This window comes from Mesocricetus auratus, unplaced genomic scaffold, assembly GCF_017639785.1.
Source record: "Mesocricetus auratus isolate SY011 unplaced genomic scaffold, BCM_Maur_2.0 Super-Scaffold_100003, whole genome shotgun sequence".
NCBI classification, from domain to species: Eukaryota; Metazoa; Chordata; class Mammalia; order Rodentia; family Cricetidae; genus Mesocricetus; species Mesocricetus auratus.
Genome location: NW_024429188.1, coordinates 16,509,015 through 16,724,684, shown reverse-complemented (window position 1 = coordinate 16,724,684; position 215,670 = coordinate 16,509,015). Strand labels below are relative to the sequence as shown.

Below are 215,670 nucleotides of genomic sequence, written 5' to 3'. Positions count from 1 at the left end.
TTACTTTCCAGTGAGAATTCTTTTAAGCAGAGGTAGGATTAATATCACTGTTGTTCTTTGAGTGGATCAAATCACATGGAGAGTCTGCTATGTGCTGATCATTCTGGTAGGGGCTGTAGACATGACAGAAAACACAGCATAAAACTAATGACCTGGTAAAGTGATTTAATTCTGTACATCTTTCCATGCTTCCTTCATGGCTTATATATGGCAACACGGTAGATAGATTTGAGTAAGAATAGTTTAAAGGAGGAGAAGGAAAGGGTGGTAAAACCATGGAAAAACCTGGCTACAATCTTCTGGGATTTCAAAACCCCCTTGGGGCTTAAAACTCAAAGACAGCAGGGAGGAGTGGTTTCCTCTAGGTTAAAATGCCACAGTCAGATTTATTTCCTTCTTCTTTTAATTCTCTTCCCTTGGTAAGTCTCCTGAAACTTTCTTTGGCTCTGTATTTTCCATGGCTTCAGTTAACTGCTAACTTTTGATTCCAGTTGCATGATTTAATTTACTCAAATTATAGTCTTTATTATCTCCTTTGGCGGTTGAGATCCTTGGCATTTCTTTCTGGAAAGCTTGTTGGTGCAAGCCCTTAGCAAGCAACAGCTCAAGGGACACAGCATGGGATTTGACTTTGTGACATGAAGAATCTTGTTCTCTTACACTTATGGTATCAAACCTGCTACAATTGAAGTAGACAAAGGGACAGGGAGAGGGGAAAGAGGGAGAAGAGAGAGTAGGGAGAAGAGAGGGAGAGAGGGGGAAGGGGAGGGAGAGGGAGAGGGAGAGGGAGAGGGAGAGGGAGAGGGAGAGGGAGAGGAGAGAGAGAGAGAGAGAGAGAGAGAGAGAGAGAGAGAGAGAGAGAGAGAGAGAGAGAGAGAGAGAGAGAGAGAGAGAGTATCTTTCAGGTTAGTGTCTGGCCTCTATTGTTTGCTATGTTCAGCACATAGGAGGCAGGAGAAAGGTGGATCTCAGTGAGGTTTTAAGGACAGCTTGGTCTACATAGCAGTTCCAGGCCAGCCAGAGCTACAGGGCTACATAGTGAGACCCTGTCTCAAACAAATCTGTTAGACATCTGTTTTATTTTTAAACTTTTTGATACTTTTATACGCAATGTATTTAATCACACCCACTTCCCTCTCTTCCCCAACTCTTGCTGCCCCATCTTCATTCCAACTAGGTCCCCCTCTACTTTTCTTTATGTGTAGGGGGTCACAGCTGCTGTGCGTTCATGATTGCAGCAGCTATGCCACATCCAAAAGACAGGGTTTCATAGTACTCCTCTCCATCCTCCAACTCTCATAATCTTTTTGGCTCCTCTTTTGGGCTGTTCTTTGGTTCTTGGAAAGGGTAGTCAGACCATACCTGTCCCATTCAGAGCTGAGTTATTTATTCTCAGCACTTTGAGCAATTATGATGAATCTCTACATTAACCGTCTCACACTACAATAAGAAGCTTCTCTGACCCTGACTAAGAGAAGCATTAATTTATGGGTATAAACACAAATATTTAGAGCACAGTTTAGCTACCTGCCCATTTAGCAAAACAATAGTAGACTCTCCACTAGTGATCTCCCCAGGTTTATATTTGCAGGCATGTATTTCTTCCCATGGAGTTGGGCCTCAAAGCAAGATGAGTAGTTGGTGACCTCACAGTCTTGTCATTCTTGTACCAGTGGGCATATGCTGCATAGAAGGTTCGTATTATAAGAATATGGATCCACATCTGGGTAAGACTGCAGATGGCTTTCTCCTGCAGCAGCCTACATAGCATCTTCCATCACTACGAATGCTAGCTACCAGGAAGAATCATCTGGCTCTAACTTATTATTTTAAATATGATTATTTCAGGTTTTAGACAAGACCCCCCTGGATTCCAGAGACTCATTTTCTTTTGTTAATGTGTCCACCTCTATTTGGGACATCTAATAGAATGTCAGTTTTAATATGTTGAAAGCAGACTTCCTGGTTAATCCCTCCAACTATCTCCTCCTATAGTCTTCCCCTCCTCAGTTAATAACAGACCAACCAAGCTGGGCTACTTGTTTATTACTCTTCCTTACAAACTCATTGCTCCATCCTTCATGAACCATGTCTAGCACTAGCTTCTAAATGTGTCAAAAATTTGACCCCATCTCTGCAGATGGATGTTTCTGGCCTGCCCTATCCTGCAGCTATTTAGTCCCAAATAAACACCCAGAGGCTTATATTAATTATAAACTGTTGGCCTAATTGCTCAGGCTTATTACTAACAAGCTCTTACAACTTAACTTAAATTTACCCATAATTCTTATCTATGATTAGCCACATGGCTTGGCACCTTTTCTCAGTAAGGCATTTTCATCTTGCTTTCTCTGCATCTGGCTGGCGACTGCATCTCTGCTTTTCCTCTTCCCAGAATCCTACTAGTCTGGTAGCCCCACCTATACTTCTTGCTGGCTACTGGCCAATCAGCATTTTATTAAACCAATATAAGTGGCAAATTTTTACAGTGAACAAGAACATTATCCCACATCACTTTTCAGTACCTCTGCTGCCACTTATTGGTCTAAACTGGAGTTATCTCTCACAAGTTCAACATCAGCTTGGGCTACATTGAGTGTTCTAGGCCATACTAGTCTGTAAGAATCTGTTACAAAAATCCAAGGCTGATATGGGATGCAGCTTGGTGGTAGAGTGCTTGTCTGGTATGCAGAAGGTCTTAGGTTATACCCTAGGAACCACTGGATGAATTAATGAACAAAACATAAATCAAATCTCATCACTGCCAGGAGGCGGTGGTGCATGCCTTTAATCCCAGCACTCGGGAGGCAGAGGCAGGCGGATCTCTGTGAGTTCGAGGCCGGGCTGGACCGACAGCCTCCAAAACAATACAGAGAAACCCTGTCTCATAAAACCAAAAAAAAATCTCATCACTTAGCCTGTTTGATTCCCTCAATGCTTGCCAATTTTCTGGTCCCCTAAGATTATCTCTTACAACATCTCAGTACTTTATTTCATCTTGCTAACTCCTAAAATTGGCCTACTTGCTATTCATTTGAGAACCATCTGCCCCCTAACCTTTGCATTGACTGTATCCTCTGATGATCAACTGTCTCAGAGATCTGTCTACGTCATTGCCTCACCCTAGACTTTCTCCAACATAGCCTTTTACAGATGAAATTTATCTTGACTACCCAGCTCAATACTACAACTCCACCTTGATCTAGTATGCCCTGTCCCTCTTACTCTTTTTCTGCTTCCTTCCCTCCCCGGTAGTACTCATCCTGTTATGATACAAGGCTTAATTTCTACTGTTGTCTATCTTTACTAACGTATAAGACTACAAGGGCTCCAACAGCTTTCTTGTAGCTCAAGCTTTTTGGTATGGGCCGGTGTTCATTTGGGAGTACAACTCCATCAGTTGTTGCATGTATTTCTTCTAGTATTAAAACAACTTGCTTAGAAGTTTAGAACTGACATGGAGTGCTCACACTCATTGGAAATTAAAATGAACATATTACCTCTCCCAAAGTTGCTTGTGTATAAAATCTTGGGTTCATTGGTGAAAGGAGATGAGTGTGTAGAATGTGTACAGAACTGTTATCTCACTTTTTATAGCTTTTATAGATACCCATGAAACCTTTACATAAACTGTTGTCATTCAGTCATGTTTACCCCAGTTCCTTGGTTGAAGGTAAGCATTTGAAGTCTAGAAACCATCAGAAAAGTGAGTTAGCCACACCTGCTTTCCCAAAACAAAGTCAACTGGGACAGAGCAGTCATGTTTGTATGCATTATTGTGTTTGATTATCTCTTATGAAATAACAGAGCTGAGCAATTATGACAGACTTGTCCCTATGAAATCTGAATTGTTCACTATCTGACTTTCTAAGAAACAAATTTTTGCTACTTCATGCCATAGAAAATGCTGCTAGCTGTAGGAATGCCCTAGAAGCCTGGAATTGCATTTGGCAGCTCTATTGCTCAGATACAGTAGCATGTACTAGAGTTGGAAGCAAAGAGAGTAGGCAAAGAGGAGTAACTTTATGTATGTTTTCCAGTTTTGCTTCCTATTTGATTTTTTAAACAAAATTTTATCATGAAAAATAACATAGAGAAAGGTTAAAAGAAATCAAAACATTCACCACATATATTCCATAACTAACATTCTCTTAACATTGGCTTTGCCATGATTTTATCCACCCATCAACCATGATATTATTGTTGGTGTTATCATTACTGGCGCATTGAAAGTAAGTTGTAGACACCAGCGTATGTCATTTGTAAATAGCCCAGCAAGTAAAATATTAAGTAGAAGTTCTTAAAATTAGATTTGACCTTCAATTAAATCTGTGGTTCACAAAGATGTCCTCTTTTGGTCAGAAGACACAAGTTTACAAAAGTTGAAAGCTGAGAAAGGTTATCAGGGTAATTAAAGTAAGTATCAGGGGAATCAGTCACCTCCATTTCCCTGCTTTTCTAGTTCAGAGATGAATTAGCCTTTCAGGGCCTACAGTGTTTTGCCTGTGGTGGAGTCTAGGAATGTTCTGTGGCTCCAAAGAGAGGGTCCTAAGTTTCTTTTTCTGACATTTTTGCCAGAACCCCAGAGAGAAGGCAGGGAGGAACACCAATGCAGCTTCTGGGTCAGAGCTTGCCATATCTGTTAAAGTTGTTCTCAGCTAGGCGGAGGTGGAAGCCTTATGTACCACCTTCTCTGGATATAAATGAATGTCTTGAACTTCCCAACAAAGTGCTGGCCTCCATACACTGGTGCATGTGAAATAATTAGTTCTTGACTTAAAGCCAACTATTTTCTGGGTTAATGACTGAATTTCTAATATGGAATATTCCAGAAATACTGGTCCTTTAATGAATAGAAGCTTTGTTGCCCTGGAAAGCAATTTACCAAATCCACAAGCAGGAGCATTTGCATTTATATCTTAAAACAGAAAAATGACTGCAAATGATGGAGTGTTTAAGATGACCATACACTTGTATGAAATAATACCATTGGAAAGATATTTTAGTGTTATAAAGATGGAAGTCAGTATGTTGAACAAAAGATGAAAGGTTGGGCTGGGGCTGTAGCTTATTTGGGAGAGTGCTTGTCTAGGATATACAAAGCCTAGAGCTTGATCCTGAGAACTGCATCAATCAGGCATGCTGTTATAAGCCTGTGAACCCAACACTCAGGAGGTAGAGGCAGGTGGGTCAGAATTCAAAGTCATCCTTGGCTGCATAGTGAGTTTGAGGTCATATAATCCTGTTACAAAGCCAAAACAAAGTGAGGGGGGGAGATATGAATGAACATGTGCTGATAATATTGGTGTCTTTAAAGATTATAATAGTGTATTTGGAGTTATTTAGGGATGCTTTGCTCTTTGCCGTATCAGCATAAAGTTTTCTTCTATGTTGCTCAAGATTCCAAAGGTTGGTTGTCACATATCCAGCTGCCTGCTCCACATCCTCATTTGATTTCAAATGACCAGGTGAAGAAGGCTCAGAGTTAAAATGGACATGGTTACACTTCTCACCTCTAAGGTGAACTCTGTTCATTGTGAAGCATTGTATGGCTTCTACTCCATTTGCAAAAATTCTCCCCTTTCCATCTTTGTTTTTCCCTTCTAACCTAGCTTTTCCGAAGGTCTCCCTCCCTCCCTTTCTCTCTCCCTTTCTCAATCTCTCCCTCCCCCTCTTCCTGAAAGATCTACAAATGGAATTTCTGTGCTCTGCTGTGACTATATATGCTCCTGAATTTGTCTTCTGCTTTGAGAAATGTCACTACCTTCTCTGGATGCAGAAGTGGAGTAGATTCTGAATTCCAGAGAAATTTCCAAAAAAAGGTGTCCACTGAAATATCACTGTTCTACCTGAAGTTATTGTATCATTAAATGATATTTGTAACCGAGGAGCCTTTCCCTTGGCACATCTGTACTTTGGAGCCATGGATTATGGCTAGTAGGAGGGATGCAAAACTTTACTCTTTAAATTCCAGTTTAAGCATTGTTTGTCTCCCTTAATGGCTGGTTGTCTTCATGATGAATTAAATGGACATAGCTACCTTCTGCAAGGTTTGTCACTACCCTGGAGAATTTTGAAAATCAATTTCTTTTCTCCTATGACCTGAAAACATTTTTCCAGGTACCTATTATTGTAAAACAAACTACCCTTGCAACTGTTCAGCTTGAAAACTCTTGACTTTGTGGATCAGGAAGTTGGAAGAACAATGTTGGGTGTTCAAATTGTGTCCATGTGGCACTGGCTGGTGCAGCTGGGGCTGGGAGACCCACCTTCAAGGTGATTTGTGTCCTGTGCTTCGTTCCTTCCCATGGTGTGTCTGCCTCCAAGGCCTCTTTTCTATGGAACCTGGGCTTCTTCCAAAATGGTGACCTCGAGGTCATCACTTTTTTTGTTTGTTTTGTTTTGAGTGTTTCTTTGTGCAGCCTTGGCTATTTGGAACTAGCTCTGTAGGCCAGGCTAGACTCAATTCACTGAGATCCACCAGCCTCTGCCTCCCAAGTGCTGGGATCAAAGGCATGCACCAGCCCCACTCAGCAAGGTCATCGCTCTTAAAGAGTAGTTGGTTTTCATGAAATAGATGTGGTAACTCCCAGGTCATTTCAAAGCCTCACTCAGAAATGGCACATTGAATTGGTCAAGGCAGCCACAGGTTCTGCATAGACCCAAGAGCAAGAGGAGTAAATGGCACATTCAGTAAAGTTTTGGGTCACATTTCAGAACAAACCTATGAGATAGAAACTACTGTTCAGGTCTTTGTAGGAAAATGAGATCTTCCAAAAGTTGATACACAATGACTTTAGGAAACAATATATAGGTGTTTTTCAGGTTGAAAGTCTCTCCCAGACTCCAGGAAACAACTATCAAAGGTTGTCTGCGGAGCATGACATAGAAGTTAAGAGCTAAAAGATGAAGTGAAAGCGAAGGAAAGAAAGTTCTAGACAGCCCCAGCAAACTAACAAGAGATATATGTGTAGTTCCTCCCCAGTCCCTGCACAAGTGGATTAAAGGATGAGGTCAGTTCAAAGACATCAAAGAACTTTCTACTAAATTTAGTGAGAAGCCACTAAATGTTTCAGACATTGGTTTTCTATTTGCCTGACACTTGGAAAAAGGTTTGGCCTGAAGGCAGGAGGAGTGGGTGGTGATTGGGGAAGATGGATAGTGGCTTTCAAAATGGGGAGGTTTGGATGCACTATGAGATGTTAGAAATCTGAATCCTTGGCCTTTTGAGCCGAAAGAGTGTGAGGCAGAAGCTTGCACTCCAAGCCTAGGTACTGGTTGCATGTTGAGTTGATCGAGGGAATGGAAGAAAATTTATTTATAGGTTCTGCAATGTGCCAGACAGAGTGTTCACACTTTTATTTTACATGGAAATAGTTTCAGAAATAATTATAATGATGACAATTACCAATACTTTATTGATCCATGGTGGGATTAATTTGGCATTAATCATTTGGCCTTTCACATGAGGTTGGCAGCATCAGTTTGAGCCCCACTGATAGAAGAGCCCAGGAAAAATATAAAAGTCAAAAGAATTATTTCATGACAAGTGAAAAGTACATGAATTCAAAACATAAACTTATCAATTCAAATTTTACTATCTGTAATAAAATTTTTATTGAAACCTAGCTATACTCAGTAAGTGCTGTCTATGACTGCTTTCTGGCTACAAAAGCAAACTGGAGCAGTCTCCATGGAAGATGTGTGTGTGTGTGTGTGTGTGTGTGTGTGTGTGTGTGTGTATGTGTATGTATGTATGTATGTGTGTATGTATGTATGTAAAAAGGTCCGGTCAAAGAAACACACCTTGAGCAGAGCCAAAGAAACACACTTTGGCCCTGCAACCAAAACCAAAGAAATGTACCCTGACCCTGAAACCAGTGTCAAAGAAACATACTTTGTCCCTGGAATCAGAGCCAAAGAAATACACCTTGGCCCTAAAACTAGAGCCAAAAGACTAAAAAGGACCAGTGAAAGAAACATACTTTGGTCCTAAAACCAGAGCCAAATCTGACCCTAACCCTGTGCAGAAAAATAGTCAATCCCTGAGCAAGAGATTAAAATCTGACCAATCCCCACACTGGAAGCCCTATATAAACCCTGTGTCCATTCAGCTTGTGGCTTCTTGTGCTACCTGGCTGTCCTCTGCCACTTCTTTTGCAGCAGAGCAGAGACTACCCTGGGCAGAGCACAGTGAGCAGGGTTGTAACACTTTTGCCAAAGCAACCTTCCCCTGGCAGAGCTGAGTTGTTAAACTCCCTTCTCCACTCTCCCTGAAGCAGAGCTGAATTGTAGCAACTTCGCCTGCAAAACTCTCCTGCAGAGCAAAACTGCAGAAAATATCCCCAGCTGGGAAACCCTCCTCTTCTGCAGGGACAGAGCTGATACCCTAGGGAAGCCTTTCCCTGAAGTAGGGTCGTGAGCTGCTATGCTTACTCTGACCTGTGGTATTCCTTGGCTGCTGAGTGTCAGAATATCTTTCCATCCAAGCTGTAACAACCAGTATTCTTTGGCTCCCGAGTGCCAAAATCCATCCCTGTCCATCCATCCGATCCGTCGAACGAAATGCTCTCTCTCTCTCTCTCTCTCTCTCTCTCTCTCTCTCTCTATATATATATATATATATATATATATATGTATGTATGTATGTATGTATGTATGTATGTATGTATGTATGTATGTGTGTGTATATTCTATTCCTTTTCAGACAGTTTCCAGATTTATTTTAGAGTCTTTTTCCAGGACAAGACAATGAACTTTCTGGTGTTTGAAGAACATTCAGAACGGCAGTCTCGCCTGCCCCCTGATTAAAAGTCCTAGGGAAACTGGATTGCTTCCTGGCTGGATACACATCCTCACCCTCTTGAGAGCAACTCTCCAATGCCTTCTCCCTACGTCATAATAAAATCCAAGCCCTTAATCACATGCCTACCTATTAGAGTGTGCCCTCTCTTTTGGCAGGAGCAGAGATGTTTTGGCTCCTGCTCCGCCCCTGGCCCCATTCTCACTGGCAAACAGCAAGAAGCATATTTATGCTAAACAACAGTGTAGCACCTAGGAGGAGGCAGGCTCATTTTGTTCTCTTTACAACCCTACGACGTTGGTACTATCATCTTCACCACTCTTACTTCACTGGGAACCTGATGCGCAGAGAGGCTGAGTCACATGCCCAAAAAAGGGCAAGTGGTTAGGAAACATTCTTGTCCGTTGAGCCAACGGGTGGGGTGACAAATTGACTGGAGTGAAAACAGGTTTTCTAGGTGAATCTCGGGGTACACAGAGACCTGGAGCATCCCTCACATGGGGGGTGGACAGCGCGCCCTCAAGAGGCCAGGGTGCACATCACTCCTTGGGTAGAAGCTCAAAGGCAGACCCAGAGAGGCGGAGTCAGAGAATCCAAACCTAGGGTAAATAAAGGGAGTGTCACCCTGTCCAAGGCCCCTGAGACCTAGAGACTCCCGCCTCCCCCGGGCCGACAACAACGAAGTGCTGAGTCACGCTGACTGACGACCTGCGCTCTGCAAACCCTTCTTCTGTACCCTGTGTCCCTGACGCTGAGGCCCCGACTCTGCAGAGGCTCTAGGCTCTGCCAGCCGGCTGTGGCTTCCCTCCTGGGCCTGCGCTACCGCAAGAGTGAGTGGCCTGGGCGCTCTCCCCCCATCCCCCTCCAGGGTGATGTATGTGTATTTCTCTGTGCTTGTGTTGGTGGGGGAGGAGATGCGGGTGGTGTGTGTGTGTGTGTGTGTGTGTGTGTGTGTGTGTGCGCGCGCGTGTGTTTTGGAGCAGGAGATGCCCCAACCAGTTTTCATGATGCTTCCTTTCCAAGCCTACTACTGGCTCCTAGGGTAGCTGTGGGAGGGAGATGCTTAAATAGCACCGAGATTTGGTGAAAGGGACCACAGCTTGGCTTTTCTCCAGACAAAACACTATAATTAGCTAACTGCCTCATCCTTGTTTATGTGTGTAGTATCTAACTGTGAGAGTCTGGGAGGACCCAGAAAATCTAGGTGGAGGCAAAACTACTTACTAGTTGCATATATCTGGATGTTGACAGGCCTGTATTCAGTAGTTCGTTTCTGTGCCCCACATTTCATGGCCCAATAGGTGTTTATTGATTGTCTGCTAGAGAGGATCCATTTTAGGATCTGCCTTCACTAACTGGAGGGTACTACTGTGTAGAGTCCCTACGAATAACAGCAGCTCACTTTCCCATAGCACTATTCGAAACCTTTGAGGTAGATCTTTTTCTTTCCTTTCTTTCTTTCTTTCTTTCTTTCTTTCTTTCTTTCTTTCTTTCTTTCTTTCTTTCTTTCTTTCTTTCTTTCTTTCTTTCCTCCCTCCCTCTCTCCCTACCTCTCTCCCTCCCTTCCTTCCTTCCTTTCTGGAAACAGGGCTTCTCTGTGTAGCCTTAGCTGTTCTTGGCTGTCCTGGAACTTGCTCTGTAGACCAGGTTGGCCTCAAACTCACAGACATCCTCCTGCCTGTGCCTCCTAAGTGCTGGGATTAAAGGCATTTTCCGCCACTGCCCAGCTGAGCTAGATATTTCTTAATCCCATTTTGTAGATGAAAAAGCTGAGGCACAGAAAGTCCCAAGTGAAAACAGGCTGGAATGTGACAAAGCTGAGATATAAACCTGAGGTGTCTGCCCCAAGAATCTTGTTAAAACACTTCTCCTGGTTGCAGTAGGAATCTTTGAAGGATTGGTTAGCATTCACTTGGTGAACAGATCTGAGGATTTAGGATTACTTGTCTGCAAACACCTGAAGTTAGAAAGGGGGTTGATTGTATCTGTTCTGAGATATTTCCTAGGTAATAACTTAGACTTCTTCAATAAATAATGAAACACTCTTGAATAATAAATGTGGCATATAGGTTGTTCCTGAACCATGAGTTTCCCCTGCAAGGGGCAGTTCATACGTAATTTGTCTGTGCTTCAGAGGGCTTTATTAGGAAGTGCAAAGATTTTTTTTTACCTAAAAAAATTGCCTGCACAAGACCTATATAAGATCAAGTCTATCAAAATTCCAACACACATGGAGAAGGGTTTGTGAAGTCCCACCCCTAACTGAGGAACTTGGGCAGTTGGGGAGGGATAGGGAGTATCAGTATTCCTCAGGAAAATAGCCCCTTTTAGGATGCCCATGCTTCAGCAGATGCCTCAACACCCTTGTGCACAACAAGGACAGCACCACTTGGACTCAGTAGGCTATGTAGGTGATGGAAAAAACAGCATGAAGCTGGGAGTGAGATGTGACAGGGGTCAGAAAGGAACTGGAGGGGAATGAGGGGTTGATAATGGTTAAAAACATATTGTATACATTCTTGAAACTACTAAGGAATGATTTTTAATGGCCTTGGACTTTAGAGATAGATCAGTAATTGAATTCAATCACCCTTGAAGATCTCTTCCAGTGCCAGCACCATCATATTCTGGTGAGATTCAAACACCTCTAGGTTTTTTCTCTTTGCTTCCAGTGTCATCAAAAGAACCCCCCACTTCCATCTTCCATGATAACTCATGGGATAACCACTGAAGAGTGGTGCATGGTGTGGAGGGGTCAAGAGATGGCACTGAAACAAAGCATATAAGATGATCCTTAGATGTTTCTATCCAGTTCTTCCAAAGAGTTGTAATTGCTAACTATTGTACAGGTTGACTGCAGGGTTACATGAGGAAACTTCGAATAATGGGGCTCAGGTACCTGGTAAATACTAATACATGTTCACCATCACTGTGTTTTAACAATCATCTAATCTATGTCCTATTCATAGTAAGTACTTAATAAATTACAACTGTTAGAATTTGGGGGCAAGTTTAATGTTAATATCTTTAGTTTAGAGTCTGTAGATATTTCCTCCATTGTGATTTCTTTTGTTGTCTTTCAGTTTGCCCTCTATTCTCTACAGCTCAACACCAGAACATTCTTTATACACTTCAAAATGGGATCATCTAAGAAGGTTACTCTCTCAGTGCTCAGCCGGGAGCAGTCGGAGGGGGTTGGAGCTCGGGTCCGCAGAAGCATTGGCAGACCTGAGGTATGCTGCCTGGATGACTACTTTGTGCTTTCCTTTCTGAAGGGACTGGCGGGATACTGAAGGGGATTTGGGAAGTAAAGGCCAAGATGGTCATGAGCTTCCATGTGTGGTGCCTTTTTTTGGGTTTCTATTGCTGTGAAGAGGCACCATGACCATGGCAGCTCTTATATGGAAAACATTTAATCGGGTGTCTCGCTTACAGTTTTCAGAGTTTCAGTCCATTATCAACATGATGGGGAACATGGTGGTGCAGACCAGGTGCTGCAGAAACAACTGAGACTTCTACATCTTGCATGAGTGATAGTCACACCGAGGGAAGCTTGAGCAAAAGAGACATCAAAGCCTGCCCCCCACAGTGACACACTTGCTCCAGCAAGGCCACACCTCCTAGTAGTGCCAATCCCTTTGGGGATCATTTTCTTTCAAGCCACCACAGTGCCAGAGGGAAAAAATGAAACTCCACAACTGGGACCCCATGTGGAACAAACCCAGCCTAAAGGAGGTTTCTGGAATGTGGATAGTGAGTTTCTAGGTAGCAGATGCAGCTTCACTATAGGAGATGCATTTGGTTTTCTCTGCATGCCCATGTTCTGCCTTGAGCTGTAAGCCTCAGCACCCTTATCCTCAACTGTGCCCAACCTGTAGCCTCTCCACCATTGCTTATGTGCTCATACTTCAAAGCACAAGTAAATGTGGATCTCACTTTCAGATTCCTCCTGGGGAAGACAGTTTGATTGGCTCTGCATGGGTCCCGTCTTCTGGCTAATGGCACATAATAAAGGATTTATATTTGTGCATTGAGATCCAGCTCTGTAGACCTCTGATGTGGGGTAAGGAGCACAAGGGAACTCAGAGATTGTGACTCTAGATGCTTTTTAACATTGGAGACTTTCTTAAAATTTGAATACTAGGGAATATGTGAAATTTAGGGAGGTGCCTTAGCTGCACAGAGAAGTATCAAGCAGTGATCATAACCAAGGGCTATAGGCCCCAGAGCTATCCCACATTATACATGTGAATAAGAGAAGAAATGCATTGTAGCGGTAGATTGGGTTTGGGGAAGTAGGACTGATTTCTTACACTCCACTGTAGGATTTTCATACTGCCTTGTTGCTAAGCTTTATACCTCTCATTGCATATGGGCTCTTTTGTCATTTTTTGATAAAAAATGTGTCTGAAAAAACGTTCATGGAGTTGTTTTTTCATCAGTTTTTGTTTCAGTATTGGGGACTGAACATAGGGTTGACCCTTGCATATGCTAGGCAAACAATCTATCATTGAACTGTATCCACAGTTCTCCTTTTATATTTTATTTTGAGACAAGAGTCTCACTAAGTTTCCTAGGCTGACCTTGAACTTAAATCCACCTGCTCAGCCTCTTGAATTGCCAGGCTCACCTTTGCTTATAGGGTTTGAAGGTTTTGCCTTTCTTCAGTGAGTGGTGCCCTACATTGTTGATGGGTTTGATATTTTCAGTTTTAAAAATGGTGTACAGCAGGATATTTTTATATTTGTACATGCCAAAGGAAAGTTCAAAAACTAGCTCATCAACATCTGTATTACTTCACACAATAATTTTAAAATCTACTCTTAAGCAAATTTTAACTGTAAAATACACTGTCATTTTACAGTGCTATTGGCTTCTTGAACTTATTCTTCCTATCTGAGGAACATCGCTCTACTTTCTCACCTCAGCTTCTGTAAGCCACCATTTTAGATTCCACGTACAAGTAAGGGTGTGCCTTGTTTGTTGTTCTGTGCCTGGCTCATTCCACCCAGCACAATGCTGATCAGTTATTACAGTGGGTGGAAAGCACTTCTCCCTTGTCACCCCATCAGTCTTTCTTCTATCTTGTGCCTCTGCCATTTTTCTTCCCAACATTAACTCACTCATATATATCTCTTGAAAGCCAAAATGTACCATTTGCCAAAGAAAATACACAAATAAGTTTATCTTGGTGGCTAAATGCATAGGGCCAGATGGAGGTGGTGTCATTCGATTAGCTATTATCATCACGGGAAAACTGGAAAGAGTTCTGAGACCTACAGACGCCTGTTAGTAAGCCATTACTATGTACTGAGTGTAGCTATTACTTTGATTAGTCCATCTGTCAAGAATGTTATCTGGAGACAATGTCTTAGCACTTTTTAAAAATCCTGTGAACCTCTTTAGTGGTCTGTCAAAACCTATCAATTCCTTTGTAAAATAGTCTTTTGAAGTGCACAAAACAGAATAGATAATTTCCAAAAAAAGTTGTTTGATATTATAACATGGTTGAGCTTTTTAGAGATGATTTAGTCATCTTGTATTTTTATATTAAATAAAAGTTTTGAGTGGTGCATCTAGTCACATCCTAATTTCAAATGTGAACAATTTTTTTCAAATACCTAATCACAGATGTAATATGTTATGAAATAGCTTTAGTTTCGATTGGTCTCAGAATCACAGTTACTGGTAATTTATTATAATTTACTGAGCTTACTCACAATTGAAGAAGAGACTGGATTTTAATCTGGTCACAAGACAATGATAGTTGTACAGCAATGTGAATATGCTTAAGGTTACTAAACTGTGTTCTTAAAGATACTTAAATGCTAAATTTTTGACTTAGGGAGATGGCTTAGTGATTAAGAGTGTATAGTGCGTATGTGGGGGACCCTAGTGTGATTCCTAGCACCCTTGTCTGGTGATTTATAACTATCTGTAATCCAGCTCAAGGGTGGCCTTTTGCTTACAACCTCTGAGGGCACCTGCATTCATATGCACATACCCTCACACAGAAACAGCAATCTGCAGATAATAATAATAGTAATAATAAAATTTTTTAAATGCTAAATTTCATTTTATGTCCATTTTACTATAAATAAAAATATTCAGAAAAATCTGAGGGTAGTGAAAATAAAGATGTAATTCCCCTCAATATAATTTTACATCCTTGAATTTTATGCTTTATGCCATATAAGAAACCTTCATTGAAAAACCTAGATTTTCCAAGACTCTAATATGCTATTTAAATTCAGGTCTCTTGTGTCACAGGTATTCTGTAACCCTAATGGAAGAGAGAAGAATAATTCAGCTTTGCTTAATCACAATTGAGAATGAAAGTGTTTCCAAACAGTTATGTTTTACATTATTGAGGATTATATAAAAGACAGTTTTGTGTCTTGAAGTTTTTCACTTAACATGGTGACACAAGAGCGTTCCGTGTTACTATAACTTCTTCATAAACATCATTTAAAAATATGCCTCCTTTTACTGCATAAACCCTACTATCATTCTCTTGTTCAAGACCCTGGTTTTGACTTTTGATGTTGCTAACATATTTCCACATTCTACATAAAGGAAGAGCCCTTACCCCCACCCCAACTAGCAGAAATGAAGGCATTTGTCAACATTAAGGTTACTCTTCGAAGTCTATGCACAAAGGCTAATGTCTTAAAGAAATTGGAAACTTTGGACTTCAAAGCTATTTTCACATTAAAGCTGCAAAACTGCTCCATTTTAGTAGCCGCCACAAGTGTTTCTTTTTCTTCCTACCACTACACATGTAGAAACTGAAGAGAAACTGACAGTGAGCCTTCCTATAGTTAGCAATAAAGAAAAGATGGGCTGGGGCTGGCTCACATCATCACTATAATTATCCATGGACCAGGCTAGACAGTCCTGGACTTTGAAAGACTGACTAGCATGTTGTTAGCAGGTGGTTCCTTTGTGCTCCCAGGAGAGAAACCCATCATCATTGGCACTTGTCTTCATTTTGCCCAATTCCACCAGATACTATTCAATAGAATGACATTCTCTGTGGGTTATTTAATTACTTAAAGGCATAATTTGAAACAAAACTAGAGGACATCGCATAATGAATGTCCTGTTCCATTTCTCCCCTCAAAGTATTTTGAACAGAAACCCAGATGTCATTTTGTTCACAATTGTTTCAATTTCCATCTCTGAAACACAAGAATAAGAGAGGACAATGGCATCTATGTGACACAAAAGCTGAAGTGGTGAACTATCTCAGGGGTAGGAGGGTATCAGCAAGAGGGAGAATGCGGACATGAATAGATACACGGTATAATGATATATGAAAATAACACAATGAAAATCATCACTTTGTATGCCAGCTAACAAATTAATGAAAAGACATGAAGGGGGATGGCACAGGAAGGTACGATGATAAAAATATAATTGTAGTCACGTTATCATATTGGAACATTGAAAGAATTCCTTAATATTATCAAGTAGCTATTTGCTGAGACAATAGCAACCACTTGTACTCTGACACAGAAAGGAGGAAGAGGACAAAAGCAAAAGGACATATATCAACTGTCCATCCACATTTTTAAAGGAATGACCCTGAAAGTTCTATCTAAGGAATGACCCTAAAAGTCCTATCCTGGATTTCTGTGTGCTAGCCAGATTCAATCATAGGACCTGGCTACAGGAGGCTAAAGAATCTAGCAAAAGCACCACCCAGAGTTTGGGGTGCACTCTGAGTATTTAGGAGTATTTTAGACTCAGTAGAATGTCATTTGAAAAGCACAGCATCTGTCCTATCTACAAAGGCCTGCCATTTCTCATAGGCCCTTCCACCACTTCTGGATTTCCAAAACCTACTGGACTGTTGGAGCTTTATTATGGGGTTGCTACAGGCCCGAGGGCTGGTGGCCACAGGTTTCATTTGGAGTTCCAAAGAACAACCTTGGAAGCTGCTATTTAAATTTGGCAGCTAAAGGATTTGGATGCATTTGCAGGAAAAGAAACATGTTGAAAAAGAGATGTGACTGAATTGGGGACCTAATTAAAACATCGTTGAAAATTAGGGTTCTCACAGAAGTCTGTTCTTGTGGACAGATGGCACATGTTTATTGAACATGTTGCTCAAGCTATGGTAAATGCTTAGAGATTACTGAGGCCTAGTTTTCAGGCCTGCAAGTAGCACTTCAGTACAGCAGTTTAATGCAAACATACTCTTTTATTGGAGTGTCTCTTATACATGCCTCTCTCTCGTCTTCCAGCCAGTTGAACAAGGTCATCACTCTGACACTTGTCTATAGCCCTTTACTTATACTGACTTTCTTCTTGTGAGTGTGTTCACATGGCATATATTGGTGACTGGAGGAAGCCAATGTGCAACGAATAAAAATAATACTGATATGGTTTAATTGTCTGTGTCCTTCCCCACATCAAAGTTTGCGAGCCTACCTTTCAAGCTGATGGTATTAGCAGGAGGGTCTTTGGAAGGCAATTATGTCATGAGGATGAGATGTGCATATCTGGAATTAATGTCCTTATGAGGAAGATCACAGAGAGTGGAACCCTGCCATCATGTAAGGAAACAGAATGTATTGCCTATGAATCATAAAATGTATTTTTAGCTAGATGCTAAAGCTGGGGCTGCCTTGATCTTGGACTTTTGAGCTTCTACCACCAAAAGAAATACACTTTAATTACTTTGAAGTTAATTACTTTATGATATTTTGTGGTAGCACCTTGAATTGATTAAGACAAAAGATGACACCTGTTAAAAGAAGCTTTTTCCTTGAGAGAAGCTTTCCCGCCAGCCTGGTTCTAGAGCCGCATCAGTCCCAAATAAACACACAGGAGGCTATATTAATTATGAAGCTGTTGGCCTTGCTTGTTTCTTACTGGCTAGCTCTGACTTAAGTAATTACCCCATAATTGTTAATCTAAGTATTTCTCTTACCGGAGAATAGTTCCGGGCTTCCTACCTCCATGGCATTACATGTTGACTCTCTTGTGTTTCTCCTCCCAGAGTCCTTCTGGACTCCTAGTCCCTCCTATCTAGATTCCCTATAGGCCAGACAGTGCTTTATTGACAAATGCACAGGACTTCCCCACCATCTCCTCTTTTCTGTTTAAACAAAAATAAAGGTCTTAACTTTAACATAGTCAAATCATATATAACAGAACAGTTATCAAGTAAGAATACAGTTACAATATTTTATCTATCAACATTTAGCAAGATTTAAAGAAAATATCATCCATCCCATCCTTGTGAGTCTAAAGTTCTATATGTAGCTTATCTTTTATCATAACTAAGGAAAACTATAATTATAACTATCTATCTTCAACTCCATCAAAGACCACAGAAGGATAATATATAAACACTAGGATTGACAGAGATATCTTACTGCCTGGACAGTCACCCGAAGTTCCTCTGTAACGTTGGGGCATCCATCTTCAGCCCATAGGCCACAATGTGTCCAGAAGATTTCTCAGCAAAGCAGGAAATTTCAAAACTGTCCATCTGCATTGGCAGTCTGTCAGTCATTTCTCTGTGTCCTGCAGAAATTCTCTTCCATGAAGCAGGAACCCTGTAAGACTGAGTTCAGCAGTCACTTTCCTGTGGGTCCTGCATGTCCAGACTATACAACAACAGTCAAGCAGTATAGGCAAGAGCAGTTTCTTGCCCAAATGGCTAATCTTGCCATGTTGAAAGCAAACTCCATAATGAGTTTCTTCGATGCTCATTTTCCTCTCAGACATAACTGGTGCTGCCAGGAGCAGACATTTCTCATTGTCAAGAAAAACCCTAAACTATTTTAAATACCATTTTCTGAAGGTCTTTGAGAGGTTTTAAGACTATCTATCTGTCTCAAATACATCTCTATATATCTAGAAAACCTAACTTACCTAACTATAAGTTCTGACTATTATAAGTAAATATCTATAGTCTGTATTCAATTATGCATTATGTTTTAAAAGATCAGTATAAGCACAATACTTAATCAAGAGGAGAAATATAAGCATCACAAAATTGACCTTGAATTTGTATCAATAAATGAAAAACAATACCCATACCATAATTCCCTTTTTTACCATTAAAAAAGACTGGCTGTGTTCATTAATCAATTATAAACAATCCCATATAAATGAAAACAAAGGTTTAAAAACAAGATGGGAATTAGGATGTCGCTCATTCCAAACTGCTTCATGCTGGAAGGGGGCACTGTTCATACCATGGGGATCATGACAAAACTCAGAAATTTGTATAAGTCCTTATTTTCAGGGTCTGTGAAGCTCCATCATCTTAGCTGTTTTGATTGTTGGAACACCTGGTCCACCACTTCCGGGGGTCTTGGTTCATCAAACCACAGAAGCCTGGAAGGAATCCTCAGCCTTTCATTTCCTGTAGAAACATAAGCAAAATCTCCTTTCCCAAGTAACATATCCTTACACTTAAATTTTGAAGTCAAGGCATTTTCAAAAGATAGAAGTTGAATTAATTCAGCAGCATTTATAATCAAGTGTACTTTAGTTGTTCCTTCCTTAGCAATGAAAAAACTGAAAAACATAATAGCGTACAGTATCCAGACTCTCTGTGTATTTTCCATCTTTACGTGGCTTATTTATTTATCTATTATTATTCTATTTCTTTTACTTTTATTTCTTTTTCTCTGAGACAGGGTTTCTCTTTGGAAATCTGCCTGCCTCTGCCTCTGCAGCAAATCTTACTCTGCCTCCCGAGTGCTGGGATTAAAGGCGTGTGCCACCAACGCCAGTTTCTCTATTTTACCACTATGCCTTTTTGTTTTCTCTCTCAATCTTACGTATATTTTTCAACACACTGTAAACCTTTAGAGGTTTTGTTCATCCAAGTCTTACTTTACTGTAAATCTTTATGTTTTTCTGGCCACGTGTCTTATCTGTAAAACCGCGGCTGTTTTAAACTGCCAGTTTTTTTTTCCGTCAAGATGGCGGGCGTAAGCGAGACTCCAGCTTACCGCCTCAGTCCATGCTGACCTCCAGCAAAAGCTGCCACTTCCAGGTGTACGTACAACTTTTAAATCGTTAGCAAAGCCTCTTAAAAGAACCTTGCTGTTTTTTTTTATGCCGAGTCAGGATGACTGCCTTAATCAAGCCTCGAGTCTCTGCTTGCCGCTAGACAAACAGAGCTCGCCTGAGAAAATGCTGCTACCAAAAATCTGTGCTTCTCCCCGTTCTTCTGTTTCTAAAATTCCTTTAAAGCTTTTGTTATTTTGCGTGGAAATTCAATCCCACTTCTGACACTATTTTGTTAAAAGAAGCTTTTTCCTTGAGAGAAGCTTTCCCGCCAGCCTGGTTCTAGAGCCGCATCAGTCCCAAATAAACACACAGGAGGCTATATTAATTATGAAGCTGTTGGCCTTGCTTGTTTCTTACTGGCTAGCTCTGACTTAAGTAATTACCCCATAATTGTTAATCTAAGTATTTCTCTTACCGGAGAATAGTTCCGGGCTTCCTACCTCCATGGCATTACATGTTGACTCTCTTGTGTTTCTCCTCCCAGAGTCCTTCTGGACTCCTAGTCCCTCCTATCTAGATTCCCTATAGGCCAGACAGTGCTTTATTGACAAATGCACAGGACTTCCCCAACAGACACCCATTTCTTCTGTTGTTTTGGGCAATAGTTCTTGTGTTCTATGTAGATATGTCTCTATCAAATAGTTACTTGGCCACAAGCTTGACAATATACCTTTTCATTCTTTACCAAGTGGGCTGTGTTTTCCCAATCTTTCAAATTTATATTTCTTTTGATCTGGTCAAAGGGAACCATGCCACACCTCCAACACTTTGTTAGAAATGCCTTTAGCTAAGTTAAATGTCTGACTTTAGTACTCGAGAGTTCTGCTATCCATGAAACACAAGGACAAGCATACAGTTCAGCCATGTTCTTGGCTTTGCAACCAGGATCACCTTTGCTGCAGCTTCCATCATGTTCCCCATTTCTTTCTGAGAAATCATGTGTGCTTGTTCAGGGTTGTTCAGCTAGTGCTTCACAAAACGGGGATGCTTCCTGTGGCTCTCCTCCCTTCCTTTTGAGCCCTCCAAATGTCACATTCCAGTGACCATCATGTAACTTTTATTTTTTTTTTCTGCGATGACTCTCAAAAGCCTTCTGGCCTTGAACTCATTACTCAATCCCAAAAGCTGCTTCCACATTTTGATATTTTCATTCTAGCACAGTGCCACTTCTCAGTAGCAGTGAAGACTCACTGATCTATGCGTGGCTGATAGTGACAAGGGTAGACTGAAAAGAGGGGACTTCATGTTTCATAGTTTGAGAGCAGTTTATTTGCCCATATGAATTTCTTTGACACCAAGAAGTAATAAATATTTGTCCTCATCTTCACCCATAATAAGAGACAAAGGATAAAAAGACACATAATTAGCTCAGTTGATACACAAGAGCTAGGTAATTCAAAATCCATGTCAAACATAACAAACTAGAAACGGAAATGCAGCTCCTTAACCCTAGAGAAGGGAGTCTAATGAAAAACAGAAAAACGAGATTAACGGCCTGCTTGGCAAAAAAACTTTAAATAGCCAGCTGTATGAAATCAGGGACAAGACAATGACATCTACTACCATCGTTTCTACTCAACACTTGGAGAGGTGCTAGCTCACAAATTCAAGAAGCTAAAAGAGGTGTAAGTTAGGGCTTGTGATGAAGCTTGGTGGTAGAGTGCTTCTGTGTACCAGGCTGGTTTTTTTTTTCTTTTGGGCCACCAAACAGCTCCCAGATCACCACATAGAGACTTATTAGTTTTGAATGTTCAGCTTAGCTTAGGCTTGTTTCTGTCTAGCTCTTTGAACTTAAATTAACCCATTTCTCTTTATCTACCTTTTGCCTTGGGGCTTTTTACCTTTTACTTTTCTATTTATTCTCTCTGCCTGCTAGCCTTGCCTATTCTTTCTCATGTGTAGATATTGGTCATTCAGCTCGTTATTAGACCAATCAGGTGCCTTAGGTAGGCAAAGCGAAACAAAAGCAACATGTCTTTACATAATTAAACAAATGCAGCATAAACAAAAGTAACACACCTTTACACAATTAAAGTAATATTCCACAACACTTCTGTAGTGTGCATGAGTTCCTACCTTCCCTCTTCAGCACTGTGGGAAAAATAGAAAGCACAAGCTTTAAAAATAGGAAAAGGCTGGGTTATTTGCTTATGAGAAAAGGTCGAGTTATTTGCTTAGGGGTGTTGGTTGAACTTTTGCTCTCAAATATTTGCTCCCTTCCTGTAATAGGACTGTGTGTTCCCATCTCCATGTTTAGGTGTGTTACCCATGAGTCCCAGGGTAAGTGTCCTCCTTGTTTCGTTAGACCATGAGTGCGCTGTTTTAACTAAGTTCCAGAAAGAAGATGCAGAGGCCAGCTGAACTCAGCAAAACCTAGAAAAATTGTAATTTGTGGTTTTAAACTAAAGTCAGGCTAAAACTATTTTTTATGAACTATTGGGGAAACATACTGGTAAGTACACCGGTAAAATGAATATCTCAGAAAAAACTCGAAAGAAGCTCCAGGGGAATTACTAAAATTAGTAAGTGCTTAGCAGTGTTCAAAAGTCATGTATATATTCATATTTGTAATTCCCAACAGCAAACTGTTCAAAATATAATTTTAAGAGCAGTTTATGATACCATTAGAGTATGTTAGCCAGAAAAATTAAAATATATGGAGAACCTCTGTGAAGAAAACTATAATTCCTTATTGAAGAACATTTAAAAGATTTAAATAGATATAGCATGTTTATAGCTGGGCAGTGATGGCACATACCTTTAATCCCAGTACTCATGAGGCAGAGGCAGGCTGATCTCTGTGAGTTCGAGGCCGAGTTGGTCTACAGAGCGAGTTCCAGGACAGGCTCCAAAGCTACACAGAGAAACCCTGTCTCAAAAACCACAATTAAACAAAAAACAGATATAACATGTTTATAATTAAGATAAATCAATATTAATTGATCAATAGACTCAAGGATATTCCAGTAAAACTTCTTTCTTCAATCAAAGGTGCTGATAACAATTTCTAAACAAATGAGAAAAAAAACAAGCAAGACAGCCTTGATGATAACACAGCTGTTTCTACTCATTGACTTACCATGAGGTTATTTTTCAGTAGCCTTTGCATAAATATTAATATTTATATGCATAATATTTATAGTAGATATCTCAAACTCAACAAGATCTAAAATGAATTCAGAACTATTTTAAGGCTGCTGCTTCTCTAATATTCCTTGATTTGTTGAATGGATTTGCTGTATTTCCAGGCACCATGACAAGAAATTTGGGACTTATTTGATAGTCTTCCTACTTGCCTCATAATTTTTACCTAATCACTCAATGATTACCCATCTCTACTGCTATTATCTTAGTTCTGCCCCTAGCTCCTGCTCAGAATACTGAATATCCACTGTCCTCTGTAGATTGATCTTTCTAGACCTAATTATCTCAATTCCCAATTGTAACCTATTACCTTCAGGATAAGATTCAAATTCCTTGAAGATTTGAACTGTAAGCTGGGCAGTGGTGGCACATACCTTTAATCCCAGCACTTGGGAAGCAGGGGCAAGCGGATCTCTGTGAGTTCGAGACCAGCCTGGTCTACAAGAGCTAGTTGCAAGGCAGCCTCCAAAGCTACACAGGGAAATCCTGCTTTGAAAAACCAAAAAAAAAAAGATTAAAAAAAATAGTTAGTTATGGTGGTGCACATCTTTCATCCCAACTCTTAGAAGGAAGAAGGATTAAGAGTTTAAGGACAGTCTGAGATACAAAGAACTTGTTTCAGAAACCAAAAACTTTAATCCTTTGTCTATCTCTTGTCATAATTCTATGTGTACTATAGAGACATAGTATGTATTTTTAAATACCATATAGTCAAATTTAAATATTTACTCTTTTTGATTTGTATCACCATAGACATTTCTATTAGAACTATTTTAATGAAGAGCAAGTATTGGATATATGCAGATACATGAGATTAACGTGTTAATAGAAGAAATTAAGGCTTATTAAATAAAATTATGGAGAAAATTTGTTTCTGTGCAAGAATATTCAGGAACATTTAATTTTATGTGCACATGGAATTCCAATGAGTGATGGACAGAGACTTCGTCAAGCATACCAATCTTGTTTACTCCTCTTCTTTCTGGAACATTCTCTCTCCACTCCTTTCTGATTAACTCCAACATGTACTTCAAGACTCAGCTCAAAAGTCACTTCCCTGGTAGCAGATTCCCTGATGTCACCCATTCCCATATGTGAAGTTGTTTTCCTTGATAGCACTCATAATAGTATTTCAGAGATTGACTTTATAGACTCCTGCTTCACAAAGCTAACAATCTGTTACATACTGATGACACATTTGACTACATCATAGACAATCATGAAATGTTTACTCTTCTCTTACAATGACAATTCCAATGTAGTTGATAAATCCTTATGTGTATGCATTGTTTCCTTCTCAATGTATTTTGCCTTTTAGAAGATTGGTCACTAGCTGTGCATATTCAATGAATTTTGTAAGTTATATCTATGAATGTACCCCTGTACCATGTACATGACTTAAAAGCCACATCTAATGTGTCAATTTTTATTATTCCAGTTGAAAAATCTGGATCCATTTTTACTGTTTGATGAGTTTAAAGGAGGAAGGCCAGGAGGGTTTCCTGATCACCCACACCGAGGTTTTGAAACAGTAAGTATCAAGATTTGACTGTGAGCATGTGTCTTTTATTTGACTTTTATTTCTAATAGAAAATCCAATTAGAGGCAATGAATAGAGACAAAAATTGGTTTATAAGTATCTTGCTATAGGCTTCTATGTAGCTGTTATAGTGATTTAAAATGAAATATACTTAAATTTGAATACTATTTTTAAAACAATTTTTTATTAATTAAATTTATGTATTTATTTTACATCCCGATTGAAATTTACCCTCCCTCCTCTCCTCCAGTTTGCTCCCTGCCATCTCCTCTCTGCCTCCACACCCCATCCACTGATCAGAAAAGGGCAGGCTTCCCATGGATATCAAAGCATGTGATACCACATTGCTGTAAGACCCTTGTATTAAGGCTGGGCAAGATAATCCAGTGTGAGAAAAAGGGACCCAAAGGCTGTCAGAAAAGCTGGAGACAGACCCTGTTCCTACTGTTAGGAGTCCCACACTTAGACCAAGCTACACAATTGTCACATATATGCAGGGGACCTAGGTCAGTCCCATGCAGACTCCCTGGTTGTCGGTTCAGTCTCTGAACTCCTATGAGCCAAGGTTAGTTGATTCTGTGACTTTTCTTGTGATGTCTTTACTTTGCTGACTTGTTTTTATTATTATTTAATTTGTGTTCCACTGACATTTCTGTATGAGCAGTTATTAAAGAGCAAGAATTAGCTTCTTACAAATATACAATTAAAATAATTTTCTGGACCTAGAGGAAACTAAAGCATGATTAAATCATTTTATAAAGAAAATCTGATTCTCCACAAGAGTTTACAGAAATGTTTAACATTGTGTAGCATAATATTATAAACACCAACATATAATCTAAGAACTCAATGAGTTTTATATTAAGTTCCAAGGAATTAGAATTAGGGAGCCAAGTTCTGGAGAGATGGTTCAGCTATTAAAGGCTAGGCTCACAATAAAAAATATAAGAATTAGGAAGCAGTCTAAAATTTCAGATTTTATGGACATACTCACATATTTATAAATTTAATTGCAAAATTTAGAGATTCTGTTGGACACTACTTCTTTCTGTTTTCGTCAGATAGGAAATATAGATGTGCGATGTAATATTGTAGCATTTTCAATGGTTTTGATTCTTCACACATACATACATTTTGAGACTTTACAAAGTTTAGCCATTTCTTCATGAGAACCATCTGTATTTGTGGTAAACAGAGCAGGGTTCATTAAAGGCTTAGTGTATTTGTAAAGCCAATTAGTGAATGAATAAATACTTACCCGTGCAATATTACCAACATACAAGTGTTGGTGGAGGCTGATCTTTCATATGTCGGGGGTGTGCTGTGTGTTGGGGAGTGTTGGTAGAAGACAGAGATGAGGCTAAAGAATGAGGCTTGAGCCTTGCTCACTTCCGTATGTACTCTAGTTAAGGAAGTAAAAACAGGGAAAGATTTGATCACTGTATGTAACTTTGGAAAGATTTAACCAAGAAGCTTCCAGAAGCAAGATAAGGCTACTTAGATTTGTGTTGCTTCATTTATCCATTGGCCTTCAAGTTCTTCCCTCTGCTAGCACATTGGCTGCACTGTCCTACTTTACATCAATGATGGGAGCCTTGCTTTCATCTTCCCTATACCTGTATTTGATTCTAACAATTTGCCAGAATTCCATAACTCTGGTTGCCATCTTGCAAATCCTTTAAGTTCTTTCCCCTGTTAGTATCTCCATCATGTTTTCTGAACAATCCCAAGAAGATGTGCTTCTCCATTTGGTCCCAATGACATTATGTTTGTACCAGTTTAACATACATGTATACCTTGATGGTGGCCTTGAGCAGCTGTCTTTCATTAGAGTTAAGAATTACCTCAACCTCCCCTTACCATGCTCAAGAGGATTATTAATTGTTTCAGTTTAGAATAGCCCACACTTCTCTGCATTCACTCAGCAACTGGCTCTTGTTAAAGATAATGACTATATTAAACAAAATGACTACTGAACAGATTGCACTTGTTTCCATTATGTAAAATGTCGTGGAAGGGGACTGCTTTGTAAGTCATATGATATTCAACTTTAAAGAACTTATTGAAGAAGCTTAGCAATAGAATATTGATGTTTGGTTCTTTTCCCATTATTAAGAATTTTCCCTTCAATTACACTGTAATTACATTTTATTCTTGTTTGTAGATTTTGTATTTATGAGTTTACTTGCCTGGAAAATTCATTGCTAATTGCCAAATCAATACGTATAGAGCTTTGGTGATAATTCAGGGTGTTAGAACTGCCCAGTGCAGTCTTTTGCCTGCTGAGGTGTAACAAGGCGGTGCTTTCTTTGTTGTTACAACTCTCATAATGTAGGAAGATGTCCTTTTAGCAACCTTAGTGGCACGTTTCTTGTATTTTCCTGCTTTTGGTACACTTCCTATTCGAAATGATTCCTGAGCATTGCACAGATTGCTACCTAGCTCTCCTTCATAGAAGGCTGTTAGTGTGCCTTGTTCACAGAGAAAATATGTGTACTCAGTAAACGTCTTTTAGGTATGACTTGGTGCTGTTGATTGAGAGAGTTCATTAACATCAGTGAATAATATATATAACATATGGGTGTCTTTAAATACAAATACACATAGAATAAGAGCAGTGTTTCTCAACCTGTGAGTTGTGACCCTTTGAGAGTTGAATGACCATTTCACAGGGGTCTCCTAAGACCACCAGAAAACACAGATATTTATTTACATTATGATCAAAACAGTTACAAAATTACAGTTATGGAGTAGCAACACAAATAATTTTACTGTTGGGAGTCACCACAACATGAGGAGTTGCATTAAAGGTTTGCAGCATGGAAAGGTTGAGAACCACTGCAATAGAGGCATACATAGATGGGTGTAACATGGAAAAGAAATGACCCAGAGACTGATAGTGGGGTTTAAACCTTAAGCTGAATACCAGAAAAGCAAAGCAGCTGGCCACAAGCTTCTTAATCCCTACTTCAGGCTGAAAGGGCTGACCCTGTCTCCAGGAGCTCTCACTAAGTCTCAGACTGTAACCTCTCCTCAGCGTGGCAGGAGAATGAATGCCCCATACTGAATAATTGCTCATGTCTTTTATACCCCTATAGTGCTGGGATTAAAGGTGTGAGCTATAATTCTATTTTAAACTGATTCTCTTGTGTACATCTGGGTGACCTTGGACTCACAGAGATCTGTCTATCTCTTAATCCTGAGACCTAGTTTCTGGCTGCTGGGATTAAAGGTGTGTGCCTGGCTTCTATGGCTTGTGGCTGACTTTGCTTTCTGAATTCTCAGGCAATCTTTAATAAATTGTAAATAATTCATCACTATAGATGGGCTGACAAAGTCATTGTTGCCAGAAACTTGAAAGAGACCAATCTTAGATTACCATTAGCACCCAATGGTTCAGGACTTGTTCAATGTTTTATTTTGTTTTTCGAAACAGGATTTCTCTGTTCTGGCTGTTCTGGAACTTGCTTTGTAGACCAGGCTGACCTCTGACTCACTGAGATCCTCCTGTCTCTGCCTCCTGAGTGCTGAGATTAAAGGCATGCATCATCACTGCCAGGCCCAGGACTTGTTAATTAAGGGATCATGATAGTTTTATAGAATATCATTACTTCAGATCATGAGAAATTACTATGTCAGTTTTACCCCCCCAAAGTGTAGGTAAGCCAGGATTTAACTTTTAAAGCTGCAGTTTAGGGCCATAGGAATGACTTAGATGTTAAGAACACTTGCTGCACTTGTAGAAGACCTAGGTTCAGTTCCCAGCACCCACATTCCTATTCCTCACAACTATCTGAAACTCTAGTTCCAGGGGTGTCCTCTTCTGACATCATTTGGCATCGGACATGTACACAGTACAGTTACATCACACCACACACAAAACAGCCATATATGCAAAATAAAATAAAACATCTTTTGAAATTATAAATGGAAAATGAAGCCTGCCAAGTCTACTTTAGGCTCTTACTACTTCATCTCTGGAGCTCAATCTAAATGCCAAAAGTTTGAAAATTCTGAGTACTATATAAAATAAAAATAAATGACTTGGAAATAAAAAGAACATTAGGATCACCTGTTATGTTACATTACCACCCAGAAGTAGTAATTGCTATTGTTTGATTTTTCTGGTATCAAGCTACCTTTTTTTTAAAAAAATGTGTAACATTATTATACCGTTATTCCAACATTCTTCAAAAAATATAATTACTTTACTTATTTATTTATTGTGTGTTTGTGTTTGTGTCTGTGTGTGGAGGTCAGAAGTCAGAGAATAGCTTTCCAGAATTGGTTCTCTCCTTTAACTATGTGGATTCTACTCAGGTCACGTTGCCAGACTTAGTGACAAGCACCTTTACCCTTTGAACCATCTCACCTGCTCTAAATTTTTTTAATGATCTTGGTAAGTGTCTGCCATGACATATTGCACCAATCGGTGATATATGAAGATACTTTCCATCAGCACCACCAATACAATATATTTACTTGACTTTTTTAAGTGTTTGCCATTTTAACAATAAAACTACCTCATTGTAGTTTTAACTTACATTTTTTTCTGAGCAAGGTTGATTTTCTTTAAAAAGGTTGATTTTGACTTAAAGATATTTGTTTATTGTGGGTACTTATATCTTTGCCCCCCACTTTGTGCAGTCATTAATAACCTGTGAACTATATGTATTTCTTATTCAATTTAAATTCAACTTTGGAAGGACAGAGTCTACTCTTGTTGTTATTGTTGTTTTATAGAAGTTCTTTATATATTAAGGAAATCAAACCCTTTTTAATGATAGGAGTTTTCTATAGTGATAAGAAGGGTGATGCTTGCTTTGCATCCTTCCAAATATAAGCCCTTAGGTACAATCTAGATATAAACTACAGAACAAGGATGTTTTTGATAGTTAGTTCAATTGGTTATGCAAGATGGGATAAGTTCCCAGATCCAGGTGATTTTGTTATGCCCAAGTAACACAAGTATGCACTGAACATTCACACAATCTGTGTTTTAGCAGCATCAGTGGTACTTAGATAGTGCTATTTTGGAGCTCATGGTTACTTTTTAAGTGAAAATGATATGCTAACACATACGTATGAATTATAATGAATATATTTTGAACACAAGCTCATCTTTTCAAAATTTATAGCTACACATAACCAAATAACTCCTTAGAGTATTGCAGGGTCTTAGCCCAACCATAGAAGGTTGAGCTGGGTCCAAGGAAGAGTAAATGCACTGTTCGCCTATTTCCCAGCCTCTCAGAATCTCAGAGACAATCAGATGCAACAGGGAGTCTAGTCAAGCAGGAACTTGTTTATTACCACACAGCAAGCATCATTTAAAGGAAAAAAACCACAGAGCAGGAGAACAGCCAGCCAATGGTTTTAAAGGTCGGCTTATCATACACTTAGGCGCCCTTTGCTTTACCTAGTGAATACAAGCTGCTCATGTAGTGACCTCATCTGGTTTGATCTAGACAACCAATCATCTTTTTTTGTAAACAACTCAGGACTCGCCCATCTGACTTCCCCTCAGCGCCATCTTCGACTGCCTTACGTTCCCTACAGAGTATTATCTTATAAAATTCTCACTGCCTCATGTGGGGTCCATGAGTCAGCAATGTTATCTCTTGGAATATTGAGACTCCACCTCAGGGCTACTAGAGCTGAATCTGTCATTTGAGAACATCACCATAGAGTGAGCAACATATGCAATTAAATGTAAGAATGCTGGTCTAGTTGACTTTCCACACCAGAACTATTAGGATTCTACAAGACAGATAGGATTCTATGAGACAGATAAGAGTGAAAAACTTGATTCTACCCAGTTCATGACTAATCAGCCTTCAGACGCTTATATTTATGTAGATCTCTATTTTGTTATTTCCTGACCACTTCTCTTTAAGCAATCCCAATAAATGAAACTTATTGGATCATTAAAAAAGGTAAACAACCATGAAAGTAGAAGTGTGGCTAACTGGGAAGACAGGAAGGCAAGGGAGGGATCAGAATAAATAATATGCACATGAGAAGTTGTCATAATGAAACTCGTTATGTGTGGAAGAAACTGTCATTGCTATCAGAAAAGTGTGAGAAGCTTCAGTTATGTTTCCTAGTTAATATACATGAATAAAAACATTTCAAAAAACTTGCCTAAAAAAGTAAAAGAAAAGGCATACCCTGGAGAAAGAAGTACAGCTAGTGGTCACAACACAATTTCGTGCCAGGAATCCAAATTTCCGGGAAATGTTTTCAAAGGGCCTGAGTGGTAAGCAGTAGCAGGCAGAGCAGTTAGCCCATTTCTGTTCAGGGTTGATGTTAAATTTGCCTGACATTACTATAATGGTCAGAAACACTGGATGATATGAAGATTAGATAAGCCTTTCCAAAGTTTAGTTAAAAAAAGAGGTATCAATACTTCATACACTACTGATGAGTTTTTCAACTACCTTGTTGAGAAGAGAGGTTTGTACCTTTCAAAATCACCTTCAAATTATAGAAGCAAGACTTTTCTTGTTTTATGTTTCTGTGTACCCCTCAGTCCTGGGCACACCAAGGTGGTGTGTCACTCTTGTTTAATTAAAGTATATTATAGGGACTATGGATAGGTCTCATAAATTGTAAGAACTGCTGCTTTTGGACAGGACCCAGATTTGGCTCTTAGCACTCACATCAGTAATTGTATTAATCAGGGTTCCCTAAAGGAACAGACTTGATAGAAATATTTTCTTTCTTTCTTTCTTTCTTTCTTTCTTTCTTTCTTTCTTTCTTTCTTTCTGTCTTTCTATCATCTCTCTACCTACCTACCTACCTACCTACCTACTTATCTATGTAAAATTTTTTGGAGCCAGAAAAAAAACTGTTAGAATTAAGCCAGTATGTCTGCTTCATGGGGAGATATTAGGATGCTGTTTGTGTTCTCAATTAAGCTGAGAAATATATCTTAAAGTTTAACTACAAGCCTCAGCAAGTTCCTTGGTTTTTGTTAGGACAAAACCACCCTGTTTCCAAGGGTGTGCCCATCAGAAAAGCCAAGCTCATAACTCCTGGTTAGTAGCCAGCAGCATTGCTGGCGATGTCTGAACAATATCCTGGAGAGGAAGGGAAAGGCCCTAGTCATTCACACTTGCAACTTGTGACAGACCTCAGCCCTTCTGTCTCCACACGGCCTTGTTCGTAAAGCTTGCTGTGAATTATTTTCTAACACAAACCCTTCCAAGATGGCTGGATTCCGGTTGAAAACAAAAGCTTGATTAAATTTAACACTAAAGTTTGCAAAGATAGAAAACATTCTGAGCCAGGCATGGTGTCACACACCTGTAATCCCAGCACTTGGGGGAAGGAGGCAGGAGGTAGTTGCTCAAAGCCAAAGCCATCCTTTGCTACAGTAGGAAGTTAGAGGCCACCCTGACCTGAAAGAGACTCTCCCAAAAAGCCAAAGAAAAATATTTTGAGAAAATTGGGAAATGATACTTTGTCAAGATCAAAGAGACTGTTCATTGTTCAATGATTATTTTATAGTGCCTTTAACAGTGATATCCTGCTATTCCTATGGATATGAGAAAAAAACAAGACTGCCTATAGGAACAATGATGGTTTAATGCAGTCTGAGACCTTTGGGGTAAAAGGGAGTTGTAGATATTGAAACGGAGGAAGAAATATAGAGATAATATGGTAATAAAAGAAAATGCCAAATTGACAAATCTGCCTTTGGCTAATGATTTGACTGGAGGGGGCAGAGGGTTGGGACTTGTCCTGAAGTTGCCAATATAGGCAAACATGTAGATTTTTAACATATATGTTGAAGCCGGGCGTTGGTGGCGCACGCCTTTAATCCCAGCACTCGGGAGGCAGAGGCAGGCGGATCTCTTGTGAGTTCGAGGCCAGGCTGGACTGACAGCCTCCAAAACAGAGAAACCCTGTCTCGTAAAACCAAAAAAAAAAAAAAAAACCATCTATGTTGATTTGGCATTGCTTGTAGTGAAGCTAAAGGATTATATAGGAAGGTTGCAAAAGCAATCCTCACTGTAAGATGCCCCTTGATACCAATATATAAAGAACAGCAATCAAAATAAAGTACCCAAACTGGATGATGGTGATAGAGAAAAAGCATACATTGTAACAATTAGATGAGGTTCTTGCCTAGACAAGGGTCGTCTCCAGCAGGACACTTAAGAAATTGGTAACATTACTTCCAAAGAATGTTACTGAGTGACTTGGGTCTCTTCTGGATAAAATGTGACTAGTTTGTGTTCTATTCTAGTTAATCATCTAAGCTACTAATATATAGCAGTATGTAATAGGAAGATTAACCTATGGGCAGATTCTTCTAGGAAACATATTATAGGGGTATCATCATAGGGTCCCACTAGTAGAAAAGAATGCCAAAGTAAAAGCATAACTATGTTTCCTAGTTAAAAAAAAAGTTGTGTATGTGTGTGCATGTGCATATATGAGTTTAGGAGTGGGGGCAGAAGACTTTCGGTTTACACAAAACTTAAGAAATGTTTAAGGAGGTATGAAAGAGGTCCTGTTGAAGATGCTTAATGGTCCAAGTGTGGAAGAAACTGTCATTGCTATCAGAAAAGTGTGAGAAGTTTCAATTAAACCCTGGCCACTCAGAGAGGGTATCATCTTCAGAGGGGGAATGATGAGAACAGGAGGTAGAAGCTGAACAGTCAGCTCATGGCAGGAGAAATGTCCTTGGTTCTCTGGCCAGGAATGTCAGAAAGGAGCCCTGGTTTCTCATCTCCTCAATGAGCACCCTGCCTAGAGGCTATCCATGTAGGTGGATGTATCGGTGGGGACTAGACCTCCAGTACAGACACTGAGACCTTCTGGTGGGTAACTTAGAAACAGGATCTCCAGATTTTCGTGATGAAAATGTTTTAGATGCATAACCCCCGATTTCAGTCCATCTCCTAAATGACTTTAGGGTTACTCCTTCAGAGGAGACAATGCTGGAGTAGCAATAAAAAACCATTAAAGGAAACTATGTGACCAAGAAAATAGAACCTTTGGTCTGAGTGGAGACCTATCATTCCATCTGGGCAAGGTCAGTGAGCTGGCTAATGGCCCACTCCTCTGGAATGCAGCAGCGCCCTGAGGAAGACTGGTCTTTAGCTGTGTTAGAGGGCAAGAATAATTATCCCTTTAATGAGATAGTATATTTCCTTCCCAGAGTTTCTGCCCCTAACACAGTCTCTTACCAAACATAGCTATGTTGCTTTGTAACCCTGCCTGCTTTTCTGAATTACTCAGGAAGATGTAACTGTCCTTTTCTTCTTTGTATTTCTTGTCTAAGCATGCATTTCCCTAACACTTTAGTCTCCCTTATTCTTTCTCTAAATCCTCCCTCCATTCCATGTGGCTGCCCACTGCTGCTCGGCTAACCTTTATGTTGGCTTAACTCAAGTAGCATGATTTTATTTTACTTTTTCTTCTCTTCTCTATTCTTTTCCTGGAGGTAGTTGCCATGATTTACAGCTTGCTTGCCCTGGGGTGTCTTTCTTGTAGACTATAATAAAGTTGTCCTCAAGCTTCAAAAACTATACCAAACCAAACTAAACAAACATAAACTTGGCCATTTAGTAGGGCCTTAAGGAATAAAATTGATTCTATGGACAGTGAAGGTAAAAGTAGAGGACATGTAGTAGAAACTGCAAGTAGCCCTATCAGACTTAGAAACTGTGTGTATAAGGGTTTAGTGAGGCCTGAGACACGTGATGGAATGTACTCTAAAGTTTGGGTCATTGCTAAGGAAAGCATTTAAGGTTAAGCCAGGTTGGTCTCTAGTTTTGAACCAATAAGCACTGCTACATCCAGAAACTCCCAACATGACATAATTTGTTCAAACTAGATGCATCTTAAGCCCAGAAATTTAGCTTTTGGTAGAGTATTGTCTGTGTCAGTGGATCTCAGTTGCAGGTAATTTTGTCTACTAGGGTCCTTCCAAAAAGTCCAGCCTTTTCTGGTTATGGCTCTGAGTGCTACTGCCATCTGGTGGGTAGTAGCCAGGACTGCTGTTAAACTTACTACAGGAACTGACTCTGTCTGGGACCAGGGACCCAAATTTACTTACCTGAAAGTGCCAAATAATGGTCTTGCTTCTCTGAACTTTCAGTATTTTGAGGAAATGGATCAAGTTAGTTTTACCCAGATATTTAAAATCATTTATTTTACTTCCTAAAGCTGTAAAGGAGATCTGTCAGACATATCTGACCCAACGATGCCCAGAACAACCTTGTGCCAAAAAAGAATTAAAACCTGATCTATGACAGCGAACATAGGTTGTACAGGGAAGAGTATCAGTTCAATGGAATTATTCGTTGAAAACAGTTTGAATAATTTCTCAATGAATTTTTTTCTGTCCACCACACCCACTGTATTATGTATTACATATTATGTTCCTAGAGTTTTTGTTGTTATTTTTCCAAAACAGGGTTTCTCTGTGTAACAACTGTCCTGGCTGTCCTGGAATTTGCTCTGTAGACCAGGTTGGTCTTGAACTCACAGAGATCCACTTGCCTCTGCCTCCTGAGTCCTGGGATTAAAGGTTTGCACCACCATTCCTTGGCATATTCCTGGAATTTTCAGGTAGAAAATAGGGAGATGGGGGATTATAATAAAGAGAAATCATTAAAACATAATTTCTGCCTGGGAAGACTACTCAGTGGCCAAGAGGAGAAACTCCAAACCTTCCCAGTAGTTTGTGTGTAAAAGGGAAACTCACTTCATTTCCAGAAGCCTCTCTGATAGTTTTTAACTATAGGCTGAACCAAGTTGAATAACTCCCTTCTAGTCCACAACAGAGTGGCCCCTTCATGACCAGATGCCATCTTGTCTCATGATGCTAGGTCCTTAAGCACAGGCACCATTCTCATGCTGAAAGACATATTTGCTTATGAATGCAGCTATTAGAAAGGCCTGCATCTAATTTAATAGGGCCTGACTAGACCAGTGGTTCTCTGCCTTCCTAGTGCTGCAACCCTTTAGCACAGTTCTTCATGTTGAGGTGACCCCAACCGTAAAGTTATTTCACTGTTGCCTCATAACTATAATTTTGTGACTGCTATGAATCATAATGGAAGTATCTGATATTCAGGATATCTGATATGCAAACCCTGAGAAACTGACTCGAGGGGTCTTGACCCACAGGTTGAGAATCACTGCTGTAGATGTACAGTACATATCATTTGAGTCGGCAGGGGTCTCTTTAGCAACACGTTGTAGCTACTGACTTCTCCACTGGGTGGGGCTAGAATGCTGCTGTGTGCCCAAAGTCTGAGTAATCATAGCTTGTGGGAAATCATTCACTTGAGACCTTCAGTATAACCTGGAAGGTAAAACAGTAGAAGTGAGCCCCTTTCCCACATTTTTACAGGAGGCAAGAAATGGCAGGTAGGCAGCTGACTGGTGGTTAGATGGGGAATCAGGGGAAAGTTTTTTGTTGTTTTTTAATTAATTTAGTTTTTACATGCTGACTGCAGTTTCCCCTCCATCCTCTCCTCCCAGTCCCTCCTTGCCACCTCCCTTCTGCCCGCCCCACTCACTTTTCCTTTTCTGTTTAGAAAAGGGCAGGTCTCTCACGAGTATCAACAAAACATGGCATATCAGGTTGCAGTGAGACTAAGCACTTCTCCATGTATTAAGGCTGGGCAAGGTGACTCAGTATGAGTAGGGTCCCAAAAGCCAACAAAAGAGTCAGAGACATCCTCTGTTCCCACTGTTAGGAATCCTACAAGATGACCAAGATACACAACTGTCACATATATATGCAGAAGAGCCTGGTTTGATCCCACGCAGGCTCCTGGCTGTTAGTTGAGTCTCTGTGAGCCCCTATGAGAAGTTTTGTCTGAAGAGTTCCTCCTATGATTGAGCACCTGAGTTTGAAAAGGAAGGGATGCCCTGCCTCCGGACATCTAGCAGCAGGTGGAAGGACTGAGGGGGTCTGTGATTCAACCTGCCTGAGTCATTAGGTTTATGAATTCGATTGTTACAGAAGCTTGACATGCATGTCAGACATTTTAATCAGGATGGAAGGAAAATAAGTAGACTTGAAAGATGTTCAAGAATAGGAGCAGTGTAAGCTATGAGGAAAGTAAGTCAGTGTCTTCATTATTTGTAGCTGGAAGTTATCAAGTAAAGCTCTTGCATGTCACCTCACCTTAGGGTACCGTAGCTTTGGGTCTCTTAGTCAACCCCATCGTTTCACTCAGGAATCATAAGGCTTACATACCTACATTCCTAGGATTTCATCTTTGCCTGGAATGGCTGATGCACCTGAGCTGGCAACGTCCTCTTGTTACTTTCATGAAATCCCTACTGTTGTGGCTGCTGTTGCATCTCTTGTCAGATCTCTCCTCAGAGGCAGCCACTGTGTTTGCAACACCTATGTGAAGGCATCAGTGTTTGTGAGGCGACATGGGCTGGTAAAAATGGCTTCATTCTCAGAAACAGAAAATGTTGCTTTAGTTTCTTGCTCTGCTGTTGTTACAGTGTAACCTTAATGACACTGAACCACAATAATAATATGTAGATTATGGTATATACCCAGGGCCAGATGCTTAAGAAATGCTGAAAGATTATGCAAATCCAAGATGCATTAATGTATTCAATACATCTTCAGTGACAGCTGGATGCAGGGCACAGTGAAGAGATTAAAAAAAAGTCTCTTCTGAAAGTGCTTCAAGATGTAGTCATGCACAATATCTTTCTGAATACAACCAAGTGGCTCAGGAGACAACAGCAAGAACTGGCAAATGGGATTGCATCAAATTAAAAATGCTTTTGTACGACAAAGAAATAATCAAGAGAGTGATGAGACAGGCTACAGAATGGGGAAAAGTTTGCTAATTATTTATCCTCAGATGAATCTCCATGTCAGAGGGATTGATGTACAGAATATAGACAGAATTCAGAGCTGGGCAGTGGTGGTACATGTATTTGGTGGGACAGAGGCAGGCGGATTTCAGTGAGTTCAAGGCCAGCCTGGGTCTAAAAAGTGAGTTCCTGGACAGCCAGGGCTATACATAGAAGCCCTGTCTTGAAAACAAAAACAAAACAAAAATAAAAAATATTCAGGAAATGGATACCAAAACAAATGATCTGATCAATATAATGAGCAAACAATTGCACAAAGAGTTTTCAATAGAAGTACAAATGGGCATCAAATACATGAAAGACATGCTAACTCTCCTTAGCTATCATGGAAATGCAAATCACACTTGGGTTGAGATTGCTTCTCCCTAGTCAGGATGGGTATCATAAAGACCACAAACAACAACAGATGCTGGTGAAGATGCAGGAGGAAATGAAACACTTAGCCACTGTTGATGAGAATGTAAGTCAGACACAGTGAATTCCATTGTTTACACTAATAAGTATGCTTTAAAGTCCCAGCCTTCTTGGATCTTATATTCTTTTAGACAGCCAATAAATGAATAGTTTTACAATGTAGTGTCCTGTAGTGAAAAAGCTGAGAAGAAACAATTCAGTGTAGGATAGAGTAGAACAAGATGGCTTCATTCAGTGTGTGATATTTGAAATGAGGCCTGAATGAAGTGACAAATGGAATCATGAGAATGTTGGGAAATACACTTTACGAAGCGTGAGGGAGGATCTGAAGGAGGACTTACAGATGGGAACCCTGCCCAAGGAGACGTGATGAATATGCTAACTCTAGAACTTACTGAACATGTGCTGGGCTCCTGGCCACATGTCATCATTTTGTTCTGACCATACTCGAGGTGCATAACTTTTAGGTCCAGGTTGTATATGACTTCACTGATCCAATAAGAGAAAGTAAAGGACTTCACTCCATAGCTCACAACTCGAAGATAGCAACCTGGTGATTCAAAGCAGACCTAAACCTGAATAGCTTCTAGATGCAGAGATAGCCTCACCATTAGGGAGCAGTGAGGCAGGAGTTCTTGAAGGCTCGGCCCCTGTGTTGGCTTTTGATAGGGCCACGTCAAGGTAGGATCAGAGGAACTACACACTTCTTGTATTTGCCCATTGGCTGGATATCTGAACTGTGTGCCCATCCCATTTCTTTTATTTATTTGTTTATTTTTAAAATTGTTGTTATGACCACCTTTGGGGACTTGCGAAGGTGTGTATATGAGATTAGTGTTGGACAAGTAGTTAATTGTGTCTGAATTTTCAGGTTTCAGAGGCATTGTTCACATTTTCATTTTGGGGGTCCTTAAGTGTAGGAATTCACACATCGTTTTTCTGTCCTTGAGGACAGTTCACAGTTTCTATTACACAATGTGCTCCTTGCTAGCATCTCTTGTCAGCCATGACCTCAACTCGTGGTGGTTTTGTTTTGTTTTTCTTTCTTTTCTTTTCTTATTTTTTTTGTATACACGGCTACCACTAGAAAAAAGTCACCATTTTAAGGCAAAAATAAATGAAAAGGAAATATGATCTTCCTTATAATGTACGGAACTTTTGGTTTACAGGGTAAATCTTGTGTGTGTGTGTGTGTGTGTGTGTGTGTGTGTGTGTGTGTGTGTGTGTGTGTGTTTTAACCAGACACACAACGGGGCCTCTTCTCCTTGCTCTTCTTTGTACATGCCAGCCAGAAAGAAACAAGGAACTGTAGTTTCTCTTGTTGGGAATTCTTCTGAATTAATTGACAATTCCCTGAGATACGCCTTTCTCACACTTCTCATGGTAAATGACACTTTTCTTTCATCACAATGTGAGTTTGTACCTTTCTCACTCCAAACACAAACAGCCAAAGACTTAGGAACTTACAAGGCAGCAAAATACTTGAAGACCCGTGGAAAAGACTAGGAGGAAAGGAAGGCAGGAGACCCAGCAGCATATCAAGTACTCAGAGGAAACACCTGGTTCAGATTACAAACTTATTACTTAATTGGATGCGCGCTACTCTTGAGTTTAACCATAACACAATTCAACAACCACCAGCGGCAATTCTCCAGGTGTTTGTGATTACATAATGCCCTAAAAGATCATCTGGCTTGTCTCAACTCTCAAAAGTAGCTGCTTGAGGTTTTTCTTTTTTGTTTAAAGTTCTTCTACAGACAACAGCTCATACACAAAGTTGCTGTCAAGCATCTATGACAACTAGCAATAAATAAATAAACAAAACAAAAGACTATACTAAATAAAATGTCAACACTTTCTTTGGAACCTGGAGAATTTTTGCTTTAAGCTTTGAAAGATAGGTGTGGTACATCCAGTAAAGCGTCACTGGCCAGATGTCTCTAACTCAGATTTTATAACAAACGATGTTTTCTTTTGTATTACCAGGGAAAAGAGGAAGGGCACATTGGGGAAAGCATCAGGAAAAGGGGTATGACTTTCTTTCCATGCTCTAAGAACCGTTTGCAAGTGCTCCCTGAAACCAAACTTGAAAATAACCTTCTCTTAAATATATTTTCATGTGCAAATGAGTCATATCACAATTTACTTTTCAAGTTATCTCTCTATGTATAGATGTGCATATGTGTATGAACATATAACACACACATATATGTGTGTCTGTATAATGGTTATGGCTTGCAAAGTGAAAGACTTCATGCTTGAGTAATTGAAGATAATCTGTGGCTGTGATTTAAGAGGGTCTTCTTTGAGAGCCCAAAGGAGAGCCTCAGCCCAAGCAAAAGGGAAATTGCCTTTCTTCCTGCAATTATTTTAGTTGAAAATCCATCTGTAGCAAAAACAGGAAAGCAATTGTAGACACTGCTTCTTTGAAAATCGGGAGCTTGCTATCTGTCCCCTTAAAGTTCTTATCGAATCCCAAATGCTTTATTCCCATTCTGGCATGAGTGCCTCCATAAAAATTAAATACTGTCCATGAGAAAGTCTGTGCTACGTTATCCTCACATGGAAGCACAGAGAATCATGCTTGCTGTTGCCTTCCCGCCCAGCCCTGCTCATTTAGCTGGGGAGCAAATCTATAATGACCAATCCATAGCACTCATTTTTACTGTTTTCAGAATAAGAATGCATGTTTCTGTTGGGGGATTATTCATTATAGAAAATTCAAATTATCACAACAGTGGAAAGAAAATAATAACCCATGTATGCATTTATCATCTTCAGATGACTAGCATTGACATTGTCCATATATATACGTATGGACATCTCTATGTAGACTAATAATCACAGGATGAAATTTCATTTGATGAATTTAAATGTATTGTTGTATTTGACTACTTTAACATATAATTATTACCACTTCTTGGCCTTTTGTCCATGATCAAGTGTAAAATATAATTCTTATTTAACCTGCTGCTTCTTCCATACTTATATTTAATTTTTATATATTAGACATTTTCTTGTTTAATTAACTTTCTAGGTAAACATACGAGGTAAGAGACTCATCATGGCATCTTCAAATGTATGTGTCATTTTACATTGTTCTCATTTTTCCCCTTCCCCAACTACTATGTGGCATGCGGGTAGAAAAGGGGGAAGTGGGGGTACTCCCTGCATATAAGCAGGGAGATAGAACAGGGAGATCTGGATAGGAGTGAAGGAAACTTCTCCCCACTCTTGATTTTTTACTCATTTATTAGCCTCCATGTCTTCATGGAATAACCTTCTTGCCCACTGTCACTGGTACCCTTTTCCCTGGCACATTCCCATCTTTTCCTATAACACCCAATAAAAACAACCCAAAGAAAGAAGGGTTTATTTGCTTATAGTTTGAGCTTATGTCATAATCCACCATGGTGCGGAAGGCATGATGGCAGGAGCTTGAGGTGGCAGTTATGCTGCATCAAGTCAGGAAGCAGAGAGAGATGAATGCTCTTGTTCATATCCATTTCTTCTATGCATTCGTCATGAACCCTACCCAATAGAATTCTGTCACCACCTTTAGGTTATCCCAGCACCCACTTGGTGACTCTCAACTGCCACAACTCCAATTTCAGGGGGTCTTATGCCTTCTCGAGTCCTCCAACAGCACCCAAACATGCATATGGTACACAAGACACGTATGCAGGCAAAACATCCTTACACATATAATAATGATGACGGTGATTGATGATGCAGTATTTGATAGCTACTGAAAACATATTCTTGGGAATTTGTTTTGGCTTTCTTTTGAAAAATATAGTGTTATTCTTTTTCTTTTTGTGGTTTTACAAGTTAGGGTTTAGAGAGTTGGTAAAAGTTGTTAGTTTAAGAGGTTGGTAGAAAGGATAATTAATTTGTAATTACTGATTTTTAAAAATGATTTTTAAATTAAAAAGCACCTTTTACTCGGTCTGGTATACCTGAGTGAAAATTAAAATCCCAACAGTGGATATTGGGATTTTAATCAGATATTTCATTCTTCTGGTTCACTTGTATAATAATAATAATTGCTAATGACAATTTTAAATAAAGTTTTCAAGATAAAGGATAATCATTTTAAGGTTTAAAGAGAATACACAGAGACAACTGAAGTATGAAAAATGCATCCAGTTATGAGACTGTCCATCATTGTTACTGTTAAGCCTGAGGTGGGTAGTATTCAGAGAACCATTCCTATGCCCTTTACAGCTGCTGGCTTAATAGTAACTCTTTCAGGGGTTATAGGTGCATGCAGATTAACTAGTTTAAATAAGCCATGCGAGAGAACCTTGCATCTTGACCCCCACACACTTGAAGCCTCCGGTACTAACTTGAATATTTCCTGTAACAGTAAGAGCATGTCTTTGAAGTAATTAGATGTTCCAAGTATTTGGTGTCTCTTTAATCTTTTTTCTCTGATTTGATTACAAGACCCTTAAAGAGGAGAATTTTAGAGTTCATTTTTTCCTTTTGATTAAATAATGAAATAAGAGAGGCCAATTAGAATGCTGCTGGTTTGGGAGGTTTTCTACTCTGTACAAAATTCCCACTGTTGCTGAAATCTAATTTTCAAATTCATTTGTCTAGATCAGAGTGGCAAATAGAACTCTGCAGAGATAGAAATGTTTTATAATCTACACTGTAATTATGGCAGCCATTAGCTACAGGAGGCTATTGAGCACTCAGAGTGTGGCTGGTGCACCTGAGGTGCTGAATTGAAATGTTATGAGTTTGATTTAAGTGAAATGTAAGCAGCTGAATGTGGCTAGTAGCCACTCTTTGGGACACATAGCATTTATTTTCAGTTTTAGATTTAGTATGCACATGAATCTGGAAGCACTGACTTCAATTTGAAACTACTTGACATATGTCAGAAACATTTTGAGCGTCTACTGGGTCTGTGTACCTGGTGTCAGAAATGTTTCCTTTGGGTTTCCTGAATTGCCTTTAGGGCAAGGCATGGCGACCTAAGATGTCACTCCATACACCTCTGTGAACATGGCCTCCTAGCAGGGACATTGCTAGTCCAAGAACAGGCTTGTTTTAACCTGAGCTTCAGGCCTTGCTGTGGGAGGCATGTCATGTACTGTACTGGGCCTTCAGGGTGAGTGCTGCTTTAATTGGCTATGAGCTCTGGATGGGACATAGTGAAATTCGCTTAAAGGCATTATGTGTTGTGGATAGTCTGACCCCCTGTCACAAATTCATTTTCTCATTTGCTCTCCTGTCTTAGTTCTTCTAACAAGTCTTTGATGGACAAGTTGAATAGATCGTCACAACTACTCAATCCTTTCCTCCTTCACGCTTTATTAAGCTATAATGTTACAATTCCATATATTGCAATATTTTGATGCATGCATGCATTGCAGTGTTTTGATGCATGCCTGGATGTATTGTGTAATGATTATCATCTCACAAGGTTATCGTGTGTGTATTTATGTGTGTACATGTTTTTGTTTGTGAGTGAAGGCCAGAAGCCAAACTTGGGTGTGTTGTTGTTATGAACTATCTACCTTTTCAAGCTATATGGCCTCTCATGGGCTTGGAGCTTGCCAAGTAGGCCAGGTTGACTGAGCAGTGAGTCCCAAGGATCTGTCTATCTTTACCTCCCCAGCACTGGGATTACGGGTATCTACCATGCCTGGCTGTCCTCAGGATCAAACTCGGGTTCTTGGGATTTCATAGAATGCACTTTACCCACTGAGCCATATCTCCAGCCCCATCATATCATATGCAGTATTATTGATTTCAATCACATGCTATGCATTGGGCCCCGAGGACTTATTTATCACATAACTGTGGGCCTCTGACCTACATTTCTGTATTTCTTCCATTTCAATCCTTAGTAACTAACCCTTTAATCTCAATTTCTATAAGTGAGATCATGCAGTACTTGCCTTTTTGTGTCTGTTTGATTTCATTCATGTAATATCTTCCGGCTTTAGCCATACTATAAACAATAGCAGGCTGTCTTCCCCTTGTAAGGCTCTGAGTCATTCTGCACTTTGTGTGCATGTGTGTGTTGCATTTCATTATCAATTCATTTGTTGTTGGACACCTGAACTGATTCCAAATCATGGTTATTATGAATAGTAAGTACGACAGTAAACATTAGTATGATGGTATGTGTTTCCTATGATGAATTCATTTGGTTTTGGTATATACCAAGGATTGAGAGAGTGGAATCATGTGATAATTATACTTTTAGATTTTTAAAATAACCTTCATTCTGTTTTCTCTGGTGTCTGGACCACTTTCCACCAACAATATATATATGTGGTTTCCATTCCCGAATTCTTTTCAACAATTACCTATGTTTTGACTCTGATAGTATGTACCTAACAGGTGTGAGGTGATGTACCATGTGGTTTTGATTTGCATTTCTCTGATTAGTGATAGTGAGTATTTCTTCCAATACCCACCAGCCATTTGCATGTTTTCTTTGGAAAAATGTCTATTCATATCCTTTGTCCATTATTTTAATGGAAAAGCAACTTGAAATAGGAAAAATGTTTTACAAAGATAGTGTTTCATATCTAAAATAAATATGGAACTGGTGCAAGTCAATAGTGAAGGCCCCAAGCAATCTGATTCTACAATCAAAGGATCAACTTTTTCTTCTGTTTTTTAAAGGTTTCTTACCTTCTGGAAGGGGGCAGCATGGCCCATGAAGACTTCTGCGGGCATGTTGGTAAAATGAACCCAGGAGACCTACAGGTATGGCCATGAAAGGGGATCGCTGATTGGTTAGCGATCTTAGATGCCATATGTTTGATCTCGCCTATTTCTGGTACATTAATCCTTCCTCCCACTTCTCTCATGCTCATACCTTGATCTCTCCTGTCTTAGTTTCTTTTCTGTTGCTATGACAGAGTATCCCAACAAAAACACCTTAAAGGAGAAAGAGTTGCTTTTAGTTCACAGTTTTTTGGTGTTACCAGGGAAAACAGGGGTCTCTTTTGTTAATTTTTAGTCTCACTGATAAAGAATTTAAAAAAAGAAGACCCAGATGGGCACCTGAGACAATTTATTAGTATTTGAGAGAAAGACAACAGTGCAGGCAAGCTGTGAAACTTAGCAGCTGTCAGCAAGATGGAGATGGAGAAGCTGAGAGAGTCATGTCTTTTTGAGTTAGGGTCTATGAAAGTCAGCATGTTGAGCAAAATTCATCATGTTGGCATGCAGCTGTATGTTGGAGGGGGAGGGAAAGCGTGAGAAAGTCCAGCGTATCAGGAAAAGCATGCTTAGGCTTTTGGTCACTATCTACATAAGAGATAGAAGGAAAGAAAAGGAGAGTGTGCAGGCTCGGTGGGGGAAGATCTGAGGGAGGAGCTTCTGTGGTGTGTGAGTGCACTAAGGGGATAGTTATCCCTTCTATCTCCTTAGCCTGTCTTCTGGTGAATTAGATTTCTTGGGGGGGGGGCTCTTGTGGCTATGTGACTGACAGGTCCATTTGGATTAATTCTTAAGAGAGGAGAAAAAGAATACAATGTTCCAATCTTTAAGGATGATCAGAAGGCCATGTCTCTATCCAAGGCCAGGGGTAGAACTCAGATACGGTTCTTTTGATAAGAGGAAGTAGCTTTCCCTTAGTGGGCCTCAACAAAACTCTGAAACCTCCCCTCGTCATAGAGTACTTTAAATTTTAGGAAAGGGCAAAATGGATACTTTTCCTTCCACAGTATTACCAGGGAAAGAGGTGTTTGGGGGCCAAAGCTGACCTTGAGGGCAGCGTTTCTCTTCAGTGTTTTCCAAGGGTCCTAATACCAGTCTAGCTACATAACAAAGCTATAGTCCATCATGGCAGGGAAGTCAAGGCTCCAGGAGCTTGAAGCAGCTGCTCATATTACACCCATAAGCAGAAGCAGAGAGCAATGAGTGCATGCTAGTGTTCAGTTCTCTCCATTTCTTACAGTTCAGGATCCCCTGCAAAAAAAAATAGCCCTGCCTCAGGCAGGATGGTATTACTAATCAGCTAACACATCAAGATAATCCCCTACAGGCATGCGCAGAGGCCTGTCTCCCAGGTTATTACAGAGTCTATCAAGCTGAGAACACTAGCTAGCCATCATACTCCACTTTCTGTGCATTCTTCCATTCTGCCTGGAAACCAACACAGATCTCCTGTATTCTATTCTCATGTTTTCATTAACCCCTCAATCTCTTTTTTCTTGTGGTGCTTGGGATCAAATGCATCTTTGAAGATACTTTTATTACATTTATTTATTCATATGTGTATGCATGCAAGTGCATGCAGAGGCACATGTGTAGTCCTCGAAGGACAACTTGTGGGAGTTGGTTCTCTCCTTCTACCAAGTGGATGCCATGGATTGAACTCAGGTTGTCAGGTTGGCAGCGAGTGCCTTTACCTGCTGAGCCATGTCAGTTTTGTATATCCCCAATCACTGTTTAGTGCTTACCCGGTCTTTGTTTTGCTGTTGTTATTTTGTTCGTTTTTACTTTTCTCAAAGTGTAATCAAGAGTTACTGTACCAAATGCCACTTCTTCCTCAAGTCACTGAAGCCATAGCTGGTCTGTCTGCATCATCCCCTTCAGCCTGTATTGAAGCTGTGCGGGTAGTGATCATTTATGATGTCTCTACTGCCAAATTCAGCAGCTGAGGAACATTTCAATTCAGTCTTTCTAGACTTCTGTTCTGCACTTTCGACAATTCATTATTTATGTTTCAATTCATTTGCATGCTTCAGTGTGGTCACTTAAGTTAGTAACCCAAGGTCAGGCAAGGTGGCTCACACCTTTAATACCAGTACTCAGGAGGCTACCAATACCAGAGGTAAGTGGATCTCTGTGAGCTCACCAGCTCGGTTTACTTAGTGAGTTTCGGGGTAGCCAGGTTACATAGTAAGACCCTATTTAAAAAATTAACTCAAGTGTGCCATTGCTTATATTTCTGATGACATAATTTAAATCCCCTGAAACTGCTTAGATCTTCTTAGTCAGTTATGTAGGTAGGAGCTCTATATCAGACCACATGCTTTGTGGGATGGGAAGTATACATATTGGATCATTGTGTTTCAATGAAAATGAAATAGAAAACAAAGGGAAAAGGAAAATGCTATCATGAAAGAAGAGGGAGCCTCATGATAGAGCAGAGCATAAAACAGAATTTACTTGAAGAGATCAACAAAAGCTCCAGGGCATGTGATGGTCATGGAATTGGTGACTTCTGCTGTTTGCCCCATCAGGCTGCCTTGTAGATGCTGGTCCACACTTTGACCATTTTAATTTCTCAGCTGGGACCTGGGCATGGCAGTTTATGTCTGTAATCCCAGAACATGGAGGTGGGGGATCAAGAGTTTAAGGCCAGCCTGAGTTACATCTCAAAACAAGCACAGTAACAACAATAACAAAACAGGCTTCACATTTGCTTAGGGTAATAATGGCATAGCATCTTTCGGCTTCTTCAACATTTCCATCTGCATGAGCCCTTTGAGATCATTAGTATTTTACATGACAGCTTTAAATGAGAGAATAGTGATTAATAGGTATTTAAAAGTGAAATGGTCTTTGAGTTAGTTGAAAAGCTTCAGAGTTAGTAAATGATGAGGATGGAAAGAGAAGTATAAAGGTTAATCAGGAGATTGAAACTCTGGGAGGGGATTTGAGTTGGCTATTGTTAAAATACATTGTATAAATGTAAGAAATTATCAAAGAATAAATAAAAAATACCAAGAGGAATTTTTAGTGGAGGAAGAAAATAGGAAGAGGTCTTTGAGGAACACCAATAGCTATTGTCAGACAGAAAAAAATCAATTGGATCTCCCCATTAGAAGGTTCTATAAGCCTTGCCCAACAGAATAGAGAGAAATGTATTTAGACTTAATGGAGTAAAGAAATCTCCAAACTTTGTAGTGGGTTTCTTTCGGGTCCTCACAATTGTCTCAGACTCTATTCTCATGTTGCTGTTTCCTTTATATGGACTCCCTCTCCTGTTTCTTTCCACTAGTCCGTGCTTACTCTGGCTTCCAGCTTGGTGATAGAAGCCTCGGGTGGCAGCTTGAGCCACCTGATGTACTCTGGTAGAACTCTGTCATTCTTCACAATACCAACCAAGCACCGAGATAATGATTGTTTTGAGCAGTCGTGTTTAAGGTTTTTTTTTCTCTCCAAGGGCTGGGTGGAAGATGATACTGATGGCCTGCTTCTGAGTTTAGATAGTGACAGTTCCCATGTATTCATACATAGCACCCTGTCTGAAGTGAATGCATTGGGCCTCTCCCAGAGGCTCTTGGTCACCAAGGGATGCCAAATGTAATCTAAATGTCTCAGTGTTTGCTGTCTTCTGGGCAGTAATAATTCCTGCAGTCTATTTACAGGATTTGCAGGGAGCTAAGCCCTGGGTCTCCACCGCTGGGACTTGCTCATGAACACTCCTCTGTGGCTTTCCCCTTTGACCGTCTCACCCTTCCCTACTTCCTCCATTTTGCTTTCTGTATCACTTTTCAAATAAACAACCTGTGTGTAGGTCCTCGTTTCAGGCTCTTCTATAGGGGAATCCAGGCTAAGACAGGCAGGAAATGTATGTATCATATTCTACTCCTTCATCCTCAGAGTCTGAGGCTAGTGCCTGGAACATTCCTCCAGTATGCTCTCAAACATACAAACAGACACTTGAAAAATATGCCTAATAGCCAGAGGCAACAACTGTTTCAGTCGTAAGGGCTCTGTTACTGGAATTGTACAACCAGAAGTACAAACTTACCATTTCCAGGGCAGTGGATGCTAAGGACATTCCCATGTGTAGTTAATCTCACATACCTGTTCATCAGTTGATGGACATGCTGTCTGCTGATGGTTCATTGCTACATCCCTCCCTCCCTGGGAACTGTACTCCATGGCAGGAAACTGACTTTCCCAGGGTTGTGTTTTCTGCTCAGAAATAACCCTATGATAACTGTTTGCTGATTTCAGGGTGATCCTGAACACTTTTCCCAACTATACATTTCTTTGTTGGCTTGGCGAGGCCTGTAATGCTGACTGCTATTTCCCTTGCCCAGGACTGTTTGTTGCCCTTCTTTTTTTTTTTTTTGGTTTTTCAAAACAGAGTTTCTCTGTGTATCATCCCAGGCTGTCCTTGAACTCGCTTTGTAGCCCAGGGTGGCCTTGAACTCACAGAGATTTGCCTGCCTCTGCCTCCTGAGCGCTGGTATTAAAGGCGTGCGCCACCACCATCCAGCAATTTTCTTAAGTCAAATCATACCCCCAGTGCTATCTGGCTGCAACTCCTTAATTTGGAGCTCAATCTGAAACTCAAGGCTATCACGTGGAGAATTCTTTCACTTGTAGGAATTCCAATTCCGATACTTTAATATAATACAAGTAAGGCTTTGGAAACTTGGAAGAGTCCCAGGAACCATCAGGCATTTGTTATTTCTTGAGCTGTCCTGGCACTGTGATAGCAGCATTTGTTGGATGTGTCACTTTGCCACAGTGTTGTACTTGTTGCATGTGTAGACTTGTTAGGGGCTGTGCTCCATTGAGTTTCTTGTTCTGGTGTTTACAGTGGATGACTGCAGGCCGGGGCATTCTGCATGCTGAGATGCCCTGCTCAGAGGAGCCAGCCCATGGCTTACAGCTGTGGGTGAATTTGAGAAGCTCGGAAAAGATGGTGGAGCCTCAGTACCAGGAGCTGAAAAATGAAGAGATCCCAAAACCCACCAAGGATGGTGTGACAGTCGCTGTCATTTCAGGAGAAGCCTTGGGAATAAAGGTAAGTCATGCCTGTTGTGTGTCTCTGAAACATGAGGGGTGTGGGGACATTAGGGAGGATCTAGCTTCATTGTCAGCTCTCAGTTTATAATGGAATGTGTCCCAGTGGATGAACTTGCTTCATAGATGGCAGGATAAGAGCAACCTAAGGGGATCCAGAAATTTTTTTGCTATTGCAAACTCATAGAGTTGGAATACATACAAGAAAGTATGCTCAAAATGAAAAGTTTGATTGAAAAGCAGTCTTTTAGGTATATCTTAATGCATGTGCAGATTTACCCTAATTGTTGTTATTTTTAAGTCCACCTTAATAGATAGAAACAAAAGCCAGGATCAATTTCACTCTATAAAGATTCATGCAATTATTTTATGCCCACTTAGTAAGCAAGGAAAGCACATGGCAACATTATAGGGTTTTAAGACAAAATGAACTGTTGGGGCTGGAGAGATAGCTCAGCAGATAAGAGTACTTGCTGCTCTTGGAGAGGTCCCGGATTTGATTCCCAGAACCCACATCGAAACATAACCACTTATAACTCCAACCCCAGAAGTTCTGAACCCTTCTTCTGGCCTTCATGGGTATAAACTCACAAATGCACACACACACATAAATAAAAAAATCTTAAAGAATAAATCAAAATTAGCTGTTCATTTAACTTATATGGGACATGCTCTGTATAGTTTCTTAACCAAGACTTGGGTTTGGGTTTTATTTACTTACAGTTTGGGTTAGGGTCTTACTTTTTAATGAAACAAAAATCAATTTAGGAAATAGGTATGATAAATATTGTAGCAATTACCTGCTGGAACAATTTTTTGGGAAAGCTAAGGATGCATACAGCAGACAACTGTGGTAATAGTGAACTTGCTCACAGATGCTAATAGGTGGGGTTACCTCGAACCTGTGTACATGTTCTTAAAGGAAGTGCTCCTAGGGAATCAGTAAAAAGAACCTGGATGAATCAGGAGGGATGCTAAGCAATGTCACTGTCTCAGGCAAAGACTGGAATGGAGAGCTTTAACCAGAACCCATTGGGTACTTTTCAGGATCAGCATGTTGCAGAGTTGTTCTGAGCCACCCTAGGCAAGATAGTAGGGTTTTCACGCTCCCTCAACTAAAAGTCATTCATTTGGCCTTTGACTCTGGAGTGGAGGGTAGAAGTAGCCAAGGGAATCTGTTAGGGGGTCTGGAGATGTGGCACCTGGCAATGAGAGCATCAGAATAGTGTCAACTGCTTTGCTATTCTCCAGTGAACAACTAGCACTTGAGACTATTTTAACTAGTAACTGAAGTGGTCTAGTTTCATCTCTGTTGCTGTGGTAAAAGCACATTGACCAAAGGCAACCTAGAGGAAGAAAGGGTTCATTTCAGTTTACAGACCACTGAGGGAAATCAGGGAAGGAAATCAAGCAGGAACTTAATGTGAAAACTGTGGAGGAACATTGTTTTCTGGCTTCCGCAGGGTCATGCTTAGCTATGTTCTTTAGACGGCCCAGGACTACCTTTCTAGAGGATGGTGCTACCTACAGTGAACTGGATAATTCTTCGTCAATTGACAACACAATCTCTCACATACATGTCTACAGACCAATGTGACCCAGGCAATTCCTCAGTGGAGCTTCCCTTCTTGGAGGACACTAGGCCATGTCAAGTTAATGGTTACAGCTAACTGACATCTGGTAAATTTATGGCTTGTCAGTGGCTATTGAATAATCACTCAATGACAAACATTGCATAATTACCAAGTGGTTTTGGATTATTGCCTGTGACTCACTATGCTTTGTTTACCTTTCATTGTAACCATAGTTCTATATTTAAAACACACATTGGTATATGTTTGCTTTTATTTGTGTTTTAGGAGCACATAGAAATAATTGAAGGATAAAAAAATGTTTGCTCCCAGTTCAGCATATGTGACAATTGTTCACTCCCTTGTAGTGTGGTTGAAAGTGGCCTCTCTTTGTATTTCTGTGACTGATTTCTTTCTATTCATCAAGCATGGAGCCTTCCCTTTTGAGCTTTTTGGAAGTTTTCCCACATTAATTCTGCGGAGGAGAGTTAAAAACCTTATGAGCTCTTCTGATGAAAGGCCAGAGAACATCACTAAGGTGCACCAGAGAAGTACACAAGTGAACCTTGCAATCTTTCTCATTATGTATTTTTCTGTTACTTGTTCCAGGACTCTAAAGTTCTAGGGACTTGCATTCAAGGGACACTGAAGTGGATGTTGAAGGGCAGGAGGCTCCCTCTCCACTTCAGCCCAAGGTACAAGACCTTGGTTGGGTCTATTAGAATTGTCTGAGAGATTCCATTTAGAATATAGGTGTGATGACACACAACTGTAAGCACAGCATTGGTTAGGCTGACACAGGAGGATGTCGAGTTCTAGACCAGGTTGAGATACATAGTGAGACCCTGTCTAACCTTCTACCCCAAAACAATTTGTCTACCTGGAGCATAAAGGAGAAATCAAACTGGTGATTTAATAAATATGCAGTGCCTACAATATAAATTCGTTTGCGAAGGTTTTTCATTTATAGAAAACACAAGGACGTTTTGAGTTTGGAGTCAGTTGTAGTTATAGGTAGAAGGGCATTTTAAAGCACAACTAACAGACAGTGTGATGCTGCAATTACACCCAAGGCTTAGAGACCAGAAGTAATGTTTTACCTTTGTGAAGTAAAGTCTTGGCAGCTGTTGGCCTCACTTGTTTCATTTTGTTGAGTAAAATTTGTGAAGCTAATTATATTTTCCAAAGTAAATGATCAATCTTTATTTTGAGAGCATTTTAATGAAGCCCTGTTGGAACCTTGAGTAGCAATATGTTTCTAGAAGCACTGTGGGTCCTTGGTTATCTGTCATGATTCTGGAGACAGACAGACTAGACAAGATGCCTCAACATGCACTAGTTGTGTGGACTGTGTGGTCTCAAGGAAATGGCTTGATTTCTCTATGACTCAGTTTTGTAAACACTACATAAGTGGTAGCTGTTGATATTATTTTGATTGTTTTATTTCTACTTGGGTAGAAATTCTGTGGAGATTTATGTGTGTCAATACTAAAGTGTTTACTTTGCAATTTGGAAAAGGTAGTTTATCTGCTTTGAAGTAAGGGCACCAGTGAGAGGCATTGCAGAAATGGGGGCTGTTGACTGTTTCTTTGTGGGTCTGCTAAGGGACTGAGTTTTGCACATTATATCCTCTCACCAAGGAATAATTCAGTTTTGAATGGTCTAGAGGTCCCATAAAGGTGTACTAAAGGTAGTTTTGCATCAGGAAGATTATTTGGGACTGGAGAGATGACTCAGTGGGTCAGAATGTGAACTGCTCTTACAGAGAACTGTTTGATTCCCAATACCTACATCAGGTGGTTCACAACTGCCTGTATCTCTAGCTCCAGGGGATTGGATGCCCTCTTCTGGTCTCTGAGGGCACAAGCGCACACACACAAACACAGAGATAAAATTTAAAAAGAGGATAATTTTAGGGTAGATTACAAAGTGATACTAAGAATATACCTTACAAAAAGACTTAACTACTTATGACCAACATAAGCTCATCAGCAACTTCCCTTGAAATAGCTAAACTTTCTGGAAAATGGATTTAGTGACCACTACAATGTGTTTGACTTTAGTATTCATATGGATTGCCTGTCAGGTTTGGACAAATTTCAGATTTTGGTGTAGCAGATCTGCAGTGAAGTTTGAGATTACACACTTCTAACAGGTTTCTGAGTAGTTCTATGCTGTGGCCCAGGAACCATTCTGTAGTTTCTGTAATGGGCATGGCACCCAGACAAGGAGAATATGCTCATCCTTAGGAACTTTATGTTGACTCTTGGAGATGATGCTAAGCCAATCCAGTGACTTCTACCAAATCATTCTAGACTTGAATACTTATATCTGCAAAAACCAAAAAGCAAAAGGTGAAGAGTGCCTATGTAAGATGCTAATAAGCCTTACAATTAGCAAAGCCATCTTTTTATTTTTAGTATGCACAAAGGTAACTGTAACACATTTTTCCAGGGTGTATGTGTCTAAACATTTATGCAGCCCTTGAAATGCCATAGCCAATTTTGAACAAGATTCTGCTAAGACGACACAGTCTGAAGTAAATGTTGAAATGGGAGAGAAGAAAACTGGGATAGTTTGAATAGTTTCTGTCACTTTTGAAAGGACACGAGTGCATGTTTGCTTCATGAGAGTATGCAATTTTCCGAACTCCATTCCATCCTTATCAGTCAGCCAATCTGCTGTATTTATTGCCAGCACTTTTTGGAACACAACGCTGCTCCCCCTCAATGCCTCTATTCGACTCCTGCTGCTCTACATTCCGTTATGTCAGAAACAAACCTTGAGGAGGTCAGAGATAGACAATCTGAAGCCAGATGGCTAGGGTTCAAGGTTAGCTCCACTTTGAAACACTTTGGAGAATTTATTTAACCTGGCTGAACCTCAGTTTTCTAATCTGTGAAATGGAGATGGCCATGGTAACCACATTAGAGAGTCTTCAGTGCATTGATTATATACCTTCCTCCTTGTGTGTGTGTTGGCAAAGAATAAGTCCTGTATGGAAGTCCTATGTAGTCCTACATATGCCATTTTCATGCCCTTTCTAAAGCCATGGATAATGCTCATATGGCCTAAAGATACAACATAATTGTCTCCTTTTAGATGGGCAAACTTATATAATCATGATCTGGATAGTTCTGTTAAAAATCCACTTCCCAAAGGATTTTGCTATATATCTAACATAGATCACTCCAATCATTTTGCATTCTACCTATGTTCCCATTTCAGAGTGACTTTGACTTCTTGGATTCTATTCTGTGTCTTTGCCACGGAGCTTTTCCCTTCACTTTGCCCACCTGAGCTTGCTTTTGTCCTCTTAGTGATATAGGCAGTGTTATTCCTCTATCACAGCTGCTCTTTCCATCCCAAACTTGAAAGAATTAGTTTACCAAGTAGCATTTAAAAAAATTACACATGGAAGATGGGTAGCATATGCATAGCCATGATTTTTGCCGTTAAACATTCCAGCAAGTTTATGGGGCAAGCCTGACAGATACACTCTTCATAGCAAGAGTTAGGTGGGGCAGTGGGTTTCTGACAAAGTGAGCCCAAGAAAACAAGCTCCAGCTGGCCTAGAGAGCAAGCAAAAGAAAGTTTGCTCAGGAAGTAATCCTTCCTCGTAAAGGCCACTCTGTTCATTTGTTTTATAAACCACGGCTCTGTGAGAGCTTTAGCACATAGATCTATAGGCGTTGAACAAACATTCCTTTTGGAATGCAAGTGGGCAGGACTTTAGATGGTATTATTATTATTTTTTTTTTTGTTTTTCGAAACAAGGTTTCTCTGTGGCTTTGGAGGCTGTCCTGGAACTCGCTCTGTAGACCTTATGTTTTGTTTTTAAAGATGAAAATGTTTGCATATTTAGAATGCCATGTTAAGCTGGAAAAGGGTTGGGGGACAGAAACAAATGAAGACTCTAAAACTGAGAAGAGGATTGACTTTTTAAAATTTTTTTAATTTAAATTAGAAACATGAATGCTTCACATGCCAATCCCAGCTCCCTCTCCCACCCCTCCTCCCTAGTCCCACCAGCCCCTCCTAGCCCCCCACCCAATCCCTACATCATTCCCCAGGGAGGGTGAGGCCCTCCTTCGGGGGGGTCGAGGATCAACTTTTTAAGGGCTTATAAATTTAAGTCCCCTGGCTGTAGATTTTTAATGTGCTTACAGTTTGAAGGCAGAAAGAATTTTGAGTATCAGATCTTTAAATTTCATTGTATACTTTACTGTTTGTGTTCATATTATATTTCAATAAAATTGTATATATGTATTATGAAATAAGACAAATGAGTCAATTTGCTAATGTCTTAGGAGTGAAGATTTTAAGTATAAGAAAACGTATACAAGTATAAATAAACTAAGAAAATAGCATAGTATTCAATGTCAAATTAAGTATCAAATATACATTTAAAGAGTAAATGCCCACTTTTGAGCAGTTTCTGGAAACCTAATATGATTTAATTATTTTAGTAATCCAAGACTGTTATTTTAAAGATAGACTTTTATTTTTTTATTATGTGTTTGCATGTCTTTCTGTGCATAAGAGTGTAGGGGCCCAGGGGGACAGGAAAGGGCTTGTATCCTCCTGAGCTGGAGTTACAGCAAATTGTAAGCTGTTCAACTTGGGTGCTGGGAACTGAACATGGGTCCTTTGCAAGAGCAGTACTTGCTCTAAACTGCTGAGCCATCTTTCCCCAGCCCTGGTGTTTTCTCTTTGTTTGTTTTTATGTTTTTGTTCCATTATATAGCCCAAGCTTCTTTTGAACTTTCCACTCTTCTACTTCAGGTCCTCAAGTGCCATGAGTGACTGACCTGGCTTAACTAATCTCAGTCAATCAATCAATCAATCAATCAATCAAGCAATTAGTTAATCAAAGAATCAATCAAACCCCTCTCCACTACACTGAAACTTTATTCTGGAGCACTCTACAATATTATTAGCTCCCTGAGACTTTTAGTAATGCAAATTTTGTCTCTTTGCTAATTTTATTTTTGTTAGTTTTTATTTACCATGATTTTTTCTTTTAGGATCTAACTTAATTAGATGGCATAATAATTACCTTAAATTTTTACCTTAAAGAATCACAATCACTATATTGAATTCTGGTTGAATTTCCCTTCTGAAAATGTAAAGGAGTGTATTGTCATGAAAATAATTTTTATAATGGGGTAGAGAGCTTCTTGATACCTTGTTGACAAGAAGGAAGTGAGGAAATATGTTACTAGGGAGAAAAAATATTGAAATGTGCTATAGAAAATGTAGTTTAGAAGCTGAATATTTTCCTCAGCTTGCTATTGCTCACCAAGAGCAAATTCAGCTTCCTTCTCTTTGGTGCAGTCCTCCCAGCTGTCACAGACTAGATGCATCCTGCCTTCTGTACTGATCCACACAGCTGTCCTATCTTCACAACTCAGGAAAGTTTTGGACATTTCATTTATGTTTCCCATTTCTCTAGAATTTCTATCCATTCAGTCATTAGGTACCTGCTTTGAATACATTGTTTCCATATATTACGTATATAATGTGAATAAGATACAACCACTAGCCTCAAAAATAAAAAAAAACCTCACAGTTTAGAGTATAGAAAGAAGCCAGCAATATCAGAAGTGTAATATGACATGGGAAAACAATAAAAAGGCCATATATAAAAGTTGATCTCTGTGAGTTTGAGGCCAGCGTGGTCTACAGAGTCAATTCCAGGAGAGTCAAAGCTACACAGAGAAACAGGCTCAAAAAACTCCCGAGCAGACAACACCCCCACCCCCAAAACACCAAACAAACAAAAAATAGTTTCATGATTAGTCAGAGACAGGAGGATTAATTCTGCTTCTGTGGGTAGAGGAAGAGAAGAGCGTGAAGGAAACAGAAGGGATAGGGGTTGTATCTTCTAGTTGTTAGTATAAAAAGCTTAGATACAGCCTAGGGAGATAACTCAATAGGTAATGTGCTTGCAATTCGATCTCCAAAACTCACATAAAAATGCTGGGTGTGGTGCTACATTCCTGTAATCTCAGAACTAAGAGGTGGAGACAATCGATACCTGGGTCTCACTGGTGAGCCAGTCTAGTCTATTTGGCAAACCTTGAGTCCCAGTTAGGGATTCTGTCTCAAGAAATAAGATAAATTATATCCGAGGAGGAATGACATTGAGATTGACCTTTGGCCTCCAGAAGCATACATTTGCATGTGCATCTCTCACATGTGTGCAAACACACAAAAAACAAAAAGTGGGACCTAAGAGAGTAAAGTGGAAAACTACTTGGGAAACTTAATATGGGCTACATAGGCAACTGGGTTTTGGTGGAGTTGTGAAATTGAAAGAGGAGATGATTTGAAATATTGAAATGAAGGGAAATTCACAAGCAAGTTTGACTATGACTGTGTTGTTTCTAAGGCTGATATTAACTGTATATATGGTTCTGTATCCTTTTCTCCCAGTGTCCTACATGGTTGGGAGAATGATCTATGATGGCCACTTTGGGTTTTGAATGAGTGAGTTTACTAAGTATATTGCAAACTAAAGAAAAAGAACAAATAATATGAGATGGATGGATGGATAGATCGATCCTAGATAGATACATAGATACATAGATACATAGATCGATTGTGTCTTACTTAGGGTTTCTATTGCTGCAATGAAACACAGTGACCATGAAGTAGTTTGGTAGGAAAGGATTTATTCAGCTTACACGTACACATTATTGTTTACCATTGAAGGAAGTCAGGATAGATATTCAAACCAGGAAGAACCTGGAAGCAGGAGCCAATGAAGAGGCCATGGAGGGGTGCTGCTTACTTGGTTGCTTCCCCTGGCTTGTTCAGCCTGCTTTCTTATAGAACCCAGGACCACCAGCTCAGGGATGCTACCATCCACAATGGGCTGGGCCCCATCCCATTGATCACTAATTGAAAAAATACTTAAGCTCTATCTCATGGAAGCATTTCTTCAACTGAGGCTCCTCCCTCTCTGATGACTCTATTGTGTCAAGTTGATACAAAATCAGCCATATATATATATATATATATATATATATATATATATATATATAATCAAATTGATTGATTGGGTAGTCAGAACATCCAGCAGAAACTGAGTGTGGAAAGCCCCACTGAGACAGTCAGCTGGAGTTCTCCAGAGTCTCAGGCAGTGCAGTGTCCCTTTGCCTGAAGCTTCTGTGTAAAAGAGCCAATAGTAACACTGAGCTAACGTCATTGAATTGGACACTCACAAAATCTTGACTGGGTTCTACACTGAATATTCTCTCCAAGGATGAGACTGTCATGGTTGAATTTTTGGTTGCTCTTTCCCACTGTAGACACTTTTATGTTATGGAATAAACAATAGTAATCTCTGTTGGAGATCATTTAACTCCAAGCTCTTCTCAAGGGCACAGTGATTTTAATACCTTTAGCTTCTTGCTGTTTTTCCCTTTCCCCATCACAGAACCAGTGGACCACAATGACTCAAGGGAGGGGCGGAGGTTGGAGGACACTTATATATCATGCCTGGATCTGATGTTGGGAGAAGACAACCCCACTTCCCTGTTTCTCAGTGACCTCAAACATTACATGACAATTTACCAAAACAATATACATCATACTCAAAGTTTATCTGAATAGCTGGCCTTGAGGTTCGTGTGGATGCGGTCTTCAGCATCTCTATTTCATTTCTGACACCAGGAAGCTATTTCTTTCTATAGGAGTGGCTTAAAACAGGCCAGGTGGTCCCTGCTGATGCTCAGCCTCATTCCACAGAAAGGTGAACACTTGGCTTTGATTTGGTGTTGAGAATGGGCAAAATTAGGCTGCTAGCATTTTTAGTAAATAAGAGGATATCAAAGAAATGCACCCAACAACTTCAAAGAGCTTGACCTATGGTAGGCAGCCATAGTTGGCACATCATTTGGAGTTAGGAATGTTCAAATAAACAATGGTCAAGATCTGTTCAAATCAGCTGTACAAAAGGTTACTCTTGCCCAGGGCAGCCCACTCACCCCAGAAATACCACTGTTGGTGTGCATTAAGGGTGCCAGATGTTCGTATTTCTTCAAGATCCCCCTGCTGACCTAATCACCTAGGAAGTGCATTCCACTGACAAGCCCTGTTCTGCAAGCAACAGAAGAACAGATAGGTGCATTTTAAGCCAGGAGCTACATTCTGTACCAGTCATATATCTTTGGCCTTACTGGTTACGATTATAAATTTCCAAGGAAATTTAGGCTAGAAGCCTAATGAATGTTATAAACATAAGTGGTTATATTAGCATATCATTCTGCTCATTTCTATGGCTGTCAAGACTTGTGTTTTTATGATGTAAGAAGTCTTTCCTCCGGAACATATTAAATATTTTCCACTACAGTCAGAAATACAGGGCAACTCTGAAAAAGTATCTTCAGGTTCCTGCATGAGTCATTAAAAGCTGATGTGTATGCTACTATATAAAGCTACGTGAAAAGCTATAAACACAGCACTTCATTTTGACCAGAGTGCATTGCTAACTAATTGACAAACATACTATATGTGATTAGTCAAATTCATTGCTTGTCAGAATGCTGGTTACTTGAAGCATTAGACTTTAATGCTGTGTTGTTTATACCTTAATAAAGCTTAAAAATAATTTACTGCTATGGATAGGGAATAAGTAGTTCCAAATTTTAGAATTCCAACCCAAATGTGCTGTAAAGCATTGAAGTTGCTACTCTATTTTTAAGAAAAGGAGCATGTTGTGTTTGTAAAACCACAGGGAATCGTTTTCAGCATCTACTACAGACCCAGGGGCATTCTTTTAGTTTTAGAAAAAAATGAGATGAGGAAAAAGAACACACCTGCTATTCCTGGAAGGCCTTCCAAAATCATCCATGGGAAATGAAAAAGGATTCCCCAGAAAAATCCACGATTACCTCACGTGAGCTCAGCTAACAGGTACGATGGGCCACGTATAAGACTTGTGATGGTATGGGGAGAGGGAAACCAAGGAACTGGAGAAGGGCCAGACACATCCACTGCTGGGATGAGTGAACTATGATGATCTTGCAGATTCGTGAATGTGGTGAGTTCATGGGAAGGCAGAGTAGGAGGCTCAGTCCAGTGTAAGGATCAAGCAAGACAGGACTAAGTCTAAAAGAGAGAACTGACTTGGCAGACAAGTATTCGAGGGGCGGCGGGGACGGCTCAGTTGGTTAAGTGCTTACTGGGCAAGCATGAGGACCTGAGTTTGATCTCCCAGCACTCAAAACAAGCAAACTGGGCATGGGACTGGAGAGGTGGCTCTAGCAGTTAAGAGTGCATATTCCTCTTGCAGAGGTTCAGTTCCCAGAACCCATGTTGGGAGGCTCATAACCACTTGTAAGCCCAGCTCCAGTGGGGTTTGCACACCATCCCCCAATAAAAGTGGACCTTCATAAGAAATGCACCTGTAATCCCAGCAGTGAGAAGGTGGAGAAAGGAGGTTCCATAGGATTTGCTGGTCGGCCAGTCTAGTGAGATCCCAGTCACACACAAAAAGTTAGGGAGCAGTTAATGATGACACCCAGTGTTGACCTCTGCCTCTATATGCATGTTTAGACATCCACACCCTCACAAACCTGGAAGCACACACACACACACACACACACACACACACACACACAAAACACAAGAAGATACACACACGGCATATTTGCATTCATATACAGGATGGGGGACAGCACCATGAAGGATGCTTCTGGGCCAGGTGTGAGGCAATGTTAAACTAATGTTCAGAGTACCCATTTGTTGTCTTAAGCATTAAAAAGGGTTAAATTATAATCTTTTGTGTGTAAAACTTCCTGACAATTTGCTTTCATGTGTTTGGGAGTCTTTCATGTTGAGAGCATAGCTATTCCACATGGGTACAACATAAGTTGATTGATATGTAGCTTGTCCATGATCTTCGGGAAAGAGAACAATGACAATCTTCCTTTCTCTTGAAATGTTAAAAGTCCCCTGTTCTCTTTCCATATAGACAGTCAGGATTGACATGATGCTCAGGTTTTTTTTCTTGAACCAACTATAAATAGTAACTCGATAGATCTCAACGTTTCTTTTTAAAGGAGGACAATCAGAAGTCCAAAGCCAGGCTCCTTTCCCTACAGCCTTCAAACACCTGGGTCTGGTTAGTTCATCTTTAGTCTCTGACATGAATGTTGGCTTCATCATCCTGACCTCTTTCCATGATCCTCTAATTACAGTAAATGTTACACAAGAAAGAAGAAGAATTGGGTTGCGAAGATGAGGAGGAAAAGTAACCAGTCATTTTTCTGCCTTTCCACCATTTTGCTACCAGTTCTTCTTTTCTTTTCTGTTCCCTTCTTCCCTTCCCCTCTCCTCAGCCTCCTCCTCTCTTTCCTTCTTTTTGAGGCAAAGTACTGAACTTGAACTCCCCACACAACCAAGAACTACCTCGAGCTCCTGGTCCCCCCCCCCTTTCTGCATGTTTGGATTATTAGTATCCACCACTGCACCCAGTTTTGTGCTATGCTGGAGTTTTGTTCTTGCTAGGCAAGCACTCCATCAACTGAGGTCCATCTGAAGTCCCTTAGGGGTCTTACAGACTGTCTCAGTCCATCCTCACCAATGGGTTTCCTGCCAGCTATGTCTTTCTGGATGCTTTCTTCCCCCAAATAGCCTTCCTTCATGGCAGTGGCATATCTGCTTGTCAGAAATCAGTACTTGCCAACATCACTTTCTATCACGGGAGACTTTGAATGTCTTGCACTAACTAACAAAACTTGGCTGAGATACTGATTTGAGGCCATCTGGTACTTATCAGTCTAAGAGAGAGTTTGAGCAAGAGTGTCTGGTGAGCATCACTAGGTATTTGCTTTGGTTGTAGCTGCCAGATTCTTTGTCAGCCAGGTAAAAGACGTGCCTTGAAGAGGGCCTAGAATTTGATGGACATCAAATAGAGAAGGCTGAAAGATCAAAAGAGGTACTTGTTTTCTTTCCTTTCCCAGTTTAGAATGAGTTCAGACAGACTGTGGAGGTGAGCAGATGGGGTTGCAAATATCATCTCTTCCAGTCAAATGTGGATAAGACTGTATGGCATGAATCCAAGACTTTGGGGGCTTTATTACCTCCCCTCCTCCACTGATCACAACCAAAATAATATAGCACAAGAGGTTTTCATTGATAGATGGGAATCATGTGCCCTGGTGTTATGGACTGTGACCAATTCAATCCCATGTAATCAAGGAGTGAGGGAAGGATAAAGGAAAGGGGAGAGAGAAGAGGTAATGGGAGAAACAATGAGAATCCTTGCCTGCTTTTTATGAGGTTGATGTAGATGACCACTTGTTTAGGTGACTGGAAGCATTCTAGGGAGGAAAATTGGATTGTTGCATTATCAAAATTGCATCTAGAATTACAGAGCCAACCTGCTAACAGTATGGTAGACACAAAAGAGTATGGACTGTGTGTTCAGACTTCAACTCTGCCATTTTAGTATCTTTGTAAGCCAGGAAAGATTATTTTAATTGATGGTCAGCCTTTATTCCTTCATCTGCCAAATGAAAATGCTATTACATAGTCCTTTAGTTATTTGAATGTAGCAGCACAGAGTGTACTTACTAAAGATTGGCTCTCTTTCCTCTTATCTATATCTGTCTGCTCCCACATTCCCTATCACAAGGCGTTACATCATAACAGATTTTATTGACAACAAAGCTCTAGAACTTCTTGGCAAGTGAAACAAAAATGACTAGCAGCCTCAATGTACTTATGAAGCACAAAGGTCTAAATCAGAGCTCATAATGAAAGTAGTCTACAATTTAAAAGTTTCCTCATTTTCAAACCTTTATCAAGAAGCTACTTACATTTAATAGCTGCTGAGAAAGGAAAATCTATTTACTCCAATTGATTGGCAGGCCTTGTGTCCAGGGATAGTTAGATAACACAAAAGAAATGATTCCATATTAGTGTGTGTGTGCTTTTCTGTTTGTTTGTTTTTGTATTTTCTGTCTTACTGGGTGTTTTTGTTGTTTCAATTTTGGTTTTTTGTTTTTTCTTTCTTATATATAGAGAGAAGGAACATGATGAAGTTGGGTGGATAGGGAGGTTGGCGAGGATCTAGGAGGAGTTAGGGGAGGGGAAAGAATATGATCAAAATAAATTGTATGAAAAACTTTTTTTAAAGAAAAAAGACTTGGCAAATAATGTTAAATTATCACTACCTCTTCACTTTTAAAAATGTCACTTCAAATTTAATAATTGCATGTCCTTACTCTTTGAACCTTTTATTTTTTCCTTTTTAAATTAGAAACAAGGTGTTTTACATGTTAATCCTAGTTCCCTCACCCTCTCCTCCTCCCCTGACCCCCCATATCCCAACCCCTCTCTGCTCCCCAGGGAGGGTGAGGCCTTCCATGGGGGTCTTCAAAATCCGTCACAATAAGTAACCCGGTAATAAATCTTTTTTTCTGAGTTGTAAATCTTTACTTGGGACATTTTATTAGAAATACCATCATAAACTCAAGGGATATGGGCATTTTAATACTCAATTCACAGAAAACATGGAGACTTATATTAATAATAAAAGCTTGGTCTTAGCTTAGGCTAGTTTCTAATTGGCTCTTATAACTTAAATTAACCCATTTCTATTATTCTGTTAATTCACTTTCTGCCCTATGGCTTTATTACCTCTTTATCTCTGTACTGCCCATCCTGCTTGATCTGCATCTCCCACTCTCTTTTTCCCAGAGTTCTCTCTGTACAGAAGTCCCTGCCTACCTATTGGCCATTTAGCTTTTTCTTTTTTTCTTTTCTTTTTTATTTAAATTAAAAACATGCATGCTTCAAATGTCAATCCCAGCTCCCCCCTTCTCCCTCTCAGCCCCATCCCCACCCCTCCACCCCCAACCCAATCCCCACATCTTTCCCCAGGGAGGGTGAGGCCCTCCATGGGAGATATCCAGAGTGTCATTTCATCCAGGGAAGGACCTAGGCCCTTCCCCATGTGTCCAGGCTGAGAGAGCATCCTTCCATGTGGAATGGGCTCCCAAAGTTTATTTATATGTCATGGTGAACACTAATCTACTACCCAAGGCCCAGAGATTTCTGCGGCCTCCTCACTGACACTACATTCATGGAGTTTGGATCAGTTCCCTGTTGGCCTCTTAGCCATCAGTGTGGGGTTCAAGAGCTCCGCCTTGTCCAGTCAGCTGTCTTTATGGTTTTCACCAGCACGGTCTTGACCCCTTTGCTCATCACTCCTCCATCTCTGTCACTGGGTTCCTGCGGGTCAGTTCAGTGTTTAGCTGTGAGTATCTGTCTCTGCTTCCATCAGTCACTGGATGAAGGTTCTAGGATGTCATATAAGGTAGTCATCAACTTTATCATTAGGTAGGGGCTATTAATGTAGTCTCTCCGCTATTACATAGTTTTCCAGTTAGTGATATCCTTGTAGATCTCTGGAAATCTCACTGGTGTCAGCTCTCTCCTCAAAGTTATAATGACTCCAACTATTATGGTATCTCTCATCCTGGTCTCCTCTATTCTTACCCCGACTCAACCTTCCTGCTCCCCCATGTCTTCTTCTACCCTTCTCTTATTCCCTCTCTTTTTCCTGGGAGAACCTTCTGAAGTCTTAGTGTGGAAGGATCCAAAACCTCCTGAAATCTTAGTGTGAAAGGATCCAGAACCTTAGTAGGTTAGTCAAGTCAAAGAGCTGTTGTGGCTTCTGTAGGCATTTTGACGGATCAGATGGGACAGGTATTCTGGCACTCGGAAGTCACAGAATACTGAGTATTACACAGCTCAGACGGGAAATTATCCTGGAGCTTTGGAGCCAAGGACTACCACAAGCCACAGTAAGCATAGCAGCTTACAGCCCTGCCTCAGGGAAAGGCTTCCCCAGTGTATCGACTCTGATCCAGCATAAGAGGGTCTTCCCGCTGGGGATGTTTGCCCAGTGTAGCAGTTTTGCTACAGGCAGGAGAAGATTTCCCCTGTGGAAGTTGCTACAGTTCATCTCTGTTCCCAGGAGTGGAGGGTTGAGTGTGACAACTCTGCTCTGCCAGGGAAACCTTTCCCTGGCAAAAGTGTTACAGCCCTGCTTGCTCTGCTCTGCCCAGGGTCGTCTCTGCTCTGACTCAAAAGAAGGTCTTCACCCAAAGCTCATCAAAGGGGTTTATTGGGAGGGAAGAATCCACGAACAGCCACAAGCTGAACAGACACAGGGTTTAATATAGGGCTTCCAGGGTGGGGATTGGTCAGATTTCAATTCTGAGCTCAGATTAGCTAGAGCTCCTGCTCAAGGATTGGTTAGTTTTTTGCATGGGATTATGGTCAGATTTGGCTCTGGTTTTAGGGACAAAGTGTGTTTCTTTCTCTGGTCCTTTTTAGCCTTTTGGCTCTAGTTTTATGGCCAGGGTGTATTTTTTCACTGGTTTTGATTCCAGGGACAAAGTGTGTTTTTTGGCTCTGCTCAGGATGTGTTTCTTTGGCTGGTCCTTTTTCCCTACAGCTTCCACCACTGCAGGGGCAATTGAGGTTATCAGAACATAGTGGTCAGTCAGGAGGGACTGAAGGAGTGGATGGCAACAGGGACAACACTGTAGTGGCAGCAACCAAGGACCCAGAAATACTGAGGCTGAGAGATCCAAAGGAGGCACATCAGGTGTCCACATGACAAAGAAGGATACTGACAAATTAGCAACTTGCCCAGGCATGCATATGTAGTGGATATCAGACTGGAAATTCTAACTAGATGGCCTTGTTTAAGACACTGACCCTGAGCTTACAATGGGTCCTTACCCATTCAGCACATCCCAGTCAGTACCAACCAAATTTTCAGCTAAGTGCACACCTTAGCTCCTATGGATGCTTTAAAGATAACCCAAGAGGAGAGGTAAATGTTGAAGGGCTCAGAGAAAAATCTTGACCCATGTGGATCTGTGCTAAGTAACCGAACACTTCCTAGTTACCTGAGAATTCATGAACAGCGCCCTACCCTGACCTAGAAATACACTGACCTCTTCCATAGGTTCCATCTATTCAGCATATTTGGTGAGGGTTTTTCAGTTTCTGAGAGATGTTGTTGAATAGCAGAACATTTCTGCTCTATATTTGATGCTTATTACACGTTGAATGGGATGGTGTGGTAAGGCTGGGGAATCCTGTGATCGATCAAGGAAGAGGCACCTTCATGACAGGCAACAACACAGAGGGTCTATTTGGAAAGTGCTTGGACCACGTCGTATGGGTAGGGAACTCCCTCCCAGCTGAAAACCTTCCAGGGACAGTGGCAGGAGGCCATTACCCAGAAGGGAAATAGAACAAGAGACTTCCTGGGTAAGTGATGTAAAGCAAAAGGGGGGCCTTAGGTGGGTAAATGGTGTCACTCCCAAGTTGGGAGGATCATTTGGATCTGAAGTTCTAGAGCAGTGTGGGGGCTTTTAGAACTACAGGTAAGGGTTGGTCTTTCTACCAGCTAGCAGTTGTTGGGAACACTTTAGAGAACAGATACCGGGAATAATTGTGCTGCACATAAAGTAGGTAGGTTTCGGGCAGCTGAGAATGCTTACTCAGAACACTTTTAAAGCTATTTGACATTTCAGAATTTGAGTTTGGCACAAGTGGATATTGGTCTTAGCTTGCTGTGGAGAGGTATACAACATGGGACATCATTTAAGCCTAATGTACAGGGGGCCATCACTGCCCCATTTGTGATAACCGAATAGGAACATTTTTATTAATTCTGCTTCCCCATTGTAGTAATAGAGTGTTTGAGAATTTGAATGAATTTCTTATGGCAGCAGATCTAAATTCCTGATCTAGTTTGATGCTTCTCAAAGTCAGCCAAGTCCTAGTTTAATCATCTCCTGGCCTCTTCATTTGAATCCAAATGCCAGGCAAAAATAAACCCATGAGATCAGTTCACAAATTTCATTACTGCGTTGATGACAAAGTTGTAATCCAGCCAGGCACAAAGTGTTCCCCAAGATCACACAGCTCACTGCAAAGAAAAGGGCTTGCCCCCAAATCAAGGTTTCTGAATTGTGCCTCATTTTATGTGAACATCAGCCTCCCTGTCACATCACTCAACCCTTTTGCATGATTTGTTGAGCATGACTCTACTTTTAACTAATTTTCATGGAATAAAGCTTAAAACTGAATAACTCTCTACTTCAATATCAAAATGGTATCTTTTGCCAGATACCTGCACATGCAGCCACTTCTGTCTGTGTCTGGATGTCCTGCAAACAACCACAACCAGAGGAAAAGCTTGTGCCATGCTACATTTCCTTTTTATCTTACAAAGAGGGATTTTATCTACACAAAGATATCGGTTCCCAGAGCTCAATGAAATCTTACCTTTGCCAAATAGTTTCTCATGTTAGATCTTGATGCACTTTCTTGCAAGAACTCTTAAAATATTTTAGTAAATACCAAATTGAACTAATACAGATTAAAGGAATATCATAATGCCCCATAAGGAATATTTTAGCATTGAATAATAGACTTGCTGACTCAGTTTTGGAACTTATTGCCTCTGGACTGGAGACAAAGAATAGGAAGTCTCCTTGTTGGCAGCTATAGGAGCAATTTGTGGTTTCTTTATACTGTTATTTTTATTGGGATATGATTATTTTTTCAGAAGGTGAAGCTTTTTCTCTTTGTCTGGGATTAAATTTCCATGACATTGGAACATCTTCATTTTGGGAGGAAGGATGCTGACTCAAAGAATGAAGAAATCAAACTCCAGTTTCACAATGAACCTGTTACTGGTTAACTTTCATGTTTATGAGTTTCATCAGCATCTTCTTCGTCCCCTTTAGTCCTCTCCGTACTTCCTCTCCCATAAATAAAAGGTGAGGAGAGGAGATAGAGTGTTGCTGTTGATTAAAGAGCTTCGAAGATGATGCTGTGGAGACTGCAACAAAGAAAATTTGTCTGTGTCCCACATTCTCAGACAGCTAAGAAGGTTGATGCCTAAACCTGTGTAGAATCCCTTATTGTCAACAGAGCTTAGATTGCTTTCTGGCCATCCTCAATTCCCACCCTGCACAGAGGCATCGGTACGTAGTCAAAGAGTTCCTTATTTGCTTTTTATGTAGCACGTCCTGTATATGTCAACTAAGATTACAGGGTTTTGTCCATCTCACAATATTTTGGCAGTCAGGATGGAAACTAATCTCTGCTGCTTCATATCCAGAATTGTTTAATCAAGAATTCAGAAATCAGAGTGCTTTGGATTGGAGACAGAAGACATCATTTTGTTAAAGAGCATTACTCTATTCTAAACAATGAGTTGGGGCTTTGTTTTAAATAAGGAGAAAAAATCTACTTATCATTTCCTCAAGCCTTGGAAGTGTGGATCTCCATGTGGAAGCAGGGAGAGAAAGTGGTTGAAAGAAAACTGAGGAGCTTGACTAGTCATAAGAGAGATGTACTGTTGCACCCTTCCCCCATGGAGTCTGTTGACTGCTTGTTACTAGGAGCTTTTAGCAAAACACTTCTCTCCCCCTCCTCCTAGTAAGGCCTGCATGCAAGTTCCTGTTTATTGTCTAAAAACTAATTACTGTTTTTGGCCCACCCTTTTCTGGAGGTCCCTGGGAAGGCAGGCTTCTGACCTCGGTGTTTTTCCACCATGCCTGCCTTTGGTATATAGGGCTCCACTTTTGTAAAAAATAAAGGGCATTCTCCTTGTAAGAATGAGCCACTGTCTTTGTCTTTTATTTTCATCCTTAGCTCTTAGCCTCGGATCATTGTGAAGTATGGTAGCACTGTAGCTGGGAACACACCTGCAGCTTGCTACAATGTACTAGATGATTCTGCAAGCTCCATGTGTTCTAAATGATCTGTTAATTGGGCTCCTGAGCTAGTTGATTCACACCTGGGTTTCCCCACTGAGATGTCCCCATGTTGCCAGCAGAAAAAGAGCCTACTCAAGATTGAGCCAAGTATATGTAGAAACTTAATAACCATAAAATACTGTTGATTATCCTCAGGATGTAGCTAGAGTGCTTGCCCAGTGTGTACAAGGCTCCGAGTTTGATCCTTAGCATCAATGAGAGGAGAGAGAGGTAAAAGACAAGAGAGAATGTTATAGGTCCTCAGTCATTATTTTTTGAAAGAATTAATAGGTGAACTTGAGAGAGCAATATGTTGAGTACACAGTTATTAAAAGGGAAATATGAGGTTGGAGAGAAAGCACTGGCCACTCTTGCAGAAGGTCCAGGTTTGATTCCCAGCACTCACATGGTCTAATTCCAGCTCCAGGGGATCCAGTTTTCTCACTTATGTGGGCACAAGGCACACAAGAGATGCATGGAAATAGGTAGAGGCAAAACCAAAAATATACATAAAGTGAAATAAATATATCAACAAAAAGTTTTTAAGAGAAGTACAAGTGAACTAACTCATACACATGAAGCCCCTATTTAGTGCTTGGTACTCTGCTGATGAAAAGAAAAAAAAGTATGCACACATAGAGAGAGTATATGTTCAATATATTTAATTATTCTTATATTAACAGTATTCAGTATTCTTTGTTAAATCGATAATATCATCCAAACTAATTGTCAAATTGAAAGACTATGGTAATACCAATTTCTGCCTTTTAAATTAAGGAAAAAGTAAGCTGGTCATTGTTTTAATGAGATGGGTGTTTTTTTTACAGGTACTTTCCAAGTGACTTGACAAATGATAATTTAGTTGAAAGTAAGCCAGTTACTATAAGAACAAAATGATGCTTTACCCCAACAAAAAAATGTATATTTGTAGTAAAGAGACATTGCCTTTAAGCTTGTTTTTTTTAGAAGTTGCACACGTGTGCACATGCACACGCACACACATACGTGCTTCAAAAGTTTTCAGGCAGGTTATTTTGTTTTTATGTTTTTCCTCTTCAACAAGTAATTCTTCTCCTTTTTGTTTATAATGAGGGATAAATGTAAGTGTCCAAATAGGAAGTTTGTTGGAATATATAACACTCCAACAGCAGATTAGATGGGAAAAGTATAGAGTCTCAAAATTATCAAACCTAGAAAAGATGCTGACTAGCTGTTTATATTTTAAGCAAAAAAAAAGAAAGAAAGGAAAATAAAAATGTCTAACCAGATAATTATGCTGACAAATTTGATTTAAGCTGGGTGTCTAGACCTGGGGACTCATAATTTCTGTAAGGAAAACATCCATAAGTGTGTTTAGAGATTAGCATACAATAACATCATAAGCTAGCAATGTACACATACACACACATAGAAAACAACAACACAAAACACGGTAGCCAGCACTAGGAGGAGGGCCCAATAGGATGATGAGAGCCTAGAACAGAATCTGCTCTGCTTGCTTCTCTTACATAGTATTGGAGAATGCTAGTCTCTCACACAGCTACTTAGAATAATTCACTTACTTGAGTGATTATAGTGAAATTGATAAATTTGATGCATTTAAAAAAACTCACAAAATAGTTCCCTGACGGAGTTGTGAAAACAGTTATTACAGCTTTCTCATGTGACATTAGATCTCTGACACTTGTGCTCAGTGAAGCACAGCATGGTGGGAGAAGAAACAACATTCAGGAATGAATAGCCGTCAAATGTGGAAGGAATGGTGGTAAATGGAAGATACTTACTTTGCCACACTCCCAGAGAGAAATGAAGCACTCTCCCTGTCCTGGGAAAGTGTTTTGCAGCACATGGCTTCCATATGGGAGTAATTTCCATCTCCTAATTAAAATCAGAGTTATAAATAAAAGTAGAGGAAGGAAGTCAGCCAGCCTGACCAGGGTATGATACCAAAAAGCCAGGGTAAATGGGAAGCCTTTGAAGGATGGGAAATGAAGGTAGTTGGGTTTGGAAGGAAGTGGTTTAATAGGCCTTGTTTTGTCTTAGTTGTTTAAGAATCATTATAGGAGTGTTACCTGAGACTCATTAGGGGTTTAGTTCTGACATGTTTATATATAGAGAGAAGACCCCCATGAATTGGCAGTACTCCTGTTGTAAGTTAGGAAAATTTACCTTTAACCTCTTAAGATATATTGCTTGTGTTCTAGAAACTTCCTTGTGTGACTCTTGGACAATAAGATTTTAAGTGCTACAAGGCTTAACATTTCCAACTGAGAACTATGAAATGAAAAGAAAGGAGGAGGAGGCATAGCTTTGGATTTCTGTGCCTTACTGGGCACTGGTAATTGCAACCAAAACAGAAAAAAAGGTCAAAGAAAACAATTTCACTGATGGAATTTTAGTTCTTTTGCTGTGTTTGTCCTGGTTTCATTAGGGATTTTATTCTGGTTTCCGCAGACCAGTTTATCTTAATCCTGCTGAAGACACACGACAAATAGTTCCATTTTAATCAGCGGTAGGGGAGAGAATGATCTAGTTGAATTCTCTATGCTTTGAGTAACTACTCATACCTTAATGCACATAAAAATACACAAAAACAGAACATAAGGACACAGTATGCCTACTGGTGTAATAAAAATAGTAAATTCAGATTTTCTCAAAGTGCATTTGAGATTGACATTACTGTCTTGAAGTTGAATAAACACAATTTACATTTGTTATTTTAACTGAGTTCCCAGAGACATGAGACATTTGAAAAACAAGATTACTTGGTAGCCGGGTGTAGGTGGCACACGCCTTTAATCCCAGCACTTTGGAGGCAGAGGCAGGTGGATCTCTGTGAGTTGGAGGCCAGCCTGGTCTACAGAGTGAGTTCCAGGACAGAATGGATTATGTTGCAATGCTAGAAGAAGGAAGAAAGAAAATGAGACAGTCATTTACTCAGGGAAAAGCTACTGAGTATACTTGAGGGTGAGGATAGAGCAAGTTAGCCAGTAGCTCCCCACTAACTGCCCATACCTCTAGTTGCCCTTCTGCATCCCAGCCATCCTCTCCTCTCTGCAGCCCTAGTCTCTGAATTCAGAAGGGAAATTTACCAGTTGCAGCATGGAGAAGGATATTCATTTTCTGTTGGTGAACTTCAAGCCTTGAATAGACTTAAACCCCAGCCAAGCTTCCCAACAAGGTTCTCTGATGAGTGAATACAACCCAAAGAACATGAACACTTTGCTAATGACTGGAGTAGAGCAATACTAAACAATACTCCTGCCTCCCAGCTCACGATGTCCGAGTTGTGGGAGCATGCTAGTGAAAATTAAGCCAAGGCCTATGGAATCTGTTACTGAGGCTGAGGTTGGGAAAGATACTTAAGCCAAAGTAGGAACTTTTCAAAGAGTTCAGTGCTGCCTGAGCAGAGGGGTCATCTGATGCTGTGTAAAGTTCACCCTTGATCTTTTAAGAGGTAACTTTAGAAGTCTTTTTTGGCTGAAAACTGTCTCTTTCCAGATGGTGCCTTACACACCTAATGACCCTAGACAACCGGATCTGGTGTCCCCTTGTGCTGCCTTTGTTTCATGTATACTTCAAACTCCAGATTGCTTGTAAATCGTTAGCTTCAAGTTGCACTTGATGTCAAGGAGCTTTCTGGTTTCATTTAGAATATGTACAGGGGGATTTGTTGTTCCAGTCTTTGAAGCTGAATGAGTGCAGTTTGACCTTCCACACCATGTAAAACCAGAACATCTGAAAGCTTAAGGCTCCTATAGGAAACATTCACAGGAGAGAAAAGAAATCCTTTGTTTCTTCCCATGATTCATAATTTGATGCGCAGACATTCTTTGACCATGCCAAATTCATTTGTCCTGAAGACAGGCAGATGGCTACATATAGATAAAGACATTAATGAATATCTTATGTATAGTGTCAATGAATATATGGTTACACTTGGGTTTTTCCATTGTGAAACATTTTCAATCAAGGTCTATTAAACACTTGCTGTATGACAGACATTTTGGATTCGTCCTGGAGATTCAGTGTTGAAAAAGCAGAAATGTCCAAATGCATTTTCCATAATTGTTTCTCCCAAATCACATCTTTATCAAAAGTACTGAAAATTTCTGGACTCTAGATTCTCCTTTATGTCTATGTACAAATTTATGTTTCTAATATGAGGTTTTTATGAACATGCACTTTATATATAGAAAAGTGCACAAATCAAGAATACAGCTTGGAGAATTTTTACCAGGTAAACATATTCGTGAAACAAGCAGCCAGACGAAACAGCAGAATGTTACAATCCCCTGGGATCTTATTTTTCCCTTTTTAGCCTCCCTTCTTAGCCTTCCAGTTAACCTTCTCAAAGACTTTGCCTGCCTTCTGACATCAGGTGCGAATTTTGCCTTGTTCTGAATTTCATAGGTATGGAATATGCTCAATTTTATGCTTATATGATGTCTCTGAGTTGTTGTATATGGTTAGGTTTATTTATTATCCTTACTAGTCTACTGTTAAATTGTATTATAATCCATTTATCTAGTTTGTTGTTACATATTTGTGGAAAGCAGTCCTGATGTTGGTATTTCCTGGTTGGTGCTATTAAGATTCCTGTATGAACATTTCTACTGAGAATACACTTTTGAGTGGGATTGTTAGGTCAAAAGTTACACATGTATTCATCTGGGCTCCATGTCAACAAGTATTTTTCCTAAGTGTTTGCACTAAATTATAGTCCCAGCAGCTGTATATGAAACCTGCCAGTCACTATACATTTTTGCCAATCTCAGCAGTATATTCTTCATTTTCATGTTCATTTTTCAGTAAAAAAGTTAAAATCCAAAGTCACTAGGACTTCATGTGAGCAATGACGCATCATAAAGTTTATAGCAAGTATTAATCCCTTAAACTTTCATCTGTACCTATTGGCATCCTATTGAATTATCAACTCTGTTGAGCTGTTAATGAAATCAAAACCACTGTTTATACTAGAAAACTTGAAGATGTTTGCTTTACTTTGGGGTTGAGTTTTTGTTAAACCAGCAGTGGCTGACCAGTTTCTCCCAATCTCCACCCGCAAAAGGTTCTAATGAGGAAATGTAATATACATTTCCCTTGTTTGGATTTCAAACTGCAATTGGTTTTGTCAAATCCTGTGGAATAAATATGCAGTTGGGTATGAGATGACTTTCCATATCACCTGTAAGGCTAAACGTGACAAAATTGGGACAGTTATAGGCCAATAGGAACCACAGTGCTGGGCCTTTGGAGCTGTAGGGAGATAAATGCAATATTGAAATTAGCTTGCCAATCATATTGTAGAGCCAGGAGGAAGTGTAAATATAATGGGTCCAGGCCCACTCCTACTATAGAAAGGCTCAGCTGAAGGAAGAAATCTTACCCTGGGACCAAGGAAATGACCTAGCAGATAAAGGTGCTTGCCATGCACACCTGGCAACTTGAGTTTGGACCTCCAGAATCCATACAAAAGCCAGCCACTGTAGCACATGGCAGTCAGCCTAGCATTTTTGTGCTAAGATGAGAGGTGGACCCAAGAATGGCCTGGAAGCTTGAGGGCCAGCTAGCCTGGAGGATCCAGAGCAGTGGCAAGCAAGAGAGATCCTTCCTTAAGCAAGGTGGAAGATGAGGACCACTACCAAGGTTGTCCTCTGATCTCTTCACACATGCTATGACAAGCACGTGCCCTCAGACATGAAAACACATACACACACACACACACACACACACACAAACACACACACACACAGAACATTCATACACAATAAATATTTTTAAAGAAACTTATTCTTAGAAAACTGTTGATGATATCGTTTTCTTTTTCAGTCTAAAGTTTACACACGCACACCCACCTTATATCTGGACTTCAAGTTGGACCAAGGAGCAAAGCATTCCCAGCCTATTCCTCAAGGTATGATGGGTTCTAGAATTTGGTAGCCATGTCAGAAAAAAACCAATTGAATCTAAGAACAAGAAGCAGCTTTCTTGAGAATGCAAACTTCTACATGATATTCTAGGAACTTTATGTTCAAATTAGCAAAGACTGCCTGTGAATGTTCCCATAGAATAGGTGACAAATCCAAAAGTTTGATGCTTTTCCTGACTGCTGTCTAACATAGAATTAATTGGATATTTAAAACCACGTATTTATTTGTATTTCAATGACATTGGCTGTCTATATTCAGACATACTAGGTATTGACTTATGCAGCTTGTATTTTATTATGAAGTTACTTAAATCAAGGTTAACTCTTCTGGTTTTTGTCACCATTTTTTCTAGGTCAAATTCCATTACAGCTCCAAGAACTGTCTAAATTCATTTTATTTGGATGCTTTATTGCATCAAATATTCCTTGAAATGTGTGGCCCATTGGCTGTGTCCCAGACATGTTTAGTTTATCATATTTGATGGTGTTGTTACTCATGGTAAAGTGATTTGATGTGGATGTCTGGGTTGTGTTTGGCTTCTGGCATAACCACTCTAATTTACTGTTGACTTGGTTGTGTTATTACCAGACTAATTGGACAGAAATGGAAGCACACATTGCTACCATCCCACTTCTGATACCAAGAAAATGCCTGTGCCCTAAGGGAAACACAGTTAAGGGAGAGCCTGGATACATTCTTCCTGAACCTTATCAGGTTTTATCTGAATGATTTCCCATAAATAGCATTAGAATCAATTTTTAGCATCTCTTTCTTTCCTTTGGGCTAGGCATGTTTCAGTTGGGTTGTGCTAGTCTCGCAGAAAACAGATGTTTCATGCAGTGGTGATTTGGAAGATGGTTGATATCAGGAATTGAGCCTGACGATGCATCATTTACAAAGAATCCAATCCGTTCACTTTCTGACAGTACTAGATTTCTTTTGCATTGGCCACACATTTTTCTGATTAGCTCTTGGCTAGAACAAGAATAAGTAGGGTCCATTTTCTTTTTTTGCCTAGTGACTTTTAGCATCTCTTGCAAGGCAATCTGATTTTCATTGCTGTAAATTGATGTGCCGACAGTATTGTTAGCATTCATCATGAAGGACATAAATTTGAAGTTATAGGAAAATATTAATCTTTTCCAAGAAACATATACCTTCTGATGTTCAGGACCCCTTTGTATACTGACTATTTTCTCCGTCTTTCTACATAGCATCTCTGCTTCTGGGTACTTTAAAGCATGGTTTGGAGTGTTAATTATGGAAAGCTGTTAGGGTGCGGGAAAGTTTTCAATCAGTGAACCTTTTCTTTCTTTTATAATTTTCTTTATGGTGTAGATAAATTTTTAACAAAACTATCATCAGACAATGTATAGTACCACTCTAGTAGGCAGAATACTACCCTCCCTCCCTCGGGATGTACTAACTTCCAGGACCTGAAACTGTGATATGGCAAAGGGGACTTCACAGCTATGTATGGTGGAGCTCGCTTATAATTCCAGATCTCAGGAAGTGTAGGCAAATTAAAGGTCATCTTTGGCTACATAGAAAATTGGAGGGCAGGATAGGCTACATGAGACCCTGTGTAAAAATGATAGAAAAAAAGTGCCGTGTGTGTTAATGTAGACCTGTAATCATGGTAGTCAGGAAGTAGACACAGTAGCAGGAGGATCAGAAGTTTGAGGGCATCTCACCTACATGGTAAATGCAACACCAGTCTGAGCTACTTGAGACTCTGCCTAAAAGAAAGGAGGCCAACTTTGCAGGCTTGAGTGAATTAAGGCTCTTGAGATGGAGTGTTCTGTGGTTTTAACCAGTGTAGTGAAAACTTGATCCTCAGCCTGTGTTGCTACTGGAGGGAAAGGTTGTGGCTGGGGGAGGTTAGATCTTTGGGATGTGCCCCTAAAGAGAGTACAGAGGCCCTGTATTCTCCTCTTTCATTTTTTCTTTTTGGCTGCTATGAATCAAGAAGCTATCTCTGCTTGCCACGTTGCCCTACCTCATATAAGCCCAGGAGCAACATGGCCAACTGGTCATGGACTGAGACCGCTACAGCATGAACCAAAGTCAACTTTCCTCTTTTTCAGCTGATTGCCTTAGGTACTGCTCCAGGAACGGAGCCCAACTAATGATGAGAGGTTAGTCTGGGCATGCTGTCGTCATCAGAGTCTATATAAATAAAAGAAGATATCAGGGAAGTCAGAGTAAAAGGAGCTATTACATGGAAGCAGACTGATGTCAGTATGATTCTTGCAGTAACTGTAGGAAACTAAGATTATCATCTGAAACAATGTCACTATAAATTGGTTTCTGTGTTTGCCTTGGAATGAAGGAAAAAGGAAAAGAGCCAACTCTTTCCCATTCAATTTAAAAAGTGAATTTCAATATTTTGTATAATAAATCACATTAGGTATCTTTTGGTAATTATTTTTAATGTAGCTAATATGTTAGTATAAATTTTACTGTTGTAAATTTTTTTGTTATTAAGTTATTAAAAGTTTTCTTTTAGCGTTTCCTAATATGTTACTTTATTTCATAATGGAACACTCCATTTTTTCTTAAAGGATAACTAAATTTTGTGGCACAGAAACATTTGGCCACAGCATTTTGCTTGTTTTGTAGTGTTTGATGATGATAATGATGATAACATACACTATAAGTTGTTCAGGAAAGACATCAGATAATTCCTGTCCAAAGTCTCTAGTAACTCACTTCATTTTTCATAGTTTGGATTGTGCTTTGAAAATCTTAGTAGAAATACTAAATATTAACACCAGACTATATAGTTTATCTTTAGGTGAATCTTATTGTACAAGTTACCTATTAGCTGTATAACAAACCAACCTGGAGCTTAATGCTTTAAGACAATTTGTTTTATCTCATATCATGGTTGTGTCCTTCGGCCTAGGCACTATTACAATGCTATATCGAAGATGTCATTCAATATCTTTGTCATCCTTAGCTATATTGGGAAGGAGACACTTCCAAACTCACTCATGTGATTGTTGGCAGGAGTCTCTGTCCTTTGTCACATGGACCTCATCATAGGATGGTTCACATGACTTCTGACTTCATCAAAGCATGCATGTGAGAGAGCAAAAGAGAATGAACAATACCAGAAGCAATGCCCTGTCATTTTTACTGTACTATCCAGAAGTAAGCCACCAGGTGCTGGTCACACTCAGAAAGATGGGTTTGCCTTGTTATTATTAATATGAAAACAGGAGAAAACAGGAATCATGGGATCATCATATAGTTCACCACTGTGTTGCTTTTGTTTAACTATCAACGTACAACAACCTGAGATCCCTGGGAAGAGAAGCTCAGTGACAAATTTTCTAGATCAGGCTGATCTGTGGGCACGTCTGTGAGGGATTATCTTGATTGTTAATTGAAGTGAATGTGAGCAGCACCATTTCAAGGGCTGGGCCATGAGCTCTGTCAGAACAAAAAAAAGCTAGCTCAGAGCAAGCAAGCATGTAAGCAGGCAGGCCAGCAGAATTGTAGTCATTTGTCTTTGGTCTTAACTGGGTGTGGTGAGACTAGGGTTTTAAGTTCTTGTCTTTGTAACATCCCTGAAATGATGGACTATAACCTGGAATTATAAGCCATGTAAACCTTTTCTTCTCCAAATTGCTTTTGGTTAGGATATTTAATCACAGCAACAAAAATTAAATTAGAACAGTCATACTATATGTTCTGCTTCTGTGTGTAACCGAGTTTTCATATGGCTGTTGACGGAACCATGTGTAGTGATTCCTACTCCCTCTAATTTGTGTCTTTTTTCCATACTGAGGCTGGAATCCAGAACCTCATGAATGATAGACAAATGTTTACCACCAAACCACACGCTAAGCTCATTATGATGTTTTCAATGATTTGAAAAAGCCTAGAGGGGCTGGAGAGATGGCTCAGAGGTTAAGAGCACTGCTTGCTCTTCCAGAGGTCCTGAGTTCAATTCCCAGCAACCACATGGTGGCTCACAACCATCTACAATTCAATCTGGTCTCCTCTTCTGGCATGTAAACAGAACATTGTATATGTAATAAATAAATAAATCTTTAAAAAAAAGCCTAGAGAAACACATGATAGAGGTGTGTCTCAGAGTTCTTGGCTTGTCTTCTTACAGTGTATCTGTTGTTATGGAGGATCCTCAAACATGAATAATACGTGTAGAACTGTACATTGGAAGTGTGATTTTTTTTGTTCACTATATCAGATACTCAGCTTATCCTGTAACATGTCTGTAAGGATTGCCTTGGTTTGTTATTGTAATGAATTAAGCAAATTAAGTATTCTAACTCACTGCTACTAAGAAGAGAGATTGGCAAAGTGGTTAGTAGTAGCGCATTAGAATACTTGATCTTAGTGTCCCTTCAAGTTATGATATACATTTAACACTTATGGATATAAATCAATTATTCTTCCAAGCATTGATAAACATGGATCTGAGGCAGTTGTAAACTTAGCAAGAAATTGTATATTATTTTACTTTGGGTGAGCTGTATATCCTTTGCATATTGATTTGTAGCAACTCTGTATGCTCTGAGTTCTAGTCATCATCATTTGCATTATAGATATCTTTTCCTTTCTACCTCTCATTTTTATGTACTGTTACTGTACTGTAATAAATAAAAAACTTTCTTGAGTTTACAGATCTGCTCCTTAATGGTTAGTGCACTTTGTGGTTTCTTTAATCATCATCCCCAAACCCAAGGTCATGAAAATGTTCTCTAAGTTACCAGGTGTTTTGTTGCTTGTCTTTTGTGTTGGTGTGTTTACTTTTCTGGTATTAGTTTTCTTTTTAATTTTTTTCTTTGCAGTGGTATGGTTGTACCCCAGAGACATATGTCTGCTCTACCACTGAGCCATATCCCCAGCCCTCTTTTTAAAATTATTTTCAATTGGCCAGTAAATTAGTGTTACTTCTTCATGTGCAACATGGTGTTTTAAAGTACAGATACACGGTATACTCGCTAAACCTAGATACCTTACACAGTTATATTAATGATTTAAACAGAACATTTGTTTTTGTTTTGTTTTCCTTTTAGGCAGAATCTTACATTATAACCCTGGCTTTTCTGGGATTCACTATGTAGACCACCAGGCTAGCCTCAAACTCAGAGAGGCCCACCTGCCTTTGTCTCCAAAGTTCTGGGATTAAAGGCATGCACTACCATACCTAGCATAGAATTTTTCGTATTATTTCACATGCATGAGTGTTTTGACTGTACATATGTATGTATGTGTACCACATGTGCACCTAGTATCTGTGGATATCAGAAAAAAGCATTGGATCCCCTGGAATTGGAGCCACTTGGTGGATGCTGGGAACTGAACCAGGGTTCTCCACAAGAGCAACAGTATTCTTAACCACTGAGCCATTTCGTAGCCCTAAAGAGGACATTTTTTGAGAATTCACACTGCTAATAATTTTAATATCATATTATAAAAATAAGTATCTTGAACTTGTACCATTGAACTGAAATTTTCTATCCTTCGATTAAATTGTTTTTAGTGTATGGGTGTAGAACTACATTTTTAAAAAATGTGGTGGTGCATGCCTTTAATTCCAGCATTCAAGTGACAGAGGCAGGAGGATTCCCTGAGGAGTGTGAAGTCAGCCTAGGCTAGACAGTGAATTTGAGCCAGCCTGAGCTACTTAGTGAGGCAATGTCTTCAATTAAATGAGGCGGGAAGAAGAGTTCTGAGGTAATGCAGGCTCTTGGGATCGAGGCTGCTTTGGGGTCTGGCAAACAGCATAAGCCTAAATTTGGGGATGGGTATAGTCTCTTCTTAACCCCTTTGCCTTCCCTCTTCTACTCAACTGACTTCTGTTAGGAATTTGGTGTGTCGGCAGGCCATGTTTTTCTACTTCTGCCACATACATGCATGAGAGTAGCTGTAAATATACTAGAATTATGAACTCTTAATGAAGGCAGGAGAAAAATGGTCTGGCTTAAGCGAAGGAATGTGGGCTGAGGAAATCTCTCACTAGGGATATTTTTAAGAATCAGGAACCTCCCTGGAAATAGAGCAAATGCAACAGAAAATGATTTACATATTTAAAAGCCACGTTGTACATTTGTTTTGTGTTTGGCTGAAGGACTTCTATGTGTGGCTGACTTAACTGTCCTAGGGGACCAGAAGAAAAACATGATCTTCATCTCACCACATTTTATTTGTTATTTCCCAAGGGAAGGAAAGATCTTCTTAGCTGCATGAAGACAGTAGGGTGGCCACCATGTTTGTGAACACAAGGAAAATGTAGACTATGTGACTTCTGATAGAATGACAGAAACTTGAGGGTGGCATCAACTCCTAATGCATCACATAAAAGTGAGAGGAGAGTTGAAGGAAAGAAGAATGATGTGAAAATTACACAGGGGAGAGCCCTTGGCTGATGCAATCCTGCTTTTAGCAAGGAGGAATTTGATCAAAATATGTTTCTTCTTAAACATATTGATTGTATTCATTTCTGCTATTTAACACTTACTTTCCTTTTGGCAGCCCCGAGAAACAGTGCTCCCTAGAAATAAAACAAAGTTTCATAGAATGTGTAGGTGGATCTCTTACTACAAAGAAGATTGAAGGGGGATTGCTCCATTGCTCCTGTTCCACTAGATCTAATGCTCTGTGCTTTCTACTGAGCTAAATGAACTGTGTTATACTGAACTGTGTTACACTGTGTGTCCTAATAGATTACTTTGACAAGCAGCAAAGACAGCTGAATGCATGTAGAACACTCACTTGGTGGCTCCTTGAAGCACACACTTTGTCCTTCTGGGTTTTGTCATAAAAAGGTTTTTCGAAGGAAAGAAAACAGACTCAAGTGACTACTGTGGACTAGGTGTCTGTTTGGAGAGTGAAGCAGTCAGTTAAGGAGAAATGAGGTGGGAATAAGTTAAAAGATCCAAAATACAAACATCAGCTGAGCAACTGAGAGTGGAGAGGTTTTGGCAGTTCTAGAAATAATCACCTTTTAACTTCCTTGAATGTATGAAGGGGGGATTGATTATATGAACAAAAACACATTCATGACAATGGAACGCCCTGCAGTCTTTCCTAAGGATGAGTTACAGCTCCATGTTTTGACATGGAAAGATGTTTAAAAGACAACGTTGAGTTTCTTCTACTTTTGAAGTAAATAATATGCAGTACATAAAAGGAAAAAGTCCCCAAAGTACAAATATCAAATTGCTCATTGTTTATGATGAGGTAGTTCTGAGAATTACAGAAAGATTTACAGTTTAGATGGCCCATGCTTTGGTATTCTTGAAATAACCCATTAAACTTTTTTCTCAAGATAAAAGAAATAAAGCCATTTGCACTTAGAAGAAGAAATAGTAACCATTTTTAATCCAAAATTTTTTTTATGCTGAGAGGAAAGGGATTTAGTTGTAGAGTAGAATTGTAAATTAGGCTAAATAGGAATAGGAAAGCGGATCACCCACTAGAAACAAGGGCCCATGCAGAGCCAGGCTGTGCACACAAGAATGGGGCTATATTAACGGCATGTGTTTTCAGCATCTACGAGGGACTTTCCATCCTCACATTGTCCCACTTGAACATCAGTGACTGTACCCTTTTGATGCTTGTATTTGCACCCACACCATGTACCAATGTTAGAGGTTAAGTAAATGGTGGGAGACTAAATGAGGGAGGAAACAAGACAGCATCACTCTCAATGGCTTAGATTCACTCTTGTAAAATCTCGGGAAAAGCATGTGTTTGAATTGCTAGCACTGGGTGTCAGAGACACACAGATCCCTGGGAATTGCTGGCAAGCCACCCAGGTCTTATCTGTGAGCCCCAGGTCCCAGTGAGAAACACAGTATCAACAAGGTGGATGGTTCCTAAGAAAGGACACCTAAGGATGACCTCCAGCCTCTATGTGTATGTGCACACACGTGCACCTTCACAGGTGTATGCATCTGCACATGCACAAGCACACACATACACACAAGAAAACAAAAAAACATGAAACTGTGGAATAGGAGAAGGAAAAGGTCTCTCAAGGCCTGACTAAATACGTTTATTTGACCATCATTCAAATTTTCTTACTGGCTCAATTTATATTGAAGTTTTCCTGTTCATTTTCCTTTTGTGCCACTCTTGTATTTCAGCCCATTTACCATCATAACCACACCTGAGAGTCTATTTGCTCTCCCTGTTTCCTGCTTCACTTGACTTTGCCACCGTATCACCAACTCCCAAACAAACTCCCGTCTGATGCCCACCATCCATCCATGAATGCCATTGCTTGATCTTTCCATGGAATAGATATGGAGTGATATTCTCATCTATTATGAGTTTGCTATTTCCAGGGTCACTTCTTTCAGTGGGAACACAGCATCTCTTCTGAGCATAAATATCTACAGGTCTCCTGCTGAGCATGTGAAGGATGGACTGTTTCTGATTCTGAGCTCTTAGCTTCACAGGTCACAGTATCTTTTTCTATAAAAATGTGTGTGGACAATTCCAGGGAGCTCACAGGCCGTCTGAAACCTATTAATCATTAAAGATTTTAGATCCCCCTTTGTTGTAGGGAGCCAGTGAAGTTCTGAGTGCATGTGTGCTGCTGACATGAGCACAGCCATGATGAGGGCTCCAATGCCTCAGCATGGGTGTGGCAAACCCTTCTTTGGGCAAGGCTCAGAGGGATATCAAAGGCTTCCTGTGGTTCAAGTGTAAATGTTAGGAGTTTGTGCAGAAATGTCCGTCATAGCTTCTATTTCCTCCAGGGTTGCTACCAACCTGAAGACTGCTTCCCTACAGACTGCTCCTCCTGAGATGAGATCATCCACCTCATTCAGCTATATGTCATCAATCCTTGTCCAGCTGTATGCAATAACAATGCTTCCCTGTTCAGCTGTATACAACATTCTAATATTTCATGACTTGTGTGTGTATATATAGTATGCAGCTTCCCTGAGAACCAAACCCAGCCAATACCAGATTCTGCCCCCCCCGTGTATGTGTGTGTGTGTGTGTGTGTGTGTGTGTGTGTGTGTGTGTGTGTATCTTCTTCACTCTGTCAATGCCTCAGTTAGGTCAATCTTTGCAGCCCTCCAGGATGTGGTACCTGTTACTCATGTGTGCACTCTTTTACGATAGATAGAAAAAAGAATATGTTCACTGGAAAGTAGTAATTGACTAAGTAAAAAAATGCTCCTTGGTATTAATATTCACACTACATTCTACTTGGAAGTACAGCAAACTGAACATGAAGCAAGACTGGAGTGCTATAGCTTACAGCACGGTGATAGTGCTGTAAGAAACAATTTGTGGGCTGGTGGATGGCTCAGAGATTCAGAGTTCATATTGCTCTATCAGAGGACTATGGTTTGGATCCCAGCAGTCACTTCACGAATGCCTGTAACTCCAGCTCCAGGGGATCTGATGTCCACTTCTGATCTTTGTGGGTACCTCACTCATGTACACAAATGAAAATAAAATAATTTGTTAATACAACTTTTGGCAGATAGATATATTGCCGTCATTTAGGTATTTAAGTATGTTTGTATGTGCTTGTGTGCATGTGTGTGTGTGAGAGAGAAGAAAATATCAAATATGTAATAGGTATTAAAAAATAGCTCACAACTAAAATATTTTTATTTAAATTATAAACAATCTTATTTTACATATCCAAGCTCCCTCCCATCCTCCCATACCCCTTACAACACCCCATTCCATCCTCCTTCTGCTCCCCAGGGAAGGTGAGGCCTTCCATGGGGGATCTTTAAAGTATGTCACATTATTTGGAGTAGGGCCTAAGCTCTCCCCCATGTGTCTAGGCTGAGAGAGTATCCTTCTATGGGGAGTGGGCTCCCAGAGTCCATTCCTGCACTAGAGCTAAATACTGCAGAACTAAAATCTTAAAGCATGAGTCTAAAAGAAAGTACAATGTTTCATCTTCAACATTTCTTTTGTTACTATTATATATGTTTATATCATAATTTAACCAAAATTCATATGCAATAAATGTATATATAAATTGATATTATGCACATTAATATTGTAATGTATCTGCTTCTCTTCCAGGGTGGACAAGCTTCATTTATACCATCTCTGGAGACATATATATTGGTAAGTAAGGGGTACGTCATTTGGGATCAGTTGCACCTTAATTCAAACTACTGTAAGGATAAACAAATGAGAGTATTGTGTATGACTGAATACTGTGTCTCCTTCCTTCTCACACCAATCTGGAGCAGCATGCCTCACAACTTCCAGAATGTTCAGTGCAGAGACCAACATGAATAAAAGGGCTAGGCAAAAGGCACAGGCATGGTGATCCATGTTAAATCTGAGGGTTAGTAGTTTCCACACCCATGAAGAGGTTGAGCTCCAGTGGGCTTCAGTGAGAGAAGCAGCCTGCCTATCCCTCTGGAGGTAGAATAAAAGGAGTCAGATATTCCAGGTACCTCACAAGTTCTTTTCCTTCTACAGGTTATATGTTGTTGTTTGTTGAGAAGTGCATATTGAGAACAAACCGTCATTTTATACATGAGCAGTGGGATATCTAAAAGAAGTTAGTTATGCCAATGTTTCACACCTGTTTACTTGAGACAAGAACTGAGCTATGGTGAAAGAGAATGGCCCCCATAGGCTGTCATTTTAATTCTTGGTCCCCAGTTGGTGGTGCTGTTTGGGGATGCTTAGGAGGTGTGGCCTTGTTGAGGAACTGTGTCACTGGAAGTAGGCTTTGAGCGTTTAAAGACTCTTGCCATAGCTAGTTCTTACTTCTTGCTTCCTGCTCACTGTTCAAGTTTAAAGTACTCAGCTTCCATCTTCAGTCCCCTTGCTCTACCTGCTGCCATATTTTGTCACCAGAACAGAGTCTTATCTCTAAGGATCCGTAAGCCAAATAGACATTTCCTTCTGTAACTTTCCTTTGTCATGTCTTTTCAATCACAGCAATAGAAACGTAACTAATGCATAAGTGTTTCTCAATTCCAGTCTCCATGTCCCGTGTATACTCTGTTCAGTTATAACGTCGAGATCAAGCCAGCTTGTGTTTTCAAGCCTACTAGAAGAGGCAGAATAGTAGGAGAAACGCATGCAGAGCAGATTGCCTTTGCTTGTGTCCACCCCAGTCATTCCCATCTTCCTGGCAACAGGAAAAAGCTCTTTGTGGGGATGGCAGCAAATGGCTGAGTGATAGCATGTGCCATGAATGCCTCACCTAAATTCTTCAGTATCTGGTGACCAACTTCCAACTACCATTATCTATGCCATATTTTCTGGAACTTGGAAAGACTGCTCTGCCCCTCAGGAAAGACAAAAGCTCTGGAGAATTAACATTCTGGACGTTAGCTGAACCCTTAGATAGGCTACCTCAGAGCCCATGGCTGAGTCTCCCATGGCAGTTAAGTTTCAAGTCTTTCACAGTGGGAGTGCACGATCAGATGCCTGTCCTTCCTTGCTGTGGTGGCTTCAATGAGAATGGCTCCCATCCTATGTTTGAATGCGTGCTCCCTGATTGGTAGAGTTGTTCAGGAAGGACCTAGAAGTCATGGCTTTTGTTGGAGTAGGTTTGTCATTAGGTGGGGGTGGGTGAGCTTTGATGTTTCAAAAGACTCATGCCATTCCCAGGGTATCTTCTCTACCTTCTGCTTATGGATCATGATGGAAACTCACAACTGTTCTTACCACCATGCCCTTGTTCTAACATCTTGGACTTTAACCTTCTGAAACCAATCAAACAACTTCTTTTATAAGTTCCCTTGGTCATGATGTTTTTGTCCCAGCAATAGAAAGGTAACCACTCTCCGTCATTTTCCTGAGTAATTCTGCTCCTATCTGGACTGCTGGTCCCTCGCACATCATCTCTTGAATCAGTTCCTTATATAATAACATTCATTTGAGCTGGGCCTCAGGAAGAAGCTAGAGTAAAAGAATGAGTCACTGGCTTCTCCCTACTCATCTCCATCCACAGTGGTGAGTAACTTGGATGTTGGTGTGGCACCCCAAGATGTAGAACAAGATTTCCCATTTCTGAGACCGGCGCTCTCTTTACCACACTCCTGTGGGGGATGCCAGCAGACAACTTCCTCCTTGGGCAATACATTCTCAATTCATAGTGAATATCCTTGTTAGGCAATACATTCTCAATTCATAGTGAATATCCTTGTTAGGCAATACATTCTCAATTCATAGTGAATATCCTTGTTAGGCAATATATTCTCAATTTACAGACAGATGGCTTGCTAATGGCATCTGCACAGGGTGTGATGCCATACCCAGAGTGATTTATTTATAGTCTCCAAAAGTATGGTGTTCAATCACTTGACTGTTCTGGAAATAACAGCAATTAGAATGTATTCGTAATGCGGCATAATTGGACTTGGTACCTCTTTTACTGAATAGCATTTTAATTACAAGCCCCAAACAAAATTCACTTATTTTATCATTCAAGAGAGGAAAGATTCAAGTTGTAAAAATAAAACAAAACTAAATTAACAAAAAAACCTCCAGCAGTAGTCCAGCAAGATCCTGTGTGTGCACAGTGAAGTGGGTTAGCCATCTGGGAGGAATGAAGCACCATTAACTTTTTGATATTCTGAGAATCATACAGTAATTTACAAAAATAGGGAAAATCTGTTTTGGAGGTCTTACCTTGTTATGATTTTAAGATAAAAATAATTTGCGCAAATGGAATATCGTAAAAAGGGGGCAAGAACTTTAAGGTGTTATGGGTTCTAGAAATGTTCATGTAGAATAAGAAAAAATAATAAGGACCAAACTTTATGGAAAGGGCCAGAGAGCAAATATTTTTTAATTTTTTAAGTATTTTTTAAAATTTAAATTAGAAACATGCATGCTTCAAATGTCAATCCAAGCTCCCCCTTCTCCCTCCACCAGCCCAACCCCACCCCCCATCCCCAGCCCAATCACCACATCATTCCCCAGGGAGGGTGAGGCCCTCTTTGAGGAGATCTCCAGAGTCTGTCATTTCATCCTGGGCAGGACCGAAGCCCTTCCCCATGTGTCCAGGCTGAGAGCATCCCTCCATGGGGAATGGGCTCCTAAAGTTCATTAGTATGCCATGATGAACACTAGTCTACTATCCAAGGCCCCAGAGATTTCTGAGGTGTCCTTACTGACACTACATTCATGGAGTCTGGATCAGTCCCCTGTTGGCCTCTTAGTCATCAGTGTGGGGTTCAAGAGCTTCCCCTTGTCCAGTCAGCTGTCTTTGTGGGTTTCGCCAGCACGGTCTTGACCGCCTTGCTCATCACTCCTCTATCTCTGTTACTGAGCTCCAGGGGGTCAGTTCAGTGTTTAGCTGTGAGTATCTGTCTCTGCTTTTGTCAGTCACAGGATGAAGGTTCTAGGATGTCATATAGGGTAGTCATCAACCTTATCATCAGGTAGGGGCTATTAATGTAGTCTCTCTGCTAGTACTTAGTTTTCCAGTTGGTGTTATCCTTGTATATCTCTGAAAATCTCATTAGTGTCAGCTCTCTCCTCAAAGCTATAATGACTCCAAATATTATGGTATCTCTCATCCTGGTCTCCTTTGTTCTTACCCTGACTCAACCTTCCTGCTCCCCCATGTCTTCTTCTACCCTCCTCTTATCCCCCTCTCTTTTTCCTGAGAGAAAATATTTTTATCTCTGCGACTACTATGCTCTGCCAGTGTAGTACAAAAACAGCTCTGGACAGTACATAAATAAATGAGGTACATACTGTAATCCAAGTTTTTGGGAACTTCATGTATCCTGAACCACTCTTTTTAATTCTTTGCAATTGTTTTTTTTTTAAGTGAAGACATTTCTTAGCCTCTTGACTCTGAAAAAGCTCACAAGTGGTTTTGTCTTACATGACATTTAAGAGGAGATCAATGGTAGATAGACTGACAAGTGATCTGCCAAGCCTCTTTTAACCAGTAATTACAGCCTCTTTTTAACAAGACAGACCTTCAGCCTCAGGAATTAATAAATGATGAGTTCACAAATTCCAGGCTAAGAGGGACCTACACTTCCACTTGTTTTTCCTGACATGAGGTCGAATTGTCCTGAGTCATTTCTTCTCACTGGCTTATTCCCCACTCCCCCTCCCACACACCCATGACCATAGACCACATGTACAAAACATCTGGCAGAAGATGGAATTATGGTCTCTAGCCTCTGAGTGAAGTTGCGTATGTCCAAAGTAAACTGGACCATGGACAGAATCCAGCTCCCCAAACTGGCCTCTTAGGACTCTGTTTTAACCAATGAGCAACAGGCCAAATGACATCATTCGAATCCAATCTCCTTGCTTTGCTCCTATCTACCCCTTCATGAGGTTGCTAATGAGAAAAACAAAAGGGCAACAACAGATCACCAGAAAGAAAGAAATAACCAAACAGAAATAGCTGTTAAAATATTTTCACTTACAAAGTTTATAGCGAGAATACAGGAAATGTTTCCCAATGTTAGTACTTCATTTTTATTTTGCTCATACACACAAATGGCACCCCCTCAACCAAAGATGGGAACCAGTAGTAAGCCATTCTCTTTTACCCAATGTCAAACATCATTGTTAAGTTAGTGAAATATCAACATAGGTAGTTGTGTTGGGTCAGAAGAGGTCACAATTTGCATGACAAAAGTAATCTTGGAAGACTGCATAAAGTAAAAATCTAAGAGTGCTGTTAATTTGGGGTGGAAAGAGAAGAGTTATGATAGTAAAGTATGAGGGAAATGAATTCAAAGTACAGTGTATTCTTTCTTGGAATGGCCTTATGTAACCCAGTATGATAAGATCTTTAAAAATGTGTATGTTGTCTTGCATGTGTGTTGTGATACATTATATGTTAGTGTGTGTGTGCACATATGTGTAGGTTCACATGGAGGTCAACATCAAGTTGCTTCCCCCCAACCACACACACACCTTATTTTTTTCTGACAGAGTCTCTCATTAAACCTGAACTTCACAGTTTTAGCTATGCTGCCTAGTCAGGGAACTCCTGACACTCTCAGCCTCTGGCTTTCTCTTCTTCATCACCATCCTCAGTGATTAGTGATGTGGATAGGATGGGGCATCGTATTTCAAATTCTCAGAACCCAGGTAAAAAGCTGAACATAGGATTACATGCTTGTGACTCCAGTGTTAGGAGAAGGAGCAGAAAGGATCATTGGGGCTTGCTGACCATCGGCCTAACTCCAGATTCAGTGAGAGACCCTCTCTCAAGAGAATATTGTAGAGTAAATTAATAAAATAAAATAAAAAATGTGATAATTCTATAAGTCAAATGATTTGTAAAGTTAATTAATTGCTGGAGAAAACATATGACAGAACAGTAAGAGACTGGGGAACTGTAACAATCTATAAGGTGGTGCCTTATAGGTAGTCAATAAAAAAGAAGGCAGGAGGCAGAGGAGTTGAATCACTAGGCACAGTGCTTACTATTCAAGAATGATGATCTGAGTTCAGATCCCTAGCACCCATAAAAAAGCAAGTTGGGGGTGGCGGTAGAAGACACCTGTAAAATTAGTACTGTGTTGGGGAAGACAGGAGGGTCCCTGGGACTTGGTAGTAAACCATTCTAACCAATCAATGAGCTCCAGGTTCAGTGAGAGACCCTGTCTCAAAGGATAAGGTGGAGAGCAATTGAGGAAGATGCCCAGTGTCAACCTCTAGCCAGACTAACACACATGCACGCACGCATGCACTGATGCACGGATATATACATAAACCTATATACACACAGAAACATGTGCTAAAAAATAACTAAAGTGAAGGACAATACTTCATTCTAGCTTTCAAATATTTCAACTGTATTTATTTATTTTATTTATTTATTTATTTTGGTTTTTACGAGACAGGGTTTCTCTGTATTGTTTTGGAGGCTGTCGGTCCAGCCTAGCCTCGAACTCACAGAGTTCCGCCTGTCTCTGCCTCCCGAGTGCTGGGATTAAAGGCATGCGCCACCACCGCCCGGCTCAACTGTATTTATTAAAATTTGTAAATTACTGCACATTTACATTTTAAATTAAGGTGATGAAGGAAGTTTCTTTTTAATTAGTGGTCTCTCTTGTATCTAATGAAAGAGCTTATGCTATACAGAAATATTTGATGTGAAAATCTGTTATCAAAGTTACCAGAATGTGTGGGACAGAATGTGAGACACTTATTCTTATAAAGAGAAGAAAATGAAAGGAGGAAGCTCACACTCTGGACCTGGACTCCAACATTAAAAAACAGATTTTAAAATATTTTGCCCTTTTCTGATTGTTTAGGCAAAAAACTACCCTGCGATTACATTTTTGGTTAAATTTTCCTTAACTGCATTATTCAACTTAACATTCTTGGCAAAGATTGCCAATGGAAAGTATTTTATTATCTGATCTGGCTCATTTTATAATTACAAGTAGTCAGAAACAATAGAATACATTTTGGAGGGACTTATTTTTAAGTTCAGGAGTTAGTCAGATGGCTGAAATATTGTAGAAATGACCTGGAAAGGAAGATGCAGTTGGTCTGATTTCTGCGGAACTGTTTTGAAGACTTTGAGTAGGAGGCTAGAAACTCATGATAGAATGAAAATTATCAGTCTGGAAAAGACTGGTGTCAATGAGGAAAGTATTCCTTGGGGTAGAACATTTCAAATGGCCCCTTTTTTTATAGACACCATGATTCCACTTATACATCAGTAGGGAGCATGGACAGCACAGGCCTCGAACATCAAATCAGGTTCAGGGGCCTTTTGGACATGCTAGGCTCTGCTTCTAAATTAAGATTTCCTCGCAGGCCAATCAACACTGCTGTCAAGCATACTACCCTGATATGGGGTGCAGAGAAATACCAATTCAGCAGTATTTTTGAATGCTGTCTCTTGTCAGCTCACTCTATTAAAACAGTAAGTATCACAAAACATACTACATGACAGAATCAGGGTCCAGGAGTGGATCACGTGGGTACTGGGTGTTACATACGAATTAGTTGAAGATAGAAAAATGGTTCATTGTCTGCAGAGGATGTCAGTAAACCACACCTAATAAAATGCCATTCCCTGTCACTGTTTAAAATATTATCCAGCTCTAAATGACATTCCTCTTGGACTCCCAGACTTTCTTGCCAGATCTCTGTGTAAGTGGAAAGTCAATGAAGTTCTATTATTCATTCAGTGACATTTGCTGACATATATCTTTGATGAATGGATGTTGTGTTTGGGAGTAGCTCTTGCTAACGTGCAGAGAGGGTGATTATGCTTGAGTTATTGCTGAATCTTTGGAATTGGCAAAGCTAGAAGGATTTTCACCAGGGAAGTTGTTATACACCAAAATTGGGTTTATTCTCCAGCCACCATGGTCCTCCAAACCAGTGATTAAACGCATTTTTAATTTTTTTCTGCTGTGGACTTTTTTTTACATCTGTTAAGCATCCCTCAGACAATGTTTTTAAACTCAGTGACATTATTAAAGGGTTAAAGATCCAGTTTATGATACAACTACATCTTTACTTCTCTACTGGCATGTGAAATTCTGTGATTTAATAGCAAGTCTGCTCTTTAATCATATGTGACAACTAGCATAAACTATATTTTGAGTTATACACCGCACTGTGAAATGATATAAAAATATCTGTGACTTTGGAGACAGAGCTATCAATAGAGCGAATACTGCTGTGGTTTGTTTGCTACTTTTATGACTGCATTTCAGTTAGCTGGTAGAGAACCTGCATATGTAACTTGTCTCCCTCCCATCCAAGGTCACACTCAGTTCTAGCTGTGGACTTCGTGGAACACTACTCCAGGACCATAACTCTTGTTCCTTTAGAATCCTATTTCATGTTTGTCAGCAACAGTATAAGCCATATGCCCTCTATAGAATAGATCCCCTATCTACACAATATAGGCCGAAAGATGACTTCTCTAGAAAATACAACTGATTGAATGCTAGTATGCCCCAGATTTGCAAATTGTGATTCTGTTTCTATAATAATTCACCAAGTTATTGTTTTATTTAGATAATCACTTCCTTAGTAATTTTTGAGTTTTCCTGTGAAGTTTATGATTTTTCTTGCTTTGTGTGTGAGAGATGTGCACATGTTGTGCATGTACCTATGTGTCTGTGGGGGTCAGAAGAGAACCTGTCCTGTCACTCCCTACCCTATCCCCTTGAGACAAGGTCATTTACTGCCTGGCTTTGTGTGTGAATGATAGGGGTTTGAACTCAAGTCCTCACGCTTGTGCAGGAAATGGTGCACAAGATCTGGGATCATCCTTCTGTTAGCTGTTCACATGGCTGTTGCTTTTGCACCCATCTGAATGCCCCAGCCTAAATCTTGCTCTTCTCTACAGCTTCGGGTAGCTAATCTAGCCCACTCTGACCTCTCTGTTGTCCAGAGCCCTCTTGTAGAACTGCTGCTGCAGTCCTTGGGTCACTCCATGCTTGTTCTCCTACTGAGGAGCACGCCAGACTTCACTTCTTTCTCCACTCCCTCCAGCCCTCCTTCCCTCCTCCAACCACTCTTTCTCTCTTCACTCTGTTCACATTGTTGTACATTTTCACTTTAGCCCATTCAGAGAACACCCAACAGGTTTTCATAAGCTCACACTTGCCCTTCACTTCCTTTTATGCTCTCCTGCCTAAGTTATTTCTGCAAGACGCGGATCTGGTCATTTCCCCACCCCGTGTGTGTGTGTGTGTGTGTGTGTGTGTGTGTGTGTGTGTTTATCTCTCTTGTCTCTCTTTGTGTCCCTGTCCTGTGCATTTCTATCTCTTCTCTCTGTCTCTCTGTCTCTGTCTCTCTGTAGCTCATTCACTCACTTTGTATGGATAAGAATGATTTTGAGGCGGGAGCAAAACCAAGGCCTAACTGGGAGCAGCCGCTGCAGAGGTCTCTGGCCAGTACCACTTCCACCTGTCCACAAGCATGGGGAATATCTTTGCAAGCCTGTTCAAGGGCCTGTTTGGCAAAAAAGAAATGCACATTCTCATGGTGGTCTTGAATGCTGCAGGGAAGATAATAATTCTATATAAACTGAAGCTGGGCGAAATTGTGACCACCATTCCCACCATTGGTTTCAACGTGGAGACAGTTGAGTACAAGAATAGCTGCACCATGTGGGATGTGGTCAGCCACGAGACTATCCGGCCGCTGTGGTGCCATTACTTCTAAAACACCTAACGCTTGATCTTCGTAGTTGACAGTAATGACAGAGAGCGTGTGAATGAGGCCCGTGAAGCTCGTGAGGATGCTAGCTGAAGATGAGGTCTGTGATGCCGATCTCTTGGTGTTTGCCAACAAGCAGGACCTACCCAAAGCCATGAATGAGGCCGAAATCACAGACAAGCTGGGGCTGCACTCTCTACTCCACAGGAACTGGTACATTCAGGCCACCTGTGCCACAAGCGGGAATGGGCTCTATGAAGAACTAGACCAGCTGTCCAATCAGCTCTGAAACCATAAGTTAACGAGACCCCTCCCTCCCCCTAACTTTCTCTTCTCTGCCCTCTGCTTTCCTCTCATGTAGCAAACGTGGGACTCTGTGGACCTGAGTTCCAGAAGCTGTCTCCATGGGTTGGTCACAGTGTGCATTTCACCATGCTGTACATGTGCAGACGCAGCCTGCAGCCAGGTTTTTGTTTAACGTAGATAGTTTCTGTTTCCACTGAAGCAGTTTCTGGTACCCCTATGCAAGTTTCTGGTACTTAGCTTTTTTATTGTAAAAAGAGAATCAACTCACTATCAGTGCTGAGATAGGGATTTGGGTGTAGGGGCACCTGGCCTCTGGGAGCCATTGGGCTGTAGACTGGTATGAGTATCCACTTGGTAGTTGGTTTTTAACCCAAACTCAGTGCATTTTTTAAAATAGTTAAAAATACCGTACAAGAGCACTTGGACACACAGAGAAGAAACTATGCCTTGTGTAGGTTTTGCAGTAATGATCTGAACGCTAGTCCATCAGATCACCTGTTCCCCTGTGGGAACAGGAGAGAAGGTGACAGACCACCATCCACTGCATGGTCACAGTAGAGCCCCCGTGACTCGCCTGTCTTTGAGTCACCTGCATTCTATAGCACTGTGCTTGTACTTGTGCTCACATGGTCTCCTAGGGGTTGGCTGGGGAGTCATTGTGGGGTGCAGGGCCCGGCTTGTATTTGGTGTGTGGCCGGGCCAGATGGCATCCTACATACCCAGCTTACTTTTGGGCCCACTTGGACGCGCTGGCAGGAGGCCTGGGTCTCACCAGCAGGAGCATGTGCAAGCTGGGAGGGTCGATCCATTCCAGACCCATATCCTGGAGCACCCCCATCTCCATGTGTGAAGTAGCTTTCTCTCTCAGCCTGAAAGGGTCCGATTTACCATCAAAAGATGACCTCTACTTTTTTCGTTTTGTATTTTGATAAACACTGAAGAAGCTGGAGCTGTTAAATTTATCTTGGGGAAATCTCAGAACTGGTTTATTTGGTGTTGTAGAACCTCTTACTGCTTTCAGTACACAATTAGTAATCAACTGTTTTGTATACTTGTTTTCAGTTTTCATTTCGATAAGCACTGTAATTATAGCTATTAAAATCAAGTCTCTTAACTAGTCAATAAAAAAGAATGATTTTGAAAGGTTTCTTTGATACGTTTTCATCCTTCTTTCCAATAGAATGTTAAAGTTATGATAGGAGGTTCACAGTTTCCCCAGAAATTTTCACCCACTGCCTGTGACACTCTGTCATCTTGTCTGCAATACCTTCTTCCAAGCTTTGTTTCTTGAAGATCTATCCTTACACACTGAACAGCTATGAACAAATGCTTAGGGTACTTCAACCTGAATGAGTCCCCAAGACTTCTGATTTCTCAAAGACCTTTTTTGTTTCCTTTAAATGTTGACTAGCTTTATTTCACCTGCAAGCCTTAGAATAGAAGGGAGGGAAAGTTATCTATCCTGAAGGTACCCACCCCTAGAGAGTTTAGAAGGCACCCCCTCCAGAGGGTTTAGAATCAAACCTTGTTCATTATTCGATAAGTTACTATCTGACTCATTTAGTTTTCAGTTGAATTCTTCTCTGATAATTCATGTGCTTATATTTGGTTCATCCCAAGAACATTTAGAATTACTTAGATGCAAGGAATCTACTTTGCACATCTTTGCTTTTTTTCTAGTTCTTGAAAGTTGGAGATGCTCAGTAAATTCTTGTTGAAATGAATTACTGATGACATTTGATCATTTTTTTAGGTCTGGTTACTTCTTAAGAGGTTGATATTTTATACAAGAGAACACTTTCATGAACATGTAATTCCAACAACTTTTAAAAGTCAATGAAAGCTGGGTGATGGTGGCACACGCTTTTAATCCCAACACTCGGGAGGCAGAGGTGGGTGAATCTCTGTGAGTTCAAGGCCAGCCTGGTCTACAGAGTGAGTTCCGGAACAACCATGGATACACAGAAAAACTCTGTCTCAAAAAACACAAACAAAACAAAAAAAAGTCTGTGAAACCATTTGTTGATGGCATTAAGTGTAACATGATGCAGGATTCACTTCCATGCTATTTTCTATATTGAATACCAGTGGATTTTAGCCTTTAGTAATAGCAAATGTAAACAACCCAGAAATTCAAGATTTCCTAAGTCTGTTATTTCTGAAACTAAAACGAATGTTATGGTCCTAAGTAGTTGACCAAAAGTGTGGCCGTTGGATAGCTATGACAATTACTGAAGTAACTGGGTCCATCTTTTGTTGTAGGGCCTGATGATGCTCAACAAAAGATAGAACCCCATCACACAGCAGTGCTTGGAGAAGGTGACAATGTCCAGGTGGAAAATAAGGTATTTTAAACTTTTAATTTTTTGCTTTCTTCCTCTGTGTGTGTGTGTGTGTGTGTGTGTGTGAGAGAGAGAGAGAGAGAGAGAGAGAGAGAGAGAGAGAGAGAGAGAGAGAAGTGTAGGTGTCATACCCATGCACACACATGCAGAGGCCAGGGGAGGATCTTGAATATTCAGTTCTATCACTTTCCCCTCGTTGCTTTGAGACAGTAGAGACCGGGTGTCTCTCAATCTGAAACCACTGTTTTCATCTAGGGTACCTGACTCTTTCTGCACACACCTCCCGCCCTGAGAGTTATGGGTATGAGTGATCACACATATATATTTTTATGTGGGTGACTGGGATTTGAACTCAGATTCTCATGGTTGAATAACAAGTGGTTTTACCAACTGAACCATTACCCCAGCCCCCCAAACATTTAATTGTCTTTTTAAAATATTGTTTGAGAGTTTATAAACTCATTTATAAAGTCGTGTTTTGACTGAATCCATTTCATTTTTTTCAATTTCAGTTTCTCTCCTCTCCCTCACTATTCCTTTCCAATATTCCTTTATGTACTGTCTCTGTTTTTAACCCACCAATTCCACCTAGTGTGCTGCCTGTATGTACATTGGTGTAGGACCATCTTCTGGAACATGAGTAGCCTCTTAGTGGTTGTATTCCTGAAGCAAACTAACTTACCCACCCTCAGCAGCCTTCAATTCCCAATAGCTCCCTGAAGTAGGGGTGGGACTTCATGACCTGTCCTCGTACCATGATGGGATTTTGACTAGCTTGATCTTGTGTAGGTCTTATGCACAAAGTTACAGATGCTTTGAATTCATGTGTAGGGTCCATCATGTCTAGAAAATAGTTTCACTACAGACATGCACTGCCTCTGACTCTTAAAATCTTCCCCTCCCCATTTATTTTTTCTTCGCTTGTACATTTTACTCATTTCCATGAAAATACTTAACTCGTTCATAAAGTTCGAAATCTTTTCTCTTCCTTTGGAAATAAATTCTGCCATTGTTTTATAAAGCCTTCTGCTTTTCTTTATTAATCTCTGCTGGTTACTTTGCTCTATTTTGAGGTTTCTATTGGTATATTTCAAAGTTTCGTCTATACTGATTTCTTGTCTTCAGCAATCATGACAAAGTGTATTGCTTCCCATCTGTATTGCTTACCCCCTAAACATTTGAATCTAGAGGCTATGCATCTTCATGGCTTTTTAATATTACTCTGTCACAAAACTGCTTTGCTTTTTATTTTAGCATAAATAAAACTGGGCTAGTCCTCTGGGACTATAAATACTGTATGCTCACAAAGAGCCTTTTAGAATTATTCTCCACTTGGAGCTAAAATGAGTGTGTGATGTGTTTCATTGAGTGCTCTTGGAAGGTTTCTCAGTTCTTTCTTATGGCTGTTAACATCCCATTGAGCAACTGACTCATCATTCAGTGGACCCATTAAGCCAATCTGATGACTTTGTGTCACTGAAGTCAGGAAGATTAAAGTGGCAATTGTGCACAAGCTCTTGGACAGTCAACATTTTGCAAAGCAGGAAGACCTGTGTGGGTGGCAGCTGACCAATGGACAGTCTGTCTGACTCACTTCTCACCCTCTGACCCTGCTATCGTAGAATGCAGTGCACTGGGGGGATGTTCTATCTCAGCCCAGTTCACTGATACCTCACCTTCTGCTGCCTTGATCAGCAGCAGCACCGCTAATAACGAGAAACAGAACAAAACACAATCTCAGGAACACCAGAAAAATGTCTATCTCAGCGTCTGTGCACTCTGATTTTGTGGTAAATCATATTAAATGGCCATGTTTGACCTTCACAAAAAGCAATTTCACATATCTCGACCCAATCCAGAGAAGAGGCATGAAAATTATTCACAGCCCAGCACTTGCTGTATTAGCTTCTAATAGGATCTGGATTCATTTGGCAACCTCACTTCTTCCCATCACATCACAGAGAACACATTGCAGATAAGGATTTAGAAGCTAAAATTGAAAGAAGTGGTTGAGGAACCTGCATGTCAGAGAATAGCTGGGTTAGACAAAAGTAAATATAAGTTCACTTAAAAGTGGCATCCCTGACACAAGGCCATTCTGTTACTATTATATGCATTTCCATCATTTTTCATGTGTGCATGATATCATGACAACTTTGGAATGAAAAATGGCATTTAAAAATTTTTCATTTAAATAGATTGTGGAAAGTCAGAAATCTCCTTTATAACAGGATAGAGGCTGTGAAGATTTGGGTCTTGGTTTTGCTACTTGTTAGTATGAGACTATGGACATGCTTCTAAATTTCTTTGTGCTTCAGTATTGTTTTTCGTGTTTCAGTATTATTCATTATTTTTACATTTATTACTTATTTGTATGTATGTGTGTGGGAGCGCACGTGCCACAGCATGCATGTGGGTTCCAGAGGATAACTTTCAGGTGTTAGTTCTTTTCTCATACCATCTGATTCTTAGGTATCCAACTTGGCTCATCCAAGTTGGCAGCAAATACCTTTATCCACTGAGCTGTCTCACTGGCCCAGGCTTCGTTTTATTTGTCTGCAAAATTAAAATGATTGAAGCCAACTGTGTAGGGTTATTAAAATTAGTTGGGATTACCCATGCCAGAGCTGGTTCCAGATCCAGCACAGAGGTCAGTAAATGGTGACATATGCCCGGTCCAAATGCACTTGTTTGTGTTTTATTGGTCCCCTGTCACCACCATGGTATTGACCATGGATTATTATACTGTGTAGGTAGATGTTGGTTATGACAGAGATTGCATGACTCACAAAGCCTAAAACTTCCTAGCCCTTTACAGAGAAAGTTTGTCAGTCCTTGATGTGGTACAGTGTAGATACCCAATAATGGTAAGGGGAAATAAAACTGCTGACAGCACCCAATTTAAACAGATTCACATGTGCATTATCTAATAAGGATGTAAATCACAGGCTCAAGGACATAACAGTTTTCACTTCTAGAAAAGGCCCTGAGGGACACTGATCAATAGTCTTTGAAGTAGGGTTATTTGTCCCATGTGGACCTTATCTGCTACTGAAGACTCTGACAAGAAGGAAGATGCACTGCATTGTGGTCTAGCATGAGGAGCTGACAGCACCTCCCCTTCCTTCTAGCTCTTCTCTGCTTGCATTGTCAGTACATCTGCCCCCATGTCCTCTACCATCATGCGCATTTCCTTTGGTGACTGTAATATGGACCATTCCTCTAGACTGCTCAGTCTGTAGGGTAGGAGATGAAGGTAAGAAAAAGATGATGTACAAAAGCTACACTTCAGTTTTCTTTGTGCCATCTTACCATTTATTTGCTGGTTCTCAGGCTAACGAATGATAGCCCATGAGAACGCAGACATCCTTCCCCAGTGGGTATAATGCCGTTGTCCATTATTCCTTTTTCTTTTGTTCTGGGGATACAAACTCCAGTCGTCATGTTTGAGTGGCAAATGTTCTAACCATTGAGCTATCTAATCTCTCTAGTCCCATTACATTATTTTTTTAACTCTGCTATAACACCTAATAATGGCAGTGACCCTGGTTTATACCAGCTTAAAAGACTTAGGGCCAGCCGGGCGTTGGTGGCGCACGCCTTTAATCCCAGCACTCAGGAGGCAGAGGCAGGTGGATCTCTGTGAGTTCGAGACCAGCCTAGACTACCAAGCAAGTTCCAGGACAGCCTCCAAAGCCACAAAGAAACCCTGTCTCGAAAAACCAAAAAAAAAAAAAAAAAAAAAAAAAAAAAAGACTTAGGGCCAGACCCTTTGACTTCATGGGCAAATTCCAAAGCATAGGGACTTTATAATGAATTCAAACATTTCAAAGTTTTTGGAGATTGGAACCGACCTGAAGGTATTCTGGACACATAATCCTGAACTATTTATGGTCACCCTGAAGTTTCTTCTATTTCAAAAAGCTCCCCATCTGAGTTTGGCCTGCAACTGGTGTGCTGGACTTTTCTTCTGAGTGCTGGTTACTCTCATAGACCCATGGTCAGAAGCATATGAATGCATCGAATCTTTAGATCCATGTTGTACCAGAGTCCCACAAGAATAGTAAGTGTACTGAGGTAGATGAACACTAACTGACAGGGAAACACTGATTGAGGACAATGATGCTCTTAAATTGTCCATGGACATGTCATTCAAATGACTTGATTAAATTAACCATTGAAATACATAAATGAGACAAAGCACTCTGTGAAAGTTAATGACACTGATTTGCTTTATTCTGTGTAAGAGTTCATGGTGAAAGACCTGTTATTTCTTTTTAACTGATAACAGTTCACTGCTTGATCTTTCCATTGACACCCTAAGTATAAACAGTGAAATTTAGAAAGAACAACTGTGTGCAATTAAATCATGCTGAAGTTCAATTTCTTTCTGGCATTTTTTTCAGGTAATTTATCACAGTAGTAAATGCTGTTGTAGTAAAAAAATAAAAGCATACTGTATCTTCATTCCCACAGTTCTGCTCTCATTGCAAGCTTCGTATTTATAATCAATTTGGCTGAGTTAGAAACTCATAATTTAGAAGTTATCAACACATTATGTGACCCCTGAGCCTTTCCTTTAGGCTTTGATCATATATTGTTGCTCTCCATGCAATGCAACATGTGCCCTGGCAATAACAGTTACGCAGTATCAAAAGCAACTTGCCTATTTTGTTTTATTTAGTTAGTGATTAGTGAGTGTGTCTGGGTGAGCACACGTGCATGTGACATGGTACATGTATGGAGGTCAAAGGAAAACTCTTAGGAGTTGGCTCTGTCCTTCCACCATGTGGGTCTCAGGAATAGAACTTGGCTTGTCAGGCTTGGTGCCTAGTACCTTTACCTGCAGACCATCTTGCTAGACCCAAGGGCAAATTTTGAAAGTTAGTACTTAAGACGCAAAAGATTTAGCTGGAGACCAAGAACTCTAGAAGTCACACCAAAGCAAAGGACATGAGTTGGACTCTCAAAGGTCCTGCTTTGGAGGTGGAGTCATCCTACATGAAACAGTCATATGGGCCTCTAGTAACTCTGTATGAGGATTTTTAAAATCAGTGTTCATGAAGGCATTGGCATAGAGGCACCCAAGGCTGGCTGTCTTAGAGTTCTTTCATCCTCTTTGCTTTTGCGCGATTTTCATCCTTTGACACTATTGAAGAACAATTTCTACCTGGACTTTGAACTACATTAACATGCTACTAAGTAGCTATAGATGTGATTGGGTTTTTACTAAAAGCTAGTTAACAAATGAAAAACAAGGAGATGGGGTGAGGGGTGTCAGTGGGAAAGGTTCTTACTGCCAAGCCTGCTAACCTGAGTTCAATACCCAGTGAAGGAAGAGAACCAACTATCAGACTGTGTGCTTTGTTATTTGTAATAGCCAGAACTTGGGAACAACCTAGATGCCTCTCAACCAGAGAATGGATAAGGAAAATATGATACATTTACACAATGGAGTACTTTTCAGTGGAAAAAAAACAACAAAAACCACAAACAAAAAAATGTCATCTTGAAATTTGCAGGCAAATGGACAGAACTAGAAAAGGCTCTCCTAAGTAAGGTAATCCAGACCCAGAAAGACAAATATAATATGTACTCACTCATAGGTGGATATTAGACATAAGGCAAAGGACACCAGCATACAGGTCACAACCCCAGAGAGCCTAGGTAAGAAAGAGTTATGGGAGACATGCATGGATCTGCCTAGAGAAGGGAAAAAGACAAACTCTCCTGAGTAAATTGGGAGCATGGGGGGCAGAGGAAAGGGTGGAAGGGAAGAAGGGAGGAGGGAAGGGGAGTGGGGAAAAATGTATAGCTCAGTAAAAATAAATAAATAATGTCAGAATGCCCTTTGTAGAGGGTGTATCCCCGTGTCTGCAATAAGCAATGTGGTGAGATATAGGTGTACCTTCTGGCCTCTGAAACAGAATTACATTGAATTTTTTGTTGTCGTGGCTCAAAAAATATAAAAAGAAAGAAAAGATTTTGTGCTTTGTTCTCGACATACATACCACACTATGCATGCATCCCCCATGCACACAATACATAAACAACGTAAGAATTTTTTAAAAGCAAGAGGCAGAAAATAGATCTGTCTTAGATTAAAGAAAGGGCCACCCAGATGGTAAATCTGTAGGAAAGTCACGAAAAGAAGTTTGGAGCAGAAACCGCCAGGGTTTTACAATGATGGGAATCTTCTCTTTAACACCTAAAAGGTTCATAACTTCTTGTTTTAGAGAAAATGCACGTGTTCTTTTATCTGGCTGTCCAAATAATAATTGGAAAGTCATCCTCTTATTTGAGTGATATAAAAGCAAAGCTTTTGCTTTTAGCACTTTCTCATTCCACAGTGTGGAAACAGGGCATGTTTACTACTCTCCAGAGACCTCTCTTCTGATTAGGAAACTTCCATTCTGAGCTGTCAGAGTGTACAAGACATACAGGCCAGTCTTTCTTCTCTGCTCATTAACCCTTTCTCTTCCACTTCATGACCCTCCGCTCAAGTTTGTCACCTCCGTCATGGCGAATAGAAACAAAGCAAAATACTGTTGTAGTATTCTCTTTCCCGTGTCTCTTTTTCTCCAAACCCCTCAGAGAATAAAACCTTTGTGATAATGAGTTGTTAGTATTGAGGTCTTAGCCATTTAAATATCACACTGAAAAAAGGGAGGGAGGGGATAGGGGGACTTGTGGGAGGAGGGGAGGGAGAGGGAGCTGGGATTGACATGTGAAACAAGCTTGTTTCTAACTTAAATTTAAAAATAAAATAAAAGGAAAGAAAACTTTTGAAGAACCCATTCTATCATGCATTCTTACTTAATTTACTTTTTAAAAATTATTATTATTATTATCATTATTGGGTTTTTCTAAACAGGGTTTCTCTGCGTATCCCTGGCTGTCCTAGATCTCACTCTGTAGACTACTCTGGCCTCAAACTCACAGAGATCCACCTGCCTCTGCCTTCAAAGGAATTAAAGGCATGCACCCCCATTGCCTAGTTATTAATTTTTTAATTGAAGCCAAAAGGAGAAACACATTTCAGACCTCTCAAATATTGCAGGTTTTATTTATTAAATTTACAGAAGAAGAAAGGGTCAATTATTAATTTTGTTGAATCCCATGGTAAATCTTCTGAGACTAGGCATTGGAATGATCTCAAGTTCAAGAACTTAACATTAGTAGAAGTACATAAATATTTGATATAAGATACTAGAGCTCTGCATTAGTAGAAATGTATAAATATTTGGTATAATTTAAGATAGTATTGCATATTTAGAAAAATGCTATATTGTTAGAATATGAGTGAAGTTTTAGAAAATTTAGTTTTATAATATATAGTAATTTGGTTTTTAGATAGGCCTGAGAGAAAACTCAAGAAAAAAATATGCAAGGCTCAATTATCTATTGGTGAGAAACCACTTTAGTAACTAGTGTATTAAAATAAATTTCCAGTTTCTGATCATCATGGATGATGGCTTCTCCAGGGTGTCCCATGTGGCCAACAGGCTGGAGGCTGGGCTTGACTGGAGCTGTTGTTTATGGATACAGTTCTCCTGTGTGCAGCCTCTTTGCTGGGCTAGCTCAGGATGCCTGTCCATGTGGCCCTCACAAGAAAGCTCCTTCCAAGAGGGAGGGTTGGCAAGTAGGAGGTGCTAGGAAACTGAGGGCATAAAAACAGAAATTTATGAAACCAGAGAAGCCACTAATCCAGTAAGTCTAGAAAGTTAAGCATATCTAAAATGAGGCCACAAAGGGGAAGCTGATTGAGAAGACTGGAGTTCTGTAGCCAGCAGTTTGAAAGTAGGTCTCGGGATACTTTGCTTATAAGGGTTAGGAATCAGGAAGAACTGGGAATGGCATGGAGCAGAATGAGGACAATCTGGAACCTACCAATACCGCAGACTGCCATTCACTACTTACTACCATTATCATTGCAGGAACATAGCATGGCAGTTATTTCAAAAATATTCAATTTTTTATAATGGAATGATCATATGATTTTAAACCAAAACTCCATTGATGATAAAAACAATTCTCCAAACATTGTATTCATATATACACATATACATTTTATATTTATATATTTATATTTATTTTATTTTAAATGTGCTCAGGCACATTCCATATTACTTTAATAAATGCCAAGGCAGTAAAGTCTTGCATTTTGATTTGTATAAGTACTATTTCCATTTAAAAATTATATTGTTGGTTGGCCTCAGCAGTTAAGAGCACTGACTACTCTTCAAAGGGAATCAGATTAGATTCCCAGCACCCACATTGTAGCACCCAACTGTCTGTAAGCAGTCCTGGGGTATCTGACACCCTCTTCTAGCCTCCTTGAGCTCTAGACACACATGTGACACAGATATACATGTAGGTAAAACAGCTATACAATTAATTAATTAATAAATTAATTAAAAGTATGTAAGCATATTGTTGCAGAAGAGTTGGAAAGCTAGTAAGAGCCTGATTTGGTGAAGGACTTCAAGATAACAGTATTTTCCAGACACAATAGGACTGATATGCATATGAACTCACAGAGGCTGTGACAGCACTCACATAATCTGCACATGTTTTAACTGGACAGATCCCAGCATGGGAAGGAGAAATTGGACACAAAGTCTCACTACTAACCAAGAACCTACTTGCAGTTGATAGCTACTGAAAGAGGGGAAAAATCAGTTTTCTTCAATGAAGTGATACTGGGTATTTCAACCACACTCTAGGCCAGGCTCCAATGCTCAGGATTAGTTGGCCAACACAAGATGACCAAAATATATTGTTTTTAAAATCAAAAGGAAAGGTAATACAATTTTTAAAAGATGGTTTTGTTAATGAGAAAGCTGCTAGTTCGTTAAGACAGTCTGTTGTGAAAGTGTTTCTGTTAAGGAAGATCATAACTTTGGAACTGAGGAGATGGCTCAATGAGTGAATTGCCTTATTCACAACAATGACAACCTGATTGTGGTTTCCCAAGCACCCGTGTAAAAGATTAGGTGTGATAGCACACATCTGTAGCTCTCTGCGGGAGGTAAGCCAAAACAGGTAGATCCCTGGACTGTGCTGGCAGTCTAGGCAAGGGGTGAGCTCTGATTTCAATTAAGGACTCTGTTTCCAAAAATAAGGTGGAGAGTTATTGAGGAAGACACTTGACAAAGATCTCTGGCCTCCACACACATACACACACATGTGGTCCTGCATACCCATACATACGTACCCAAACACAAAGAGGACATTAATTTACAATTTTCCTTCTTTAGTTTGCAGATGTTAATACATTGGTAGCCTGAACTTAATGCTGAATTCTAGTTGCTAGGATGTTAACCATCCTAAGGAATAGATATTCCAATATCAAGGACTACAGAGGAAATATTTCTGTAGCACCATCCAATTAACTTCTCTGTTAACTATAACTTGTGTCCCATTTGACATTCAAAACTAAATATGTTCACTGTATGATGCTTTCTTTCATTACTTTAGGACCCCCAAATAAGCCATTTTGTCTTAATTGCTGGGGAGCCATTAAGAGAACCAGTTGTCCAACATGGTAAGTCCAAAATGATGATGGTTTTCCTGGCTGACATTCTTTTCCTTAGACATGTTTGTATGTGTGTGTGTTTGTGTAGTATTATCAGGAAGTCAGAGTGAGTTTCATTTCCCCATTGTCAGAAGTAAATATGTACATCGTGTTTATGTCTACATTCATCTCTTTTTTGAAAGGAGACATTTTCTAAATACCTATGATGTGTAATACATTGATCTTAGATCTGTTGGAAGAATGAAAACTGTTTTTGATTTTGTCATAAGGGATTTCAACTTGAAGGGAAAAGGACTTCTTTGTCCACTAGGAACTTGAATATCATTTAGTAAACATAACAGTGGTTTAATTACTGTTTTATGTTGCTATAACAGAATACATGAGACTGAGTAACTTATAAAGAAAGGGAATTTATTTTGGCAGACATCGCTGGAGGGTTGGAAATACAACAAGGTGTGTGTGTGTGTGTGTGTGTGTCTGTGTGTGTGTGTGTGTCTGTGTGAAAGGCCTCATGATGTTTTAACTCTTAGCAGAAAGTATAAAGGCAAATGGGTATATTCTGGAGAGACAAAACTTGAGGGGTGGATATACTTCATGAAAATCTGTTGCTGTGATAATTAAGCCAGTTTCTCCCGGCACCAAAAAAATTACAAGAGAACTCACCCACTGGAAAAGCTATTACCTCATCTTCATGACCTAATTGCCCTTTAATGATCCCACTTCCCAATACTGCTCAAGGACAATCAAATTTCAATATGAGTTGTGGAGAGGGAAATCAATATTCAAATCATAGCCAACACCGTCCTTGTAATCAATTATATTTTTAGTGAAAAATATGAGACTCTTAGGAATAGTACTTCTCTGAAAATGTCTTTAGTAGTTTAAACCTTTCTTCATTTAACTAAAAAACGAATAAAGGGGGGCTGGAAAGATGGCTCAGCGATACATGCTGCACTTGCAGAGGACTCAAACTTAGCTCCCAGCTCCAGAAAATCTAATGTCCTCTTCTGGCCTCCTTGGGCATCTGCACATGCATGCTCGTGTGCATGCGCGCATACACACACACTTAAAAATATAACTAATTTTTAAAGGAAAATAAATAATTATTGTATATTAGAGGTAGTACTGTAGTTGAAGGAAGAAAATGCTGGCATAGGTACACAATCACTTTGGATCTTGATGTCCTTGTGCCATTGACATTTGATTAAATGAGAAACACCTAAAATCACCTAGAATCCAACCAACTTGTTATTTATACCTTTGTCTGAAAAAACATACTATGGAATTCACTAATTATTAAATTAGACATGATTTAAGACCTCTTTGTATTCCATTACTTGGCATGAATTCCCAGGCATACACAATGATCTCATATAATCCCCAGCTAGTCATAAATTTAAATAACACTGAATATTTAGAAAATATCAATTTTTGTTCTAGCAGTAATTTAGGGGGGAATATTAAATCATATGCCCCTAGATTGCGACATCTCACGTTAATTTTGCACACTTCAAAATTTCACTCCCAAAGTTCCTAATCCCTTCTTCCTTTAGTCGTGACTCAATAAAATTGTTCTTTGGCAAAGAAAGCTACAAACAAATGGAGTAGTGTCATCATTGAGTCATAGACTGGAATTTGCGTAGGAAAAGAGTTTTGGGATGAAAACCCTTTATGTTAGGCTCTTTCCTCCATAGAAGCAATGAGAAACAAGAGCCCATTTGAATGAAGATGGCAAGCAAAATGCTAAGCACAGTGTTCATAAATCCTCTTTCCGTACCTCGGAGAGGAGACACTGGGTCTGCTTATAAACACAAACCCACATTAATCAGACAAAATAGATATATGCCTCTTGAACTGTCAGTTACTGAGAGACAAAGCATTTTGTTTGGTTTGGTTAGTTTACATTTTTAAAAGTTTTTTAGCTTTTCTTGTTCAAAGGCAGAGTATTTGAGAGTATTTGGGGACTGGTTGTGTTTTTGTAAATTATTAACGACCCTCTCCTCTTGTCTTTGAGTGTTCTTAATGATGACATTAGGGAAAGATGTCACAGCATGTTGGATTAGAAAACAACATTAACTCTGGTGGAGTTACGTCCTTCCTACAAATGAGGAAAATGCAGCTATTTCATTTTCTTAACATATATTTTCATAGCATTTACTATTTACTAAGTATTGGTCTGAGTGTTTTTCAAGTTGTTAATTTGTTTAATCTTCAAAACACCCTGAAAACCTGACCTGGGTGACAAGGGAATGATGAAAAGATAGATCACATGCAGAATGTGGGAACTGGGTGACCTGTACTGATCTGATGGAGATCTACTAACCCAGAACTTCAGCAAGGTAATTATGTACAGCACAGAGGAGGTGTCAGCTCACCCCTGGGAGGCCTCTGTAGGGGAGCAGTCTCAGGTCAACCAGGATGAGGAAGCTCTGGTTGTCAATTTTTGCATACACTGCTGGGTCCTCACACAAACCAGAGGAAGACTTGCCAATTTCCTGAGCCTGACTTAAGGAAGGTTCTTCCAGTTTCCATGAGTTGGAGACATGGGTCCTTGTCAATAATACACATTCACTCAAGGCATCCCCCTTTGCCCATAATGTCTTTGGTAACCCAAGGACAGTTTATAAAACTGATAGACATGGGATGGTTTCGAAAATAGAGTATAGAAATGTACTACAGAAAAGGAGATGAGGTGTATGAGTGGTGGGGCTTGCTTGGGGAAACCATAGGAAAATCATTGTATATCAAGTCTGTCTTTGACCCAGTATTTGATCTCTTTGACCCATAAAATCTAAAGTGTACATTCCCTGGCCCCTTGCTGAATAAAAAAATCAGTTGGCCCTAATAAATAATTTTTAAAAGGCTCTCCTTGACATGAAATTTACTAGTAAAATTTATTAAAGATGTGGTGCTGGTAGTCCTTGGCAAGAGGATGGTCACACTAGCATGATGTATCTTTCAGGGTGGTGGGTGAATAAGAAATTATGATCAAAATGAAAGAAAAATCAATAGAAGCATAAACAGAAAAGTTTACAGGAAGATAAAAATACCTTTCATTGCAAGCACATAATAGTGAATTGTGACAGGAAGGAGAAACTAGTTAAACTTCAAAACCTGACCTTCTCTGTGGTTGCTGTAGAGTACATGGAGGTATCTACTGGGGAACTGCAAAAGAACTGTTAATGTACAAGCTGTTCAAAAGCAATTAAACCCCGTTTGTTGTCAAGGAAATGCTACTAGTTTTCGAAACAGCCTTAGAACCACCCCAGAAGTGCACAGCCCCACCCACTGCTTAGACAGACACCAAAACTATGCTAGGATCTAGCTGATTCATAATACCAGGTTGGTTCAGGTCCTGTTGTACGAATAACAACTGCAATGAATGTTGTGAATAAAGGGATTGTCGTCACTAGCAAGGAACCTGCAGTGAACAGTGAGACCTAATCGTGTTTGTCTAAGTTTGGTCTGTATGATAACTTATAATTATAATGTCCTAGCCACAAAACTCAAATCATAGTCCTGTAGGATTGAATGCTGTGAAAAGAGACTATTGTTGTCCAGATAGGCCTAGAGTTTGTTTCAAATGAGGAGCTATAGTAATACATACCACTTCCAGTGATAGAAGAAAATGTTATATATATCACCCAGCACTTTGTAAATGTCTCTTTCTCCCCTAGGTCCCTTTGTGATGAATACCAATGAAGAAATTTCTGAGGCCATTCTTGATTTCAGGAATGCAAAAAATGGTTTCGAGGGGGCCAAAACCTGGAAGTCAAAGATTGGAAACTAATGAAGAGCTGAAATTCTGCCATTTGGATGGACTGACCATTCAGTATATTCAATTTCCAAAGCTGGCTTAGCTGGTTCTTCTAAAGAATTTTACATTAAGCATAGTGGTGGTGGCACACGCTTTAATTCCAGCTGTTAGGAGGCAGAGACAGTCAGATCTTTGAGTTCAAGGTCAGCCTGGTCCACTGTTGAGTTCCAGTATAGCCAGAGCTACACAGAGAAATCCTATCTTGAAAACCCAAAAATAAAAAAAAAGAATTCCACATTAATACGAAAATATGGATTTGTAGTGAGTCATCAGAATGCATTATGTACATGTATGAAATTGTGAAAGAACAGATTTAACTATTTTAAAAAGGAAAAGTATAAACAATAAAAAGTGGTAGGAATATATGCAAATAATTCTAATTGTTGCTTCTTTGAAAAATCAATGTTCTTCATTTCGGTGGAAATTATTAAGCTCCTATTAAAATAATTGCTTATGTACATGTGCTTTTTATATATGAGAAGATGCCCTTTTATTCTCTGCCCTTTGGGGTTTTCTTTTTATTTTGGAAATAATCTTACTTAACATATCAATTCCCCCACTCCCTCGCTCTCCCATCCTCCCATGCCCCCCACTGACACCCCCACCCACTCCCTTTGGGGTTTTCTTAGATCATTTTTAATTGCTTTCTGTGTCACTGGCAGCAGCTATCTGAGCATCTTCAACTGCCCTACTGCAATTCTGATGCTGTCCCAGCAACCAGAACTGTGTTCTGGGTTTCATGTTACAGGTTATCTGCTTTTAAAAACCCAGCAGCCCTGACCATGTGAGACAGTTTTTAAAACTGCTTTGCTATTGCTAGGGACTCAGCGGGATTCCAGCCAAGACTTCCCCGTAATTTTCTGCCAAAGTCTGTGTCAGATTTCAGACACATGCTCCTGCATGCTTCCTTCAAGATTGTGAAAACGTTTTACTCCATAGTTAGGTTCCAGCCTGCTGTAACTGCAAGTGCCGGTGGTCACACCATCTCCTTATAAAGCAGCTAGAACCTAGGACATAGAGTGGGGATTGTTTTCTTTCAACTTTTTGGTCACGAAATGACTGTAGAGTGATTTCTAGCTTAAAGTGGAAGACATGGCCACTTCCTGATTAGTTTTGGCAGCAGGAACTTTACATTTTTTTCATCTTTCTCCCATACGAAAATTGTGTGTGGCAGGGGGTGTCCCTTGACTAACTCAACTCATTTCATTGGATTTTGATTACAAGTGATCATGTGATTTTCCATGTAAAGTTTTGGGGTTTCGAACTTTGCTTCCGGAGAATGCCTTTTGCAACACTTTTCAGTAGCTGCTTGGTGTGAGCTGCTTAGTCATCAGTGGACATTTAAAGTATTCAAAAATGTATAGAGAGTGGGCAGTGGTGAATGTTCTCATGATGGCCTACGTATACCTGGTGCAGGGCTTCAATAGTGAACATGGACCAGTGAAGGTAGGTGAGCTCGATTTTTCATAATGTTCCTTTTTATTGGTTTTCGCAGAAAAAAAGTCCTTTGCCCTCACTGTTGTTGAAGCAATATCAAAGCCCAGCCTACTCTTAGCCTGTGTGAATTAGTGACTGCTGTATTTCCTGGGCTTAATAATTTTCTTGCCATGAGAGTATGAAAATTTGTATGATTGTTTTTTATGTATTGTGTGTATTTGGAATGGGAATAGAACACAAGCATTCTGGAAACTTTTGGCATGGGAACGTTTGCTCCCAGTTGTGCCTGTTGATGGCACAGTGATTTTTCCGATGAAGCTGTGATTTGTCTTTAGGACACACACAGCTTTGTGGGCCAGTGGTTTTTAGGTTGGTTGTGGGCAGCAAGGTTGAGTAATTTCTTCTGTAAATTGAAAATCACAGTGCTTTTCATGGATGTTTTCTGTCTCGTTCTGCAAATTACCAATCGCTACCATCCAGGAAAAGGAGTCTTCTTAGAGTCTGTTTTGTTTTTGTGCCTCTCCTTTTGGAAATGTGTATAAAATTAAGCAGTTGGCAAATCTTTGGTTCTATGAGCAAGCATCAGGGCAGCCCAAGGAATTGAGAACAGTGTAAAAAGGATGACCTAGGGTGCCACTGACAGCCAGAAGAACATTGTCACTCAATTTTTGGTATTTTTAAAAGCCTTTTTTAGTTTTGAAAAGGACGCAGATGTAATCGTTTTGACTGGAGTGCTACTAAATCATAACTGATTTAGAAAGTTCTGGCTATGATCAGACAGAAATCAGATGTGAGCTTGAGTTTTGTAGCACAAATTTTCAATAGGGGGTATATCGCCCCCCGGAGGGGAAAATTAGTTCCTAAGGATGTGGACTAGTTTACAGGGGAAGCACCACACACATGTAGTCCATAAACAGGTAATAAACCTGCACCCAAGTTTCCTAGGACAAGACTAAAGAGCTGCTGGCACTGGGAATCTGTTCACAGTTTTCACCCTGCTACCTATACTCAAAAGTGAATTTCCTTTCACCTGCAGCCTGAGATGGAGAGCCAACATCAAGGCTGGTGGCAGTCAGGTACAGCTGAGGACTGTCCTTTCTGCCACGTACTTTTGGGACTTGCAAAGCTTGAAAGGTTCAGGCTGATAGGCAAGAAACCTTCCTATCCTAGCACAATGCAACAGCATTCTACTTAACACTAGTCTTCACCCTATTCCCCAGTGAAATTTTCAATGTTTGGAATTTACTCTTTTATAGACACAGCTACTAGAACCCTCTTGGTGTCCTGAGCACAGTGAAGTTTTATCTGTTTTGAATTTATTTCTCCCATTTAAATTTCTTGAATGGGCAATGGAAGAAAGTGACTGAATTTTTATGTGACAGAAAACATGCTCTAACAGATGGCAGATGTGCAGGCTGTGTTTACTAACATTCCTCTCAATGTTTCTCTTACATATCCTACTTTCCCTTTGAACAAGGAAGCTACATGCAGTGACCCAGCTCCCACCTAAATTAGATTGTTTCTTGTATGAAGGAAAGTGCTGGCTGTAGTTAAATAGAAGTTTGGAGATCCACACGACTGGATGGTGAAACATAATGACATACATCATTTTGGTTTATGTATTCTCTTCCACCTCTCCATCTATTTAAAAGCAAACAAAATCAAATGTATTTTTGTTATTGTTTTTCGAGACAGTGTTTCTCTATGTAACTGCTATGGCTGTCCTGGAACTCACTCTGTAGCCCAGGGTGGCCTTGAACTCTGAGATCCACCTTCCACTGCCTCCCCAGTGCTGGGTTTAAAGGCATGCACCACCACTGCCCTGGCTAGAAATCTATTTCTGAACATTTGTGTTTTCTTGTTTCAATTGAAACTCAGCATATAATCATATTCAGGGGAGTAATGGTTTAGGACACTGGTACTTGATTAGTTTTTTATTTAGATATAAGTATATGTCACTTGTTATACAAAATTGTCATGGCCCTCCTCAGTATTTTGTGTTTGAGAACATGCTTTTCTCCACTTTCCCTTTTCTGACCACATATCTTCCAAATTGGCTCTGATGCCAAATCTATTTCCAGGGTGTCCCCTCCCCCGCCCCTGATCTGAACTTTACCTCTTAGCTTAGAGAATTGTCCTGCTTTTTAAATTTTTTTTTCAGTTTAGGCACTGACTATGGTAAACATCTATGAATCTGTGAACATTTTTTCAACTATAAGCATGGAAATGGCTACTACCCCCTAGAACAATGCTATTTGCATGAAATTTGCTTAATGCCATTTGAATGAAAGACATCCTGATTTTCCTAGTTGCAGCTTATGCTTGGGACATATGAGCTGAGGAAAATCTTTTCAGAAATATTAACATTTTCTTTACAAACAAAGATGTGGGGAGATGGCTCAGTGGTTAAGAGCACTTCTTGCTTTTACAAAAGACCCCTGGATCAGTTCCCAGTGGCTCACAACCATCCATAACACCAGTTCCAGGGGATCCGATGTCTTCTGACCTCATGCATGCCAGGCACACATGTGGTGAACATACATGCATTCAGAAATAAGTACCCATACACAGAAATAAACTTTTAAAAAATTAATTAAAAACTAGGTGATTAGTATACAAATGGACTTTGGGAGCCCATTCCACATACAGGAATACTTTCTCAGCCTAGTCACACAGGGGAGGGTCTAGGCCCTACTCCAAATGATTTGACAGACTTTGATGATTCCATGAAAGGTCTCACCTCCCTGGTGAGCAGAAAGGGAATGGGATAGGGGGCCAGTGGGGGACAGGGGAGGAGGAGAGGGAGAGGGAACTGGGATTGACATGTAAAACAAGCTTGTTTCTAATTTAAAGGATAAAATAACTAGGTGTCGGATTTATTTTCAAGTTTCTCAAGCTTTTTATATACTTGAGATGAGCAGAGATAGTTTCTCAAGGTATGCACTTCACAATAGTCTACGTTATATATCTAATCACAATAGTCTATCCTCTAGACACTTAGTAATTATTACCAACAGCCTTATGCTGTTGCCATTCACCATGGCCTTTTAGACAGCATGATTTCCGGCTGATCTAACAAATAATTGTTGTCATCAGATATGTTGGGAGTCATTATAAGATATTAGATGAAATTAGCTTCTGTATACATCTCTTCCTGGTGCTATGAAGACCTGTCAGTATAGTAAAAGACAAACAATTCTAGGTCATGGTAGCTTTCAAAACTCTTTGAAGAGTCTCTTCTTCAGCTTTACTCTATACTATCATTTTAGTCACTGTGCTTGTAATATCTACAGAAGAAGGGCATCACTAGCTGATGGAGTTATTCAGTGCTATATAGGATTAGAATAAGTCTCAAATCCACATGGCTCACAAGACTTCATTGCCTTCATGCCATTTGAGTTCTCTTGAAGTTGTCTAGGAGGTAACTTACATGGAAAAGGCTGATGCTCATCTTCCATCTTAAATTGCAGAAAGCAAACCCATTCCTCCTACCTGCCCCATTCTCGTGCACAAAGTTATACACAGGAGTCTCCTGGCTTTGTTGTTAATTAGATGATCCAGTGAACTCATGTCTGATTTTTCTGTCTCACTATGAATTCAGTTGTGTCTTTTATATTACTAGCATATTGTGTGCCCAAGATACAATGGAACTCTCTCTTCTTACATCTGTGTATAATACTTCCTTGTATGACTCACTTTTAATTGAAAAATCCTGACTTAACACCTGTGAATAAAATGTTGCCACAAACATGTCACAAAGATAACTTGTGAAATAAAAACAAGGTATTTGTATATACAAAGTATTCCATAAAGAACTCTCTGTAAAAGGATCTGGAGCTCTCAGACACAAGTATTCCCACAGTTGGACAAAGGCAGTAGAGAAATGGAGATATAAAGGACAGTAAAATTGTTTCTGAGCAATATCTAGGCCAAATTCCTTTTTCTTAGGAACTTGTTTTATTTTAAGGTTATTTGTGTGGGTGTATGTGCATATGAGTGTGAGTACCTGCAGAGGCCAGAGGAGAGCACTATATCTAGATCTAGAGTCATCAGCAGTTGTTAACCACCTAACTTGGGTAATGCAAACTTTTCTTTGAAACATCAACAAATACTCCTAACCACTGAGCCATCTCTCCATCCAAGAGAACTCATTTCATCATGTGAGATGAGCAGAAGGTGGGAGTTCAGCATACTTGGGAATGAATTGGGATGAAAGGAGACTGCTAAAATGGAGCATTTCTGCTCAGCTTGTTTTTATGGTGGCAAATCCACTTATGTCTCTCTCACTTCTTGTTCTTATAGTCTTACTAAAATACTAGAGCATTATAGATCAAAGTCATCCTGAGACATCTTCAGCATCCTGAAAACCTTGGCTGTTTGAGATGTCCTAACCCATAAAGGCTCTTCTGCACCTCTCATTGCAACTTCCCAACATTTGATAATTCATTAATTTTTAGCAGGCATTTGTTATCTACTGTGTCTAAGATCTGTGAATGCAGCAAGAAATAAAGAAATATTTCAGCTCTCCTGGAATGCATATTTTGATTGTGCTTGGTGGAATAGGACAATATGCAAATCTGCAACAAGTCAGGGACAATAATAATGAAAAGCACTCAAATTAAGGAGGGGACACAGAATGATTGAGACAAAGGAACAGATTCTTCCAATTCCCTTATATCTGTGCATAGTACTGGAAGAAGTGAAGGAGGAAGAGGCTCAGGGTAGTGACTAGATCACAAGTAGCTTGGATATTCTGAGGATGAGCCAGAGAACTAGAGTGGCCACTGGAAGTTGAGCAGAGATCAGAAGTGCAGCTGTCTCAATTGGAAAAATAGTCAGGCAGATCATGCAAGTGGGGGTGAGGGCCAATAAAATTGTAGAGACACTACAATTTTAATTTTATGTAAATTTTATGCACCAGGAAACCTTAATTTCATTGATTACAACCACTTAGAATGCAAAAGCTCATGCTTAATTCACAGACTGTTCAGAAACAGGCTGCACACTAGATGTGTCTCCTGGGTCACAGTTTACATATCATATTCTGTGTTATACTATTTTACTTATTTTATTAATGACATCCACCTGTACCTGACATTTGTGGTCTGTTTGTCCTGGTTTATTACACCCTCACCATTAGGATGAGAGCTCTTCAACAAAGGAGTGTTCTGTCATTTTGTTTATGGCAGTGTCCCAACCACCACTTTGCAAAGCCTGTCACACAGTAGATGCTGAAAGCAGTGTTCATTGGCTGGTTGATGAGCTAGCCTTGGAGGAACCTGACATCCTCTGACATCTGTCATCCCCATGGCTTGTCTGATCTCATAAGTTTTATAAAATTCAAAAACATCCTTTAAGGCAGTGTATTTACCCTGTGATATTTTACTGTGGATATGGGTAAGATGTGAATGTGTCAAAGAATCCCAAAGTGTCCTTCTAGCCTGAGGCCATCCAATAGGGTGCTCACTTCTAGAACCCACAGGAGAGAATGAAGTCACTTTAGCCCATTGTTTCAGCCTGACAGTCACAGAAAGTTGCACAGAGCAACACACAGTGTCTCGTTGCACAATGTAGGCACCCCCTCTCTTTCTTTATCTCCGAAAGCCTTAGGAGGCCTACCTATGTTTTCCTCTTGGGTGATTTGTAAAGGTGTGGCAAATTATGACAAAAATACTCTGGTCAGATACTTTCTTAGTGAGACAGGGTGAGGGTATGCTGTAATTACAGCCACCCTCAAAATCTCGATGGTTTGTAAACAGTACAAATTTATTTGCTGCTCATACTACACAACCATCTTCATTCATCCACAGTGAACTCATTATCAGTATGGAGTTAGATGAGCACACACATCTAGAATGTTCTAGATCACTGTGACCATTGCATGCTCTGACCTAGAACTAGCACAAATCATGAATCCACTGTCCCATTTAGGTGCAAAGAGCAAAGAACCTGGAGGTGCACTCTTACCTTGGCCTCAGAAGGTGGGATGCTGGAAATATTTCATGAATACTATTAATAACTATCACCCACAACTTTTGCTATGTATAATATTTCCCTGCCTGAGAGCAATGCTGGAGAGTACATTATATTGAAACAGCAGGAAGAGATAGGAAAGCAGACAAAAGTTTCCGGTTTCCATTATTCCTCTTTTAATGCACAAAATAATGTACACTTTATATAGAAACTCTCCATTAGAGATTGGGAAACTCTATGGTCGGTCTTGAGGGTAAGGTATGAGGAAGAGAGACAGCTTATTTCAGTTGTTCAGGGAGCCTTTTCTCCCTGGGAGAAGGAAATCTGTACATTCAGTTCGGTAAATATTTGTGCAATGTCTTCCATGTGCCAAGCACATGAGTGGGAATGATGCTTTTTATAAAATAAAGATGTCTTAGTCATTTCCGTGTCTTACCGACCACCAGGGAGTTCACTTTGGCTTGTGGGAAGGATAATTATAATGCCTGAAACTATAAGTAACAATATAATTTCAACAAGGTTTATTTCACCACTTTTTGGATCTTATTAAATAACCATAACATTGACATGGTAGAGGTGAGTATTGCTTTTCGAAAAATCAGCATTTAAATAAAAATAATTACAAGAAAAAGAATGTAGCATGACAAATATTTTTTCTGGTCTGCTGTGAGTGGAACTCTAGGAAGAATATAGTTTTGATTGAATGAATCACCTTTTATTTCATTTTTATTAGTTCTTTGAGAGCTTCATGCACTGAGTTTTAACCATATTCACCCCTCTCTGAGTCCCTCCCAGATCCACCCTCCCTTTTATCACCCACCTAATTTTGTGTATTTTTTAAAACTCCTAAGAGTCCAATTTGTATTGACTGTATATTTATGTACATGTGGAACACATGTACTGCACCCATTCCTCCCAAGCAAGGCTCTGTGATAATTTTAGAAGAGGGAGAGGAGAGATTTTAAGAGCCAAGGGCATTGATTTAACTGGTATTTTAAATTCAAGAGAACAGAGAAAGAGAGGGAGGGAGGGAAGGAGGGAGAGAGGGAGGGAAATAGAGAGAGAGATAGAGATAGATAGATAGAGACAGAGATGTTAAAACATTAAAGCAGTCTTTGCAATTGTGTGCTTAATTTATAACTAAATTGCTATAGGAAGGCTAGGAATCATGGGGCACGGTGTTGTGGATGTTGGTGAGAAAGAGAAGGTGATGGGTAAATGTTGATGTAGGACAACTAGATGTTTCAAAATAAATATTTTGGCAAGGCAAGCAGAACTACCTTGGAAACCATAATGTTTTGCACAAATGTCTTCCCATGGCATTAATTATGCTGCATTTTGGTTGAAATAGAGTCATAGCAGCTAATTATTGCTACAATCATGCTGTTACAAACCCATAGAAATTTTAGTGGCTTCACGTGTCTACCCTCCCACTGATGAGTGAGCTGGCAGGAGCACGTGCTTGCAGAGGTGGGAGGTGTGGAGAAGCTAGGTGCAGTCAGTCAGAAGTCCCTTCAAGCTGTTGCTTGCAACATGTCAAAGTAGGTCACATGATCCAACACCAAAACAGCTGTGGAGAGGCAGAGTGAGGTTGTTTGCAGTTCCACTTAATCACAATAAAGGTTTTAAGTTGTTTCTTGGGCATTGGGTCCTTGATCTTTGAGATCAATGGTACAGAGAATATTAGATAGCTCAGGAATCGCCTCTATAAGGCTTTCTCTGAGCACAGTTTTAGAGGGTCTGGGACCATCTTGCCACTAAGCCCACCCCACATCCATCTTTCTTCTCATTTCTGTAGCACAGCTATGTCAAGTAGGAGCAGAGGCATTTGAATAGAACACAGATTTGACATATGTAAAGGGAGATACAGACATCTCCCCAAATGCTAGATGTCTTGGCTAATGAGAAAAATCAACAGTCCTCATCAAATTGGAAGATGTGGCCAATTGAACAAACCCCCTTTCACTGCCTCAAAATATCCAGACAACTCTGCACACCCATTCCTGCCTGCGTGCACACACATACAGTTTTCTTACATCTGTAGTTCCTTCAGTATAAGCTTTCAGGATTTCAGATTTATACACTTAAACATAGAAGCAAAAGAGCCACCAGTATCATTAGGCACCCAAAACAAAGAGCAACCTAATTCTATCTCCAGATGGCTACGTTTCTGGCTTTCAGAGATGTGGTATCAGAGCCAAGGTAGTTTCCACCTGAACAGCCACAGCCTCAGGAGTCATTATTAGCAAGTGGGCAGTCTCATCTTCCTTCAGTTGTTATATCTCAAACCATCAAGTTCCAGATATTCTGACTAATGCTAAACCCCAAAGCCAAAAACACAAAAGTTTAAGTAGGCTGATATACATGAATACATAAAGACAGGCATAAGACCTGAGAAGATATTTGGAAGTTTGCTTTCAGCTGCAGATAACTTCAAGAATGCTTTTCTCATTAGAAAAAAGATAGTTCACAGTTTACCCTGGGAAATGTGTTTGGGTTTTATGTGTTTAATTGTATTTGCTATGGTTAGAGTTGCCAAGTCTCACTATTTTCAATCTCATCTCTCTGATGACTAACGACTATCAAGAACCATAAAATATAAACCTCCACCCCAATGTGCAGGTCCAGATGACACACCCTGAGAAAGAAAAACCATTAATTGTATTCCTGCTTTATATCCTGACCCTTTCTCATTTATGAACTCCTAGGTTCTCCACTGAGCTCTGTGAAGTAACTTTTCAGACATAGTATTTTTATTGACTGTTTTGGAATTTACCCTGATCACACTCCCAGGTCTGCCCCCTCACCTTGCAACCTGCCCCCAAAAAGAAAAAAGGAACAAGTTCAGTTTGTGTTGACATATACTCACTGGAGCATAGTCAAACGCCCAGTGGACAGCCCCTTAAGGAAAACTGAGTCCTTCCCCACCTGAATCCCTGCCAGAAGCCATCAGTTGTGAAGAGCTGCATGTCAGCATCCTTACAAAAATTTTTAAGAGTTCTCTTGGATGGCTTTCTGTCTAGGTTGTTTCTTTTGGGGGGTCAGGGTTGAGAGTAGGTTTTGTGTGTGTGCTTGCTTTTTGGTTTTTGTTTTGTTTTGATTTTTGAGACAGGTTTTCTCTGTGTAGCCCTGGCTGTCCTAGAACTCAATATGTAGGCCAGGCTGGCTTTGAACTCACAGAGATCCGCCTGCCTCTACCTTCCAAATACTGGGATCAAAGGCATGCTCTGCCACTACCACCCAGTCTGTGAAGTAACTCTTATTAACATCAGTGGGGAAACAAATCTGAAGGAAGTGAATTACCCTCAGTCAAAAAGGAGTCGTGCCTTGGTTAAAAAGTCAGCTTATGTTATGTCCTAATTGTACTGTGATTGAACTTTCCTTTGGTGCAGTTCTGTGAATTCTAGTACATGTATAAATCTGTGTAACCACTACCATAGCCTGGATACAAGCTGTTCCATGTCCACACACAGTTCACTGTGTGACTGTGATAGTGAGACAAACCTTCCAACCTTCAGCAAGTAGCATTTTGTTCTTAGTCATTCCTTGTTTTGTATTTTGAAAAGCACATATAAATAGAATAATGTAATCTAACATGTTGAGACTGGCTTCTTTAACCTTTAGCCCATTTACCAATAATTATTTTTATTGGTGACTAGTATGTCATGATATGGCTTAACCATTCACCCATTGAATTACATATGTGTGTTTTCCAACTGTTTTGACTATGATAAAAAGTTACTGCAAGCATTCATGTATCGAGTTTTGTGCAGTGTAGGCTTCATTTATTGAGTGATAAATTCCTTGGAGTAGGGTTACTTATCTGTATGATGGGCACATGTTTATAAGAAACTTCCAGAGTGTCATATCACTCAAAGCTAATTTTGAACAATTGGAATCTATGCTCTTGCCTCTAAAACAAGCAATTTGAGTAGTCAGTGTAATTTATGATATTAGGCATAACTTCTTTTAGGGAAATATGATTTCCACTTAAAAAGAGAGGGCATGGGGGAATCTCATTTAGACTTGTGAGTCTGGTGTGGACTAGGCAGATTTCTTGGTAGATGGAGGGAGGATACTCAGGGAGGACAACAATGCTACTGGCATATCAAGCCAGGAAAGGTGTGGTGAAATAGGCCAATCCTTAACCATGAAGGTAAGATGAACCACAAATGCTCCTTGAGAAGGTGTTAAGAGGTGTAAGGAAGACAGAACAGTTTGAAATTTATCTCCCCAAACCTACTGCAAAGGCAAATAGGTGACAGTAGTTTTCCTGAACTGCAGAGATGGCTTAGCAGGTAACACTTCTAAAGAGAGCTGTGAAAAATGTGTTTCCACCATAACTTAGCCCAGAGTTCTGGGACATTCCACTTTCACAAACCCGATTCTCCAGGTAGATATTATCCCCCAACCTCCTGAAGTCACTGCAGTTCCACAAAGAAAATGACAATCATAGCCTAACCCTCGTGGCGCTCAAGAGGCCCAGTGATGAATTCAGCAGAGCTGCTCTCTGTTTCCATATCTATAATATGAGGGTCTTAAGAACCCAAGCCCAGAATGATACAGGAAAAGCATTCTGCATAAGTCAGGAAGTTCATGAACCAGTTCTTTGTAGATACCATGAAAGCCCAGAGCTATAGCAGGGTCTCAGTACATGCCCCTAAGCCAAGATCCTTCCAATTAAGATATTTTATAGGACTGCCTTTTGAGAGAATGTATAGCTTTCTGTTGAATTCTAGTGGGTTCAGGCAATGCCTTTTTTATATATCTTGAGAAATGGGCTGTTAGGAATTAGGAGGAATTCAAAAGGCAATTTAGCCTGCCATTTAGTATGACAGTTAACTTTATCACGCTGTTTAAGTGAGGAAATGATGCCACTATTATTTAGTCTTTTAAAACCCATACAAATTGAGAACTGGATAAAAATAATAGAATTTGCACGTATGGAATGCCCACAGGCTTTCATTAGAGCTGTGGAAGCAATACATTTCACACACTCAACAGACAGGGCATGTAAGCAAGGTGCTGGCTTTAAAACTCCAGTTGAGCCAGATACTCATGCACATATTCTGACCTTAAGGTATAACACAAAGAAATTGGAAGAGTGGGTCAATTTTATAACATGTGTCAGCTATTTATTTATCCCGTGCTAACCAGGGGTTTTGTACACAGTTTGGGCATTAACCCAGGTCTCTGACCTTAAGTCAGTATTGTCATGCTCCAAATTACTGGCTCTCTTCAAAATCACTTGGGAAGATTTATTTTTCATTATTTTCAGACAAAGTCTCATGTAGCCCAGGCCCACTCAGTACATATCCCAAACAAACAAACAAACAAACAAACAAACAAAAAAGCCAAGGGCCAGATGGTTTCAGTGCAGTATTCTACAAGAAATTCAAAGAAGAGCTAATACCAATACTCCCCAAATTGTTTCGCAATTTGGTCATTGCCAAAATCCTTTTACGAGGCTACAGTTACCTTGGTACCCAAGTCACACAAAGACACAACTAAGAAAGAGAACTGCAGACCAATATAGCTCATGAACATTGATGAAAAATATTCAACAAAATACTGGCAAATCGATTCCAAGAACACATCAGAAAAATCATCCACCATGATCAAGTAGGCTTCATCCCAGGGATGCAGGGATGGTACAACATATGAAAATCTATCAAAGTAATACACCATATAAACGAACTGAAAAAGAAAAACCACACAATCATCTCACTAGATGCTAAAAAAGCCTTTGACAAAATACAACATCCCTTCATGATAAAGGTCTTGGAGAGATCAGTAATAACAGGAACATACCTAAACATAATAAAAGCAATATACAGCAAACCAACAGCCAACATCAAACTAAATGGAGAGAAACTCACGACAATTCCTCTAAAATCAGGAACAAGAAAAGGCTGTCCCCTCTCTACATATCTCTTCAATATTGTACTCGCTGTTCTAACTAGAGCAATAAGACAACAAAAGAAGATCAAGGGGATATTAATTGGAAAAGAAAGGTCAAACTTTCACTATTTGCAGATGATATGGTAGTCTATGTAAGTGACCTGAAAAACTCTACCAGGCAACTCCTACAGCTGATAAACATGTTCTGCAAAGTGGCAGGATACAAGATTAACTCAAAAACAAACAAACAAACAAAAACCAGTAGCTCTACTATATAGACAATAAATGGGCTGAGAAAGAAATCAGAGAAACATCACCCTTTACAATAGTCACAAACAACATAAAATACTTTGGTGTAACCCTAACCAAATAAGTTTAAGACCTATATAGAAAGAACTTTGGGTCTTTAAAGAAAGAAATTTTAGAAGATGCCAGAAAATGGAAACATCTCCCATGCTCTTGGATAGGTAGGATCAACATAGTAAAATGGCAATCTTGCCAAAAGCAATCTACAGATTCGATGCAATCCCCATCAAAATTCCACAGACCTTGAAAGAACATTACTCAACTTTATATGGAAAAACAAAAAAAACCAAGGATTGCCAAAACAACCCTGTACAATGAAGGAACTTCCGGAGGCATCACCATCCCTGACTTCAAGCTCTATTATAGAGACATAGACCTGAAAACAGCTTGGTATTGGCACAAAAGTAGACAGGTAGACTAATGGAATCAAACTAAAAGCCCTGATATCAACCCACACACCTACGAATACCTGATTTTTGATGAAGAGGCTAAAGTTATACAATGGAAAAAAGAAAGCATCTTCAACAAATGGTGCTGGCATAACTGCATGCTGACATGTAGAAGACTGCAGATGGATCCTTGTCTATTGCCATGCACTAAACTTAAGTCCAAATGGATCAAAGACCTCAACATCAATCCAGCCACACTGAACCTCTTAGAAGAAAAAATGGGAGGTACCCTTGAACAAATTGGTACAGGAGACTGCTTCCTGAACATGGCATCAGTAGCACAGACACTGAGATCGACAATTAATAAATGGGACCTCCTGAAACTGAGAAGCTTTTGTAAGGCAAAGGACACAGTCAACAAGACAAAATGACAGCCCACAGAACAGGAAAAGATATTCACCAATTCCACATGTGACAAAGGGCTGATTTCCAAAATATACAATGAACTCAAGAAGTTAGTCACCAAAATACCAATTCAATTAAAAAGTGGGGTACAGAACTAAATAGAGAATTCTCAATAGAGGAATCCAAAATGGCTGAAAGACACTTAAGAAAGTGCTCAAATCCTTAGCCATCAGGGAAATGAAAATCAAAACAACTCTGAGATACCATCATACACGGGCAAGAATAACCAAAATCAAAAATACCAGTGACAGTTTATGCTGGAGAGGATTTGTAGAAGGAGGAACACTCCTCCATTGATGGTGCGAATGCAAACTTGTATGACCACTTTGGAAATCAGTATGGTGGTTTCTCAGGAAAATGGGAATCAGGCTGCACCAAGACCCAGCAATTCCACTCTTGAGCATATGCACAAAGAACACCCAATCATGCAAGGACATATGTTCAACTATGTTCACAGCAACGTTGTTTGTAATAGCCAGAACCTGGAAACAACCTAGATACCCCTTAACTGAAGAATGGGTGGAAAAAATGTGGTGCATTTACACAATGGAGTACTACTCAGTGGAAACAAAAATGAAATCATGAAATTCACAGGCACATGGATGGAACTGGAAGAAAACATCCCTAGTGAGGTAACCCAATCACAGAAAGACAAGCAGGGTATGTACTCACTCATATATGGATATTAGACATAGAGCAAAGGACTACCAGCCTACAATCCACACCACCAGAGAAACCAGAAAACAAGGATGACCCCAAGAGAAGATCGCATGGTCCCCTGAAGAAGGGGAGAAGGACAAGAACCCCTGAGCAAATTGAGAGCATGGGGAGAGGGGAAGAGAAGGGAGGTGGCAAGGGAGAGGGGGAGAAGGGCAGGGGGCAGAAGAACAGGAGGTATCAGGAGAATTGAGACAGGGGAGGAATAGAGGAGGACCAGAAAGGAGATGGCTTGATATAGGGAGCCAGTATAGTTTTGGAAAGAGGTCTGGCACTGGAGAAATGTCAGGGAATCCACAGGGATGACCCCAACTAAGAATCTAGGCAGTGATGGAGAGGCTGCCTTTGATGCCCTTCCCCTATAATGAGATTGATGACTACCTTGGTTGCCATTCCTAGAGCCTTCATCCTGTAGCTGATGGAAGCGGAAGCAGGCATCCACAGCTAAACACTGAGCCATACTCCTGAAATCCAGTTGTGGAGAGGGATGAGGGATGGGCAAAGGAGCCAAGACCATGCTAGAGAACCCTACAGAAACAGTTGACCTGATCTAGCGAGAGCAGATATCCTAGTTGTAAAGCTGGGGAACCAGCATTGGACTGAACCAAGCCCTCTGAATGTAGGAGCCAGTTAGGAGGCCTGGGCAGTCTATGGGACCTCTAACAATGGAGCCAGTGTTTATCCCTAGTGCACAAATGGATTTTGGGAGCCATTCCCTATGAAGGGATACTATTGCAGCCCAGATACACAAAAGAGGGCCTAGGCTCTCCCCCAAATGATGTGATGGACTTTGATGGTCCCCTGTGGAGGGCCTCACTATCCTTGGGGAGTGGATGGGGGTGGTTTGGGGGTTTTTGGGGGGGCATGGGAGGTTGGGAGGGCAAGGTAATGGAGAGATTGATATGTAAAATAAGATTGTTTCTAAAATGAAAAAATGGAAAAAAGAAAAATAGTTTATCAACTCGGGAAGAACATCGGAGGGACTCAAGGAAGGGTTGATGGGAGTGTCTGTGGGGATGAAAGGGAGAAAGTGATGTACTTCTACTTTGTTTATTAACATATGGTACCTTACAATATTGAAAAGTGTTTGTATAACAAAGTTAACTTAACTGAGTGAAGAGCCTTCATCAGCATCCTACACTACAGAAGCCTAACATCTAGAATATTTAAAGAAAAGCCCAATTAAAAACTGGTTATGCAACTGAATAGAGATTTCTCAAAATGAGTAATACATGGCCTTTGTTGGCTCCCCAAAGAAGGCCTTATCCCCCTCTGAGAAGGGAAAGGCAGGGGGTGGGAGACAGGGAAGGTGGGGGAACTGGGGTTAGTATGTAAAACTAAAAACAAAAATTTTTAAATAAAACAATAATAAAAAAGAATATTGGAAGAGATAAAGAGCGGCTCGTTTGGCAGTAGTGTGACAGTGAAAACTATCGAAATCAAGGGATTAAGTATACATTTGGGGCAATGGTCACATTTTTTGATGTTTAACTTTGTCCTACCCATGCAGATAACATAAAGTTGATTACAAAAAAAAACAAGGAGTGTCAAATGACAGTTGGAAAAGGGTCCATTTTGAACTCTTCTCAAATGTGTGCTTGGATAAATTACTTGCTTTTGTTGAGCTGTATTTCCATTTCAAATTATAAAAATGAATGTTGTCAATTTCTCAGTTATTTCAAACTAGGTTTTCATTTAGCAGAGTATGCTTAAACAGCTTTGAGTATGTAAGTAAATGTGGTTTTACAAAGAAACCAGTCATAGGAGCTATTCAATCTTAACATCATTCAATCATTTTAATTCAGGCTGCAGGATTAATATTTTATCCTGTTTTTTAATCATAGGATTTTTAAAGAAGCCAAAATTGAATTGAGACTTGTACGAAGATGAAATCATACATCAGCCTTAGTTAGGGATGGTATTGGATGAAATTTACCTCCATAAATGAAAATTCTTTCAGCATTGTGCAATTTAATCCTTTTTAATTAAAAATATTAGAGGGGTTCATGCACAAGTACTTGTACTTATATCCACTCCTCCCTTTCCCTGTCCCATTCCTCCTGTGTCTCTCTCCTGCTCCTTCTCAAATTCACAACCTCTTCTTCTGTAAGTATTGTTATACACACAAGCAGTGTGCACGATCATGCACATGTGAACATAGACACACACACACATACACACACACACACAAAACCTACCAAGATCAACTTAATAATTTCTTTAAAAGCATTTGTTAGGCTTCCTCATTAGCTTATTGAAGCAGTGTTGTCAAAACATTTTATCTTGAAGATTGACTCAGATATGAGGCAGCTTTACCATAGAACTAGAAAGAGGAAATAGATGGTCAGGCAAAGAGAAGCCATTAACAAATTAGCCTTAATGTAGGACCATCGCATTTAAGAGTTGTCAGGGAAATGAGCAATTAAGCAGTTTTATCTCTAGGGTTCTCAACTAAAAGAAACTGTGGCATGCCATGCAATTTCAGTACCAAGTTCACAAAGCCCGTCTGTGCTCTTTAAGCTTTCTTTCCTTCCTTGCCAAAAATGTCTTAGTTTCAAACTCCAGAGACATGTGAGAGACCACCAGTATACTCTCACTGAGCTTCTGAGGCAGCCTTGCTCTCTACAGACCATGGGGTTCCCGAAGGCTCACCTGTTTCAAAAGGTGATCTTTTTATCTCTCATACTGACCAACTAATACGATGTATATCGTGCCTTCTTTTATCTCCCCTGTATACGCTTTCATTTTCTTCTGTGTTGGCTCTTTCCCCCAGTTTACAAACATATTTAATACTCTCCTACCTCAGGTAAAAATGTACATGTGTGTTCATGTGTATACTTCCATCTGGACTTCTAGGTAAAGTGGCTAACGTGAATTTAACCAGATATCATCACACAAGCCTGAGAGATCAGGACTCTTGAAGTTGAGGCAGGAGGATCACAATTTCCAGGCCAACCTTGGCTACATGAGACCTTGCCTCAAAACAACAATAACAATAAAAGACATGACCTTGAAGATACATATTTTGACTTATTTTAGTTCATAGACTATGAATGGTTAATAAAATAATAGTAAACAAACATGAAAAACAATCTAAACGCTAAATGCTGATAAATTATTGAACCATAAAGTCGAGGCTGCAGGAGTGATAGATGTGACTCTGAGAGAGAGAGAGAGCCATCAAGAATCAGCTCCCAAACTAAGGAGATAGCTCAGTTGGCAAAATACCTACCTATCATGCATAAGAGCCAAAGACTGATATCCAGTGCTGGGGGAAAATACTCTAGTAGGAAATGGACTCCACTGACTTTGATGGTTGCATAGTATATGTATGTATGTATCATTGTTTCATATAACCAAGCTCCTCCTTTTGAACAAGAAGTTACATACTAAAATCTTTTCTTGGGCCTCCTCCCACGTATATACCCATCTAATCTAATTGCATCATATTAGCCAATATAATTCAGAAGCAACTGTAGAGAAACATCAAGACTTCAGCTTAAACTAGGAAATGGTGCTGTTGTCACAAAAGTAGTATAATAAACGAATCTCTACTGCTTTTTTTTGGCTGCAGTAGCAAAGTACTATAAATATGGTGTCTCAGAACAACAATATCCCAAAAATAAAGGTGGCAAATTCTCTTGGCATGACCCATTGCCTTGCCTACTTCGGGTGGCTCAAGACAATTCCCGAGTGTGGTCTCATCACTTCATCTCCACTTCTGTCTTCACACGGCCCTCTTATCTGTCTTCTCCTGGCTTCTAAGGACCTTGGTCAGTGAACTTTGGGCTCATGTGATGAATATCACAAGGACTTTACCTCCACTATATATGCATTTTTCCTGAATAAGACAATGTGCACAGCCTCTGGAAGTAAGGACGTAGACCTATCATTTTGAAGCTCACCATTAGACATTGCTTTGCCTAAGCACAGGTGCACATTTGAATATTCTTCTCTAGTTTCTTTTCAGGTGGTCTATAGTTTAAATTGTTAGCAACCACCGTTATCAAGATATCTTTGTAACTCACTCTTAAACTAGGATTTTTCTTTTGAGCGATCATCCCAGTCAATGTTGGAACGATCTGAACAACAGATTAGAGCTGCTTCTAGTTTGGAGGAGCTGCTGCAAATCGCACACTCTGAGGACTGGAAGCTGTGGAGATGCCGGCTGAAGCTCAAAAGTTTTGCCAGTATGGACTCTCGCTCAACATCTCATCGCTCCACCAGATTTGCGGCAACTTTCTATGATACTGAAACACTAAGAGGTAAGTGCGTGAGTAAAATGGCAGGTTATTTCCTTATTGGATAGTGACACATATACCAGCTCCTTCCAAAAGTTTGAACAGAGTGGTTATGTATCAGAGGGGGAACAAAAGAGAGTCTTTGATTTTATGGCAAGATGATTCACTGAATAAAGTTGAGAATGGTTCTCAGATAGGCAAACATGAGCCCCTCCATGACTAAATAGATGGAATAAAAAATTTAAACAAATCAGTATTTGCAAAAGTCAGTTCTCTCTTACCTTGTAGGGTTCAGGAATCACACACAGGTCTTCAGACTTGCCAGTAAGTGCCTTTACCCAGTGAACCATCTTGTCAGCTCAAGAATTCTTGGTTTTAAATGTCTACTCTACAAGGAAGACTATTCAGTATGATTTTGATATCTACATCCAACACAGGAACTTAAATTATCAGAATAACTTTAACTCAGGAATTTGAGGGGAAAACAATACAGAAAGATTGATCTTAAGGACAAGAAAAACAGGTTTACTAAAAAGCAAAACAACTTCAGTATTCATTAACAAGGAGTTATTACTATGCAGATAGAGAGGGAAACCAAGAATTTAGCTATAGCTTTCTTTTTCCTTCAAAATTCTGCGGTTTTTATGTAAAAGCAAAAGGCAGAAATTGAAAGCTGAGGTGCAATAATGGGTACTGGTTCCTTAGAGAATAACAAAGAAATTTCTTGGCACAAAATAATGAAAGCTTAGGACTAGAAAATAGCATACAGTCAGCTTTCTGTATCCTCAGGTTCTGCCCCCTCCCACCACCACCACCATAGGTACAGCCAATCACACAGGTCAAATATTTCAGGGACGTATGTGTGTACTGCGCATATGCAGACCTTTTCTTGACATACAATAAGATATAACAACTACTTATGTGGCATATATCTATTTTATCTGTTACCAGAAGTTATCTGAACATGATTACAAGTGTACAGGAATATGTACATGGGCTATTTAGAAATTCTAGTCCAATTATATAAAGAACTTGGTAATCCAAGGATTTGGGTATCTATCTGTAAGGTATCTTGGGACCAATCTACCATAGATATCAAGGGCCCAGTATATTTCCACATTGATTCCTGGGGTAGGGGTGGAGATGGATGTGTAATGTCTACTTATGCCACTTTAATGATAGCCAGATTGAGATAGAGACTATTGTTTATACATATTGTGCCCCTAATGAATGAAATATTTTTAAATAAAGTTGTGTGGCATTGATTAGACCTTTAGTTCTCTGATGAAATATCAAAACAACTTAAGAAACCAGTGCCATTGTTAGATTTAGCCTTGTAGATACAAATATGATCACATAGCACATGAGTATATCCACTGTTTCATTTCAGTTGATCCTTAAAGCAAAAACTATTCTTTTCTTTCTATCTAGATTTGTTTTATTCCCATGTGTTAAATAATGGATTGCACAGGATCCAGTTATGGGGAAAGTTGTACGTAGGTGGGGAAGTCTACTGCAGTTTAAGTGTGAAGAAGGATCTTTGTGCTCATGTATAGGACTGTGGGTCTAAGTGAGCATCTAGTTGTTCATTCATGTGGTGATTTCACAAAAACAGCTGCATCCAAGACCATAGGCTTTGACCAGATTACTTGTACCTGAGGGACATGTACAGATGACCTGTGAAGACAATTTCACCATAAAACCACAAGGCAGCAATTTTTAAAAGTCAGCCAGGTTGACATTTCCTAAGGAGGAAACCATAAAAATTAGAGAATTTGCAGCCTCCACAGTTTCCCTCCTAATTCTATGGAGGAATAGCTGAAGTTATTCACTAAGTTAGAAGCAGTAGATAACCAAATATGCATGTTACACCAATTATGTTTTGCTATCTACTCCCTGTCATGGATTTCAGGGTAATTCCCTGGGTAGTAGTAAAGAACATTGGCCTTATGAAACCTTAGTCGGTGGCATTTGATAATAACTACATGAGATTTTGATTATAATCTTGTCCAACTTTTAAAAGTTAGAACTTTAAGGAGAAAAAGCAGAAAGAAAATAGCATTTGAGTAGCATTTTAAGCAAAGGATATTTTCATAAGTTAATTACTCTCTCCTTCAAAAATTTATGACTAATAGTAGCAATTTAAATAGTACCCCTAGTAATGCTTAATTAAATAATTTGTGTCTCGTGCATCCAGCCTATAGAGGCTTTACATAAATTTTTATCATCAGAAATTTTAAAATATTAATTTTATATTCTGTGTATATATGAGTGTTTTGGAACCATGTATATCTGTGCACCACATGTGTACAGTACCCATGGAGGCCAGAAGAAGGCATCAAATCCACTGGAACTAGAGTTAGAGATGTGAGCTTCCATATGGATGCTGAAAACTAATTGTGGATCCTCTGGAGGAGCAACTGGTACTTTTATGAACCATCTCTCTGGGACCATTGTCTTAGTCAGGGTTTCTATTGCTGTGAAGAAACACCAAGACCACAACAACTTCTATAAGAGAAACATTTAATTGTGGTGTCTCACATATAATTCAGAGATTTAGTCGATTATCTTCATGACAGGAACAAGGCAGCATGCAGGCAGACATGGTGCTAGAGAAGGAGCTGAGAGTTCTCACATCTTGGCTCATAGGTAACTGGAAGTGGTCTGTCTCACTGGGCATGGTTCGAACATCTATGAGACCTCAATGCCCACCTGCACAGTGTCACACTTCCTCCAACAAGACCATATCTACCCCAATGAGGCCACACCTCCTAATAGTGCCACTCCTATTGGGGGCCATTTTCTTTCAAACCACCATACCCATCAATGCATATTTTTAAAGAGAGTGTATAGAAATGTTTGCCTGTTACTTTATATTAACCCAATTGGCTGCCTCAAACAGACTAGGGGTACATGTGCAAGTGTACATGTGTGTGTGGGTGCATGTGGTTGTGCAGGCCAGTGACAAACTAGGATTTCATTCTTCAGGTGCCATTCCCCTTGTAAAACAGATTATTTTTAGTTCACATTTTTTGAGATCTGAAATACAGGCATGGCCAAGTTTTTGTTTCTAATTCAAAGTATCTCTGGAGGCTAGAGTCAAGGTTCTTATCTGGGCTCCAAGCATGTCAGTGTTCAACTGGGGCATGATGTATTTTCAAGTTCATTCAATGGTTGCTTGTAGAATTAAGTTCCACACAGGCTCTTGAACTGTGAGAGGCCCCTTTCCTCACTGGCTACTGGCCAGAGGCTGCCCTCAGTTGGAGGTAGCCTCAAAAATGGCTGTTATGCTGGCCAATGACTTGGAGATTAAGAGTACATGCTGCTCTTGCAAAGGACATAGTAGGGTGAAGTCACAGCCATCCTTAACTCCAGACCCAGGAGACATTTGTCACCCTCTCTGTCATTAAAAGCCTTATATTATTAAAGCATTTTAAATGTCATATTCTGTAGGTCTTTGAAGTGTTTGAAGACCATCTATTTAAAATACATCTGTTTGACCTTGAAAATATATTAAACATTACTACAAGTATGATTGTTATAGGAGACTGACTACTAACTTGCATTTTTATTTTCCTTAATAGTTTGTAATAATAACTTTCAAGGACTAGAAATTTACATTACATTGCTGAATATTGTATAGGTATAATATCTTAAACAAGAGTAGAAACACATGTACAGTATGTTCTAACATAAATAACCTTAAATTTGTATCAATATACAAGAATACATTCCACTATACAATTTGAGACTAGTGGTTGCTAAAAAGTAGACTCAACAATCCACTCTTTTGTCCAATCATTTCCATACTATATCCCCATTTTCCTTCAGAAAGAGATCCCTGTAGTTTCCTTCATTAAGGTTTCTCCCTGACCATTACCAGCAACAATTTGTAGCCAAATCCTCCAAATTATGACAAACATCCATAACCCATCAAATGACCAAAAACCACCCACCCCACTTATTAGGAATGAGGATGTCTTGTTCTCTTGACCATTTCCCTTGTCTGAGGGTAATGGCATCTTTAGAGAATCTGATAAAATTGAAATAATGGGAAAATTAGCCATAATATTTGTTATTCAGTATCCGTGTAATGGGAAAACTTATCTGTATTCCTGGCTAGAATAGTCTGTGAGGCTAGACCATCACAGCCAGCAGCCTTGAAGGAATTCTGGATGCAGAACTTGAAGAAACTGCATCAGAGGCAATTTGAGAAGCCCGATCCATCCACTTTCATTGGTGTTTGATTGTTTTACTCTGAAAACACACACAAACTTTCAAAGGTAATATACATATCTGGATAAACACAAGTGTGAGCTATGCATTGTACACAAGCCAGCTAAAGATGACTTTTTGTCTTATGTTTTAGAAGATAAATTTATATCACCTGCCTTTTAGTTTTTCTAGCTTTATTTCTATATGTCTGTTGCCAAGATTTTCTTGAGATCTCCCCCAATCAAACCTGACCTTTATCAACCATGAATGAATCCAGTCTTTTGTTTTCTTCCCCAAAGCAATACATTTTTCATTTCCATTTTAAAATTAAGGCATTCCTAAAGTAACTAGGCTGGCTTAATTCAGTAGTCCCTCTTACAATCCCAGCATCTGTCCTTTGCTCATCAGAAATAAAAAAATCAAAGTCAATAAAGCACCATATATGATCTAGACTCTCCGTGTATTTTCCATTTTACATGGCTTATCTTTTTATATTACTTTATTCTCTCTTTAAAGACTTTTCTTATTATTTGTAAACACTTTTTCTATGACTGACTATACCCATTTTTTTCTTTTCTTTTTCAAGCCTATGCACATTTTTAGACACACTGTAATGTATTTAGAGTCTTTTTCTCCATCTGGATCTGTCTTTACTGAGCATCTACAGTATTCTCTGACCGTATGACACAAGTCTTAAATTGCTATGTCAGCTGCCACGCAGGTCATCTTAGCACATGCTGGTATATGGCACTGGTAGCTGACTCTGGTCCACAGTCAACAGCCAATAGTCAAGTCTGGGTACACTGCCAAGCCTATCCAAGAGACGGTGGTCACCAGAAAGCTGCATTTGAGTCTATGTTCTTATCTTTTGTTTCATTTTATAAGCTTTCTCGGGTCTTGTGTAGATATACAGGGCCAGATACGGAGCACCATGTGTAGATAAGACTTTCATTTCTACTGCCAGCCCCAAATAACATTGCAGAGACTTCTTGTTAATTATGGAAGCTTGGCCTATAGCTCAGGCTTGTCCCCCTAGCTCTTAAGACTTAACCTATGTATATTAATCTACATTTTGTTTCTTGACTTCTTACCTCTCTTTCATATTGTACCTCCTGCTTCTTCTCCATATCCTCTGGCATTTCTTGCATGCCTAAATTTATCTCCTCTTCTTCTCTGTCTCTGCCCAGAATTCTTGCCTAACCTCTTCCTGCCTGACTATTGAACAGTCAGCTGATTAAACCAATCAGCAGGTGCCGTGGCAAAGATACATCTTCACAGTGTATGAAAAGATTATTCCACAACACCCTGTTTATTTCCCTTTTATTGCCAGAGATGTATATTTTTCTTTTTCTGGTTTCCCTTAAATTAGCTATGGCCAGGGAGCAGCTCCTTCCATTAAAATTAAAGGGCTTATCTCATCAATTTCTGTAAACGAGTGAATGGTTCCAAATGTGGAAAGTCTGATTTGATTAAAAATAATTCCATTGAAATATCCGGTCATGTGTTTGCCAGATTTAAATCTCAGTGCAATTATATAAGCCGACAATGGAAATCCATTTCTCTATGCTTTTAAAATCTATTTCTACCTGGCTTCAAGTAGAAGAAATGTTATCCAGTTGTACTCTGCAAATTGCTTGATAAATGACACTCACAGATTATGTTTCACCTTAGTCCATAGACTTCCTTATTATACAGCCTTTACAGGTGGCCCCAGTGTGGCTATTTGCAGGACATAGCGCTCCCTGCCAATGGGAAATAAACTATTTTATGAAGTGGTTGTATCAATGGAAAAGTATAGAGATTTCAGTTTTAAGTTTTTTGCAGGCAAACTTTTGGCTAAAAGATAGACAAAAATATCTACCTAGGGGTTGGAAAGATGGTTCAGTGGTTAAGGCCACTTGTCACCCTTGCATAGGATCTGGGCTCAGTTACCACATGGTAGCTCACAGCTATCTGTAATTTCTGCTAAAGGGGATCGAATGCCCTCTTCTAACCTCCAAAGGCACCAACCACACGTGTTTTGCACATACATATATACAAACAAACATCCATACATATAAAATAAAATAAATACATTTCTAAAAGAAATGTTTAAATACCCACTTAGTAAAATAAACAAGCACAAAAAGGTGGGTGGGAGGGCATGAAAACACCTATGTTGTGATTCTGGGCCATATTTGTCTGCTGACCTCAAATGAACTTTATTCCTGCAGTTATAGATGAGGAATGGCAGAGAACCCAGTGCATCCCTAGAGAGACATGCGTAGAAGTCGCCAGTGAGCTGGGGAAGACAACCAATACGTTCTTCAAGCCCCCCTGTGTGAATGTGTTCCGGTGTGGCGGCTGTTGCAACGAAGAGAGTGTGATGTGTATGAACACAAGCACCTCCTACATCTCCAAACAGGTACCAAGAAATGAAGACGCTGCTGCTGACCTTGTTACCAAACACTGAGCTAAATACTTTATGTGGTGAACGTCATTTAATTCCCCAAACAAACTCAGGATATCTTATCCTCCTTTTCAGAAGGAAATTGAGGCTCAGGGAGGCAACATAATATCCAACATGTCACAGCCTCATTAGTTCCTATCTACCTAGTGCTGTAACATCAAGAATTGGTACATTCAGACATTACTAGAACAGGGTGTTAAAAGTAGTGAAGGAAGCTGTTCTGTCTTTTGTAGCATTTGGGTGTATGAAGTTTAAATGGAATGATTAAGTAAAGTTGAATGAACAGTGTAGATGGGATTGGAGGAAGAGAGAAGGAAGAATGCAACAAGGACAAGCTAAGAGGGGGAGTTGCCCTCACCCTAAAACTGAAGAGGCTGAAGGAGGGAGCAGGCATGGGAACTGAGCAGAAATGGTAGATGACTTCTCACTTGGCAGCTGCCAGCCATTAGCATGGTGGGACTGTAAGCAGATGCTGGAAGAGTCAAAGGAGTCAGTTACAGAGGCAGTGACAGCAGGTACAGAGCCTGATAGGGAAGAGGGTGGACAGGATCTCTGGGGTAAAGTGGAGAACAAAGGGAGAATATGCAGCACAAGAGACGTTTGAAAGAATCCTTTAGTGCCCACGAAGGAAATAAAATCAATCAATCAAGTCACCTTTGCCCTGTCTCTAAGTGTCCATGGCTACCATCTTCTTGTAAAACAAAGTAAATGTTTCATGCGGAAACTGAAGGAACCCACTTAGGAAAACATTATTAAAATGCTATAAATCAAGCCACATTCCTGGTGATCCTCTATTGTGAATTCCTCACATGTTACTACAACTCATTTTTCACAGTTGCTTGTCTCCTCATGATCATGTAGTAAAAGATAATTTCATATGTGCCAAATACATCCATGCCAAGGAATGTTCTAAACACACACTTGCTTTGTTAATAGGTTAAAGTTTTCTTAATTTTGTTTCCCCTCTACCATCTAAACTGCCCTTGAAATTGTAGCAGTTTTGTGTCTGAACCCTTTTGGAGAACTTTGGAACTCAATATATCTGGCTCCTACTATTTGATAATTAGAAACAATGATGTAAGTATGGGTACAATCAACAATTAGCAAAGCAAAGTTTGCAGAATATAAGAGAGTTCAATGTCTGAGCATGCTAGTCGGTGGAGCATAGCTGAAGAATTGTGCAAGAACATGAAGTTTATGCAGAAAAACAGCCTTACTTGTTCTCAGGGAGGTTTCATGACATGTTGAAAGGTCTGAATAAACACAACCTTAATGAATTCTTTCCACTTAGTGGATAGCTGATTGCTTTGTTTTGACTGCTGCACTCAACAAATGATTCATATTAAGGAATTTATTCAAGTGTAAGTGCAAAGCACTTTTTTCTTTCCAAATAGGCATACTGTGCAGTTTGGCAGTTCCTACCTTAAAGGTATAGGCTATGTGATGAACTACCTCTTAGAAAAAAGTAAATAGAACTGCATGGAATGGTGATTGAGTGGAAATGCCTTAAAATCAAGCTCAAATTCATCTAAACTTCATGGAACCACATTTTTACACCCTTTGGGCATCTCTTTATCCATCTATCATGTAAAGATCATTAAAATGTAATTTTTAAAAACTATTTTATTTAAATCAGTCTATCAAATAGGTGCCGTGCCTGTGAGGGACAGAAGAGGGCACCAGATTCCCTGAAGCAAAAGTTATCTAAGCCACTTGATGTGGGTTCTGGGAACTGAACTCAGGGCTTCTGCAAGAGCAGCAAGTGATCCTAAACACAGAGTCATCTCTCCAGCCCCCCAAATATAATGTTTTTACAAGTGATAAATAAATTTAAAATAAAGTATTTACAATGGAGCAGGTATATAGAAACATAGAAATAGACTCATTGGCTATAATTATCTTCCTGGGTATGATCTTAACTGTACAACGCTTTTATATTAAATGGCCTAAGACTCAAGGAATTCAAATGACGATACATTATTTTTTCTTGTGCATCTAAGGTTAGATATACTTCAAGGTTCTGTGAAAATCCAGGCCTGTTTCCTGTGCCCCCAATCCCTTGAACCAGTATGGCTTCCAGGTTATATTCTTCTCATGACTGTGCCATAATCAGGAAATAAAAAATCACACAAAGCATGCACAGTCCCAAATTGTACTATGTCATGTCAGCTAATATATTATTGGTCAAAGCAAGTGTCACGGCCAAGCTCAAAGTCAAAAGGTAGGAAATTGTCTGTCATTAATAGTAAAGATATGGGAAGGGATGAATAAATAGTTTAGATAACAATCCACCCAAATCTCAAAGGACCTCCAAGGATCTAATTTTGTTTATTCTTACAATTTATGCTCAGATTTCAAACAAGAGCAGGGACCAGTGGCACCATTTTCAAGAACTCTGGTGATGATGAAAAGAACAGATTTGGAAAACACTTAAGAGACTTTACCAAGCTGGAGAAGCTCCCAGTTTCCTGACTCCCAGCATTCTAAGTGTCTTATAAGGACTAACTCCATTCTGCATGGATAAGTTTGCTAAAATCATTACCATAAAGGACAAGGGCAAAAATACAGACTGTGGTAACTGAAAAAGTCTATAATAAAATTTACATCATGGTTCTCTCTCTTTGCTGTAGCTCTTTGAGATATCAGTGCCTCTGACATCAGTGCCTGAGTTAGTGCCTGTTAAAATTGCCAACCATACAGGCTGTAAGTGCTTGCCTACGGGCCCTCGACATCCCTACTCAATTATCAGAAGATCCATTCAGATTCCAGAAGGAGATCAGTAAGCATTTCCTGGACTGGATAATGTCTGTTCTTGCTTTTGACAAAATTTTGTGTACATTCCTTTATTCTTTTACCCATTTTAGGGGCATCCCCAGAAAGATGTGTGTTGTGTGTTTTCTGTCTTGTGAAACAAAATGTCATGAAAGTAGAAAGGAAATTTTTAGGGAAAAGGAAGCAGATGAAGAGGAGGGACCAAAGGGGAAGAAGAGATGGTAAAAGTACAGGAGAAGCTAAAGAAAGTATATTTTATGCATGTTTGAATACAGCATGGTGAAACCCATTATTTTTCACAATATACATTAATAGAAATGTTGAAGAAACAAACAGAAAAAATACAAATAAAATTATCATCTCTTGATTAAAATTCTTCATCTTTTGGCTTCAAAACCAGATCTATTCATAGTATTTGACAAACATATTTTTATTAGGTTCTACGTATATATTGCAGTAGAACCCCAAACCTTGATGGTTATAAGTTTAGCATGTTTACTTGCACACACCTTTGTGGGTTTTTTTGTTTGTGGGGTTTTTTTGTTTGTTTGTTTTTGCTTTTTTTGTGACAAGGTCTCACTTTGTATCTCTGGTTTGCCTGAAACTTACTATGTGGACCAGGCTGCCTCAACCCGCAGAGATCTACTTGACTCTGCCTCTTGAGTGTGGGGATTAAAGATGTGCTGCTGCATTGGTCCAACACTGTTGTTCTTAATATGAGTGGTCGAATACACTGTAAAACTGTACCAGCCTCAAAGCTATCATGTGTCCCTTCACTCTAGAGCAATCAGTGACTCTCCTAAATTCCAGTTTACTTTCTCAAGATTTCCAAATAGAATATTTATAACTACAGAATTATTATCTAATAAGATGGCATTTATAAATATAAATTAAGTTCTATATTTTATTTTGTTTATGATTGTGTCTATGTATACATGTCTGTTGGCCTGTACATTTGTTGTCCTGCATCACTCTTAGAAACAATATTTGAAAGCACTAGCATACTTCACACAGAATATTTAGATGATTACATATTAAATATTAAGAATGACTTAATATTCCCAAAGTAGATTTACCCTGAAAAAATTTAAATATGGTTCATTATTTTCTTTTCCTAGATGTTCTCATTCCAAGAAACTGTGTCCTATTGACATGCTGTGGGATAACACCAAATGTACATGTATTTTACAAGATGAGAATCCACTCCCTGGAACAGAAGGTAATGATGATGATAGTGAAATAATAACCACAATGATAAAAAGAACATAAGCAATCAATTTGACTGAGTACTTACTATGACCAGGTCTATTAGTTATCTTTTTGCTTTTGTGATAAAATGTCATGATAAAAAACAATTTCAGGAAGAAAGAACATATTTTGCCTTATGGTTTGAGGGTAATAGTGTCCATCATGTGGGGAAGGCATGGGTGCAGGCAAGCATGGTATCAGGAGCAGGAAATTGGCTGATTACATCTCATCTGCACACGGGAAGCAAATGGAAAAGAGGAAGCAGGGTGAGGCTATAAACTACCAAAGCCAGCTTATATTGATGTACTTCCTCCAGAAAGGTCCCACCTAAGAGTTCCATAACTTTCTGGAACAAAACCAACTGTGGATCAAGTGTTCCAATACTTTTAACAATGGGTGGCATTCCTTATTCGAGCCACAATATCCAACAATTATTGAATCTTCACAATAACCCTATGATTGCCTCTTTTCACAAACACAGTGTCCTCCCCAAGATATCTAGTAATTTCCTCACAATCACATAGATAACAGTGACAGAAGCATTTGAATTACAGAACCTTAACTGTTGTGACCATATCCACCAATGAATCATTCTGCTGTTCATTCGTAAAGAAAAGTACTAAGTGGCCAAAGCATCCCAAAGCATGCTTTTAAAAGCAGACATTAATGAAAACGTCTTCAGGATGAAGCACACAAGATCTTTTGGGACTTGGTTTCTTCCAACTGCACTACTTGAAATGAAACCAATAATTGGGGCAGGGGGATAAATGATGGAAGAGGAACACAGGGAAATACTTTTGTAGAGCCAGAACAAATCATGATACTGGTCTAAGCCACACTGCAAATTGCTAGCCTGTCATTCTGTTCCCCACTCTGTAAAGCTGTGAGTCCTGGGATGAATATATGGTTGAACATGCATTAGTTTTTTATTAGCTACTCATAACATTTGGCCTGGTTCCACTGAAAAATATCACAGGGGATCACACAATGTGAATCTTGATTGTTTTAAACTATGGTCTAGCAAGAAATAGCAAAGATTCAGCCCCATGGAATCTGTTGTAGAAACTAAATAGCAAGCTGTTAATTGTTAATTGCTGTTGTCCTGTTTTTCTGGTTCTCAGAAGCTTTCTAAATGTTTCCCTGAGAACTCAAACTAGGATGTGAGGCAATTTTTAAAGTTATATAGTTAAAAGATAACACATGTAGATTGCATACAGACACAATATATCAAAGGTTGTGACATTCAAGGCAGCATGCCACAATGCAGTTACTCAAAATTCATCAGCCAGATCTACCTGGAGTTGGAGCAAAGGAGCGCCCTTGGTGGGGGCGGAAGCTAAAATAAGCAGGTTGGGTCCTCCAGACTATGAAAGGAGGTATAACCTGGGGTGAAGGGACTTCTTTCTGAGGGAAGTTAATTCCTGGGGAGGACTCATTGGGTGGTCTCGTGTTCTGAGGATGGAAAATCTACTAAGGAAGGAGAGATATGTTCTGAGCAGGGGGCTGTAAGAGCTCAGCACTGGGGTAAGAGAGCAAAGCAGAAACCTGGTGTTGGAAAACGATAGCAGGGTATTGGGGTGTGTTAGTTACTTTTCTTGTTTCTGTAACAAAATGCCTGACAAAAGCAATGGAAGGAAGGGAAGGGTGGAAGAGAGGCAGGGAGGGAGGGAGGGGCTTATTTTGGTTTTTGCTTTGACAGAGAACAATTTGCCATGCTGGGGATGGCATGGCAGTAAGAGCACGAGAGAGCTGATCACATTGTGTCCACAGCCAGGAAGCAGACAGAGATAGATGCTCCTGCCCACCAGCCCTTCCTGTTCGTTTCCCACCTTTTATTCAGCCTGGGTGCCCAGCTCACATTTACAGTGGGTCTTCCTCAGTTAAACCTCTCTGGTAGTGTCCTCATAAGCACACCCAGAGGTGTCCATCCTGGGTGATTCTAGAATACAGTAAAGTCAACAATAAAGATTAATAATATCACAGGGACACAAAACATACTGAGAGAAATGGGTATGCACATATGAGGAGACAAATCTGGGAGTACCCCTAAGATGGGAGTGCAAGGACTTAGTAAGCTTGTGTTGGAAGAACCTAGGTGTGATTTTCTGAACAAATGTAAACCACCCAAATGGTTAAAGAAAGAGAGGGGTAGCATCTGTTGGAAATGTAAAAAGATCAACCTAGCAACAGTGCATAAGAAAATGAGTTAACCTGAGTTGGAGAAGAAGTGGGGAACTTTTGCAGAAACTAACAGTGATGATGGAAGTAAGGAAGGAGGGTGGATTGCATCCCAATTACTTCTAGTTTTCATCATGTATGAATAACATCCTCATGTGCCTACATTCCCATCTGTTTCCCCAGTGGTCCTATTAAACTGATGACACATTACTTTCTGTGCACTAAACACCTTTTCTGTACACAAAACTGTTGAGCTAATTTCCTGTTCTACAGTCATTTATTCTCCAAAAGGATATGGTTGACACAAGTCCAACTCATTTCCTATCATTGCTATAATGAACAAAACATAATAATAGTAGTGTAGTGAATGGAACAAGACCGAGGTTAGAATGCATTGGTAACCCAGAATCAACCTCCCTAGGGATGGAAATCAATATGTAATACTTCAGGGTGTCAACCTCAACCAACCCGTTGCTGTTCGGCCTAGTAATCCTGCATCCAGTCTCTGTTCCTTTTAACTTGTTTGTAAGGACATAATGTTCTGCTTCTGCCACACAATCTGCTGAACACCTCAGGATTGTGTTCGCCTAAACTACTCTATCCAAGAATAAAGATGGGCCTGCAGGACACTTTCTTGTGAATCTTTGCTGCCACCTAGTGCCCATTGCGTCTTTTAAGAGTCTGACTGTTTTTCAGTAATCTAGCCTAGTCTTGCCTTAAATTGACATTTGCTTCAGTGACTTAAAGCATATGAGGCTCATCTTTTTCATCTTCATGAAATTAAGAATGGAGTCTTTGTGGCTATCCAGTCTATGTAATTTCTAAATATGTATCAATTAAAGAGCAGTCAAAACCATGAGACTGGATGATGAGAGACTGCAATCTGGGCATGAGGTGAGGGAGAAAAGAGGGAGGATGGAAGCGTTGAGAATGAGTATGGGAGGTTTTTAAGGTAAAAGTCATGGGAGATCTTTTAATGTTTGTATATTCTGGTATAAAATTTGGCATTTTGTGTGTGAAGGAGAACTTTAAGTCATTTAAGGCATGGCTGGACATGGTGGCTTACATCTTTAATCCCAGCACTCGGGAGGTAGAGGCAGAGACAAGTGATTCTCTATGAGTTCAAGACCTGTCTGGCAAGTTCCAGGACAATCAGAACTACAAAGAGAAACTCTGTCTCAAAAAAAAGACATTTAAAGTATCAGTGGTGATGGGATCATTTTAGTCACCTGAGGGTGAGACTGAAGGGATACACAATGTGGCTGTGACATGAGAGGCAGCCACCAACATAAGAAATGCAAGGTACTGAGTGACTTGTGACAGAGGCAGTGTGATGGGGAAGAGAGGGCATGGACGAGGAACCAAGTGGACACAGTGACCACACAATCCTGAATGAGGCAAACTGGAAAAGAAGTTGGTCTGGGGAAGAGATACTCATTTTCTTCCAACATCTTCACCAATGTTGAGATAAAAATGTGAAAGTTATTCCAAAGTTTTCACCTTCTCTACTTGTTTGCTTTTGCTTTTCGTTTGAGACAGACTGTTATGTGCTCCAGCCTAGCCTTAAACTCAATATGTTGTAGAGAATGACCTTGAAGTTTTGATCCTCCTGCCTTTACCTCTGGAGTGAGTGCTAGGATAGCAGTTATATGTCACCTCATCCAGTTTAGGAACCATTGGATACTGAATCCAGAACTTCTCATGTCAAGCAGAGTCACACCCCCAGTTTGTCACTTACTCCCTTTGCACTGAATTTCAGTTCACTGATTGAGTTGAACCACAGTTCATTGTCACCTTCATATGTTTCATATAAGTGTGGTGATCTGAGATGAGGAAATGCATCATTGGTTATCTGGAAAGTTCTGAGGAAAATATTTCTACAACATTATTACTTCTGGTTCCCACACTTCTAAAACACTAGAGAGGATTACATTCATACCCCATGTCTTGTCACTACTGGCGGGTTGCATAAGTGTGTGTGTGTGTGTGTTAAAGGTTTATTTATTTTAACTTTATGTATATGAGTGTTTTGCCTCCAATGTCTGCATACGGTTTGCATGCAGTGCCTGTGCAGGCCAAAAGAGGGCAACAGACCTCCTGGAATTGTAGTTAGAGGCAGTTTGCAGTTTTAAGTTGCCATGTGGGTGTTGAGAACCAAACCTGGGTCCTCTGCAAGAGCAGGGATTTCTCTGAACTCCCTAAACCATCTTTACAGCACAGATGTTTATATCTTTAACTTATCAGTCAACAACATAAAAATCTGTCAGAAGTATTCAGTTTATGGTACTTTTTATTAAACACCAAAGAAAACACATGAGTTCTATGTTTATGTTGTGAAATCGCAAATGAATCTCACTGTATGATAAACATTAAGGTCAAAAATCTATAGGCAACTGGATGATATGACAGACTTTGGAGATTTCCCATGGAGGGTCTCACCTTGCCTGGGGAGCAGAGTGGGGATTAGGTAGGGGGTTGTGGGAGTTGGTGGGGGTCGGGGGAGGATGGGAGGGAGAGGGACCTGGGATTGACATGTGAAGCAAGGTTGTTTCTAATTTAAAAATTTTTAAAAAGAGAAAAAACAATCTATAGGCAAGGAAATTGGGAGGATCCAAGTTTTATTGGGAAGATGTAGAATTTGCAATTAATTTGAACCATCACATCCTCTAGGCTTCAGCTACCAAACCAACACTTTCCTGTTTCTGTTTAGATCACTCTTACCTCCAGGAGCCAGCTCTCTGTGAACCACACATGAAGTTTGATGAAGAGCGTTGTGAGTGTGTCTGCAAAACATCATGTCCTGGAGACCTCATTCAGCACCCAGAAAACTGCAGTTGCTTTGAATGCAAAGAAAGTCTGGAGAGCTGTTGCCAGAAGCACAAGATTTTTCACCCAGATACCTGCAGATCAATGGTCTTTTCGCTTACCCCTTAAGTTGGTTGACTGGTGACATTTAAATGACATATTAATCCAATTTGGTGGGGTTCCTTTTTCTCATTGCCCAAGCGCCCCCTTAAAAATAAGCAGAAGTTTTGGCATCTAGAAAGTAATTGAAAGTATATAGAGTGATGATTAATTCTTTTGTTGTTGTTTCAAAACAGGGTCTCATGAATTACAGACTTGTACCACCACGCCTGCTATTATGTTATTATAAGCAAAAGAGAAGTCACTGACATTTAAACAACCAGGTTAAGGGAGGTTCATATTCATATCAGCAAGCTAATTCTCTCTCTCTCTCTCTCTCTCTCTCTCTCTCTCTCTCTCTCTCTCTCTCTCTCTGTGTGTGTGTGTGTGTGTGTGTGTGTGTGTGTGTTCTTGATGAAGAGACTAGCACTAGATTTGTGTAGGCAAAAAACTTCTGAATGACTGTAATCATTGGAGACTGATGACTAGGCTTTGATCAATTTCCAAACCTACCCAAACTAACCACTGAGATTTTTTAAAAATAATTCAATTTGTTCTTTGACAATTTCATGCACATATAAAATGCATTATAATTACTTTCATCCCTACACTCTCCTAACCCCAGCCTACTGTTGTCAACCCATTTCCTCCCTACAAGTCCCTTTCCCACACTCAGGGTCATCTGTGTGACCACAGGTTTGGAATTATCTGTCAGAGCTTGTTCTGCTCACCCACCAGTAGGTCCACAACGGAAGACTGTGACTCCCTGTCTCCCAGATTCTATCAGCAGCCCACAGTTCATTACAGAGGGGTCAGGCCCCATAAGCCCCTCACAACAACATAAGTGCCTGTTGACAAGTTCCACCTTGCGTAGGCCTAGGCCAGGCAGATTCTCTCAGCTCTTGTGAGTTCCTCATTGCAAAGGCTGCATTGTGCCTAGAAGATGGAATTTCCCATCCCTTCTCTCTTTCTGACATCTTCCCAGCCCCTCTTCTGCTATGTGTCCTGAGATTTAGAGGAGGTGGTATCAACATCTTGGTTAGGGCTGAGCCCTCAGCCGGTTGAGTGCCCATTCAGAATATTACATTGACACTTTAAATATATGTCTGAAATTTCTTCTTTGAAAGCAGAATCAAGTGAAATCATAACTGAATGATTGATTTGAAGTTGATCCTTGCTTCGAAATTCTCATCTTCACTTTCTTTTTCGACAGCTGTGAGGACAGATGTCCCTTTCACACCAGAACATGTGCGAGTAGACAGCCAATCTGTGGAAAGCACTGCTGCTTTCCAAATGAGAGAAGGGCCCAGGGGCACCACAGCCAAGAGAGTCCTTGATTCAACTTTCTCTCTAGTTTCCAATCCCTGTCATTTTAAACAGTGCGCTGCTTTGTCAAGTTGCTGTCACTGTTGCCCACCCCCAAGCTGTTAGAAAAATTGATTTTACCTAGTGCCATGGTGAATTCACATTTCCACTCAATAGCTGCTGGGTGATTCCCTGGTTCGCTGACAATTACTTCTAGTTTCAGATGCCTCTGCACACCAGCGCTCAGAGAGGAAGGAGTCTGGGGAGCCCACTGCTGTGATAAAATGAGAAAGGGTTGCTTGCCACCGAGTAGCAGGTGCCACGTGATTGAGTACTCAGACTGGCGAAGTCCAAGTTCAATGCTTATGAATTATTCTGGTTCTTTCTTAATGCGGAACTTCATTTGTATGATCAGCACTGATGTAATTCCTGTTCAGCTTGTACTTTTCAAGTTTACTGAACCACTGCCTAATGTTTTGTATTTAAATGTATTTAAAGGAAATAAACACCATTATTCAAGTCATAGAACTTGGTGTTGTTTATTATGCTATGCCTCTACATTTCATGCTAATGGGAAATATTTTCAAGACAAAAGGAAATCTAGAAATGGGAGGTTCAGGGAGCAGACAAATAGACTAAAACTATATCTCAGTTTTAGGAAACCAAGGCCTAGCTCCCAGCAGGGTTGTCATTTTAACAAGGGTAACATAGAAATGCTGGGAATCCTCCTGTAGAGTGTCAATACATGGAACCTGACCATCATCCGTTCATGGAGAGGAGCCTAACAATGCTAACATCTCCCCACCACTTGGGATTAAACAAACAAAATGCACACACGCAAGTTTTGCTCTTGCATGTGCATGTTGTGCCATTGAAAGCCAAAAGAGAGCACCAGGTCCCCTAGGACTGGAGTTATAATTGCTTGTAAGCCACCCTGTGGGTGCTGGGACTTGAACTCAGGTCCTCTGGAAAAACAGTCAGTGTTGTTAACTGCTGAACCTTTCTCCAGCCCCTGTTCTTCACATCTTTTGAGTGTTCACGATTGCTCTGAAAGACTATGGCCCCTCGTGTTTCTGCATGTGTTCATCTGCATGCCTTCTCCTCGTTCCCACAGCTGCCCAGGAAGGGAGCTCAAGGACTGTTTTTGCTTTTCTGTGCCTAAAGTGCCCCTACATATAATTTCCCAGTGGCACAGACTTTACTGAAATTTTGGCCCATCAGAGGGAATTAAATAGCATCAGTAGTATTAATTATCAAACAACATAACAATGTGCATAGATAAGACACATTTTATTCCAACAGTTACAACACCATTGTGGAAATAATTGTGTTCATATCTGTCTTTCCAGTCTACCATAACCCTTTTAGGACTGGAGAATTTCCTGGTCATAAGCATGTTATCCAAGTTTCTCACTCAGGTCAGACCACCCTGGAGCAGGGCAGTCATGAAGAGAAAGATGATGATAAAGAAATATAACCCTGTGCTGGTATTCTTGGATCTTGGCCTAGATCCCTGCCCTTCCTCTTCGAATTTGTTAAACAGTTCCCGGGTTCTCCCTTTGTTTATTTAAGTTGTCTGAAGCTTGTAGATTGGGGTCTTTCAATACTTTCTGGCTTTATTTCTAGTCTTTGATTTTTTTTGTCTCCTTCCTTTCTTTCTTCCTTCCTTCCTTCCCCTCCTTCCCTCCATCCTCTCTTTACACACACACTCTCTCTCTTTCTCTCTCTCTCTCTCTCTCTCTCTCTCTCTCTCTCTCTCTCTCTCTCTCTCTCTCTCTCTCTCTCTCTCTCTCTCTCTACTTTCTTCCTAACTGTGAGATTGTTCCCAGAGCAGTTCCATAAAGCATCTTTCACCCAAAATCAATGAATTTTGCAAAAAGAGAAAGAGTGTATTCACAAAGTGGTAGTGAAATTTGGAAGGGTTAGACCTAAACCTCAAACCTGCCTTCCAGAGGAGAGAGCACGAGGATATTTATGGGATAGAGCAGTAGACTGAAAGGTGATCAGAGGAGACACAGTCGATGTTCTATGGATATGCAATTAATCTTCATGGCTACCCATGGAACACTTGTTCATAAAACAACAATATTAGCAAGACCTGTGATATTAACAAGATACATGGGTGGAGTTTTCATATACACCCTACACATCAAAAGGTCACACACATCAGACTTCTGCACAGGCCCAGGGGACTACTTGGACGGTATAACATAGGCAGCCTTTAAATCCCTGAGAAGTGTACTAGGCAATTGTTACAACTATGACCCACAGGTCAGAAATGTCAGGTACAGCAGAGTTAGCAGGGGAATAATAACATACTGGGCTGTACAGCCTCCAGAATTAGTGAGTTTTATAGTCAACTAAACACAGGTAGCTGAAAGCAAGAAATCCAGAAGGTTTACTTAGGTTTTCCCTTGGATTTCAGAAGTAGTCCGATTCTGCTGCTACTAACTATCCTTGCTCCAACACTTCCTGCTACTGGTCCAGTCATTCCTCTCTTGCTGAATGCTTGCATTTTTCCTCTGTGCCCGCCCACATTGCTGATGGCTTCTTCCTTCTAGTTTTTTTTTAAATCAAGTTTCTGAAAGGGCTCACAAACAGCTAGATTTTATAAAATGTTCTTAGCATTCAATTCCCCATCTTGTCATTTCAATCACATCATCGTACCACACACTCTCCAAACTCCCCCGATGACTAAGACAGAAAACAATCCAAGTGTTTCGACAACACAGGTAAATGAGTCACTCTGCTCATCCAATTTTAAAAATGGATTTTTAGATTTTATTTTATGAGTCTTTTACTTGCATGTATGTATGTGTAGTTCATGTGTGCCTGGTGCCCAAGGAGGCCAGAAAAGGGTGTTGGATGCCCTGGAGTTGGAGTTAGAGATAGTTGTTAACTGCCATGTGGATACTAGAAATTGAACCTGGGTCTCCTGCAAGAACAAGTGCTTTTAACCACTGAACCATCACTCCAGCTCTCAACAGATAGGTTTAAAAAACAGAGAGCGGTCAAGTCACCAACGAGGAGAAAAGACATAAATTTAAGGATAAGCTCCACCACCTAATCTCATTGTGAGGTGGAAAAACATCACTGAACTTCAACTTTCTTATTCCATTTAAGTTATCAGAAGGGGAAAAACATGCCTCTGGCTCCCTAACTGTTATTTACAGGGAAATATCACAGGGAGCCATGAGGCTGGAGCCAAATTAATTTCTGCCTGGCTCGGCCCTACGTAAGCCTGACAATCCTTCCCTCCTCAATTCCCAACAATCATCAAGTGATTGTACTTGACTCACCAATGGTTGGTCAGGATACGGCTGGTCCTGGAGGGTGTGATTTGAAGCAAGTTTCTTTTTTCTTTTTCTTCCTCTCTTTCTTTTCTTTTTTTTTTTGAGACAGGACTTCTCTATGTAGCCCTGGCTGTCCTGGAACTCACTCTGTAGACAAGGCTGGCCTGGAACTCACAGAGATCCACCTGCCTTTGCCTCTCCAGTGCTGACATTAAAAGCATGCACCACCACCACCCAGCTTTGAAGCAAGCTTTATTAAATACTGGCTAGGAAGATGGACACTGGCCAGGTCCACACCTGGGATTCCCAGAGAATGGCAACAAATTAATGCTATTCTGGTTCTTATAAGGGCAAATCCCACAAGGCTACGTACTTCCCGCCTTGTCCAATCAGGGGCAAGCATACATCTTGACATTTTTCCTGCCTATGTACCTCCTGTCTACATGTGATCAAGCACATAGCTTTTGCAGTTGGTGCAACCACACTTGTTTAAACACATGGTATGTTATCTTACATGAACAACAGCCCCCAGTATTCTAGGAAGTTATCTGTCCTTGGGTAGTGGAGTTTACAGGTTAGAGGCATTTTTTGTTTTATAGCTCTCTTAAGCACAGTAATTTAAACTTAAAACATAACTGCCACCCTCACATGTGTACTAGCTTCTTTTGTCATTGCTATGACCCAACAAATGCCTTCCCAAAAGCAATTTCAGGAAGCAGGGTTTATTTTTAACTCATTGTTTTGAGGGTCCATCATGCTGGCGAAGTCATGGTGGCGGGAGCATGAGGCAGTTGGTTATATCAAATCTGCAGCCAGGAAGCAGAGAGAGATGAATGCTGGTGCCCAGTTCCTTTACTCCTATTTATTCAGTTTGTGAGCCAGCCCATGGGATGGTGCTACCAGCATTTCAGTCTCAGGCAAACCTCTCTGAAATCACCCTCAAAGACACACCCAGTTAATTCCAGATACAATCAAGTTCACAATGAAAATTAATGGTCAAGTTCACAGTACAGAAATATGTGTTATACTAATGGTCTTTGGACATTAGCTGAAAATTCTCAACTTGTCAAAAAATTAACATATGATGGGGATCTCCAAGAGCACAAAGCAAACCACAAATGACAGCAACACATGATGTCCCTGATTACGTAAGCCACAAGGCCAGAGTGTGTGGTGGTCATCATAAATCTGTGACCAAAGCAATGTGGTGGGAACCTCTTTAGAGACTGAAGCAAATTGGGCAGAATAATGATGAACACTGAGATACTTGCTAAGACACTTAGTAAAACGGCATGGCATAAGCAGTCCACTTCAAGTCACTTAAAGCATTTCACAGTACAGTAAAAATTGTGAATATAATGGAATTTGCATTTAGTGTGAAAACAAAGCTTTGCATAAAGTAAACTCTTAATAATTACTTAATAAAGAGCAAATCATTTCACAGATTTTATGGTCAGTGAAGAAAAATTCTCTAAAATAATGCCAAGAATAACTTTATACAACTCGCATTGTTCAGACTCCACTAGATGACATGAATATCTGGATTATTCCATTGTTGTAATTCTTGATAAGAACTTAATGAAGGATCAGTTATCAAAATATTATTTATCAGGTGACAAATATCCCCAGATTCACTGATATTTGATCCTTACAATAACTTAATAAACAATTAGCCTGTGGCCATTTAATTACGGATGCTATTTGTTTTAAAACAGAGGTTTGTAAGCAATGACCCCAAACCCTGCCTTTTTTGGTAGATGATGTTCTATTTAAACACATTATATGCGTATTTGCTGATGTATAGCTTCTGGCTGCTTTTGCTTCCATACCAACAGAATAACAGAAACTGATGACCCAGAGCCCTTCAAGCGTGTACTTCATTCATGGTCCTTTCAGAAAAACAGTAATCAATTCATGGTGAAAAAAGTCCTTATTTTGTCAGATATCATCAACAAACAATAAATAGAAGGGATGACTACTGTTGTTTGGTAAAGGCAAACCTATGTGGAAGTTTATTAGGAAAAGGACAGGCCTTGCTAAAAAAGGGAACTTTGCACATGCGTACAATCTTACACAGTCACTCAATGCGTGACATATCCACGAAACACATGCTGTGGTGATGTACAATTGCAGGGCCCCTGAGCTGGCTAAGTATTTGCCTGAATACAGGAAAGCATATGCTGCAGGTTGACAGGGGCAAGGTGAGCATAATGCCAGAATGTAACAATGAGATATTTTTTAAACCCTACAGAAAAAAAGGCATTCCTAGCTTGAATGGGCTGTTCCAATGACCTGGGTTTACCTTCTTTTTGTCATTCTGTAAGTATGCAATCCAATGAAACTAAGGAAAAACATGTGCATGGCCCCTGTTTCCCCACTATGTTACTTCTCTAAGTCATACGCAGTAGGAGAATTCTGTACCCTCTTCTAAATCTCACACAGGCATCAAGCGGGCATAGTCCTCCCAGTCGTAGTAGTCTGGCACTCTTAGTGGCTGCACCAGGTTTGACTGAAGGTAGCTTGGGTCACAGTCTCTATCTGTCTCAGCAGGTATCCATCCAGCTAGCAGACATTACCCAGTAATCAACCCTGGCTCTACAATTATGCCAAAATCAACTCATTTCTCTGGTCTCGGTGGTCCTACAAAGTCAAAGGGCCTTCGATTTTCAAACCACTGGACGGGGAGGCACCTGTCTCTTCCTCAGAGAAGGAGGCTGCTACTATGTAAACCAGTCTGGCCAGGTGGAAGAAAGGACTAAAAATTTAATAGGAGCTGGAAAGACTCTAAGGCCTTCAGGAGCCTACTCTTTTGTAGAACTCTCATTTTGATCCCCCTTGGGCTCCTATACTCCTTTGGACCACTGATTTCTATATTTCTTGTAGTAATGATCTCTTCCTGTATCTTCAGGTCCTTCAGGAATGAATTTGCAAAATTACCTGACAGCTGGTAAACCAGATAGATGTTTCTGACAGATTTTCCCAGGCCTCCTACCATCGCCTACCAGCCAGAACCTTGCTTTGAAGATACTTCAAGGTGGCCTGTACTTTGCTAACCCCAAATACCACCACAGAACCTGGGCAGTGAGCGGAAAAACTAGATTTCTGTCTATTGCCAGACTCCCTCCCTTCTCAGCTACTTGACTGGCATTTCAGTCTTTGAGGGCCTGGACAATGATACCTTAATTTCATCAGGAAGTGGTTGTAGAAGAGATTATATCACTCCTTATTATCAATAAAAGGCTGGAATTTAAGTCTCAAGACAAGTCTCACTCAGAACCTATGGCTCCTCCCAGCACTTCTAACCCCTCCCCCTCCCCTAAACTCCTCTCTCCCAGGGGTGGGCTTCTGCTTGCCTTCCCCCAGCTGATCCCTATATAACTCAGGCATTTTGTCTATGCCACCTCTCATGTTTTCTTGGTCAGTGGCCCCTCTCTTGTTTTCCCTCCCCCTTTCTCCTCTCATGTTCTGGTTTAGTCTGCTGACCATGTTCAGCCTGGACTCTTCCTTCTTCCTTCATTCTCCCTTCTATCTACAATAAAAACCTTCTCCATATTTGAGGAATAGTCGTGTCCTTCTCCTTTATTTAATTCACTTGAAATTTTAGCAAATAAAGTCATTATGGACACATTTATTGAAAAAATCTGCAATATTTTAGAGTTACCTGCATGGACTTTGTGTAAGCATAGTACACAAAAAAATGAGTTCATGCGCCAGATATGGTGGTGCACACCTTTAATCCCAGCACTCAGGAAGTAGAGGTAGACAGATCTCTGAGTTCAAGGTCAGCCTAGTCTACATAGGAAGTTCCAGGCCACCCAGGGCTACATAGTAAAACCCTGTCTCAAAAAAATAAATCAGTACATAAATAAATAGAAAAATGGAAAAACAAGTTTATGTACTTTGGTTCTCTTCCAATGCCATGAGTAAATACTCCCAAGAATAAACAGTATTTGATCATTTTAAATTTGTGCGTGTGAGTGTGTGTGTGTGTGTGTGAGAGAGAGAGAGAGAGAGAGAGAGAGAGAGAGAGAGAGAGAGAGAGAGAGAGAGAGAGAGAGAGAGAAAGAGTGTAGGTTAGAAAAGAGTGTTGGATCCCCTGGAATTGCAAACAGTTGTGAATTCTTCAACTTTGGTGATAAGAATTGAACTCCTCTCCATGAAAGAGCTGCAAGCCCTCTTAAACCACTTCTCCTCCAAGATGCTTTTAAAAAGAAGCACAAAACCAAATAAGAGATAAAAAATAAAAAGAAGCACAAAAGGGAAAGACTGTTGACAAAACATTCTGAAAGCTCACATGAGTGAGTTGCGAATAATTTGGCAGACAGGATTAAAAACTTTGAGCTAACAGTAAAGACTGAGAAACTGGTGTCCCAACTACTTAGAAACAGTTCTATTCAGATCCTTTCCTTCACACCCTGTAACAGGCTGATTGTCTCTCCAGGCAAAGGAGAGACAGTACTAATAATGATCTAGAGGGAGACAGAGTGCCTGGGCGGAAGACATTTGGAATCCAGAAGTGCAAGGTGCTGAACTGGCAAGAGGAGTAAATGAACAGGTACCCACCAAGGACTCAGACTCCTTCCCTTGCCTCTCTGTGTGTGCCCAGCATACTAGCAATCAGGCCTGAACTTGAAAAGCATTTCTCTGGAGAGAATCTAGATCCAAGAAGAGCTCTAAAAGTGACAGAATTATTTGGGGCAAGCGTGATATTCAGGAAAACTGTTCAATTACGTTAGCATGCCCCAGGCCTGGGCTCAGAACTCTGATTAGCTCTTTTGTCCCTTACTGTAATGGCTAATCTTGGTTGTCAACTTGACTACTATCTGGATTCAGCTAAAATCTAAGCAGTTGGCCTTGCTTCTGGGAGATTTTCTTGACTGGGTCATTTGAAGTGGAGAGACAGCCCCCATGAAAGGGCAGGGGAGAATGAAGCTTTTGCTCTCACTCTTGCTGGCAAAGTTCATCTATTCTGTTACTGAGGCATTCTTTCACTGTTATTAGAACCTACATTTGGGGATCCCGACACAGACTGAAGACCAGCAGCTCTCTAAGAATCCTCAGGGACTTCAGCACTAGATTGAGACTGTTCAGACATCCAATCCCGTGGACTGAACATCTGCCAGATTCTTGGCCTGTCTGTCAGAAGACAGTAATTTTTGTACTATCCCAACCACACACAATCTATAAGCCACTCTAATAAATCATGTATCTATGTCTGTCTGTCTGTCTGTCTGTCTGTCTGTCTGCCTGCCTGTCTGTCTTTCCATCCATCCATTCATCCATCTATTCATCTGTCATCTGTGTCATTCTATCAGCTCTGTACCGTTAGAGAACCTTAAATAACTTCCCTTTCAACATAAGGAAGAAGCAATGTCTTTTCAGACCTCTGATTAAAACCTCTAAGATAAAGGAGCAAAGCAAACAGAAGAAGACAAAATGGATGAAACAGACAATGTAAGGAGAAAGAAAGCTTCAAATAACTCATATCTGAGGGAGGTCTGTGACAAGATGGGAAAATAATGCAACTAATAAGCAAAATGAAAAGATGCCTTTAGATGTGCCGGAGTGGTAGGCTCATTCAGGGACTGCACTTCTGATAGTTAAATAAACTGATACAGGATCAAATTGCCTTCTAAATACCTATGCTTATGGCCATAGACCAAAGCAGCCCCCAGCCTTAAGCAAAAACACCTCTCCTTACAATGAACAGTGGTGAACGCGAAGCCCATGACTGCCCAAGAGGCATATAATAAAAGATGCAGACCCAGCCCTAAATAAGTCATTTATATCAACTCCTCTAAAACCCAGAGAACATTGCAAAAGAGGGACAGGAAGCATGCAAGAGCTGAAAGTTAGAATTAAGGGTTATGAAATGGCATTCTTCAGACCTGATAGAACCATTGCAATCAGTAACTCATAAAAACTGTAGTTACCTGCACTAAGACTGCACAAGATCACCCCTATCAACAATTAGTCAAGGAAGGGGTGAGGGCTCACACAACCCTTCCCTTTATCTATGAGTTATTGGTTGTCAATGGATTCTGGGAGAGAGGGAATCATTATCTTTAGTTGTGCATCCAATGCTGAACACATCATGTTACAAGGGCTAGTTCCAAACCCACAGTCACACAGATGTCCCTGGTTAGGTTCAGTAGATCACAAAACAAATAATCATGAATGTGTATCTGGGGAGGTAGACTGAGATAGAGAGAGAGAGAGAGAGAGAGAGAGAGAGAGAGAGAGAGAGAGAGAGAGAGAGAGAGATTTGTGGAGGGGGGATGACAGGGATAGTGGGAGAGTGCGAGTAGTCAGTATGTATAATATTATAGATATTTGAAATTGTAAAAAAGAAAAATCAAAGATACATTCTGGGACTGGAAAGATGATTCAGTGATTAAAAGCATGTACTGCACTTGCAGAGGACCCAGGTTTAGTTCCAGAATCTATACTGTGTCTCACAACCTTTTGTAATTCTAGTTCCAAGAGATCTAACACTCTCTTCTTGCCTCCACAGGCACTGAATGCATGCGATGCACATACATACATGTCAAGCAACACACTTATACCCTTAAGATTAAAACAAACCTTTTTAAAAAATCCTGAAGTAAGCCAAGCTTGGTGGTGCATGCTCTATGGAGGCACAGGTAGGTGGATCTCTGAGTTTGAGGCTAGCTTGGTCTACGGATAACCCATAAAGAAACCATGTCTATATCAAGAACAAAGTATGACATTTCAGAGCATAGTGTTTGTTCCAAGAAGTATGAATAAACTCAAATGGGTGAAAAGTATATTTTAAACATGAAGGGTCCTAGAAATTCTTACTCCTCCCCAACTTCCCATGACAACCTTCTTAGAAGTCATTGCAAAATCTTCAAAACTAGGAACTAAAACATGGAGGAAGACATTACTCAACCAAATCTCACTTCACTACTTACTTTTTTGTCACTGTGACAAAAGAAATAAGGAAAGAAACTTAAGTAAGGAAGGGTTTATTTTGGGTCACAATCTGAAGATCTTGGAAGGAGTAGGCATAGTGGCAGGAGTCTGGAGTAGATGATTGTATTGAGCCTGCATTTAGTAAGCAGGCAGGGTTGAATACTGGTGTTCTGTTAACTATCTCTTTTTAACTCAGTCTGACATCCCACGCCAAGGAATAGTACTGTCAACTGTTACACTGAGTCTTTCTTCCTTAGTTAAACAAATCTAGAAACTCCATCAGAGGCATGCTATTCTCTCCTAGGTGATTGTAGACCCTGTTTAGTTGACAATACTAGTCATTGCAAATTCACTCCTTGTCAACTTGACATCCAAAATTGTCACTTTTAAGTCATAACCTTCTGCTCCTTCTTCTAGGATCATGGCCATGTCATGATACAAAGTGAATTCCATTCAAATGCAAAAGTCCATAGTCTTGCAACAGTTCCATCACAGAGGGAATATGGGAAAAATAGAACCCCAACACCAAGAGTGAGAAATCCTCTTTTGAGTTGCTGGTCAGAGTTGTCAAAAATACTCCTAAACCATTATAGCCTATTGTTATTGTCATCCGTTGCCCCAACTCCCAGAAATGAATGTTAAGTTCTTATTGCTGAAGATACCATTTACTTTGGACACAAGGCCCCGAGGATCTGAGCTGGATCTGACCTGAAAGCCTACTCCCTGAGGACTAACTTTGGTGGTAACAAAAAGAAGCAAGAAAGATTCCAAAGGAGGAAAGCTACCAATAGTTCTACCCAGCTATGATACCTATGAACTACCACAGTAATAACCCTAAAGGTGTAATAGTGGCACATTGAATCTTGGCAATAACCAACAGCTCTCTATTTGAACTTAAGGCCCAATAAACAAGAGAAATCGTGCCTGGTACTGGAAATCCAGTCGAGCTAGCCCTGGGTAGTTGTCTGGTAAGGTCACAGATCTTGTAGGAGAACCTACAACTGCCACTATACTAAGCCAGTATAATTTCTAACAGTATTCTAAGTTTGTACCCTTATACCCACAGACAAGTTTAGCTTTCAGACCCCCATTTTCTAAAGAAATTCCTCTTTGTAAAAGACAGAGACTGTCATGGAAAACTACACCCAATAACAATGCAGAGAACAAGTGATTGTGTGATGTCCAACCCTAACATCATCTACAACACAATTCCTGCACCCAAGGTTCCGGGAACACTGGAGAAGAGGGGACAGAAAGACTGTAAGAGCCAGAGGACCAGGATGTCTGCTGTGCAGTTTTGTCTGCTAGAAATGTCAGAGAATCTACACCCATTAAATTTCAATAGCATAGCTGCCTAGACATGACTTGAATAAGGATGACAACTAAAGCATGACAACTACAGACATGCTAAGGTGGAAGGGGTAAAGCTCACAAAGCCTCAGTCCTACACAAAGAACAGCAGACAACAACGGAATGCTGAGAGCAGGAGAAGTGAGTCTTCCTCCAGGAAGAGCCCTCTAACTGGCTATCCAATACCAAGTGGTCAACATACAAGTAACATTATATGGACTGAATATATGTAGCTATATATTTTGGGATACACACATACCCCCCACACATATATATACATATACTCTCTCTCTCTCTCTCTCTCACACACACACACACACACACAACAACAACAACAACAACAACAACAACAGAGGACAGTGGACAAACATTTGAGGGTGGTGGTGGGAGAGACTATAGGGGAGAAAAGGAAGATAGTGTAATTACATTTTAATTTCAAAAAATTGAACAATAAAAAACATTTCCAGCACTATTTAAAAGTATAAATACAAAGTTTCTTCTGAGATTTAGGTGATCTCTTAACTGTGAACCCCTACAACATCAAAGACAAATTACATAATTCCAATATACACTGACATGGAGTAAACATTTCCATTCCAAATGAAATAACATAGCAGATCAAAGCAAGACGAAAGATCATTATGTCAAACACTGAATCCCACAACTCCATAAGGATTTCTGGGGTTATGGTGGAATCATAGGAACTCCAAAGGGTTTAGATCAGTGGTTCTCAAACTGAGGGTCTCCACCCCCTCTGTTTGCATATTGGATATTTTTTTGGGGTTTTACGAGACAGGGTTTCTCTGTATTGTTTTGGAGGCTATCGGTCCAGCCCAGCCTTGAACTCACAGAGATCCGCCTGCCTCTGCCTCCCGAGTGCTGGTATTAAAGGCGTGCGTCACCACCGCCCGGCGCATATTGGATATTTACATTACATAACAGTAGCAACATTACATTAGGAAGGTTGAGAACAGCTAGTTTAGATAGTTCTGCCATTCCACCTATGTTGTCTATAGTATTTGTAGTCTATCTCTTTTGCTGGTTCTACTCCATGCATGCCACTTTCTTCTATGGCTATCTCGGACACCCTAGGTTTGCCATTGCAACTTAAGCTTCACTTTCCCAGCTTTCCAATTATATGTCTTCAGGGCCTCTTGGCAGGGAATTCAACACTGCCATGTATGTCACCTTTGTTGGCTTTCTGGAACCTTGGCACACGCCTCCATGACACCCTCACTCTGCATCTTTGCTGCTTGTAAAACAAGCATCATGTGGATGATGCTACCAAGTTCTGCTGCCAGCTTGAGATTTAGGCTGGCAGCTCCAGGCCACAGTTTTGCAGCAGCCTCTCTGTGCTGACCCTGGGGAAAGTCTTCTCTACATGGTTGTTTCTGTTACCTCCTCAGTAGCATTCTCATGTTAGACTCTCCTTGTGAATGAATTTGGGTTTTCATAAGATGACGTCTTCCATGGGTAGTGTTTTGTCCTCAATGCAGAGCAGGAGGTTTCTCTTTAATACCATGGGTATCTATAAAAATTACAGCTGCTTTCTCAGCACCCCCTTTGTCTGTAAGTAACACCTCTCCTTGACAAATTGCACATAACTTTTACTCTACTTGCTGCTTTATCTCACTGTGGACCTGGATAACAGTAGTGAGATGTAGACATGCCACAGCCTTAGTACTAGCCGGTCTTGAACTCTCCTCTACCAAGGACATTAGTTCACTACTTCCGAATTCAGCCTTAGTTGAGTTCTCAGAGTATGGGCAGAATGCAGCCAAATTCTTATCCAAAACATAACAGAATTCCACAGCAGTGCATGACAGGACAGAGACACAAGTCTGTGCTGTCACCTGCAACAGCCTAGGGAGTTTACCCTAATCTTTTAGGGACTTTGGCTCAGGTAAAACAGGGTCTCTGACTTTGACACAGAAAAAATTTTAGGGGAAAAGAACATGAAGTAGAGCTGTAGTTTCCTAAAGGACATTTTGATTTATATTTTCAGCACTAGGGTTAAAAGAAGAAAGAAATATGTGAGAAGAAAGGAAGACACACCCAAGAGTATGGGTGTGGCTTCTCTGAAAGCTCACACCCCATTGTATTTAATAACAGTCACATATAGAATTTGGGTGGTTTTGGAGCTAATAGTTTCAAAGGGTTGCTAAGGAACCTAAACGAGATCACAGGGTGGTTCCCAAAGGGCCTGGGACAGGGTAACAATGATAAGGTAAAGCTGTAGATGATAGGAATGCAGGGCTGCATCTTTACTGTAAACAAGATTAGTAGTCTTATTTGAGAGTTCCAGAAAATGTCCATGGGAACGAATGAGGCTCCCCTCAAGGTCATGTACATTCAGGCCTTAAGCCTTATTTTTTTTGTTACTTTAACTCATAATATCCATATAGGAAAGGGATGTTATCTCTGTATTAGTAATCTTTGAATCAGTTGTTAATTTTAATTATGCTAGGATTCTCTCTTTTTCTATTTCTCTTTCTCTTGAGACAGGTTCTTGTTATCAAACTTGGGGGTCATAACCTGTGCCCGAAGATAGGTCTGGCTACCTGTCCTCAAAATTAAAAATGGATGTATTCAATGTGGCTATATCAGAAGAGGGTCAAAGGTCCAGCAAACCCCTTGAATCTGCCTTCATCTTCTGGGTCCTGAGGTAAGATCAAAGTTTAAATAAGGGACCAAGGATATGCACATCTAAGCAGTCCTGGTTAAGGTGAGGTCCCGCCCACCTTAGCCTCATCATTATCTGGATTTCAGTCTTGTCCTGTAAAGTGGTCAGATAAAATTGTTAGAACAGCATGAAATATCTTTCTGGGAGACAAGTTACCCCTCTGGCTGGCTCTCTTTGCTTCTCCCAGCTTGAATTTTCTGGGGAAATTTACATTTTTGGTCCATTATTTTAACAGTCTCATAGTCCAACTGAGAGACACAAGTGTCTCTTTAGAATATCTTCATTTTTCCAGGCCAGTCAGTTACAGTCTCACTGTATAGTTCTGACTGGCGTGGAATTCACTCACAGAGATCCAACTACCAGTCTTTGCATTTGCCCCCCAGGGTTGGCATCTAAAGGTGTGTGCCGCCTCACCTGGCTGTGCACGAACTCTGGTGCTCAGATGGTGAGAGGTTGCAAGCAGACTCCAGCTCCTTTTCTTTCTCATGAGCACATAAGTTTCCCTCTCGTTCTGTCCTGCATTAACATCCCTGTTTGCTCAGTTCTTTATAAGATTATTCCTTCTGTCTGAAACCTCTTCAGTCAATCTTCCAGGACCTGTGCTTCTCTCAGGATTCTTGTCTTCCAAGCTACCACCAGTAGGGTCTATTAGGCTCTGCTAACAGCATTCTAGGGATTTTCAAAGGCTGAAGAACCACATGGTCAGATTTACCACAGCAACAGCCCCATTTCCAAGTACTAATTTTCTGTACTTTTCACATTTCTCATTGCTGTGATAAAATGCACAAAACTAAAGAAAGGGATTGTTTTGGCTTACAGTTCTTGTTTGTAATAGTATTAGCTTCAGTTTTACCAGGATAAGGAAATGTAGCCTTGTGTTTTGCTTGTGGTGTTGGATCAAAGTCAAGACCTTGAGCATGCTAGAGAAGCATGATACTGTGTCTCCAGCTCTACATTACAAAAGATTAATTAATACCTTCTTCTAATTGGTTATTTACTACAAGTTGATGCTCCTTTCACTTTAACATACTTTTAAAAAACCTTTTATTCTCATTTGCTCACGTTTTCCTATTATTTTAATTGCATTTGGAATGAATTCAATTTCCTTTGCTACATTTCTGTGTTGTCTTTCTTACTATTACATCTATTCTAATGTTAGGGGATTTCCCTGAGAGCTAGCACATGCTCCTCTCATCTCCATGAGAGTGCACCTGTGAGTCATAGACCACACCAGCAGTGACAATGGCCAACTGAAGATCACTTTTTAAGTAGCTCAATTCTGTCTCTAGACAGGAGCCAACTGTTGCAACAAAGTTTTTCAATATCCATTATCAAGTGGGGAGATGAGATTCAGGCAAGTTTTCTGTTACTATGTAACAAATGTCACGGAAACTTTGTATCCATAGTCAACAATGACTTTCTCAAGATTATTATTTCTGGATTCTGTTGGTTGACAAGGATTGGATAGGAGGTTATATTGCTCCACATGGTACAGGATGAAGTAATTCCATCAAAGTTGAACTCATCTAAAGCTGGAATGACCAACAGAAGTCTCATTCTTCAGAGTCTCCATATGGCTGTTCTCATTTAACATCTTGGCTGGGCTTCTTCACATATATGGACATTGGCTTTCAAGAGGAAAGGTTCCAACAGGGCACGGACCAGTCCATAAACACTTATGAAGCATTTATTTGCTGCATTTCAGTTGTTAAGAGTACCTTTGGTGAAGCAAGCCACGTGGTCAAACCTCAAACTCCATGTGGGAGGGAGTTAAGTAAAGGTTATCAGTTGACAGGGGCTTTACTGAAGGCCACCAAAGTAAAAGTCTCTCACAAGACTAGTTCCTGTCCCTAGCCACATGTGGATCCTGCTAGTACATATTATTCTACAGGAGCTAACCCCTAGTCCACATTTTACTGACACCTCTTCTATGTCCTGGGACTATGTAGCTTTTAGTTTCGATTAAGCATTTGTAATTTTGATTCATCTCTTGGGTTCTTAAAAAAACACACACAGCAAAACATACACTTCTCATTTGTATTATATCTGATTTTTCTATTTGAAGCAGAACAAGGAGAACAGTCACAGAATAATGACTGAAACATGTCATACTTGCTGGAAATCTGGATCAGCATCAAGGACATTTTCTTCAGGAAATGTTCTAAAGCATTCTACCAGTTTGCTGTAATTCTTACTGACAATGCTGCTCTTCTGGCCACATCTCCTCCCTATTTATTTCTTGTATAATTATACAAAAATATCCACTGAGCAGTTAGCATCTGCCTACACATCTTCATTCACTTTTTTTCTTGAAAGGCTCTTGCTCCCAACTTGTATAGATATCTTCTACTCATTGTTTCATAAACGCTAGCAGATAGAAGTATTCTTTCCCGTGAAACTCCCAGCATTTATCCATGTATTTCTTTTATGACACTTAAAAATTCCTTTTCTCATAGACTGTTTCATATGCTTTAGTTTCATCTTGGTTTGGAAATAGTGCTCATGCCAGATTTTCTCTGTCTAATTTGCATATAGATAGCAAGCTTTCAATATATGTGTGATGCCTTCCCACTCTAAAATTATCCAAGGAAGCTTATTTACATATGAATTGGAAAAGAACTAAATTTCAAGAGAAGATGATACCTACATTTATTTTACATCTTTTCTGTTTAGGACATTTGATAGTACAACTGGTCCTGACTGCCTTCATATTGGAACATCCTGCACATCAACATTTTAGTCAAATTTTAGTGGTTTGCAATAACATTCACTAAAGCAGTGGCTCTCAACCTTCCTAATGCTGTAACTCTTTAGTACAGTTCCTCATGTTGTGCTGACCCCCAGTCATAAAATGATTTCGCTGTTACTTCATAACTGTAATTTTGCTACTGTGATGAATCGTAACATAAATATCTGATATCTGTGAAAGGGTTGTTTGACCCCCAAAAGGGGTCGAGACCCACAGCGTGAGATCTACTGCTCTAAAGGCATGCTTTGAGGTCCTCCCGGCAGAGAACAAAATCACCCTCAGATTTAACTCAACTCTGCTACTTTGTTTCGGCTTTCAGAAAATAGCCTTAACTTTAGCACAAGTTTCAAAGGGATGTCAGTCATGGTGATGGTGATGTTGCTCAGAAAAGAATTTCGTCTAGAAGTGCAGGAATGGCAGTGCCGGGGAACTGCAAGTACCAACAGAAAAGATTGGGTGACCACTATAACAATCACATAGATTCTGTCTTCTTGGCCAAGCACCACTATAGCATGATCTGTCTCTGGACCTCAAGACGCTTTTGGCTGAGGACCCCAACAGTTTGAGTGGGAGCGTCTCAGTTTATACCTAAGATTTCTTCCCACCTGGACTGTAGTGTTGTAAGACAAAATCTCAAATCTGAACTTTAAAAGGAACGTCCTCAATCTTTGGGGCACTCATTGAAATGCAGATCTGAAAATCAAAGTTCATAATTTCGTTTTGACTTGCTGAGGGTTTTTCTGTATCTGTGTACTTTTATTTATTGCATTTAGAAACCGTGCCAGAGTGATAAGAACCAGCGTGGTTGAGGCGGCTGTGATACTGATAATAAAACGTCCTGACCCTGATTTCCCCGAGCCTTCCACCCCCAAGTCTCTCTAACCGGAAGGAGGCGGGGAGAGAGCAGGCTTCCTGAAAAGAGAAGCCGTAACTAGGCAACTAGGGTACGTACGCCCGGGACCTTCCGCAGCTCTTAGGAGACGTGCTCAGGCGCTCGCTGACGCTGCTACCCGGCGCTGGAGAGTTGGGAATGACTGGGCGTCTCTCTTCCACGTGTATTCAGAAGCTCTGTGTGATTGGCTACCAAGGGGGCGCGGTGCACGGGTCGCGGACGCTTTTGATTGGTGCTTTGGAGCAGTGGGGCGGGATTCCCTTTACAGCCGCGGGAGGTCCGGACAGTGGCGGCCATGGGACTCGAGGGTAAGTGCGCGTCTTGGCTGCGCTTTCCAGCGTTCTCTCTCTCTTCCGGATCGGCTTGTGCGGTTCTTGTAGTAACGTGGCAGGCTGTGGAGGGAACGAATCCCACCCGGCCTGAGGCCCGGAAGTCGGGTCCGAGGGTCTCCGGAGTCGAATGGGACTGAGGGCTCATTGAGAGCCTGCACCGGTTCGTAGGCTGAGTTTAGTAGAGTGAAGGACTGCAACCTCAGGACGTTTTTTGACTCGTTTTGGGTCTGGCCAGATCTTGCCTGATCCTGGAGGGGTGGCTGATGGACCCGGACTGACCCTCTCTTTGGCGCTAGTGAACCTCTCAGGTAGTCATGAGGTTGCACTGCCCTGGGACTGGATTAAAGTAAGATTCTCTTGATTCCTCAGCCTGCTCCAATCCCCCTCGAAGGCTCAGGAGCTTCTACCAATAAGGGAGCTCCCTGGCCGTGATCTAGAATGTTGAGTCTTTTTGACTTTGTCATTTACGTTTGGGCAGATTGCGCAACCTGTAACGCTCCAGAGAGATTTCACCAGATTTTACAGCGTAAGTTCTGCTATGAATTCACTAGATTTTACAGCTCTCTTAACCTATAGAAGCTAAGATTCAGCTAGTATGCAGTATGTTGAGCTTTTACGCAATAAAGATTTTAGGATGGTAACCTGCTGGCAGGCAGATTCGTAACAGAACTTTGGAGGTCAGTGATAGACTTTGAGATAATTTCATTTGGTTCATTATTTCTGTTTTCCTTATCATTCATTTCTTAGAGCTGACTAGGACTAAAAGTTCAGGTTTAGATGACACGCCACAGTAGAACAGCATTAGCCACTTAAAAGTGTTAACTTGAAACTTTCCTTTCTTTCTACAAACTTGATTATTTATTTATTTATTGGTTGCAAATTCGATCTTCTCTCTTTTCTTTTTTTCCAGTTTATGTGGCAGGGTCCCCCCATGTAGCCCAGTCTGCTCTGGAACCCTTAACTCTCTGCCTTCCAAGTCCATGCTCCTCCCCTGCCTCCCCACTTCGTATTTCTGAGAATATTTTAAGTGTAGATGAATTGACGCATATAGTTTGCAGGTGAGATGTGAAACTCAGCGTTTAGGATAATAATTCTCCATCGAATTCTTGCAGCCTTGTAGATCTTAGCTACGGAGGATTTTTGCAAGATCGCCATTAAAAGTATAAGCATCTATAGGTGGTGGTGGTGCACCCCTTTTATCCCAGCACTTGGGAGGCAGAGGCAGGCAGATATCTGTGATTTCGAGGTCAGCCTGGCCTACAAAGCCAGAGATACATAGAGAAACCCTGTATGGAAAAAGAAACAAAACAAAAACAAAAAAGAAAGAAAGAAAGAAACATTTCCTACCGTAGATATAGGAAAGCTTCCACACACATAGCCCATACCCAGTTCTGTTTCTTTTCAGAGTCTGCGCTGAAAAGAGGTTCAGAAAAGAGAAGGGAGCAGTTTCAGTATCAGCATCCTTGTATAAGGAAGGAGAAACTGGATGGTCTGCAGCATGAGTTCCACATAACACTTGAAGAGGGTGCTCTCAAGAAGTTCTAGCTCCAGGTATATTTTAGTGGAAACCACAAAGCTACCCAGCAGGACCTTATGGGATGAACTAGATCACTAGCCAAGCTGTTCAATGGCAATCAGCACATTTTCTGTGAAGAGCCAGATGGTAAATATTTTAGACTCTGTGGGCCATATGATCTCTTTCAAAACTTCTCTGCTATTGTAGCATAGAAGTAGCCATTCACATAGTGTGCCAGGATAAGTAGATTCAGAACCTAGTCTGTTTTATATCCTTTTCTGTCTCAAACCAGAACAAAAGGTAAGCTAGAAAGCAATAGTCTTTTTGCTATTTTTCCTAATTCTGGAATCTGCTCCTAGACTTAACTAGTGGTACTTTCATGAATCTTTTCTGAGGTCACTGGATAAGGCTGCATTTAGCTAATAGTCTGCCTAGAGATTGGGCACAGGTAAGGATGTAGAGATGGCTGGGAACCACCTCTCTCCATGTAGCTTGTAAGCACTTTTCATTGGCTTCCCCATGTCCTTCTTGTTTTGTTTTGTTGGTTTTTTTAAAGACAGGGTTTCTCTGTCTAGCCCTGGCTGTCCTGGGATTCACTCTGTAGACCAGGCTGTCCTTGAACTCACCTGAGGTACACCTGCCTCTGCCTCTTGAGTGCTGGGCTAAAAGGTGTTCATCACTACACCCAACTTCCCCCATGTCCTTCTAGCTCAGTAGTTGCATGACTTACGTGGTAACTATAGAAGTGAAAGCCATCAGACCTTCTATAGGCTGAAGTCAAAGATTTGTGTGTCACTTCTTCCATATCCATTGGCTTACATAGTCCAAATGTAAGAGAGATTCTGGGGTACAGTGGCACATGCCTATAATCCCAGCCCTCAGGAGGCAGAGACTGGGAATATTATGAGTTCAAGGCTTGTGTGAGCTACATATATAAAACTTGGATTTAAAAAAAATGGGGGTAGAGAGGATCACTAATGGAATGGCTTACTGCATTGTGTTTCTTCTAACTTCTTGAAGCTTTAGAGTTTGCATTTATATTATAGAATCGATGCCTTGTTTGGGTGTGTCAAGTAGACTGGTAGCATATAGAAAACTTTTGAGTCTGTGTAGTGTTAGATATATAGTGACTTAATAAGAGAAGCTGATAAAGAGATAAGAGGAGAGGGGGAAATATATGGGTGTCTGTTTAATTATTGGAATGAATTGGTTTGTTGCTGTGGCAATCTATTGTGTACTATGGCCTAACATTTAAAATGTACCAGTTTCCTAGCTCAATTAACACATAGCAGAATCTAACATCATCATGCTAAGCAAGTAAATGTTGTCAAATTTTAAGTGTAGCAGGGAAGCTTAAAAGGTGCCTTAACATTAAAGCTATTTCTACAGGATTTGGAATACGAAGTGGGATGTGGCTTTGAGCTGATGCCCTGTTTTTCTCTTTCAGGTGATGGAAGACATATTTCTTAACTGGCTTGCTCTGAGAACTTATGCCTGAACCACCTCAGCATGGCCAGTAGAAGAAGAGGTGGGCATGGCCAGCCTCCCTCAGTGATGCCCTCTGAGTTTAGCCCCCGAAGTCTTTCCAACAATAGGACCTGCATCCACAGTATATGCATGGTGTCTGACTTTTTCTACCCAAACATGGGAGGTGTGGAAAGCCACATTTACCAGCTCTCTCAGTGCCTCATTGAGAGGGGGCACAAGGTTATAGTTGTCACCCATGCTTATGGAAATCGAAAGGGCATCCGTTACCTCACCAATGGCCTCAAAGTTTATTATTTGCCTCTCAGAGTCATGTACAACCAATCTACAGCCACAACTCTCTTTCATAGTCTGCCATTGCTCAGGTACATATTTGTTCGGGAGAGAGTTACCATAATTCATTCCCACAGTTCTTTCTCTGCCATGGCCCACGATGCTCTCTTCCACGCCAAGACAATGGGGCTTCAGACAGTCTTCACGGACCATTCCCTTTTTGGATTTGCTGATGTCAGCTCGGTGCTTACAAACAAGCTTCTAACTGTGTCTCTCTGTGACACAAACCACATCATTTGTGTCTCTTACACTAGTAAGGAAAACACTGTACTAAGAGCAGCGTTGAATCCTGAAATAGTGTCCGTCATTCCTAATGCTGTAGACCCTACTGACTTCACTCCAGAACCATTTAGGAGACATGATAGTTTAATAACGGTTGTTGTTGTCAGCAGACTTGTTTACAGAAAAGGTAATGAAATAGTAGCTCTATTTGCATTGACGCTTTTTATTCCTTGTAGAAAACTGTTCAATACTTGTATATAACGATTGCTTGCCTTTTCATTTTGTGCAGTGGCTTTATAATGACTTGTAACTATTGCAAGGGAAAGTCGGATATGAAGTTTATACATCTAAGAAGAGAAATGTATAGAGTGGCTGTGAATGCTGCCCCAACTTTTGATGTTATAATGGTTACTGAACAACAACAAACACATGTACCTGCTGTCCTCTAATCAGTTAGATCTTTGCAAAAGTTCAGTAACCCTGCACAGGTAGTCAGAACAGCATGTGCTGTGTGGCCTTTTCTTTTTGATTGCAGAAGTAATGGTTTCTTAATTGCAGATATTTTCGAAGCTCACATACCACACCTGTGACTGTTTTATTCAGAGATGGCCCTAAAGACTGTTTTCATTGGTAACGTCTTTTGTGCATCTGTACACGTTGTTCAAAATCAGTAGACCTTTTAGGTATATGTCCTGTGCCTTACTGGTTTTTATCTGGTCATCTGCAAGGCATTGCTAATCAGCATTTAAGTGATGAAGACAGGAGTAGGTGGCCCAGGGTCAGAACCTGGCTCATTGCTGATCAAAGACAGGTCACTTAATAGCTCTGTGTCAGTTTTTATTTGTTTAGGGCACAGAAGGAACTTTGTGGTGGCTCAGAGACAACTCTTATAAAGATCTTTGCTGAGGTTATAATCCACCTCCATCCTCTGTTATCCCTCAGGAGTATTTTGTTCTTGTTGCTGGTTTTCAAATTTCTGGGGCACTAACAGTCCCCATTGTAGCATTTGTGTTTATTACACATTTGAAACAACTTGCTTTTTAACATAGAAATGGTCTCCTGGTGCTATTTGAAAAGCTGTCCAATTATCAGAAATATTGCTGAAGGTTTGTGGGGTGGGAAATCTGTAATGAATACTACATGCTCCCTTTAATAATGTAAAACACTCATGCACATGCTGAATTGTAGGGAGCTGGTTTAGAGCTCTAGGACTTGAGGATCAGCTCACAGATTCCAGCTGCACCATCTTATACAGTTGCCTTCACGGAGCATATCGTTGCCACTCTGGGTTTCCTTTAAAGGAGGGGGACGAACATGTTTGAAACGATGTGCTGGATTTTACATTTGTTTTCAGTTTTCCTCTCCAGTTTAGGTTACCTCTCATCTGACAAGGACTTTTTTCCCCTGACATTCATTTATTGGCTCTTTCAAACTATTTAGCTTTTGTAGAAACTTGTCAGCTTATGTGATATTTAATTAAATTATTCAATACAGACATGAGGAAAATGGGCAGAAGATGAATTTGTGGAGAAAGGCCAGTAGGCTATATCCTATCATGTAGCAGTATATTTGGAAGTTGACAGTGGTCAGGATAGATGATGATTGTAGTAATTTTGAACAACCCCCTTTAAGTGGAGGTTCTGGGATAAAGGAAATCATGTCTGGCTGTTTGATCAAGATGATGTGGATGGAATTCTGTATTGCGCACCCCTGCTGGGATACTGGTGATACATTTATTGTAACTTCAAACATTTGCCCAACTTATTTTTAATCAAATAGCTTACCTTGGTGAGATAGATGGGAAAGTGTGATGGCATGTATGATTGAAGATCAACATAACTACTCATACAAAGGTTAAATGTGCTGCATTATCTTATTAATGTGGTAGTATTTTAAACATCAGAGCTAGCTACAATGGAGCCAAAGTATGACCTTTCCTGTTGTCCATTCAGTAACTCAGCAGATATACTGAACCTTCTCCATAGGCTAGGCCCCCTGCAAAATGTACCATGAGGAGCAGTGGGCATGTCTATAGCTCAAATGTAAGTGGTTATATTAGGGTCCATTCCTTCCTAATACTGTAATTCCTTTGGGAGATGTTTAGTGGACCAGATTTCTAAGGCCCATTGAAGTAGATTAAGAGGCTGAAGCCATGTTCTCTTTGCCCAGCTTTCGTGGAGAAAAGGCTGGCTTCTGATCCTTCCTCTTTTCCATCTAGTCAGAGTCTCCCACTGTTCTCTGTGTGTGCAGGCACGTCCAGCTGCTTGCTGTAGTGGTAATGACAACTTCACATTTGTATTCTGCAGTTGATAAAGCCTGTGCATGGTACAGGACCCCACTTGCCCCAACAACTGTAGGGTAGATGTTACCTGCATGTAACAGGCAAGAAAACAGTTCTCAGAGAGGGTAAGTAGCTCGCCCAAGGTTACACAGTAAGTAACAGCTCTTGAGTCAGAGTCTCCCTGTGCCCCTACCATTGTTATCCTGGCCATTGTTATCCTGGCCATTGTTATCCTGGAACAGTTGTGAACATTCAAAGTCAATTTGAATCAGAGTAGGTTTTTTGTGCATGTGTCTGTTTTGTGTGAATGTGGTGACTGATAGTCTTTTTGTGGGCTGTGTTTTGTGTTAGAGGCTTCTTAGAATCTAGCCAGAATAAGCTTGTTGGGTTTTGTTTGTTTTATAACGAGGAGGGGAAAACCTGCTTTATTCCTAGAGTACCATAATAAAGCATTGATGGTGCTGACTGGCCTCGTTCCGAATATGGTTCTTGTCAGGATTAAATGACCCAGTACATTGGAAGTAGATTGTGAATATAGTAAGTTCAGTAAATGTAGCCATTGTCAGCACCTGTGATGGTTGCACCATCTTTTTTATATGAAGAATGGACACTTAATATTTCCTTTTAAAGGAGTGAAACAGATAAAGTGTAAGAAGCTAAGTGTTAAGTGGTATGAAGTTATTTTATGGCTATCCAGCAGTCCAGTTGATGTGTATAGACTTGAAACAAAGATAGCTAATGGGAAGCCTTCACCATTCAGGAAACCTACATCTGAATTGATTTTTGGTGCATATAATCATTTTGAAAATCCATTAGTGATTGCACAAAGTGGTTGAATTCTGAGCAGCTTCCAGAGACGTAGGCAACTTCAGAACCTCACAATAGCCAAAGCTAAATTTCTTATTACAAAAAGAGTCTGTGGAAGAAATGATTTGGTTGTGGTTTATCTTGTCAGATAGAAGCTTAGAGCAGAAAATGTCCTAAAAGAAGTCAGATACATGGAATGAATATTTCTGTCAATATGTTCAATATCTTAAAAAATAAAGGAGTTTTCTTTATCTGGAGTGTAGATAGAATGTTGAAATACTCTTCTTTGGAGCCCTAATGGTCACTTCAGAGAATCAGGACAGCCATTCTGAGAATGCAGAGAGATGCTGTACTGTGGTGAAATGGTCAAGTGTTTGCCAAACCACACCCAACATCTGATTACTACTTTTAGCTGGATTGAAAAGAACACTGAAGAAGAATCTATAGGGATTCATAACTATCCACTTAATTCATGCACTATGACAGAAGGTATAGGTTTATACCTATATAAAAAAGCAAAGAAAATCCACGTGAACCTATCTGTATTTTCCCACCATGCTTTATAATTGCTCTGCCTATTTTGAGGAAGATTGATGGAAGAAATGCAGTTTGTGTGCATATGCCAATTTATGTGTGTGCATTTTTAATTGAATAAACTCAGCTCAATAGATTATTTCATGTTTACTTTTGAATGTATGGCTTGTAATTGTTGAGGAGCTAAGTTCCCACTGTCAGCATTGCTGTGGGTTTAGCTGCTACTGTTTGTACAAGTAGGCTGTGACTTGCTCTATTGCTTTATGTCTCCTGAGATTATGCTTACATATTGTGTGAAACCATTTTCTTTTTTAAAACAAAAGGAAGATCTAGCCTTAGGTCTATGGACTATAATGATCTTTCAGCCAAGGTCCTGCCATCTTCACTCACTGGTGTTCATTTCGAAATTCTCTGTATAAACTGCAGTCTGAACAAAGAAAAGGCAGGAGCTAAGATTAGTGCTTTGGCCCTTTCTGGCTGCAGGAAGTACAATCATAGACCTGTTGATTTTTATGACTGGAGACTTTGGACTTTAGATATGTATGTCTCTGCCTTTACTAAGCCATGAGGAGAGAGTGGACTGATTTTTACAATGTAAAGAGCTGGAGTGAGACCTAGATTTCTGGGCAGCTGTGTGCTCTGGAGAAAGCTGACAAACTTTAACTATCTGACACACTTTCCAAAGTAGGCAGTATGAACAAGGATACAACGTTGAAACAGGATTGCTCATGATTTAGGTATGTGGCACTAGCAATGCATGTCAGAACCTGTATCTTCAAGTGTTGTAACTCTTGGGAACCATGGCAGTTGGCAAATGATTCCCTCCTTCTGGGAAAAGTTAAGAGACATGGTTTGTCTACTTCAGAGAGTCTAGCTATAGTTGATACCTAAAACAGGAGGTCTGGTTAATCTATGGGACCTCTGGTAGTGGATCAGTATTTATCCCTAGTATATCAATGGACTTTGGGAGCCCATTCCACATAGACAGATTCTCTCTCAGCCTAGACACACAGGGGAGGACCTAGGCCCTGCTCCAAATGATGTGATAGACTTTGATGATCCCCCATGGTAGGTCTCACCGTCTCTGGGGAACAGAAAGAGAATGGAATGGAGGGCTGATGGGGGCCAGGGGATAAGGGGAGGGAGAGGGAACTGGGATTGACATGTAAGACAAGCTTGTTTCTAGTTTAAATTTAAAAAAAGGAAAAAAAACAAGTGGAGTCTCAGGGACTCTGGATTTTTTAAATGGTAAATATTGATATTTCCAACGTTCAACTTTATAATTTCAGGAACTGATTTGCTTAGTGGTATAATACCTGAACTTTGTCAGAAATATCAAGAATTAAATTTCCTAATTGGAGGAGAGGGACCAAAGAGAATTATTTTGGAAGAAGTGCGGGAAAGATACCAACTACATGACAGGTATTAATGGCTTCTAAGGCATTGTGGGTGTGAAAATGACAGTTGTTTATGCTTGCTTTTGACCACATGCCTGACGTAGGTGTGCTCCTGCTTCTGTTTATAAGGGGCATGCAAATATAAGGCATGATTTTTTGTGAATTTATATCAGATAAGAGAGCTTACAGAATACATAACTTTTGTTCGTTGCCTGGAAATATTGACTTGGGGGCAGGTGTTGGAGGCATGATGAGAGGTATGGAAGTTGGGGGAGAACTTGGGTTGGAAATGGTTTCACACATCTTATGTTGTGATTTAAGTGTCATGATCCAGTCATGTAAATTGCTGTATATATACAGGTTCAGACAGATCTTTTCCTCCATAATTTTTTTTAGCATACAGTGTTTGTACATGTGAAGTGCTGATTTTAAAAAGGTTATTTCCCCACATAGAAATGACACTTTTAATATTTAATTATGGTTATGTTATTAATTTGTTCATTAGCTAGGCATAGTGGTGCATACCTTTAATCCCAGCACTTGGGAGGAAGAGGCAGAGGCAGGTAGATCTCTGAATTTGAGGCTAGCCTGGTCTACATAATGAGTTGCAGGACAGTCAGAGCTACATAGTGAGACCCTGTTTCGAAAAAACACAAACTTAATATTCATTAAACACAAACTCGTTTGGAGAAGATGAAACTGCATTGTATGAGCTGTAACACAACAGGTTTTTAAAGCTGTTTGTTTTATACTGGAGTTCCACCATATCTAATCTTTGAGGTAGGAAACATTAGTACCAGTAGGAATTAAATTTCTTTTGTAGCATGAATTCTTTTTATTTTTTATACCTTTCTTTTTCTTCCTCTCATTGTAAAAATTAGGGTGCAACTTTTGGGCGCTTTAGAACACAAGGATGTTAGAAATGTCTTAGTTCAAGGACATATTTTTCTTAACACCTCCCTCACTGAAGCATTCTGCATGGCAATCGTGGAAGCCGCCAGCTGTGGTCTGCAGGTAAAACACTTTAAGGACTTCTCTTATGGGATTCTGTATTTGTAGTACATGGGAAATTAATATTTTTTAGCTTGGTCTTCTGCTTTTCCTGAGAAATTACAGTGGATCATGTGCTCTCTCTGGTTTTTTTAAGGTTGTCAGCACGAAGGTTGGTGGGATTCCTGAAGTTCTTCCAGAAAATCTTATTATATTATGTGAACCTTCAGTCAAGTCTTTGTGTGAAGGCCTGGAAAAGGCTATTTTCCAAGTGAAGTCAGGGACGTTGCCAGCTCCAGAAAATATCCACAATGTAGTAAAGTCTTTCTACACCTGGCGGAATGTCGCCGAGAGAACTGAAAAAGTATGTCATGTGTTGAGAAAAGATTGAATTCCTTGATCTTTTGTATGTACATTTCCTTCTCTGGCATACAGGTTTGCCCTTTGAGTTCTGCTTTAAGGGTATGAGTCCTTCCAAATGAAAAGGAATAATTATTTATACAGCAGGGTTGGTGCACATGCTTGGCTAGTTTTCTACATAAATCACTGCCCCGACCTCCAAAAATAGTAAGAACATAGTCTAGTCTCATTAAACTCTTTCTAAAGAAGTTACAAAAGTTTCTAGAAGTTGCAGCAGTCAGAAGCAAAAAGAGAAGTAAAATCACTGTGTTGGGACTGTTTATCATGCTGCAGCCCATAGGACCTGTTAACAAATGGGTAGGTGATTGTAATGCCTGTTCTAAATCATGAGTGTTGATTCAGAATACTTCCCAGAACTCTGATCATGCGTTTCCCGATGACTGATACTCTGCCAGAAAGAATTGTCATATCTGTAGGTTGATTGACACCATATTAGAATTCAAAATAGATGTGAAAATAAGAACGAATAGTCACCAGTAAGAAAGCAGTCACAGGGACTTTCCAAGAAGAGGATGACTGCGAAAATACTGTCATATTTGTTCTGCTCAGTCTCATCTGTTAGGTCTCCCTTGTGTCTACTTCTGCTTCATTCCTCATGTTCATGCCAAGCTGAAGGAAACGACTTACCTTCTTAGTATGTAGAAATCCTGTACCAGCTGGGCAGTGGTAGTGTATGTGTTTAGTCCTAGTACTTGAGAGTCAGGTAGGCAGATCTCTGTGAGTTTCAGGCCAGCCTGCTCTACAGATTCAGGATAGCCAAGACTACACAGAGAAATCCTGTCTTGAAAAAAAAGGAAAAAAGCAAACAAATAAGTCCTGTACCAGAGAGCCAGCTGAGTGGAGCACGGAGAGGGTCATAGTTTAGACTGGGGTTTTATGCTTTTGTTGTTAATACAGTGGGTTTCCGGTCTGGAAAATATTTCTTGGTTTGAGATACAAGTTTTTACTCATGAGATCTCTTATCTCTAAAAATTGACATCTGCTATGTGTTTCATTAACATAAGACATACTGGGAACAGACATAACTGGCTGAAGAGGTGTATCAACTTAGGAAAATAGATACCTTTTTTTCCCTGGAAGTTGGACTGAGTACCAGTTGCTTGTGGGGGTGCGTCTCACAATTATGTGGTTAGCCACTTAAGACTACGTTCTCCATTCTTCTGTCCCCTTACCTCTCCAACCACTCCTTAAATTCTGACTTGTCCTTTGTGGAACAGAAATGCAGTTTGGATTATGGTTGGCAGGAATATTTGGCCAGACAGGTTTTTTTGGTGATCTTGGACTCCACCCTGATTTGGAATCATACCTCTGTAAAAGGTCTGAGCTGTTGTCAGTGAGCAACTCAGGAAAGAGTTGTGATGGCAATGTATCAGCCTATAGTAAAGGCGCTTATTAGCATTTTTATAACAATATTTTTTCGTACAGTTTTGCTTTGATGTAATAGTAAAGCATCTTATATATTTTCTTTTATATTCTCTGACAATTTATAGTATACATTTGCAAAAACGCAAAAAGAAAAGGAAAAAAAAGAAATAAGGAAAAAGGGGAAAAATCCTGTCCAGAATGGTGATTTACACTTGAAAGTCTGAGGCAAGAGAATAACAATATTTCAGGCTGGCCTGGGTGGTACAGTGAGTTTCAGACTAGTTGTGCTACCCTATCTCAAAAAGCCAGATGGAAAACAAGTCAATCCTCATGTATAATAGTTAGGTTCTCTTTATAGTTGTGAATTATTTATTACCTAAGATAATGAATTAATTGACCTCAGGAAGGTGGACAAACAGGTTGTTTTACCCCACACACATTTTGATCCTTTTGGACTCCTTTTATAGAATGTTGACTGAAAAGTAAATTGGTAAGTTGGGCATGGTGGTACACACCTGTAATCCCAGCATTCTGGAGGTGGTAACAAAATGAGCACTTAAGGGCCATCGTCAGCTACCTAATTAGTTTGAGGTTGCAGTGGGCTACCTGAAACCCTTTCTCCAAAAAAAGTTAGAATCCCTGCTATAAGGAACTTTCTCTCTCCCTTCTCCCTTTCCCACTCCTTCTTCCTCTCCCTCTCCCCCGTCCTCCCTCTCTCCATCCATCTATCCACCCACCCACCCACCCGTCCATCCATCTATCCACCCACCCACCCACCCACCCATCCATCCATCCATCCATCCATCCATCCATCCATCCATCCATCCATCCATCCAGTCTATCTCTGTTACAGTCCACCAGCCTCAGTCTCTCAACATCATTCTGATTAAAATGTTTGTGCTTAAAATGTTCCCAGGGTATAAGAGCTAGATGAACATACCATACATCATGCCTTTCAAAGGCCAGCCACCCTCTGAAGAGCTGCGCTGTTCATTGTGACTTTCCCCAATTCCCAAGGAGACAAGTTTGCATTTCTAATGTTTTCAGGATTCAGGGTCTGCAGTGACTTCCAAAGCAAGACATCAACACCCAGTTCTTAGCACAGCCCTCTTTGTTTTCCTTACCATTGCTTTCTCCTACTCTGTAGCTCGGCATCTATTCTGTCTTCTTCCTGCTTTACTTACAGCATAGAAGCTGTTTCTCTGTAGTGTCTCCACCCGTCCTCAGTACAGTGCTGTGGCTGTCTGTGTGTGCCCTCTGCTAGGAGTTAGTGAGAGCTTTCTTCACCCCGTCAAGGCATTGACCCAACTTAACAGTGTGCCTGCTGAAGAAGTCTTCTGACCTTATAGGACTTGGGTATTCCAGTAGTCAGCTGACTGTCACCTGTTCTCTGTGTCACTCTGTGTTTAGCCCAGGATTAAGTCAATGGTAAACACTATACTAAATGACAACAGACATGGGTGATTCTCTCAACACACGTTTGCCAGATGCTCCTGGTCAGTGTGGGTCATGGGTCACCCTTTGTTACAGGCTTGTGGTGGCTCAAATGCTCAGTGTCACTTTCTCTCTTCCAGGTGTATGAGCGTGTGTCAAAGGAAACTGTGTTGCCAATGCACAAGAGGTTGAACAGGCTCATCTCTCATTGTGGCCCGGTGACAGGCTACATTTTTGCTTTGCTGGCAGTGGTCAGCTATCTCTTCCTCCTTTTCCTGCAGTGGATGACTCCAGACTCTATTATTGATGTTGCGGTAGATGCTACTGGGCCAAGCAGAGCCTGGACTCGTCAATGTCCCCATGATAGGAAACGTAATGAGAATGATAAGGTATCCAAAAGCAGGTAGAAGCAAGCCCAAGTCCACAAGTCTAGACACTTGCAATACTCCTGTTAGCATTTGAAAATTACCTTGTTCTTTTGTTTTAGGGTTTCAGAGTTGGTTTAGTAAATTATGCTACCTCTATATCACTCACTACTTTTGTTTTTTTTTTGAAGAAAGATAAACACTTATGCAATTCCTGAGTGTGGAAACTCCTTGCACTTCTTAAAAATTTTGGGGAGAATGGTTTAGCCACTCAGGTATGACATTTTTCAGATTACTGAGATCCCTCTCGCAGAGATATTTTAACATTATATTTTGGGAGCCTTGGGTGCTGAAAGGCCAAATGTTTCTGGATCTGTTTTGGCCAGTTTTTAACGTTCTACCATTAATTCACATTTACCAGATGTTTACAAGCTTTCTTTAGGGAGGTACAACAGTTATGTGAAGTGTTTTAATTCAAGTTAATGTATCCTTCATTGGACGTTGAAGTCATGTTCTTCGATACTTCCTGGGTCCACTCAAGGGTTACATGTACTCTGATTTCTTGAGCAAGACCATCTGTTGGTTGCCAGCATGTTCGCACACCTACTACATATGAAAGTTGAACTAGATGCTTGGTGAGACTAAGGACTAGTGAACATGAAGTGGTAAAACAGCAAACATGCCAAAATGCTCACGCTACTGAATGTCAGAAAATCATCACTGGCATACTCCAAGTACCTCTCTGAACCTGTTTATGCATTCTCCTAGGAAGAGCCCTTGTCCGTGTGTGTGTGTGTGTGTGTGTGTGTGTGTGTGTGTGTGCGCGTGCGCGCGCGTGTGTGTGTGTGTGTGTGTGTGTGTGTGTGTGTGTGTGAAGAAATGTTGCTTTTTGAGTTCTATGGACCGATACCACTGTTGACACTAGTGCAGGCCAACTCTCTGCTTTTGTAGTGCCCAATTTAGTCCCCATAAACACTTTTGTGGTTTCTGAGCACAACAGAAGATGTGTGCCATCTCAAAAGCAGCTGCTACCCTGTCTTCTCTGGAAGCCCCTCCCCATTTCTATGGCCTAGCTGATCTCTGATGAGTGCTGCCAGTGTATGGAAAGGTTTTCCTCCAGCGTGGTTTATTTATAGAGTATCAAGTCTGAAAGGTTCAGAGCACGCAGCCTCTTTGTGGGTGGAATTTCTCAGTTGTAGTCAAATCATCCAGAGCCATGGGTTGTTTAATCCCAAATTACCTGTGATATGTATTATTCATCCTTTGAACTCTTTTGCATGAGTTTTTGTGGGAAAAGGATGGAAATAACAGCAGCAAGGCACTTGTGGGCGTTCGATTCTATCAGTATTGTGTATTGTGATTCTGTACTGGATTTTTTAATGGTGACATTTGCAAGATTTTTTAAAGAGTATCTTAACATGCCTATTGCCTGGTTGCCACTGATTTAAAAGAGATATATTTGTGTTTTGTTTATATGAAAACAGAAATGCTAGAGAGTACTTTTTAAAATACAGAAGCTAGGGTTTCTTTTATTGGAGAAAAATGACCTGGTCCCGACTGTTCAGCCTTTGAAACTTAATGCATTGAGACAGATAGCAAACAGTGCCAATATTCTGGTAAACTGAGACATGTGAAACACTTGGCTTTATTTATTTTATACTACCATTTCTTGTTTTATGTTTGCTTCTAGTTTTTGCCAAAATTGTTATTGAATGCTTCAGGTGTTCTTTATTTAAGATAAAAATAGAATTGAGAATTAATTTGCTCTTGTGTGTAAATGTGTAATATATGAATTAAAATTATTTTCTCTATTTTGAATAAGTGAAAATAAACTTATTTGTATGACAGAAATCATTTTCGTGCTTCCTGGATACCTTAATTATAACTGTCAACGTTGCACTAGTCAGTATGTGGAAACTCTGTTCCACCCTGCTACCCATAATTACTTAAAAGTGAAATTAACATGGATGAGGAATTTGCTGAAAAGGCACTGTATTCTTTTGATGTTACAGTCACACACATAACACGGGTCTGTTAAAACATGATCGTGTCCAATAATAAAGACAAGAATGATCTTTTAGTGTTTTCTCGGTTTGTCTTATTTTGTTGACAGGATGTTACTTATTTGTGGGACACCCCCTTCTCCCCTTTTCTGAGTAGATCTAATGTGTTGCTTGATCTATTAGTAAAACAGGAAGTGTCCTTTGTCTGATGCACCACTCTGTCATCTTTTATTTCTAGAATATGTGCTCTTTTGTATTCTTGAAATAGCAAGTTCAATTGTACCTTTGTTTCCTGATTCCAATAAGCCCTTGTTTTTCACTGTTATCACAGAAGGCAAATGAATACATCCACACACTATTGTGTGTGGGAACTACGTAATTATACTTTGTATGTTGCCAGCTGTTTTAAGAGAAATTTGAATTTTGATTTTATTTACAGAGCTTATTGTTCCCCATTCTTTGGGTTAGGAGTAGTTAGTGGTAAGCAATTATTTTCATTCATTGTTCAGATTTGTCTCACAAAGGAAAGTGGCTTGATCTTCTTTTAAAGTTTCTTCTTTAATTTAAAAATTTTGTGTTTATGACTGTTTCGTCTACCTGTTTGTCTGTGCAACACTTGCATACGTGCATGGTGTCCAGGGAGGCCAGAAGAGGGTGTTTGATCTTCTGGAAGTGGAGTTACAGATGGTTATAAGCCCCTGTGTGGGTGCTGGGAACTTAACTCAGGTTTTCTGCAAGAGCAGCCAGTCCTCTTAACTGCTGAGCCATCTCTCCAGCTCCCAGGTGGCTTGATCTAAAATGAGATTATACTGTGGCTGGATTGGGGGGTTGGATGGGTACGAGTGCATATCCGTGTGCATGTATGTATAGAGGTTAGCAGTTTTTAGTGTCATTCCACAAGCATCCACTTAAAAAAGAGGAAAGCAGAATATTTTATTATGTCATGGATTCTTTGACAAATAAAATTCAGGGGGATTTTAAAAATGTTATTTTTATTTGACTTTCATATGTCTATATAATGGATTTTGGCTATTTTCATGCCCCTCCTCATTTCCCCTCCTTTCCCATTGAAAGCCTTCTTGCTAAGTCTTCAATGATATTTGTTTGTAAGAGTGTGGGTAGGAGATTTCTATTGGCACACAGTCAACTTATCAGTGGCTACACTACTGAACAAAATGGCATCCCTCCCCCAACAACCATTGATTGCCAATAGTTCCTGAGGTTGGGCGTCCATCCTCAGAGCACTCCCGCCTTGCTGATGGAATGGAATGTTGATGGGCTCCATTTTGTACAGGTAACCACAACTGTGGTGAGTTTGTAAGAGAAATGGTCATATCCAGAATGTATTTCTTTGCAGCACATCTCCCATCCTGCAGCTCTTACATTCTTTCTGCCTCCTCTTCCGTGTTCCCTGAACCTTGGTGTGGTGGTATACATGTCCTGTTTGGAGCCTGGCATTCCACTGTCACTCATCCATCTCTTTTGGAGACCAGTGTTTCTTGCTGAGCCGGAAACCACCAAGCAGACTAAATTGACTGGCCAGCAAACCCCAGACATCTATCTGCCTGTTCCTGCTTCCCCAGTGCTGGGGTTAGAAGGACATGGCAGGTTTTAACATGGTTTCTGGAGATAGAAATGAGGTCCTCCTTCTTTAAGACAAGCACTTTACTAACTGAACTAACTTCTCAGCCTCTGGCCAGATTTTTAAATATGGAATCACACAAATTAACCTTCTACATAGAATTTGTATTTTCCAGTACTTAGGGAAGTTAATTTTATTGTTAATTATATATTAAGCTATGACTCAGTGGGGATCAGCTAGGAGGTGGAGGATGGTCTTGTCTCCGAGGAGATACCTTTAAAAGGTTTGGAGAATTTACGCTGGGCATGGTGGTACATGCCTTTTATCCCAGCACTCAAGAGGTAGGGGGATCTCTGCAAGCTTGGACCAGAGGTGTTACACAGAGAAACTGTCTCAGACAAACAAACAAACAAAAACCAGAATAGAAAAGTTGACTATATCAGTTATTATAGAGGTAGTTATTCTAATTTGCTGGAAAACTCCATTATTTTTATGTTAAAGAATTTATTGAAAAACTGCTCTTGGAGCTAGAGAGATGGCTCAGCCAGTAAGACAGAGCACGTGTTCTTGCAGACATCAGTATCTACAGTTGGAGGAGCCAACTCCCACTTCTGACTTCCACATGCACCAGGCACTCATGTAGTGCACATATATACATAAAGGTAAAATACTCATATACATAAAGCATTAAAAAATTCTATTCTTAAAATTGTGCTTTGAGTTTCTGTGGCTATCCTTGGTTGTCAGCTGGAATTACCCAGATGGCTGGTCACACTTGGGAGGGATTTTTTTTTCTTAAATCATTTGAAACAAGAAGACCTATTTCTAACCCAGGTTTTGAGGTGGAAAGATCCACCTATAATCTGGGACACCTCCTGCTGGCAGCCTATGTGAAGGGCATGGAAGAAGGAAGCTTGCTTGTTGCCTGCTTGCTCTGCCTCTTGCTGGCAAGTTATATATTTGTTTTATAAGTTCTGTTCCTCTAGCGACTCCTGATTAATACAATTGATTGTATTAATTCAGTAGATTTTAGAAATTAAAAAAACTCATATAAACAGGAAGAAATGTATTAGTGAGGGAGACTAAAAACAAATCAGTTTTACTGTATTGGCCAGCTGAAAAGGGAACACTGCCCAGCTAAGGAAGATACTGAGTCATGGAATCTATGGTGACTTCACCTGGAAGCTAGGGCATAGCATTCATCCATTTTGTTATCACACTTCCATGATCAAGGATAGGTCACATTCTCCAGGGAATCCCATCTTCACTGAAGCTTCAAACAGAAATGATCAAGAAGGAAGGTTGATCCTACTTCAATTTGATATGTCATGCTTTGCTGACTCCCATGGGAGACCTTAGTCCTAAAAGGAGATAGAGGAAGAGTGGGTGGGGGGAGGTGTAGAAGGGAGGTGGCGGGGGAAACAAGAGGAGAGGAGGGATAGGAAATTGTGACTGGTATGGAAAAACAACAAAACAAAAACCCCTGAGTCCCACAAGGGAATATAGGCTATTGGCAATACACTTGGTGGTCTACCAGAACTGGATGATAAGACTGTATTGCTGAAGACACTGTATACTTTGGGAGCAGAAAATAAAGATGTCATACTGGGAAAAAAAAGAACCTTGCTGAGGGAACTGTCACAGTTGTCAGTACCTGTCACCATAATCATTTGAGTACTTCTGTCACATTCAAACTTTCGTTTAGAGAAACAAGATAGGTCTTGTATTTGATATTACCTTAAAGCCAAGAGGGTTTCTTTTGTTGTTGTTGTTATTGTTGTTGGTTTGACTAGTCATAGTTTAGATTTGGGATTAATCCTTTGTAAACCTCCACATGAAAAGCAAGTGAAGTACCCCCATGAACAGTATTTTCTATGATGAACACAGTATATAGTATATTCCCACTTTCTTTATTGCTTTGTTACTATAGCTAGCAATGTAGAAGTTCCTTTGATCTTTCCAATCCCATTTTCCAACATACAATACCAAAAATAGGGGTTTAGAAGGAAAATGGAAGTGAGGTTAGGATAGGAATTCCTTTTTTTTCCTTGTTGTATACATGGATCTAATATGTTTTGATCAAATTCAATGTAGGTTGTGAACACCAAGTATTTTTAACATTTTTATTTTATTATTTGTCTCACATGTGTGGGTGCTTCATTCCATGTCTATATGTGTACCATGTGCATGCCTGGTGCCTACAGAGGCCAGAAGAGACCACTGGATCCACTGCAACTGGAGTTAAAGATGGTCTTCAGTGGCCATGTGCTGGAGTCAGTCCAGTGCTCTTTATTGCTGAGCCGTCTCTGCAGGCCAGCGTTGAGTGTTTCTTATTAGAAGGAAGTTGTTCAACATTGCCATAAATGTCAACACACCCAGTCTCCACAACAGAGTTAGATTAGAACCTACAGACAGAGTTCTTGGTAACAGGAGCGCTAAGTGCTAGGAGGTTTAAAATAGATGTCATATGATGCCAATTATAACTCAGTAAAAATTTGCAGCCCTAGGAACCTATGCTGAGAAGAAGGCAAAATGGAAGATGGTCCTGCTTTTTATGGCTTTAAAAACATTTTTCTGACAATGTTTGCAACATTTTTTTTCTTCAAGCTTTTAATTAAAGTTTTCTTGGCTCTCCTAACCCATTTCTATATCGTCAAAGGAAACAGAAAAGAGGCAGCTAGGATAGCAGAAGAGATCTATGGTGGCCTGTCAGGTAAAAAATACTTGAATTTATTCCCAACACCTCAAAAATTCCTCTTGGAAAATTCCGATGAATAGTGTTTCTGGAAGGTAAGCTTTCCTTGTATGTTTGTGCTGAGTGTGTAGTTTTAAAGTTAATCTATCACTTGAAGTAGCAAATGATGTTGCTTGCACCAAGTTCTGAAGGATCTTCAGTTTTATTTTCTTGCAAGTTAGTGGATCTTGTCATAATTATTATTTAAGAATCAAACAGAATAGTGGGTTATAAAGGCTATGGAGACACTTTCTACTAACCAAAAGAGAATTACATTATAGCATTATTTTTTTTAATACTTTCAGTCAAACTAACAAGAAAGAGCGTTAAAATAAGACTAAGTTTCCTTGGGAAATATAGTTACCAATTAATTTGATTGAAAAGCAGTCAGTGTGGTATGTTGTAGGTATGCATCTTCTGGTGTCATTTGCAAATGGAATTGATCGACCATTTGTCACAGGAAAACTTCACTAAACCCATTTGTACACAGGTGACTCTACAGAAAGCACCAAAAATGAAGGTTATTATCACAAGATGAATTGCTAAGATTTTTGGTAAAGCATAAAACATCTTAAAGTCCCGTGCTTGTAGAAGCCAATATACATCCCTTTCAAGAAATAATTCTCCTTAATTCTGTTGAGATACTGCAAAAGTAACTGAAGCAGCTATGCCCTCATTGCTGGGGTTGCCACTTTATGGAGGAGGATGTGTCTAAGATGATGAGATTCATAAACACTGTTCAGAGTTGCTGTATGTATTTTTAGTGTTCACAGGAGTTCCTGGATTGCATCATGCTTCAGTTGGTGTCTGTTTCAATTTGCATCCAGGATTCTCTTTCAAAATAGACGTGCTTTGTGATTTCAATGGACTAGACAACTTGGAAAACTCTAGGCATCAGTGGTCTTACATAAAGAAACAAGAACTCTAAGACAAAGCATCAGAATGCTTCAGTTAACTGGGGAAGAAAGTGTCAGCAGGCCTGGACTGTGGAAAGAAATTTCTTTTGGGGATTATATCTGTCACACATTTCAGGGAGGTATGTAACTTTGGTGGAGAAAACATTAATGCTTCTCTTTTGCTTCAAAGTAAGTAGAAAGGTATTTCTGACTTATAAATGTGGACAGGGACTTTCTAGCATTTGATGTTCTGTTAGATGTATCCTCCTTGTGATTTGAATTAGGCAAAATCTAACTGGGATAGTATCGGCAGAGTGTAAACGTTTTTCTCCAGTTGTTTGTGTGCATGACTCCTGTTGTGGTCCTTAGTGAAGTGTGCTTCTGGGGGTGTTAGAGGACTCAGAACCTGGTAGGCATGCTTTGGATTTTCATCCGGAGCAAAACTTCAAATCTCCTTAGGAGCCTTATTGATTCTCTAGGATAGCCATCTTTTTCAGGATGCTGGTATGGTGCCCATTTTCAGATACTGTTAAAGTCTAGTTTATTCATTTTGTGTGTATGTGTGTGTGTGTGTGTGTGTGTGTGTGTGCACGCACACATGTATATATAAATATATATGTGTACATTTGTCTATGTTTATGTGTGTCCTTATACATCTCACTTTTATGACAGTATACTCAGATTTGATATCTTTCTATAATAAACTGACAGTTACATGTTCAAAACAGTAGGGCTTTTATTTTCCTTTTTCATGATTCTAACCGTTATTTTTCTTTTGTCATTATTTATAGTTACATATGTAAAGCAGCAGCAGGACTTTGTGAACTAAGAATAGTGGTGCACACCTTTAATTGCAGCACTTGGGAGGCAGAGGCAGGTAGAAAATTGATGAGTTGGAGGCTAGCCTTGTATACACAGTGAGTTCCAGTATATCCATGGCTACCTAGTGAAACACTGTGTTGAAAAAAATAAAAAATTTTGGGACAGTGTTATTCTCAAACCAGAAATCATCTTTTCAGTTCATTTGTCAGACAAATGTTTGTTTGAAAAAATATGACAGGTACTCAGTAAGTTAGTGAGTTGATTTAGAAAGACTATCAGTTCAAGGCAAAATTACCCAGTTCTTGTAGTATACAAACATTTGCACACAATGAACACAAAAGAAAAGGAGCAATTGCTTAACCTGAATCCTGGCCATGTTTTCTGCCAAAGCTGTAGCCGTAAAGTTGGGTGAGGGATTTAGAATTTGGAACATTTTACAGTTGTAGATATGAGCTTGTAGAATAATAGAATCTTCTCTGAAAAGGGAAAGGGAACAATTTTCAGGGAAGGCTAAAACATTATTTCATTTTCCAAGTGCTACATTCAAAATCATTAGTTTTTGTTCCAAAGGGCCTGAGTTTTACTGGACAGCCACCACTGTGCCTGACTCCTGTTCATTGCACTTCAGTATTCTTGCCTTTGCTCCTTTTTTTGTCTCAGCACCTACCTAGCCTTTTGCCTTATTTAGTTCCCTCTTTATTTCCTTAAACCCTGACCTAACTGTCCTCTGAGTGGTTCATATCTTAGGTGCCTGATGACTGTTTCCAAGTAGGGACAACGAGTTCCTGGCCGAATTTCTGCCTCCACACGTTACCTGTAGCTCAGCTCTCTGGCCCCTAATGGGTTCAAAGGAGACTTCTTAATACAGGTCACTGACCAAACTTCATCTGATCAGAACTTCATGTTCTAGTGAATATTCATTTGACTCCATTATATTATGATATTTCAGGTATGGGAATTTTCTTTATAATATGTTTTTCCCAAAGAGCCCCCATGTTCTTAAAATCTCATTAATTCTAAGTTCTTACCAATGTTTTGATTCAGAAATGAGATTTATGACTTTTGTTCTCTTTGATAAATGTCATAGATGTTGCTTCCTGTGATTTCAAAGCTTGAACAAAGATTGCACACCATGTGGACCATATATTGTAAACAGGCAGTCTTCTAGAATGTCTCACATTGTTGTTGAAATTTGACAAGGTAAAATCCTTGAAAAAGTGTAAAAGAATTATTGACTTTTATTTTGAATTCTTGGAACTAAAACATATTCTCTCTGAATGGATATTGTTATTAAATAGATGATTTGGGGGCTACTATGAATTTTATTCAAAGACTCCGAGAACCAGGCAGAGCTACAAACCATGGTTTGAAAGAAGATGTGAAAGAAGCAGTGAAAACACACTTGAGTATTTTCTCTACACCTCATCAGGCACGAATATATCTGTAAACTATCTTCATAATATATTTGCAGCCCTGTGACCCAGGCAGGGTGCCAAGGGAGTAAAAATAGAGTATCTTGGAAGAGTGTGATTGAGTCCTATTTAAGTATTCATGTACTTGGAGAGCTTGGTTACATATTTACTAAAAGCAATGGAAAAAATCTGCATCTGCCAAATAATTTTAAACCTTAATTTCTTACAGTTTGCTCCATTTTGCAACTTAGAAGTGTATGAGATACTTTGTTGGGAACAAGAATAAAAACAAGGCGATCTTCACTGTGACAAATTCAGGAATATATTTGGGTGAAAACTCTTTCAGGTGCTTTGTAGAGGGCAGTCATCAACAGTGGGACAGAAAAGGTTACTTCCTGGAGAGTAATGGTGATTCCAGTTGGGAATACAAAAATTTATTGCACATTTTTTACAGGGTCTCACTATGCAGCTCTGGCTAGCTTGGAATTTACCATGTAGACCAGGCTGGTCTTGAACTCACAGAGATCTGCTAGTTTCCCAAGTGCTGGGATAATACAGGTGTACACCACCATACTCATCTCAAACATTTTCCCCTGAGACAGTCTCAGTCTGAGGCTGTCTTCAAACTCTCTGTGTATCCTAGGATGACTTTGAACTTCTGATCCTTCCTTAGGTCCCCTTCTCTAGAGTGAAGCATGCTCTCTCTACCTTCCCTGGGTTATATAATGCCAGGGCTTCCTTGTGTGCTAGGCCAGCACTTTAACAACTTAGCTACCTACATCCCCAGCACCTGTTTCACACTCTCAGCAGGAATAACCTGAAGCCAAAGCGTCCCAATACAAGTGAATGGAGCACAAGAATAGGCAGAATTCAGAGATCAATAGTTCTTAAAAATAGAGCAAGGTCTTTTCTGAAGTCCCTAAGCCCGAGTTTTTGTCTTATTTCTAATGCTTACTAACCATGAGAGCTTTTTAGTAGGAGCAAAATGGTTGTCATTCATTTCGAGGTGTTCTTATGCACAAAACAATCTTCTCCTCTTCTCTCGTGGAGGTCATGGGGCTTTATCCAAGGGGCAGATAAGGGAAAGAATCTGCTTAGGCAGATGCCTGAGTGAATTGTTCCCTTGTGCTATACAACCTGGGGGCGGGCCATGGAGATGGAGTTGCAAAGCAGAGATGAAGTAAGAAAGAAACCCTATGCAAACTCCAGTCCCTCTTTCTGGGTGCAGTGGCAGATGACGCCACAGACTTACCCAAGTGACCTCAGAATCTTGGGTGAGAGTTGGGGGGCATCCAAGGATACTGCATTGATAAGGAAACTCTAGAGGAGGTAAGGCACTGCCAATGGGTAAGCAAGCAGTTGGTGAGCAGGCCTAATGGTGCAGGGATCACATGCCCAGAGAGAAATCTGCAACACTTAACAGTAGAGCTCATGATACTGAAAGTCCCTCCACCCCAAGAAACCCCATGTGAGAGACTTCCAATAGTGACTGTAGCATCAGAAAGGCAAGAACTCATCTGGAAGAAGATTGCAGGCAGCTCTTACTCAGCTGAATGTTCATGCCCCCTGACTATTGTCCCATCCTTTCTATACGTTGTAAGATGGCTACAGGGAAAGTAAAAAAGTGATCAAGAGGGTGTTTTCCCCTTTCCTAAGTTTGGCCAAAGTCTACCAAATCCAATTTTTAAAAAAATCCAGTCTTGGTGTCCTAATGTTGGTTTCAACAGTGTGGGTAGGAGTACTATGAATGCTAGCTCATCCCGTGACATGCTGAGTGGGACCGACTGCCTCTTCCAGGTAACTGGGAGTCATCTGCCCTGTCCCCCTTGCTTCTATTCATCCTCAAAGCACCCAAGACACTGGCACCTGAACGAAAGAGGTGGGAGGCACGTGAAGAACACGCTGTCCCTTGGACCTACCTCTAGCTGCTTGGTGGACCAGAGAGAGCCGTGTTCTCTGCTGAGAGTGGGGAGAGATATGGAGTACAAGTTTAGGAGGGGGCGGAGTCATTTAAAGACCTGAGTACAGAGACATCCACAAGGGCTCAGTGAAAACAAGCCGGGCCAGCTCCAAAGTGTGAGAGACTACTGTCAGTATGGCTCCTACCATGCCTAATTCCCGTCAGCTCCCACCCCTCCCCAATTTGCTTTTGACTGCTAGCACCCAAGGTGAGTATGCCTTCCTTCTTTCCTTGCCTGCACAGAGTCAAGTTTTAGGGATTACAAATGCAGTTTGTTGATATCCTAAGTCAATTCTTTTAGGACTCGGTGGCTGCTTAATCTTGTTTTTATGTTTGAACAGGTTATCTCTACAGAATGAGTCTCCCTTACTTAAAATGCTTGGAACCAGATGTTTTAGATTTCAGATTTTTTTTCCTCTCCCAGAGTTCAGAATATTTGATATCTTGGGTGAGGGAACCCTGGCTTAAATACTAAATTCATTCATGAAATTTCATGTTACATTTAAAATAATTTGGGGGCATGGATCTGAGTTTCATGGGGGTGGAATTTCTATGTGTGCGAAATGTTGTGTCAGTGCTTCCCAAATTTTGCATTTTGGAGTGTTCTAATTTTTTTTCTAAAATTTTGATCGCCTGAGTAGACATGCTTAACCTGTAGTTCTTCGGGCACCTGGGGCTGACTAGCTATCATTAGAAGAACAGAATGCCAAAGGCATGCTGAAGATTTGCTGCTTCTGGTGTTCAGGCTGCTGCACTGCTAGTGTGGGTAAAGACTGTCCTGAATGCCGCCCCCCCCCCGTCCTGTGCCTGTGTTCATGTCCAACATGGCCGATGCATACCTGCCAAGGACTGAGATGGAGATGTATGAGAAGGATCCTAAAGATGAAATGCAAAGAGATGTTCAAGAAGACTCAGAAACATTCTGCTCCCCAGCTGGGCTTTGTCCTCTAAGTTAACCATTTCATCAGTAGAATTGATTTGCAGCTAGTGTTTCTACTCAGGCATGGTATGAAACGCTACAGCATTCAGTAAATGAAAACAAGGACACGGAAAAGAATGCTAGAATGCCATATCTTGGGATTCACTATTCATTGTCATGGTGGCTAGCCAAGCAAGGTCCACAAGATGTAAATTATATGTAAAAAAATTATTGGTTAATCTGACTTAAAAATTCATTCTCCCCTTTATGTCAATTATTACCATTTTTCGTCTGTTTTACTGTCATGGAGTGCTTTGGGCTCCACTTTGCTACAGGATATAATTTTTTGCTCTTGGGGAAATTTGCCTGAATGTGATAATCTGGGTATCCTTAAGAACCAACACGATGTATACTTCTCCCCAACCTGACCAGTTCTCTTACACCTTTAATCTTACAAAGGTCCCGTTCTTCTGCAAAGACAATTCACCTTAATTATAGTTGTTCCTTGGAGATGTGGGGTGGACAGAGTGGTACAATGAGAAACACTTCCCTTTAGGTAACTGTCACAGTCATTAGCTTTGAACCAATGCAGAAATCAATAGAGACAAAACACAGCAGGTTTCTTTATATCAAATCCTTTTATATTTTTTCTTTGCTATAAAAGCATTTCACATTCAAAGCAGGAGTACGAGATGACAAGTCATTTGTTAAACTGTTTATTTTTCTCCTGGTTAAAAATTATTTTCTAGACTTAGTTTTAACAGAAAAGCTATAAGATCAGTACCAAGAATTCCCAGTCTCCTGCCAAAGCCCTCCATTCATTTTTAACTAACTGCTCCAATGATATCTTTTCAAGCAAAGGGGTCCCACTCCAGGTCGAAGAGCGCTTTCAGATGCTATGTCTTGCTTTCCACGCTCACCTTCTAGGAAAGTTCCCTATTTCTCCTGCAACTGGCTCCAGGCCAATTCATTTATAGACTGCCCCTCTGTGTGAGCTGCTGCAGGGTTTGCTGCTAGGAGTCAAGTAATGCTTTGGGCCATGAATAATACAGGCAGGAATATAGTGTGTTCTTCACACTGTGTTCCCTCTCATGCCATACCTTGTGACTCATTGCATTCAGCCAGATGGCACATGATGCCAACTTGACTGGTAAAGATTTTTTCTACATTTTTTCTGGTATAAAATTATGCGCTCTCCCTTTGTAATTAGTATAGTGATAATTTGAACCTGATCCTGTTATTGCTACATTTTTTTCAGTCGGTGTCTTCAGGAAGAAGCACCTTATCCATATTGGTGTATTACTTACATCAGCAAGGACTGCTTTGATAGCATGTGTTTTCTTATTGCTTATTTTGATGTGCAAATTGTCCCACATTTGACTAGAAGAAGTCCCTTTGAGTCATTCTCGATCTTTTTGACATTTTCTGTCTTTCCCCGTCCTTCCTTTCTGTTAGAGGACCCCCCCTCTCTCTCTCCCTCTCCCTCTCTCTGTCTCTCTCTGTGTCTCTGTGTCAGTCTCTGTCTCTCTGTCTCCCTCTCTCCGTGTCTCTCTATGTCTCTGTCTCTCTCTGTGTCTGTCTGTCTGTCTGTCTCTCTCTCTCACACTCACACACACACACACACACACACACACACACACACCTCTTTATCCTGGAGTCAGTTATTTCTTCAAGTAATCCTAGTTTAGATATTCTCAGGGCACAACTACACTGTCTGTCTAGATTTACTTTTATATCTACATATTTTGAAAATCACATTTTCATACCAATTGCTCAAGTATTTCAAACTTACACACTTCCATTTCTGGTGGAATTTTGTTTTTACCAAGTTAGTGGACAATGGGATGCCTGAACTCTGGCCACCATCGGGATCAGTTAGAAGACTTCTCTCAGAAGGTCCCTTTGACAGTCACACTTTTAAAATCACAGATCTTTCTAACTGGAGCAGGTCTGCTTCCAAAACAGATGATTGTCCTTTGGAATTTTTTCACATACAATTACTTCTCAAATGCCCATTGAAGCTGGTCAGTCTTACTGGTAGAGAATTGCAGAAAAATGAATGCAATCATAAAACAGTTTGGAGCCTGGCCCTTAGAGAGTTGCCCTGCAATGTCTACTTATTAATTGATCACAAATGGCCTTGAGCACCTGACTCTGTGGATAAACTTGATTGCTTGATTGGCCTTTTGAGAGCCCTGCCAAATAGATTACTGTATCTCTGGTTTACACATAAGGAAAGTGAGATTCAAATGCTTCCAGCAACATGCTGCTGTGCAGAGAGTATTGAAGTAGGACCTGAGCCCAGGCGGCCTGGCTCTGCCAGCCCCATGTGCATAGCTTTGTAGGGTAAACTTTGGGGAATCCTATCATCTGAAAAGGATACTTTACATTAAAATACATAGATATTACTATCAGAAGAATCAGAGAAAATCACCTCAGCAGTTCAGGAAAACATTTTCTTCCTTTTTTCATTCCATCCTCTCACTCTCTCTCTCTCTCTCTCTCTCCTTTCTTTCTCTTTCTTTTCCTTTATTTCTCCCCCTCTCTCTTTCTTCTTTCATGTTTTCTTTTTTGGGGCTTTGACAAGTGTTCTTCCACTGAGCCGTATTCTGGCCTTCTCTTCCTTTATCTTTGGATTTTCTTTGTAGTACACAGGTTTTGAATTTTGGTGGTATGACTGGAGGTGAGATGAAAGTTTGGGAAATAAAAAAATAATTGGTGCATTTAGTCCTTCACTTGACTTTAGAGTTATCAGGAACAAGCCCTTGGCTTTGCGTATTTGAAAATAAAAATTTATTCCTTGTTAAAACTGCCCATGGAAAGGCAGCATGAACCACTGTGCCCACTCAGCTCCCTGTATCCAGCAAGTCCTGATGCGTGGTGAGCGTTGGGTTTCATCTCTTCCCTCAAGGCCCGCAGTGGGTGGGAAGCATGGATAGCTTCAGGAAGAAGTCTCTTGAACTTGACCAGGAGCTTGATTTGTGTTTCAGACTGCTGGGCTGACCGATCCCCACTCCACGAGGCCGCAGCCCAGGGGCGCTTACTGGCTCTTAAAACTTTAATTGCACAAGTAAGTAAACCAAAGACTGTCCTCCACTGTTGCTCCAATCCAAAATCTCTCTGTATTAGCTTTGGCTATAGCTGTGCTCAGGTGCCAACACTGCCATTCCAGGCATCTCCACCTTGCCCCTCCCCCACCCAATGTGCTTTCTCTAGGAGCTGCCTCATTTTCTGCCCACTTTTCCTCATTTCCCTTTTGGCTCCACATTTCCCTGACAGGAAGTGTCCCTCTAAAGGACAATGAAGGGGGCCCCCAAATTTGTGTTATACTAATGCACCTCATGCTCCTTCAGTCTTGAGATTGCATTTGTAGTCAATTGATGTGTTATGAATCACCTCAATGCATGGCGACTCCAATCAACAACAAACACTTGGATATTTGAGGCGTCTAAGAGCTTGGGGTGCAGCTTCCAAGCAGAGAAGTGGCAGCTAGGTCATGCGATGATTCATGGGGAGGGGAGGGGAGATCTGTTTATACATATAGTCACAGGGGTCTTCATCACAGAGCTGTGCTATGAAGTAGTAACCGTCTTTCTAGAGAGGGTGCCTAAGAAGGAAGTCACATTAAAAAAAAACCTTCATTATGATTTTATATGTGTGGGTATTTTACTGGCATGTGTGCCTGTGGACCATGTACATGCAGTGCCCTCAGAAACCAGAAGAGGGCGCATGATTCTTTTCTGCGAGTAGAGTTACAGGGAGTTGTGTGCTACCATGTGGGTCCTCCGGAAGAGCAGCCAGAGCTCTTCACTGCTGAACCAGCTCTACAGTCCCTTCACTTTTCTAAAGCCTAATCTTTGAAGTGACATCATTCCTCTCCCTACCATACACACTCATTTGATGTAAGTCAGTAAGTGCCATTCACATTCAAGGAGAAAGCATTATCCACTGACGCAGCCTTAGGAAATGGGCATAACTGGGTACTAACTGGGAGACTGCCCACTTTAACAATGCACATTTCAAGACCAGGCTCTCAAATAGGTTAATAATCAGATAAATTTCAGGCCTTAGGGAAGATTTAGGAAAGTCGTAGTTGTTAACAGCCCTGTGTTTGTATTGGCGACTGAATCCCCCGCAGGTTGAACAAACATCCGAGAAAAGATTTATGAAACAAATGAAAGTATATCTTCCATTTGCTTTATTTGTTTTGGACTCTACGTGCGAGCAGAAGAAGTGAGTCACTGTGCTTTCTTTTCCTTGTCCTCTCTATCACCTAACCATTTTCAAATGTCTTCCTCTTTTGTGTTTGAACAGCTAGGATAGTGATATTTTATGTGTATCTCTCCCTTTTTACTGATTTATTACTTTTGTTTGGTTTTGATTTTTGCTTTTAAATTTCTATTTTTTGTAAAATATTTATGTGTGTGTGCATAGGGGTGGAGGGGGCATGCCCTTGTGAGCATTTAGCAGACAAGTTAGTAGTAGGGCTTCTCTTCTTTTACCCATGTTCACTGGGGATCAACTTAGGTCATCAGGCTTGGTGGCAATTGCCCTTACCTGCGGAGCCATCTCGATGACCCCATGCTTTTGAGACATAGTATCCCAGGCCAGTCTTCAGCTTTCTAGCCATACCACAAGATGACCTTGAACTTCGAATCTTCCTACTTGCACTTCCCAGGTGCTGGAATTAAAAACATGTCCCATACCCAATTTATGCTGGGCCGAGGATCAAACCCAGGTTTCATGCGAGCTAGGCAAGCGCTTTACCAATTCAGCTACATCCCCAACTTCACAGCTGTGCCGTTTTAAGAGAATACCATCATCAAGGCTCTGCATGTGGTCTCCGGCACTTCAAAAATACCATGAAAATGGAGATAGAGGCAAAAGGAGAACGGAGCTGTTAGCAATGATGGATTTTGTATCTGATCTTGTCACTGATTTATTTTTCCATCGAGTTGTGTTTCCGACTGAACTCAGGGCCTCACACGCCAGGCAATTCTCTACTACTGATTTACTATTTTACCTCCTCCACACAGGGCTTTCTTAGGTGCTGATGATGGCCCCCAGGTCCTGCATGTGCTAGGCAAGTGTCCTGCCATAGAGAGCTCTTGTTTGTCTGTTTTGGTTTTGCCAGACCACAGGGTTTCTCTGTGTAGCCCTGGCTGTCCTGGTTGTCCTGGAACTCACTCTGTAGACCAGGCTGGCTTTGAACTCACAGAGATCCACCTGCCTCTGCCTCCCCAGTGCTAGTGCTGGGATCAAAGGCATGCACCACCACCACCCAACTTGTTTATTAATTTGTAGACACTTTAAATTTCATTTTATTCTATTGCCTTTGGTTTTTTTCTTTGCTCTTTGAGTCAGAGCCTCACATCGTCTGGACAGGCCTCAAAATAGAGGCTGGCCTTAAACTCATAATCTTTGTACCTCTACCTCCCAAGTGCTGGAGTTATAGTTAGGCACCAGGGGGCCCAAGTATGTCATTAATGATATCACCACTACTCTAAAATGATGCTATGTGAGTAGTGTGATTTGAGTGTGTAGGGGCATTATACAGAAGAATTCAACTTTTTCTTGCTACAGTCTCAATACTTCGCTCTTTGCACTAGTCAAAAATACAGTCTGTTATTATTTAAGATTTATCGTGTGTGTGTGTGTGTGTGTGTGTGTGTGTGTGTGTGTGTGTGTGTGAAGTCTTTTTACCCATTGAGCTATCTTTCTGGCTCCTATGTTCTATTTTTAAAAGCTTGTTTACATTTAGGTCATGTGCTAAATGTGAGTAAAACATTCAACTACCTTCAGCAAATGCAAGTAAAGCATCAATTCAGGATGTCACTGACAGCTGGGTAACCTCAAGTCTTAACATGATTTGCATTTTCTGTATGTCCATGTTCTCATGCACAATTAAGAGACTCCAATATAGATCCACGGTTCTCAACCTGTGGTTACGACTCCTCTTAGGGTCAAATGGCTTTCACAGGGATCACATATCAGATATCCTGCATATCAAATATTTACATTAGCAGTAGCAAAATTACAGTTATGAAGTATCAATGAAATAATCTTATGGTTGGGGGTCACCACAACATGAGGAACTGTAGTAAAGGGACTCAGCATTAGGAAGGTTGAGAACAGCTGACCTAGATGGTCCTTCAGGCCTGCTTCATGTCTCTTCTCCATTGCAGTCCGAGTTTTGAACTGTAGGTGTGTTTCTAGTACAATGCTGCCCCCTCGTGGACTAGACTCCTTTAAATTGTTTTCTTTTCCACTCCCTTTTCAGTTTTTCCTTTTCCTTCATTTGCCTTTCCTTTTCTCTTTTCTTTTCTACTATCACAGAATATCAAGTATTTATTTCTTAAAAGGAAATCATAAATGGGGAAGATAGAGGAAAAAGGAGAAGATAGTTGCTAATTGTGAGATATGCAGGGCCTTTGAAGCCCTGTTCTTAAACTTTCTTTTCTCAATACCCCTTCACCAGAGAAATTTTATGCCCTTTAAACTTTCTCTCTGTGTCTATTGTACTACACATACTATAGAATAATAAGTGTGTAGATCAAACATTTACTCTTTAAAATCATAAATACATTTTCTGTAAAACAATCTTTTAATTGTATTTAATTAATACATTTTTAGATATGTTATTTCTATGCAGCTCTGGCTGTTCTGGAACTAGCTGTATGGACCTGGCTGGCCTTGAATTCACAGACATCTTCCTGCCTTTGACCCTGTGTGTTGGAATTAAAGGTGTCCACCACTATGTCTGGTGATTTTTTTCTCCTTCCCCAAACCAGACTTTTTAGAATATTCCATGTTCCCAGCTGAAATTTCAACATGCTTCCTTTTGTTTTTTGTTGTTATTTAAATTTCTTCCTTCTAGTAGACTCTTGTAGGAGAGAGGCTTAGGTCATAAATTTCAAAGACCCATGCCTTAGCACATTGCCTGAACCAGAACAAATGACTCTGAGGCTCCATACCGTGTTTATAGATTTATTTTTATTATTTTTCAGTGTGTGTGTGTGTGTGTGTGTAAATATCCTAGGAAGCTAGAGACATTAGTTGCTCCAGAATCTGGTGGCTGGTGTTATAGGCAGTTGTGAGCAGCCTGATGTGGGTGTTGGGAATCAGTCTCGGGTTCTATGCAAGACTCATGCTCACTCTTATATTCTGGATCATCTCTCCAGTTCCCAGTGCTGTGTGTAGCATCCCACAGTCATGGCTTTCACTCTATTTTATATGGTGCTAGTGCCACTGCGCTGACCCAGTTGTGCCAAGCAGAAACCCCGTGAACAACATTCTTGCTTTGCTCTAGCTGACGCATCATTTACTTGTGTTTTTTTCTCCAAACTGCAGGGTATCAATGTGAATCTTGTGACAATTAACCGGGTCTCCTCCCTCCATGAGGCATGCCTTGGGGGTCATGTGGCCTGTGCTAAGGCCTTGCTGGAAAATGGTGCGCATGTGAGTACTGCCCCAGCACAGTTGCTTTGTCCGTCCAGGTTCACTGGATAAACCACCTAGGGAGCGTCACCTTCCAGAGTGCACACACATTGAGGAATGGAAAGGTCTGGACCTATTCGGGTCTCTATTTCATTTTTCAGGTTACTCTTCTCTTTTCAGCATATATAATGCATGTGTGAAAATTCAAATGTGTTCATTAAAAAAACTTTTTGCAATAAAACATAGACAACAAATTTCAAAAGAACAACGAAAGACACCGAATTCAATGCCCCAAGTCAACCATTGTTGTACATTACCAAAGTAAATGAGGTTTAGGTATAAAGTATATTATGAACTCTTTTAATTTCTTGCCTATTGCTATGATCAAACACCTTGATAAAAATAGCTTAAAAGGAAAAAAGGGTTTATTTTGCTCACAGTTCCAGGTTGTAGTTCATTATGGCTGACAGCAAAGTCTCAGTGTCAGGCATTTAAGAAGTGGTCTTTCCAAAGGCAGAAGAGAGAGCAAAGAAAGTGCTGTACATTAGTATTCAGATGATTTTTTCCACTCTTGTGAGGTCTAGGATCCCCTATCAAGGGAATGGTTCCACCCACATTGGGCAGGTCTTCTCACTTCAAATAAGGTAATCAAGACAGTCCCGGGGCTGTAGAGATGGTTCAGTGGTTAAGAGCACTTGCTTCTCTTCCAGAGGACCTGAGTATGATTCCTAGTATCCACACTGGGCAGTTCATTGCTTCCAGCTCCATCGGACCTGACACCCTCTATTGGCTACTGTGAATACCTGCATCTACATGTGCTCCTCATGCCCACCCTGCTTCCCCTACCCCTGTACACATAATTAAATAAAATAAATCTTTCAAAAGATCTTAAATAAAATCTTTAAAAAATCCTCCACAGGCATGCATGGAGGCACATCTAATTGCAGACTGAGTTTCTATATGTAGAACAGACTATGAAAGTCGTGTGAACAACAAATTTTTCCAGTGCCTCGATAGTCGTTCCCACATTTCTATTAGGTGGTCCATCTCTAGGTTACTGCTTCACTAGATCATGGGTAATGATGCAGGAGAGGCTATGTGACTATCTCTTTTTTTTTTTTTCTTTTTTGAGACAGGGTTTCTCTGTGTGACTTTGGAGCCTGTCCTGGAAATAGCTCTTGTAGACCAGGCTGGTCTGAAACATACAGAGATCCGCCTGCCTCTGCCTCCTGAGTGCTGGGATTAAAGGTGCGCAGCACTATCGCCTGGCCCATTTTTTCCAAACTCTATGCTCAGAGTCACAAGCTTATTGTTAGTGGGAAATGGTAAATAGTTCTCTTTTTAAGAACAGCATGCTTGTGGGGGACAAAGAGAACAAAAAAGGCATCTTGGATTTTGATGGTTTTCATAAATAGCTGATAAGTGCTCCATTACATCATTTTACAGTTATATTTTAGAATGAGCAAAGGCAGGAGAAAGTGTGTCAGTCAGTAGATAGCTCTTATAACTGCCTGTCCCATCAATACCCCAAACTCAGTATACTTGAAATGTGTATGTCACATCCTTCCTTCTACACCAGCTTCTTAGTTTAGGTTCCAGTTTCAGAAAATAGATAAAATTTTCTGGTCTCCTAGGCCTGGGAATCAACTTTCATCTGCCAACACCATATGTAATTCGTCATAAAATCTGGCTAACTTCACTTCCTATTTCTCAGATCTATGTGTTTCCTTTGTTTTTTCAGCCATAGTGATCTGAAGAATGTATTATTTCATCAAAAGTAGTTTTTTGTGCATTTTTCTTCCTTGATACAATTTAACTTACTTAGGAACCGGTAATTATCTTACCATTTCTTTCAAAGCATTGGCAGCTGGTAGCTGGAGAGAAGTCAATGCACTGGCTGCTCTTCTAGAGGACCTGGGTTTGATTCCCAGCAACCACATGGTAGTTTACAACTATCTGTAACTCTAGTTTCAGGGAATCTGACTTTCTTTCTAATCTTCGTAGACAGTAGGCACACATGTGGTTCACATACACATTCAGGTAAAACAACCCCGCCTCCCCCCACAAAAACAAAACATTGGAAACTAGTAAGGAGGTCAGCAAATGTTCACTAACATGAACTAAGAGAGAAAATAATGGCAAATCAAATAAGGCAATATTTTAAGTATTTCACATAGAATAACTCACTTTATCTATCAATGATGCCACGAGTTTTTAAATTTTCATGAAGGTATTGTCTTAGTTAGGGTTTCTATTGCTGTGAAGAGACACAATGACCATAGCAACTCTTATAAAGATAAACATTAAATTGGGGTGGCTCACTTACAGTCCAAAGGTTCAGTCCATTATCACAATGGTAAGACATGGCAGATATGGTGCTGGAGAGGTAGCTGAGAATTCTATATCTTACAGGCAAAGGGAAGTGGTCTGTGACACCAGGAATAACTTGAGCACAGGAGGACTCAAAACCTACTCCTACAGTGACACACTTCCTCCAACAAGGCCACACCTCCTAACAGTGCCACTCCTTTTGGAACCCATTTTCATTCAAGCCACCACATTCTACTCCCTGGCCCTCAAAGGTTTATAACCATATAATAATGAAAAATGCATTCAGTCAACTTCAAAAGTCCCCATAGTATGGAACTATCTCAAACTTACTTGAAAGTCTAAAGTTCAAATCTCTTCTGAGATTCATGGAATTTCTTAACCTGTAAAATCAAGATAAAAAGGCAGATCACATACTTTCGTCATATAATGACACAGGATATACATTACTAATCCAAAACACAGAGAAGGGAGCATAGGGAGGAAATACTGTACCAAAGCAAGACTGAAAACCAGCTGGACAAGCTCCAAACTCTGCACCTCCATGTCTGATGTCAAAGCACTCTTCCCATCTCCAACTCCTTTCAGCTTTGTTTACTGAAACACACTTCTTTCTATTGGGCTGTTTCCACTACTTGTTAGCAACTCTCCTCAGGAAGTATCCTAATACTCTGGAATACTCTGGCATCCCTAACATCTTGGAGTCTCCAAGGCAATCCAGGATTCAACTTCACAGCTTCATGCAATGGCCTCCCTAGGCCTCCATTCATGGGCACCCCAGACACATGCCTGGCTTCAGAGGTCTTCCTTCGTCGCAGGGGAAATTTCTACAGGTCCTTTCTTCTATACTTAACTCCAAAACCATGTGGTAAAAGCTGCTAAATTCTGCTGCTTACTGGGGCTGGAACATGCCTCCCTCATTGAATTACATCTTTCTCATATTTCTGTTTTGCCTCACTGCCTAAACTCTGCTGTCCTTGAACTTGCTCTATAGACCAGGCTGACCTTGAACTCAGAGATCTGCCAGCCTCTGCCTCTCAAGTGCTGGGACTAAAGGTGTGCACCACCATATCCAGCTAGAAGCTTGGCTTAGTTCCTTTTCACAAGTTGGAAACTTAGCTAGGTGGGATCTTGCCCTGAGGTCATTGCTTTCTTTATTCCATTTCTTTTTTCTCAATATATGTTTTTATTTAAATTAGAATCATGCATGTTTCACATGTCAATCGCAGATCCCTCTCCCAACCCTCTCTTTATTCTATTTCTTAATCTGTTTATCTCCTTCAACACAGGATTTTCACTCCATTCCACTTAACTCCATTAGTTGTCTCTTCAAATTTTACATTTTCTTGAACCTTTTCATTATAAATCTTCATTAGAGTTATCACTAATAACCACATGACAGAGTCTATACTAGGCTGTTTTGAGATTTCCTCTGCTAATGGAATTCATCCAAATTGTTAGTATTCAGGCATCTGTACTGGCCTGCCTTTGGGGTCCTGACAGAATACATCCTCAGCTGCAGTCACTAAGAGCACCTTCTGTTTACAATCATTACATTCCCTTTTAAAAGGTGGGCCTTGCCCACCTCCCATCTCTCTCTTTCCCCTTTCTCTGTCCTGCCATTTTGTTCTCAGGGGCCGGTCTCTGCTCCTCTCTCTGCTCCCTTCTTTGCTCCTTCTCTCTCTTCAAATAAACCTCCTATGTGAGCCTTGTTGCATGGCGTGACTTTTCTTCACTGAGTTTTAAAACAAATTACAACACAAATTTCTTTACTTTAGCCTCAGGCAGACTCTTTGGACAAGGGCAAAAAGCAGCCATTTTCTTCACCAAAATCACAAGAACTATCTCTGGGCTACATATTAATATTCTTCCCCTCTGTAACATCTTGAGCCAGCCCCCAACAAATCACACTCGGCACTACTGTCCTTCATGCTCCTACTAGTATGCTCAAGTAAGCATTGCTTAAAGCATTCTACTGCTTCCTAACCCAAACTCCCAAAGTCCATATTTCTCCAAGCAAAAACATGGTCAGGCCTATTATAGCAATACCCCAGTCTCTTGTACCAACTTTTGTTAGGATTTCTATTGCTGTGAACAGACATCATGGCCATAGAAACTCTTATAAAGGAAAACATTTAACTGGGGTGGCTTGCTTACAGTACAGAGGTTCAGTCCATTATCATAATGGTGGGACATGGAGGTGTGCAGACAGACGTGATGCTGCAGAAGTAGCTGAATGTCCTACATCTTGCAGGCAACAGAAAATGGTTTGTGACACTGGGAGCATAGCCGCCCACAATGATACACTTCCTCCAACAAGGCCACACCTCCAAATAGTGCCACACCCTTTGGGGGGCATTTTCTTTCAATCCACCACAGGTATGAAATGCTCTTAGTTCTTCAACAGCATGAGGGAATTTCTCATAGGAGTACATACTTGATGACAACGAGTGAGTAAATTCTGTGAGTTTTGCTTTACCCAACATTAGGTCAATGGACTGACAGTTCATGGGGCCACTCCCCTCTTCAATGCTTGCTGCAGTGGCAGTTCTGCGTGTGTCAATGTGCTCTTGGAGTTTGGAGCCAAGGCCCAGCTTGAGGTCTACCTGGCTTCACCTGTCCATGAAGCAGTGAAGAGAGGTAAGGAAGCCACTCCAGGGCACACTCAACAGTGGTCGGTTGATTGCAGTTTGCGTTGGTTCAGATGTTCACCTACAGGCAATTGCTACCACATCTGGGTTTGTATACTTCCTTCTTAAGACTATTTACCTTTAATTCAAATTAGGCTCTGTTCTGTTCTTCCAAAAATTTTAAAGAGAGAAGAATTATTTAGAAGTAAATATTTGGGCTGGAGAGATGGCTCAGCCGTTAAAGGCTAGGCTCACAACCAAAAATATAGAAGTAAATATTTACCAGCTAGTTTGTGTTTAGCAGGCACATTTTGATTCTGATTATATTATCTCTAAAGAAAAGGTTGGCTAAATTAGTAACAGCTTTTTAAAAATATTTTAATTTTATGTGTATATGTGTTTTGCCTGAGTGTATGGATCCCCCTGGCACTGGAGTTATAGACTGTTGTGAGCTATCATATGTGTGCTAGAAAGTGAACTCGAATCCTTGACAACATCAGCAGGTGCTCTTAACCATTGAGCCATCCTTCCAACCTCAGTAGTAAAACTTTTGAGGAAACATTTAAAACTATCATCAAATTTTTATCAGTACCTCAGAAGCATTCTTTCATGAAGAATTTATTGATATACTGCAAATTAATCATGTTCATCTTGTCATTGGGCAAAATCTCCATAGGGAATGCCTGCTTGTGGAATTCTCCCTAGCTAGTGAATTTGTAAGTTCATTTGAATATATTCTATACCTGAAGCTTTGGATGCATTCTCAGTTGTGTCTTTCAGTCTAACCCAGTGAAGTTGCAGGCTCTCTTTACAGGGGTGGATGAGGAAGAGAACGAGAGCTTAACAATGGCAGGGAATAGGACTGAGCTTTAGTTTAAGTGCTGGTAATAACAGGGTTCACACGTCCCTTTGCTTCTTATTGCCATCCATTTGTAAAGTGGTGGCTTCATGCTAGAAAATGAGTTCAGCAATGCTCCTTAGAAGCTGAGTTTCACTGCACTTAACCCTGAGACTGAAAAAAAAATAGTTTCCCTAGAGGAAACATTTTCATGGTTTTATTTTGCAGATTTCTGCTTATGATTCCCAACACAAATGCTTTTCTTCTAAACAGGGGAAAATCTGTTACTTCTTTTAAAAGATTTTTATTTATTTATTTTGTGCACATGGGTGTTTTGCCTGTGTGTCTGTGTGCCATGCGCATGCAGTGTCCCCAGAGACTAGAAGAGGGCATCAGGTCCCTGAGGTTGGAGTTACAAATAGTTGTTAGCCACCATGTGGTGCTAAGAATTGAACCCAGGTCTTCTGGAAGAACAGCAGTAAGAGTTTCTATTGAGCCCTTCTCCAGTCCACCAAATCTCTGTTATTTCAAAAGCCCATTCTAGAAAGCAATCCTGAAATTCAACATGTTCCTACTTGAGTGAGGTTGTTTTTTTTTTTTTCGAGACAAGGTTTCTCTGTGTAACAGTCCTGGCTTCCCTGGAACTCACTCTGTAGACCAGGCTGGCCTTGAACTCTAAGAGATCTTCTTGCCTCTGCCTGCTTTCTGAGATTAAAGGCATGCACCACCATCACCAGGAAAGTAAAGTTGTCTTATATTCCACTAGGTCACAGAGAGTGCATGGAGATACTGCTGGCAAATAATGTTAACATTGACCAAGAGGTTCCTCAGTTGGGAACTCCCCTGTATGTGGCCTGTACCTATGAGAGAGTGGACTGCGTGAAGAAGCTTCTAGAACTAGGTAATTATTAGAACAGTGTTAAAGAGATGAGGCTGCTAGGCTTCTTTTTTTAGTGGCTCTAATGAAAGCATTCTTATCAGGCTAGAAAAGATTCTTATTGCATTGGATACTTGAACGCTAGATATACAACTAGTCTAGAGAACTAAGTATTTATCTCTCAGCTCTGCTTCCATTGATGTTGGCCCTATATAGCTAGTATGCTTCTCCTCGGTGGTGGCAATATGTCTGCCACAAACACTTGGGCTTGTAACAAGAAGGAATATTGACTGTTTTTGAATTGCATGCGTGGCCATCCCTGAACCAATCTATTGATCATGGTGGCCAAGGGAATACAGACTACTGTTGGGTTGAGGACTAGGTTTCAGTATACTTTGCAGTCATTAGGTTTCACTCAGGATACATGAGCTGAGACTCACAAGAAGATGCTTCTCCAAAGGGAAAACTATTTGCAGCAGACTGATCTCTCTCCTGCTAAGGCAGTCATTTTTCACTTCAGAATGTCATATAAAGAAACTACCATTTCAGGGAAATGTAGAATACTTCAAAACTACCATTTGATTGATGGTTTAAGACATCTGTTACTGATACAAATGTGTAAGCTATAGTAGGAAGAACCTTTACTTGAGAAATTCAACCTTCAAGATGTTTTTTTATTATTTATTTTATTCCTTCATGTACCATCTTTATGTTAATTTTGGAAATTTTTGTTGAGTCTCCAGTAATATACATGTTAAACAAATACTTTTCAGTCTTTTGTCAATAAAGCTCCCAAATTATCAAGTAACAGGAACGTAAAATATTTTGTTTTGTATGTTACAATTTTTTGGCTCTCTCTCTCTCTCTCTCTCTGTGTGTGTGTGTGTGTGTGTGTGTGTGTGTGTGTCTGTGTGTGTAAGTACCTAACTTCACTTTCCTCCAAACTGTCTTGGAGTAGTCTTCACAGGCATTGCTGAGGTTCTAGGCTTTAGTCTCACAGTCTCACAGCATGGTTAAATACACCAGGACATTTAAGGTGTTTTTATATTCAACAGCTCATCATGCCTTACATTCTCACTCAGCATTGATTGTGGTCATCTGCTTTATTAAGGAGCCAGTGTTGACCACGGCCGGTGGCTGGACACCCCACTGCATGCTGCAGTGAGGCAGTCCAGTGTGGAGATCATCAACCTGCTCACTGAGTATGGGGCTAATCTGAAACTCAGGAACTCGCAGGGCAAAAGCGCCCTTGACCTTGCTGTTCCAAAAAGCAGTGTGGAGCGGGCGCTCCTGCTCCATGAAGGTAAGAGACCAGGCAGGGTATCTGCTTCTTCTCCCTGCGCATACTGTCGTCTCATCCCTACACTAGTCCCCAGTTTTTCCCTTTGCCTTGTAATTGGGGATGGAGTTGTGGGAAGGGGCAAGTCCTGAATTCACTGCAGTGTATCCTAGGAGTTTTCTTTTACACTCAGTGTGTATTGTTGTATTTTGTTTTCTACTACAAGAAAAGAACCAGACAACCTTGTTTTCACCCAGAAATGATTCAAGAGTCATGCTTTTCATAGAAAAAGCACACAATTGAAAAAAACAAAGGTCGGCAAATTAGAAATAAAGTCACAGGCTTCACATCAATAATGGCTAAGTATATCGCTTGTGATCTAATAAGATCAGTTCACCCAGTAGCACTATGGCCTTTTTAACCAATAACTAATCCCACTGAATTCTTAAAAGCCCCAAGAATTTATAGAAACACACGCGATTCCAGCTACGAGTGGGAAAAATGAAGTGGAGAAGAATTGGCTTCCAGAAGGTCACACACCTAGGAAGAGGCACTAAGATGCTAAGCAATCCATTGGATGCAGGAAAGAACACTCTTTTTTTTTCTTGAGACAGGGTTTCTCTGCATTGTTTTGGAGGCTGTCCTGGAACTGGCTCTATAGACCAGGTTGGCCTTGAACTCACAGAGATCTGCCTGCCTCTGCCTCCCAAGTTCCAAGACACCAATCTAAATCTCCTGAAACAATTTACATAACCCAGGAGCTCATGTTTTGTGACACCACTGCCAAGACCTCCCTGCCCAGTGAAATGCTTGGTTTATCATTTTGGAAACAGTTTCTTTTGTGCTTTAAAATAAAAACCTACTGTGTAAATGAATCACCCGGGAACCTTATTAAAACACAAGTTATGATCAAGGTGGTTCAAGTGGGGTCCTAAACTCTGTATATTTAGCAGGCTCCCACACTTTATCTAACACTGATCTATATTAGTTTTGATGTCTAGGCCATTAATAAATGTTCTTTTATTTGAAATGTCACTTGAAGGGTAGTGGCCTTCCTTAGCAGATGCTAGTTTGGAAAGCACTCTTGTAACTGTTCACTGAGAACATAATTGGTAACAGTTTGTAGTGTTTTCTGACCTAGGGTTTACTTGCATTTCTTATTATCAAGCTCCTCTGTCCTCAAGCTTTATAAACACAAACATTATTTTTGAGCTTCTCCAAGAGAACTGGATAATTTGTTGTTACTGTGTTCTACAGCTTCTTAGTTTCTGAGGCATGGCTTGCCCCAGATTTAGGGCCTCTGGGGAAGATTCTTTTCCGTTCTCAATCCCCAGTAATTTAACTAAAGGTGAGTGCTTGGTTCTTTGAATATCTCTCTGTCTCATGTTTTTTTTTTAGTGTCATCTGGCTATTTGCATACGTAATCTGCTCTTTTTCATATTTTTATTATGCTGTTAGAGTAGACTGTACTTACAATGAGGATTTGTAGAAGCCAGTCAGTAATTGGATGAATTTGAGGAAGTCTTTGCTGATGAACAGGTGAAGAAATAATGGGATAATGTAAATGCCCCTTTATAAGTATATCCCATGAGACTGAAATTCAGGGAACAATGGGGTCAAGGTGATTAGAGTCACTTCTTTCTAGTCTGTGGATAGCTTGTTGTTCACTAATACAGTCACTACTGAAGGATAAACTTAAAGGAATCCTCTACAAAACACAAAACTCTCTGCTTATAGCATTTACGATCATTTGGTAATTCCTATCCCATTCTACTAAGCTTACAGTATCTCCCTTTCCACCCACCATGAGGTTCATGCCATTTTTTCTTCCCTCTCCCAGATCCGCCTGCTCTTTCTCAGCTCTGCCGCCTGTGTGTCCGGAAGTACTTGGGCCGTGCATGTCATCAAGCCATCTGCCAGTTAGGGCTTCCAGAACCGCTGGAAAAATTCCTCTTATACCAGTAGTTGGAAATGTGTAGATTGTTGCCTTCTGTAGGGTACTTAGTATGCACTGTCAGTGGCTTGCCTCACTATCCTAAAAATCAGCTCACCCAATGAAAGTAAATCTTCTATAAATCCAAACATGTGGGATGAACAAACTCCTGCTTAGTTTAATGCTTGCCAAGAGGCATCCAGAAACCTTTTAGTTTGTAATTAACTAAAAATAAATAATAATCTTGATAATTAACTTAAAATAAAACCAAAATAGGGGGGAGGTAAAAAAGCTATTTTCAGATGATTCAGGACCCTATGGTACCTGGGACTGTGTTCAGCATTCTTAATATTGCATAGACACAGGTACATAAGAATAAAATAAATGTTAAGTACTTAAGAAATGCTCTTGATTTAGTCTGTCTCCAACACATTTTGTTAGTTTGTTGTTTTCCTAAAGTAAATTTCTGCATTGATTCTGTTTTCTCTTAAATACACACACACACACACACACACACACACACACACACACACACACACACACACCTGAAGAGATGGCTCAGGAGTTAAGAGCACTTTCTGCTCTTGTGGAAGATATGTATTGGTTCCCAGAACAAGCATGGCAGCTCACAACCATGTGTAACTCCAATTCCAGAGGATCTGATGTCCTCTTCTGGCCACCACAGGCATTACATGCAGGCAAAACTCCTGCACACATAAAATAAAAATAAATGACTAAGTGCTTTGAAAACACCACAGTTAAATAGGGCTGTTTTGGGGTTTTGTTTTTAGTTTTTGGCCTTCAGTAAGCTTTAGCCTTTTTCTCCCTCAGTCAGGGTTTCTCTGTGTAGACCGCTGGCCTGGAACTCACAGAGATCCACCTGCCTCTGCCTCCCAAGTGCTGGGATTAAAGGTGTGCACCACCACTGCCTGTTAAATAGGGCTTCAGGTGACTTCAACCTTGGTGAATAAGAGCTACAATGGAGACAGGCCAGGTAGCATATAAAGGCAGACCTATCAGAATTATACTTGACTTCTCAATGAAACCAGACATTATGCAGACACTAAGGGACCACAGATTCCAGCCCAGACTACTTTACCCAGCAAAGCTTTCAATAACCATAGATGGAGAAAACAAGATATTCAATGATTAAACCAATTTTAAACAATACCTATCCATAAATCCAGCCCTACAGAAAGTATTCAAACCAAGGAAATCACCTATGCCCACAAAAACACAGGAAATAGATGAGCTTACAGCAGCAAACCCCAAAGAAGGGAATGGAACACACAATGTCATCACCAAAAACAAAAACAAAAATAACAGGCACTACCAATCTCTGGTCATTAATATCCACTAATATAAATGGTCTCAATTCACCTATAAAAAAACACAGGCTAATAGACTGGGCAGGAAAACACAATCTATCCTTCTGCTGCATAAAAGAAACACACCTCAACTTCACACTACCTTAGAGTAAAGGATTGGGAAAAATTACCAATCAAATGGACCTAAGAAACAAGCTATCTATCAAAATGAATTTCAAACTAAAATTAAACAAAAAAGATAAAGAAGGACATTACATGTTCATCACAGGATAAATGTATCAAGAGGAAATATCAATTCTGAACATCTATGCCCCAAACACAAGGGCTCCAGCATTTGTAAAAGGAACACCCCATCATGATAAAGGTCTTGGAGAGAATAGGGATACAAGGAACATACATAAACATAATAAAGGCAATATACCAACAGCCAACATCAAACTAAATGGACAGAAACTCAACGCAATTCCTCTAAAATCAGGAACAAAACAAGGCTGTCCACTCTCTCCATACCTTTTCAACATGGTACTTGAAGTTCTAGCTATAGCCATACGACAACAAAGGGGGATCAAGGGGATACAAATTGGGAAGGAAGAAGTCAAACTTTCACTGTTTGCAGACGACATGATAGTTTACATCAATGACCCAAAGAACTCTACCAGGGAACTCTTACAGCTGATTAACACCTTCAGCAAAGTGGCAGGTTACAAGATCAACTCAAGAAAGTCAGTAGCCCTACTATATACAGATGATAAAAGGGCTGAAAGAGAAATCAGAGAAACATCACCCTTTACAATTGCCACAAACAACATAAAATACCTTGGGGTAACACTAACCAAACAAGTGAAAGACCTGTATCGTAAGAACTTTGAATCTTTAAAGAAAGAAATTAAAGAAGCCCTCAGAAAATGGAAAGATCTCCCATGCTCTTGGATAGGTAGGATCAATGTAGTAAAAATGGCAATCCTGCCAAAAGCAATCTACAGATTCAATGCTATCCCCATTAAAATCCCAGCACAATTCTTCACAGACCTTGAAAGAACAATAATCAATTTTGTATGGAAAAACAAAAGACCCAGGATAGCCAAAAAAACCCTGTTCAACAAGGCAACGTCCGGAGGCATCACTATCCCTGACCTCAAGCTCTATTATAGAGCTATAGTCCTGAAAACAGCTTGGTATTGGCACAAAAATAGACAGGCAGACCAATGGAATCGAATTGAAAATCCGGGTATTAACCCACACACGTACGAACATCTGATCTTTGACAAAGAAGCTAAAAATATACAATGGAATAAAGAAAGCATCTTCAACAAATGGTGCTGGCATAATTGGAGACTGGCATGTAGAAAAATGCGGATCGATCCATGTTTATCGCCATGCACAAAACTTAAGTCCAAATGGATCAAAGACCTCAACATAAATCCAGCCACACTGAACCTCTTAGAAGAGAAAGTGGGTGGTACCCTTGAATGAATTGGTACAGGAGACAGCTTCCTCAATATAACACCAGTAGCACAGACAGTGAGATCAACAATTAATAAATGGGACCTACTGAAACTGAGAAGCTTCTGTAAGACAAAGGACACAGTCAGCAAGACAAAAAGGCAGCCCACAGAATGGGAAAAAATATTCACTAATCCCACATCTGACAGAGGGTTGATCTCCAAAATTTACAAAGAACTCAAGAAGCAAGTCTCCAAAACAGCAAAGGACCCAATTAAGAAGTGGGCTGCAGAACTAAATAGAGAGTTTTCAATAGAGGAGTCTAAAATGGCTGAGAGGCACTTGAGAAAGTGCTCAACATCCTTAGCCATCCGGGAAATGCAAATCAAAACAACTCTGAGATACCATCTCACTCCTGTCAGAATGGCTAAAATAAAAAACACCAATGACAATTTATGCTGGAGAGGATGTGGTGAAAGGGGGACACTCCTCCATTGCTGGTGGGAGTGCCAACTGGTTCAGCCACTTTGGAAAGCAGTATGAAGATTCCTCAGAAAAATGGGAATAAACCTACCACAAGACCCAGCAACTGCACTCTTAGGCATATATCCAAAAGATGCCCATTCATATAACAAAGATGTCTGTTCCACTATGTTCATAGCAGCTTTATTTGTAATAGCCAGAACTTGGAAGCAACCTAGATGTCCCTCACCCGAAGAATGGATAGAGAAAATGTGGTACATCTACACAATGGAGTACTATTCAGCAGAAAAAAATAATGGAATCATGAGATTCGCAGGCAAATGGATGACACTAGAAGAAACCATCCTGAGTGAGGTAACCCAGTCACAAAAAGAGAAACATGGCATGTACTCTCTCATATATGGATTTTAGACATAGATCTGGGGAGTGCCAGCCTACAATCCTATTGCCAGAGAGTCTGGGAAACAGAAACTTCATTTACTGGCTGGTTAAGTACTGAGCTGAACTCTAGAAAGCCAGTATCAGAGAGGGAGGACTGATGATCAAAGGGATTAAGACTGGGCTGGTTGAACCCCAGAAACAGCTGACCAGACAAAGGTTAACTCTTGAATCCCAGGCATCAGCCTGGGAATCCAGCATGGGACTGATCAAGACCCCCTGAATCTGGGTGTCAGTGAGGAGGCCTAGGGAATCTATTGAGCCTTGGACAGCAGATCAGTACCCATCCCAAGTATACACACGGTCTCTGGACTCCCATAGAACAATGTGAGGTGCACTCTCACCCTGAACTCTTGGGGAAGGGTCTAGGCCCTGCCCTATATGAAATGACAGACAATGGACACCCCCATGGAGGGCCTCACCCTCCCTGGGGGAATGAGGGGATAACGGGGGGGATGGGGGGAGGGCACGGGAGGAGGGGAGGGAAAGGGAGAGGGACCTCGTACTGACTTGTGAAGCAACCTTGTTTCTTATCTAAATTTAAAATGGAAAATAAAAAAAATATTAATAAAAAAAAGAGTAAAAAAAATAAAGGCAATATACAGTAACCCAACAGCCAACATCAAACTAAGTGGAGAGAAACTCAAAGCAATCCCACTGAAACCAGGAACAAGAAAAGGCCGTCTACTCTCTCCATATCTATTCAACACAGTACTCAAAGTTCTAGTTACAGCAATCAGACAACCAAAGGAGAGCAAATGGATACAAATTGGAAACGAAGTCAAACTCTCACCATTTGATGATGATATGATAGTTTACATAAGTAATCCAAAAAAATTATACCAGAGGATTCCTGCAACTGATAAACACCTTCAGTAATGTAGCTGGATACAAGATTAACTCAAAAAAGTCAGTAGCCCTCCTATATACAAATAATAAACGTGTTGAGAAAGAAATCAGAGAAACATCACCCTTTCCAATACTCACAAATAAGATGAAATATCTTGGGGTAACACTAACCAAACAAGTGAGAGACCTCTATGACAAGAACTTCAAGTCTTTAAAGGAAGAAATTTAGGAAGATAACAGGAAATAGAAAGATCTACCATGCTCGTGGATAGGTAGATTCAACATAGTAAAAATGGCAACCCTACAAAAAGTAGTTTACAGATTCAATGCAATCCCCATCAAAATTCCAGGACAATTCTTCACAGACCTTAAAAGAACAATACTCAACTTCTTATGGAAAAACAAAGAAAACCCAGGATAGCCAAAACAATCCTGTACAATAAAGAATCATCTGGGACATCACCATCCCTGACTTCATGCTCTACTATAGAGCTATAGTAATGAAAACAGCTTGGTATTGACATAAAATATACAGGTGGGTCAATGGAATTGGATTAAATAACATATATCAATCCGCACACTTCTGAATACCTAATTTTTTGACAAAAGCTAAAAATATGAAATGGAAAAAAGAAAACATCTTCAACAAATGGTGTTGGCCAATTCATCACAGAAGTTGAAATAACAATACTCAATTTTATATGGAAAAACAGAAGACCCAGGATAGCCAAAACAACCCTGTAAAATAAAGGAACTTCCAGAGGCATCACCATCCCGGACTTCAAGCACTATTATAGAGCTATAGCTCTGAAAACAGATACTGAGTTCGACAATAAATAAGACTTCCTGAAACTGAAAAACTTCTGTAAGGCAAAGGACATAGTCAAAAGACAAATCGGCAGCCCACAGAATGAGAAAAGATCTTCACCAATCCCACATCTGACAGGGCCGATTTCCAAAATATACAAAGAACTCAAGAAGCTAGTCACCAAAACACCAAACAATCCAATTAAAAAGTGGGGTACAGAACTAAATAGAGAATTCTCAATAGAGGAGTCTAAACTGGCTAAGAGACACTTAAGAAAGTGCTCAACATCCTTAGCCATCTGGGAAATGCAATTTAAAACACCTCAGAGATACCATCTCACTCCTGTCAGAATGGCTAAAATCAAAAACACCAATGACACTTTATGCTGGAGAGGATATGGAGAAAGGGGAAAACTCCTCCATTGCTGGTGGGAGTGCAAACTTGTACAGCTACTTTGGAAATCAGTATGGCGATGCCTCAGGAAAATGGGAATCAGTTTACGACAAGATCCAGCAATTACACTCTTAGGCATATACCCCCAAAAATGCACATTCATACAATAAGGATATCTGTTCAACTATGTTCATAGCAGCATTATTTGTAATAGACAGAACCTGGAAGCAACATAGATGTCCCTCAACTGAAGAATGGATAAGGAAAATGTGGTACATTTACAAAACAGAGTACCCCCCAGCAGAAAAAGGAACAGTGGGATCTTGAAATACTCAGGCAAATGGAGGGAACTAAAAGAAACCATCCTGAGTGAGATAACCCAGTCACAAAAAGACAAACTTGGTATGTACTCATTCATATATGGATAGTAGACATATAACAAAGAATTACCAGCTTACAATACACACCGATGGAGAAGCTAGGAAGCAAGGATGACCTTAAGAAAGACAAACATGTTCCTCTGGAGAAGGGGAAAGGGATAAGATCTCATGAGCAAATTGAGTGCATGGGGGGAGGGAGTTAGGAGAAAGAGAAGGGGAGAAGAGGATGTGACAGGAGGACATGAGGGAGCAGGAAGACTGAGTGGTGGGAAGAATAAAGGAGAGCAAGAAAAGATATGCCATAATAGAGGGAGACATTATAGGTTTAAAGAGAAAACTGGGTGTCGCGCCCGCCTCGACCAGCAAGGAAGACACAACGCCAAGACTCTTCTTTAAGCAGTTTATTCAGGAACCTTGAACAATCTTCTTCTCCCAGGGAGCCTTGGGGAGTGCCAATCCATAGATTAAAAGCCCTTGGGCGGCCAACCCCAGTATGCCACGTGGAACATGCAGATATGTCCACATACGCAGAAGCAAGCCTGATATCCAGCCTTAACCAAATACAGGTGGGGCTTTTAAGGAGTTGTTTATCACAGAGAGCACTTGCTGTCGGGCTAGCAGAAGGTGGAAGCCAGCACCATCTTAAGGGTGCAGCACTTCGCAGCTCTCTACAACTGGGGAAATGTCCAGAGATGGACAAGGATGACTCCAACTAGGAATCTAAGCAACAGTGAAGAGGCTACCTTAAATGCCTTTCACTGATAATGAGATTGATGACTACATTATATACTTCCTAGATCCATCATCCAGTAGCTGATGGAAGCAGAAGTAGACACCCATAGCTAAATAGTGAACCGAACTCCTGGAATCCAGTTGCAGGGAGGGAGGAGTGATGAGCAAAAGGGTCAAGACCAGGCTGGATAAACCCACAGAAACAGCTGACCTGAAAAAGGGGAGCACATGAACTTCAGACTGATAGCTGGGAAACCAGCATAGGACTGACCCAGACCCCTTGAACGTGGGTTTCAGTTAGGAGACCTGGGCAGTCTATGGGACCTCTGCTAGTGGATCAGTATTTATCCTTAGTGTACATATGACATTTGGGAGCCCATTCCAAATAGAGGAATATTCACTCAGCATAAACACACAGGGGAAGGCCTAGGCCCTGCTCTAAGAGATGTGGCAGACTTTGAAGATCCCCCATCGAAGGCCTCACCCTACCTGAGGAGCACAAAGGAGATGGGATAGGAGGTCAGTAGGGGTCATGGGAGGAGGGGAGGGAGAGGGAACTGGGACTGACATATAAAACAGATTGTTTCTAATTTAAATTAAAAATGACATGAGAGAAAACAAAACAAATGGTGCCGGTATAACTGGCTGCCAACATGTAGAATAATGCAAATAGTTCCATTCACCATGAGCAAAACTCAAGTCCAAATGGATCAAAGACCTCAATATAAATCTATCCACATTGAACCTCATAGAAGAGAAATTGGGAAATACATTTGAACACATTGGAACAAGAGACCACTTCCTAAATAGAACACAAGTAGCAAGACACTGAGAGCAACTATTAATAAATGTGACCTCCTGAAACTGAGAACCTACTGTAAAACAAAGAACCTGGTCAATGAGACAAAACAGCTTCCTACAGAATGGGAAAAGATCTTCAACAACCCCATAAGAGGACCGATCTCTAAAATATACAAAGAACTCAAGAAACTAGAAACCAAACTATCAAATATTCCAATTAAAACATGGGGCACAGGTCTAAACAGAGAACTCTCACAAGAATAATCAAATGGCAGAAGGACACTTAAGGATGCTCACGTCCCTAGCCATCAGGGAAATGCAAATCAAAACCACTCTGAGATTCCTTCTTACACCTGTCAGAATGGCTAAGATCAAAAAAAAGCAATGACAGCTTATGCTGGAGAGGATTTAGAGTCAGCGAAACACTCCTCCATTACTGGTGGGAATGAAAACTTTTATAGACATTGTGAAAATAAGTATGGCAATGCCTCA

The 215,670-nt window shown here is 40.3% G+C and overlaps 4 protein-coding genes and 1 pseudogene across 17 annotated transcripts; all 5 read left to right on the top strand.

The window, feature by feature from the left end:
- Positions 1 to 9,310: 9,310 nt before the first annotated feature.
- On the top strand, positions 9,311 to 110,363 carry Pir (pirin). Of its 2 annotated transcripts, none has more exons than XM_040744079.1 (10): positions 9,311 to 9,677; positions 11,887 to 12,036; positions 24,426 to 24,518; positions 44,466 to 44,549; positions 49,357 to 49,563; positions 74,776 to 74,860; positions 84,921 to 84,965; positions 96,555 to 96,637; positions 106,115 to 106,181; positions 109,850 to 110,363. In XM_040744079.1, exons 2-10 carry the CDS (start codon positions 11,941 to 11,943, stop codon positions 109,960 to 109,962), a joined length of 873 nt encoding a protein of 290 aa, XP_040600013.1. In that variant the 5' UTR covers positions 9,311 to 9,677; positions 11,887 to 11,940; the 3' UTR covers positions 109,963 to 110,363. The 2 variants fall into 2 exon arrangements, with proteins under 2 accessions (XP_040600013.1, XP_040600012.1); XM_040744078.1 differs by having other exon boundaries at positions 9,318 to 9,633.
- On the top strand, positions 93,568 to 96,628 carry LOC121139958 (annotated as a pseudogene).
- A 220-nt stretch (positions 110,364 to 110,583) lies between the features above and the next one.
- Vegfd (vascular endothelial growth factor D) lies at positions 110,584 to 147,014 on the top strand. 3 transcript variants are annotated; one of them, XM_005074206.4, is made up of 7 exons: positions 110,584 to 111,435; positions 129,232 to 129,442; positions 135,847 to 136,037; positions 138,713 to 138,861; positions 139,973 to 140,073; positions 144,991 to 145,183; positions 146,395 to 147,014. In XM_005074206.4, exons 1-7 carry the CDS (start codon positions 111,346 to 111,348, stop codon positions 146,519 to 146,521), a joined length of 1,062 nt encoding a protein of 353 aa, XP_005074263.1. In that variant the 5' UTR covers positions 110,584 to 111,345; the 3' UTR covers positions 146,522 to 147,014. The 3 variants fall into 3 exon arrangements, with proteins under 3 accessions (XP_005074263.1, XP_012971844.1, XP_012971845.1); XM_013116390.3 differs by having other exon boundaries at positions 129,217 to 129,442; XM_013116391.3 differs by having other exon boundaries at positions 129,217 to 129,442; positions 144,991 to 147,014.
- A 17,614-nt stretch (positions 147,015 to 164,628) lies between these two features.
- Piga (phosphatidylinositol glycan anchor biosynthesis class A) lies at positions 164,629 to 179,953 on the top strand. 9 transcript variants are annotated; one of them, XM_040744070.1, is made up of 7 exons: positions 164,645 to 164,700; positions 166,130 to 166,275; positions 167,688 to 168,467; positions 173,192 to 173,324; positions 174,181 to 174,313; positions 174,447 to 174,653; positions 177,649 to 179,953. In XM_040744070.1, the coding sequence occupies exons 3-7, from the start codon at positions 167,750 to 167,752 to the stop codon at positions 177,913 to 177,915; spliced, it is 1,458 nt and encodes a 485-aa protein (XP_040600004.1). In that variant the 5' UTR covers positions 164,645 to 164,700; positions 166,130 to 166,275; positions 167,688 to 167,749; the 3' UTR covers positions 177,916 to 179,953. The 9 variants fall into 9 exon arrangements, with proteins under 9 accessions (XP_040600010.1, XP_040600003.1, XP_040600004.1 ...); XM_040744072.1 differs by lacking the exon at positions 166,130 to 166,275 and adding an exon at positions 165,203 to 165,250 and having other exon boundaries at positions 164,685 to 164,700; XM_040744068.1 differs by lacking the exon at positions 164,645 to 164,700 and adding an exon at positions 164,755 to 165,250.
- Positions 179,954 to 183,929: 3,976 nt separating this feature from the next.
- Positions 183,930 to 207,922, top strand: Asb11 (ankyrin repeat and SOCS box containing 11). 3 transcript variants are annotated; one of them, XM_040744067.1, is made up of 8 exons: positions 184,119 to 184,248; positions 185,020 to 185,228; positions 193,192 to 193,271; positions 197,552 to 197,659; positions 202,456 to 202,606; positions 204,201 to 204,335; positions 205,423 to 205,614; positions 207,431 to 207,922. In XM_040744067.1, the coding sequence occupies exons 2-8, from the start codon at positions 185,135 to 185,137 to the stop codon at positions 207,553 to 207,555; spliced, it is 885 nt and encodes a 294-aa protein (XP_040600001.1). In that variant the 5' UTR covers positions 184,119 to 184,248; positions 185,020 to 185,134; the 3' UTR covers positions 207,556 to 207,922. The 3 variants fall into 3 exon arrangements, with proteins under 3 accessions (XP_005074260.1, XP_040600001.1, XP_005074262.1); XM_005074205.4 differs by having other exon boundaries at positions 184,140 to 184,248; positions 184,957 to 185,228; XM_005074203.3 differs by lacking the exon at positions 185,020 to 185,228 and having other exon boundaries at positions 183,930 to 184,171.
- The last annotated feature ends 7,748 nt before the right edge of the window (positions 207,923 to 215,670 follow it).

Coding starts and splice junctions, on each gene's coding strand:
- Pir (XM_040744079.1), top strand. CDS start 11,941: ATGGGATCATCTAAGAAGGTTACTCTCTCAGTGCTCAGCCGGGAGCAG. Junction 44,550..49,356: donor TGAACCCAGGAGACCTACAG/GTATGGCCATGA, acceptor TGGTGTTTACAG/TGGATGACTGCAGGCCGGGG. Junction 49,564..74,775: donor GAGAAGCCTTGGGAATAAAG/GTAAGTCATGCC, acceptor TTTCTTTTTCAG/TCTAAAGTTTACACACGCAC.
- Vegfd (XM_013116390.3), top strand. CDS start 111,346: ATGTATAGAGAGTGGGCAGTGGTGAATGTTCTCATGATGGCCTACGTA. Junction 111,436..129,216: donor GTGAACATGGACCAGTGAAG/GTAGGTGAGCTC, acceptor CTCTTAAACTAG/GATTTTTCTTTTGAGCGATC. Junction 145,184..146,394: donor ATTTTTCACCCAGATACCTG/CAGATCAATGGT, acceptor TTTCTTTTTCGA/CAGCTGTGAGGACAGATGTC.
- Piga (XM_040744069.1), top strand. CDS start 167,750: ATGGCCAGTAGAAGAAGAGGTGGGCATGGCCAGCCTCCCTCAGTGATG. Junction 168,468..173,191: donor CAGACTTGTTTACAGAAAAG/GTAATGAAATAG, acceptor TTATAATTTCAG/GAACTGATTTGCTTAGTGGT. Junction 174,654..177,648: donor TCGCCGAGAGAACTGAAAAA/GTATGTCATGTG, acceptor TCTCTCTTCCAG/GTGTATGAGCGTGTGTCAAA.
- Asb11 (XM_005074203.3), top strand. CDS start 183,991: ATGGAAGATGGTCCTGCTTTTTATGGCTTTAAAAACATTTTTCTGACA. Junction 197,660..202,455: donor TGCTGGAAAATGGTGCGCAT/GTGAGTACTGCC, acceptor ACCCAACATTAG/GTCAATGGACTGACAGTTCA. Junction 202,607..204,200: donor CCATGAAGCAGTGAAGAGAG/GTAAGGAAGCCA, acceptor ATATTCCACTAG/GTCACAGAGAGTGCATGGAG.